This window comes from Symphodus melops (assembly GCF_947650265.1).
Source record: "Symphodus melops genome assembly, chromosome: 12".
Taxonomy (NCBI): domain Eukaryota; kingdom Metazoa; phylum Chordata; class Actinopteri; order Labriformes; family Labridae; genus Symphodus; species Symphodus melops.
Genome location: NC_136702.1, coordinates 8,505,364 through 8,726,663, shown reverse-complemented (window position 1 = coordinate 8,726,663; position 221,300 = coordinate 8,505,364). Strand labels below are relative to the sequence as shown.

The following is a 221,300-nucleotide window of genomic DNA, read 5'->3' as shown; positions in this document are numbered from 1 at the left end:
CGGTACGCTGCGACTGTTTTCCCCTTCTTCTTCTTCTTTTTTTTTCTTGCCACGAGAGAATTGTGTCAGGTTCTGCAAGTGCACAAGCACACATGCGTCAGTGTGGCACGTTGACAGGCAGCTTTTTCAAATAAAGAACTGACAAAGCTCTGAACCGAGCGGCTCGACTGTGGAGGAAAGTATTTACAGAAACACATGCACATGACAACAGAAAACAAAAACAAAGTGATTCCCTGTAGTGCTCGCTTCTCAGAAACTGTCTCTCCGCGTTGCTGAGAGAATACATCTCCGATTGTTGAGAAGGGCCTATGCATACTTTTTCCACCCAGAAGTTAATTTCAAAACGGTTACAGAGAAGTTTAAAAATCGAAGCAAATGGGAAACATAAACAATTGTGACAGTTTTGTCTTTGCAAAGTCGGACCGCTCAACAAGTTGTGTGGAGGTAATTATTTGACAAATAGAATCATATGGTGTTTGTTATTTTAGACAAAAAGCGTGAAACCAGATGATGAGAAAACTTGTTGGAAGAGAAAATGTCTCGTCCCTCTATTGCATTCTTCACCAAAGACTCCACACTCTGCTGGACTTTTGCAAATGTAATATGAGCGATGATGTTGTCAAGCAAACGAACAAAACTAGGGACCAGTGTGGTTTTGGGGTCTTTATCAGGCTTTAGCGTTGACTGTGTATAAAGACTGACGACACGTCTCAACTTCTCTTGTTGTGGAGAAGTGAAGCCAAAATGTCACTGCTGTCTCGGGCTGGTGATGTCATTTCAAACCCCAAAAGTGTAGAGTGCAGCTGGTGGAGCTGCGATATTATTAGTTCCTCCTCAATCACTTACCCATGGTGCAGAATGCTGCTAGAGCCTCATTTGTCAACAGAGCTGTCAATCATGATGTCACACCCTGTCTTTAAAAGACTAAAACGCTTATCAAAACTAAACCGTTCAAAACTAGAAGCACTTTGGACATGAATCAGCGCCATAAGGACAAACTGTATTTCAGAAAAACTTAATGGCTAAGTGTTTTGATTTTAAAGTAGTAGCCCTGTCCCTTCTGTTGATGTGTTGGAGGCGTGGTAAATATAGCGCCGCCAGTCGCCAGGGTTTTTTGCTCAAAAGGTTTTTTGCTTTACTCATTGGGAGTTGATATTGTTATCAAGAAGTTTGAAGCCATTTTTTTTAATGTAACTAAACTTCCAAAAATAAATTTTTTTGGGGGGGCTAATCAGTCAAGTCCTAATCCTGCTAAGTGCTAAGGCTAGCTCTTTCACTCAGTCCAATGCCAAATGGAGCAGCAAGAAATTCAGCCAAGTCACAGGTGACTGGAGGAGATCCTGAAGTATGGACTTTATCAAAAGTAAACTTTGAATCCATGGACGCATGAATCCAGAATCATTTGAAATCAAAAATAGATTAAATCGAATCGGGACACCAAGAATCCAAATCAAGTCGTTGTTAGAATGAATGTTGGGCAGCAGAACCACGTACAGCCACTGCTGATACCAGTATGATAAAATCCATACCATGACAACACAAAACATGCAGATGTGTTGCAGGTGTCAGTTTATCACTGTCACTAAAGCCAGCAATGTAAACTACCACTGGAATGTTTAATTACATGTCATCAAGGTAATCGACCCCCAACACAAGAAATGTTCATCTGGACAGTCAGGCATCGCCTTCCAATAAACAACGGACTTAAGGGATTGTTTAAAAAGAAAGAATGAAAGCTATGCATCAAAGAAGAGCTCATTGAGACGGTTCAGTCTGAACAGAAGTGGTGCACTCAGCAGAAATAACACTGGTGTCTCCTTAAATCAACTTAGGGAACATTATACTGTCAAACTTACTTTTTCAAATGCTTGACCAAAGACGCACTGTTCTCAAACACACAAGTATGTTTGTCCCTGGTTCATGTCTCGCTGTCTGCTCGACATATTTTGGTTAAAATGCAACAATCAAGCCAGGTTCTTCACCCTCACCACAAAGATGAAAGCTGTCTCCGAAGGGAATGCCCAAGAGAAACCATAACAAAAACAGGAACAAGTTTCCAAACTGGATCCTGGCCGTACAGAAGAAAATATTTACTCATTGACTGAACACTGGCTGCTTCAGATGGGAATGTCTGCCATGATTTTGTGAAACAAAGAAGGTGCAGGCACACAAACTCAAACTCGTTTTAGGCCCCGAGAACATGACGGAAATCCACCAAGATTTCAACATGGCTTCCTCTTTGAACGCCTCCATTCAGCCTCGAGCTCCAATAATCAGTGTTTAGATTGCGGTCGCAGAATCCGAACATGGCAACGATGTTTTTTTGTTTTTTTGTTTGATAGAGCCTGAAATGTTCAAACACATCCAAACAGGAGATAGCAACCTCAAATTAACGTCCTTATTAGTGGAGTTATGACAACATGATAGCGGTATAAAGCTCTATAATGATCTTATCAGAGGCCTCAGCCCCGAGGATCACAGAGGAGCCGAGGTGTAATTGCACTAACTTGGCGTTGCACTTCTCTCTACCGAGAGCATTTTTTAAGGTTCAGAGAGGACAGTCAAACAACTCCTCCACCGTACACCTTTTTTATCTGTCCCATTTGCAGCGTTTAATGGTATAAAAGTAGTAAATTAAGAAGCGTTTCCACCGTGATGGTTCCCGCCATGGGTACAATAATCTTTTTGCCTCGGGCGCACTTGAATTTTACATGATGACCAAATGTTAGCAGAAAAATAAGATCGCATCGGCTGACTTGGACCCATATATACACAGTCATAAACATGATCGCCCAACTGGGAGACCTGCTTTTATATAGTCTAATAATAAGAATGACAAACAATGCTGTACTATCGCTTTTCATGGAGGCAGGGTTCAAAGACAAATCAGGCCTTAATGGAGGACTTTTATTGAGATAGGAAATGGATATTAGTTCATTATTATGTCTCCACCACACTTAACAATTTATCCACATAATTACGGTGGGCTCCCAGATTGCATTGACACAGTAAAGCATGGCCCAGAAAGCGCCAGGAACTTTTTTTAGTGAGCTGATATTAATTGATTTGTCCTGACCTCCCCAGACCTGGCCTCCCCAGGGGCTCGGCTTCCTCAGCGCAGCAGTGCCAAGGTCTGTCCTAACTCTGCATAAAAATAAATGAGAAGCTATGGGGCTACTCTCTAAAGCCAGAGGATATTGTTCGATTTCACGTCAGCCCTCCAGGAGGCAATTTAAACAACCCAGCATGCTAATCAAGCGGGTATAAAAGGCAGTTCTGGAGGGTGGCCCATTCCTCCTTTTTTTTTTTTTTTTCTTTTCTTTTTTTCTTCTTCATTCTCTCCAATTGCAACGAGGCCAAAAAGGACATTAACAATCTGAGGAGGGGAGAGTAATAGGGCCTGTATCTGAAAGAACATTATACTCCTGTGTAATGTAACTATATGATGTGGAAAAGGAAACAAGTACACTTAATTTAAAAAGGCATTCCCAGGACAGTTAGGCTGGCATGTCTTTGTTTGGCAAAATCCAGGAAAACCCGAGTAGAGAATAACAATCATACCCCCCCCCCCCCCCCCCCCCCCCCCCCAAAAAAAAAAAAAGATTCTGTGTTCCAATAAATGAACCATTACTTAATTTAAAGGCTCTGAGCCAATACATGAGCTCCCCGCTGCCATCGACACATCAACCAAACATCTCAGTAAAACCACATTGTGACCCTTGTCTGAGCAGGCACGGCCCCGATCCCCGCAAATAATTCAATACTCTAATATCCCCTTGGTATTTGTTGCGACCACAGAAATACGATAGTCTTCATTCCCTGCGTGTGCCCTGAACCCACGGGTCAGGTGGTAGCAGATCACAGACTTCTCTGTGACTCGGAGGTTAAACTAATCATGCATGACTTTCTCACATGGCCCCGGCCCACTAGCTTCAGAAATCTACACCAGACTGTCATCCAGCAGCGGGTGAACCTGCTTTACATGCACGTCTAACACTGAGCACTGTGGAGGCTTCTTACCACATCGACAAAAATCACCTATACCCAGTGTTTGTTTCTGAAGGCAGACTTAACAGAGAAACGTCTTTGAACCAACACCAAGAAACTCTCTGAACGTCTGTGAATGTGACCTTTTCGATTTATGTAACTCCTCTTCAACACTGTGCCGTGAACTCCAGGTAACATCACGTCGTGTCTGGATGGGAAAGATTTCAAACAAATCTTCAGCAGTACTGTAAACGCCACATTTCACATTCTGAACCGTGTATTTGTTCCCTCTGGAGCTGAAGATGTCCTTCAGCCACTTCAGTATTAACGTCCTTTAAAACACAACTCATTTATCTGTGGAAATAAGGGCATCGGACGAGACAAGGGCTGATAAACACTGCCCCCTACTGACGCTTCAATGTCATTACAGTTTCTCACTCAATACCCCTGAAGCAGGAGGTTAGAATTCTTTTATTACTTTACACTTCTCTTATTTTATTTTATTATACTTTTGTTTCTTTCCAAAAATCACTTTATCCTGTGAATAAAGAGTTGTACATTACTCACTGCTTTAAAATTACCTTCTGTAAATTAAATGTACATTAAAGTATTGAAAAGTAATGTGAGTGAATGTGTGATATTTTGTGTAAAAATTAAAAAAAGAGATCAAGAGACAACAGTAAATAGACTCCCAAACTCTTTTAATAATCAGTGCAAAGACTTGGAAAACAATCATGAAAATGTCTACTGCTGTTTCCTATAACTACCGTAAATTTCGGACTATAAGCCGCTACTTTTTTGTCACGTTTTGAACACTGCGGCTTTTACAACGATGCGGCTTATTTATGGATTTTTCTTGGGGGACAATGAGCTTCTGCCGCAAAAACATTTGACCTCATCACATCGGATCTTAATATCAGTCATTTTGCGCTTCATGCACGCACCCTCATCATGGAAAACACACGGAGAAATACATATGATGCAGCTTTCAAGTTAAAGGCGATCGACCCGGCTGTCAAAGAAGCTAACAGAGCTGCTGCACGTTAAGATGACACTGACAGCGACAACAGAGACTGAGGAAGTGAGTGATCTAGTCATTCCGAATCACTGAATGGATGGACTTTTTCTTGTGAAATGTATTACTGTATTACGGTAATCGTTTTCATCAGCCGCGTTACAGACACTGTTCGATCAAGGATTTCCAGAAGGCTTTACGGATGTTACCGGTAGCCTACGTATTTAATTAAAAGTTAAAACAATGTTTTTGTGTCACGTCTTTCCGTGTAAATAGCTCTTGTTATAACGTGGACACCTGCGGCTTATAATCAAGTGCGGCTTATATATGTACAAATACATTTATTTACTTATTTTTAGCCGGTGCGGCTTATATCCAGGTGCGCTCAATAGTCGGGAATTTACGGTACTCATTTAATGCAAGAAAACAAAAAGTAGTGACAGTTATACCCTGAGCTCCGAGAAATCTTCAAATATTATCCTCACAGAGGTGGCAGTACAAGTTTGTAAATTCACAGGAGAACAAATATCTGACTGAAAGATTCTTTATGAATACAGAGAGATGTTCAGCACTGTCAATGAAATTAGAATCTTCAGTAGCTGGATGTTCAACACGGTGTATATTATTCCATTACACCATAAAGTTTGTCTTAGGATTAAAAAACAGTAGTGTTTTTTTTTTTCTGTTGTCGTGACTCCAGTATGTGACCTCACAAAGTTCGAGCATGACATAAAACAATAGTGCTGTTAAACCGATGATTAAATAAACATTTCTCGTATTTAAAAAAAAAAAGCATAATTCATCGAAACATCTTAAAAAATACATGTTATTCACACATAAAGCATTCATATTAATACAAAAACCCACAATGGTACAAATGAAACACTTTTTCAGTTTTTTTCTGCTGCCACATATTTTCTCCTGAGGCCTAATCAACACCTTCATCTCTCCGTTTGTCTTCATCCTCACTCAGGCTCTCAATGTCTGATGTTTTCTCTTTTTTATCTTCAACATTTTCACCCTCACCTTTATCTACCTCTGCTGTTGTGTTGTCTGACTGTCTCCTGCTTCGGCCCTCAGTGTGTTGATCTGAATCTGCCTGTGGAGTGTCTGCAGACTTTTTTGTGTCAGTGTTGCCGGTTTCCTCTCCTCTTTGGTTTGAAGGCTTTTCTCCATTACTCATTGAATCAGATTCCTTTTCAGAAACCTGTTTGACTTCACGTTTGGCTTCTTCTGCAGATTCTTCTTTCTTTGGCGTGTTGGAATCTTGCTCTTGTAACTTATTTGAACCTTCCTCATGAGGAACACTGGATGACTTGTTCACAGAGGATTTGTCTGATTCATTTCTGTTCTGTTGTGTACCTGATGGATCAGTTTATGACACATTTTCCGTTTGAGGGTTTATTGACCTGCTGTGGTTTAGACCCTTTCTGTTGTTCCCCATCAGTGACCTTCAAGTCCACATCTGGAGAGCTCTTAGTCACAGGAGAACTGAAGTTAGCAACAGTAGAGGTTTGATCTGTGGGTGAGTCAGAAGATGCTTCATCACCCTCATGTTGATTCGTCTCTGAAACAAAAAGTATGAAGAATACAAATCAATTGAAAAAGTGCACCTGTGTGTTTAGTGTTAGTAAAGGACTCACATGTTCAGAGACAGTCTTTGTGGTTTGAATCAATGAGTCTTATCAAACACCTTCGACCAGCACACAACAGACATTCAAAAAAAGAGCCACCAAAGACTGCACGCCATCCGGAAACTCAAAGGACTATATGTTGCCCCCCATCTCCTCCTCCTGTTGTATCAAAGCATCGTCCAGCCCATCCTGCTCTACTGTTCCTCCTGCTTCTTCAACCTACTCACTGTCAAAAACCGAACCAAACTCACCCGTGTCACAAACATTGCAGCCAAACTAATCGGTCTCCCCACTCCCACCCTGTCAGAACTCAATTCAAAGGCCATCAAACGCATCGCACACACAATAGCACTGGACATCACCCACCCTCTCAACTGCCACCTCACCATCGTGCCCTCCGGACGCAGGTACAGGTCCCTGATGTGCAGGAGGGCGCGATACGGCAGAAGCCTGGTGCCTACAGTCATTACAGCCCTCAATAAAAATCCACCTCAGTCCCAATCCCTGGTCCCCCCATAACCATATGCACTGTATGTCCTGTCACTGTATGTCCTGTTGTCCCACATGTATCTCCCTGTGTTCACCCTCTGTCGGCACGCTGCCCTTAAAACTGTATACTGGTGAAAAAGAATTTCCCCCTCGGGGACGATAAAATAAAAAGTCTAAAAAGTCTAAACAGTCTCTGTGTGAAGAGTGAGGTGTAACTAATAAAGTCCCTCCTCCACTTTTTATCATGTGCTTTACTAAATGAACCATTAGTCTTTATTGTTGTAAAGAGAGGACCAGTTTCATCTTGATCTGTCTTTTGTATCTGAGAACCTTCCTCATGAGGAACACTGGACGACTTGTTCACAGAGGATTTGTCTGATTCATTTCTGTTCTCTTGTGTACCTGATGGATCAGCTTCCTCTTGAGGGTTTTCATTGACCTCCTGTAGTTCAGACCCGTTCTTGTGATCCTCAGCAGGGTGAAGATGGTCCACACCTGGAGGGCTCTCAGTCACAGGAGGACTGACGTTAGCTGTAGCAGGAGAAGTTTGATCTGTGGGTGGGTCAGACGATGCTTCATCACCCTCAACGTGATTCTTCTCTGGCTCTGAAACAGAAAGAATACGAATCAATTCAATAAGTGCACCTGTCTGTTTAGTGTTAGTAAAGGAGTCACATGTTCAGAGATTTATTTGGTGTTAAATGGATGCAGGAGATGTTGTCTTAAATGTTCTCTGAATAGAGAAGTAGCATTAATCCAGACAGAATGATTCAAAGATAGACACAGCTGGATAAAGGAAGAGTGAACATCACAGTAAGCTGATCCTCACATGACAGCTACATGAGACAGATCCCAGCCAGCATGCAGGGAGAGACTTATGAAAGGATCTGAATGTGTTCAAGTATTTCAAACACATTTAAATATAAACTGTTTATTGTTGGTGTCCTGCAGCTACGACATGGACTGAAAGTCACGTTTTCTTCTCCTGTAGTTCAGTCTGTTTTGTGTTTTTATATGCCCGAATAGAACAAAACATATAAAGTACTAGAAAATATAAAAATGTTGTTAGACCAACATGGAGGAAGTTATCAGTGAGATTTTTGAGGAGAATCTTAAACATGAGGTTTCTTATTTGAACCTTCCTCATGAAGAACACTGGACTCTACCCACTAGGCTATCTCAAACTAAAGGCATAAAAGCCCCAAAATAAACCTCTAAAAAAAGAGTAATTAACACCGAGCAGCTTTTACCTTTTTCACTCTCTGGAAGTTTTTCTGCCGTGACAGGAAGCGGGCTCTTTTCATCTCCCTGAGCCTCGTCTTCATCTGAGCCTGAAACAGATTAAAAACAATAAGTGGTAGCTTTATAAGGAGAAAAGACAAATCATATATTGTCTCTTGAGTACCTGATGGATCAGTGTGATCAGCAGTTTCCTTTTGAGGGTCTTCATTGACCTCCTCTGAGTCAGACCCTTTCTGTTGTTCCCCATCAGTGACCTTAGGGTGCACATCTAGAGAGTTCTCATCGAGGGAGGTTTCATCTTTGGGTGGGGCAGACGATGGGACTGTATAAAAAATACAAAACAATTATATGCGGTGTCTTAAATAAATGCTATTTTCCCCCCTGTAGTTCAGTCACTTTTTTATTTTCCTTCTTGCTGTTGTAATTCTTCATCTACTTAAAAAAAGAAGAGTTGTTTTCAGACCTGGCTGCACAGGAGTAGATTTCTGATGTGTGTCTTTGGTATTTCTGACACCAGCTGGGTCTGTTTTATGTTCTCCAGAGTCCGAGGGCTTAGACTGGTCTGATTTCATATCACTCTGCATCTTCTGATCCTTTCGATGTTTTAATTCACCAGGTGGAGATTTAGGAGGATTCATAGCTGAAAATAAATGTATGAAGAAAAGGATTAGTAAAGGACTCAAATGTTCAGTGACAGTATTTTTGGTTTGACTCAATGAGTCTTATCAAACAGTCTCTTTGTGAAGAGTGAGTTGTAACTAATAAAGTCCCTCCTCCACTTTTTATCTTGTGCTTTACTAAATGAACCATTAGTCTTTATTGTTGTAAAGAGAGGACCAGTTTCATCTTCCTGATCTGTCTTTTGTATCTGAGAACCCCATGAAGAACACTGGACGACTTGTTCACAGAGGATTTGTCTGATTCATTTCTGTTCTCTTGTGTACCTGATGGATCAGCTTCCTCTTGAGGGTTTTCATTGACCTCCTGTGGTTCAGACCCTTTCTTGTGATCCTCAGCAGGGTGAAGAGGGTCCACACCTGGAGGGCTCTCAGTCACAGGAGGACTGACGTTAGCTGTAGTAGAAGTTTGATCTGTGGGTGGGTCAGACGATGCTTCATCACCCTCAACGTGATTCTTCTCTGGCTCTGAAACAGAAAGAATACAAATCAATTCAATAAGTGCACCTGTCTGTTTAGTGTTAGTAAAGGACTCACATGTTCAGAGATTTATTTGGTGTTAAATGGATGCAGGAGATGTTGTCTTAAATGTTCTCTGAATAGAGAAGTAGCATTAATCCAGACAGAATGATTCAAATATAGACACAGCTGGATAAAGGAAGAGTGAACATCACAGTAAGCTGATCCTCACATGACAGCTACATGAGACAGATCACAGCCAGCATGCAGGGAGAGACTTATGAAAGGATCTGAATGTGTTCAAGTATTTCAAACACATTTAAATATAAACTGTTTATTGTTGGTGTCCTGCTGCTACGACATGGACTGAAAGTCACGTTTTGTTCTCCTGTAGTTCAGTCTGTTTTGTGTTTTGTGAACAAAACATGTAAAGTACCAGAGAATATAACAATGCTGTTAGACCAAAATGAAGGAAGTTATCAGTGAGATCTTTGAGGTGAATCTTAAATATGAAGTTTCTTATTTGAACCTTCCTCATGAAGAACACTGGACTCTACCCACTAGGCAATCTCAAACTACTGACATAAAAGCCCCAAAATAAACCTCTAAAAAAAGAGTAAGTAACATTGAGCAGCTTTTACCTTTTTCACTCTCTGGAAGTGTTTGTGTCGTGTCATGAAGCAGGCTCTTTTCATCTCCCTGAGCCTTGTCTTCATCTGAGCCTGAAACAGATTAAAAACAATAAGTGGTAGCTTTATAAGGAGAAAAGACAAATCATATATTGTCTCTTGAGTACCTGATGGATCAGTGTGATCAGCAGTTTCCTTTTGAGGGTTTTCATTGACCTCCTCTGAGTCAGGTCCTTTCTGTTGTTCCCCATCAGTGACCTTAGGGTGCACATCTGGAGAGCTCTCATCTGGAGAGGTTTCATCTTTGGGTGAGGCAGACGATGGGACTGTATAAAAAATACAAAACAGTTATATGTTGTGTCTTTCTGATAAATGCTATTTTCCCCCCTGTAGTTCAGTCACTCTTTTTTTATTTTTTCTGTTTCTTTTCCTTCTTGCTGTTGTAATTCTTCATCTACTTAAAAAAAGAAGACTTGTTTTCAGACCTGGCTGCACAGGAGTAGATTCCTGATGTGTGTCTTTGATATTTCTGACACCAGCTGGGTCTGTTTTATTTTCTCCAGAGTCCGAGGGCTTAGACTGGTCTGATGGTCCGGTGAGAGCAGTTTGTGATATTTATTCAGAGTAAATGATAAAGTGTTTAATCAGCAAATTTGACTGTCGATTAAAGGGATACTTCACCCATTTACATGAAGCTGTGTATCATTAGAAACATGGTAGTAGTGTGATGCAATATGACGCTTTTTGCATCACATGAAGAAAACTTTCAAGCAAAGAAAAACATATTTTTCTTGTCTCAGGGCAAAATGAGGGTTGGATTCACGACCATTCAACACTACTACCATGTTTCTATTGACACAGCTTCATGTAAATGGGTGAAGTGTCCCTTTAATCAGCAAATATGACAAATGTTTGATGAGAGGACTTGTTGCTCTCGTGGTTGTTATCATGAAATAAGCATTAGTTACAGCTCGGAGCTGACAGAATTTACCTTGACCTTCCCAATCAGCGACCAGCTCTTTGACGCCTTTCCCTGAAAAGACATGACAGCACAAACATTCTAAATTTGCAGTACCTTTTTTATAACCGTGTGTTTGTCACAACATTTAACTGGGGGGTCTGTGGTCCACCAGGTGGACGGCCCGGATTCAGGACGGATGTGGCTCCTCATTAAAAAAGTATGTTTCTAAAATGTTTTTTTTAGAAATTATGAATCGATTTTAAATCTTAGACAAGAAGAATCTCGATTTCTACATGAATCGTTTTCTTTTTTTTATCACCTTTAGGTAACGTAGTATCCTCTCCGTGAAGAAGAGGTTTGTTTTCACCTCTCTGAGCTGAACCTGAAACACATTTCATTTCATTTCATTCAAAGAACAATCAAATATTCTTTATTTGTAGGACATCAACTATTTGTAATTGAAAGGATTGTGTTGTTGGAGGTAAGCGCTCACTCTTCTCTGTAACTCTTTCTGTACAGAATAAACAGAAAACACCAGCCTGAAGAAAATGTTTCATCTGGTACTAGCAGCAGAGCGAGCTTACTTTCGAATCTTTTTGTAAAAGATGAAGAATCAAGTAGAGCTCAGTTTTGTAAAGTTCTATGTTGGAGGTCGTTCCTTTTAGATTTTCTATTTCAAATGAAAGCGACCATTGATGAAAGCTGTGAGATCGTCCAATCACTAAACAGAGACTATCACTTGTCCAAACTCTGTATACCAGTGTATCCTCTTTGTTATGAAGTGAACTATATATATATATAAATATATTATAAATGAAATATTTATCAGTTTTAGATGTGTTAGAAAGAGAAGCCTCAGCCCAACATCTGAGACTGAAAACATAAAGTGTCATACCTTCAGCTGATGACTGTTTCTCCACATCGTCTTTAGCAAAACATGCTGGAATCAAAGGTGAGAGGTGATGATGAAAAGGTGATAAGTACATGTTAGTTTGAGTACAATGTGAAGATTGAAGTGATTCATAAAAGCTGCTTGTGTTCAATAACAGGGCTCAATATGTCGAAGCTTGTTTTTGAAGATGTTTAAGATCTTTAATCAGTCCAGTTGGCTTCTAATGGACCATGACCTGGATGACTGAGAACATTATTGACTTTCTTCACATTGTGGGTAATCACAGACGAGCTTTTGATAACTTACTAACAAACAACCTTTCCTCTTTCTAAACTTATTCTGAGCACTTAACTGTTACACACAGCTTTTAAAATAATTGCACATCATTAATATAAATGTTATCAGGTCGCACTGCTGAGGATCTAGATCCTGAGAAATGTAAATGTTTTATCTGATGAAAGTGTCGTTACTTTCTACTGTACCTTTTTGTCTCACTTTGCAGAAGATGATGCTCAACACGAGTACAAATAAACCAATGACAGTCAGGCTGACGGCTAAAGCTACAGATGAATCTCCTTCTGCACAGAAACACAAGAGTCAAAAGTTAGAGGGACACTCAGCACTAAAACAACATCATGTAGTACAGTAACAACAGAGACAACCAAAACATTCATTTGATGAACAACTATGAGTCCTTGTGTCAAAGAGATCTTTTCACACATCTTCATCTTGTCAACCCTGCTGAAAAAAAGTTGAACTTGGCCACAAAGCTTCACATTTTCTAAAAGAACATTCACTTAAAAATGATCAAATCCAAAACATGAACATGCAGTTATCCATAAGATCATACCGGGGAAACAATCATTTGCTGTGAATGTATTCGTCTCTGTGCTCACAGGGTTGCTGACTAAACAAATGTATTCTTCATTAGCTTGTTCATGTCCCACAGATATATTCATCTTGTGTCCTGGTTGTGATGTTCCCCGTGATGATGTCCACTCAAACTTCATCAAGGACTCAGGTGATGTGAGCTCTGCAGAGCACAGCAGCGTCGCCTGGACTTCAGAAACATCCGAGCTACTGTCTTTGTGTATCTCACAAGTTATGGTCGGCATGGCAACCTTGTCTGAAAGAAAATGTGAAAATGGATATATAGATGAATACATACCTAAATCCTCATATTATATGAGTCACGATTAATTTGATCTCTGATATATTCCAAGATCACTCGGTTACTTAAATTCAAGTTTATTTATGGTTTACATACTTTTTATTTATAGTTGTTAATTAAGTTGTTAATTAATTAACTTTTGTTGAACTGTAAAAAAAAACAAATCTTGCCGATGTATATCAGAATCGTCTGCAAAAGTCTCATATCCGTGGGGCCCTGATATGTATACACAGAAACAATACATCTTGAATAATATGAAAACACAATATACAGTGTTTGGTTTAAAATGCATTACACGACATATCAGAACAGATTTGGTAACAAGAGTGTCTTTAATCTATAACATCAGAGTCTTTTTGTCACAGTTTGATTAAGATCAACTCCTTTAAAGAAAAGAATGATGTCATAGTTAAAGGAGTCTGTTGTAGAGGGCTCGACCTTCAATTCAACAACCTGACTTTGTTCTGTAGCATGAGAAAGTGAAAGTAACTTCTGCTCTGCCCCTGAATATAAACCGTCTTCAGTTTTTTTTTATCAAGGGCACTCCTCTCAGCCATGATAAAAAGTAGATGCAGTTCTATAAAATCCATTTTATAGCATCAATATCAAAAGATAATATTTACCCTCCCCTCTACACCGCCCTTCAGTTCCTTTAAGAAACCTGCTACACTTACTAACCATGTTAACTTTTAGTGAGACCATGAACCAACAACAGGCTGCCTGAAGTGTAGAATGTGACTGGAATAATTCTCCATTTACTGATTTGTTTGTTTCTGAATACAACAAGTGCTAAACACTTGTAGAGAAAAAAATGTTATTCAGACACATTAAAAACCTCAAAACATACAAATGTGATGAAATGAGCGACTTGAAACTGAAGTGTTGCCAAAGGTACTGAGCCCATAAACACATCTCTCATCAGACCCACATGTGGCACTGTTTCTGGATCTGCTATATACTGTATACCATTTCTGATTTTGCATGGTGAAGTTCCAGCTAGCTCTCTGTTTCTAAGACAATTAATGCGGCGTCCACCACAGAGTGGTATCTGTTTTTAATGCAGGGCTGTCTCAGGGCCACACACCTTGTCCTCCACATACAGATATTTCTTTAGATTCTCTGAATCCTCTCATGTTTTGTACGTTTGGCAGACAATAACCCCCGAGATGATTTTCAATTATATTTTAAAACTACATTATTCTGAGTGCTGTACTGTTTATCAGCACAGACTTTCAAAGAAGCCGTTCACATCATCACAAAGACTCAGCCTCTCTGGGTTGTTCTTTTTTTAGACCTGCCATGTTACTAATCTGTGGCCACTTCACCTTCTCAACTTTGATGTGTTTCATCAAGTGATAATAAAAACTAAACATTCCCAGTCTTTCACTGCTACTGTACCAACTTTCTGTTTAAATATGTTGTTGGTATCAAATTCAAATTGGACATAATTCAAACAAATGTGTAAATTTCACAGTTTCTACATTTAGCAGGTTGTCTTTGTGTTATTTTCAATTCCATCTGGGGTTTCAATGTTTTAAATCATCCCTGTCTCTTTTTATGTACAGTTTACATTGGGGTTTATTTTTAGCCCACTTCCAGCTGTGTTCATGTTGATGGATTAACTATAATCTGTGTGTTAAATGTTAAACCTACCTATGACCTTCAGTTCAAAACGTGAAGAATATAACGTGCTGTCAAGGTCTACTTCCACTTCATAGACTCCACTGTCTTCAAATTTGAGGTCGGTGATTTCAAGTTCTGCTGTGATCCAGTCGAGAGTGATCCTGTGTTTAAATGCTTCGTACACCTGTTCCTCTTTGCCGTCCAACTCGACCACTTTGTTGTCATTATGAAGCCACAGAATTGATTGTGGATGTCCTGGGATGACCGGCTTCAAATGTTCCCTCGTCCCCTTGAGGACATATTTTGGAGTTGATCCAGCAGCTAGAAATGTATAATAGAGAGCTATGAGAATATGAAGCATTTGTCTTTGTAAGAGTAGACATATTTTAAACATTATATGTATGAAAACAACTCTTATTTAAAATGTACTTGTAGAATTTTGAGATTGTTGATTGTGTTTTTATACTGGAGCATCAAATGAATAAATAAAATAAGTTTCAGCTTCTCCTGTGGTCTGAAATCTCCTGCAGGATGATCTGTGTCTCTTTACATCTTTCTAAAAGTAGATTGAAGGTGTTGGAGGAAGATGCTTCAGGTTGTAGACGCCTCAAATAATTTACTTTTCTTCTCCGACACTGTCTGTGTTTGTGATTATTGTGTGTTTTATGTCTGAAACTTGTTTATTGTGCTGCACTCATGAAAATTAGATTCGACGTGAATATGATATCTGCATATGAATCCAATTGTTCACATTATTCCCTCCATATACAAAGACGATTTTTAAAAATTGCTATTTGAAGTTTACAAGTCCCTATAGTAGCCTAATTCAAACCACCGCCAGTCTATCATGTAGGTATGACTGAACAATGGTCGACAGGTCAATGTTAAACATTTGCATGTATAGTAGTTAAAACAAATAAAAGCAAACATCAAATACACTAATATGATCTATAAAGTCTATAACTTTATAATGAAGTTGTGAATTGGCATTTTTTAAAGAAAAATAATCAACAGGTCAATAATAATTAAATGTAGGTTGTGAACTATTGTACCCATGTCTGAATGAATGATTAACTCAACATGCCTTGATAAAGTCTCTTTAGTTTCATATCAACATTAAAGTCTCAAACTAAAAACAACACAATGTCTGTCAGCAGAAAAACTCACCGAGGCAGGAGGTAAATATGAAGGAGGCCAGGAAGCAGAACCAAGCCATGTCAGAGCAGCAGAATAATCACAGTTAATGCTTCGAAGTGATGTGTGTCTGTCGGGCGTAAACTCCCAAACGAAAGTATTCCGTCCAGGTGTAACACCTGAGCTTCCGGTCTCTGTTTATCCTCGACCTTAACAATGAGTTAGAAGCTTGAAGTCACGACGTCTATTCTGGTCTAAAAGTGGTTTAAATTTACAATCATGTTTTTATTGAAAGATTTTTTTTAAGTTGTTTTCAACACGTTTACAGACTTTGTTTAATCTTTTGACCGCCACATGTCTGCATAAAAAAGAGAAGCTACCTGGCTACTCTCTAAAGCCAGAAGGTTTCATTGTACTGTCACATTTATAACTGTATTTTTTCCCTCTAGCTGAAGATGTTTTTCAGTCACACGGTCTACTCCGTTATCTGTCGAAATAAGGGCTGATAAACACTGCCCTCTACTGACACTTACATGTCACTACAGTTTCTCACTAAATATCCCTGATGCAGTAGATTAGAATTCTCTATTACTTTACGTTTCTCTTATTACATTTATGTGCAAAGTTTCTTTGCAAAAATTTCTTTATCCTGTGAATAACATTGTTTTATACTTTACTCACTGCTTTAAAATGAGATTCTGTAAGTTATTATTTGTTGAAAACTAAGTGAATGAGTGATATTTTGAAAAAAAAAAGAAGAAGAGAGAAACAATAAATAGACTATTCACAATCTATTTAATAATCAGTGCAAAGACTATTGGAAAACAATCATGTTCACTTCTACTGCGGTTTCCTATAACTACTCATTTAATGCAAGAAAACAAAAAGTAGTGACAGTTAAACCCTGAGCTCCGAGAAATCTTCAAATATTATCCTCACAGCAGTTTCATTAGCAGACACCAAGTAGTCTCTTTAAAAAAAATGGCAGTACAAGTTTGTAAATTCACAGGAGAACAAATATCTGACTGAAAGATTCTTTATGAATACAGAGAGATGTTCAGCGCTGTCAATGAAATTAGATTATTTAACACAGTAGCTGGATGTTCAACACGGTGTATATTATTCCATTACACCATAAAGTTTGTTTTAGGATTAAAAAACAGGAGTGTTTTTTTTCGGTTCCTTGTCGTGACTCCAGTATGTGACCTCACAAGGTTCGTGCATGACATAAAACATTAGTGCTGTTAAATCGATGATTAAATAAACATTTCTCTTATTTAAAAAACATTCATGAAGCAATATTCGTCTAAACATATTACAAAATACATGTACATAAAGCATTCATATTAAAAGTTTATGTTTAACAAAAAAAAAAGTTATTTTTTCTACTTTCAGTTGCCACATATTTTCTCCTGAGGCTTCCTCATCATCTTCAGCGCTCAGTTTGTCTTCATCCTCACTCAGGCTCTCATTGTCTGACGTTTTTACCGCACTCTTCCTCTTTTTTATCTTCATCATTTTCACCCTCACCTTTATCTACCTCTGCTGTTGTGTTGTCTGACTGTCTCCTGCTTCGGCCCTCAGTGTGTTGATCTGAATCTGCCTGTGGAGTGTCTGCAGACTTTTCTGTGTCAGTGTTGCCGGTTTCCTCTCCTCTTTGCTTTAAAGGCTTATCTCCATTACTCATTGAATCAGATTCCTTTTCAGCTTGAGAAACTGGTTTGACTTCACGTTTGGCTTCTTCTGCAGATTCTTCTTTCTTTGGCGTGTTGGAATCTTCCTCATGAGAAACACTGGACGACTTGTTCACAGAGGATTTATCTACCGGTAATTCATTTCTGTTCTGTTGTGTACCTGATAGATCAGTGTGTGAGCCAGTTTTCTCTTGAGGGTTTTTATTGACCTCCTCTGTGTCAGACCCTTCCTTTTGGTCCCCATCAGTGACCGTCAGGTCCACATCTGGAGAGCTCTCAGTCACAGGAGAACTGAAGATAGCAACAGTAGAGGTTTGATCTGTGGGTGGATCAGACGATGCTTTCTCACCCTCATGTTGATTCTTCTCTGAAACAGAAAGTATGAAGAATACAAATCAATTTAAAAAGTGCACCTGTCTGTTTAGTGTTAGTAAAGGACTCACATGTTCAGAGACAGTCGTTGTGGTTTGAATCAATGAGTCTTATCAAACAGTCTGTGTGAAGAGTGAGGTGTAACTAATAAAGTCCCTCCTCCACTTTTTTATCATGTGCTTTCATAAATGAACCATTAGTCTTTATTGTTGTTGAGAATCCTCCAGAAGTAAATGAAAGTCTGTTGCAGCTTTGTATTGTCTCTCAGAGGATACAAAGTGAACCTTGTAGAAATACTCAAAGTGTGATAGAGCGAGCGTTCTAGCTTTCTGAATCTGATTGGAACAAACAGCCAAATGTGCCAACATGTGAGAAGTTCTGACTTTTCTAAAGTATGTGAAGTACCAGCATTATAATATGTAACACACATTGTATTAATGGTATACTGCTGAGGAAGGCTTTGACATTTAGGTTTACATACCTGACTTTTCAGGTTCTTTTGTCTCCTCAGAGGGTTTGATCAGACCTACATCTCGATCACCTCCGTTAGTGTGAAGACTTGGAGATGTAGGAGAAGCTGGAGTTTCTATAAAACAGAAAAAAAGGTATTTTAAAACCAAATACTTAAAGATATTAAAGAGTACAGAGACACTCTCAGACACTGGAGTCAGTAAACCTGTCTTTTAATAAATAAACAAGTATTACAGAAACAATAGATTAATACAGGTATTTTCAAATTGACAGAAAATGAATCAGCATGAACTTGATTTGTATTTTAAGTAATTTATGATTAAAAAAACAACAACTTTTCATTTGTTATACCTCGTTCAGTGTTAGGACTCACTGCTTTTTGATTGTGAAAATAAAAATAAGAATTAGCTGCAGCTGACTGCAAAAATCTACTTTCCATTCTAAATTACCTGGGATTCCCTCGGATTGAGTCTGTAAAACATTTTTATCCTTTCCTTCAATCTTTTCTACCTTCTCTTTGACGAAACCTGATAAAAGTGAAGAATCAGATGAAACCAGCTTTATTGGTAGCCTCTCTTATATTGTGTCTCAGCTAACATAAAGAATCTTTGTGGTGGTCTGACCTTCTGGTGGCTTCGTATCCTCAACAGGTGCTGGGGGGGAAATATTATTTTAGTAGAAATAATTCATGACACATGCAGTGAACATAAATCAGAGTTATTCTTTTCTCTACTGTTTACAAATAAAAGCTCAATCAAACTATGAGCTGAATAAAATACACACACAGGTAACAGACGTGGATGGAAGCTCTAGAGGACAAAGTCAGAAAGAACGGTTCAACACTTCTCAGAAGCTGTGGCTGTTTTATTTCTTGAATTGAATTGTCCAGTTGTACAACAGAGACTATCACTTTTCCAAACTCTGCAAACCAGTGTATCCTCTCTGTTATCAAGTGAACTGCACTATTTTACAGTAGTATAAATGATATACTATGATATATTATAAATGAAAATAAATACATTAAACCAGTTTTCTTACCAAGAAGAGGCATCTTGTCATCACAACCTGAAACACATCACAGAACACATGTTGTAGATTTACAGTGAGAAAAGATGAATCAGATATTGAAGAGTAATTTGATCAACATTTTCACATTAGAACCCCTGACTGTCTCCAGGTCACCACAGAATGCATCAATATCAACATAAACAGCAGAAGAATGAAAGATGAAAACAATCCAGAAAATCAAGTTAACTTTAATAAAACAGGAGTAACTTTGACCTTGTTCTCTCTCCGAGTGTGAAGCAGTTTGTTCGCCAAGAAGATGTTCGCTTCCACCTCTCTGATCGGTCTCCTTATCTGAGATGAAAAGATGAATCAGATATTGAAGAGTTATTTGATCAACATTTTCACATTAGAACCCCTGACTGTCTCCAGGTCACCACAGAATGCATCAATATCAAATGTTAAGTTTCATCAAGACAAACTGTATCACAGTGACGATTATATTAACCATGAGCAGAGAAACGTACGTTTCAAAGTACATCAAATATTCTTTATTTGTAGGACATCAACTATTTGTAATTGAAAGGATTGTGTTTTTGGAGGTAAGTGCTCGCTCTTCTCTGTAACTCTTTCTGTACACAATAAACAGAAAACACCAGCCTGATCTGGTACTAGCTGAAAACATAAAGAGTCATACCTTCAGCTGATGACTGTTTCTCCTCATCATCCTGTCGTCCTTTAGCAAAACATGCTGGAATCAAAGGTGAGAGGTGATGATGAAAAGGCGATAAGTACGTGTTAGAGTACAATGTGAAGATTGAAATGATTCATAAAAGCTGCTTGTGTTCAATAACAGGGCTCAATATGTCGAAGCTTGTTCTTGAAGATGTTTAAGATCTTTAATCAGTCCAGTTGGCTTCTAATGGACCATGACCTGGATGACTGAGAACATTATTGACTTTCTTCACATTGTGGGTAATCACAGACGAGCTTTTGATAACTTACTAACAAACTACCTTTCCTCTTTCTAAACTTATTATGAGCACTTCACTGTTACACACAGCTTTTAAAATAATTGGACATCATTAATATAAATGTTATCAGGTCGCACTGCTGAGGATCTAGATCCTGAGAAATGTAAATGTTTTATCTGATGAAAGTGTCGTTACTTTCTACTGTACCTTTTTGTCTCACTTTGCAGAAGATGATGCTCAACACGAGTACAAATAAACCAATGACAGTCAGGCTGACGGCTAAAGCTACAGATGAATCTTCTTCTGCACAGAAACACAAGAGTCAAAAGTTAGAGGGACACTCAGCACTAAAACAACATCATGTAGTACAGTAACAACAGAGACAACCAAAACATTCATGTGATGAACAACTATGAGTCCTTGTGTCAAAGAGATCTTTTCACACATCTTCATCTCGTCAACCCTGCTGAGAAAAAGTTGAACTTGGCCACAAAGCTTCACATTTTCTAAAAGAACATTCACTTAAAAATGATCAAATCCAAAACATGAACATGCAGTTATCCATAAGATCATACCGGGGAAACAATCCTTTGCTGTGAATGTATTCGTCTCTGTGCTCACAGGGTTGCTGACTGAACAAATGTATTCTTCATTAGCTTGTTCATCTCCCACAGATATATTCATCTTGTGTCCTGGTTGTGATGTTCCCTGTGATGATGTCCACTCAAACTTCATCAAGGACTCAGGTGATGTGAGCTCTGCAGAGCACAGCAGCGTCGCCTGGACTTCAGAAACATCCGAGCTGCTGTCTTTGTGTATCTCACAAGATATGGTCGGCATGGCAACCTTGTCTGAAAGAAAATGTGAAAATGGATATATAGATGAATTCATACCTAAATCCTCATATTATATGACACGATTAATTTGATCTCTGATATATTCCAAGATCACTCGGTTACTTCAATTCAAGTTTATTTATGGTTTACATACTTTTTATTTATAGTTGTTTATTAAGTTGTTAATTAATTAACTTTTGTTGAACTGTAAAAAAAATAAATAAAATCTTGCCGATATATATCAGAATCGTCTGCAAAAGTCTCATATCCGTGGGGCCCTGATATGTATACACAGAAACAATACATCTTGAATAATATGAAAACATAATATACAGTGTTGGGTTTAAAATGCATTACACGGCGTATCAGAAAAGATTTGATAACAAGAGTGTCTTTAATCTATAACATCAGAGTCTTTTTATCACAGTTTGATTAAGATCGACTCCTTTCAAGGAAAGAATGATGTCATAGTTAAAGGAGTCTGTTGTAGAGGGCTCGACCTTCAATTCAACAACCTGACTTTGTTCTGTAGCATGAGAAAGTGAAAGTAACTTCTGCTCTGCCCCTGAATATAAACCGTCTTCAGTTTTTTTTTATCAAGGGCACTCCTCTCAGCCATGATAAAAAGTAGATGCAGTTCTATAAAATCCATTTTATAGCATCAATATCAAAAGATAATATTTACCCTCCCCTCTACACCGCCCTTCAGTTCCTTTAAGAAACCTGCTACACTTACTAACCATGTTAACTTTTAGTGAGACCATGAACCAACAACAGGCTGCCTGAAGTGTAGAATGTGACTGGAATAATTCTCCATTTACTGATTTGTTTGTTTCTGAATACAACAAGTGCTAAACACTTGTAGGGGAAAAAAATGCAATTCAGACACATTAAAAACCTCAAAACATATAAATGTGACAAAATGAGCGACTTGAAACTGAAGTGTTGCCAAAGGTACAGAGCCTATAAACGTATCTCTCGTCAGACCCACATGTGGCACTGTTTCTGGATCTGCTATATACTGTATATCATTTCTGATTTTGCATGGTGAAGTTCCAGCTAGCACTCTGTTTCTAAGACAATTAATGCAGCGTCCACCACAGAGTGGTATCTGTTTTTAATGCAGGGCTGTCTCAGGGCCACACGCCTTGTCCTCCACATACAGATATTTCTTTAGAGTCTCTGAATCCTCTCATGTTATGTACTTTTGGCAGACAATAACCCCCGAGATGATTTTCAATTATATTTTCAAAAAAAAACTACATTTTTCTGATTGCTGTACCGTTTATCAGCACAGACTTTCAAAGAAGCCGTTCACATCATCCCAAAGACTCAGCCTCTCTGGGTTGCTCTTTTTTTAAACCTGCCATGTTACTAATCTGTGGCCACTTCACCTTATCCAGTTTGAGGTGTTCCATCAAGTGATAACAAAAACTAAACATTTCCAGTTTTTCACTGCTACTGTACCAACTTTCTTTTTAAATATGTTGTTGGTATCAAATTCAAGTTGGACAAAATTCAAACAAACAATGTGTAATTTCACAGTTTCTACATTTAGCAGGTTGTCTTTGTGTTATTTTCAATTCCATCTGAGGTTTCAATGTTTTAAATCATCCCTGTCTCTTTTTCTTTACAGTTTACACTGGGGTTTATTTTTAGCCCACTTCCAGCTGTGTTCATGTTGATGGATTGATTATAATCTGTGTGTTAAATGTTAAACCTACCTATGACCTTCAGTTCAAAACGTGAAGAATATAACGTGTTGTCAATGTCTACTTCCACTTCATAGACTCCACTGTCTTCAAATTTGAGGTCGGTGATTTCAAGTTCTGCTGTGATCCAGTCGAGAGTGATCCTGTGTTTAAATGCTTCGTACACCTGTTCCTCTTTGCCGTCCAACTCGACCACTTTGTTGTCATTATGAAGCCACAGAATTGATTGTGGATGTCCTGGGATGACTGGCTTCAGATTTTCCCTCGTCCCCTTGAGGACATATTTTGGAGTCGATCCAGCAGCTAGAAATGTATAATAGAGAGGTTTGAGAATATGAAGCATTTGTCTTTGTAAGAGTAGACATATTTTAAACATCAAATGTATGAAAACAACTCTTATTTAACATGTACTTATAGAATTTTGAGATTGTTGATTGTGTTTTTATACTGGAGCATCAAATGAATAAATAAAATAAGTTTCAGCTTCCCCTGTGGTCTGAAATCTCCTGCAGGATGATCTGTGTCTCTTTACATCTTTCTAAAAGTAGATTGAAGGTGTTGGAGGAAGATGCTTCAGGTTGTAGACGTCAAATATTTTACTTTTCATCTCTGACACTGTCTGTTTTTGTGATTATTGTGTTTTATATCTGAAACTTGTCTTGAAAATTAGATTCGATTTGTCTGCATATGAATCCAATTGTTCACATTTTTCCCTCCATATACAAAGACGATTTTTAAAAATTGCTATTTGAAGTTTACAAGTCCCTATAGTAGCCTAATTCAAACCACCGCCAGTCTATCATGTAGGTATGACTGAACAATGGTCGAGAGGTCAATGTTAAACATTTGCATGTATAGTAGTTAAAACAAATAAAAGCAAACATGAAATAGACTAATATGATCTATAAAGTCTAAAACTTTATAATGAAGTTGTGAATTGGCATTTTTTAAAGAAAAATAATCAACAGGTCAATAATAATTAAATGTAGGCTGAGAACAATTGTACCCATGTCTGGATGAATGATTAACTCAACATGACTTGATAAAGTCTCTTTAGTTTCATGTCAACATTAAAGTCTCAAACTAAAAACAACACAATGTCTGTCAGCAGAAAAACTCACCGAGGCAGAAGGTAAATATGAAGGAGGCCAGGAAGCAGAACCAAGCCATGTCAGAGCAGCAGAATAATCACAGTTAATGCTTCGAAGTGATGTGTGTCTGTCGGGCGTAAACTTCCAAACGAAAGTATTCCGTCCAGGTGTAACACCTGAGCTTCCGGTCTCTGTTCATCCTCGACCTTAACAAGGAGTTAGAAGCTTGAAGTCACGACGTCTATTCTGGTCTAAAAGTGGTTTAAATTAGGGTGCTTTATGCAGTCGTTGTCTCTCTCATTTACAATCATGTTTTTATTGAAATTTTTTTAAGTTGTTTTCAACACCTTTACAGACTTTGTTTAATCTTATGATCGCCACGTCTGCATAAAAAAGAGAAGCTACGGGGCTACTCTCTAAAGCCAGAAGGTTTCATTGTACTGTCACATTTATAACTGTATTTATGTCTGTGTATGTATTATCCATCTAGCTGAAGATGTTTTTCAGTCACACGGTCTACTCCGTGATCTGTCGAAATAAGGGCTGATAAACACTGCCCTCTACTGACACTTACATGTCACTACAGTTTCTCACTAAATATCCCTGAAGCAGTAGATTAGAATTCTCTATTACTTTACGTTTCTCTTATTACATTTATGTGCAAAGTTTCTTTGCAAAAATCTCTTTATCCTGTGAATAACATTTGTTTTACTTTACTCACTGTTTTAAAATGAGATTCTGTACATTAACAGCACATTACAATATTTGTTGAAAACTAAGTGAATGAGTGATATTTTGAAAAAAAGAAGAGAGAAACAGTAAGTAGACTACTCACAATCTATTTAATAATCAGTGCAAAGACTATTGGAAAACAATCATGTTCACTTCTACTGCTGTTTCCTATAACTACTCATTTAATGCAAGAAAACAAAAAGTAGTGACAGTTATACCCTGAGCTCCGAGAAATCTTCAAATATTATCCTCACAGCAGTTTCATTAGCAGACACCAAGTAGTCTCTTTAAAAAAATGGCAGTACAAGTTTGTAAATTCACAGGAGAACAAATATCTGACTGAAAGATTCTTTATGAATACAGAGAGATGTTCAGCACCGTCAGTGAAATTAGATTCTTCAGTAGCTGGATGTTCAACTCGGTGTATATTATTCCATTACACCATGTTTTTTTTTTTTTTTCGGTTCCTTGTCGTGACTCCAGTAAGTGACCTCAAAAGGTTCGTGCATGACATAAAACATTACTACTGTTAAACTGACGGTTAAATAAAAATTTCTCTCATTTAAAAAAACATTCATGAAGCATAATTAGTCGAAACATCTTCAAAAATACATGTACAGTTAGTCACACATAAAACATTGATATTTTTGTTTTTTTTAAAAATAGGGTTTTTTTCTACTTTCACTTTCAGTTGCCACATATTTTCTCCTCAGGCCTAATCAACACCTTCATCTCTCAGTTTGTCTTCATCCTCACTCAGGCTCTCATTGCCTGGCTTTTTCTCTTTTGGACCGCACTCTTCCTCTTTTTTATCTTCATCATTTTCACCCTCACCTTTATCTACCTCTGCTGTTGTGTTGTCTGACTGTCTCCTGCTTCGGCCCTCAGTGTGTTGATCTGAATCTGCCTGTGGAGTGTCTGCAGACTTTTTTGTGTCAGTGTTGCCGGTTTCCTCTCCTCTTTGGTTTGAAGGCTTATCTCCATTACTCATTGAATCAGATTCCTTTTCAGCTTGAGAAACCTGTTTGACTTCACGTTTGGCTTCTTCTGCAGTCTTCTTTCTTTGGCGTGTTGGAATTTTCCTCATGAGGAACACTGGACGACTTGTTCACAGAGGATTTGTCTGATTCATTTCTGTTCTCTTGAGTACCTGATGGATCAGTTTGTGAGACAGTTTTCTCTTGAGGGTTTATTGACCTCCTCTGAGTCAGACCCTTTCTGTTGTTCCCCATCAGTGACCTTCACGTCCACATCTAGACAGCTCTCAGTCACAGGAGAACTGAAGTTAGCAACAGTAGAGGTTTGATCTGTGGGTGGGTCAGACGATGCTTTATCACCCTCATGTTGATTCGTCTCTGAAACAGAAAGTATGAAGAATACAAATCAATTTAAAAAGTGCACCTGTCTGTTTAGTGTTCGTAAAGGACTCACATGTTCAGAGACAGTCTTTGTGGTTTGAATCAAAGAGTCTCATCAAACAGTCTCTGTGTGAAGAGTGAGGTGTAACTAATAAAGTCCCTCCTCCACTTTTTAATCATGTGCTTTACTAAATGAACCATTAGTCTTTATTGTTGTTGAGAATCCTCCAGAAGTAAATGAATAGTGGTTGTTTTTTTACTTGTGAATTAATTAAAATGTGAGTCAAGTTCATGTTGATTTTTTTTTTGTCAATTTGAAATTTCCTGTATCAATCTATTGCTGCAACAGACTTTCATTCGTTATACCTCGTTCAATGTTAGGACTCACTGCTTTTAAAATGTGAAAAAAAAAATAAGAATTAGCTGCAGCTGACTGCAAAAATCTACTTCTCATTCTAAATTACCTGATTTGTTTTGGAGTTGAATCTTTTCAGCTTTTTCAGCGTTTTCTTCGAAGTACTTCACCGTCTGTTGGACGTAGCCTGATAAAAGTGAAGAGTCAGATGTAACCAGCTTTATTGGTAGCCTCTCTTATATTGTGTCTCAGCTAACATAAAGAATCTTTGTGGTGGTCTGACCTTCTGGTGGCTTCGTATCCTCAACAGGTGCTGGGGGGGAAATATTATTTTTGAAGAAATAATTCATGACACATGCAGTGAACTTAAATCAGAGTTATTCTTTTCTCTACTGTTTACAAATAAAAGCTCAATCAAACTATGAGCTGAATAAAATACACACACAGGTAACAGACGTGGATGGAAGCTCTAGAGGACAAAGTCAGAAAGAACGGTTCAACACTTCTCAGAAGTTGTGGCTGTTTTATTTCTTGAATCTTGCTTCTTGATCTTGCTTCAATGATCACAAATATTTCTTCTAAGAGCCTGATTTGAACTTTACAACTGTTCAGGTAAACATAAACATCGAGGTTTTATTCACTGTGAACAGTTGTGTTGAACCAGCTCAGAGCGCAGTGTTCAGCAGTGTTACCTTCTTCAGAGTCTTTGTCTCCTCCATCATCAGTAGAAGACTCATTCAGGTTCGTCTTATTATCTTGGGCCAAAACAGGTGAAGATACTTTCTCACCCTCAACTTGATTCTTCTCTGAAACAGAAAGTATGAAGAATACAAAACTATTTAAAAAGTGCACCTGTCTGTTTAGTGTTAGTAAAGGACTCAGATCTTCAGACTTCATTAGTCATTATTGTTGTTAAGTGTACTCCATAAATAAATGTAAAGCAAAGGCAGATGTGGTGACGACTGTTCCTGATCTGTCTTTTTCATCCGACCCGAAAAATTCACCAAAGATAAAACAATTCATCCTGAGACGAGGGGAACATGATTGTAAATGAATTCAACTTCAAATGATTAAATCAAGAAAAAGCACTGTGTTAAAGACATTTGATAACAATCAGATTTATAGAGTGACTGCTTTTAATGTTCACATTGACCTTCAGTAACATTCATCTGAGTTGATCTGTGAATGTTGTTTAAACATCACATTTCTGATCTTAAATTAGCCAAGAACAGATCATCTATTCTCTTTATGCTTCCTCATCACATATGTCTGAAGAGAACAAAACATATAAAGTACCAGAGAATATAAAAATGCTCTTAGACTAACATGGAGGAAGTTATCAGTGAGATCTTTGAGGTGAATCTTAAACATGAAGTTTCTTATTTGAACCTTCCTCATGAAGAACACTGGACGACTTGTTCACAGAGGATTTGTCTGATTCATTTCTGTTCTCTTGAGTACCTGATGGATCAGTGTGTGAGACAGTTTCCTCTTGAGGGTTTTCATTGACATGCTGTGGTTTAGACCCTTTCGGTTGTTCCCCATCAGTGACCTTAGGGTCCTCATCTGGAGAGGATTCATCTTTGGATGGGGGAGACGATGGGACTGTACAAAGAATACAAAACAATTCAAAAAGTTATCTGTCTGTTTAGGATTAATAAAGAATTCAGTGATTCGGAGACTTTTTTGAATCTTAAATCTCAAACAGTAAACTAAGACTACGAACATATTTGACATCAGTATTTGGTGTTAAATGGATGCAGAAGATGTTGTCTTAAATGTTCTCTGAATAGAGAAGCAGCATTAATCCAGACAGAATGATTCAAAGATAGACACAGCTGGATAAAGGAAGAGTGAACATCACAGTAAGCTGATCCTCACATGACAGCTACATGAGACAGATCCCAGCCAGCATGCAGGGAGAGACTTATGAAAGGATCTGAATGTGTTCAAGTATTTTAAACACATTTAAATATAAACTGTTTATTGTTGGTGTCCTGCTGCTACGACATGGACTGAAAGTCACCTTTTGTTCGTCTTTGGATATCTAAATTAACTAACTGCGCAATGATCTATGATCTGTTCTGGATCCAAGTCACTCTGCATCTTCTGATCCTTTAGAGGATTTAATTCACCAGGTGGAGATTTAGGAGGATTGTTTTCTGAAACTAAAGGATGACGAAAAGGATAGTTAAAGGACTCAAATGTTCAGAGACAGTCTTTGTGGTTTGGATCAATGAGTCTTATAAACAGTCTCTGTGTGAAGTGTCTGTACTGTGTTGAAAGTGTGATTTCTGAATCTGTTAGTGTGAAGACTTGTAGATGTAGGAGAAGCTGGAGTTTCTATAAAACAGAAAAAAGTGATTTAAAAACCAAATACTTAAAGATACTACAGAGTACAGAGACACTCTCAGACACTGGAGTCAATAAACCCAGTTAGGAGAAATCTGTTAAAAATAATGATTAATACAGAAACAATACATTGATACAGGATTGTTTTGATTGACGGAAAATGAATCAGCAACTTGATTTATATTTTAAGTAATTAATGATAAAAAAAACCCAACTTATTTTGTTGTACAACGTTCGGTGTTAGGACTCACTGCTTTTTGATTGTGAAATTAAAAGTAAGAATTAGCTGCAGCTGACTGCAAAAATCTACTTTCCATTCTAAATTACCTGGGGTTCCGCAGGATGGAATCCGTAAAAGTTTTTCGATCTTTCCTTCAATCTTGTCTACCATCTGTTTGATGAAACCTGATAAAAGTGAAGAGTCAGATGTAACCAGCTTTATTGGTAGCCTCTCTTATATTGTGTCTCAGGTAACATAAAGAATCTTTGTGGTGGTCTTACCTTCTGCTGGCTTCGTATCCTCAACAGGTGCTGGGGGGGAAATATTATTTTAGTAGAAATAATTCATGACACATGCAGTGAACTTAAATCAGAGTTATTCTTTTCTCTACTGTTTACAAATAAAAGCTCAATCAAACTATGAGCTAAATAAAATACACACACAGGTAACAGACGTGGATGGAAGCTCTCGAGGACAAAGTCAGAAAGAACGGTTCAACACTTCTCAGAAGCTGTGGCTGTTTTATTTCTTGAATAGTTTTTTAACCAATAAGCTGTCATTGTTCAGTCATTTAGAATAATCTGAAGACTTGTTTTCAGACCTGGCTGCACAGGAGTAGATTCCTGATGTGTGTCTTTGGTATTTCTGACACCAGCTGGGTCTGTTTTATTTTCTCCAGACTGTGAGACCTCTTCATCAACAGAGTCTATGATCTGTTCTGGATCCAAATCACTCTTCATCTTGTGATCCTTTAGATGTTTTAATTCACCAGCTGAAGATTTAGGAGTCAAGAAGAATCGATTTTCAATTTAAAACTATTCTGGATTTATTGATCCATGGATTCTAAGTCTATTTTTGAATTCGTACTTCAGGATCTACTTCAGTCATCTGTAAGACTGGCAGAATTTCTTGTTGCTCTATTTGGCATTCTACTGATTTAAAGAGAAGCGACGTGACGGATTAGCGCCCCCTCCTCCATCTTTTTTTTTCATAGTTTTTTAGAAATTATGAATCGATTTTAATTATTAGAAGAATCTCGATTTTTACATAAATCACCTTCAGAGCACGTAGTATTTTCTGGTACAGAGTGGTCGAGTCTCTGATGAGATGGAAGCGTTTCCTCTCTGTGAAGAAGAGGTTCTTTTTCAACTCTCTGAGCTGAACCTGAAACACATCACAGAACACATGTTGTAGATTTACAGTGAGAAAAGATTAATCAGACATTGAAGAGTAATTTGATCAACATTTTCACATTAGAACCCCTGACTGTCTCCAGGTCATCACAGAATGCATCAATATCAAATGTATTCTTTATTTGTAGGACATCAACTATTTGTAATTGAAAGGATTGTGTTTTGGAGGTAAGTGCTCGCTCTTCTCTGTAACTCTTTCTGTACAGAATAAACAGAAAACACCAGCCTGAAGAAAATGTTTCATCTGGTACTAGCAGCAGAGCGAGCTTACTTTCTAATCCTTTTGTAAAAGATAAAGAATCAAGTAGAGCTCAGTTTTGTAAAGTTCTATGTTTGATTGTAACAAACAGCCAAATGTGAGAAGCTCTGACTTTTCTAAAGTATGTGAAGTACCAGCATTATAATATGTAACACACATTGTATTAATGGTATACTGCTGAGGAAGGCTTTGACATTTAGGTTTACATACCTGACTGTTCAGGAGCGTGAGCTGCATCACCAGGTCTGTCCAACAAACCAACACGCTCTGTTTCTTCCGTCTCCTCAGAGGGTTTGATCTGATATACATCTGGATCACCTCTGTTAGTGTGAAGACTTGTAGAGGCTGAGTCATCAAACAGAGAGGTAGGAGAAGCTGGAGTTTCTAAAAACAGAAAAAAGTGATTTTAAAAACAAATACTTAAAGATATTAAAGAGTACAGAGACACTCTCAGTCACTGGAGTCAGTAAACCTGTCTTTTAAGAAATAAACAAGTATTACAGAAACAATCGATTAATACAGGTATTTTCAAATTGACAGAAAATGAATCAGCATGAACTTGATTTTATATATATAATGAAATATTTATGAGATTTAGATTTCATGTCAGAAAGAGAAGCCTCAGCCCAACATCTGAGACTGAAAACATAAAGTGTCATACCTTCAGATGATGACTGTTTCTCCACATCATCCTGTCGTCCTTTAGCAAAACATGCTGGAATCAAAGGTGAGAGGTGATGATGAAAAGGTGATAAGTACGTGTTAGTTTGAGTACAATGTGAAGATTGAAATGATTCATAAAAGCTGCTTGTGTTCAATAACAGGGCTCAATATGTCGAAGCTTGTTCTTGAAGATGTTTAAGATCTTTAATCAGTCCAGTTGGCTTCTAATGGACCATGACCTGGATGACTGAGAACATTATTGACTTTCTTCACATTGTGGGTAATCATAGACGAGCTTTTGATAACTTACTAACAAACTACCTTTCCTCTTTCTAAACTTATTATGAGCACTTAACTGTTACACACAGCTTTTAAAATAATTGCACATCATTAATATAAATGTTATCAGGTCGCACTGCTGAGGATCTAGATCCTGAGAAATGTTTTATCTGATGAAAGTGTCGTTACTTTCTACTGTACCTTTTTGTCTCACTTTGCAGAAGATGATGCTCAACACGAGTACAAATAAACCAATGACAGTCAGGCTGACGGCTAAAGCTACAGATGAATCTTCTTCTGCACAGAAACACAAGAGTCAAAAGTTAGAGGGACACTCAGCACTAAAACAACATCATGTAGTACAGTAACAACAGAGACAACCAAAACATTCATTTGATGAACAACTATGAGTCCTTGTGTCAAAGAGATCTTTTCACACATCTTCATCTTGTCAACCCTGCTGAAAAAAAGTTGAATTTGGCCACAAAGTTTCACATTTTCTAAAAGAACATTCACTTAAAAATGATCAAATCCAAAACATGAACATGCAGTTATCCATAAGATCATACCGGGGAAACAATCCTTTGCTGTGAATGTATTCGTCTCTCTGCTCACAGGGTTGCTGACTAAACAAATGTATTCTTCATTAGCTTGTTCATGTCCCACAGATATATTCATCTTGTGTCCTGGTTGTGATGTTCCCCGTGATGATGTCCACTCAAACTTCATCAAGGACTCAGGTGATGTGAGCTCTGCAGAGCACAGCAGCGTCGCCTGGACTTCAGAAACATCCGAGCTACTGTCTTTGTGTATCTCACAAGTTATGGTCCGCATGGCAACCTTGTCTGAAAGAAAATGTGAAAATGGATATATAGATGAATACATACCTAAATCCTCATATTATATGAGTTACAATTAATTTGATCTCTGATATATTCCAATATCACTCGGTTACTTAAATTCAAGTTTATTTATGGTTTACATACTTTTTATTTATAGTTGTTAATGTCCAAGTGTTTAAGTGCACTCTTAGTTATTCTGGCCAATAAAGGCTTTTGTTTAACTGTAAAAAAAATAAATCTAGCCGATATATTTTAGAATCGTCCACAAAAGTTTTATATCCGTGGGGCACTGATATGTATACACAGAAACAGTGGAACAGATTACATTTGTGCATACAAGTGAATATTTTTGATAGGATAATAAATATTGTTGGGAATGAAGGGCATTACACTTCGTAGCAGAAAAGATTTGGTAGCAAGAGTGTCTTTAATTTATAACATCAGTCTTTTTGTCACAGTATGATTAAGATTCCTTAATCAGTATGATTAAGATTCCTTAATCATACTGTCATACTCGACTCCTTTAAAGGGAAATAATGCTGTCATGGTTAAAGGAATCTAACTGTGGTTTGTTGTAGAGGGCTCGACCTTCAATTCAACAACCTGACTTTGTTCTGTAGCATGAGAAAGTGAAAGTAACTTCTGCTCTGCCCCTGAATATAAACTGTCTTCAGTTGTTTATCAAGGGCACTCCTCTCAGCCATGATAAAAAGTACAGTTCTATAAAATCCATTTTATAGCATCAATATCAAAAGATAATATTTAACCTCCCCTCTACACTGCCCTTCAGTTCCTTTAAGAAACCTGCTACACTTATTAACCATGTTAACTTTTAGTCAGACCATGAACCAACAACAGGCTGCCTGAAGTGTAGAATGTGACTGGAATAATTCTCCATTTACTGATTATGATGACTGATATATGTTTGTTTCTGAATACAACAAGTGCTAAACACTTGTAGGGGGAAAAATGCAATTCAGGCACATTAAAAACCTCAAAACATACAAATGTGACGAAATGAGCGACTTGAAACTGAAGTGTTGCCAAAGGTACAGAGCCTATAAACACATCTCTCGTCAGACCCACATGTGGCAGTGTTTCTGGATCTGCTATATACTGTATATCATTTCTGATTTTGCATGGTGAAGTTCCAGCTAGCTCTCTGTTTCTAAGACAATTAATGTGGCAGTGGTATCTTTTTTTAATGCAGGGCTGTCTCAGGGTCACACACCTTGTCCTCCACATACAGATATTTCTTTAGATTCTCTGAATCCTCTCATGTTATGTACTTTTGGCAAACAATAACCCCCAAGATTATTTTCAAATATATTAAAAAAAACCCAACATGATTCTGATTGTTGCACCGTTTGCCAGCACAGACTTTCAAAGAAGCCGTTCACATCATCACAAAGACTCAGCCTCTCTGGGTTGTTCTTTTTTTTAAAAAGTGTTCCATCAAGTGATAATAAAGACTAAACGTTTCCAATCTTTCACTGCTACTGTACCAACTTTCTTTTTAAATAAGTTTGTAAAAACGGTCTGTCATAATTAGTGTTAGTTTAGCATCTCTCATTTCTGAGCGCACCTGAATGTATCCCCTATTGTCTGAGCCCCCCTGAAAGCAGCATGCCCTACGCGCATCCACTGATTGACGTTGTGAGACAGACATGCCCAGACAAGTTTGGAGTTCGATTGAAGGGATATATGTTTTCTTGCGGACTTTTTATTGATGTGTGCGTCCATGAGAGAAGTGAGTTGATTGTTGCTTTGTCCTTTATTGTTAATAGTAAGATGACCGTTCTGTTCAAAGTGCTTGCAGTTATTGATTCTAAATGAATGCTAATTGCTAGCCGAATAACAACAGTAGTATGTACAGCCTAGCTTGTTTTTGAACGACTGTATTGAATGCTATGTTTGTTATTCTTAATAGTTATAAGTGTGAGTTATAGTTACAAGTATTCTACAATTTCTATAGTTAATATTGCTAATGGTCTTTATTTTTCTTCTTGTTGTAGAACCACACACACACACACACACAGACATACATACACACCCATACAACAACTATACCAACGAAAGAGATAAGTTCAGCAGGCAATGGAAAAGCCTCCTTGTTTTTTCCCCTGTAATGCACCTCTGAACTTTATATAAACAGATTGAACTGGATACTGGATTCTCTGCCCTCTTTTTTCTCACTCACATCCTGCATTGAAAATAGTGTCCTTACCCGACACCCTGAGGTGATTGCTGCCACCCTTTTTTGGATCCTTTTATTACCTCATACAAAGTTGTTGGTATCAAATTCGAATTGGACATAATTCAAACAAATAAGTAATTTCACAGTTTCTACATTTAGCAGGTTGTCTTTGTGTTATTTTCAATTCCTTCAGGGGTTTCAATGTTTTAAATCATCCCTGTCTCTTTTTATATACAGTTTACATTGGGGTTTATTTTTAGCCCACTTCCAGCTGTGTTCATGTTGATGGATTGATTATAATCTGTGTGTTAAATGTTAAACCTACCTATGACCTTCAGTTCAAAACGTGAAGAATATAACGTGCTGTCAAGGTCTACTTCCACTTCATAGACTCCACTGTCTTCAAATTTGAGGTCGGTGATTTCAAGTTCTGCTGTGATCCAGTCCAGAGTGATCCTGTGTTCAAATGCTTCGTACACCTGTTCCTCTTTGCCGTCCAACTCGACCACTTTGTTGTCATTATGAAGCCACAGAATTGATTGTGGTTGTCCTGGGATGACTGCTGACGGCTTCAAATGTTCCCTCGTCCCCTTGAGGACATATTTTGGAGTTGATCCAGCAGCTAGAAACATATAATAGAGAGCTATGAGAATATGAAGCATTTGTCTTTGTAAGAGTAGACATATTTTAAACATTGTATGTATGAAAACAACTCTTATTTAACATGTACTTATAGAATTTTGAGATTGTTGATTGTGTTTTTATACTGGAGCATCAAATGAATAAATAAAATAAGTTTCAGCTTCTCCTGTGGTCTGGAATCTCCTGCAGGATGATCTGTGTCTCTTTACATCTTTCTAAAAGTAGATTGAAGGTGTTGGAGGAAGATGCTTCAGGTTGTAGACGCCTCAAATAATTTACTTTTCTTCTCCGACACTCCACTTGGGACATGTTGGTCTGTGTTTGTGATTATTGTGTGTTTTATGTCTGAAACTTGTTTATTGTGCTGCACTCATGAAAATTAGATTCGACGTGAATATGATATCTGCATATGAATCCAATTGTTCACATTTTTCCCTCCATATACAAAGACGATTTTAAAAAATTGCTATTTGAAGTTTACAAGTCCCTATAGTAGCCTAATTCAAACCACCGCCAGTCTATCATGTAGGTATGACTGAACAATGGTCGACAGGTCAATGTTAAACATTTGCATGTATAGTAGTTAAAACAAATAAAAGCAAACATCAAATACACTAATATGATCTATAAAGTCTATAACTTTATAATGAAGTTGTGAATTGGCATTTTTCAAAGAAAAATAATCAACAGGTCAATAATAATTAAATGTAGGTTGTGAACTATTGTACCCATGTCTGGATGAATGATTAACTCAACATGACTTGATAAAGTCTCTTTAGTTTCATGTCAACATTAAAGTCTCAAACTAAAAACAACACAATGTCTGTCAGCAGAAAAACTCACCGAGGCAGAAGGTAAATATGAAGGAGGCCAGGAAGCAGAACCAAGCCATGTCAGAGCAGCAGAATAATCACAGTTAATGCTTCGAAGTGATGTGTGTCTGTCGGGCGTAAACTCCCAAACGAAAGTATTCCGTCCAGGTGTGAGACCTGAGCTTCCGGTCTCTGTTTATCCTCGACCTTAACAATGAGTTAGAAACTTGAAGTCACGACGTCTATTCTGGTCTAAAAGTGGTTTAAATTTACAATCATGTTTTTATTGAAAGATTTTTTTTAAGTTGTTTTCAACACGTTTACAGACTTTGTTTAATCTTATGATCGCCATGTCTGCATAAAAAAAGAGAAGCTACGGGGCTACTCTCTAAAGCCAGAAGGTTTCATTGTACTGTCACATTTATAACTGTATTTTCTCCATCTAGCTGAAGATGTTTTTCAGTCACACGGTCTACTCCGTGATCTGTCGAAATAAGGGCTGATAAACACTGCCCTCTACTGACACTTACATGTCACTACAGTTTCTCACTAAATATCCCTGAAGCAGTAGATTAGAATTCTCTATTACTTTACGTTTCTCTTATTACATTTATGTGCAAAGTTTCTTTGCAAAAATTTCTTTATCCTGTGAATAACATTTTGTTTTACTTTACTCACTGCTTTAAAATGAGATTCTGTAAATTAACAGCACATTACAATATTTCTTGAAAACTAAGTGAATGAGTGATATTTTGAAAAAAAAAAAAAGAAGAAGAGAGAAACAATAAATAGACTATTCACAATCTATTTAATAATCAGTGCAAAGACTATTGGAAAACAATCATGTTCACTTCTACTGCGGTTTCCTATAACTACTCATTTAATGCAAGAAAACAAAAAGTAGTGACAGTTAAACCCTGAGCTCTGAGAAATCTTCAAATATTATCCTCACAGCAGTTTCATTAGCAGACACCAAGTAGTCTCTTTAAAAAAATGGCAGTACAAGTTTGTAAATTCACAGGAGAACAAATATCTGACTGAAAGATTCTTTATGAATACAGAGAGATGTTCAGCACCGTCAGTGAAATTAGATTCTTCAGTAGCTGGATGTTCAACACGGTGTATATTATTCCATTACACCATAAAGTTTGTTTTACGATTAAAAAACAGGAGTGTTTTTTTTCGGTTCCTTGTCGTGACTCCAGTATGTGACCTCACAAGGTTCGAGCATGACATAAAACATTAGTGCTGTTAAATCGATGATTAAATAAACATTTCTCTTATTTAAAAAACATTCATGAAGCAATATTCATCTAAACATATTACAAAATACATGTACATAAAGCATTCATATTAAAAGTTTATGTTTAACAAAAAAAAAAGTTATTTTTTCTACTTTCAGTTGCCACATATTTTCTCCTCAGGCCTAATCATCATCTTCAGCGCTCAGTTTGTCTTCATCCTCACTCAGGCTCTCATTGTTTCGCTTTTTCTCTTTTGGACCGCACTCTTCCTCTTTTTTATCTTCAACATTTTCACCCTCACCTTTATCTACCTCTGCTGTTGTGTTGTCTGACTGTCTCCTGCTTCGGCCCTCAGTGTGTTGATCTGAATCTGCCTGTGGAGTGTCTGCAGACTTTTTTGTGTCAGTGTTGCCGGTTTCCTCTCCTCTTTGGTTTGAAGGCTTATCTCCATTACTCATTGAATCAGATTCCTTTTCAGCTTGAGAAACTTGTTTGACTTCATGTTTGGCTTCTTCTGCAGATTCTTCTTTCTTTGGCGTGTTGGAATCTTGCTCTTATAACGTATTTGAACCTTCCTCATGAAGAACACTGGACGACTTGTTCACAGAGGATTTGTCTGATTCATTTCTGTTCTCTTGAGTACCTGATAGATCAGTGTGTGAGCCAGTTTTCTCTTGAGGGTTTTTATAGACCTCATGTGAGTCAGACCCTTTCTGTTGTTCCCCATCAGTGACCGTCAGGTCCACATCTGGAGAGCTCTCAGTCACAGGAGAACTGAAGTTAGCAACAGTAGAGGTTTGATCTGTGGGTGAGTCAGACGATGCTTTCTCACCCTCATGTTGATTCTTCTCTGAAACTGAAAGTATGAAGAATACAAATCAATTTAAAAAGTGCACCTGTCTGTTTAGTGTTAGTAAAGGACTCACATGTTCAGAGACAGTCTTTGTGGTTTGAATCATAAATGAACCATTAGTCTTTATTGTTGTTGAGAATCCTCCAGAAGTAAATGAAAGTCTGTTGCAGCAATAGATTGATACAGGAAATTTCAAATTGACAAAAAAAATCAAAGCGCTTTATAAATAAAGATTGATTTGATTTGATTTGAACATGAACTTGACTCACATTTTAATTAATTCACAAGTAAAAAAACAACCACTATTCATTTGTTGTACCTCGTTCAGTGTTAGGACTCGCTGCTTTTTAAATGTGAAAATAAAAATAAGAATTAGCTGCAGTTGACTGCAAAAATCTACTTCCCATTCTAAATTACCTGATTTGTTTTGGAGTTGAATCTTTTCAGCTTTTTCAGCGTTTCCTTCGAAGTACTTTACCCACTGTTTGACATAATCTGATAAAAGTGAAGAGTCAGATGTAACCAGCTTTATTGGTAGCCTCTCTTATATTGTGTATAAAAATCTACTTTCCATTCTAATTACCTGTGATTCCCTTGGATTGAGTCTGTAAACGCTTTTTATCCTTTCCTTCAATCTTCTCTACCTTCTCTTTGACGAAACCTGATAAAAGTGAAGAGTCAGATGTAACCAGCTTTATTGGTAGCCTCTCTTATATTGTGTCTCAGCTAACATAAAGAATCTTTGTGGTGGTCTGACCTTCTGGTGGCTTCGTATCCTCAACAGGTGCTGGGGGGGAAATATTATTTTAGTAGAAATAATTCATGACACATGCAGTGAACTTAAATCACAGTTATTCTTTTCTGTACTGTTTACAAATAAAAGCTCAATCAAACTATGAGCTGAATAAAATACACACACAGGTAACAGACATGGATGGAAGCTCTAGAGGACAAAGTCAGAAAGAACGGTTCAACACTTCTCAGAAGCTGTGGCTGTTTTATTTCTTGAATAGTTTTTTAACCAATAAGCTGTCATTGTTCAGTCATTTAGAATAATCTGGGGTTGTTTCATTCAAATAACAGCAGAAGAATGAAAGATGAAAACAATCCAGACACATAAAGTGCTTCAATGATCACAAATATTTCTTCTAAGAGCCTGATTTCAACTTTACAACTGTTCAGGTAAACATAAACATGGAGGTTTTATTCACTGTGAACAGTTGTGTTGAACCAGCTCAGAGCGCAGTGTTCAGCAGTGTTACCTTCTTCAGAGTCTTTGTTTCCTCCATCATCAGTAGAAGACTCATTCAGGTTCATCTTATTATCTTGGGCCAAAACAGGTGAAGATACTTTCTCACCCTCACCTTGATTCATCTCTGAAACAGAAAGTATGAAGAATACAAAACTATTTAAAAAGTGCACCTGTCTGTTTAGTGTTAGTAAAGGACTCAGATCTTCAGACTTCATTAGTCATTATTGTTGTTAAGTGTACTCCATAAATAAATGTAAAGCAAAGGCAGATGTGGTGACGACTGTTCCTGATCTGTCTTTTTCATCCGACCCGAAAAATTCACCAAAGATAAAACAATTCATCCTGAGACGAGGGGAACATGATTGTAAATGAATTCAACTTCAAATGATTCAATCAAGAAAAAGCACCGTGTTAAAGACACTTGATAACAATCAGATTTATAGAGTGACTGCTTTCAATCTGTTCACAAATGACCTTCAGTAACATTCATCTGAGTTGATCTGTGAATGTTGTTTAAACATCACATTTCTGATCTTAAATTAGCCAAGAACAGATCATATATTCTCTTTATGCTTCCTCATCACATATGTCTGAAGAGAACAAAACATATAAAGTACCAGAGAATATAAAAATGCTCTTAGACCAACATGAAGGAAGTTATCAGTGAGATCTTTGAAGTGAATCTTAAACATGAAGTTTCTTATTTATTTACAGGCATAAAAGCCCCAAAATAAACCTCTAAAAAAAGAGTAATTAACATTGAGCAGCTTTTACCTTTTTCACTCTCTGGAAGTTTTTGTGTCGTGTCATGAAGCGGGCTCTTTTCATCTCCCTGAGCCTCGTCTTCATCTGAGCCTGAAACAGATTAAAAACAACAAGTGGTAGCTTTATAAGGAGAAAAGACAAATCATATATTGTCTCTTGAGTACCTGATGGATCAGTGTGTGAGACAGTTTCTTCTGGAGGGTCTTCATTGACCTCCTCTGAGTCAGGTCCTTTCTGTTGTTCCCCATCAGTGACCTTAGGGTGCACATCTGGAGAGTTCTCATCGAGAGAGGTTTCATCCTTGGGTGAGGCAGACGATGGGACTGTATGAAAAATACAAAACAATTATATGTTGTGTCTTTCTGATAAATGCGACAACATGGACTGAAAGTTAATTCATTTTCCCCCCTGCAGTTCAGTCACTTTTTTATTTTTTCTGTTTCTTTTTCATCTTGCTGTTGTAATTCTTCATCTACTTAAAAGAAAACTTGTTTTCAGACCTGGCTGCACAGGAGTAGATTTCTGATGTGTGTCTTTGGTATTTCTGACACCAGCTGGGTCTGTTTTATTTTCTCCAGACTCTGAGACCTCTTCATCAACAGAGTCTATGATCTGTTGTGGATCCATATCACTCTGCATCTTCTGATCCTTTAGAGGTTTTAATTCACCAGGTGGAGATTTAGGAGGATTCATATCTGAAAATAAATGTATGAAGGAGAAGAACTGCTTTAAGAGACATGAAATAAGCAGTCGGAGTAACAAACAATTAAGGTGAGAGCAGTTTGTGATATTTATTCAGAGTAAATGATAAAGTGATTAATCAGCAAATATGACTAATGTTTGATGAGAGGACTTGTTGCCCTCGTGGTGGTTATCATGAAATAAGCATTAGTTACAGCTCGGAGCTGACAGAATTTACCTTGAGCTTTTTTGATTGAAGCCGGTCTTTCAAAATAATCTCTCTTTTCCTTGACACTCCCTGAAAAGACATGACAGCAGATTTCTGACTCTATCCACGGTCCTTTGTCCTTTTTCAAAATAAAGACATAAAAGCCTCAAAATAATCCTTAAAAACACGAGAAATAAACATTGAGCAGCTTTTACTTTTTTCACTCTCCAACTCTAAATCGTCACGATTGGATTTGCTTTTGGGGTAATGAGTCAAGAAGAATCGATTTTCAATTCAAAACGATTCTGGATTTATTGATCCATGGATTCTAAGTCTATTTTTGAATTCGTACTTCAGGATCTACTTCAGTCATCTGTAAGACTGGCAGAATTTCTTGTTGCTCTATTTGGCATTTCACTGATTGAAGAGAAGCGACGTGACAGATTAGTGCCCCTCCCCCATCTTTTTTTTTCATCGTTTTTTAGAAATTATGAATCGATTTTAATTCTTAGAAGAATCTCGAGTTTTGCATGAATCGATTTTTTTGTATCACCTTTCGGTAACGTAGTATTTTCTGGCACAGCATAGTCGAGTCTCTGATGAGATGGAAGCGTTTCCTCTCTGTGAAGAAGAGGTTTGTTTTCACCTCTCTGAGCTGAACCTGAAACACATCACAGAACACATGTTGTAGATTTACAGTGAGAAAAGATGAATCAGATATTGAAGAGTAATTTGATCAACATTTTCACATTAGAACCCCTGACTGTCTCCAGGTCACCACAGAATGCATCAATATCAAATGTTAAGTTTCATCTAAACAAACTGCATCAAAGTGACGATGATATCAACCATGAGCTCTAAAAAAATCATTTAATTCAAAGAACAATCAAATATTCTTTATTTGTAGGACATCAACTATTTGTATTGAAAGGATTGTGTTTTTGTAGGTAAGTGCTCGCTCTTCTCTGTAACTCTTTCTGTACAGAATAAACAGAAAACACCAGCCTGAAGAAAATGTTTCCATATCACTCTTCATCTTCTGATCCTTTAGAGGTTTTAATTCACCAGGTGGAGATTTAGGAGGATTCATATCTGAAAAGAAATGTATGAAGGAGAAGAACTGCTTTAAGAGACCTGAAATAAGCTGTCGGAGTAACAAACAATTAAGGTGAGAGCAGTTTGTGATATTTATTCAGAGTAGAACTGAAACAATACAGTGATTAAAGGGATACTTCACCCATTTACATGAAGCTGTGTATCATTAGAAACATGGTAGTAGTGTGATGCAATATGACGCTTTTTGCATCACATGAAGAAAACTTTCAAGCAAAGAAAAACATATTTTTCTCGTCTCAGGGCAAAATGAGGGTTGGATTCACGACCATTCAACACTACTACCATGTTTCTATTGACACAGCTTCATGTAAATGGGTGAAGTATCCCTTTAATCAGCAAATATGACAAATGTTTGATGAGAGGACTTGTTGCTCTCGTGGTTGTTATCATGAAATAAGCATTAGTTACAGCTCGGAGCTGACAGAATTTACCTTGACCTTCCCAATCAGCGACCAGCTCTTTGACGCCTTTCCCTGAAAAGACATGACAGCACAAACATTCTAAATTTGCAGTACCTTTTTTATAACCGTGTGTTTGTCACAACATTTAACGGGGGGGGGGGGGGGGGGCTATGGTCCACCAGGTGGACGGCCCGGGTTCAGGACGGACATGTGGCTCCTCATTAAAAAAGGATGTTTCTAAAATGTTTTTTTAGAATTTATGAATCGATTTTAAATCTTAGACAAGAAGAATCTCGATTTCTACATGAATCGTTTTCTTTTTTTTATCACCTTTAGGTAACGTAGTATCCTCTCCGTGAAGAAGAGGTTTGTTTTCACCTCTCTGAGCTGAACCTGAAACACATTTCATTTCATTTCATTCAAAGAACAATCAAATATTCTTTATTTGTAGGACATCAACTATTTGTAATTGAAAGGATTGTGTTGTTGGAGGTAAGCGCTCGCTCTTCTCTGGAACTCTTTCTGTACAGAATAAACAGAAAACACCAGCCTGAAGAAAATGTTTCATCTGGTACTAGCAGCAGAGCAAGCTTACTTTCGAATCTTTTTGTAAAAGATGACGAATCAAGTAGAGCTCAGTTTTGTAAAGTTCTATGTTGGAGGTCGTTCCTTTTAGATTTTCTATTTCAAATGAAAGCGACCATTGATGAAAGCTGTGAGATCGTCCAATCACTAAACAGAGACTATCACTTGTCCAAACTCTGCATACCAGTGTATCCTCTTTGTTATGAATTGAACTCTATATATATATAAATATATTATAAATGAAATATTTATCAGTTTTAGATGTGTTAGAAAGAGAAGCTTCAGCCCAACATCTGAGACTGAAAACATAAAGTGTCATACCTTCAGCTGATGACTGTTTCTCCACATCGTCTTTAGCAAAACATGCTGGAATCAAAGGTGAGAGGTGATGATGAAAAGGTGATAAGTACATGTTAGTTTGAGTACAATGTGAAGATTGAAGTGATTCATAAAAGCTGCTTGTGTTCAATAACAGGGCTCAATATGTCGAAGCTTGTTCTTGAAGATGTTTAAGATCTTTAATCAGTCCAGTTGGCTTCTAATGGACCATGACCTGGATGACTGAGAACATTATTGACTTTCTTCACATTGTGGGTAATCATAGACGAGCTTTTGATAACTTACTAACAAACTACCTTTCCTCTTTCTAAACTTATTATGAGCACTTAACTGTTACACACAGCTTTTAAAATAATTGCACATCATTAATATAAATGTTATCAGGTCGCACTGCTGAGGATCTAGATCCTGAGAAATGTTTTATCTGATGAAAGTGTCGTTACTTTCTACTGTACCTTTTTGTCTCACTTTGCAGAAGACGATGCTCAACACGAGTACAAATAAACCAATGACAGTCAGGCTGACGGCTAAAGCTACAGAGGAATCTTCTTCTGCACAGAAACACAAGAGTCAAAAGTTAGAGGGACACTCACCACTAAAACAACATCATGTAGTACAGTAACAACAGAGACAACCGAAACATTCATTTGATGAACAACTATGAGTCCTTGTGTCAAAGAGATCTTTTCACACATCTTCATCTTGTCAACCCTGCTGAAAAAAAGTAGAACTTGGCCACAAAGCTTCACATTTTCTAAAAGAACATTCACTTAAAAATGATCAAATCCAAAACATGAACATGCAGTTATCCATAAGATCATACCGGGGAAACAATCCTTTGCTGTGAATGTATTCGTCTCTCTGCTCACAGGGTTGCTGACTGAACAAATGTATTCTTCATTAGCTTGTTCATGTCCCACAGATATATTCATCTTGTGTCCTGGTTGTGATGTTCCCCGTGATGATGTCCACTCAAACTTCATCAAGGACTCAGGTGATGTGAGCTCTGCAGAGCACAGCAGCGTCGCCTGGACTTCAGAAACATCCGAGCTGCTGTCTTTGTGTATCTCACAAGATATGGTCGGCATGGCAACCTTGTCTGAAAGAAAATGTGAAAATGGATGTATAGATGAATACATACCTAAATCCTCATATTATATGAGTCACGATTAATTTGATCTCTGATATATTCCAATATCACTCGGTTACTTACATTCAAGTTTATTTATGGTTTACATACTTTTTATTTATAGTTGTTAATGTCCAAGTGTTTAAGTGCACTCTTAGTTATTCTGGCCAATAAAGGCTTTTGTTTAACTGTAAAAAAAAGTAAAAAATCTTGCCGAAATTTATCAGAATCGTCCGCAAAAGTCTCATATCCGTGGGGCCCTGATATGTATACACAGAAACAATACATCTTGAATATTATGAAAACATAATATACAGTGTTGGGTTTAAAATGCATTACACGGCGTATCAGAAAAGATTTGGTAACAAGAGTGTCTTTAATCTATAACATCAAAGTCTTTTTATCACAGTTTGATTAAGATCGACTCCTTTAAAGGAAAGAATGATGTCATAGTTAAAGGAATCTGTTGTAGAGGGCTCGACCTTCAATTCAACAACCTGACTTTGTTCTGTAGCATGAGAAAGTGAAAGTAACTTCTGCTCTGCCACTGAATATAAACTGTCTTCAGTTGTTTATCAAGGGCACTCCTCTCAGCCATGATAAAAAGTAGATGCAGTTCTATAAAATCCATTTTATAGCATCAATATCAAAAGATAATATTTAACCTCCCCTACACTGCCCTTCAGTTCCTTTAAGAAACCTGCTACACTTACTAACCATGTTAACTTTTAGTGAGACCATGAACCAACAACAGGCTGCCTGAAGTGTAGAATGTGACTGGAATAATTCTCCATTTACTGATTATGATGACTGATATGTGTTTGTTTCTGAATACAACAAGTGCTAAAAACTTGTAGAGAAAAAAATGCAATTCAGACACATTAAAAACCTCAAACATACAAATGTGACAAAATGAGCGACTTGAAACTGAAGTGTTGCCAAAGGTACAGAGCCTATAAACACATCTCTTGTCAGACCCACATGTGGCAGTGTTTCTGGATCTGCTATATACTGTATATCATTTCTGATTTTGCATGGTGAAGTTCCAGCTAGCTCTCTGTTTCTAAGACAATTAATGTGGCAGTGGTATCTTTTTTTAATGCTGTCTCAGGGCCACACACCTTGTCCTCCACATACAGATATTTCTTTAGATTCTCTGAATCCTCTCATGTTTTGTACTTTTGGCAGACAATAACCCCCGAGATTATTTTCAATAATATTTAAAAAAAACAACAACATTATTCTGATTGCTGTACTGTTTATCAGCACAGACTTTCAAAGAAGCCGTTTTAACTGCCATAAATATAATTTATGTCATATTGTTTCTTTTTATTTAAATGTTATTTGAAATATTTAATTTATTGTAAATAGGAAATAAGTACGTTACACCTGTTGCGGGGGGGAACAAAAGGTGTGTGACACACTCTGAAAGCATGAGGAGAGTACCGGTAATATGAGATGGGTCTCTGTTGTTTTTTTTGTTTATTAAGCAAACTAAACCTTTTCTTTAAGAAGCAAGATTTTTGTTATAATTTTTCGTTCAATTCTTTCTCTCCAAGGAGTATGCAGCCAACGAGGTGTGTTTATCAGTTATTGTATTGTTTTATCACCAAAAGTTTCTGTTTATAATTTATGTTAATTAAGCGTCTTTTATGTCTGTAAGTTTGACGGTGGATTTAAGTCAACACAAGTGGATTGAAGGTGAAAGCAAACGAAGAATAAATCCATCAGTTGTGAACCAATGGTCCGGTGTATTTCCTGGAGGGAGCGATAGTCAAACTCGACCCTGCGCGGACACCACGTTCCCTGCACGTGCCCGACAGTCATCTCAAGCCACCACGGACACTACGTTCCCTGCTCGTGCCCGACGGCGCATCAAGACGGGAAACGGATAAGCCACTGTATAGTGTTAAGGACACATGTGTTCATCAGTTTTTTCATGAAGACGTCTATAAGTCAGACATCATAGTGCATGTCCTGAAGAGTGACACAAGGATTGAAAAAACTTTAAGGGACTGTGTGAAGCCTAACAATATCAGGGTTAATAAGAAATGTTAAAGCATTGATTTATTTCTATTGATTTAAGTTCTAAGGAAGGTAATTAATTTCTTCATAAAAGGAAGAACTTTATTTACATTTTGGTATTTGGAAATGTTTATCCATTGCATTCATTCTAAGTTTGAGATATTGTCACAAGGACTACTAATGGTAAAATATTTTCAAGAAATATTTTCAAGTTTAATGGTATTTGAAGGTTTGACTTTGAAACACAGTGAACTGATCTAGTTTAGCTCAGTGAACAAGTTTAGTTCATTCATATTTGCAAAAGGGTTCTTTGTTTACTACTGTGCTTAAGGGTGAAAGGTTCATAGGTAATGTAAAATGTCACAATCTAATGAAGAGTGTCAAGGGACAGCACCTACAGAACAGATAGAAGAGCCTTACAATGTACAGGTAGAGCAGCCTGAGTTACGCAGAAGTGAAAGAGCTCGCACATTAACAGAAAAAGGGAAAGACTTTCATGGTGAAAAAATGAAGGGACTACAGCTGCGCTTTGACAGCATTTATGAACGCTGGAAGGCTCTGACTAAGGTAGCTAAAAAATCTGCGATAAGACAGGATCCTAGCGACATCCTACAAGAACACATCAATACTATTGAAAGAGAACTGTCCGAACTGAATATAGTGTACGATGAATACAGAGGGATTGATATCCCACCTCAAGAGATGCGACGCAAGCTAGATAATTCTATATCGATCACAAAGATTGTTGTACAGAACACTCAATGTCAAATTCAAGGGATCACAGAAAATCTGATTTGGCCTAATAACAGCTCAGTATTTGCATCTTCATGCTCTAGTGTTTTACATACAGTCTCTAACCTCCTTAAACCTAGTTCTATCTGCTCTAATGCGACCTCAGTCCAAAGACAAGAAGCAGCTGCAGAATATGCAGCTACACGGGCTGTACTGCAAGTCATGGCTGAGCAAGAGAGCTGCAGAGAAAAACTGAAAAAACTTGAAGCAGAGGAAAGGCTAATAGCTGCAGATCAAGAAGTAGCTGCAATAACTCGTCGTCTTCAAGAAGAAAAGGAAGATGCTCAGCGTAAGATAGAAAGGAAGAATCGAGAAGCTGCTCTTTCAAGGAAACAGCAAGAAGAGAATGCTGTAAGAAGAGAGTCTGTGGAAAACTTGAAAAGAGAAGTTGAGCGCTTAGAAGAGCTTAAAAGGCTGAATGCAGCCAGAGCGAGGCTTAAAATCTATGATGATAATGAGTTCTATCCAGAACAAGGAATTAAACAACAAAATTCTGATTCAGTTGTGCAAGCATACAATCAGGTAAAACCGTTAAATCAGTACCAACAATCAGACACGGTTGTGACTCCAAGAAGTGTGCATCAAGATGATACAAGAGAGCTTGTGAAAGTGTTGGCTGAGGCTATATCAGCAAATAGGTTACCTATCCCAGAACCTACCATATTTAGTGGAGATCCACTGAAGTTCAGTCATTGGAAGTCATCCTTTCAGACACTAATTGAGAAGAAACATATACCAACTGCAGAGAAAATCTTCTTCCTACAGAAATATGTTGGAGGAGCAGTTAAGGAAGCTTTAGAAGGCTACTTTCTGATTGGTTCAAGAGACTCCTACAATGCAGCATGGGACCTTCTCAATGAACGATATGGGGAGCCCTTCATGATAGCCAAGGCTCTCAGAGACAGACTACATGCCTGGCCAAAAATAGCTGCCAGAGAAAGTTCCGATCTAAGGAGATTTGTGGACTTTTTGCGCAGTTGTGAATCTGCTATGTCTCAAATTCTTGATCTTGATGTTCTTAATGATGGGATTGAGAATCAGAGACTCACAGCCAAACTACCTGATTGGCTAAGTACCAGATGGAATCGAAAAGCCACACAGTACCAACTGGAACACCGAAGGTTCCCAAGCTTTAGTTATTTTGTGACATTCCTAACAATGGAAGCTAGCATTGCGTGCAACCCTATAACGTCTTATAATGCTTTAAGACAAGGTGAACCTGATAAGGCAAAGGGCAAGCAACAACACGTAACAGTCTCAAAGAATCAAACTGCAGGGGTCAAGATCTTCACAACAAACTAGTGAAAGAAGTGTAGACACATGTGTGTTCTGTAAGAAAACAGGACATGCCTTGCAGAAGTGTTGGAAATTTATGGAAAGGCCAATTACTGACCGAGTTAAGTTCATTCAAACTGAGAAGCTGTGTTTTGGTTGTTTGAGTCCAGGTCATCATTCCAAGAGCTGTAGAAACCGGATGGTCTGCAACACCTGCTCAAAACGTCATCCAACATGTCTACACGAAGATCGCTCTAAACAAGAACCAAAGAGAGAGAAATCTAAAGAAGTAAGTCACGGTAAAGAAAAGACATCGTCAGCTCAACCACAAGAGGACATCAAAGAAATCATGTCCAACAGAGTTGTGCAAGAAGGCAGCGGTACACAGACTTCAGCAATTGTACCTGTCTATGTGTCAGCACCAAGTGAGCCAAGCAAAGAGTTTCTTGTCTATGCTCTGCTAGATTCGCAAAGTAACTCTTCATTCATTCTTGAAGAAGTAGCAGATACACTAGACACAAACACAGAACAAGTGAAACTAAAACTGTCTACAATGTCATCAAAGGGAACAGTCATATCCTGTAACAGAATCAATGGCCTCCAAATAAGAGGACTGTCTTCCTCTAAGAAGATCACAGTGCCAACAGTTTACACTCGGGAATTCATTCCTGCTAATCGAGATCATATCCCAACCCCAGAGACTGCTCAAGCATGGCCTCACTTGGAGCATCTTGCAGAGCACATTGCTCCACTAAAGGAGTGTGAAATTGGTCTGTTGATCGGGTATAATTGCCCACAGGCTCTAATGCCACGGGAAGTTGTGTGTGGGGAAGAAAGCCAACCCTTTGCTCAGAAAACTGACCTAGGTTGGAGCATAGTAAGTTATGGCCACCCATGTGAACAATATGGTGATACAGTTGGTGTAAGTCATCGCATCATTGTTAAACAAGTGACATCTGAGCTCAAACCAGCAGTGAAGCTCAGAGGTGAAGTTCATTATGTTTGCAAGACTCAGATTAGAGAAAGGATTGCTCCAGATGACATAATCAAAGCGTTAGAATCTGATTTCTGTGAGAAGGTTGTAGATGAGTCACCTGTTTCTCAGGAAGATCTTCACTTCTTGACTAAGTTGAAAGAAGGAATCAGACACAAGGAAGATGGGCATTATGAAATGCCTTTACCTTTTAAACAAGGCCGACCAAATCTACCCAACAATAGATTATGTGCTGTCCAGCGTTTAAAGAGCTTAGAACGAAAGTTTAAGAGAGACAAAAGTTATTGTGAAGACTATGTGAACTTTATGAATGATGTCATTGCTCGTGGTGATGCAGAAAGGGTACCAGCAGAAGAACTGAACAATCAACCAGTCTGGTATATTCCACATCATGGGGTATACCACCCTCAAAAGCCTGGGAAGATAAGGGTTGTGTTCGACTGTTCTGCGAAATTCGAGGACACTTCATTAAATGATCACCTTCTGACTGGACCAGAGCTCACAAACACCTTGGTGGGAGTGCTTTGTAGGTTTCGTAAGGGTCCAATCGCTGTCATGTGCGATGTGGAACGTATGTTTCATCAGTTCCATGTCAGGCCTGAAGACCAGGACTACCTGAGGTTCTTATGGTGGGAGAATGGTGATCTAGAGTCTCCTCTGTCAGTTTTTCGGATGAAAGTCCATCTCTTTGGTGCAGCCTCCTCTCCCGGGTGTTCCAATTTTGGTCTTAAACATCTAGCCACTGAAGGTCAAGATCAGTTTGATGAAAAAACACTTTCATTCATCCAAAGGAATTTCTATGTTGACGATGGACTGGTGAGTGTAACATCTGATGCTGAAGCAATTCAGCTCATCAAACAAGCAAGGGAGCTTTGTAGTTCAGGAAAGCTCAGACTCCACAAGTTCATTTCCAACAGTAAAGAGGTGTTGAAATCAATACCAAAAGAAGAATGCACTGAAAGTGTCAAGGACCTGGATATGGCCTTAGGAGAGCCGCTCGTGGAAAGAGCTCTTGGTGTTAAGTGGTGTGTGTCTTCTGATAACTTTCAGTTTAGAGTTATTATCAAAGAGCATCCACTGACAAGAAGAGGAGTGCTATCCACAGTAGCTTCCATTTACGACCCATTGGGGTTTGTAGCACCTTTCATCCTCTGTGGAAAGCAGATCTTACAACAACTATGTCGAGACAAAGTTCAGTGGGATGAGCCACTGCCGGAAGAACTGAGATCACAATGGGAATTGTGGCTGCAAGATCTCCAAAATTTGTCTAACATCAGTATCAAAAGATGCTACATTCCATCAAACTTTCCATCAAACTCAAGATAATCCTGCAGACCATTCCTCAAGAGGTCTAATGGCAGAACAGCTTGTCACTTCAAACTGGTTCACAGGCCCAGACTTTCTTTGGAAAAAGGACTTACCCATTGGAGATGTTATTGTGGGAGAAGTCGTCGACGATGATCCAGAGCTTCGAAAGGTTCAAGTGCTCAACACAAGAGCAAAGGAAGAAAGGATGTTGCTGGACCGTATAGGAAAGTTTTCTGATTGAAAAAGAGCTGTCAAGGCAATTGCTTGTCTCAAACGCCATGCTAAGCAAATCAAAGGTCTCAAACCTAAAACAGGCGAGGCTACAAGTATCGATGAAAGGCAGGAAGCGGAGCTTTTCATAATCAAGTTGGTTCAAAGGGAAGCATTCGTCAAAGAAATCAAGAGTATAGAGCAACACAAAGAAATAAAACATAAAGACAAGGCAAACACGCTACACAAACTAAGTCCATTTGTAGATGAGCACGGGGTGCTCAGGGTTGGAGGACGTTTGACACGATCTGCCCTTCACCCACATGTCAAGCATCCTGCTGTTGTGCCAAGGTCAAGCCATGTATCATCCTTACTCATAAAGCATTTCCACGAGAAGGTTCATCATCAAGGAAGAGGGCTAACTGCAAATGAGTTGTGTTCCAACGGAATATGGGTCATTGGATGCAGCAGTGCTGTAGCCTCACACATCTATAAGTGCACAACATGCAGAAAGTACAGAAGGAACACGCAAGACCCAAAAATGTCTGATTTGCCTGAAGAGAGGATGGAAACGACACCTCCATTCACATATTGTGGCATAGACTGTTTTGGACCGTTTTATGTGAAGGAAGCCAGAAAGGAGCTGAAGAAGTATGGTCTTCTTTTCACATGTCTCTGTTCTAGGGCAGTACACCTTGAAATGTTAGATGACCTCACCACAGATGCTTTTCTCAATGCATTGCGTGCATTCATTGCAATAATTCATCTCTCTCTCTCCCGGCAAACCTGCGTTTTTATGTTTTTTAGGTTGTTTATCTGTGTGTAATTGTCTGTCTTCGTCGCGTCCACTAACCCCACTAACCCCAAGGCGCACATTCACCCGTGAGGTTCTGCTTGACATCGGTAAAACCACAAATACGGAGGTAAATGCAGTGCTAGCGGAAGAGCTACGGGACTTCGGTCTGCTCCGGAGGCCTGCTCGATCACCGACCCCCACTCCTGCAACCAGCCCACAGTGGAAGCGCCACTGTCGGAATACAAGGAAGCAGAAGAGGGGGAAGCGTGGAGGTATCCGGGCTAGGCTAGAGGCTAGCCCTCACCGGCCGGCTATCCCGACCATCACTCTGGCCAACGTACGCTCGCTGGACAATAAACTAGATTATATTCGCTTGCTCCGGACAACTTCCAGGACTGTGAGTGAGTCTTGTGTTTTTGTTTTTGTGGAAACATGGCTTCATGACAGTGTTCCGGACCATGCTATTCAGCTAGCCGGGCTAACATGCTACCGGGCAGACAGAGTGCTCGTCGAGGGTGGTAAAACTCGCGGCGGGGGTCTGTGTGTTTACATCAGTGATGCCTGGTGCCGTGACGCGGTGGTAGTATGTAAGCACTGCTCACCAGTCGTGGAGTTTATGGTTATTAAATGCCGGCCATTCTACCTGCCGAGGGAATTTAGTGCCATATTGCTGGTAGCAATTTACATCCCTCCTGGCTCCACCAACAACAGGAGTGAGGCTCTGAATTATCTCCACAAACACATCAGTGAGCAGCAGACAGCACACCCTGATGCCTTTCTCATCCTGGCTGGGGATTTCAACCACGCAAACCCCAAGAGTGTGCTTCCACAACTTCATGGCCACATCAAGTTTCCCACTAGAGGTAACAATATTCTGGACAATGTTTACACTGTAAACAAAGGGGCCTACAAAGCCCTCCCCCTCCCCCACCTCGGAGCCTCAGACCACACCACTGTTATGCTAATGCCAGCATACAGGCCACTGGTTAAAGTCACCAAACCAGTTAGGAAGCGGGTACGGGTGTGGCCTGAGGGGTCCACAGAAGCACTCCAGGACTGCTTCTCCACCACTGACTGGAACATGTTTAAACAAGCAGCCACCAACAACAACATCACCGACCTCCAGGAGTACACTGAGACCGTCACGTCCTACATGGAAAAGTGCATGGACGATTTCACGGTAACCAAGACCTTCACCATTCGGGCCAATCAGAAGCCATGGCTGACAGGTGAAGTCCACAGGCTCCTGAAGGCCAGGAACACTGCCTTCAGAGCTGGGGACGCGGTGGGCCTAAGGACTGCCAGGGCCAACCTGTCACGAGGCATCAGATTGGCCAGGAGGCAATACTCCAGGAGGATCGCAGACCGGTTCACCGACAGCAGAGACACCAGGAACCTGTGGCGGGGGGTCCAGACCATCACGGACTACAAGCCCCCTCCGCAGACCTGTGACAGCTCCACCTCTCTGCTAAACAACCTCAACAACTTCTTTGCTCGTTTTGAGGCAGACAACAGCACCCCAGCACAGAAGACGCCACCTTCTCCTGGCGACCAGGTACTGACGCTTTCCCGGGATAGCGTGAAGCGATCCCTCAAGAGAACAAATGCACGGAAAGCGCCAGGTCCTGACAACATCCCAGGTCGTGTCCTGAGAGACTGTGCTGAGGAGCTCACAGATGTCCTCACCGACATCTTCAACACGTCACTGAGCCAAGCTGTTGTCCCCACATGCTTCAAAGCCACCACCATCATCCCGGTCCCCAAGAAGTCGTCTCCATCCTGCTACAATGACTACCGCCCGGTCGCACTAACCCCCATCCTCATGAAGTGCTTCGCGCGGCTGGTCATGCAGCACATCAAGTCCGCCCTCCCCTCCACCCTGGACCCCTACCAGTTTGCATATCGGCCTAACCGATCGACTGACGACGCCATCTCCACTGCCCTCCACTCAGCCCTCACCCACCTGGAGACCAAGGACGCCCACGTCAGAATGCTGTTCATCGACTTCAGCTCAGCATTCAACACTATCATCCCGCAGCAGCTCATCCACAAACTGGACAACCTGGGCCTAAGCACCTCCATGTGCAACTGGCTGCTGGACTTCCTGACAGGGAGACCACAGGCAGTCCGGGTCGGCAGCAACACCTCCAGCACCATCATGATGAACACGGGGGCCCCCCAAGGATGTGTGCTGAGCCCCCTCCTCTTCACTCTGCTGACCCATGACTGCGCCCCATCTTCCAGCTCCAATCTCTTTGTTAAGTTTGCGGACGACACGACTGTGGTGGGTCTCATCAATAACAACGATGAGTCAATCTACAGGAGTGAGGTGAGCAGACTGGCCTCGTGGTGCAAAGACAATAATCTCCATCTGAACGTGGAGAAGACGAAGGAGATTGTTGTGGACTTCAGGAGAACGCACACCCAGCATGCTCCTCTGACCATCGACGGTGCTGCAGTGGAGAGGGTGAGCAGCACCAAGTTCCTGGGTGTGCACATCTCCGAAGACCTGTCCTGGAGCCTCAACTCTGCATCACTGGCCAAAAAAGCTCACCAGCGCCTTTACTTCCTCCGCAAACTGAGGAGAGCGAGAGCCCCATCCTCCATCCTGCACACGTTCTACAGAGGCACCATTGAGAGCATCATGTCCAGCTGCATCACTGTGTGGTACGGCGCCTGCACCGTGTCCTGCCGTAAGACTCTGCAGCGCATCGTGAGAGTAGCTGAGAAGATCATTGGTGTCTCTCTTCCCCCCCTTCTGGACATTTACAACACACGTCTCACCCGCAAAGCCACCAGGATTGCAGGTGACCCCACCCACCCGTCCTACAGCCTCTTCAGCCTGCTGCCGTCTGGGAAGAGACTGCGGAGTCTCCGTGCTCGAACCAGCAGGCTCAAGAACAGTCTATTCCACCAGGCTGTCAGGAGTCTCAACTCCCTCCCTGCCCTCCCCCCCTTTCGTCCACTCATCCCCTTTCCTGCCCCTGCCCCCATCCCCCCTCCGCCTCCTCCACCCTCTGCCCTCAGTTCTCTACCCTCCTTCATCCCTCTGCCCCCTCTGCCCTCCATCCCCATCACTACCCTCCCTCACCCCTCTGCCCCCTCTGCCCCCCATCCCCCCCCCCTTCATCCTGCCACAGTCTGCCCCTACAGGACCTGGCATCACCCCCCTCCTCCACCCCCTGCATGCTCCACTAATTCACGCACCCTAAAAACTCTGCACAGCCGTTATTGAACTGTATTGACTATGCTATTGCACTATTGCACACTACCTCACTTTAACTTTGAATTTTTAATCTGCACTCTGTTTATATTGTTAATACTGTAATCTATCTACCTCATAGTAATTTTGCTACTTGCACTTGCACTATTGCACACTACCTCACTTTAACTTTGTATTTTTAATCTGCACTCTGTTTATATTGTTAATACTGTAATTTATCTACCTCATAGTAATTTGCTATTTGCACTACTGCACACTACCTCACTTTAACTTCGTATTTTAATCTGCACTCTGTTTATATTGTTAATACTGTAATTTATCTACCTCATAGTAATTCATCCACATTCTACCTCAAAGCGAAACACTCACAAGTGCCTTGTCTGTCGATTGTCTGATGTTCGTTATTTGTTGTCCAAATGTCTTTAGTTAAGTTATTTGTTGTCTGTTGTTCGTTATTTGTTGTCCAAATGTCTTTAGTTAAGTTATTTGTTGTCTGTTGTTCGTTATTTGTTGTCCAAATGTCTTTAGTTAAGTTATTTGTTGTATAGTATTGCTAGTTTTTTCTTTAGTGCTCTTTTATGCACTGCAGGTTTGCACTGGGGGGGGGGGGGGGGAATGCAATTTCATCTGTGCTGTATGTTTAACATGTGGCATATTTGACAAATAAAGAACCTTGAACCTTGAACCTTGAATACGAGGAAATGTAAGACAGTTGAGGTGTGATCAAGGCACTAACTTTGTAGGTGCAAAGGGAGAGTTCATGAAAGCAATGAAGGATCTGAATCAAGAACAGATGAAAGAACTCGGTTGTGAGTTCATAATGAATGTCCCATCTTCCAGCCACATGGGAGGCATATGGGAAAGACAAATAAGAACAATCAGAAGCGTGCTAACAGCGATTCTAGATCAGTCTGCTAAGAGACTTGACAGTGCGTCACTTAGGACATTTTTGTATGAAGTTATGGCTATTATAAATAGTAGACCTCTGACTTTAGAGCATTTAAATGATCCCACAAGTCTTGAGCCACTCACACCAAATCATATTCTTATGATGAAGTCCAGTATAGTACTACCTCCTCCTGGTCAGTTTGTGAGTCAGGATTTGTACCTCCATAAACGATGGCGTCAGGTTCAGTTTTTGGCGAACGAGTTTTGGACAAGGTGGAAGAAGGAGTATCTCCTTAATCTCCAACAACGCCAAGTGTGGCAGAAAGATAAGAGAGAAGCAAGGGTTAATGACGTTGTCGTTCTACAAGATGATGGTTCTCCACGAAACCAGTGGAAATTAGCAAGAGTTGTAGAAGTTTATCTCAGTTCTGATGGTAGAGTCAGAAAGTTGAAGCTGTTGATGAGTGACAGGACCTTAAACAGCCAGGGAAAACGTATCAGTAGGTCAGTCTATCTTGATAGGCCAGTACAGAAAACTGTTCTACTGCTTGAAGCAGAATGAATGTTAATGGTTCCATGATTATGTTTCTTATTATGTTCATTGCAAAGTAAAGCTGTGAAGTGAAATCACAAGGGTTGTGATTTGGTGGGAGTTTAACTGCCATAAATATAATTTATGTCATATTGTTTGTTTTTATTTAAATGTTATTTGAAATATTTAATTTATTGTAAATAGGAAATAAGTACGTTACACCTGTTGCGGGGGGGAACATAAGGTGTGTGACACACTCTGAAAGCATGAGGAGAGTACCGGTAATATGAGATGGGTCTCTGTTGTTTTTTTTGTTTATTAAGCAAACTAAACCTTTTCTTTAAGAAGCAAGATTTTTGTTATCATTTTTCGTTCAATTCTTTCTCTCCAAGGAGTATGCAGCCAACGAGGTGTGTTTATCAGTTATTGTATTGTTTTATCACCAAAAGTTTCTGTTTATAATTTATGTTAATTAAGCGTCTTTTATGTCTGTAAGTTTGACGGTGGATTTAAGTCAACACAAGTGGATTGAAGGTGAAAGCAAACGAAGAATAAATCCATCAGTTGTGAACCAATGGTCCGGTGTATTTCCTGGAGGGAGCGATAGCCGTTCACATCATCACAAAGACTCAGCCTCTCTGGGTTGTTCTTTTTTTAAACCTGCCATGTTACTAACCTGTGGCCACGTCACCTTATCCAGTTTGATGTGTTCCATCAAGTGATAATAAAAACTTAACATTTCCAGTCTTTCACTGCTACTGTACCAACTTTCTTTTTAAATAAGTTGTTGGTATCAAATTCAAATTGGACATAATTCAAACAAATAATGTGTAATTTCACAGTTTCTACATTTAGCAGGTTGTCTTTGTGTTATTTTCAATTCCATCTGGGGTTTCAATGTTTTAAATCATCCCTGTCTCTTTTTATGTACAGTTTACACTGGGGTTTATTTTTAGCCCATTTCCAGCTGTGTTCATGTTGATGGATTGATTATAATCTGTGTGTTAAATGTTAAACCTACCTATGACCTTCAGTTCAAAACGTGAAGAATATAACGTCCTGTCAATGTCTACTTCCACTTCATAGACTCCACTGTCTTCAAATTTGAGGTCGGTGATTTCAAGTTCTGCTGTGATCCAGTCGAGAGTGATCCTGTGTTTAAATGCTTCGTACACTTGTTCCTCTTTGCCGTCCAACTCGACCACTTTGTTGTCATTATGAAGCCACAGAATTGAATTTGGTTGTCCTGGGATGACCGGCTTCAGATGTTCCCTCGTCCCCTTGAGGACATATTTTGGAGTCGATCCAGCAGCTAGAAATGTATAATAGAGAGCTATGAGAATATGAAGCATTTGTAAGAGTAGACATATTTTAAACATTGTATGTATGACAACAACTCTTATTTAAAATGTACTTATAGAATCTTGAGATTGTTAATTGTGTTTTTATACTGGAGCATCAAATGAATAAATAAAATAAGTTTCAGCTTCTCCTGTGGTCTGGAATCTCCTGCAGGATGATCTGTGTCTCTTTAAATCTTTCTAAAAGTAGATTGAAGGTGTTGGAGGAAGATGCTTCAGGTTGTAGACGCCTCAAATAATTTACTTTTCTTCTCCGACACTGTCTGTGTTTGTGATTATTGTGTTTTATATCTGAAACTTGTTTATTGTGCTGCACTCATGAAAATTAGATTCGACGTGAATATGATATCTGCATATGAATCCAATTGTTCACATTTTTCCCTCCATATACAAAGACGATTTTTAAAAATTGCTATTTGAAGTTTACAAGTCCCTATAGTAGCCTAATTCAAACCACAGCCAGTCTATCATGTAGACATCATGACTGAACAATGGTCAGAGGTCAATGTTAAACATTTGCATGTATAGTAGTTAAAACAAATAAAAGCAAACATGAAATAGACTAATATGATATATAAATCTATAACTTTATAATGAAGTTGTGAATTGGCATTTTTTAGAGAAAAATAATCAACAGGTCAATAATAATTAGATGTAGGCTGTGAACTATTGTACCCATGTCATAACTCAACATGCCTTGATGAGGTCTGCGCTGTAGTTTCATGTCAACACTAAAGTCTCAAACTAAAAACAACACAATGTTTGTCAGCAGAAAAACTCACCGAGGCAGAAGGTAAATATGAAGGAGGCCAGGAAGCAGAACCAAGCCATGTCAGAGCAGCAGAATAATCACAGTTAATGCTTCGAAGTGATGTGTGTCTGTCGGGCGTAAACTTCCAAACGAAAGTATTCCGTCCAGGTGTCAGACCTGAGCTTCCGGTCTCTGTTTATCCTCGACCTTAACAATGAGTTAGAAGCTTGAAGTCACGACGTCTATTCTGGTCTAAAAGTGGTTTAAATTAGGTTAGTTTATGCAGTCGTTGTCTCTCTCATTTACAATCATGTTTTTATTGAAAGATTTTTAAGTTGTTTTCAACACGTTTACAGACTTTGTTTAATCTTATGATCGCCACACGTCTGCATAAAAAAAGAGAAGCTACGGGGCTACTCTCTAAAGCCAGAAGGATTCATTGTACTGTCACATTTATAACTGTATTTTCTCCATCTAGCTGAAGATGTTTTTCAGTCACACGGTCTACTCCGTTATCTGTCGAAATAAGGGCTGATAAACACCGCCCTCTACTGACACTTACATGTCACTACAGTTTCTCACTAAATATCCCTGAAACAGTAGATTAGAATTCTCTATTACTTTACGTTTCTCTTATTACATTTATGTGCAAAGTTTCTTTGCAAAAATCTCTTTATCCTGTGAATAACATTTTGTTTTACTTTACTCACTGCTTTAAAATGAGATTCTGTAAATTAACAGTACATTACAATATTTGTTGAAAACTAAGTGAATGAGTGATATTTTGAAGAAAAAAATAATAATAAGAAGAGAGAAACAATAAATAGACTATTCACAATCTATTTAATAATCAGTGCAAAGACTATTGGAAAACAATCATGTTCACTTCTACTGCTGTTTCCTATAACTACTCATTTAATGCAAGAAAACAAAAAGTAGCGACAGTTATACCCTTTCTTTTTGTTTCTACTTTCACTTTCAGTTGCCACATATTTTCTCCTCAGGCCTAATCAACACCTTCATCTCTCTGTTTGTCTTCACCCTCACTAGGGCTCTCATTGTCTCGCTTTTTCTCTTTTGGACCGCACTCTTCCTCTTTTTTATCTTCAACATTTTCACCCTCACCTTTATCTACCTCTGCTGTTGTGTTGTCTGACTGTCTCCTGCTTTGGCCCTCAGTGTGTTGATCTGAATCTGCCTGTGGAGTGTCTGCAGTGTCAGTGTTGCCGGTTTCCTCTCTTCTTTGGTTTGAAGGCTTATCTCCATTACTCATTGAATCAGATTCCTTTTCAGCTTGAGAAACCTGTTTGACTTCACGTTTGGCTTCTTCTGCAGATTCTTCTTTCTTTGGCGTGTTGGAATTTTCCTCATGAGGAACACTGGACAACTTGTTCACAGAGGATTTGTCTGATTCATTTCTGTTCTGTTGTGTACCTCATGGATCAGTGTGTGAACCAGTTTTTTCTTGAGGGTTTATTGACCTGCTGTGGTTCAGACCCTTTCTGTTGTTCCCCATCAGTGACCTTCAGGTCCACATCTGGAGAGTTCTCAGTCACAGGAGAACTGAAGTTAGCAACAGTAGAGGTTTGATCTGTGGGTGAGTCAGAAGATGCTTTCTCATCCTCATGTTGATTCGTCTCTGAAATAAAAAGTGTGAAGAATACAAATCAATTTAAAAAGTGCACCTGTCTGTTTAGTGTTAGTAAAGGACTCAGATCTTCAGAGACAGTCTTTGTGGTTTGAATCAATGAGTCTTATCAAACAGTCTCTGTGTGAAGAGTGAGGTGTAACTAATAAAGTCCCTCCTCCACTTTTTAATCATGTGCTTTCATTAATGAACCATTAGTCTTTATTGTTGTTGAGAATCCTCCAGAAGTAAATGAAAGTCTGTTGCAGCTTTGTATTGTCTCTCAGAGGTTACAAAGTGAACCTTGTAGAAATACTCAAAGTGTGATAGAGCGAGCGTTCCAGCTTTCTGAATCTGATTGTAACAAACAGCCAAATGTGCCAACATGTGAGAAGCTCTGACTTTTCTAAAGTATGTGAAGTACCAGCATTATAATATGTAACACACATTGTATTAATGGTATACTGCTGAGGAAGGCTTTGACATTTAGGTTTACATACCTGACTGTTCTGTTTCTTCTGTCTCCTCAGAGGGTTTGATCTGATATACATCTGGATCACCTCTGTGGATGTTCTGATGAATACTTGTAATTCTTTTTGAAACTAAAACAGAAAAAAGTGACTTAAGATACTAAAGAGGACAGAGACACTCTCAGACACTGGAGTACAAAAACAACAACTATTCATTTGTTGTACTTGTTCAGTGTTAGGACTCGCTGCTTTTTGATTGTGAAAATAAAAATAAGAATTACCGTAAATTCCGGACTATAAGCCGCTACTTTTTTTCTCACACTTCGAGCACTGCGGCTTCTACTCCGGTGCGGCTAATGCATGGATTTTTAATGGGGGACAATGAGCTTCTGCCGCAAAAACATTTGACTTCGTCACGTCGGATCTTAATATCAGTCATTTTGCGCTTCATGCACGCACCCTCATCATGGAAAACACACGGAGAAATACATATGATGCAGCTTTCAAGTTAAAGGCGATCGACCTGGCTGTCAAAGAAGCTAATGGAGCTGCTGCACGTAAAGATGACACTGACAGCGACAACAGAGACTGAGGAAGTGAGTAATGAAGTCATTCTGAGGCAGTGAATGGATGGACTTTTTCTTGTGAAATACACTCAACAAAAATATAAACGCAACACTTTTGTTTTTGCTCCCATTTGTCATGAGATGGACTCAAAGATCTAAAATTCATTCCAGATACACAATATTACCATTTCTCTCAAACATTGTTCATAAATCTGTCTAAATGTGTGATAGTGAGCACTTTTGCTTTGCTGAGACAATCCATCCCACCTCACAGGTGTGCCACATCAAGATGCTCATCAGACACCATGATTAGTGCATAGGTGTACCTTAGACTGTCCACAATAAAAGGCCACCCTGAAATGTGCAGTTTTGTCTCACAGCAAAATGCCACAGATGGCGCAAGCATTGAGGGAGCGTGCAATTGGCATGCTGACAGCAGGAATGTCAACCAGATCTGTTGCTCGGGCATTGAATGTTCATTTCTCCACCATAAGCCGTCTCCAAAGGCGTTTCAGAGAATATGGCAGTACATCCAACCGGCCTCACAACCGCAGACCACGTGTAACCACACCAGCCCAGGACCTCCACATCCAGCAGGTTCACCTCCAAGATCGTCTGAGACCAGCTACTCAGACAGCTGCTGAAACAATTGGTTTGCATAACCAAAGAATTTCTGCACAAACTGTCAGAAACCGTCTCAGGGAAGCTCAACTGCATGCTCGTCGTCCTCATCGGGGTCTTAACCTGACTCCAGATCGTCGCCGTAACAGACTTGAGTGGGCAAATGCTCACATTCGATGGCGTCTGGCACGTTGGAGAGGTGTTCTCTTCACGGATGAATCTCGGTTTACATTGTTCAGGGCAGATGGCAGACAGCGTGTGTGGCGTCGTGTGGGTGAGCGCTTTGCTGATGTCAATGTTGTGGATCGAGTGGCCCATGGTGGTGGTGGGGTTATGGTATGGGCAGGCATCTGTTATGGACGAAGAACACAGGTGCATTTTATTGATGGCATTTTGAATGCACAGAGATACCGTGATGAGATCCTGAGGCCCATTGTTGTGCCATACATCCATGAACATCACCTCATGTTTCAGCAAGATAATGCACGGCCCCATGTTGCAAGGATCTGTACACAATTCTTGGAAGCTGAAAATGTCCCAGTTCTTGCATGGCCAGCATACTCACCGGACATGTCACCCATTGAGCATGTTTGGGATGTGCTTGACCGGCGTATACGACAGCGCGTACCAGTTCCCACTAATATCCAGCAACTTCGCACAGCCATTGAAGAGGAGTGGACCAACATTCCACAGGCCACAATTGACAATCTGATAAACTCTATGCGAAGAAGATGTGTTGCACTGCATGAGGCAAATGGTGGTCACACCAGATACTGACTGGTTCTGAGTCCCCAGACCCTCAATAAAGCAAAAACTGCACATTTCAGGGTGGCCTTTTATTGTGGACAGTCTAAGGTACACCTATGCACTAATCATGGTGTCTGATGAGCATCTTGATGTGGCACACCTGTGAGGTGGGATGGATTGTCTCAGCAAAGCAAAAGTGCTCACTATCACACATTTAGACAGATTTATGAACAATGTTTGAGAGAAATGGTAATATTGTGTATCTGGAATGAATTTTAGATCTTTGAGTCCATCTCATGACAAATGGGAGCAAAAACAAAAGTGTTGCGTTTATATTTTTGTTGAGTATATATTACGGTCATCTTTTTCATCAGCCGTGTTACAGACACCGTCGGCTAGGCTTCGTATTTGCGGATGTTACCAGTAGTACGTATTTAATTAAAAGTTAAACAAATGTTTTTATGTCACGTCTTTCCGTGTAAATAGCTCTTGTTATAACGTGGACACCTGCGGCTTATTCTCAAGTGCGGCTTATATATGTACAAATACATTTATTTACTTATTTTTAGCCGGTGCGGCTTATATCCAGGTGCGCTCAATAGTCCGGAATTTACGGTAGCTGCAGCTGACTGCAAAAATCTACTTTCCATTCTAAATTACCTGGGATTCCCTCGGATGGAGTCTGTAAACGTTTTTCAACCCTTTCTTCAATCTTTTCTACCTCCTTTTTGACGAAACCTGATAAAAGTGAAGAGTCAGATGTAACCAGCTTTATTGGTAGCCTCTCTTATATTGTGTCTCAGCTAACATAAAGAATCTTTGTGGTGGTCTGACCTGCTGGTGGCTTCGTATCCTCAACAGGTGCTGGGGGGGGAAATATTATTTTAGTAGAAATAATTCATGACACATGCAGTGAACTTAAATCAGAGTTATTCTTTTCTGTACTGTTTACAAATAAAAGCTCAATCAAACTATGAGCTGAATAAAATACACACACAGGTAACAGACGTGGATGGAAGCTCTAGAGGACAAAGTCAGAAAGAACGGTTCAACACTTCTCAGAAGCTGTGGCTGTTTTATGTCTTGAATTGAATTGTCCAATTGTATAACAGAGACTATCACTTTTCCAAACTCTGCAAACCAGTGTATCCTCTCTGTTATCAAGAGAACTGCACTATTTTACAGTAGTATGTTATAAATGAAAATAAATACATTAAACTAGTTTGTTCGCCAAGAAGAGGGCTGTTTTCTTACCAAGAAGAGGTTCTTTTTCACCTGTCTGATCTGTCTCCACATCTGAGCCTGAAACCCATCACAGAACACAAGGAGTGACGGATTAGTCTCCCCCCCATCATTAAAAAAAAATAGTTTAGAAATTATGAATCAATTTTAAATCTTAGAGAAGAATCTCAATTTCTTTATAAATTGATTTTTTATCACCTTTAAGTAACGTATTTTCTGGCACAGAATAGTAGAGTCTCTGATGAGAAGGAAGTGAACCTTGTAGAAATACTCAAAGTGTGATAGAGCGAGTGTTCTAGCTTTCTGAATCTGATTGGAACAAACAGCCAAATGTGCCAACATGTGAGAAGCTCTGACTTTTCTAAAGTATGTGAAGTACCAGCATTACAATATGTAACACACATTGTATTAATGGTATACTGCTGAGGAAGGCTTTGACATTTAGGTTTACATACCTGACTGTTCTGTTTCTTCTGTCTCCTCAGGGGGTTTGATCTGATATACATCTGGTTCACCTCTGTGGACGTTCTTATAAATACTTGTAATTCTTTTTGAAACTAAAACAGAAAAAAGTGACTTAAGATAGTAAAGAGTACAGAGACACTCTCAGACACTGGAGTACAAAAACAACAACTATTCATTTGTTGTACCTCGTTCAGTGTTAGGACTCACTGCTTTTTGATTGTGAAAATAAAAATAAGAATTAGCTGCAGCTGACTGCAAAAATCTACTTCTCATTCTAAATTACCTGGGATTCCCTTGGATTGAGTCTGTAAAAGTTTTTTATCCCTTTCTTCAATCTTCTCGACCTTCTTTTTAACGAAACCTGATCAAAGTAAAGAGTCAGATGTAACCAGCTTTATTGGTAGCCTCTCTTATATTGTGTCTCAGCTAACATAAAGAATCTTTGTGGTGGTCTGACCTTCTGGTGGCTTCGTATCCTCAACAGGTGCTGGGGGGGAAATATTATTTTAGTAGAAATAATTCATGACACATGCAGTGAACTTAAATCAGAGTTATTCTTTTCTGTACTGTTTACAAATAAAAGCTCAATCAAACTATGAGCTGAATAAAATACACACACAGGTAACAGACGTGGATGGAAGCTCTCGAGGACAAAGTCAGAAAGAACGGTTCAACACTTCTCAGAAGCTGTGGCTGTTTTATTTCTTGAATTGAATTGTCCAATTGTATAACAGAGACTATCACTTTTCCAAACTCTGCAAACCAGTGTATCCTCTCTGTTATCAAGAGAACTGCACTATTTTACAGTAGTATGTTATAAATGAAAATAAATACATTAAACTAGTTTGTTCGCCAAGAAGAGGGCTGTTTTCTTACCAAGAAGAGGTTCTTTTTCACCTGTCTGATCTGTCTCCACATCTGAGCCTGAAACCCATCACAGAACACAAGGAGTGACGGATTAGTCTCCCCCCCATCATTAAAAAAAATAGTTTAGAAATTATGAATCAATTTTAAATCTTAGAGAAGAATCTCAATTTCTTCATAAATTGATTTTTTATCACCTTTAAGTAACGTATTTTCTGGCACAGAATAGTCGAGTCTCTGATGAAATGGAAGCGTTTCCTCTCCGTGAAGAAGAGGTTTGTTTTCACCTCTCTGAGCTGAACCTGAAACACATCACAGAACACATGTTGTAGATTTACAGTGAGAAAAGATGAATCAGATATTGAAGAGTAATTTGATCAACATTTTCACATTAGAACCCCTGACTGTCTCCAGGTCACCACAGAATGCATCAATATCAAATGTTAAGTTTCATCTAAACAAACTGTATCAAAGTGACGATGATATTAACCATGAACAGAGAAACAATTCATTTCATTCAAAGAACAATCAAATATTCTTTATTTGTAGGACATCAACTGTTTGTAATTGAAAGGATTGTGTTTTTGGAGGTAGTGCTTGCTCTTCTCTGTAACTCTTTCTGTACACAATAAACAGAAAACACCAGCCTGAAGAAAATGTTTCATCTGGTACTCGCTGAAAACATAAAGAATCATACCTTCAACTGATGACTGTTTCTCCTCATCATCCTGTCGTCCTTTAGCAAAACATGCTGGAATCAAAGGTGAGAGGTGATGATGAAAAGGTGATAAGTACGTGTTAGTTTGAGTACAATGTGAAGATTGAAGTGATTCATAAAAGCTGCTTGTGTTCAATAACAGGGCTCAATATGTCGAAGCTTGTTCTTGAAGATGTTTAAGATCTTTAATCAGTCCAGTTGGCTTCTAATGGACCATGACCTGGATGACTGAGAACATTATTGACTTTCTTCACATTGTGGGTAATCATAGACAAGCTTTTGATAACTTACTAACTACCTTTCCTCTTTCTAAACTTATTCTGAGCACTTAACTGTTACACACAGCTTTTAAAATAATTGCACATCAGTAATATAAATGTTATCAGGTCGCACTGCTGAGGATCTAGATCCTGAGAAATGTTTTATCTGATGAAAGTGTCGTTACTTTCTACTGTACCTTTTTGTCTCACTTTGCAGAAGATGATGCTCAACACGAGTACAAATAAACCAATGACAGTCAGGCTGACGGCTAAAGCTACAGATGAATCTTCTTCTGCACAGAAACACAAGAGTCAAAAGTTAGAGGGACACTCGCCACTAAAACAACATCATGTAGTACAGTGATAGTACGAATTTCTGTGAATACGTTCAGTTTGGATACACTTTGTAGAGGTGACTTTGCTGTGAGCAGACTACGATCTATTTGGAGAAGCTATGACCATATTTGAAGAGAAGAATGTCTTTCGAGGTATTCTAAAAGTATAATGTTCGGCCTCAGTTGACAGTACAATGTTGAAGTGTTCCTCAAATAGAGGTTTGACATTCGAGTCAAGGAGATGTGTTTCTTCATACCATGTACAGAAGTATCTAAAGTGGGAAGGAATTTGTGACATCTGTTGTGCTGTATATAAGGGCTCTACGCTGAACAATAAAGTGTCTATCTTTCAGCCTGCACAGAGTCTCAGTGTGTCTGTCAGAATAGAACCACGATCGTGATACGTTGCATTAATATTATTCAGTCTGTTGATAGATTCAGCTTTAGGGACAGTTATATTATTCAACCCATCATACAGTAACAACAGAGACAACCAAAACATTCATTTGATGAACAACTATGAGTCCTTGTGTCAAAGAGATCTTTTCACACATCTTCATCTTGTCAAGCCTGGTGAGAAAAAGTTGAACTTGGCCACAAAGCTTCACATTTTCTAAAAGAACATTCACTTAAAAATGATCAAATCCAAAACATGAACATGCAGTTATCCATAAGATCATACCAGGGAAACAATCCTTTGCTGTGAATGTAGTCGTCTCTCTGCTCACAGGGTTGCTGACTGAACAAATGTATTCTTCATTAGCTTGTTCATGTCCCACAGATATATTCATCTTGTGTCCTGGTTGTGATGTTCCCCGTGATGATGTCCACTCAAACTTCATCAAGGACTCAGGTGATGTGAGCTCTGCAGAGCACAGCAGCGTCGCCTGGACTTCAGAAACATCCGAGCTGCTGTCTTTGTGTATCTCACAAGATATGGTCGGCATGGCAACCTTGTCTGAAAGAAAATGTGAAAATGGATATATAGATGAATACATACTGAAATCCTCATATTGTATGACATGATTAATTTGATCTCTGATAAATTCCAATATCACTCGGTTACTTAAATTCAAGTTTATTTATGGTTTACAAACTTTTTATTTATAGTTGTTAATTTCCAAGTGTTTAAGTGCATTCTTAGTTATTCTGGCCAATAAAGGCTTTTGTTTAACTGTAAAGAAAAATAATCTTGTTGATATATCGGAATTGTCCGCAAAAGTCTCATATCCGTCGGGCCCTGATATGTATACACAGAAACAGTGGAACAGATTACGTTTGTGCAAACAAGTGAATATTTTTGATAGGATAATAAACATTGTTGGAAATGAAGGGCATTACACTTCGTATCAGAAAAAGATTTGGTAGCAAGAGTGTCTTTAATTTATAACATCAGTCTTTTTATCACAGTTTGATTAAGATCGACTCATTTTAAACGAAAGAATGATGTCATAGTTAAAGGAATCTGTTGTAGAGGGCTCGACCTTCAATTCAACAACCTGACTTTGTTCTGTAGCATGAGAAAGTGAAAGTAACTTCTGCTCTGCCCCTGAATATAAACTGTCTTCAGTTGTTTATCAAGGGCACTCCTCTCAGCCATGATAAAAAGTAGATGCAGTTCTATAAAATCCATTTTATAGCATCAATATCAAAAGATAATATTTACCCTCCCCTCTACACCGCCCTTCAGTTCCTTTAAGAAACCTGCTACACTTAAGCCTAGTTCACACGGCAGGATAATTACGCCGATTTTAGCCCAGATTCTCCCCTTCCGATAATCTTAAGGACGCCCCGATCATCATAAAATAATCTTATAAGATCATCCTGCCGTGTGTGGTGTGTTCAGACTGCTCTCGTCTGGTCGGAAGAACGTCGGGACCGCTCCGATCTCAAATCGGGGATATTCAACATGTTGGATTGTTTTGGCCCGATCTCTCATCATGTGTGGTGTCCCCCGAGGGGAAAACGAGCATGAGCCTGTTGAATGTGACGCGTAGCCAATCAGAAAGCGAGGTGACGTAGTAGCGAAAATACCGGGAGCAAAACAACTACTCACCTCCATGTCAACATGTAGCAAGTACAGCTCATGCTCCCGTAGTCTCCGCTCCTTTGACCGACGCCTCTTTTTAAAACGTTTTTAACACGTTTTTTGTTTTTCAGTTAAAAACACAGTAAAACGATCCCTATTACATCCTCTTCGTCCGTTTGTTGACTCTGGAAACACGTTTAATCTCGAGAGGTTTTGCGAGATTTCCCATCTGATCGGGGGACGTTCGCGAGTGAAATCGGTTCGTGTGTGGTGTGTTGATGTTGCCGTGTGGCCGCACACCACACACTGTACGACCAGAACTGTAAAACCTCAGATTATTTATCGCCGTGTGTGTGGTCTCTGAAGTTTGGGAAATCGGCCGACAATTTTAAAATCCTGCCGTGTGAACCAGCCTTTACTAACCATGTTAACTTTTAGTGAGACCATGAACCAACATCAGGCTGCCTGAAGTGTAGAATGTGACAGGAATAATTCTCCATTTACTGATTATGATGACTGATATATGTTTGTTTCTGAATACAAGTGCTAAACACTTGTAGAGAAAAAAAAAATGTTATGTTATTCAGACACATTAAAAACCTCAAAACATACAAATGTGACAAAATGAGCGACTTGAAACTGAAGTGTTGCCAAAGGTACAGAGCCTATAAACACATCTCTCGTCAGACCCACATGTGGCACTGTTTCTGGATCTGCTATACACTGTATATCATTTCTGATTTTGCATGGTGAAGTTCCAGCTAGCACTCTGTTTCTAAGACAATTAATGCGGCGTCCACCACAGAGTGGTATCTGTTTTTAATGCAGGGCTGTCTCAGGGCCACACGCCTTGTCCTCCACATACAGATATTTCTTTAGGTTCTCTGAATCCTCTCATGTTATGTACTTTTGGCAGACAATAACCCCCGAGATTATTTTCAACTATATTTTCAAAAAACAACAACATGATTCTGAGTGCTGTACTGTTTATCAGCACAGACTTTCAAAGAAGCCGTTCACATCATCACAAAGACTCAGCCTCTCTGGGTTGTTCTTTTTTTAAACCTGCCATGTTACTAACCTGTGGCCACTTCACCTCATCCAGTTTGATGTGTTCCATCAAGTGATAATAAAAACTAAACGTTTCCAGTCTTTCATTGCTACTGTACCAACTTTCTTTTTAAGACATAATTCAAACAATAATGTGTAATTTCACAGTTTCTACATTTAGCAGGTTGTCTTTGTGTTATTTTCAATTCCATCTGGGGTTTCAATGTTTTAAATCATCCCTGTCTCTTTTTATTTACAGTTTACACTGGGGTTTATTTTTAGCCCACTTCCAGCTGTGTTCATGTTGATGGATTGATTATTATCTGTGTGTTAAATGTTAAACCTACCTATGACCTTCAGTTCAAATAGTGAATAATAAAACTTGTTGTCAATGTTTACTTCCACTCCATAGACTCCACTGTCTTCAAATTTGAGGTCGGTGATTTCAAGTTCTGCTGTGATCCAGTCGAGAGTGATCCTGTGTTTAAATGCTTCGTACACTTGTTCCTCTTTGCCGTCAAAGTCGACCACTTTGTTGCCATTATGTATCCACAGAATTGATTGTGGATGTCCAAGGAAGTCTGGCTTCAAATGGTCCCCTGTCCCATTGAGGACATATTTTGGAGTCAATCCAGCAACTAGAAACGTATAATAGAGAGGTATGAGAAGGTCAAGCTTTTTACTTTGTAAGAGTACAGTAGCCATAAACATTGGCATCTACAGTTAAACGAATAAAAGAAAACATAGACTAATATGATCAGTTGTATTTCTTAGTCTGTTATGAAAACTTATGACTTTATAATAAACTTGTGAATTGTGGATTTTGTAAGCTAAATCATAAACTGGTCAATAATAATTTAATGTAGCCTGTTTGTCTAATAGGGACACTTTAGCTTCATTGAAATACTGTGTACTTTGTACCCATGTCTGGATGAATGATTAACTTAACATGCCTTGATAAAGTCTCTTTAGTTTCATGTCAACACTAAAGTCTCAAACTAAAAACACAATGTTTGTCAGCAGAAAAACTCACCGAGACAGAAGGTAAATATGAAGGAGGCCAGGAAGTAGAAACAAGCCATGTCAGAGGAGCAGATAAATCACAGGTACATTTATCCTACTGGTACTTTAACTTTGTCGTCGTCGCAGGTGCAGGAAGAGATCAACAGTTTTCCTCGCAGGTTTATTCTCTCGAAAAACTCACTGGGTTGTTATTTTTCTTACATGTAGGCCTACGGACAAGATCAACTCAAAACATCTTGGAGCAGCAGTGGTTCAGATATACATGGGTGTGTCTGTAGAGTGCAAATAAATATGCAAGCAGCCAAACGAATGAATTTCGTCCAGGTGTAACACCTGAGCTTCCGGTCTCTGTTTATCCCCGACCTTCACAATAAGTTATCTTGACGTCACGACGCCTGTTCTAGGCTAACTGTGGTTTACATTAGGCTACTTTAGGGGCTTGCAAAATAGCTTTTTGCATATGGAGGGAATTGGTTTCTTATGAAGACACACTATCTCATGTGCCCACCTGAAAAGGTGTGTGTTTCCCAGCTTCAGTGTTGATGTTAACCATAGAAAAAAGGCCGTTTAAAAGGGTTAGGTAAATAGGCTAATAGGTTTTTTTTCCTCATTCTTCTTTTCACACTTCTACTTTACTTCTGTAACCGGAAGCTCAGCTTTGTGTTTGTTATCGTAGAAATATTTAGAGAAGTGTGACAGGAGTGAAAAGATACATTAGCTGTAGGCCTATCCAGTTGTTATGGCTCTCATTTTTATTGAAAGATTTGTAAGTTGTTTTCAACAGGTTTACAGACTGAAGATAGCATTCGTAATGATCTAACTTATGTTTCATATTATGATCACCACTTGTCTGCATAAAAACAGAGGAGCTACGGGGCTTCAAAGTATCCATGTACTCTCGCATTTTAACCGTGTATTTGTTCCCTCTAAAGCTAAAGCCCTTCTGCCACTTGAGGTCCTTAAAAAAACTACTCAGTTATTATCTGCAGAAATAAAGACATCAGGCGAGACAACGGCTGGTAAACACTGCCCCCTACTGACACTTCAATGTCACTACAGTTTCTCACGAAATATTCCTAAAAGTTAGAATTCTCCTCTATGACTTTATACTTTTATTACATTTTGTGCACTTTTGTTTCTTTCCAAAAATCACTTTATCCCGTGAATAAATATTGTTACATGACTCACTGCTTTAAAATTACCTTCTGTAAATTAAAAGTACAATATTTCTTGAAAAGTAATGTCAGTGAATGACTGATAGTTTTTTTGTAAAAAAAAAAAAAAAGGCAGAGCGAGAGAGACAACAGTAAATAGACCCCCAAACTCTTTTAATAATCAGTGCAAAGAATATTGGAAAACAATCATGTTCACTTCTACTGCTGTTTCCTATAACTACTCATTTAATGCAAGAAAACAAAAAGTAGTGACAGTTAAACCCTGAGCTCTGAGAAATCTTCAAATATTATCCTCACAGCAGTTTCATTAGCAGACACAAACTGGTCTCTTTAAAAAATGGCAGTACAAGTTTGTAAATTCACAGGAGAACAAATATCTGACTGGAAGATTCTTTATGAATACAGAGAGATGTTCAGCCCTGTCAATGAAATTAGATTCTTCAGTAGCTGGATGTTCAACACGGCGCATTATTCCATTACACCATAAAGTTTGTCTTATGATTAAAAAACAGTATTGTTTTTTTTTTTTTCTGTTCCTTGTTGTGACTCCAGTATGTAACCTCACAAGGTTCGAGCATGACATAAAACATTAGTGCTGTTAAACCGATGATTAAATAAACATTTCTCTTATTTAAAAAAAATAATTCATAAGCATAATTCATCGAAACATCTTAAAAAATACATGTTAGTCACACATAAAGCATTCATATTAATACAATTTTTGATTAAAAAAAAAAAAACAATGGTACAAATGAAACACTTTTTCAGTTTTTTTCTGCTGCCACATATTTTTTCCTCAGGCCTAATCAACACCTTCATCTCTCTGTTTGTCTTCATTCTCACTCAGGCTCTCATTGTCTGACGTTTTTACCGCACTCTTCCTCTTTTTTATCTTCAACATTTTCACCCTCACTTTTATCTACCTCTGCTGTTGTGTTGTCTGACTGTCTCCTGCTTCGGCCCTCAGTGTGTTGATCTGAATCTGCCTGTGGAGTGTCTGCAGACTTTTGTGTCAGTGTTGCCGGTTTTCCTCTCCTCTTTGGTTTGAAGGCTTATCTCCATTACTCATTGAACCAGATTCCTTTTCAGCTTGAGAAACCTGTTTGACTTCACGTTTGGCTTCTTCTGCAGATTCTTCTTTTGCGTGTTGGAACCTTCCTCATGAGGAACACTGGACGACTTGTTCACAGAGGATTTGTCTGATTGATTTCTGTTCTGTTGAGTGCCTGATAAATCAGTTTATGACACATTTTCCGTTTGAGGGTTTATTGACCTGCTGTGGTTCAGACCCTTTCTGTTGTTCCCCATCAGTGACCTTCAAGTCCACATCTGGAGAGCTCTCAGTCACAGGAGGACTGACGTTAGCAACAGCAGAGGTTTGATCTGTGGGTGGGTCAGGCGATACTTTCTCACCCTCATGTTGAGTCGTCTCTGAAACAAAAAGTATGAAGAATACAAATCAATTTAAAAAGTGCACCTGTCTGTTTAGTGTTAGTAAAGGACTCACATGTTCAGAGACAGTCTTTGTGGTTTGAATCAAAGAGTCTTATCAAACAGTCTCTGTGTGAAGAGTGAGGTGTAATTAATAAAGTCCCTCCTCCACTTTTTATCATGTGCTTTACTAAATGTACCATTAGTCTTTATTGTTGTAAAGAGAGGACCAGTTTCATCTTGATCTGTCTTTTGTATCTGAGAACCTTCCTCATGAGAAACACTGGACGACTTGTTCAGAGGATTTGTCTGATTCATTTCTGTTCTCTTGTGTACCTGATGGATCAGTTTCCTCTTGAGGGTCTTCATTGACCTCCTGTAGTTCAGACCCTTTCTCGTGATCCTCAGCAGGGTGAAGATGGTCCACACCTGGAGGGCTCTCAGTCGCAGGAGGACTGACGTTAGCTGTAGCAGGAGAAGTTGGATCTGTGGGTGGGTCAGACGATGCTTCATCACCCTCAACGGGATTCTTCTCTGGCTCTGAAACAGAAAGAATACAAATCAATTCAATAAGTGCACCTGTCTGTTTAGTGTTAGTAAAGGAGTCACATGTTCAGAGATTTATTTGGTGTTAAATGGATGCAGGAGATGTTGTCTTAAATGTTCTCTGAATAGAGAAGTAGCATTAATCCAGACAGAATGATTCAAAGATAGACACAGCTGGATAAAGGAAGAGTGAACATCACAGTAAGCTGATCCTCACATGACAGCTACATGAGACAGATCACAGCCAGCATGCAGGGAGAGACTTATGAAAGGATCTGAATGTGTTCAAGTATTTCAAACACATTTAAATATAAACTGTTTATTGTTGGTGTCCTGCTGCTACGACATGGACTGAAAGTCACGTTTTGTTCTCCTATAGTTCAGTCTGTTTTGTGTTTTTATATGCCTGAAGAGAACAAAACATATAAAGTACCAGAGAATATAAAAATGCTGTTCGACCAACATGGAGGAAGTTATCAGTGAGATCTTTGAGGTGAATCTTAAACATGAAGTTTCTTATTTGAACCTTCCTCATGAAGAACACTGGACTCTACCCACTAGGCTATCTCAAACTACTGGCATAAAAGCCCCAAAACAAACCTCTAAAAAAAGAGTAATTAACATTGAGCAGCTTTTACCTTTTTCACTCTCTGGAAGTGTTTGTGTCGTGTCATGAAGCGGGCTCTTTTCATCTCCCTGAGCCTCGTCTTCATCTGAGCCTGAAACAGATTAAAAACAATAAGTGGTAGCTTTATAAGGAGAAAAGACAAATCATATATTGTCTCTTGAGTACCTGATGGATCAGGGTGTGAGACAGTTTCTTCTGGAGGGTCTTCATTGACCTCCTCTGAGTCAGACCCTTTCTGTTGTTCCCCATCAGTGACCTTCAGGTCCACATCTGGAGAGTTCACATCAAGAGAGGTTTCATCTTTGGGTGAGGCAGACGATGGGACTGTATGAAAAATACAAAACAATTATATGTTGTGTCTTTCAACATATAACATACAACAGTCCATGTCTTTGCTACGACATGGACTGAAAGTTAATTAATCTCCCCTCCGTAGTTCAGTCACTTTTTTATTGTTTCTTTTCCTTCTTGCTGTTGTAATTCTTCATCTACTTAAAAAAAGAAGACTTGTTTTCAGACCTGGCTGCACAGGAGTAGATTCCTGATGTGTGTCTTTGGTATTTCTGACACCAGCTGGGTCTGTTTCATTTTCTCCAGACTCTGAGACCTCTTCATCAACAGAGTCTATGATCTGTTCTGGATTCATATCACTCTGCAGCTTCTAATCGTTTAGATGTTTTAATTCACCAGGTGAAGATTTAGGAGGATTCATATCTGAAAATAAATGTATGAAGGAGAAGAACTGCTTTAAGAGATGTGAAATAAGCAGTTGGAGTAACAAACAATAAAGGTGAGAGCAGTTTGTGATATTTATTCAGAGTAAATGATAAAGTGATTAATCAGCAAATATGACAAATGTTTGATGAGAGGACTTGTTGCCCTCGTGGTGGTTATCATGAAATAAGCATTAGTTACAGCTCAGAGCTGACAGAATTAACGTTGAGCTTTTTTGATTGAAGCCGGTCTTTCAAAAATAGCTCTCTTTTCCTTGACACTCCCTGAAAAGACATGACAGCAGATTTCTGACTCTATCCACGGTCCTTTGTCCTTTCTCAAAATAAAGACATAAAAGCCTCAAAATACCGTAAATTCCGTACTATTGAGCGCACCTGGATTTAAGCCGCACCGGCTAAAAATAAGTAAATAAATGTATTTGTACATATATAAGCCGCACTTGATTATAAGCCGCAGGTGTCCACGCTATAACAAGAGCTATTTACACAGACGTAGGCTACCGGTAACATCCGCAAATACTGTAGCGTCCGTACGGACGTTAAAGGACGACGAGAGCGTTCAAATAATAATTTTTAATAACCCGATCACTGTCGGCCGTGACCACGCCGTTTACAGCAGAGAGCAACACATAACTTGCCGTAACAATCCAACTCTCTCCCCCATACGGCATACATTTTAGGACATCCTCAGGTCTCAGACGAAGGTGTCAGACCTCAGACGAAAAAGCATCAGTTCTCAGGAAAACCTCCGTCGGGTGTCAGACCTCAGACTAAACGGCCTCAGATGAAACTGTCTCAGACTAAACGGCGTCAGACCTCAGACGAAACGGCCTCAGACGAAAAAGCCTCAGACGAAAAAGCCTCAGACGAAACGGCCTCAGACGAAAAAGCCTCAGACGAAAAAGCCTCAGACGAAAAAGCCTCAGACGAAAAAGCCTCAGACGAAAAAGCCTCAGACGAAACGGCCTCAGACGAAAAAGCCTCAGACGAAAAAGCCTCAGACGAAAAAGCCTCAGACGAAACGGCCTCAGACTGAACGGCCTCAGACGAAAAAGCCTCAGACGAAAAAGCCTCAGACGAAACGGCCTCAGACGAAAAAGCCTCAGACGAAACGGCCTCAGACGAAAAAGCCTCAGACGAAACGGCCTCAGACTGAACGGCCTCAGACGAAAAAGCCTTAGACGAAACTGCCTCAGACATATTTATTTTATTTATTTTTAAATTCGAGGGGGGGGGGGGGTGACTAAACGGCCTCAGATATAATTATTTTATTTATTTATATATTTTTAAATTGGGGGGGAAGCGGAGCGTTGCCGGGGAACATGAAACGTCATCAAGATGCGACCACAACAACCCTGGCGCGTCTATGGGCGCGGAATGAAAATACAGTAAGTAAGTTTTCATTCCGCGCCCATAGCAGTGGGTGTGGACTGTAGCTGTTTCCGTTCTACGTTCGTGAAGCTTTTTTACAGCCCTCATGGGCGCTGTCATCTTGGAATTTTGCAACCAGTCTGCGCAGTAGGGTCCGGCGGGAGGAGCCCTGGCAACACGCCCCGCCCACTTTGCGTACCGCTCTGATAGCTTACGCAGCCCAGCTACGCCAAGAACTTAAGAATCTTTACGGAGAGAAATTCATCTACCGACCATAAACGTGAGTACAAAACCACCATATATTTCAAGTCAAATATCTAAACGTAGTTCATTCAGAAATTAAGAAAATCACACTTTTTATATTAATTATTGAATTTAAACGTTTTTTCGTGTCCTGTATGTCTTGTTTATTGTTACTGGATGCCTTGAATTTCCCTCAGTATCTATCTATCTATCTATCTTCTTTAACTGTGGGGGTTATTAAACCTTTTATTTTTGGCAAAAAACGAACTAAAACTATTTTAAGCTAAGTTAGCAACATAAACTGTGTACAGATCGAACATATGCTGGTGAAAATATGTTATATGATTGAAAGTAGTGATGCACATAGTACTAAAGTTATATCTGCTGTCAGTAGTTACTTCAGTTCTATGTACATTTACAGAGTATGTGTTTCTGTGCATAACTGTGGAGTTGGTAAATGAATCTGTTTCATTAAGGTTTCTGTTTGTATGGACCTTTTCTCTGGTTCTTTTCCTTGTCTAAGATGTTTATCTCATTGTTTTTTATTATCCTCATTTTAGACACAAGGAAGAAGAAAGATGGCTGATACAGATACCCCTGCCAGCTCACCTGATGGTCTCCCTTACTTTGTTCTCCTCTCGGTGAACACCTTTGGACTGTGGAGGGAAGAGAGCATGCAAACTACTCACAGAGAGACTCCTGTCAGACAGGGATTCAAACCAGTAACCTCCTCACTTTTATAACTGAACCATCATTCACACTATGTGTTATAAATCAAATAAAGTATTCATTGATTTGAACCTTTTCTCTCCTGTTTTAAGCTGTAAAAACATGGACTGTCTCATGTTCTTGTAATGACAGAAGTCACAGCTGGGAAACAAATAGCTTTAAAAGTACATCAACACTCGAGTGCTGAACATTTAATGCAGGTTAGTGTTAAAGACAGCATGCACATAAAGACAGTAGAGTGGTATGATACAGACACGACTGAGAAGGCAATTACATTATTATATTTTATTCAATCACATGAAATGTAACACTAGTCTTGTAACTTGAACAAATACAGATTGTGCTTAAAAACATAGTGTGGTATTTTAAGCTACTTTCTTTCACTTGATTGTTCAGTTAGATGGAGGCAGTATTTAAGGTTTTTGTGGGTTATACAGGTTTGAAAGAGGCAAATGAGTGAACAGTATGTTAAAGTTAAAGCAGATTAATCTAAAAATAACAAAAACAAAATGTGGCTTATAAGAAAAACCTCGGTATTAAACAGCCTCTCTTTTCTTCCGTTCATCTTTTGAATGAATAGTCAAACATTGCTCAGGACGTGCGAGCTGCGTCCTCTGTGGCTCAGGCGCGACACTCGGCCCACTGTTTCACATCAGACCGCTGTCCAGTGTAAGATCAGACCAAACGCCCTGGTAAGAGAAGCAGTGGTCAGGTCCTGCAATCCTCCGAGGACGAGCTGGAAGAGAGAGACAACATGAGAAAAAGGAAATCCTCAGTTTAATGTATAATATGTTGGTGAAAACAGGGAAATACCTATTAAAAGACATAAAATCTTCATTAATGATTATATATGCAAAATAAGAAACATTAATATATAATTTTGTGAGAAACGTGATCTTTATGCCTTCTTTTATTGAGCCTGTCTGTCTCCTCCTAACCACCATAACAAGCAGCCTGTTTTGTAGTCTGTGTCAGGTTTTGTCAAGTTATAACACCATTTATTAATAAGCGTCATTAAATGTACAACATGATCAACTTGTGATTATTGGATTGGTAGTGTGTGTGTAAACTCATGCTGAATATTTGGCATTTTTAAGCAGCATGATGCTTGGTTAATATTATATTACACCACTGCTGATTGTTTGTGTTCACGTTTCTGTCAGTCTCTTAAATCAGACAGAAGTTAAATCAGAGCTTACTTTAGTTTTATCCTGATATCTAGAGAAATATTCTACCTCATTATACAGTATTATAAATATCAGCCTGCATGGTGACATGTTAATCTCTGTATAACACACTCTTTACACAGACTGTAAACATGTACACTTACTTTTTTTAAAACCTTACCAGACCTATTTCTTATTTACTGAAACATAACTATACAGTCAATGAACGGCATCTATGAGCTGATTTTAATTACCATGTTTTTTATTTTAAATACAATTCCACTCACAAAAACGATATAACAATATCAAGAAACATATGTCAGTTCTTAGGTTTGCTCATATTAAAAAGTAAAATAAATAGATAAATCATACCTGATAACTAACCTAGCTTAGCCTGCTAATATGTTAGCTCGCTCGATAGCGCTTTAAGCAATGACACATAAATCAAACTTTATTACTTACTGTAAAAACTGCAAAGCTCCCTTAGAGTCCACAGGTCCGTGACATTAGTTTACTGCAGAAAAAACAGCTTTCACCAGCTCAAAAAAGACGAAAAAACTGAACAGAAAAGCTCCGTGGAGTCTCGGCTTCACTTCACGACGTAACTGCTTATTTACCAAGAGCGATACGCAAGATCCGCGGCTGTCAATCATCGCCATGTGTGACGTAAAATCCCGTTTTTTAACCTCAAATAACTTATTTAAAACAAACTTCACAGAAAAATGAGCACTTGAACACCATGTAGGGTGATAATATCTAATGATCACAGCAGAGTTTGGGTCTGGAAAAAAATTATGTGACGAGTATTTTAACTTAACAGTTTGACCCAAGTCCCGTCTGTTATCATTGAGGAGGCGGGGCTTATGACCTATACTGCAGCCAGTCAGTAGGGGGCGATCTAAAAAAAAAAGCTTCACTTCACAGGGGACCTTGTCCCGTCCATTATTTTTACAGTCTATGGCCCATAGACGCGCCAGGGTTGTTGTGGTCGCATCTTGATGACGTTTCATGTTCCCCGGCAACGCTCCGCTTCCCCCCCCAATTTAAAAATATATAAATAAATAAAATAATTATATCTGAGGCCGTTTAGTCACCCCCCCTCCTCGAATTTAAAAATAAATAAAATAAATATGTCTGAGGCAGTTTCGTCTGAGGCTTTTTCGTCTGAGGCCGTTCAGTCTGAGGCTTTTTCGTCTGAGGCTTTTTCGTCTGAGGCCGTTCAGTCTGAGGCCGTTTCGTCTGAGGCTTTTTCTTCTGAGGCCGTTTCGTCTGAGGCTTTTTCGTCTGAGGCCGTTTCGTCTGAGGCTTTTTCGTCTGAGGCTTTTTCGTCTGAGGCCGTTCAGTCTGAGGCCGTTTCGTCTGAGGCTTTTTCGTCTGAGGCCGTTTCGTCTGAGGCTTTTTCGTCTGAGGCTTTTTCGTCTGAGGCCGTTTCGTCTGAGGCTTTTTCGTCTGAGGCTTTTTCGTCTGAGGCCGTTTCGTCTGAGGTCTGACACCCGACGGAGGTTTTCCTGAGAACTGATGCTTTTTCGTCTGAGGTCTGACACCTTCGTCTGAGACCTGAGGATGTCCTAAAATGTATGCCGTACCCCCAGCGTTCTCTCATACAGCCACTCAACACGTTCTCGCTGGTGCATTCACTGACTCTCCACATAATCGGAATTATGAACACATTATCAACTACTGACTTTACAACATGAACCGTTACAATACGAAGCCTTGCCGACGGTGTCTGTAACACGGCTGATGAAAAAGATGACCGTAATATATTTCACAAGAAAAAGTCCATCCATTCACTGCCTCAGAATGACTTCATTACTCACTTCCTCAGTCTCTGTTGTCGCTGTCAGTGTCATCTTAACGTGCAGCAGCTCTGTTAGCTTCTTTGACAGCCAGGTCGATCGCCTTTAACTTGAAAGCTGCATCATATGTATTTCTCCGTGTGTTTTCCATGATGAGGGTGCGTGCATGAAGCGCAAAATGACTGATATTAAGATCCGACGTGACGAAGTCAAATATTTTTGCGGCAGAAGCTCATTGTCCCCCCTAAAAAATCCATGCATTAGCCGCACCGGAGTAGAAGCCGCAGTGCTCGAAGTGTGAGAAAAAAGTAGCGGCTTATAGTCCGGAATTTACGGTAATCCTTAAAAACACGAGTAATTAACATTGAGCAGCTTTTACTTTTTTCACTCTCCAACTCTAAATCGTCACGATTGGATTTGCTTTTGGAGTAATGAGTCAAGAAGAATCTATTATGTCCAGTAAGACACGGACATCGACTGTGTGCTTATGGCGGCTTTATTGTCGTAACACAGGTTGTACACTCAACACACCTTGCCTTCAAAACACCGAACACTTTCCGGCCGTGACGTCACACTGTCGTGACTACCACACCATAGCATGTGGTGATACACCACATTTACCCCCCCTTTTTAAAGCGTCCAAACAACTGCAACAGGGTTAACAATTTATAATAACACACTATGGCCCGAACGGCCAACCTGACTGGATAAGCCGGGTAGACTGCCGACTTACCCGCATAGCCTTGTGGTTTATTCTGCCACATGACAGGCTATGCGCTATACTAAGGTTTAAAAGTCTGTGACATAGTCTGTGAGGTAAGGGGGCCTCTGGCGGACCCGGACAGGATGGGGTCTAGGCTGCAGAGGTTCGACAGGCACATTCGGCTCCGGGAGATTCTCAGCCGGGGTCTCAGCCTGTATACTTGGCAGGTCCCAGTCCCCATCTGTGTGACGCCGATGAGCTGCGGTTACCTGGTCCGAGGCAGGCGGTGGTGCCACTCGTCTGAGGCGACTGGCATGCCAACGTGAACCGTCGGCCAGGCGAAAGGTGGCTGATCCCAGTTGTGCTGTAACTTGCTGTGGTGCAGACCAGAATGAGAGCAGTTTGTGGGACCGGCTGGGTCGCCGGATCCGGACCCAGTCCAATGCGGTGAGTGTGGGGTGCTTCACGCGATGCTTCTTGTCGAACTGCTGCTTCATGCTGTGTTGTCTCTTTGTCACTCTGTCACATGAGACGGGCGTCACTGCTGGAGAGTCCCCTACCGGAGGGCGCAGGCGGTCCAACGGTAGTTGCAGCTCGCGCCCCAGCATCAGAAGGGCTGGAGAGCTACCAGTCGTCGTGTGTGTCGTTGCTCTGTAATGCAGCAAGGTGCTCTGCAGTGATGATGAGAATGTTAGGCCGTCTGCCATGTGTGCTCTGAGCCCGTTCTTGAGGGTTTGATTAAACCTCTCGACGCCACCGTTGGCCTGCGGGTGGTAAAAGGCAGTTCTTATGTGTTTTATCCCCCTCCCCACCACGAAAGAGGCAAATTCGGCCGAGATGAACTGGGGCCCGTTATCAGTGGTGATGGCGTCGGGTACACCCCAGCGGGCAAACAGGGAGGATAGGAAGTCGATTACCACTCTGGTGGTGACGGACCCAGCAGGCAGCACCTCTGGCCATTTAGAGTGAAGATCGTAGGCCACCAGGAGGAAGCGCTGATGCTGTGGGGTGCCATGGAGTTCACCGCAGATGTCCACCTGAACGTGGGTCCATGGCGCCTGGGGCCATGGCAGAGGCTGCAAGGGCGGAGGCGGGGGAGGGCCAGTCTTCCCACTGGTGAGACAGGCCACACAGTCTTTGACCAATGTCTCCACGTCTCTGTCGATACCCGGCCACCAGACCAGGCCCCTGCAGCGTTGTTTGACCTTCACAATGCCCAGGTGGCCGTCATGAACCATGGCCAGGACACGTTCCCTCAGAGCGCTCGGGACCACTGTGCACAGCCCTCTTGCCACGCAAACATCATTCCAGCATGAGAGGTCGCCCTTGACCCGGTGGAAGGGTGCTAGTTCCTCCGGGACTCTGGTGGGCCAGCCTTCACGGATGAAAGTGCGGAGTTGGGTGAGTACAGGGTCCTGTGCGGAAGCTGCCTGAAGCTCCGGCAGAGAAACAGCAGCCTGGAGGGGTGCGTGCAGCATGAGGATCAGTTCTGGTTCTGAGGAGTCGTGGGTGACGTCTGGGACCGAGCTGGGTGTAGCCCTGGAGAGGAGGTCAGCCACGACATTCTCTCTGCCAGGTGTAAACTGCGTGGAGAAGTTGTACGCCTGTAACCTCTCAGACCACCGATAAAGGCGCAGTGGCTTGTGACCCGATCCGGTTGTGGCCAGGAGGGCTGTGAGGGCCTGGTGGTCGGTCCGCAGTGTAAAATGCCGACCATAGAGGTACATGTGCCACCGCTCGCATGCCCAGACGCAGGCCAGTGCCTCCCTCTCCCCCACCGAATACTTCTGCTCAGTCGGGGTGAGGGACCTTGAAGCGAACGCCACTGGGCGCTCGGTCCCTTGCTGGAGCTGGGACAGGACCGCACCAACTGCAGTGTTGGAGGCATCACAGGTCACAAACGTGGGGCTCTGCAGATCGAAGTGAGCGAGCACAGGTGGGGAGGTGAGCTGCGACTTTAGCCGGCGGACTGCAGCAGAGCATGCAGGAGTCCAGGTCCAGGGTGCATCCTGCTTAAGGAGGGCGCGCAGAGGTGCAGTGGTGTCAGAGTAGAGAGGGAGGAAGCGTAGATAATAAGCAGTCATCCCCAGGAATGATGACAGTTGCGCAGGGCAGGAGGGCTCAGGCAGGCGCAGAATGGCTTCCACGTTAGAATGAAGTGGGCTTAAGCCGTCGGCGGTCAGGCGAAACCCCACAAACTCGATGACAGGTGCTGCGAAGATGCACTTCTCCCCATTCAGTGTGAGGTTGTGACGGGCGAGCACATTAAGCACCCTGGCGAGGCGGTCGTCATGCAGTGAGGATGTCGCTCCATGCACCACGATGTCGTCCAAGTACACAACCACGTCGGGGATGCCGGCAAAGATTGTGGACATAATCTTCTGAAAGCAGCTGGGAGCGGAGCTGAGGCCAAAAGGCATGCGGGTGTAACGAAAGACCCCCATGTGGGTCACGAAGGCAGTGAGGTTGCGGCTGTCTGGATGTAGGGGCACCTGCAGATAACCCTGGCGGAGGTCGAGCTTTGAAAAAACTGTCAAGCCGTGGAACTTGGCAGAGAGCTCCTCCACTGTGGGCAGTGGGTATTTGTCGGGGACCACCGCTTTGTTCACTTGTCTGAGGTCAATACATGGCCGCAGGCCACCTGTCTTTTTCTTTGCCACCACCAGATTGGAGATCCAGGGCGAGGCGTCAATTCGCTCAATAATGCCACCGTCCAGCAGTTTCTGCAGCTCGGCTGTGACGTCATCACGCAGGGTGAGGGGTAGCCGGCGCAGAGGTTGGATGACAGGGGACGTGGTTGGATCGATGAGCGGCTGGTGGTTGAAGGCAGTGAGGCAGCCCAGCCCAGTGAACAGCGATGGCCAGCGCTGCTGCCAGGACGTGGTCACAGTCAGGACGGTGGCTCCCATGTTGTCTGTGATGGAGAAGCCCAGGGCACAGAAGAGGTCAAACCCCAGAAGGTTGGCACCATGGAATGTGAAAGCCGGGAGGGCTCTGGAGCCATAGCGCACGGAAAAGGAAGCGGTGCCCAACATGCTGATTTTAGTGTGTCCATAGCCGTACAGTTCCTCTGCTTCTGCCTTGATCGTCTGTCTGGGGAAGAGCCGTCGTACAGTGGATTCATTGAGAAGAGACCTGGAAGCAGCTGTGTCCAGTAGCAGTGGCAAGCACACGCCATCCAGCTCCACTGTGCACCATGTAAATGGCTTGGCGCTTGAGCCCACAGAGTGGATGGTAGTTGTGCCTGATGGATAGGATGAGCGGCGCTGAGGTCTTGTGGGAGCGGGTGCTGAGCGGCACACTTTGGCGAAGTGATGTAATTTACCACAGCGCTGGCACCTCTGCCCCGTGGCTGGACAGATCTGAGCGCGTGTGGAGTGAGACGAAGAGCCACAGTTCCCACAGGGCCTGCATGCTGCGGTCTCCTGACGCCCTGCTACATTAACCTCCAGATCGATGTGAGGGGAAGTGGGGCTGGGAAGCTGAGCGGCTGGGGCTACTGTCTGTGCTAGTGGAGCAGAGTGTGAGGCAGCCGGGTCCGTGGCCGCTAGCCGCGGTGCTAACTGAGCAGCAGATTCGAGCTGAAAAGCTATTTCCACCGCTTTGGCCAGGGTCAGGTCGTCTGGCGACATTAACAGTTTTTCTCTCAGCTTGTGATCGGCCGTGTGCTCAGCTAGCTGGTCTCGAATTAACTCCTCCTCTAGCCGGTCGAATTTACAGAGGCTAGCCAAACACCGGAGGTCGGTGACGTATTGGTGGACAGACTCACCCGGCCGTTGTCGGCGCTGGCGGAAGACGATCCGCCGGACTATTACGCTCTGTGGAGCGGCGAAATGTCTGGTCAGTAAGGCAACACAGTCTGCGTACTTATCTGCGGGTCCGAGAGTGCGGAAAATGCGTTGTCCCTCGCTGCCCAGGCTGTGGATGAGCAAAGCCTTTAGCCGTGCGTCGTCAGCCCCGGCTAATCCCATAGCAGCAATAAACGTCTGAAACGACTCATACCAGCGGGGCCATGGAATCGTCGGCTCGCCCGGCAAAGCGAGGAACGGAGATAGAGGTGATAGAGGAAGCTCCATCTTCGTCGCCAATATTATGTCCAGTAAGACACGGACATCGACTGTGTGCTTATGGCGGCTTTATTGTCGTAACACAGGTTGTACACTCAACACACCTTGCCTTCAAAACACCGAACACTTTCCGGCCGTGACGTCACACTGTCGTGACTACCACACCATAGCATGTGGTGATACACCACAGAATCGATTTTCAATTCAAAACTATTCTGGATTTATTGATCCATGAATTCAAAGTCTATTTTTGAATGCGTACTTCAGGATCTACTTCAGTCATCTGTAAGACTGGCAGAATTTCTTGTTGGTCTGTTTGGCATTCTACTGATTTAAAGAGGAGCGACGTGACGGATTAGCGCCCCCTCCTCCATCTCTTTTTTTTTTCATTATTTTTTCAAAATTATGAATCGATTTTTAATTCTTAGAAGAATCTCGAGTTTTGCATGAATCAATTTTTTTTATCACCTTCAGAGCATGTAGTATTTTCTGGTACAGAGTAGTCGAGTCTCTGATGAGATGGAAGCGTTTCCTCTCTGTGAAGAAGAGGTTTGTTTTCACCTCTCTGAGCTGAACCTGAAACACATCACAGAACACATGTTGTAGATTTACAGTGAGAAAAGATGAATCAGATATTGGAGAGTAATTTGATCAACATTTTCACATTAGAACCCCTGACTGTCTCCAGGTCACCACAGAATGCATCAATATCAAATGTTAAGTTTCATCAAGACAAACTGTATCAAAGTGACGATGATATTAACCATGAGCAGAGAAACAATTTATTTCATTCTAAGTACATCAAATATTCTTTATTTGTAGGACATCAACTATTTGTAATTGAAAGGATTGTGTTTTTGGAGGTAAGTGCTCGCTCTTCTCTGTAACTCTTTCTGTACAGAATAAACAGAAAACACCAGCCTGAAGAAAATGTTTCATCTGGTACTAGCAGCAGAGCGAGCTTACTTTCTAATCTTTTTGTAAAAGATGACGAATCAAGTAGAGCTCAGTTTTGTAAAGTTCTATGTTGGAGGTCGTTCCTTTTAGATTTTCTATTTCAAATGAAAGCGACCATTGATGAAAGCTGTGAGATCGTCCAATCACTAAACAGAGACTATCACTTGTCCAAACTCTGCATACCAGTGTATCCTCTCTGTTCTGAAGTGAACTATATATATATATAAATATATTATAAATGAAATATTTATCAGTTTTAGATCTGTTAGAAAGAGAAGCCTCAGCCCAACATCTGAGACTGAAAACATAAAGTGTCATACCTTCAGCTGATGACTGTTTCTCCACATCATCCTGTCGTCCTTTAGCAAAACATGCTGGAATCAAAGGTGAGAGGTGATGATGAAAAGGTGATAAGTACGTGTTAGTTTGAGTACAATGTGAAGATTGAAGTGATTCATAAAAGCTGCTTGTGTTCAATAACAGGGCTCAATATGTCGAAGCTTGTTCTTGAAGATGTTTAAGATCTTTAATCAGTCCAGTTGGCTTCTAATGGACCATGACCTGGATGACTGAGAACATTATTGACTTTCTTCACATTGTGGGTAATCATAGACGAGCTTTTGATAACTTACTAACAAACTACCTTTCCTCTTTCTAAACTTATTATGAGCACTTAACTGTTACACACAGCTTTTAAAATAATTGCACATCAGTAATATAAATGTTATCAGGTCGCACTGCTGAGGATCTAGATCCTGAGAAATGTTTTATCTGATGAAAGTGTCGTTACTTTCTACTGTACCTTTTTGTCTCACTTTGCAGAAGACGATGCTCAACACGAGTACAAATAAACCAATGACAGTCAGGCTGACGGCTAAAGCTACAGATGAATCTCCTTCTGCACAGAAACACAAGAGTCAAAGGTTAGAGGGACACTCACCACTAAAACAACATCATGTAGTACAGTAACAACAGAGACAACCAAAACATTCATTTGATGAACAACTATGAGTCCTTGTGTCAAAGAGATCTTTTCACACATCTTCATCTCGTCAACCCTGCTGAAAAAAAGTTGAACTTGGCCACAAAGCTTCACATTTTCTAAAAGAACATTCACTTAAAAATGATCAAATCCAAAACATGAACATGCAGTTATCCATAAGATCATACCGGGGAAACAATCATTTGCTGTGAATGTATTCGTCTCTGTGCTCACAGGGTTGCTGACTGAACAAATGTATTCTTCATTAGCTTGTTCATGTCCCACAGATATATTCATCTTGTGTCCTGGTTGTGATGTTCCCCGTGATGATGTCCACTCAAACTTCATCAAGGACTCAGGTGATGTGAGCTCTGCAGAGCACAGCAGCGTCGCCTGGACTTCAGAAACATCCGAGCTGCTGTCTTTGTGTATCTCACAAGTTATGGTCGGCATGGCAACCTTGTCTGAAAGAAAATGTGAAAATGGATATATAGATGAATACATACCTAAATCCTCATATTATATGACACGATTAATTTGATCTCTGATATATTCCAAGATCACTCGGTTACTTCAATTCAAGTTTATTTATGGTTTACATACTTTATATTTATAGTTGTTTATTAAGTTGTTAATTAATTAACTTTTGTTGAACTGTAAAAAAAAATAAAAAAATCTTGCCGATATATATCAGAATCGTCTGCAAAAGTCTCATATCCGTGGGGCCCTGATATGTATACACAGAAACAATACATCTTGAATAATATGAAAACATAATATACAGTGTTGGGTTTAAAATGCATTACACGACATATCAGAAAAGATTTGATAACAAGAGTGTCTTTAATCTATAACATCAGAGTCTTTTTATCACAGTTTGATTAAGATCAACTCCTTTCAAGGAAAGAATGATGTCATAGTTAAAGGAGTCTGTTGTAGAGGGCTCGACCTTCAATTCAACAACCTGACTTTGTTCTGTAGCATGAGAAAGTGAAAGTAACTTCTGCTCTGCCCCTGAATATAAACTGTCTTCAGTTGTTTATCAAGGGCACTCCTCTCAGCCATGATAAAAAGTAGATGCAGTTCTATAAAATCCATTTTATAGCATCAATATCAAAAGATAATATTTAACCTCCCCTACACTGCCCTTCAGTTCCTTTAAGAAACCTGCTACACTTACTAACCATGTTAACTTTTAGTGAGACCATGAACCAACAACAGGCTGCCTGAAGTGTAGAACGTGACTGGAATAATTCTCCATTTACTGATTATGATGACTGATATATGTTTGTTTCTGAATACAACAAGTGCTAAACACTTGTAGGGGAAAAAAATGCAATTCAGACACATTAAAAACCTCAAAACATATAAATGTGACAAAATGAGCGACTTGAAACTGAAGTGTTGCCAAAGGTACAGAGCCTATAAACGTATCTCTCGTCAGACCCACATGTGGCACTGTTTCTAGATCTGCTATATACTGTATATCATTTCTGATTTTGCATGGTGAAGTTCCAGCTAGCACTCTGTTTCTAAGACAATTAATGTGGCAGTGGTATCTTTTTTTTTAATGCAGGGCTGTCTCAGGGCCACACACCTTGTCCTCCACATACAGATATTTCTTTAGATTCTCTGAATCCTCTCATGTTATGTACTTTTGGCAGACAATAACCCCCCAGATGATTTTCAATTATATTTTCAAAAAACAACTACATTATTCTGAGTGCTGTACTGTTTATCAGCACAGACTTTCAAAGAAGCCGTTCACATCATCACAAAGACTCAGCCTCTCTGGGTTGCTCTTTTTTTAAACCTATCATGTTTCTAATCTGTGGCCACTTCACCTCATCCAGTTTGATGTGTTCCATCAAGTGATAACAAAAACTAAACATTCCCAGTCTTTCACTGCTACTGTACCAACTTTCTTTTTAAATATGTTGTTGGTATCAAATTCAAATTGGACATAATTCAAACAAATAATGTGTAATTTCACAGTTTCTACATTTAGCAGGTTGTCTTTATGTTATTTTCAATTCCATCTGGGGTTTAAATATTGTAAATCATCCCTGTCTCTTTCTATGTACAGTTTACACTGGGGTTTATTTTTAGCCCACTTCCAGCTGTGTTCATGTTGATGGATTGATTATAATCTGTGTGTTAAATGTTAAATCTACCTATGACCTTCAGTTCAAAACGTGAAGAATATAACGTCCTGTCAATGTCTACTTCCACTTCATAGACTCCACTGTCTTCAAATTTGAGGTCGGTGATTTCAAGTTCTGCTGTGATCCAGTCCAGAGTGATCCTGTGTTTAAATGCTTCGTACACCTGTTCCTCTGTGCCGTCCAACTCGACCACTTTGTTGTCATTATGAAGCCACAGAATTGATTGTGGTTGTCCTGGGATGACCGGCTTCAAATGTTCCCTCGTCCCCTTGAGGACATATTTTGGAGTCGATCCAGCGGCTAGAAATGTATAATAGAGAGCTATGAGAATATGAAGCATTTGTCTTTGTAAGAGTAGACATATTTTAAACATTGTATGTATGACAACAACTCTTATTTAACATGTACTTGTAGAATTTTGAGATTGTTGATTGTGTTTTTATACTGGAGCATCAAATGAATAAATAAAATAAGTTTCAGCTTCTCCTGTGGTCTGGAATCTCCTGCAGGATGATCTGTGTCTCTTTACATCTTTCTAAAAGTAGATTGAAGGTGTTGGAGGAAGATGCTTCAGGTTGTAGACGCCTCAAATAATTTACTTTTCTTCTCCGACACTGTCTGTGTTTGTGATTATTGTGTTTTATATCTGACACTTGTTTATTGTGCTGCACTCATGAAAATTAGATTCGACGTGAATATGATATCTGCATATGAATCCAATTGTTCACATTTTTCCCTCCATATACAAAGACGATTTTTAAAAATTGCGATTTGAAGTTTACAAGTCCCTATAGTAGCCTAATTCAAACCACCGCCAGTCTATCATGTAGGTATGACTGAACAATGGTCGACAGGTCAATGTTAAACATTTGCATGTATAGTAGTTAAAACAAATACAAGCAAACATGAAATACACTAATATGATCTATAAATCTATAACTTTATAATGAAGTTGTGAATTGGCATTTTTTAGAGAAAAATAATCAACAGGTCAATAATAATTAAATGTAGGCTGTGAACTATTGTACCCATGTCATAACTCAACATGCCTTGATGAGGTCTGCGCTGTAGTTTCATGTCAACACTAAAGTCTCAAACTAAAAACAACACAATGTTTGTCAGCAGAAAAACTCACCGAGGCAGAAGGTAAATATGAAGGAGGCCAGGAAGCAGAACCAAGCCATGTCAGAGCAGCAGAATAATCACAGGTGTTGCTTCGAAGTGATGTGTGTCTGTCGGGCGTAAACTCCCAAACGAAAGTATTCCGTGCAGGTGTGAGACCTGAGCTTCCGGTCTCTGTTTATCCTCGACCTTAACAAGTTAGAAGCTTGAAGTCACGACGTCTATTCTGGTCTAAAAGTGGTTTAAATTAGGTTAGTTTATGCAGTCGTTGTGTCTATCATTTACAATCATGTTTTTATTGAAAGATTTTTAAGTTGTTTTCAACACGTTTAGAGACTTTGTTTAATCTTATGACCGCCACATGTCTGCATAAAAAAGAGAAGCTACGGGGCTGCTCTCTAAAGCCAGAAGGTTTCATTGTACTGTCACATTTACAACTGTATTTTTTCCCGCTAGCTGAAGATGTTTTTCAGTCACAAGGTCTACTCCGTTATCTGTCGAAATAAGGGCTGATAAACACTGCCCTCTACTGACACTTACATGTCACTACAGTTTCTCACTAAATATCCCTGAAACAGTAATTAGAATTATCCTCTATTTACGTTTCTCTTATTACATTTATGTGCAAAGTTTCTTTGCAAAAATCTTTTTATCCTGTGAATAACATTTTGTTTTACTTTACTCACTGCTTTAAAATTACATTCTGTAAATGAACAGTACATTACAATATTTCTTGAAAACTAAGTGAATGAGTGATATTTTGAGAAAAAAAAGAGAGAGAGAAACAATAAATAGACTATTCACAATCTATTTAATAATCAGTGCAAAGACTATTGGAAAACAATCATGTTCACTTCTACTGCTGTTTCCTATAACTACTCATTTAATGCAAGAAAACAAAAAGTAGTGACAGTTATACCCTGAGCTCCGAGAAATCTTCAAATATTATCCTCACAGCAGTTTCATTAGCAGACACCAAGTAGTCTCTTTAAAAAAATGGCAGTACAGGTTTGTAAATTCACAGGAGGACAAATATCTGACTGAAAGATTCTTTATGAATACAGAGATGTTCAGCACCGTCAGAGAAATTAGATTCTTCAGTAGCTGGATGTTCAACACGGTGTATATTATTCCATTACACCATGTTTTTTCTTGGGTTCCTTGTCCAGTGAGTGACCTCAAAAGGTTCGTGCATGACATAAAACATTAGTGCTGTTCAACTGATGGTTAAATAAAAATTTCTCTTATTTAAAAAAACATTCATGAAGCATAATTAATCGAAACATCTTCAAAAATACATGTACAGTCAGTCACACATAAAACATTCATATTAATAACATTTTAACATTTTTTTTTTTCTACTTTCACTTTCAGGTACCACATATTTTCTCCTGAGGCCTAATCAACACCTTCATCTCTCAGACCTTTTCTCTTTTAGACCGCACTCTTCTTTTTTATCTTCAACATTTTCGCCCTCACCTTTATCTACCTCTGCTGTTGTGTTGTCTGACTGTCTCCTGCTTCGGCCCTCAGTGTGTTGATCTGAATCTGCCTGTGGAGTGTCTGCAGACTTTTTTGTGTCAGTGTTGCCGGTTTCCTCTCCTCTTTGGTTTGCAGGCTTATCTCCATTACTCATTGAATCAGATTCCTTTTCAGCTTGAGAAACTGGTTTGACTTCACGTTTGACTTCTTCTGCAGATTCTTCTTTCTTTGGCGTGTTGGAATCTTGCTCATGAGGAACACTGGATTTGTCTGATTCATTTCAGTTCTGTTGTACCTGATGTATCAGTGTGTGAGCCAGTTTTCTCTTGAGGGTTTTTATTGACCTCCTCTGTGTCAGACCCTTCCTTTTGGTCCCCATCAGTGACCTTCAGGTCCACATCTGGAGAGCTCTCAGTCACAGGAGAACTGACGTTAGCAACAGTAGAGGTTTGATCTGTGGGTGGGTCAGACGATGCTTCATCACCCTCAAGTTGATTCTTCTCTGGCTCTGAAATAAAGTGTGAATTATGCATTAGCCGCACCGGAGTAGAAGCCGCAGTGCTCGAAGTGTGAGAAAAAAGTAGCGGCTTATAGTCCGGAATTTACGGTATTTATTTGTTGTACCTTGTTCAGTGTTAGGACTCGCTGCTTTTTGATTGTTAAAATAAAAATAAGAATTAGCTGCAGCTGACTGAAAAAATCTACTTCTCATTCTAAATTACCTGGGATTCCCTCGGATGGAGTCTGTAAAAGTTTTTTATCCTTTTCTTCAATCTTCTCTACCTTCTCTTTGACAATACCTGATAAAAGTGAAGAGTCAGATGTAACCAGCTTTATTGGTAGCCTCTCTTATATTGTGTCTCAGCTAACATAAAGAATCTTTGTGGTGGTCTGACTTGCTGCTGGCTTCGTATCCTCAACAGGTGCTGGAGGGGAAATATTATTTTAGTAGAAATAATTCATGACACATGCAGTGAACTTAAATCAGAGTTATTCTTTTCTGTACTGTTTACAAATAAAAGCTCAATCAAACTATGAGCTAAATAAAATACACACACAGGTAACAGACGTGGATGGAAGCTCTAGAGGACAAAGTCAGAAAGAACGGTTCAACACTTCTCAGAAGCTGTGGCTGTTTTATTTCTTGAATAGTTTTTTAACCAATAAGCTGTCATTGTTCAGTCATTTAGAATAATCTGGGGTTGTTTCATTAAAATAACAGCAGAAGAATAAAAGATGAAAACAATCCAGACACATAAAGTGCTTCAATGATGAAGAGCCTGATTTCAACTTCACAACTGTTCAGGTAAACATAAACATGGAGGTTTTATTCACTGTGAACAGTTGTGTTGAACCAGCTCAGAGCGCAGTGTTCAGCAGTGTTACCTTCTTCAGAGTCTTTGTCTCCTCCATCATCAGTAGAAGACTCATTCAGGTTCATCTTATTATCTTGGGCCAAAACATCAGGTGAAGATATTTTCTTATCCTCACCTTGATTCGTCTCTGAAACAGAAAGTATGAAGAATACAAAACTATTTAAAAAGTGCACCTGTCTGTTTAGTGTTAGTAAAGGACTCAAATGTTCAGAGACAGTCTTTGTGGCTTTGAATCAAAGAGTCTTATCAAACAGTCTCTGTGTGAAGAGTGAGGTGTAACTAATAAAGTCCCTCCTCCACTTTTTTATCGTGTGCTTTCATTAATGAACCATTAGTCTTTAATGTTGTTGAGAATCCTCCAGAAGTAAATGAAAGTCTGTTGCAGCTTTGTATTGTCTCTCAGAGGTTACAAAGTGAACCTTGTAGAAATACTCAAAGTGTGATAGAGCGAGCGTTCTAGCTTTCTGAATCTGATTGTAACAAACAGCCAAATGTGCCAACATGTGAGAAGCTCTGACTTTTCTAAAGTATGTGAAGTACCAGCATTATAATATGTAACACACATTGTATTAATGGTATACTGCTGAGGAAGGCTTTGACATTTAGGTTTACATACCTGACTGTTCTGTTTCTTCTGTCTTCTCAGGGGGTTTGATCTGATCTCCATCTGGATCACCTCTGTTAGTGTGAAGACTTGTAGAGGCTGAGTCATCAAACGGAGAGGTGGGAGAAGCTGGGGTTTCTAAAAACAGAAAAAAAGTGATTTTAAAAACAAATACTTAAAGATACTAAAGAGTACAGAGACACTCTCAGACACTGGAGTCAATAAACCCAGTTAGGAGAAATCTGTTCAAAATAATGATTAATACAAAAACAATACATTGATACAGAAGTTTTCTGATTGATGGAAAATGAATCGGCATGAACTTTTATATTTTCAGTAATTAATAGTAAAAAAAACCCAACTATTTATTTGTTGTTCCTCGTTCAGTGTTAGGACTCACTGAATTAGCTGCAGCTGACTGTAAAAATCTACTTCCCATTCTAAATTACCCGGGATTCCCTCGGATGGAGTCTGTAAAACATTTTTATCCTTTTCTTCAATCTTTTCTACCTTCTCTTTGACAAAACCTGATAAAAGTGAAGAGTCAGATGTAACCAGCTTTATTGGTAGCCTCTCTTATATTGTGTCTCAGCTAACATAAAGAATCTTTGTGGCTTCGTATCCTCAACAGGTGCTGGAGGGGAAATATTATTTTAGTAGAAATAATTCATGACACATGCAGTGAACTTAAATCAGAGTTATTCTTTTCTGTACTGTTTACAAATAAAAGCTCAATCAAACTATGAGCTGAATAAAATACACACACAGGTAACAGACATGGATGGAAGCTCTAGAGGACAAAGTCAGAAAGAACGGTTCAACACTTCTCAGAAGCTGTGGCTGTTTTATTTCTTGAATAGTTTTTTAACCAATAAGCTGTCATTGTTCAGTCATTTAGAATAATCTGGGGTTGTTTCATTAAAATAACAGCAGAAGAATGAAAGATGAAAACAATCCAGACACATAAAGTGCTTCAATGATCACAAATTTTTCTTCTAAGAGCCTGATTTCAACTTTACAACTGTTCAGGTAAACATAAACATGGAGGTTTTATTCACTGTGAACAGTTGTGTTGAACCAGCTCAGAGCGCAGTGTTCAGCAGTGTTACCTTCTTCAGAGTCTTTGTCTCCTCCATCATCAGTAGAAGACTCATTCAGGTTCATCTTATTATCTTGGGCCAAAACAGGTGAAGATATTTTCTCATCCTCACCTTGATTCATCTCTGAAACAGAAAGTATGAAGAATACAAAACTATTGAAAAAGTGCACCTGTCTGTTTAGTGTTAGTAAAGGACTCAGATCTTCAGACTTCATTAGTCATTATTGTTGTTAAGTGTACTCCATAAATAAATGTAAAGCAAAGGCAGATGTGGTAACAACTGTTCCTGATCTGTCTTTTTCATCTGACCCAAAAAATTCACCAAAGATAAAACAATTCATCCTGAGACGAGGGGAACATGACTGTAAATGAATTCAACTTCAAATGATTAAATCAAGAAAAAGCACTGTGTTAAAGACATTTGATAACAATCAGATTGATAGAGTGACTGCTTTCAATCTGTTCACAAATGACCTTCAGTAACATTCATCTGAGTTGATCTGTGAATGTTGTTTAAACATCACATTTCTGATCTTAAATTAGCCAAGAACAGATCATCTATTCTCTTTATGCTTCCTTATCACATATGTCTGAAGAGAACAAAACATATAAAGTACCAGAGAATATAAAAATGCTCTTAGACCAACATGGAGGAAGTTATCAGTGAGATCTTTGAGGTGAATCTTAAACATGAGGTTTCTTATTTGAACCTTCCTCATGAAGAACACTGGACTCTACCCACTAGGCCATCTCAAACTACTGGCATAAAAGCCCCAAAATAAACCTCTAAAAAAAGAGTAAGTAACATTGAGCAGCTTTTACCCTTTTCACTCTCTGGAAGTTTTTCTGCCGTGACAGGAAGCGGGCTCTTTTCATCTCCCTGAGCCTCGTCTTCATCTGAGCCTGAAACAGATTAAAAACAATAAGTGGTAGCTTTATAAGGAGAAAAGACAAATCATATATTGTCTCTTGAGTACCTGATGGATCATTGTGATCAGCAGTTTCCTTTTGAGGGTTTTCATTGACCTCCTCTGAGTCAGACCCTTTCTGTTGTTCCCCATCAGTGACCTTAGGGTCCACACCTTGAGAGCTCTCAGTCACAGGAGAACTGACATTAGCAACAGCAGAGGTTTGATCTGTGGGTGGGTCAGACGATGCTTCATCACCCTCAACATGATTCTTCTCTGGCTCTGAAACAGAAAGAATACAAATCAATTCAATAAGTGCACCTGCCTGTTTAGTGTTAGTAAAGGAGTCACATGTTCAGAGATTTATTTGGTGTTAAATGGATGCAGGAGATGTTGTCTTAAATGTTCTCTGAATAGAGAAGTAGCATTAATCCAGACAGAATGATTCAAAGATAGACACAGCTGGATAAAGGAAGAGTGAACACCACAGTAAGCTGATCCTCACATGACAGCTACATGAGACAGATCACAGCCAGCATGCAGGGAGAGACTTATGAAAGGATCTGAATGTGTTCAAGTATTTCAAACACATTTAAATATAAACTGTTTATTGTTGGTGTCCTGCTGCTACGACATGGACTGAAAGTCACGTTTTGTTCATCTTTGGATATTTTACATCTAAATTAACTAACAAAAAAAAGGAAAAAAGAAGAATCTCGAGTTTTGCATGAATTGATTTTTTTTATCACCTTCAGAGCACGTAGTATTTTCTGGCACAGAACTGTCGAGTCTCTGATGAGATGGAAGCGTTTCCTCTCCGTGAAGAAGAGGTTTGTTTTCACCTCTCTGAGCTGAACCTGAAACACATCACAGAACACATGTTGTAGATTTACAGTGAGAAAAGATGAATCAGATATTGAAGAGTAATTTGATCAACATTTTCACATTAGAGCCCCTGACTGTCTCCAGGTCACCACAGAATGCATCAATATAAAATGTAGTTTTTATTTTTAAGAAATCAACTATTTGTAATTGAAAGGATTGTGTTTTTGGAGGTAAGTGCTCACTCTTCTCTGTAACTCTTTCTGGTCACAATAAACAGAAAACACCAGCATGAAGAAAATGTTTCATCTGGTACTAGCAGCAGAGCGAGCTTACTTTCTAATCCTTTTGTAAAAGATGAAGAATCAAGTAGAGCTCAGTTTTTGTAAAATTCTATGTTTGATTGTAACAAACAGCCAAATGTGAGAAGCTCTGACTTTTCTAACATAAAGAATCTTTGTGGTGGTCTGACCTTCTGGTGGCTTCGTATCCTCAACAGGTGCTGGGGGGGAAATATTATTTTAGTAGAAATAATTCATGACACATGCAGTGAACTTAAATCACAGTTATTCTTTTCTGTACTGTTTACAAATAAAAGCTCAATCAAACTATGAGCTGAATAAAATACACACACAGGTAACAGACATGGATGGAAGCTCTAGAGGACAAAGTCAGAAAGAACGGTTCAACACTTCTCAGAAGCTGTGGCTGTTTTATTTCTTGAATAGTTTTTTAACCAATAAGCTGTCATTGTTCAGTCATTTAGAATAATCTGGGGTTGTTTCATTAAAATAACAGCAGAAGAATGAAAGATGAAAACAATCCAGACACATAAAGTGCTTCAATGATCACAAATATTTCTTCTAAGAGCCTGATTTCAACTTTACAACTGTTCAGGTGAACATAAACATCGAGGTTTTATTCACTGTGAACAGTTGATTGATGAACACCTTGATTCTTATCTGGCTCTGAAACAGAAAGTATGAAGAATACAAATCAATTGAAAAAGTGCACCTGTCTGTTTAGTGTTAGTAAAGGACTCACATGTTCAGAGACAGTCTTTGTGGTTTGAATCAAAGAGTCTTATCAAACAGTCTCTGTTTGAAGAGTGAGGTGTAACTAATAAAGTCCCTCCTCCACTTTTTATCATGTGCTTTACTAAATGAACCATTAGTCTTTATTGTTGTAAAGAGAACCTTCCTCATGAGGAACACTGGACGACTTGTTCACAGAGGATTTGTCTGATTCATTTCTGTTCTCTTGTGTACCTGATGGATCAGCTTCCTCTTGAGGGTTGTTATTGACCTCCTGTAGTTCAGACCCTTTCTTGTGATCCTCAGCAGGGTGAAGAGGGTCCACACCTGGAGGGCTCTCAGTCACAGGAGGACTGACGTTAGCTGTAGCAGGAGAAGTTTGATCTGTGGGTGGGTCAGACGATGCTTCATCACCCTCAACGTGATTCTTCTCTAGCTCTGAAACAGAAAGAATACAAATCAATTCAATAAGTGCACCTGTCTGTTTAGTGTTAGTAAAGGAGTCACATGTTCAGAGATTTATTTGGTGTTAAATGGATGCAGGAGATGTTGTCTTAAATGTTCTCTGAATAGAGAAGTAGCATTAATCCAGACAGAATGATTCAAAGATAGACACAGCTGGATAAAGGAAGAGTGAACATCACAGTAAGCTGATCCTCACATGACAGCTACATGAGACAGATCACAGCCAGCATGCAGGGAGAGACTTATGAAAGGATCTGAATGTGTTCAAGTATTCCAAACACATTTAAATATAAACTGTTTATTGTTGGTGTCCTGCTGCTACGACATGGACTGAAAGTCACGTTTTGTTCTCCTATAGTTCAGTCTGTTTTGTGTTTTGTGAACAAAACATGTAAAGTACCAGAGAATATAAAAATGCTGTTAGACCAACATGAAGGAAGTTATCAGTGAGATCTTTGAGGTGAATCTTAAACATGAAGTTTCTTATTTGAAACTTCCTCATGAAGAACACTGGACTCTACCCACTAGGCTATCTCAAACTACTGGCATAAAAGCCCCAAAATAAACCTCTAAAAAAAGAGTAAGTAACATTGAGCAGCTTTTACCTTTTTCACTCTCTGGAAGTGTTTGTGTCGTGACAGGAAGCGGGCTCTTTTCATCTCCCTGAGCCTCGTCTTCATCTGAGCCTGAAACAGATTAAAAACAATAAGTGGTAGCTTTATAAGGAGAAAAGACAAATCATATATTGTCTCTTGAGTACCTGATGGATCAGTGTGATCAGCAGTTTCCTTTTGAGGGTCTTCATTGACCTCCTCTGAGTCAGACCCTTTCTGTTGTTCCCCATCAGTGACCTTAGGGTGCACATCTGGAGAGTTCTCATCGAGAGAGGTTTCTTCATCTGGAGAGGTTTCATCTTTGGGTGAGGCAGACGATGGGACTGTATAAAAAATACAAAACAATTATATGTTGTGTCTTTCTGATAAATGCTACAACATGGACTGAAAGTTAATTAATCTCCCCTCCGTAGTTCAGTCACTTTGTATTGTTTTTTTTCCTTCTTGCTGTTGTAATTCTTCATCTACTTAAAAGAAGAGTTGTTTTCAGACCTGGCTGCACAGGAGTAGATTTCTGATGTGTGTCTTTGGTATTTCTGACACCAGCTGGGTCTGTTTCATTTTCTCCAGACTGTGAGACCTCTTCATCAACAGATTCTCTGATCTGTTGTGGATCCATATCACTCTCCATCTTCTGATCCTTTAGAGGTTTTAATTCACCAGGTGAAGATTTAGGAGGATTCATAGCTGAAAATAAATGGATGAAGGAGAAGAACTGCTTTAAGAGACTGAACCTGAAATAAGCTGTCGGAGTAACAAAAAATTAAGGTGAGAGCAGTTTGTGATATTTATTCAGAGTAGAACTGAAACAATACACTGATTAATCAGCAAATATGACAAATGTTTGATGAGAGGACTTGTTGCCCTCGTGGTTGTTGTCATGAAAGAAGCATTAGTTACAGCTCAGAGCTGACAGAATTTACCTTGAGCTTTTTTGATTGAAGCCGTTCTTTCAAAAAAAGCTTTCTTTTCCTTGACACTCCCTGAAAAGACATGACAGCAGATTTCTGACTCTATCCACGGTCCTTTGTCCTTTCTCAAAATAAAGACATAAAAGCCTCAAAATAATCCTTAAAAACACGAGTAATAAACATTGAGCAGCTTTTACTATTTTCACTCTCCAAGTCTAAATCGTCACGATTGGATTTGCTTTTGGGGTATTGAGTCAAGAAGAATCGATTTTCAATTCAAAACTATTCTGGATTTATTGATCCATGAATTCAAAGTCTATTTTTGAATTCGTACTTCAGGATCTACTTCAGTCATCTGTAAGACTGGCAGAATTTCTTGTTGGTCTATTTGGCATTCTACTGATTTAAAGAGAAGCGACGTGACGGATTAGTGCCCCCTCCCCCATCTTTTTTTTTCATAGTTTTTTAGAAATTATGAATCGATTTTAATTCTTAGAAGAATCTCGATTTTTGCATGAATCGATTTTTTTGTATCACCTTTAGGAAACATAGTATTTTCTGGCACAGAACAGTTGAGTCTCTGATGAGATGGAAGCGTTTCCTCTCTGTGAAGAAGAGGTTTGTTTTCACCTCTCTGAGCTGAACCTGAAACACATCACAGAACACATGTTGTAGATTTACAGTGAGAAAAGATGAATCAGATATTGAAGAGTAATTTGATCAACATTTTCACATTAGAACCCCTGACTGTCTCCAGGTCACCACAGAATGCATCAATATCAAATGTTAAGTTTCATCTAAACAAACTGTATCAAAGTGACGATGATCTCAACCATGAGCAGAGAAACAATTAATTTCATCAAGTACATCAAATATTCTTTATTTTTCAGACATCAACTATTTGTAACTGAAAGGATTGTGTTTTTGGAGGTAAGTGCTTGCTCTTCTACATATATATATATATATATATATATAGAGAGAGAGAGAGAGAGAGAGTTATTTATTTATATGTGTGTGTGGGTGTGTGTATAATGAAGAAATTATTAAATGCGTTAGAAAGAGAAGCTTCAGCCCAACATCTGAGACTGAAAACATAAAGTGTCATACCTTCAGCTGATGACTGTTTCTCCACATCGTCTTTAGCAAAACATGCTGGAATCAAAGGTGAGAGGTGATGATGAAAAGGTGATAAGTACGTGTTAGTTTGAGTACAATGTGAAGATTGAAGTGATTCATAAAAGCTGCTTGTGTTCAATAACAGGGCTCAATATGTCGAAGCTTGTTCTTGAAGATGTTTAAGATCTTTAATCAGTCCAGTTGGCTTCTAATGGACCATGACCTGGATGACTGAGAACATTATTGACTTTCTTCACATTGTGGGTAATCATAGACGAGCTTTTGATAACTTACTAACAAACTACCTTTCCTCTTTCTAAACTTATTATGAGCACTAAACTGTTACACACAGCTTTTAAAATAATTGCACATCATTAATATAAATGTTATCAGGTCGCACTGCTGAGGATCTAGATCCTGAGAAATGTTTTATCTGATGAAAGTGTCGTTACTTTCTACTGTACCTTTTTGTCTCACTTTGCAGAAGATGATGCTCAACACGAGTACAAATAAACCAATGACAGTCAGGCTGACGGCTAAAGCTACAGATGAATCTCCTTCTGCACAGAAACACAAGAGTCAAAAGTTAGAGGGACACTCAGCACTAAAACAACATCATGTAGTACAGTAACAACAGAGACAACCAAAACATTCATGTGATGAACAACTATGAGTCCTTGTGTCAAAGAGATCTTTTCACACATCTTCATCTTGTCAACCCTGCTGAAAAAAAGTTGAACTTGGCCACAAAGCTTCACATTTTCTAAAAGAACATTCACTTAAAAATGATCAAATCCAAAACATGAACATGCAGTTATCCATAAGATCATACCGGGGAAACAATCCTTTGCTGTGAATGTATTCGTCTCTCTGCTCACAGGGTTGCTGACTGAACAAATGTATTCTTCATTAGCTTGTTCATGTCCCACAGATATATTCATCTTGTGTCCTGGTTGTGATGTTCCCCGTGATGATGTCCACTCAAACTTCATCAAGGACTCAGGTGATGTGAGCTTTGCAGAGCACAGCAGCGTCGCCTGGACTTCAGAAACATCCGAGCTGCTGTCTTTGTGTATCTCACAAGTTATGGTCGGCATGGCAACCTTGTCTGAAAGAAAATGTGAAAATGGATATATAGATGAATACATACCTAAATCCTCATATTATATGAGTTACGATTAATTTGATCTCTGATATATTCCAATATCACTCGGTTACTTAAATTCAAGTTTATTTATGGTTTACATACTTTTTATTTATAGTTGTTAATTTCCAAGTGTTTAAGTGCACTCTTAGTTATTCTGGCCAATAAAGGCTTTTGTTTAACTGTCTCTTGCTGATATATATCAGAATCGTCCGCAAAAGTCTCATATCTGTGGGGCCCTGATATGTATACACAAAAACAATACATCTTGAATAATATAAAAACACAATATACAGTGTTGGGTTTAAAATGCATTACACGGCGTATCAGAAAAGATTTGATAACAAGAGTGTCTTTAATCTATAAAAGAGTCTTTTTATCACAGTTTGATTAAGATCGACTCCTTTTGGGGTCGGCGGTGGCGCAGCGGCAGTGCGCGCGACCCCACGTATTGAGGCTCAGTCCTCGCACGCGGGCGGCCCGGGTTCGTGTCCGGCCTGTGGCCCATCTCCCGCATGTCTCTCCCCACTCTCTCCCCCCTTTCCGACTCTATCCACTGTCCTCCCTCTATCAATAAAGGCAAAATGGCCAAAAATAAAAAAAAACTTAAAAAAAAAAAAAAAGATCGACTCCTTTAAAGGAAAGAATGATGTCATAGTTAAAGGAATCTGTTGTAGAGGGCTCGACCTTCAATTCAACAACCTGACTTTGTTCTGTAGCATGAGAAAGTGAAAGTAACCTCTGCTCTGCCCCTGAATATTAACTTTCATCTTTTTTTTTTATATCAAGGGCACTCCTCTCAGCCATGATAAAAAGCAGATGCAGTTCTATAAAATCGGTTTTATAGCATCAATATCAAAAGATAATATTTACCCTCCCCTCTACACTGCCCTTCAGTTCCTTTAAGAAACCTGCTGCACTTACTAACCATGTTAACTTTTAGTGAGACCATGAACCAACAACAGGCTGCCTGAAGTGTAGAATGTGACTGGAATAATTCTCCATTTACTGATTATGATGACTGATATGTGTTTGTTTCTGAATACAACAAGTGCTCAACACTTGTGGATAAAAAAAAAAAAAAATGCAATTCAGACACATTAAAAACCTCAAAACATACAAATGTGATGAAATGAGCGACTTTCTCTTTCTATTTACATTTTACACTGGGGTTTATTTTTAGCCCACTTCCAGCTGTGTTCATGTTGATGGATTAACTATAATCTGTGTGTTAAATGTTAAACCTACCTATGACCTTCAGTTCAAAACGTGAAGCATGTAATCTGTTGGCAATGTCTACTTCCAATTCATAGACTCCACTGTCTTCAAATTTGAGGTCGGTGATTTCAAGTTCTGCTGTGATCCAGTCGAGAGTGATCCTGTGTTTAAATGCTTCGTACACCTGTTCCTCTTTGCCGTCAAAGTCGACCACTTTGTTGCCATTATGTTTCCACAGAATTGAATTTGGTTGTCCTGGGATGACCGGCTTCAGATGGTTCCCCGTCCCCTTGAGGACATATTTTGGAGTCGATCCAGCAGCTAGAAACATATAATAACAGAGCTATGAGAATAGGAATAATTTTTCTTTGTAAGAGCAGACCTATTTCAAACATTGTATGTATGAAAACAACTCTTATTTAACATGTAAAAGTTTCAGGTATGCTTCTGCTGTGGTCTGGAATCTCCTGCAGGATGATCTGTTCTTTTATCTTTCTAAAAGTAGATTGAAGGTGTTGGAGGAAGATTCTTCAGGTTGTAGATGCGTCACATAATTTTCATCTCATGTTGATCTGTGTTTGTGATTATTGTGTTTTATGTCTGTAACTTGGGTTTTTTTGCTTGCTGGCCCTTTTGGCCAGGACACTCTTGTAAATAAGATTCTTAATGTCAATGCAGGACTAAGTCATTTGAACGACTTTCTTTGTCGACACATGTCACAGTATCTGAAAGTATCTGTCTCCATTGAGACAGTGTAACGACATAACATTTTGTTCATTTGTTTCTGAACACCTCCCTGGCTAATAACAAATTCTCCTTCAACTTATGTTTCCAGAATTATATCCTTGTTGCTGTTTCTTCTGTTATTTGTGTTATAAATTGAATATTTTCTAAACTGTTTGAGAGCATGAAATGCATCAGAAAAGTCAGTGAACAACAAGATCCAATCCATCACAACCTTCAGTATGATACACATCAGTAAAAATATGACAAACATCTGCATTAAACAATAGACCAGACAATACGTCTCTGCTATTGCCCAAATATTAACACTGATGATGATGCATGCACAGTAAGAAGTGGTGCAGTTGTTCATGTTTAACAGTTATAAAGTTGATGTTAAACATTAGCATGTATGTATATTTAAAACAAATAAAAGCAAGCAGACTAATATGATCAGCTGTATTTATTAGTCTGTTATTAACTAAAGCAAAAGGCTGGGTTTCTATAAAGTCTATAACTTTATAATAAACGTGAATTGTGCATTTTGTATGCAAAGTAATCGAGTCAATAATAATTTAATGTAGCCTGCATGTCTGACAGGGACACATCAATGAAATACTGATTTTAAATCAGTATTTAAAATCCTTTAAGACCTGTTTAGAAAAGCCTGGCTAATTTCGCTTTTAGATGTTTTATATGTTTTAACTACTATTTTATTCTTTTAAACTCTGTCGCACTTTGAGATTCTCGAATGGAAAGTGTTCTACACATACAATGCATTATTACTATAACTGTGAACTATTGAACCCGTGTCTGGATGAATGATTAACTGAACATGCCTCGTCAGGCCCGTAATGAGGTCTGCGCTGTAGTTTCATGTCTAAAAACACCACAATGTCAATCCGGAGAAAAACTCACCGAGGCAGAAGGTAATTATGAACGAGGCCAGGAAGTAGAAACAAGCCATGTCAGAGGAGCAGATAAATCACAGGTACATTTATCCTACTGCTACTTTCACTTTGTCGTCGTCACAGGTGCAGGAAGAGATCAACAGTTTTCCTCGCAGGTTTATTCTCTCAAAAAACTCACTGGGTTGTTATTTTTCCTTCTTACATGGTCCGGACAGGATCAACTCAAAACATCATGGAGCAGTTGTGGCTCAGATAACACGAATGGGTGTGTCTGTAGGGCGCAAATAAATGTGCAAGCAGCCAAACGAATGTATTTCGTCCAGGTGTAACACCTGAGCTTCCGGTCTCTGTTTATCCTCGACCTTCACAATAAGTTGGAGGAAACGGTGGTTTAAATTAGCCTACTTTAGGGGTTTAGAAAATACCTTTTTTATGTTAACTTTTGGTTTCATATGCAGACATACTATTGAAATTAATAATCCTAGGCTATAGTGTAATTTTAAGCCAACTGTTCTTCTGCTCTCAGGTGCATCGCCTGAAAAGGTGAAGTTAGAAACAGGTTTTGTCTCATTGTTTTGCACTCATGGTACCTGCCGGTTATATTTATGTGCCTTTAATTTGAAATGTAACCGGAATCTCAACTTTAAAGGTTTTGACACGATGCCAAATCGTTTTGGTTGTGCGGGATGTCAATGAAATGTGCTAGAAGATACAGTATGCAGTCCTTGCGTCTCTCAGTTACAAACAATACATTATAATTTATTTAGTAAGTTGTTTTAAACACGTTTACAAAATGAAGGTAGTATTTAGGCTATCTTATGATTGTCTAAATGTCTTTAATAGTCTGCTATTACCACTTGATGGCAGTGTTGATGTGATGTTTGGGAATGGGAAAAAAAAAAACACTTGGGCTTTGTCTTCACATGAAAGTAGTGATTAGCCTATGTGTTGATGGGCATATTTTAAATGAATTATAAACGTGTTAATTTAGTCTGAGTATTGCTCCATTCGGTCAGGAATATTACACTATAGCATGTTTTTACATTCTGTTCATTGTGAAATCAACAGTGTATTTTTTGTGGGTTTTTTTAAGGTTAACACATCTTGTTGTTATTATTCATTCATTGAAGCTATATTTGATCTTGATCTTGAGAAATCATTGAGAACATGCACTGCTTTGCAATGATGTCGATGTTCCAATTCATACAATTTAAGTTAGGCAAAATCTAACATTGTTTGTTATTTGAAAGTGACACAAAATGAGCACACAACAACACTTTATCATGACGTTTCCTTTTCAGTTTTTCTATCAGCAACAGTCATTTCCTGTCGACAGAAACCTGCATCACTGGCAGTCTGGGGGTATGACTCTGTGTATGTGTGTGTAGGACTTCATGAGGGTCACACTGCCATGATGCGATACTCCCAAAGGTAAGACACACTCCTCGGTGAGGAGCCCTTGACCAACATCCCAGCACATCACTGTGGAGATGACTTGGTTTTTGTTATCTCGTCCACCAGTGATGAAGAGTTTGTTGTTACAGGCGGCGATGGCACAACTTGCTCTCTCCCCCAGACGAGTCACGAGAGACCAAGAGTCTGACAGAGGTGAGTAGCAGTACATGGCGTGCATGGCACCACCTGGGAGAGTGAGAGAATTTATAAAAACAATATTATCATGATGTAATAACAATATGTGCACAACCCTTTAGTACACAACATGTCAAACATAACATTTAACATTCTTCGGAGACTTCTTAAGACAATGCGTTTTGTAATCTGCTTTCGAAATGATTTGTTCATTTATTTCTATTTTTAGGCCACTGTATTTGTGCTTTTTTTTAGATCAGACAGTGAAGAGAGACAGGAAACGTGAGGAAGAGAAAGTGGGATACATTTTTAGGATAGCAGTATGATCTTGTGTAGTCAAATCCTTCTAGTCTTCTATCCACTCAAAGCGCTTTTACAATATATTCGTCCATGTGAAGAGGCTGCTTTGTAACGTGCCCGACTGTCCTAAAAGTACTATTCCAGTCAGATGCATTCATTCACATACCACTGGCCATACAGCGGGAGGAATATGGGGTGCGGTGTTTTGCCCAACAACATTTTCAGATGCGACTGGGCATCAAACCACCAACCTTCCGGCTCAAAAGCCTCCGAGCTCCTACCATTAGGCTAAACTAGTGCCGACATGATTGTGTTTTTGAAAAAGGCAGACACATAAAATAAAAAAAACCAACAAAAAAAAACCGATGTGAAGCCATCAACTAACAGTTTTGAAATGGAGGGCTGCTAGCCTCGCAGTTATTATGTGTGCCCCATGTACAGAGCCTATAGTCCTCATCACAGCGGCCACAGGTTCGAATCCGACCTCGGCCCTTTGCATAATGTCAACCCCGACTATCTCCTCCCAACAATTCCTGTCTCTCTTCAGCTATCCTGTTCAATAAAGGCCTCCTGTAAAACTATCAATTTATAAAGAAGAATTTTGATCCATAACTTCAGTAAAGTGAACAAATCTGCATGATTTAAATTAGTATATGTCCCTAAACAGAGTTAAAACACAGACGCTTCTTAAAAAACAACTATCAAGCGAATGATAAATGCACCACCCCTAACTTACCAACGATGTAGATGCAGTCCTTGAATGTTACTGCATTAGTGCATTTGGTGTCAATGGGAATGGGGGCCCGCAGTTCCCAGCAGTCTGTCCCAGGCTCCCAGCACTGGACCTGATCGGTAGCCAGTTTTCCATTGGGCCCTCCACCAATCACATAGATCCATCTGTCATAGCTAGCTGCAGCAAAGGAACTAACAGCTACTGCTAGCGGTGTCACCTGGAAGTGGAGACAAAAGGAGGAACTAAAGTTTGTGGAGTTGTATTTATCTAGAGAGGGCAGAGGAGTTTAGTAAAAGGGATTTGGGTGCAGTAGAAAAAGCTGCATGGTTTTATTCATCATTCAGACAGTTTATACTAACAAGTCAGCAAAAAGGGGCTTATTCCCACATACTTGGACAAAAATTTAATTGGTATGTACTATGTATATGTATTAATATGTACATTTAGTTTACTTGTTCTCATGGCCTTCTTGGTAAAAGGAAGTTTCATATGTATTCTCTGGGGAGCTCTGTTTTTCACCTTCTTTCATTTGGTTTCAGCATCTTATGGAGATTTTTTTTTTACTCAAACTAGCCGTCTGTTATAGTTGGAAACAATGCTTGGGAGAGCAGTGAGAAGCAAACTGTTTAGTGTCAGCCCTAACACTTAAAAACTGAACTGAAAGCGAAAGGTAAAGCACAGGCAGGGAATTATTCACTCCAACCATCACCATTCATCACATGCCATATCTGTTATCAGTAACAGGGAGAATTTAGTGGAAAGTCCCTCATTAGCACAACTGTCATTTTTTTGAAGATAAATTTACCTGTGTCCAGCGATTGTGAAACGGATCATAGGCCTCCACGCTTGCGAGTCTCTGAGCACCATCAAAACCACCTAGCGCGTAAACCTTCCCCCCGTGAACAGCCATCTTGTGTCTCCAGCGCGCTTTGTTCAGGGACTCGATCTGGATCCACTTGTCAAGGGCGCCGTTATATTTCCAGACATCATGCTGTGTCTCCTTACCGCCTGCAACATCAGGATAAGAACTGTTACAGACTAGCTTTTACCATAAACATCAGTGTGTCACTATAGCTTAAATAAATATATCCTCTAGTCTAGGGGTGTCCAAAGTGCGGCCCGGGGGCCATTTGTGACCCTTGAGTGGATTTTTTGTGGCCCTTGACTTCAAATCGAAGAATCAGAAGATTTTGGCCCCAGGCCTCATCAGATGGCATATTTCGTTCTTTTTTTCTTTTTCATGTTAGCGAGGGAGACCTATAAAAGCCTGACTATTCTTTCCAAAAAATGAGAACACAACAGTTTCCCACTGCAATTAGTTATTGTGTATTTACATTATTTTTTGAAGAGGTGAAAATACAAAAAGTTCCTTCCAATATTTAAAAAACAAACAAAAAAACAAACCCTGTGGCCCGTGAGCCATTCTAACGCGACAATTTTGGCCCGCAAGAAAAAAAGTTTGGACACCACTGCTCTAGTCTATAGAAAGCCAAACACAGCCATCATTCGTACACAAGATGTTGATTCACATCACCCAGTTTGAACTTCACACCTTCAATGTTTTTTTAACAGTTAACGTGAGCATGAGGCGAAAGTATCAGTTACAGTTCCTGAGCTGGGAAACACCTAAAACCACGACACTTTTCAATGCAGATGATGTCACGTCTTCTCAGTCAAGTTGAACTGTAGCCTACTGACAACTTTAAGTGAAAGTACAGAACCATCTACAACTCTGCGAACACTAGAAAAACAAGGGAGCAACTTTGCAAAATGAGCAGACAAACAGTGGACGATGTTACTTTCACGTTTGATGAGACTTTGTGTGAATATTTGTTCCTTTTCTCACCAGATATGTACACTTCGTTGCGAAAGGTGATGCAAGCAAACTCCACCCATTTTTTGTTTTGGGATTCATCCACCATCTCTGTGAAAGGCAACCGGGCCACCTCGAGGCGGCTGCGCCTGAGGGGGTCCAAACAGGTGACAGTGGCGATGAAGCGTTCGTCTTTAGTGCAGCCTCCAATTATTAGAAACACCTCTGATAGAAAGTGCTGAATCCGGGGTTTGGTGCGTTCAGAGACCACCTATAAACACGGAACAAACATCCAACATACATTAAGGTCATTAAAAAACATCTAAGTATTGCTAATTAGGTGGCCACAATTCTCAAAGATTTATCTCCAATCCTTAAAAAAGTGTCTTTTTTTGTTGTATGAATAAACAATAAAAAGCTGTTTTATAAAATAACTACAAATATATGATTTTTTTTTTTTTTTTTTTTACTTCCAGGTGTACTGACCTCCTTGCCACACAGGTGATACATGCGAGCTTCCTGCAACAAAGGGAAAGCCTCACTGCAGCCACGAATCAGTTCATCCGACTCCACTTTGTCTACAAAGTACGCAGGCTCCAGTAATGGCAGTCGCACATGTAGAAGCAACCTGGCCAAAACAGGAGCGCGTTCATCCTGCTGGGCTCTCACCCAGCGCATGAGGGCCTCGAAAACACACTCCTCACGCTCCACATCCAGGCGGTCCCTCTGCAGGATGATCTCCAGAGACTCAGCGGGCAGCTCCAGGAAGTCCTGCTGCTCGATCACCTGGGAGAACCTCGAAGTGATGTAGTCCTGAGCCCTGCTCTTCAGGGATGGCAGGGCGTGGCTTTCAGCAAGATTCAGAATTCCAACGCAACTCTCAAGGTGTAGAGACTGACTCAGGAAGCCAGCACATGCCTCCACCACACGCATGAACTACAAGTCACAGGGTGAGAATGTGAAATAATGATATTACTCTGAAGCTGGAAATGGATTCAGCACTCTTCTGTACACACAGTGTTGGATAATCAGATGAAAGCATGCAAGCTTGAGTCAACATATCATACGACACTGTGTCATATAATCCCATCAGTAATAAGATAAAGGAGATGATGATTACTGGAGTCGACTGTTAGACTCCAGAGCTCTAAGATTAAATAAATGTTTAAAGACTAAAAAACAAGAGGACAGGGCTTTTTAAAAGTGTGTGATACGACTACATTTATGTTCCTTAACATTTTGTGGCCGTTCTTTGTTTAGTTTATTTATTTTAGCACATGTCCATAAAATAAAAATGGTGCAAGGAGGGAACAAAGCCTGATACACCTGTATACAAGAGTTCCACCCCTTTCAATAATTACAAACAATTTATATTTACATGGCTAACAAATAAACGTGAAAAGTACGGAGATAGAGTACTAACATAATCAATGACACATGAATAGAAAAGGAAATAGAAAAAGGCAAAGGAGCTAAGGTACAAAATAGTCGTTAAGTGGAAGACAATGGGAACAAAATAGTGATCAGTTGTTGCACTTTACTGCTAGCAAACGTTAGTGCTTGTGTTACTACTATTCTCAGTGGAGCTCAATAATCAGTTTTCCACACTTTAAAAAAAAAACACTCCAGTGGTCGTGTTATTCTTTTCTCTTCATCAGAACACACCTTTAAAACTCTTAAAGTTGTCATGGGCCATTAAAAAAAGCAAAACATTGAGGCCTCAACTGTTCTAAAAAAAAGTGAGAAAACGAATATTTGATGTTCTTTTATGTTGGCATTCTGAATTTGTTTCATTAATCATTAACACACATTTCCATTAATTGGATGAGTAAGCACTTTGTAACTCTCTTTACATAGTGCTGTATATTGAGCATAAAGACATGCCTTCTCATGCATATCCTCAAACGGAAACACAAGTGTTTAATCTGCCCGTAGATCTAACCTCAATCCTAAACTGTGTAGCAGTTGAAAAAGTGCGACCACTCACGAAGCTTGAAGCTTTTGTATCTTTCAAATCTAAACCATAAACTGTTTGTGAGAAAAAACAGAAGTCAACACCGGCCTCATCCGCTGTTTGGCACAGCTGTGGAGTTAATTTAAGTCTTATGGAAAACTGATCCTGAGTGTAAACAACTGGGCAACTTTCACTTCCCTTTTCGAGCGACTCATCTCATCGTACACGGTGACATGTTTGTTCCACTGAGCGGGGACATGTTGAAATAAAGTTTAACGTGACAACCTGGTCGAAGTGTTTGACAGAAATAATCACTCGTACTTTTGGGTGATTTCTTTGCCTTCGCGACATGTTGTTCTGGAATTTAAATAAATCTGTGTTTTTCACTCTTGATGCTTCTGATGCTGATTCTGCAACAGAGCGTTGCCTTTGAACGTGCCTTCGATGCGCCACTCGTGTCAACGGCCTTCAAATCTTTCTTAATGGCAGGAATTACAATGATTGTCACCCAGATTACAGAAAACTCAAACTTGCGGTTTAAGGGGGAATTCAGGACTCAAGTTGAGTTGTGTACACTCACTGATGAATCACTCGATCATTAGTCACAAGTTATAAAAAAAAATGTTTTAAGAAAATGTCAAAAAAAATCAGCTACTAGGACATCATGGTTTTATGATATTTTAGTCTTTAATTATATATAAAAACACCTAAATCAGATTTTTTAATTAAATAAATCCTTTAAAGAACATTTAGAAAATATTTTAATTGTTGCTTCTAATGTGCTCATGATTTACAATGAACTCTGTTTGTACCAGTAGAGGATATCAGTGAACTCATTTTCTTGCAATTTCATTGAAGTCATTTTACCTGGAATTGACTGGCAGCTTCTAGTATTTTCTGCACATTGGAGTGTGTCAGGAGGGCTTTGCTGGTGTAGGTGTACTCCAGGAGAGTGCGCATCGTCCCACTGTCCACTCCCTTTATGTCCACACTCTCCTCATGACTCTCCCTCAGGCCACTGCAGAACATCGCCCTACGCACAAAAAGTCTTCAATCAACAACCGTAATAAGTCAGAAATTAAACGAGGAAGTACTTCTGAAAAAGTGTTTTACCTGAAGTAGTGACTGGCTGCAGCCAGTATGGCTCGATGGCAGGCGAAGTCATGTCCCTGAACACACAGTACAACATCAGTGAGCTCTCTGTTCACTCTGAGGGTCTCCATCCCTCTCTGCAGCTCCACAGGGAGACCTCCATCCTCCCAGGGAAACTCGCTCGAGGCCGTCTGGCTGTCTTTCTCCTCTGGGCTGGAGTTGTCTCCAAGAAGTGCTAGGGGACAGTCTGTGGTCCTCTCCAGTGAGTCACTCATCTCTTACGCCAGAAGCTCTTCAGATGCTCGCTCTTTTCCGAAGAACAGCGTGCGGCTACTTCTGGTGCACCTGCACCGGAACGAGGCTCCCTGTGGTTTACGCTCGCAACAGTTCTGTCGCTGCGAGATGTGGATCTGTTTTTTCCTGTGCTCTTCATACTTCCTATTCCTGTGCAGAGAGGAACATACGTATGAAGCAACACTCATTTCGAGACACTTCCTCTTCTTTGGCTGCATTCATTTCTCCTGAGTTACAGTTTGTTTTTTTTTCCCTCTGAAGCTGAACCGTTAGTCCCTAACACGAGCGCTCCTAAAGAAGAGAATACCGCAAATAACACACGGCATCTTTTCAAGTGTGACTGAGGTATTAAATCATCATCATGCCTTTAAAAAGCTGACTTTAGTGATGAGTCCATGAATCTGCGACCCAGATGAAACTGTCAGCTCACTTTCTTATTGAGACATTTAAGTCAGAACAACGGATCATAATCTTGAGATAGTGACTTGGAGATCCTCGTACCTGACCTGTGGCCCTTTAAAGTGATCCAGTGTCTTCTCTTGACCCCCTTCTCACAGGCTGCTGATGTGCCTCCCATCTCAGGTTGTGTCACTGAACAGGTTTAGAGGCTGAGAAGATGCCACAGTAGGAAAAACAACAACAACAAAAAAAACAACCTTTTTGCTGCTTTTTTTTGGGCATATTTGAATTTAGTGTTGTAGTTACACTACTGTTCCTCAATGTATTATACATAAGACACTTGCATAAATACTTATTTTTTATTTACTCTTGAATAAATACATATTGCACAGTATATCATTATTATATAAAACACTGTAAATCTGAAGGATTACCTCATTTATTGTATTTAATCATCATGCAGTCATAACAGTAAAGTTTACACTTCTTTGCTGCCAGATTTGCACTGAAGGATTTCCTCTGCAGATTTCTACATGACAGGGTAACGTGTTTTTGTTATTCACTCTAAATGTGGTGGCCGCAACAATCTTCATCTTCTGTCTGACTTTTTCAGTGTAAGAGTTCACTTCTCTCCTTTTGTTTACCTCTAAGTCTGCCTCAGTGCTACAGGAACATGAAGTGTCCTCAGGGACAAATAAAGGCTTATCTTATCCCAGCTTATCTTCGCTCGTTTGCCCCTTTCAAAACAATAACAAAAAAATAAAAAGACAACACGAGAGACAAAAATAGAATCAAAGCAGCAATTTGACCTACCTGTGTCCTGACAAACACCACCGAGAATTTCAAGTTGTTGGTAAGATGATTCATTGTATCCCCCCTGCACTATTTACTCAACCTTTCTTTATAGGCCTATGGAAATCCCATCCATGGCAAACATGCATGTTTTAATTTTCTCCACAAGGAGGCACTGTTGCCTCATAGCTGGACAGAGATACTCTAACACAGTGGTGTCCAAACTTTTTTTCTTGCGGGCCAAAATTGTCGTGTTAGAATCGCTCACGGGCCACAGGGTTTTTTTGTTTGTTTTTTTTAAATATTGGAAGGAACTTTTTGTAATGTAAATACACAATAACTAATTGCAGTGGGAAACTGTTGTGTTCTAATTTTTTGGAAAGAATAGTCAGGCTTTTATAGGTCTCCCTCGCTAACATGAAAAAGAAAAAAAGAACGAAATATGCCATCTGATGAGGCCTGGGGCCAAAATCTTCTGATTCTTCGATTCGAAGTCAAGGGCCACAAATAATCCACTCACCCCTGCTCTAACATGATTTAACGACAAGCAAACTATCTCTATTGACCAAATGGATCAACAATGGACCCCAACCACCCAACCCAAGCGTTTTTTAAAACCCAGGTTTTTTTTTAATTCAGATGAATCAATCAAGATGTTCTGTGTGAGATGATGTTCTTTTTTTATGTGAATCTGCTGGAATTAACATTTAATATATGTAAATGACAGTCTTGAGGTTTGATAATGTGTGTGCAATATGCACAGCATTTTTCAGACTTCCTCTTTGTGAAACAACAACAGGAAACATAAACCACGTCGTCTGTCTGGCAGATAAAAGCTGACTGAGAGCTGTTTGGTCACATCTGCTCTGCTGTGAACACTGTCACATCTGAAGCAGGTTCAGGATGAGGAGATCCCTGCAGTCCCTGTGGAGGGCCAATTTACTCCTCTGTCTTGGACTTTTTCTACACTGTGGTGAGTGGTACATTGAATTACTGCAGATGGATTCCATTGAGCAGTTGAAAGATCACGCTGACAAGAAATCTAGTAAAATACTCTGCACTCCTGTCGCTGAATACAGGTCACATTTTGGTTTAAAAAGCAAGAGACCTTATGACAGTAGATGTGATGCTCAGGGATTTGAAGATGAAACACTTTTTCAAATTCTCCTCTGTCTGTCTATTCAATCACAAAAAATGGTTGAAAAGGGACTTTATTTTTGTTTTTATTACATATATCAAAATACAATTTGTAGTTTTGATAGATAGATAGATAGATAGATAGATACTTTATTGATCCCGAGGGAAATTCAATTTTGTGAGACTTAACAGTTTTTGCAGAGCCTTTGTGTAATTGCATTTTATGATTTAAAATTGATTGTTCACATTATGCAATTATCTCCCCCTTTTATGATTTAATTGTGGAAGACTAACACATGGCAAATCACTTTTCATGAGATTGTAAAAGCGTCATAATTGCTTCTTTTCTTTTGGGAGAAAATCAATAGTTCTTCTTGAACAGACTTTTTCACTTATTCACACACACAATACGAATCCTCACGGAGGCTAAAAAAAATAAATGAATGCACTGTTGAAAGTGTCTTTTTCTTTCATTGTTGCCATTCATTTTGAATCAAACCGAGGTTTGCAAAGTTTAGTCCCTGGAGTGTAGAATCTTTATTAATTAAAACAGACACCTAAAGTTGCTATTTTAATTTGACTGTAATTTTTTTTTCTCTCAGGAGAAGCCGCAGTGAACACCGAAGCACAAATTGGGCCTCTGTATCGTGTGGTGGGCACAAAGCTCTCCATCTCCTGCACTGTGAGTGGCTTCACCAGCGCCACCACTAAAAAGCATTTTGAATTCCGTGTCAAGAAGCCAGGGAAACCAAATGTGGAAAACATCATCAGCTCCAGTGACCCGGACTTCAGCTATTCCTCGTATAAGCGTCTTGTGGTGAAACAGCAAATCGCTCTGAAACATGTGTCTCCAAACTCAGTCGTGTTTGAGATACACAGCCTGCAGAAGAGTGATGAAGGGGATTATGAATGCTCAGTGATTAATACAGAATATGTTTTTTCTGGCACCTACAGTGCTTCAACATCAGTGAAAGGTACCCAGTCTCCATTTTGACCTGAAATACAACCTTTTCAATGTTACTGCAAATATGTATGACTTTCATCTCTGTTTTTCTATTTCTGGTGCGGCTCGGTAGTGATTGACGACTCCCTGAGTGTTTCATCACCTGCCTCCACCTTAGAGAGTTTTAATGAGGGTGATGCTTTCACTTCGACATGCCAAGCCTCCAGCAACACCGTCCAGCACACCCACCTGTCTCTCACCTGGTTTCTGCTTAGAGAGAATGAGGACAACGCTCGGCCCATCATTTCTGTGGACAGGTATTTCACCCTGAGACCCGGCCAGGGCTACGAGGGGCGTTACCAAACTGGACTCATAAGGTTAGATAAGATAGGAGATGTCATGTACAAGCTTAGTATGGATCAGCTCGAGCTGTCAGACCAGGGAAGTGTCTTCTGCCAGGCCCATGAGTGGATACAAGATCCTGACCGCTCCTGGTACCGCATCACACAGAAGGACGCACAGGAAACTGTCTTACATGTCAAAGCCAGAGGTTAGAAGCTACTTAGTAAAATTTAAAATTCATAGGCTGACACTTTGCTGTTTGCTTTGCTTCTGTGGCTTCTTCACAGGATATGTCTTTGTCGCTCTGTGCTTTTTTCAGAGGTGTTGCCAGACGCGTCGCCTGTGGCGGTGAGAATCTCCCTGCAGCCTGCAGCTCTGCAGGTCGGCCAGTCGCTGACGATAAACTGCAACGTAAACACGCAGAGCTCAGAAGAAAAGTTCTTCTCTGTGGCCTGGTCCAGAGGGGGTGTCGAGCTGGCACGCATCGGACCCACAGGCGTTCTCTCTGTGGGGCCCGAGTACAGCGTGCGGGAGGAAGAGCTCAGAGTGGCCCGCGTCAGCAACAAAGATTTCCGTCTTCGATTGCAGCCTGTTAGAATAGAAGACCAGGGAGAGTATACCTGCAGAGCATGGCCTCAGCAAAGAGGCCAAGATGGTGCTTTTATACAAGGAGCTGCTCAGGACTCCAATCCACAGAGGATCGTCATCTCAGCCACAGGTCAGTCAGCGAGGGAACCCTCAAAATAAAGCTTTGTTTCTATTAATCGGCTCATGTGTCCTTGTGTCATTACAGAAAGTGGGCTCTCCCTGGAAATGCAAAATGAAACAAGTGTGAACGAAGGTGATGGGCTGAAGCTCACCTGCAAAGTACATGGCTCCAAAGGACAGCTCTCCATCACCTGGCAACACAAACCGACAGCCACATCAAATGCAGCCTTCGCCACTCTCATCAGCTTGAGTCAGGAGGGTGTGGTAACGGAGAAGTTGGAAAGTCGGACACTAAAGGCAACGCGTCCAGCAACAGACACCTTCACCTTAGAGCTGGATGAAGCCAAACCTTCGGATTCTGGTGTTTATCAGTGCGCCGTGTCGGAATGGGAAAACAATCGCAAGACCAACAGCCGCTCACAGACGGCCACAGTGACGGTGCTTCCTGCCGGTAAGATGTGTCTCCATCTGTCTTTGTTTTTTGTACAAACATTGAAGATAAATGATGTAACAGGCCTACTTGCACAACATTTTTCTCTTACCTCGTATAAGAATCTAAAACACAAGGATGGAATACAGATGTCGGCCAGTCTGCTAATTTTTTGTGACCATCTGTTCATGAATCCGTCAAACACTTAAAGCAACTGTGAGGAGTTTTCATCTGGTTTTGAAACAGACTGTAGCTGCCACTTGGGCTTCTACATTACGATCAAAAGCAAATTAGACAATCAAGAAGAACATTTGTTTTTCTTTTCTTTTCTTCTTTTTTTTTTCCTACGTGTAACCCCTGGAAACGGGTTGGTTTCCTGTGAAGTGATATACTGTGCACTTAACAGAAGTGCCTTAAGCCTTTATTGCAACTTTGCCGAAGCACCTCCAACCAAGTTTCACAGTCAACACACCTCTGTACTTTTACCATAGACTGTACATAGATGGACGTACTCTCAGTGATTTCACCTTTTGCTTTTTTTGGAGCGATCTTTTGAAGCCCGTCGACTGCACACGTTAGAACTCTTGTTTCACACTAACTTTCAGTCAACGTTGTGACAGGCAAAGAGTTGGAGCTGAGGCTTTAGCTTCCCCCTGACAAACAGCTACCATGCCCCTGGTCAACCATATCCAACCATAAACATCAGTGTTGTGAAAAACTCCTTCATAACAACAACACAACAGCGAAAGTCGGGGCTTGACTCATACATTGCATTTGCGATGGCGTAATATTGGTGTCCCCATGTGTTATTTCATAAGCTTTAAAGCGTCACTGATGTAATGGAGACACAAAGTTTAAACAAGCAGCGAGACTAAAAACATACCTCTGCGTCCTCATCGCTGTGCCAGAATTCATTCAAGCCAAAAAAACTCATTTCAACCAACCTAAATTCAGCACGCATTCTACCAGAAAAGATTTCTCACTGTTTGGACAACCGTTTTGATCCCTTGGTGGTGCAAACAACAAACAATCATCTGCATGCAAGAAATATCACCCTGGTTAATGCACGCCGAAAAAATACTGAGTGCATTAATGCTCCAGAGAGGAGGAAGCTTTTACATTTCAGCTCGGGCTCATGTGCCACCTCGGGTAACAGTCTTTAGTCTACACTCAAGACTTTCAAAACCAAACGGCAGATTGCCATGACATTTGCGAAAGCATGCCTCAAAGACGAGAATAGTTTTTGATTAGATTCCGGAAAAACTTTGAGCCCGACGAGTAAAGCTGTAAGAAAACTAGATTCTTTTCAGGATCTTTTTATTTTATTTGGATGTATTGAATACTTTAGTGTTGTAGGGTTTTATACATAGTGCAGGGTTCACTCCCAGGGTGAACGGCTTCGAGAGTGTGTTTCTGTCCTTATATTTGAATGTTATGATAATGTCGTGGCATTCAGTGTCTTATTACTCATCTGACTCGGTCCTGTTCATGTGTAAGTTGTGTTTTCTGACCAAAAAAACCCTGTCCTGCTTATTTCTGACCGTCAAATCTTTCACTCGCTGTGAATCTTTGACGAAGAAGATAAACAAAGTCTGTTTTTCTTCGTTAATGTCGTCATCTGAAACCTTCCCTAAAATACATGATCTTCTTCCTGATGGTCTTGTTTGCTTTTGTGGCTCTTAAAGAAACGTCAGTATTCTTTTCATTCCGTTTTATAAACACTTAAAAACTCCTCACATGGGCTTTGAGGTTTCACTGTTCTATTTATTTTGGAGCTAAAGCTATTGAATGTGAGGGAAACAGAGAAGTGCAAAAAAACTTCAGTAATGCTTTTCCGCTGTGATGTTTCTGTTATCACCAACTTCTCTTTTTTCCGTTTATGTTTCAGATTCATTTGTGAAAGTGAACCTTATAAGTCGCAACACTATTGTGACTATAGGAGAGACTGTGGTGTTGATGTGCCGGGTCCGAGGCGTGCGTGGACCCGCAACAGTGACTTGGAGCTTACAGCGTGCCTCCAGCATAGATAACATCCTGACCGTGTATTCGAATGGTGCCATCAGCTGGTCGGCAGACCAGCACCGTTACCAGCTGAACGTAGAGAAGACAGGGAACGGGTTCACTCACCATCTTCTCATCAGGGGGGCGAGCCACAGGGAGGCAGGAATATACGCGTGTAGCGTGTCGTACAATGCCTACAAGACTCCATCGAACCCGTTGGCGGTGCAGGTACATAACCCAGGTACGATACTGCTGAGATTCATGAGGCTACTTCAGTTTTGGTTTTATTTTGTATATGACTAACTCGTCTTCCCTACTTCTAGTGAGCAGCCTTGTCTTGACCTCATCAGAGGCCTTGAGAACTGACATCGACCGCAACATTGAAATGAAATGCTCAGTCACCTCAGAAGCCTCTGATTCGTCTCGCTACTCTGTCACTTGGCTGCATGCACAAGAAGCAGAGAGAAAAATCATTGTTAGCTCAGACCAGGATGCTACAGTCAAGTTTGGATCCCTGATAGACCCGAGCCAGAGAGAAAGAATCAGCGTGAAGCGTACAAAAGGCCCGAGTTTTGAATTACATATCCGGCAGGCTTGGATCTCAGACAATGGCGTGTACTCGTGTGAGGTGGTGGAGTGGCTTCAAGATCCTGATGGTGAATGGTATCAGCTGCCATCAGTGTCAAGCACTACAAATCTAACAGTAATTGAGCCAGGTAAAGATTTTTGATGTCTTTATTACATATACAGATACAGGGCCAAGGTGTTATAATTATTATAAATATGTTGTCATATATAGCACCTAGAGGTGACATTTTATAGGATGCTGTTTGACGAAGTATTAATGTTGCGAAAATTTCTTACGAATTCAAATTGGAAGTTGACCATAAGTTGAGCATCACATGATGCTGTGTGCGTGTCATTTTGCACGTTGATGCTTCTCAACCACATCTGCAAATTGACCTCAGAATAATGACCACTTCTCCGTTTGCTCTAACACATGTTGCACATACACAGATGGCGTTGAGGTTCAACTTTGGGTCCCATGACTTGTTGCCTTGTTGATGTAACATTCAATATGCGTTTTTTTGTTGTTGTTTTTTTTCTTTTTTTTCTTCACAGAACAAAAACTGTCAGTGGTTACGGAAGACTTGGAGTTAAATACGAGCATGTCTCAGGATTTCACCATCCCCTGTAATATCACCACACAATCCAGTGGTCAGTCTGGCTTCCAGGTCACATGGTTTCGGCAGATTGAGACAGAAAGGAAACCGCGCCCTGTACTCACAGTTTACCGGAACTCCACCCTAAAACACTGGTTTGGGAAAGGAAAACAGCAGAGATACGACCACCCTGTACCCAACCAGTTTAGCCTTACAGTGTTGAAGCCAGCTCCTGAAGATAGCGGCCAGTATTTCTGTGAGGTAGAAGAGTGGCTGCCATCACTGTCTCGTGGGTGGAGGAAGGTCGCAGTGAAAAAATCTGGGATTTTGACTGTTTACGTCTATCCAGAAGGTAAGAACATCCTACTGTACTGTAGTTTCTCTATGCAAATGTGTATTACACACTTATCTTTTTAAATGACATCATTAATGGGTCTTCTTTTGCAGGAGATGTTAAAGCCTCCTCTGAACCTGAATGCAATTTGTGGAGCTGGATCGCGATTCTTGGGGCTATCATTATCTGCACACTGGTGGTCATATTGCTACTGGGGGTGATGATATGCAGGCGCAAAGCCTCAGGCGGAAAGAAGACAGACATGTGGGCAGAGCAACATCCTCTGAAAACCAAACCCAGTGCAGACGACTAGACTTCAGAGACAAGGGGAGAAGAGAGCATGAAAGAAGAGGCACTCATAGGCCTCATTTTTATTCGCCCTGTAATATACAACATGATTATTTTTTAAACATAATGTATTTCCAATGTAAATATTCTACTTCATTTTCATTTAAAGTCCAATCAGACTGGCTTAAATTGCTCTATTGATAATAACTCCATGAAAAATAGATTCCTATGTTTTAGCTCTCAGTGCAGCTCGGGAATAATCAAGCCTTTATGAATTAAAGAAATTCATTAAGCCCTTAAAATTAAACCACCACATTTTATTTCTTTTTTTTTTTTTCTTGTTTTTTCTCTGTTAAAACTCCTTTGCATAATCACCAGCTTCTCACTGCCAGCGGTGGACAGTCGAGCTCGGCGTCAGATCAACTTTGGGGCTTTACAGTGCACCTGCAGTACAAAGCAACACACTCTGACTGACAGATCACTTTTTTTTTTTTTAACGTAGCAACATGCCAGGCAGCTGGTCTTTGATGGTGAAGAGTCAGAGTGCTGCACATGTCGATGAGCAGCTAAGCACGAAATGTGGTAAGATTTGTAACTTCTCGTGAATCAACCAGGAAGTGTTCTTTGGTTTATGCAAGAGCACAAGAGGAATGTGTGGTCTGCAGAGATGCTGGCTTTTATAATACATGAAATTTGAGTCATGGTACTGTTTAGAGGGTCAGAGAAAAGGAGTAGAAAGACTATGTATTCAACTAATATTTGTTTTCTTTGTTTCATGCATGTTATTTTGTAAAATTGGGTAAATAAATGATGTTTAGAAGAGTATGTGCTTACTGAACGGGCGTTTGTGCATTTACATTCAACATAGGACAGTTTTCAGTGCATTGGTTGCACACCAAATACATTTGGTTTAAACCTCGACAGCAATGTGAGCTAAGAGACCACACTGACCGAGGCAAAGACAAACCCCAGACCAGAGTGCTCCGAGACCGAGGCAAAACTAAGACATTTAGGGATCAAGCCCGAGTCAAGATTAAGGCCATCAACATCGGTGAAAAATCGTCATCTCGTGTTCAGGGAGCGTGTCACTCACTTAGGCTGTAACAGTGGGGAAAGCTGTGGCCATAACTGAGGGATACAAAATCTAATTATTAACGAACTGAATTTATTGCGCTTCTTCTAATCACAGTGATGATGTGGTGCTCTTGACCCGTTTTCATTTAAAATCCAGAGTCTGCCCAGTCTGAGACCAAGACAAGACCAAGTCTAAAGGATTTAACTTCCACAAAGTGGTCTCCAGATCCCAATTTGGAGTACGACAACACCACTAAACAATGTAGTGTGTTTGATATTGATAGTACGAATTTCTGTGAATACGTTCAGTTTGGATACACTTTGTAGAGGTGACTTTGCTGTTAGCAGACTATGATCTATTTGGAGAAGCTATGACCATATTTGAAGAAAAGAATGTCTTTCAAGGTATTCTAAAAGTATAATGTTTGGCCTCAGTTGACAGTACAATGTTGAAGTGTTCCTCAAATAGAGGTTTGACATTCGAGTCAAGGAGATGTGTTTCTTCATACCATGTACAGAAGTATCTAAAGTGGGAAGGAATTTGTGACATCTGTTGAACAGTATATAAGGACTCTGCAACGACTAATAAAGTGTCTACCTTTCAGCCTGCACACAGTTTCAGTGTCGTCTGTCAGAGTAGAACCACGGCCGTGACATGCTGCATCTTTATCCAGTCTGTTGATAGATTCAGCTTTAGGGACAGTTATATTATTCAACCCATCAGATATATTACTTTTTGGGATCTTTAAGGTTTTCTACTTGAAATGGTTCAAAACCTTTTTTATACTTAGTTGTTTTCATAACTTTAAGACAACTTTCATTTTTTTTATGCTTACATTGTTTACTGAACACTTCTTTTAGACGGTATGCTTCATGTGGATGTATGGGAGATTCTGAATCTGAATTCCTTTCTTGACTGTGACATGTTTTGAGAAAAGTTTCACATTGTTTTAATGCAAGCCATTTCCATTGTTTTGTGATTTTACAAATCTGTGTGCAAGGGAGTGTGTTTCCGAATAAGTTTTTTTGAACTGTGTGTTTGTATTAGTTATGTTCATATTTCATTGCCGAGTGTTTATTTAAATCTTTAAGACACCCCTCTCAGCTCAACCCCAGCCAAGATACACTTCACTTCCACAATATATGATTGAAACAAATATATGTATGAGATCTCTGTCATACTGCAGGTGATGTTTTTGAACAGATGTTCATACTCAACAAATTTACATGTTGGAGAGCAATCAAATCAACACGAAGAGCGAGAAGAGTGTAGAGTCTCTCACTGTCTCACTGCATCAGCCCTATCAATGTTTAACGCCCCATCTGTGTGAGAGACAAGAATAGAATCCATTTCTTCCTGTCACTTTTAAGGGAAAGCGCCCAGACACCAGATACTCTGTACACTGAAACGCTCTTGTCTCATAAGTGCACACCTGTTCTGTACAACTTAGGGTACAACTTATACTGGTTTTCAAATTAATACACTGAGGAACTACAAAGCAGACTGTACTTTTCTCAGCTCAGGGAGATGATGTAGCACTGTCTTTTGTCTTGAATTATCCCAGCCCTTCACAGTCTGGTGGACCGGCCCCCTCTTAACTTTACTGTAATTCTACTCCCTTGTGTTTCCATGGCGATGCCTGTCAGGGCAAACAAAGAAACATTGAATTTGGGAGGCAAATCAATGCTTGTGTCAAATCAGTTCAGCGAGGACTAAATGTAACAGTGAGATACCAGAGTGCACACCAGCAGCCATGCTACAACTCCTTCGTCATGCTTTGTGTGTTTACAAAGTGTGAACATCAGCATATTAAACAGCATATCATAAGCTCTTGTTTTGACATTGGATACAGTGCGTTAAGCGTGAAGTGGAATTTATGAGACTTCATCTATAATCCTCCACATATCAAGAGCTCATCGCTCTACAAGGCATTTTAGTACACAGTTTGACCTGCTGTAGCTGGATGCTATGAGCCAGTCTCTCTCTACTGCAACAATCTCGATCCAGATCAGACACTGCACCATGCAGCCTGAGGCTCCGTCAGCATGTGCCATCAATCTACTTTATTCATACAAGACGTTTTGCCATTGTTCCATCACATTTTCAGCCCTGTAACTGCTTGAACTGCAGGAGAATATTTCCCGTGTACAAACATACAATCACTGCTTTGAAAGGCAAACAACTTTACCTAAAGTTATACTTTAGTGTCCTACCCAAGTTCTCTGATTGATATAGAGCATAACATGCAGCACTGAGACTAATAACCCTTATTCATCACTTCCCCTCCCAATCACCTTGATACAGCAAACCAACATGACCGTCTTTTATTTTACTGGTTGCATGTAACTTAAAAACAAACAGATACATTCACATAAGATAAACAAGGAAATATATTAAGAGAGCTGGAAGCCAAGATTCAGTCAAGGTGCATTACCACCGGTGAATGATAAAGTAAAAACACAAATCGAATGTTGATTTCTTTCTTTATAATAATATATTCCCTAATATTCATTGTCTATGTTATGCTTGTAGAACTGTTGTGTTAAAGAGATATTGCACTCTAGTCTGTGCCGTCAAACTGAATATCAATATGGCAGTGATTATTTTGGCATTAGGCAGCCTCTTGGGGACATATCACAGCCGTGCTGATAATCAGTCCAACAGAATGACCTTTAATTTGATATTGCTTAGAGCTCAATACAGAATTTTAGAGTTAAAGAGATCACAAGTTTGCGGTGAAACTCAGTCAATCATCTGAAATGAAGGAAAAAAAAACATTTTGTCATAGCTTCACTGCCGTTCTCAATAGCCTCACCCAGGTGTCATTAATCTTTTTAAATGATCCAACCAGTAGGAAGCGGCTCCGCTCCAAACTGGGAGGGACAAGGCAAATACTGTCTATCAGTTTTCAAGAGCTAAAACCAAAATACTTAAAATTAAAAAAGGAGATGTAAACAAATAATTATAATGTTTAACTGTTTGGCTCTTTTGTGATCTTTAACAAAAAAATGTAATCATATTTCTTTCTGTTCCTAACAGTTTGTATCTGTTAAATATCTGTAGGTCATGTTAGAAGCTGACTTTTGAACTGTAAAATGAATTAAATTTTTCATCTGTGTAAATGGTCTTCTGTGGCCGACCATACATCCCGTTAAAGGCCATCTGCAGCACATGTACATTTAGTAGCCGTTTGTGGTTTTGGTGTGTACTAAATTGCGCCATTTCAGAGATATTTTTTTCTATTTCACACACAAAAGCAAAAGACAACACAGAATACACATGACAGTTCCCCCCTGAAAAAAGCAGAGAAAGTGTCCTGGCAGAGGTAAGAGCAATACGAAGGGAGAAAGATACTCAAACTACATTCTGCAAGAACAGTGTAAGAGCTCTCCTTAAATCTGCAAGTCTTTTCTAAAGCACATTTTGCCCTCTCTACCTCAGCTCACTGAATCCCTCTGCATATAACCTCAGCTCCCTTCTGCTCCCACATAACCTCGCCTTGCCTTTGATATTCCCTTTTCTCACAGAGAGGACATTGGCCTGACAGAACTGCCTTGTGTTCCCTGCCTCAACCAAAAACTCTCTCTCTCTCTCTCTCTCTCTCTCTCTCTCTACTCCTCTGGTTCTTAAATCAGTCTCACCTGGCAACACTAGAGGGAGCTGTTGTTAGCCTAAAGAGACAGAAGTCAACAGGTTTACATATAGAAGGGTGAGTCAGAGTTCTCCAGTTGTCAAGGCCCCCATCCTGAGAATCGAAGACTTTGAAACTGCAGGTTTTTTTCTCTGCCTTCACTTGTTGATTTGAGTTCTCTTGTTGCTCGGAGCTTCAGAGAATAGATCGAAACAATGCCTACAAAGTTGGACTGATGCAGGCGTCGAAGCTGGAAGTCTGCACAATGTCTCGGAGGACGCAAAGGCGACACCTCAGACTACACACCCCAACCTGAAATAGCTACATTGGAGAAATGGTAAAAGCTAACAGAGCTTGACTGACAGCCAAGGTCTCTAAATGCAAACGCAGAGAGAGAATTACCTCATTTATCCAGCCCAACCCCTACGCACAGATAAATAGACATACAAACTGAGTAGAACTCTCTAAACTGTTAAGAGCTGTCTGACTTTTCTTCTTCAGGCCTGATTGTTATCCCCAGAGACAGAGCCGGCTGGTAGAAGAGGAGCTGGAGAGTCCAAAATAAAAACAGCTTAAATGGTGCAATATGAAGTAATAGCCTGTTCTGCTCCTGTCAGGGGAGCTCTCAACAAACTCCCAGTTCCCATTCTTTCTTGAGTCTCCCCTGTAGACTTTCACATACTAGAACTGTACAGATTAATCTCCCCGCCCCCAATCAGCTGCTTTATCAACACACCTCCTGTATGATTATGCGTCTTGGTAAAATGTGTGCGCTTGTGTTTCATGTTCGTATACTTGTCTCTCTACATGTGTAAGCACATGAGCTGTCAGTGCTGCCTTTAATCATACTCGCAGTTTGTTGTGTGTCTCCCCTGACAGGAGACACACAACAAAATGGAAAGGGTTGTGACAAGTTCAAATTTCACAATAACAACACCGCGAAGCATGTATTGATTCGTGTTTCAAAATGAAATCAATCATGCTTCTTTGTTGTTGCCTGTTTTTAAAAAAAAAAGGGAAAAAAAGGAAAGAAGAAAAGCACCAGTAGAAACATGAATAAAACAGCGAATCATAACTGACTCTTGATTGGGCGCATTTCTCCTTTGTCACTCTCTTTTTCCATTTCTCCACAGACCTCTCCATTTAGCAAGACAGTGAATACATCCTACTGACAAACAAGAATCGTTTTGGGATTAGACGCAACATACTTTCCTGAGCTGATACAAAGATGAACAAACACAACATTGATGCTTCTTTGATAGACTGCAGGGGCTTTCTACGGAAACTGAGAACGGCCTTGATGGTTTTTTTTATTATAACACCATCTTATATTTACAAATTAGTTGATTATTTTGAGATAAAACAATTAATATATCCCCATTTTTTTCTTAAAAATTGAGGTCTGAAAATGATTTGTCAAGATAATTGCATAGTTTATTTTAAAAACTGTCCCCTTTCTCTAAAGAAAAAAGATCATGTAGAATAGCTTAAAAAGACTGGATTATATTGTTACTAATGATTTAGAACTTGAACATCAGTTATGATTGTCCTAAGGATTCATAATTGAACAGGGATTGTTGTTCAGTCTGATGTCTTTATCAACTGCTTGTTTTCTTAGATCTGCCCTTTTCAGCTGCTTAAGATGTCAAGAAGACAATATCTCTGCATGTTGGCACAGAACTCCTGATCTCTGATGATATCATCATATCATAATAAGAGAATAAAGCCTTGTTTTCCATCCTCATCATGGACGGACTATCTTGTTTTGACCAAGATGACAAAGTAATGAACAAAAGAATTTGCAAACATAGACACTCTGAGCTTCAATAGATCTTGCTGTGTTTTGTAGCGAGATCCTGCAGTGCCAGAATCGATCTTCTCTCGTCATCATATTATGGCACTTATATCAAAGAAACAACACTGACGGAAATATGTGCCCACTGTGAATAACTAATAACATACACGACTTAAGCAGCAGGAGATGCCATGCCATGCCATGTATTTGGCATGCAGAAGACATTGTGGCATCTGAATCAAGCATCAACAAGAAGATAGTAGGGAGTCTGAGATGTCAGCTAGAGCATTGCTTTTTAATTCAGCACAACTTTGACTTCTGGCTGAAGTTGATGATGTGAACCTTTCTAGGGTGAGAAAATGGGAAAACAACAGTTAAGCTGGTCTAACACTGTCTGTGTGCGTTATCTGATTTCGATACTGACTGAGCCGCTGCAGAGAAAAGGCCTCTTAGCCGAGGGATAAGAGCAGTGGAAAATGTCAGCTGGTTCCAAAACATTTGTTCTCTGGTATCTCCAAGCAGGGCGACAAAAAATATAGCTCTGCAGCTATCGGAGGACTCTATCAGCTGAGGCCATGCTAGCTGCTAATCAGCAAATACATCAGCCGCTGGCACTGGCTTTCCTCACACAAGGCGACCGTCAGGGTCTAACTTCCAAAACGTTTTCCTGAAGGGTAGAGAGGGGAGAAATGTCATGGTTAGTTTGACATTTTAAGAACCAAGAAGGAACATTTCTTGTTGCTTTCCTCTAATCATCTTAAATGATTATTTTTTTTATCCTATCTTACTTCGAACTTTTTAGCATTCCCATCAGTCTTTTTTTCTTTGATTGTTCACCATACTCACCTAGCAGCAATTTCACTTTGCATTCAGCATTGGAAGTTTGAATATTCTTACGATGTTGTTGGCTAATGTATTAGGTCATAGTATGTATGCTTATCGACAACAGACATCATTTCAATGCTTTCTTGATTTATGACTTTTTAAAAGATGACGGATAGTAAATATTGGGATGGATATCCAGCCACATAACTGACCCATTATTGCCACTAGACAACAGCTAATGTTAGCATCAAACACTTCCTAGTTAACTCTGATTTAGACAGGAAGGTAATTCATAGCTAACATCACATGGGCTTTATGCTTTTCAGCTGTAACAATGTAACAATGGCAGCAGCAATATTTGCTACTTATTTGTTGTTTGACCGAATATGGTTATTTAGGGCTGTTTTACACTCAAATATGGCCAGATTTAGCCGTGTGTTTCCACTGAATGTTATCTTTTCAGTAACTGATTGACTTAGAAGTCTGTAAACGTATAATGGTTTGTCCCATTTAGGAGTCTTATTATGCTTTATTATATTCATTTGGTCTGCATAGAATGATTTAAGTTTATATGTGAAGAATCATTTTCATGCTAAATTGATTCAAAAGTATGTGAAAGTCACTACTGAGTAGAAAATGATTATGTTGCTTCCCAGTAATGTCACCCATTTCAAGTAACTTGAATCTTGGAAAGGTAAGGTAAGGCATTATTCTGTTTGTTTATTTTTGTGAACTTTTATAGAGGGTTGCTGTGGATTTACTGATGTAGGATACGGAGGAGGGAATCGCTAGAGCGTCTAGCAAAGACTTAATTCAATGGAAACCTACAACAAAAATGTATTTGAAAAATCCTGGAACACAGTGTTATGCCATTATTACAGAATCTTACTTTCCCACCCTGAGCATATAATCAAATAAAAAAACGGCTTTCATGTGAATATGGTGAATGCATTACTATTTTCTTCCATTATGGACACAAACACATTGAAATTGAAGACATGTCTGTACTTCTTTCACCACAGGATCCTTCATATTGTCATGGTAACACTGTAAGTACAACAGGGGCAACCAGAAATTCAAATAACTGTAATAAAAAGTTTTAGTTGCTTCTCCTGATTTGAGCCACCATATTCCAGCCTGTGTGGATTAGTGTATTTGCCTGCTTACCAAAATAAATCAGACAAATACAGTAGGAAAACTGAGATAAAGCAGCACTCCAATACGAGAGATCCATCAAACAAACAGAGACAATCTGACCGTGTTTGCTGTTTTCTTAAGTTGAGTTCTGCACATTTGACTAGCTATGCAAAACCAACAGGAGACCAGCACCCAGACTGTTGGGAGATAATTGTGTGTTCGCAAGCACACATTTTTTTTACCTATCCACCCAGGCATGTGTACAAACATACTTGACGGTACTTCCGTGCTGTCTGAGTGATATACCTTCATGGTGTAATGCCAGTTTTGACAACTGCCTCGCCTGTGACGAAGATAGTCCTGCAAGTAAGCTGATGTCTTCATTAGCAGTAGTTTTGATGCTGTCACCCCCACCAACTCCTCTACACCCGTCACCAGCAACGACGCTCTGCTGCGCCCATCAGCTCCCATCAGCTTTTCTCTGCGTGTGAGGAGCTCTCCCAACTGCTGTCGCACTAACTCATGTTGCTAATTAGCTGACAAACACAGTTCGACCAGGCGCCGACACATTTACAGCAATCGTGTTTGTATACATCTGCAAACACACACAAATATGCATTTCCTATCATTGTAGCATGCATACGCCCATAAGAGGTACGATGATCCACACATGAGGAAAAACCTCAGTCAGTGATTGTGTTTTACTTATAAGCAATGAGCACACACTAAGCCACCTCTTTCACTTACAGGCATGGTAAATGAACAGCAGCTAAGCAGGGCTTTTCTAGTCTTCTAGTTTCACACCAAGACTCATTCAACCTTTCACATGCACATTCACTCACAGATTGCAAAGGCTGCGACATACAGTAAAGTGCCCAACTGCCCATCAGTAATAATCATATTCATAGACAGATGGCAATGCCTTTGAGAGAAATTTGTGGATCAGTGTCATGCCTTTCAGTGTGTTCAACATGAATCAGTGTGAGATGAAGGGATAGAAAATTGCCAGCATAGACTCAAGGTGATATGACCTAACCAATTGAACCGAGAGACGACCAACTTTATGACATATCCACCGCCACAGTTTTTACTTGAAAACTCTACAATTCTATGATCATTTTGCCTTTTCCTTATTTTCATATACAGTAGACTGTAGCATTAGTGTTTAACTGAAGGATGTGATTACCATCCCCCGCCTTTCAAATCACACTGTGGCTACCATGGTAACCAAATCCTTGAGAGTGTTAACAGTAAAAAGTGTATGGGGGTAAAGTTTTCATTTTGTGAATGAATCAGTAATGACTGACATTAACCTCTATGTTATCTAATTTATCAGATCCTATTAGTGCATTAAATGAGACACCTGTTTCTGTCATGTTATGGCCCTTCTGGCCCAATCAGGTAAGAAATATGAAGCTAAAGATTTTCCAGCCTTTATCTGTCAGTATGTCATTGTCTTTCTCTCTCTTCCTTTCACGCAGCTTCTCTCTATCTGAGCAGTTGGTTGATGTGACACTGAGGAGGACAGGCTTGTCACACATCATCAGGGCCTTTAAATCTGACACAATAGGCCTTGAGGGCACAGAAATGGTCTTGTCCATGTCTCGTCCATGTGTATCATTTCTTTCCTGGTCCAGAGCACAGACAGTCCAAATAAAATAATGAGAGGTCTCATGATACTTTAATGCAATGTTTTCTTTTATCTATCATTTCACAGTCTCTACCTCATGACACACAGTGCAGATACAGCCACCGTCAACTTCTCTTTTTGACTGTTTTACTGTTTTGCAGCTTTTGATGTAGGGTTGGTGGAGTAACTGTTCAATGTAATGTTTTGTGAACCTGTGAAGGTTGTTTATCGGTCTTTTCTCTCTTCAAAAGTAAATAAATCATCTTCATTGATTGGAAAAATTGTTGGAAAGTTGCCAGTGCAGTCAAAGGTGAATTTCTTTGCTCCCTAGCAACAGTGATGCAATCAGAGGCGTGAAAGCATTTGTAGTTTCCTGCTGTTTTCAAACCTACACTTTGTTTGAGCTGGTCTGAATCACAGGCCAAAGTGTTACTTTTCTACATCATTAACTCAAGTTTGGTCTGTGTTCATTGATAAGGACATTTATAAATAGACCCAGCGGATGTGATAGGCAAGGGGAATGCTTTCCAATTGGTCTGAATTTCTTATGGGAAAATTTCTGGAAGTAAACAAAGGCAAGTGTACTCCTGCTTAGCTGTGGCTGCTGCAAAGCCACTTTACAATTTCAAAATGTACAGACAGCAACACAGATTGGTGTTACCTCTGGTCATGGTTCTACCTGGAAAAAAAATTATACTTCAATATTCACTCTTCTTATGCATTGTCAGAGTATGGGGAGAACATTTTGGAGCAGTGTAAGATTTAAATGGAACATATCTCAGTAGACAAGTATACCAGATAATGCTCTCTGCACAGAGCTCGGGTAACACCTGTTAAACTAAATAAAAGCAACAATCCTAATGTTGCCACAAAGGGAAATGTATTTACACAATCTTAACATAAAATACTTTACAAATAAATAACCACAAACAACAGATTATTTAGGTCACTTTGCTTTTATCTGTTAAGTATTCTTTTTTTCATATTGTTGACAGTTCATGAAGGGGCTCGTCTTTTTCTAACACACCGGAGGGGCTGATTTTTTCTTCTTTTTTTGTCTGCTTTTATAACACAAATATTTTCCACGTTAAATAATTTGTTTACAAGACAGATGGTAAAATCTGCTGCAAACACAGCTAACATGAAAGGCAACCCTGGGTGAACCTCAGGCACTATAGACAAGAGCATGTTTGTCACGCTTGGCCCTCGCTTCACTGTGTTAAAAGGTGATAGCTTATATGAGTTTAGATGCTTGTTTACGCTCACTTAAACAGCACAAGCGGTCCTTTTTTATGAACCATGCACAGCTTATTTGGCGCTGAGCAAGGAAAGCTACACAGTGATAAAGCTTTATCATGAGTGCCAGCATTATAGGCCCTTGAAAAGACATTTCTTGTTGTGGTCTTATAGTTAAACAAGCTACTACAGGCAGAGATACAGGTTTTACCAAGAGAGAATGCTCAGCTCTTTTATCCTGAGCGACTCTCTGCCACAGCAGGCCCATTAGACTTCATGATGCAGTGTGCTGTAATTGGTATTTCTGTTGGTAAGCAGCTTTTTCATCACAGAACTGAGCCTCACGCTGTGCTGGAGACTGTAAGATATCACAGCTGTGGAGGACACATGGCTGAACCTTTACTGAGTGGCATACTGTATCACCCAGATAAACACCTCCAAGGACGAACAAACTCCAATACTTTGCAGATTAAATTCAATAATATCTTTTGTTGAGAGAGATTTGGTTTGTTTTTTTCGCCTGCTATGATGTATAAAGGCAACCTCACAGTGTAAGATAAGCATTAAGCAACGGTCCCTCCCCCAGAGGATAATAGCTGGAGCATATCGTGAGCACACTCAATAAGATGACCCTATTGCAGCTAAAGGCCTGTTATAAATTAATTTGTAAATTGGCTGTGTCATCAAAATTGGCTGTTCATTTGACACCAATGGCGAGAGGGTGGTTGCCCCTTTGATGTGGTAAGCTGCTTTGATTTGTGTGTGTCAAGCATGTTTAAACGGTGAGAGGCATTCCCAACAGCAACTACTTCAAAATCAATTAAAATGCTTTCGCTAACAGCTCTGCATAGTTAAGAGGAAGCTAAGCTAACCCCTCCCCCCCTTCTTTTACACACACACACCCATACAGTATGGCTGCAGGATGAAGACCAAGAAGAGCAAAGATATGGAGTCCTCAGGGGAAAACAGGAAGTCAGGATTTGGATACCTTGACTGCAGCCTTGACTTTTTCTTCTTGTGTTTACGCATGGACGGCAAACCAACGGGCTGATACATTGTGTTTTTTCTCGTTGCAGATGTTTGCGTTTCACTTATTCATGAGTGTATTTGCAATGTTGACAATGTATTGCATGTACAGTGAGTTTTGTTGTTGCCACAGGCTTCAGAGCCAATCTGCTGTATTTTCCTCTGACAAAAACTAAAATGAAAGAAAGATTTTTATTTTTTTTAATTTTTTTTTTAAAGTGAAGCTCAATTTATTCCTGAGCTTTGAAAACATGCTGCATCTAATGATCTTCAGCTATGCAACTCATGTCAAATCTGACAATGACAATCTGATCACAAGGTTTGCTGTTTGCTTTGGGAAAATTCTCCAGTGGCTGACGAAAGTTGACAAAACCATTTGTGAAATAATTTACCACGATTTTTCCCCTTTGTGCACAACAAAGGGAGCATTGCTCTGTCTCTGGTTATATCTGCAATATTGTTACACAACAAGAGAAATGACTGAGTGCATCTGTCCCGAGTCTGAACAATTAGACATCGATCAAAATAGAAAATGTTCCTTCTCAATTTGAACATTTTATTATCAGAAATCTCACGAAGTCATCACATGCTCTAAAGCAAATGGTAATTTGTCAAAACTTGTAGGGAGCATTCATTTGCATTGCCACAATGTCTACAGAGGTGATGTGCTAAATTGTTAAATTCATCCTCACGAATATAGCCCATATTTGTTACCTGCAGCAGGTATGTTATGTGGCTATACTGGCCATGTGTTTTTGTTCTTTGAAAAAATATTTTTATTTGTCTTGCTCAGTTACCATTTCAGGAATTCTAAACAACAGAATAGTCTTGACCTGATCTATATGAAAGATGTAACTCATGCTATAAATAAAAATCGACATGACTCGTTTGCTAAACTGTAGAACAGATCAACCTTGGACCTCTGACACCTTTATCTGAGAGTCTTCACTGCAACACACAATAACAGTTAGTTGGCCTCAGAAAAATAGCAGCTATAGCAGATTTCCATTGTCAGTGAAACATAAAAGAGTGTTTGAAAATTAGGAGGAAAAAAAACCCCACAATGAAGTTTGGCTGCTATGACTTAGTATTATTTGACACAGAATGTACATTTTTAAACATCAATTTAAGTTGTTTTTGAAGTTTCAGGTTAAACTTCAGTGGTTTGCTTCACATCTGAGCTGTTTTCTGTGGAAATATTTGCAGAGCTGAGAACATTAAAGCTGTTCTAAGAAGTGTTTGATGTTAAGGAAAAACTGTATTATATTCCGGTCACATTCACAGGTCTTTGGACATACACTCCTTAAAATGCTGAAATCACTTGCCTTTTAATTGTAAGCTATTGATTTAAAGTATGTCTTTTCAGCTGCAGAAATTCTCATTAAAGCAACTTGTTTTATTTTCTCTAAACAGTGTTGAACCTAATAATCAAAACAGGCCTACAAGAATTATTCCTGGCTGCATGTTGTAAGTGTGGAATGTTGAGGCTCGCAATATGTGGTCTGTTATGGTTCACAACATCGAGGGTCCTCTATTGCACAAGTGCTCCCACGAAGGGCTTGCATACAGTATGTTTTCAGTGTCAGAATTTGTTTGGGCAAGGTTTTCCACACAGTCAACACATGCTTGTGTGGGCCTGCATGCGTGACTGTCCGCAGGTTTATACATGATGATACATGTTGAGCAGTTGCAGCTTCTTTCGATGTAAAGAACAGTGCTTCTCCAGCTACTCAGTGTGTCACCTTTAGGAGAAAAACAAAGCACTTCAGTTGATGAGACCAAATTGTCAATATAAATCGTGACTGGAAGTTGCTGTAGACGTGAAAAATAAGAAGAAACTTAAAGCCTTGTTTGGTGAAATGTTTTGCATTGGCTGGCGTGCAAATGTGTATGCACGAAAAGCAGTCTTGTTCACATTAGGTGGACAGAGGTCCTAAGGTCTGTGTACACATGTGACTGTCTGTGTGTGTGTGTGTGTGTGTGTGTGTGTGTGTGTGTGTGTTTCCTAGCAGAGGAATATGCAAGTGGGTTTGTTTAAGCAAGTGGAGAGCATGACTCAGCCCGAGGTAGGGAGGCAGCTCATATTTCTTCTGCTTGGCATGCCAGATCAGACTGACCTGATCATTTACAAAAAACTCAGGGCTTTAGCTCGGCACAATATCACAGGGAAATCTTTATCTGGTAACCCTCAACTCCCTTCTGAATACCCTGATTTAGTATTAAAGCACAGATTAACTTGATAGATAGATAGATAGATAGATAGATAGATAGATAGATAGATAGATAGATAGATAGATAGATAGATAGATAGATAGATAGATAGATAGATAGATAGATAGATAGATACCTTAACAAGCATTAATCTGAGTCAGCCTGCTGTACACTAATTTTATCGTGTGACTTATTGTCTGTCATCGCCATCAATACTGCAAAGTGACCTTTAACAGGATTAAATACTTGTTTCCTGGAGACCAATGCACTCTCCATCGCCCTATCTCAGATTTCACCGTCTACGATGATGTCACAGAGTTTTGTCAGTGCTGCTGCAGAGACACAACCACACAAGTTCCTTCATGGCCTTGCAATTTTTCAGATTTTTTCTGAGCTTCATACCCACTTGTTCAAGGACACGGGGATGGAAGATTTAGTTGCACAGTGTAGATCCACATAACTCCTTCCAAACAAGTTCAAACTTATATACTGCTTTGAGGGGTGTTTACTACATTTAGATCGACCTTAAAGGTGTTTTGCATGCCTTTAAATAACATAACACAGAAGGGTTTAAAAATGCAAAATAATGCAATTTTAAACATCATTACAATGTGATATTGCAATTACTGTAACTATCAAAAAAATAATGGTGATTTTAAAAACTATCATAGTTTGACAGCTGTAATTTAAATACATCTTAAGCTTTGTGTGATTCACAAGAATTGCTTTTACTTTATTTTCACAACAGAATATGTAACTCTGATGTGTGATACACATTCAAGGTACCAAGCTACTGACAGCAGAGATACAGTATTAATCTCATCCAAAGCTTAATAAATCTACTTATTACATTTAATTTGTTTGCTCATTTTAGTCTGTGTTTGTGTCCAAAGATCAAGTTAGCTATAGTTTTTTTTTTTTTTACCTTTTAAATGACCCGCTAGCTAAATTACCTTGTTTCCAGTCCTACTAATATTGGACTATGACGTTAGCAAACAGTTACCTCTTAGCACTATTGTCTGTCCCATCTTGTTTATTTGGACTGAGATGTGATCATACTTGAATAGACAAGAGAAAATGTGTCATTATCCAAAGTTTACAAGTCAGTTTATAGATCATCTTGTAATCATAGGAAGCCATGCCCTGAAGCATACCCTGATTCTTGATTTTACTCTCACCGGGACTTGGGTGTAAAAAATTCCATCATGCTGTATCGAAGAATACTTGAGGCTGTAAAATGCTTCCTCAACAAACTCTACTCACAACAGCTGATTAATGTATTCTTGTATTCTCTTCCTTTAAATTAAGTATTACTAGGGACTGTTACAGTCCCAGCCTTGAAGAGGAAAAGAGACACAAACAAGAAGGCAAGTGAAGAAAAAAATGGCAAATTAAAGAAATATCTGTGCCAGCTTGTAACTAATTAATTAAATGTCTCTGCTCCAAAAAACAAAACAATACTATCTTACTGTAGACCACTTTTACACACACACACACACACACACACACACACACACACACACACACACACACACACACACACACACACACACCATGTCTGATAATGTTATTATTAAACTCCTTTGACACATTTACAAATTAGACTGTCGTCATGGGTTAATGACCATATAATGGCCACTGCTGTTCATGGCATACAACTGCTATATCACATATAATATAAGTATATGAGACCCATATTTGTAAAACACAGACATACAATTTCAGTTAATTAACACAAGTTCTTCAACAACAAGAGACAGCATGAATAAATTGGCTTAATAGGATGAGATTTTTATTAAAAAAAATCTTGTGAATTCATTTTAATCATCTTGTGCTGCATGTAATTATAATAATGTTGAAGAGAGGAACGAAAACATAAGAAGTTGATGCCAAAATCTACGCTTCAGGTTCAAGTAATCCAATAACAGCAGCATATAGTAATCCTGCAATTATTGTTAAACACCTTCAAACAGAGTCGAGCAAAGTGTCAGACCTGGTTCAACATAGGCCAGGAGCAGTGTTGTGAGCTCAGGTTGGATCATGCGTAATGTGTGGCTGTGTAGGTTAAATCAGCATGGGGAATAACAGTCTTGTTTCTGAGACAGGACCTGAGATTTTCTTGTAGCAGAAATCCCTTTGACTGCTGTAATTACAGTCACATGTACCCTGTAATTTCTCAGGACTTCAGTGCTGTCTTGGTTCAATGAACTTGTTTAGTAGAACAAATCATGCATATGTAAAAAACCTCAGTTTGTAAAAATAAGATTATAATTATATATAAAATTTATATATATATAATATTTAGTGAGACGTTCAACTTGCTAAGCTATATAAAAGTTAATTAGATATTGTAATTGACAACCACAGACTATAAATATTGAACATTGTCATCTTGGACAAAAGGATATTGTTGGAGAGATGTCAACCATACACTGTATAAAACATGGACATAATCTCAGCGGCATCAGACCAACAATGGTGGTTTGCCATATTGAAAATGCTATCTCAAACTTACTCTCAGTCAATCTACTCAAGCAGAAAGACGCAGCTGAGACTTTAAGCCTCCTGGCAAACGGCTACAACATCCCCACCTGTTGGTCAACTCAGCAACGCCCCTAATTACGAATACTTCTTGCTCTTCATGTATGCTGATAAAGAAAATAGATATTCAGAACATCAGGCAGCAAACATGTTTTATTTCTGCTTTAAAATGGTCATTTAATTATGAGTGTGAAGGAATTTGGAGATGCTGTGGGTCAGGGGGGGTCACATCTCGACATGTTCTTGGGTAAGATGCTTAGCCCTGAATTGCTCCTGCTGCTGCATTGGTGGCTTGTGAATTTGTAAGAATGGAATTATTTATTATTGATGGACATTTTACAGCAGTCTGTGAAATGTGTGAATGTGAAATGTGGTGCAAAAAGTGCTTTCAGAAGTCAGAAACCTATAAGAGTGCTATATAACCTCAAGTGTCCGTGTAATTTGGAGCAAGATTCAAGTAGACGCTTGAAAAAAATTCTGTTACATGTTATAATACAGTTTGTGCCTTTTGCTACTTCATTTAGCTGACACATTAGCTAGTTAGCTGTTGTCTTTCTGACAGAAGGAAATCCCATTATGATAGATAGTATTTCTGCTTTAAAAGAAGTTTAAATATCGGGTCAAATAAGATTTGACTTACTTGTGGAACCAGCCTCAAGTGGGCACTGGAGGAACTGCAGTGTCTTGGAAGGTTTGGCTTCATTTGTTGACCCACAGAGATTGCCAGTTGGTTTCACATGAATAAACTTAAGTGCTAAGCTGCATGATACATGCTATCAAATATTTGAAATCGATCAAATGTCACATTAATGCCATGCAGTGCTTTGTTCCTAGTTTGGATAATGCTGTGAGTCAGTAGTGTGCTTTTGTATTAGCTGTGCCTCAAAAAAAGCCTTTTCTTGCCCACGTACTGAGTCATGTCAGTTTCACAGGGCTGTGTAGTGAGAGTGAAATACCGTGTTCTGCACACACAACGCAAAAGCTCCAGCAAGTGTAACCATGAAAAGCAAATGATGTTTTTCCGCCTGGAGTTGATAGATAGCATCTGCTTTGTTGTTGTTACCCAACAGCAAAAAAAAGGGACAAGCCAGCACCTGAGAGGAGAGATGATGATGAAATGTGTGTGTGTTGTGTAACGTGCTTTGTGTTTTGGGGCAGAAAGTTAAACAATCTTAACAGTGTGTCTCAGCTCACCTTGATGCCCTTGCCATCAAGAGCTTTTCCTAAAGAAAACTGTGCATGTGTGCGTGTGTTTGCGTGTGTGTCACCTTGGTCCAGTACAATACAAATGAATAACGGATGACACTCAGCAGCACTCAAGAAAACACTGAGATAATCAAGATACGTTTTTAAAAAATGCAGCCAGATAGAGAGAAAAGGAGAAATTAACCTTGCTGAAATTATTTTAATAAAGAGCTTTGAAAACGGGAACACGTGCACACAGCTGTCCTTCTTCAAGACACAGGAGGATTTCCCCACACTGCTGCCAGAATCTGTTGTAATTATCTCTGATGTATTCTCTTATATAATGTGGCCTTTCTAGTCTGCTTCTGACATTATGTGAATATTAACACCTGCTGAAACAGGGTATAATAATCCCTGCTGTATAGTAAATGTAAAGCAGACTAAAGGGATCTATTGTTACTCAGATGTTCGAGTACTTGTTCTCTTCATTGTCACATTCAGCTGGAGTAATCATTCGCAATGAAATAAATATAGGATGTGTCATGCAACCACCTGTCAGCTAATGATTATTGAAATTATACGAGGTGTTGGCTAGCTTTGCTGTAATTGGAACCAATAGGGGATTTACAGTAAAGACACTTATTTTAATGTCGCCATAACCACCTGCAAAGGAAAATAGCAGTCTTTCGCTCCATTGAGTGTGAGTGAAATATTCTAACATGCATGTAAACATTCAACCACTACAAAATGACTTGAAATTCATAATGAGAGAAAAATAATTGACACATCAGATAGACACCAAAGAAGAGGCACATACAATTATAAAGCAATCACAGCAATCATGGCTCCAAATATGGAGAAAAAAAAACGACCGACAACAAAGCATGTAAGACAAAACAAAGAATTGTTGAAAAAATCGCAATAAGATTTGAAGCATAATAAAAGAGACACACACAGATAGAAGGTTAAAAAAAACTTGACAGTCCTTTCATATTAATACACTACATTAAGAGCACAAATAATGAATAATTAATCTGCTGGAAAATGTAGTGTTTTGTGCTTCTGGCAGGCTAATGCAATGTAAAATAAGCCTCCATGGTTATGAAGTCAAACAGCACAAGTTTGATGTTAGTTTGGATAACTGAGCTTCATCATTTTTAAGCTTTGAAAAACTGTTACTGACACTTTGGCTATTCAGGCCTCAGCTCCATGTAATCAAAGGTTATCTGACAATGCAGTGTGTAATCTTTGGAGCCAATGTGAAGTGTGGCGTGAGGAATTGGAGTGTATTGCTTCCACTGTGTAGTGACTCAGCTCGCATTAAATCCTGGATAGACGAGAGGCGCTCCAGAATCCGGTTTGTCCCAGCTGGAATGCTGTTGCCTTCTGCCTGCTGTCTGTCAGTTTGCTGTCTGTCAAGTTGCACCTTCCTATGATTACGAGCATATTAAATATGTCAAGCTTGATACATGAAAATACACATGCACACATTCATCATTTTCACATTGATAGTGTTTCTTCTGATTTACGTTCAGGTCTTTGGAAGCTCAAATTTAATAATGCACTGATGTATTTCATGTTGTAAGTAGTAAATGTAATAAATAAAAAAATGTAATTTAACTGTTTGACGTTTAACCAACACTAAAAGACAATGGATGTGAAAAACTTATAGTGGCTGAAAAGTAGGACACATCTTAAGTGTAAGACAAAAACAAAACAGGTAATGCTAGAATCACAAATACTTTAATTATTCTCAGGGGGAAATTAAACCTTTTAACCATTTCCTAAGTAACACTGCTGTTTGACAGTGTTAAAGGACACAAAAAAGCTTAAGTTCATAGATAGCATCACAGTTAGCATAATAAGCTTGATAGCTATCTTACTAGGCTTAGTTTTCTAACACTTACATTTTGGAGAGGCATACATTGCTAGCTAACTTTGCAGTTTCTCTCTTCTCTTTTCTCTTGAAACCCATTACACTAATAAGAAAAATGTTAACTTAGAAGTGGTTGAATACTAATACTAACTAATGTTACAGTACAACATTAAAACAGAATGTTAGCATTTCATCCTGAGTGTATAACCAAGGAAAAAGGCTGTCATGTAAATACGGGAATGGCCCTCTGTTTACCTGCAAAATATACTGTAGGAGATCTAAATGCTGAATGTGAGAGTTTCCATTTTTGTGGATGGATATTTCACAACAGTTGCTCTCCCCATACGCACTGCCCAATCCTTTTCACCTCACAACCCCACTTGTACTCATGTTTAATTCAGGTGGAGCACATATTGAGACATAACTTTTGTTTGACAGTGAAATACACTTTCTCTGTTCTCTCTTTGTCTTCCCTCCATCTGGATTATTTTCCCCATTCTTCTCTGCCTTGCTCTTAGAAAAAGCATCCCAAAATAAACATGGCCAGAGGTAGTTTCAAACTTTTTGTTGTTGTTTTTGACTCCATCAGAACAAAGAGCTTTTGTTAACTTATTTATCATTGTCCCTCATTTGTTTCAGAGATCAATTATGTAACATTGCATCCTCTGTGCAACCCAGTTTACAGCTGGGATTCTCCAAAAAGACTGTCATGTGAATCCATGTTTGTGTGGTATATACAGTATGTTTTCACATGTCATTTTATTGCATCAATGAGACATTTACAGTACATCTGCAATTGCAATTGCATGTGCATGTTTTATTTTAATGTTTATGTCTGAAGTTAAACACGTTTGCATGAAGGCTCTGCCTTTACACTCTCCTCTGTTTAACACTGACATATGCATGTGAGATTGTAGAAAAATGCAAACAGAAATCCAATAAATCATTCATATACTTTTGGGATGTACTACAAAAATATGTGTATGATGAAATACGTGGACAAATCTTTCTTTCTTCTTCTACATCCTGCTGCCCTGAACTACGTAACATTTTCTGGCACCAACTGCTGTCAGAGAATACAAATATTAAGATTTATTTCTAAACTATCAACAATTTGATCTTTTGTGATTAATCACAACAACAAAAAACAAACAAGATTTAGCTCTCAAGACTTTCTGTGGGAGATGAAGCCTGTTATGAAGTATACACAATGCAAACTCCTCTGTTTCCATGGAGACCTACTGTGATCCCCAGCACACATTCCTCTTTATTTTTTCAGAGCAAACATGCTTGTGGATATCTGCCAGAGCTGGCATGAGGGGTCCTAGGTGATCTTATCCTCTGCGCTAACATGATGATTGGCAACATTAGGCTGCATTTCTGCTGCACGCCCGTCCAAACTGTGTCACCGCTCTTCCGGGCAATACAGAGTCTTATGAGAACTGAGCTAAATTTAGGTGCAGAAATATGTAGACCAGGTGTAATGCACATGGCCTACCTAGGCAACTTGGGTAATAACTCAGCAATGTTGGCCCGGTGTAGATCTTTGGAAGCTGAACCTTTAGCCCAGATGCCTCAAACAGTTGTGTTGTCCTGTTCTGGCTTAGTTTTTGTTGGTAGCTAAAGCCTCTTTTTTTTCTGTTTAAACATGCAGACTGTCTGCTAATGACACAGTTTAAGACAGGAAAGAGGGAAAAAAAACGGTTTGGTTGACTGTTATTAAGATGTGAGGTTTATAACATGCTGTATTCTGTAAACATTGCTCTTTTTGCCTTTGGGCCTGGACCCATTTCACTGGTTGTTCAGGAAGTTTTGTATGAGCTGAAACCCATGAGCACAGCAAAGGCAGAAAATCACTTCAACTTCTTCCAAAAAAAAAAAAAAAAGGCATTCATGTTGTATTCAGGCAGTTTTCGAGAATTGCAATTCCCAATTGACAAAGAGAATACCAGATGGGTCCATTGCAATTACTTTTTGTGTGCAAAGTCCTGCTCATTTATTTATGTAGGCCTAATACACAGGAGAGATTTTTATTGGGTTTCACTAAGTTAGAGCTTTTTGGATTCTATACTTATGTCCTTTCCAGAAAGCATTACTCGCCGCTTCACACACCAAAGCTGTATTATCTCATTGTACTATTTTCCATTTCCAAGCAAACTCCTATTCACCCTGTCTATTTTAAGACTATTCTAATATCACAGCATAGTCATGTAAATAAATACATCTGAGCATAAGTGTGCCAAAGAGACACTCTGTTCAGCTTGGATTAACATCAAAGAGCGATGGGATCAGCAGCCTATGATAGAAGGGAAAAAAGGTTTCTTCTGATATTACCTGCAGTTTTGGAACAGTGTGTTTCATGGTTATACTGATAAGGAGTTGTGAGTGTGTCAAGTGGTGGAAAAAAGGAGGGGGTGAGGGATGTTTTGTAGACTGTAATTTATGTATTAGAAGTTGACTTTTTTGATCTGCACTAATACACAAGTTAACGAATGAATAGTCTAGCAGAAAACAGGATTGACTTCTTGAGCCTATAAAGGACTATCATGATACACTTGTGGCATAATGTGGCCTAACTCGTGTCAACCTCCAAAACTGCGTTTATGTTTGACAATACAAATAAAGTTGAGACAAATAGTAGCTTTAGAGGCTTAATTATCGTCCAATTCGCCTAACCTATTCAAGCCATATGACCTCGAAATATATTCAGAAATGCAAATGTTGTAACCTCACAGTGGACGGACAGTGTCCCACGCGGGCGGGGCGTGGCTACAGAGAGGGGGTGGGGCACAGACTGCACGCTGTTAAGTTTTGAAAGTGGCAGGCAAACAAAAAGAAGTGGCTCCCAAAGCAGGAAGCAGGGACACAACCTTGGAAGGAGAAACGCGGAGGACTGTTTTCTCTCCGGGAATATGTCACAAATAGCTGTTAGATTGTAATTACGCAGCATTTGTTTGAACTCATGCGTCAATCCGGCTGGTCGGTCGCAGTTTTGTGTGAAAGTCAGGTGTTCAATTATGAACCCCGGTATTTGGAGTGAAAGTATTCATTGATTAAGCTGATGTATTGTGTCAGAGCACAAAGCCCCCGTCTGCTTCATCTAGAGTGCCCGCCCATTGGGCTTTCTGCGGAGCGATAGTGGGAGATTGATTATAGTCTCCGGGATTTTCCGTGGAATAAACCAGAGCCTGCTTGGACTGTGATTTGCTCTCCCATCAGTGAAGAGGTGGGAATTATAAGCAAACATTGAGGACTTTTTTTTTCACCCTGACTGAACATTTCCAGATCCCCCTTGCAGATTTAGTGCATAGGTTTCCAAATTACGCGCAAGTCACGCTGGACTTTGCTTTTTTTCCTCTTTTTTTTTTACAGAGTGGGCTGTGTTGGTGTGAATCGCCTCCGCAGTCTTGGATGCGTAGTAAACGGGGGAGTGGGTTGGGTCGCCCAGGCGCCTGGCATACATAAGCAAACGTCGGCTGCGATAAAAGCAGATAGGTGAGGGTGGAAGCGACACCGGGAAGGGGAGTCGGACACTATATGAAGCCGCGGGACTGACCTGCTGTGGATTTGAATCGCTTCATTTACCGCCTGGGATTCATACAACGCCTTTTATCTGTATTTTACTTTTGACCCAGGACCAGTCCCTTTTAACAGATTATCCATTCTCCGACCACGACCAACCATCGCCCCCTCATCTGAAGGGAATATTGGAAGTGAATCAGCGGAGCAACACACAATGGCAACCAGTGCGCTCCTTCTCGTCTGTGCGCTGCTCGGTAAGTCATCTAAAAAATCTCGCACAGTCTTCATTTGTGGCTTGACATACTTCACCTTCCTCCCTGCTTAGAAAAGAATCAAGTGTGTGTGTGTGTGTGTGTGTGTGTGTGTGTGTGTGTGTGTGTGTGTGTGTGTGTGTGTGTGTGTGTGTGTGTGTGTGTGTGTGTGTGTGTGTGTGTGTGTGTGTGTGTGTGTGTGTGTGTGTGTGTGTGTGTGTGTGTGTGTGTGTTACTAACGGCACACCTGTATGACACATTTAATATGGGTTAGTTTGGAGAACTAGTCATCACGAAGTAGGCTCCATTGATAATCGCTGCAATAATGACAGATGCATGAGAACAGCTGTGTGTGTGTGTCAGAGAGAAATAACTGAACTAGGTTAATGTGATATTTAGACTTAAGTCACAGATTAACCCTCTGATGTTCTGTGCTCAAGTGCTGATCATAGATATGTCCAGCTATTGTCTTTAATTAAACTAAACTTGTATAAATACATTCTACAGACACACACACACATCATAGACACACCTGGGTCATACATCTACAACACCCCCAGGGTATACAGTCAGCAGTGTGTGTTTGAGACACACAGTAGGCTACCCACTTTGTTGTACAGTAAAGTCACCCCTGCTGTGTCTGTCCGGCCCTTTCACACACATTTGTCACCTACCTGCAGTTTATTAGATTTCACAGGCGAATGCCAGTTCATGCATGCTCACCTGATGACACTCTGTGACACATTCAAACATTCACACAGGCGAGGACTGCTGACACACACACACACACACACACACACACACACACACACACACACACACACACACACACACACACACACACACACACACACACACACACACACACACAGAGCATCCTGACTGTGAACTGTCCCAAACAAACACCAGATGGCTTTTTCTGTTCCTGGACGGGGAGGCCTGAGGGGACAGAGGAGGGAGGGCCCATTGGAGGCCCCCACTTGGCACAAGAGGATTACCAGTCTGCTACCGACTGTGCTTTGCAGCCCTCCTTATCAGAAGTCACTTTCACTGGGATGGCGGTCTGTGAAGGATGAAAATGAATGATTTGTTTCATACAGTAGAGGAAGAGTGAACAATCTTAATATCATCAGTGTGGGAAGGAGTAAGGGAGGGTGTCCATATTATGTAATGACGATGAATCACATGTTTCAGTAGGGAGCAGTTTGAGGTGCTGAGGAACATTTCAGGTGTTGGGAAAGAGAAGCTGTTGTTTTAAGAGATGTGTATGTGGTAATAATTGGCACAAATCTGACGAGGACTCTGTTCCCTGCATTATTGCTGGTGATAGACTGATAACTGTGAGATGTGTTGCAAAGACACACCATCCAATTCTTGGAATGGAATTCTTTTTGGTCAACATTTCTTGCTCTAGCTTGTCAAATTAGATTATTTTTTATATGTATGCTGCTTGTGACAGTAAACTGTTCCTCTTTGTGGTTCAGCTGTTGTGGAGATAAAGAAAAAAAAAAGACATTGGGAGTTGTCACGTTGGAGTTTGAGGACTTTATATAAATAGATCAAACAATAAAGCTTAAAATTCGATGATACTGAAAATAAATCCTCAACTGTGCATGACGGTATCAAAAATGAGAAACACACAGTAGCTGTCAGTTTAAAGAAAATGTCCAATTTAATTGAATCCGCATGTGACGTGCAGGATTCCCCATCCTTTATTTTACACAAACATTAACTCATAACCGTGTGTCATCTGCCAGCCTTCATTTCACATTGACAGAAGGCTCATCTTTTTTTTTTTTTTTGAAAAGCGGAGCAGTCACTTATTTAAATGTCATGAGTCAGAATAAACCAATTCCCCAGCCATGCAATATTTGTGTAAGTGTATTAATATCACATCACAACAGTGTGTATGACTATATTTTTTCCATATCATTAGCTTATTCCTCTCCCAGTGTGCATGTAAGAGCATCTGTGCTCCTGTATGATCAGCTGTCTGACTCAGTGTAGGCGGCCATGTGTGTTTGCACTTCTAAAAAAAAAAAAAAAAAGAGAGAGGATGAAACAAAGGTGGATGACACCTGCATGTGTTGCGTGGAGACTGCATCACTCATTGTTAAACCCAGAGGTGCCATTTACACAATTCTTCAGCAGGCAAATCTTATTTCGGGGTTATTTATGCTGCTGAGTTTGCAACCAGGTGTGTGAGTGAGTGTGTGTGCGTGTGTGTGTGTGCACGTTTTTGTGGCACAGGGGGTATAAGATAAAAAACATATGAAAAGGAGTTGCCTGAAGGAACGAGTGTTTATTAGCTTTAGAGTCGAGATGTCTTCCTCTCCCCCACAGAGAGTGGGAAACATGTCATGCCTTTCGTGCGGTGCCATACAGAGTGCTTTTTTGGGGTTTGTGTGCGTCTGTCTTTGTGAGAGTGTGTTTGAAACAGGGAGCCTGGAACTTAAAGTACCCAAGACGTCCCCGTTTATATAACTAAATTGAAATGTAATATGTGAGCGGCTGCCTGCTTTAACTGTGAAATGCCTGAGTGGTTTCCATTTGCCGGGCTGACAGGAGGAGCAGCCTGCAGACACGTACAGGTTGAGACGAGCTAACACTGGTTCGGTTTTTCAGCTGGTCTCAGAGCAGCGCCACTTTTTATTCTGAGGGGAGATCTAAAGCTTATGTTTGGCAAAACACACCTCATGCCATGAGCAGTTATTCACGCCTTCGTCATGATGTGATATTTTGTATTTATGTCTCCATCAAGCTCTGCCACCCCGGGGGGGGGGGGGGGGGGTACCAGGGCTGTTTTCACCCTGTTCACACTCTCTGTGAATATGTTTTGAAAGAATTAGCACAATCCTTTGTCAGATGATGGGGGGAAAAAAACCCCGTGATGAATATTTTATAAAGTTTGGCTGGCATTGGGGTGTGGCAGTGGGCGTGGCCTATTAAACAGGAACCTAACCAGTGTGTCTACATGAAACAGAAATCTTTTGTCTGTGAGTGTATTGTTTTGTTGTTGCTCTACATTCATCCTTAACCGCTCGGTCACATGATTGATGGTATTTACGAAACAATAGTCTGACATTCTGGTTTATTACGATGCAATTAATGGAAAAGAAAATATTTTTGAGTAGTTGTTGCAGCGTCATAAAAGGTTTAGCCAACAAGTTAATGGACAGTAAAGCTCGCCCTTTTTTTTTAATTGACCTAATCACACAACGTCAAGGTGCTGACGAGCTCATCTGCGTTTTATACCTGAATTTTTTTGTTTCGGAACAAGGCTGGTATATGGCCACTGTAGCACAGATTGATTGTCAGGTAGTGTTGTGACACTTGCAAGTACTCGAAACTACTCCAACACTTGAACAATCTCATTTTATATTTCAGACACAAACGTATTAAAATGTCTGGGTGAAACAAGTTCATCATAATTAGCATGAGAAGGAAAAAGAACCTTATCAAGAATACTGCTGACATTTAACTAAATGCTATCGTGTTTTTTTATTTATTAATGCAAGTTTACAAGAATAAAAGTAGAACATGGACGTTTGAAAGGATATAACAATCAGTGTCAAATCAGTTACAAATAAACGTGTCATAAATGAAAACTTTCTTTGACTTTCAGCTTTTTTTGGTCGCGGGTTTCTCGAGGTCAGCTCACAGGCACGTCAAACTTTCTCACGATTCAAAGTTTTCAGCGCCACACCTCAATGCCCATCCCGGCCTCTCCTCTGTCCCGAATAAGAATGACAGCTGAACCCGACCCCTGGCCCCAGAATCGCAGGGATTTGAACTCGTGTGTGGTCAAGCTGTGCGTCCTCTTTGCTGTGCTTCTTGGGTCAGCTGTTACCTCACTGGGAATGCTTTCCATGTGTCTGTAAGCCTCAGCTGACACAAGAGAGAGTGCTGTCTAGACAGTGACACCAAATGCAGTAACTCACCGTCTCGCTGTTTGTATAGCTGATGCAGAGCTATGTATATATACCATGGAAGAGTTTGGTGTGTGTCCACATGATCATCCTGAGTTGTGTTACTCATTATTATATGCTTCCACTAGTAGCAGAGGACCCACTTCTTCCCCTTGTTATGGGAAATATGGACTTGTGCAGCTGTCTGATTGTACTGCTATTTACTCCCCTTGCTGTTTTCTGGGCTTGCATGCACGCTTGTTTGCATCATAAGCACCAGACCCACATCTCTGTGTGTACACCCATGACAAGGCTCCTTTTGTGCTATTGTTTTTTCCTATCATTACACTGTTGACTCAACTGACAAAAACCAAACATCAGAGGAGAAGAAGAAAGACTGTTAGATTGGCTATTGTCCATCAGCTGAGCATCTGTCTCCAGTAAATGTGCATTAAAGTTGAGTTTGAGGATGAGAATGTAGGCCATCTTCTGGACAGGACTGAAACTGAGAGTGTGATTTCGCAGGCATGGGCCTGTTTTCCCTGCTTGTTGCAGAAGTTGCACCTATAGGCGAGTCATGCTCTGGTTACTAGTGTCTACTTCCCCCAGGGCTAGTAATTGCCCTATAATATAGCATTTATAGTCTGCGACAGAAGCTCACACCCACCTACCCCTGCAGGTTTACAACAGTCCTCCTGCACTGTCCTCTGTTATCAGATTTCTTTCTTTTGCTGTCCCCTCAAAGGTGAAAGCAATAAAACAACATCTCCCACAGAGCTTTGGGATGAGATAAGAAGAAATTAGAGATTGAGCTGACTGACATTTATTGCCAGCAAAGAAGTAAATTAAAAAATAAAGTTGGTGGTTGGTAATAAAAGCTCGTCTTCTTCTTCTTATGAGTTTTTTTTTTTTTTTTTTTGTCATGAAGATCCTCCCCTCTGACCCAGATCTGAGTTGCAGTCTCTCTCTCTGGTTCACACTGGGGGAGATGAGTGACTGTCTGTGTGAAGTGAAGCAAACTTCTTGAGGGAGACTTCCTGCCTGCCACAGTGAATCAGGAAAGTTGCTGGAGTCTGAACTGGAGCACATACATAGTCTGCTTTGTGTCTGTTTTTTTTTTTCCCTGGACTCTGCAGCAGCAGCACCTCTGGTTAACCGTCAGGGCTCTCCTCCCCAACCCAGCACCGCGTGCTGAGCCTGCACATGCTCGTCACGCCTCAGATTTTATCTCATGTTTTGTGATAACACAACAACATCCCTGTAGCTATTAAAAGTGTCTCCATTGGGCTGATTTGCATACTTCTGCCTCTCCTCACTCCTCCAGTGAAAACCCTTTGACTTCCCTCCCCGACTCTTTGCTAAAGCCGACTTGCATATTTCATCAACCCAACTTCTCTTTAAAGATCATGTTTGAGTAACTGCCCTCAAGTGTGACCCAAACCATATCTTCATCTTCTATACAATCTCAGATCACACACTCTGTTTGTGAGCACCCAGTCCCATCCCCCCCCCCTGGGATTTGTTCTGCTCCATCCCCCCTCCTCCCTCCACTGTTGTTCAGTGTTGGTAGTGATGATGACTGGACAGTGAGAGAATACCACTTTCCTCCTCCACACAAACACACAAGAGCACCCACAGCGCTCCGAGCTGCTATCCGTCGGTGCAGCCACACTCTCCCGCTTGATTCTCCACCCGAGCAGATCCCACGCTGGTGGGATACACACCAGGCGTGGTAACTATGGCGACCACCTGCACATCACTGATCCATATTCAGTGGCACACGCTCAGCAAAGGTGTGTGTGTGTGTATCAATGTTTGCAGCACACGAGCGTGTTTTAAAAAGCCTCTTATGCAATGCTAAAGAGCACTTCACTCATTCTGCCATTATGTTCTGTTAATGCACCGTTTTCCCGCTCTACACCTAAAACCAAAGAGATGCATGTGTGTGTTTGTGTGTAATTGCCTATGAATAAATGCATGAATTTGCCTGCGCATGTCTTTTATTGCCTGAGAGGCAGAATGACTGACAATGGCAGAAAAAGTCTGTTTGAAGTAGGCTAATTAATAGTTAATTAGTTTCTCTTCCAATCTGCAGCTTAATTCTGCAAACGTGAGAACTGATAGCAAAGCTGCCAGTCACACAAAAACTAACCACTGAACATAAAGTAGGTGCAGCTGACAGGCTTAATTGTGCACAAGCACAAGATGGATAATGACCGAAGATAGCAGAGAGTTTTTATAGCTTCAAATTCTTTGACAAGAATTAACTCAAACATTCAATCGACTCTGTTCTAACGTTTCTCATGACAGGATGTAATGAGTGTAGGTTTGGTTTGAGTTTTTTTTTTTTTTTTATAATGTGGGAATCTGTGTGAAACCAGTGTTTGGAGTAGACGTGAAACCACTGTGCTTTGTCATGCAGACAGGATGGGGGAGGTGTGTTGTGGAGGGTTGGTTAGTATGGGGGAAGGGGAGATGAGGTTAGTGGGGTAGCAGGTGTCCTTATGGAGTTAATGGGAGTAGATTGAGGCCCTTGATGTACTGGAAGTGTGTGCGCGTGTGTGTGTGTGTGTGCATGGGCTAATATGAATGAACCATTTAAGCCACTTGCATCTGTACTCTATATTGACCCCTTTGTCTCCCACTCCGTTAAAGCAGAAATAAACAGGAGCGAGTGTTTTTATTTTTATTGTCTTTAAATGAGAATTGACACTGTGAACTATCAACTAAAACCCCTCCATGCGTCTCACAAGTCTGCCTGCATCTTTATATTATTTATCATATACGGTAACCATCTGTCACAATGCAAATGTTTACCAAGCTCTCAAAAACTCACAGAATTGTAGTTTTGACCCGGCTACATCTCTGCTACAATTGTGTTGTCTTTTGTTAGTGAGAAGCTTGAACTGTTAAATAAAAACGATGAATCCATTAATCAATGATTGAATTAAACAAAAGGTTTTGAGGGCCATTCATGAGGAAAATAATGGCGAGTATGATTACGTACTGTGTGGTGTGCTTGATTTTCTTTATGTGCAGCTTTGATTGATTACTCGCATAGAGTAACTGCAGGTTTGAGGGAAATGACTGTATCCATAGACGATGGTTTATTATTGTATAATGTAGTAGCCTGTTCTTAAGCTTTGTTCTGATTTATGAGTACAGCTTTTCTTTCTGTGTGTGTGATTTTGGTTCAGCCTGGCGTTGCTCATTCTTATGTCTGTAGGCGTTGTGCAGTTGAATAAGTGATCTGAATTTGTTGCTGTGGCCTTTAGACAGAGGCTAAACCCATCTGCAGTTTCTCACTGTCTTTCTGATGTTGGATTATTCAAACGTAATAGAATTGGAAAGTAACTGTCTTCAAATATAAAAAACAATTTTTAGTCTTTAATTAGATTTAGACATCAAGATACAACTGTAGCTAGCTGTTCCATATGTGACTATCCTTTGCTAACTGAATTATAGCTCTGCACAAACACTCCCTATTGACTGTGCTGCACTGCTGCAAAGCTTAGTGGCAGAGTCATAATCATTCTCTTATTAAGTTTGAAGGTAATTGTGTTTACACCTGAGGCACAGTTTGATAAAGCTATAGCAGTCAATAAAACAGTTGCTCAACCGGATGAGAAGTTTTGTCTGACATCACTGATGTGAAATTTTAAAATGAAATAACGAAATGTTATTTTATGGGGTTCAGCAGGATCTTTGTTTGCTAATTATCTTTTTTTCTAATGAGCACTTAGGATGAAACAGTAAAAAAAATCCAAGGCTGTTTTCCCATTGGGGTCAAACAGGAAGACGAAGCAGCTGAGGGTGTAGGATGGAGGATGAAGAGGCAGCTGTTCAACAAAGGATAGATTATGATCTGCACCACGTTGTTGACACTATCGAGAAATGCTGCCAGAAACTGATAGGAAAAAATATGAATCAGCCCACAGAGAAAAATCCCTTTTCCGCTGTATTGTGCATTGACAATATAGTGGGCACAGACATCAGAAGCATATTGTAATACATTTACACAGATGTATGAATTAGCCTTAAAGCCTATTACTTCCATCCTGGTCTCGCCAGCTGTGAAAAACAACAGTGCAAGTGGGGTCATGACTGATGTAGCCCAGGGGGCCGGCAGTATAAGGCCGAGTTAGCATTGAGGATAGCATGACATAAGTGTGACAGAAAGCATAATTTCCTCTTTAGAGCTGGAGACTTTGATTTCAATCACACAAATGGATACTTGGGATTCGACACAGACTTGGCTTGGTCCTGACAGACTTGAATAAACACAACCTTAAAGTGAAATCGACCAATATCATTGTTGAATCATAACAATGAATATAGCTGCTAAGCTTAGCTTCTAAGAAATCATGAATGTGGATGCTGCCTCAGCCGTGTCTGTTCACAGGAACACTAACTGTTACAGAAGATCGGCAGTGGCTTCTAATCAATGTTCGACTATGACGGCAGGAGGTCTATCCAAAATTAAATATTCATAACCCGCCAAAATTGGAATCGATTGTCAAGCAGTTTGTTTTGTCACACATTTCAGACAGATATTTATCTTCCTACTTTCTGAAATCAAAAAGGCAGCTCTGTATACCAACAAGCTGCCTTCATTAATTCTCTGTATTAAGAATCACAGTAACATTTCTATTATAATGGAATACAATAAATGTTTATTGTCCGCCAGAGGTTGAAATCTGCCTCAGGCTTTCATATACAGTATATATAAAACAGCATTAAAAACATTCAGGCTGTCAATAAAACAGAAAAAAGATAGCAAAGGCATAGCCTGTGTACAGGAGCATAGGGCATATACTTGGAATAAAAATCTGCTGATTTTTTTCTGAACTAACGAGAGACCATTTCCATTTCCCTGTTATGAAAGAGAAGAGCTGAATTCACATGTTAGCTCTTTGTACTTTCAGAGTGGGTGTTTCATTGAGAGCCAAAATGTGTTCAGATGTGTTCACTGTGCATGAACATATCTGGTTCCTCATGTTTGGTTTATCTTTTTGCCCTCTGGCTAAGTTTCCTGCCTTCCAAGACGGTGAAAAGCATGATGGGGAGTCTCCCTCAACACAGTTAGCTTACAAAAACTCCCTCTGTGAATTTCTTCCCTCCATGTTACCGTCTTTATCTTGTAATCCCTGTATCTGTAGCACTGATATCACTCGAATCTCTACAAAGACAGAATGAAGATGTACAGTATATCCACTTCATCTTCCCACTCTCTGAAAGCTCATGAACTATCCTTTGTTCTCGCTCTGATTAGAGCTGCTTGGATGTAATGGGCAGTTGTTGTAAGTGTTCTTCAGCTGTTGTGTAACTGGCTCGCTAATGACAGTCAAAACACTTAGTCTCTTTCTCTCTGTTTGTCGCCAAGTTAGACACTCACACAGACAGATTTGCACCTGTTTTTCCAGTGACAAGCTTCCAGCAGCTAAAGAGTTCTCCCTTGAACTCTGAAAACCATTAAGTTCTTTTTTTTGGCTTACAAGAAATGCACAGTCTTCCTTATTTCCATTTATAAATTAGTCGGTGAATATTGTATTTGTTGAAGGTTTTGAAGCTGGCGGAGGGTCAGAGGTTGTTAATGACAGCCCGGCTGGACTGATTTCTACCTTCTCATGCAGATGATTATTATCACTGCGGGAAGGACAAGGAGGAGAAAAGAGCATGAGGCCTGAATTATAATATTTGATCCTGCCCGAAGCCAATCGAAGCTACAAGAGTTTGAAGAAACTATTACCGACCAAAAAGATTTAAATCTTTATTTCATTTTACATCAGGATGTCATGCTCAACTCAGTACCATGTGCAATTAGTGAACAGCTAAACATTAACTTTTCGCTTGAGGATGATATGAGTTATGATGAGTTATCAAATTTTGATGATTAAGATAAGAAGACATGACGAAGCTGACGCAGGTTTATTTTGTTGCACAATTTCAGGGAACAAGCACGATCCATGCTGCTCTGTGCTCATATCCCCTGTAAATGTTGGCATCTCTCTTGCATGAAAATGTCTCCTCTTTCTACCACTTTCATCTTCCTTCCTCCAGTTTCTCCTCATATTGGAATCTCTCTGTCTCCCTCGCACTCATGCTCTCCTCTGGTAATGATGTTAAAAGGGTCAAATGCTTTCAGGGGCCAAGAGGGAGAGAGACGCAGAGTGTTTTTTTCCTTTTTTTGGGGGGGGGGGGGTTGTTAACCAGCACTGAGAAAAGTGGAGATGAAGATACCAGTATGTTCTTCATCTTCCTCTAGCATTTATTGTTTTCTCTGTCACAAGCATGTACACCACAGAAGTCAAGTATACTTTTATATTCACTTAGTTCTTTACACTTTTGTGGCCTTCAGCACCCTGGAGGTAGCTGTCGATATCTCTTTAGCTTCCTCTCTTTTCTCTCTCTCCTCTCAACAGGCAGTCCTTTGGTTTCCTCTTCGCTACCTCGCCGTTGAGAATCTTCACACAAGTTTAGATCAGTGGGCTAGGACGAGTCTTTATGTCCCTTTGGGAGCAAGGACATGGACTCGGCCTATGTTGCCCATGTCTTGCATGCGTCATCATATTTAATTCATAATTCACAGACGCGTAGTTACTAGATTCACCCTGCTCTTCAACTTTCCCTAAAAAGTTTTCATAGAAAAGTTGAAGACTTGCTTTGCATGTACGCCAGCAGGGGTGAGCAGTACCACAACATTTGGTTTTGAACTGAAACTTAAGTAGAGCCAATATTGTACTTGAAAAACTCTTACGTTTTCCTTTGTTCCAAAATATCTACGTCTGTAAAGCACCCTGTTAACTGTCGAAATAAATGTAAAGAGTTAGCATTGTTTGCTAGTTTAACAACCCAAGACTCAGCTAATTTGCTCCTTCAGGACTGTGTCAGTATGGTTACTTCAGGTTTGATTGACGGCTGTCTGGCACCATATGCAGAAAATTCTACAACCGCTATCACGTCTGATTCAAATGTTAGTCACTTCTGATTCGCCACATTCTGCATGACGTCGTGTTTTTAAATGACAGCGTCACACATCAAACTAGTGAGAAAGACGCGGAGGAAAACTCAATTTCAAAAGTCTCTCATGTGGAGGGACCAAAAACTGTTTCTTGTCAGAAGATGTTAGGTTTTTGTGCCAATAATTGGGCCCTTGTGTCTATGTCGATTCCCTACAGATATTTTGCCAAGAAATCAACATTTTTTCTTTTTTTTCGTCAGAAAACTACTCAAACAGGACAGTTCAGTATTATATTGAGAATTGTTGCATCTCCTAATATATGCCACTTGTCTTTTTTTTTTTTTTTTTTTTTTTTTTTTTTTACATGTATGCATATTTTACAGTTTTCCTCTGTTTTTGAGTGTCTGCATGAATAAAATCATGGTATGTAGGTTTGATGGACAGCTCCAGTGCTTCACATTAGCACATCTTATTACTGCTGTGGCTGTCCTCCGAATAACTTCCCCCCTGCAGTGTTTTTATTATACACCTTCTAGGTGTATAATTATCATGTGTCATAAAACGGTGATGATGCGAGTGGTGGGCATGAATGCTAGTGGCCTTGCTGCTGTTTCCTCTGAGACTAAGACACTGACCACGAATGATTGGATTAGTGTTTAACCCCCTTCCACTTAGCATAATCCTCTTTGCAGCTTTCCGTGTGTGTGTGTGTGTGTGTGTGTGTGTGTGTGTGTGTGTGTGTGTGTGTGTGTGTGTGTGTGTGTGTGTGTGTGTGTGTGTGTGTGTGTGTGTGTGTGTGTGTGTGTGTGTGTGTGTGTGTGTGTGTGTGTGTGTGTGTGTGTGTGTGTGTGTGTGTGTGTGTGTGTGTGTGTGTGTGTGTGTGTGTGTGTGTGTGTGTGTGTGTGTGTGTGTGTGTGTGTGTGTGTGTGTGTGTGTGTGTGTGTGTGTTGGCAGTCCCCTTCTTATATTTCATTGTAGGTAACAGCGTATGAAAAGGAAGGTAGAGAGGGTTTGTTCGTGGTCATTCAGCATCTTCTGACATAAGACGTGTGTTTCCTTCGTCCGGTCAACTGTCTGTGTGGGAAGACTGGCAGCAAAGATGAGAGATGAGACACTAGCCAAAGAAAATGAGAGCGAGGGTGGGAGGAAGAGAGGGAGACATCTGTGGTATGCGGAGATGGAGATGAGTGTTAATAATAGAAAATCTGAGGCCTTGTTGAGCAAATATGGGCACTCGGCGGTCTAGGCGGTGCAGCCCGAGGTGAAGAAGTGGGCGAGGTTATGGGCGCAGGATTATCGTGGAAGAGTGGTGGAGTACAGAGCGATCAGTTTGAGGTCTGCAGGGTTTGGTATGTCATTGTCAGCCTTTTCTAAACAGCCTGCAGAGCGATGGGCACTTTGAAGTTTCACAGAGCTGCTTAAATCCTGCCTGAAAAGACGCAGGGAACCGCAAGGCACAGAGAAGAGACAGGAATATATACTGAGGGGAGGTAGAGCGCCAGGGTAGGACGGCAGAGAGGATTGATGAAGGCTGAACATGGAAGAAGGGAACGTAATCAGAAGTAAGGAGGAGGCAGCTTGTTTTCAGGATGATGACAAGAGACAGGCAGAGGAAAGCTCTTAGTGCACCAACACAGTATGAGTGGTGTTTTTTTTTTTTTTTTTTTTTTTTTTAAGGATGTATGAGTAATATGTTTCCAGCAGTGCCAGATGAGTAGCTGCAACATGAGAAGCAGTGATGCAGCGGTACAGCCCTGACCTGATCTGAGCAGGATGTGGGTAGACTGGGTGCCGCCAGATTCGTACACTAACATCACAGTGAGGAGGAACAGGGAAGTAAAGCCTGAGTCAGAAGAAATGGCAGATTCTTACTGACTGTTTAACATGCTTGACCAGATCCCTGAAACTTCCTTAACCTTAGGCTTTCTTTCTTAGTTTATGAATCCAGAGTGTTTGCTCTGTGTCGAAATCTCTTGTGTTTACTGAGTTTTTAAAATGTCAGGGTCCAGCTGTCAGCAGTGTATGACCTCTAGTTTTACAGCAGTATGTGCAGAAGAAGTCCAAAGGAAAGTTTGCCCAACCTTTTCACAATAGCAAAAACCTTTATCTTATATCTACAGTATTTACTGTTTCTACATAAAATGTCAAATCCGTACTTGGGTGTATGAATTTTTAGTACTGGAAGTGTTCTGGTTCCTGTTTGTAGTTCGTTTTTGTCCGAGTGTCATCTACGTGTCACACATCGGCAAGATTGGGTGTAAGCAGGAAAAACACAAACAAAAAGCAGGCGAGACGCGATCTGCAGTAATGGCATCCCAGTGCAGATTTGTGGTAATCTTTTGACTGTATTAACTTCCCAACTCCTGGCATGCTTCAGAAATGATTTCCATTCAACAAACTGAAAAGTACTTCAGAAGAGAGACCCATCAAAGTAGACATCTGTACTTATTTTAAATCTGCATAATGATGTTATGTCAGTAAACTCCTCTGGGGGATGTAATGAACCAACCAATAATAGCATTTACTTTGCTGATATATCTGGAGGGGCTAATATTTGCCTCCGTTTTGTTCTTCAACACACAGCAGCTTCTCAAATTGCTGATTGGACTGTAACAAATTGTAAACAGATAACTTTTTTTCGCCTTTATTTGAGAGGCAGAACAGTGGCTACAGTTGGAAATCAGAAAGTGAGGGGCATTCACAACTTTTAGGACCTAGTTATTTTAAAAGAAGTTATTGAGGTCTTTCTATTGGGAAGTTAATGTACCTTAAACAAGTTGTTCACTGATTTATAGACATCGCTCACTCATTTAAAAAAAAGTATGTTTTGTGCCCAATGTCCTCATGTGACTCTACAACACCAGGACAGCCCCCATGTAAAGTTGGCTTCAACGGTTGATGCACTTCCTGTCGGCTTGATTCCTTGATATGAAACCAATCTTTGTCAAGATTTTATAAGCCCCCCCCCCCCTCCAAATTCAGAAAGGAAATTAGACTAATATGAATACGATCCAAAAAGACACGCAGAGTCTATGCATGCTTGAGGAGTGTGACACACATACACCCACACACACATTTCAGGGCGTAAAGGGACTCAAACTAATATATCAGTGAATGGAAGGCGGGGGTGTAGTGGAAGTGTAAAGAAGTTACTACAAGAAGAAAGGATGTTGAAGTTAAAAAGCTGTTCTGGTGAATTATTAATGCCAAGTATTGTGCCCTAAGACAGAGAAGCTTACATACTTTTCTCTCTCTCTCTCACACACACACACACACACACACACACACACGCACACACACACACACACACACATACATATGCGTGCACACACTTAAACACAGCTGCAATCCCCAGTTGCTTGTGCAAAGTGGAATCATCGTACTAGTTCAGTCTAGATTGGGGGGGTTGTCTCTGGCTCCGATGAGAGGGATGTTTTGTAGTTTTTGACTATGTGGTTCTCCATGTATGCGAGCATCCAGGGGGATAAAGGAAGGCTCATAAATGTGCCTAGATGACGGTTACGAAAGAACAAACGTAAGCTACAGAATAGTGAATTATTGTTTATTCCATTGGCTGTTTTTTATTGGACTAATGCATGTGAACAAGCAATCATTTTCAGGAAATAAGAAGCAAATCATTTATTTCTTATTTTATGAGAATCTGCTGAAGCAATGTCCTACAGTTTTCCTTTCTTGATTCCTACACCTTTTAGAGAAACGTCAAAGCACAAACGCTCAATAGCCACATTAAGCATTTAACATAAACATTCACACACTGTAACGTCTCCAGGAGCAAAATAGTGTTTAGGAGGCTAAACAAGGAGGCTTCCATTAAACAAATTGTATTATTAGGTGCATAGTGTACACATGTGACACTCCATCATATAACCAGGAGTTTGAACACATCGTTGCTCGTGTAACCTCACGAGAATTGAAGGACAAAAAAGTATTTGTTATTTGGGGGGGGGGGGAAATACCAACCCTCTCTTCAGTTGATGCGTGTAACATGCCTGTCTGACCTGTGTTTTCAACCTCACACTGACCTGATCAGCTGACTCCCAGATGTCTGCCTCTTACCTCAGTCTGTTACAGCTGCAGTGCTCTGTGCGGCGAAGGGTTAACACGTGAGTGCGTGTAATAGCAGGGAGTGTGTTTGTGTGGCTGCTGTTACAAAGAGTTGCTGTGACTGTTTGAAGTGGTTAGTGATGTTCAGAGGCCCCGTGTGTGTGTGTGTGTGTGTGTGTGTGTGTGTGTGTGTGTGTGTGTGTGTGTGTGTGTGTGTGTGTGTGTGTGTGTGTGTGTGTGTGTGTGTGTGTGTGTGTGTGTGTGTGTGTGTGTGTGTGTGTGTGTGTGTGTGTGTGTGTGTGTGTGTGTGTGTGTGTGTGTGTGTGTGTGTGTGTGTGTGTGTGTGTGTGTGTGTGTGTGTGTGTGTGTGTGTGTGTGTGTGTGTGTGTGTGTGTGTGTGTGTGTGTGTGTGTGTGTACCTCAACCTCAGTAAGCCCTCTGAGGAATGCTCAGCTGAACATGTCACAGTGTTTCTGTATTTCCTGGGAGATGTGGGGTGCATAAACTCTGCTAATTCTAAATATTTAAACAGCAGTTTTGTAACCCGTGTCATCTCTTTCCTCTCTCCTTCCCTTCACCCCAACCAACCTGACTCTCTCTCTCTCTCTCTCTCTCTCTCTCTCTCTCTCTCTCTCTCTCTCTCTCTCTCTCTCTCTCTCTCTCTCTCTCTCTACCCCTTCCTACCTGTACAGCCGGTGTTGCCGTGGCTCAGAGGATTGTAACCGTACAAAGTGGACCACTGATCCGGACCGAGGGCTCCCATGTGACCATCTGGTGCAACGTCACAGGCTACAAGGACGGCGTGGAGCAGGACTTTGAATGGTCCATGTACCTTCCGTCAGTAGCGGACAGGGAGATCCGCATTGTGAGTACAGCTCAGCCAAACTATGCCTACGCTGTGTATGCCCAGAGGGTAAACAGTAAAGAGATCTATGTGGAGAGGCTGAGCAGAGACTCTGCGATGCTCCACCTCACCAAAGTCCAGGCCAAGGACCAGGGACTGTTCGAGTGTTACACACCCAACACCGATGGCCAATACCTGGGGTCCTACAGCGCACGCACCAACCTCACTGGTAAGTGGAGAAGAACACAAAAACACTGTCCGTACACAGATGAACCACATTGCTCATGTGCAATGAAATAGATGAAAACACAATCTCTCTCTCTCTCTCTCTCTCTCTCTCTCTCTCTCTCTCTCTCTCTCTCTCTCTCTCTCTCTCTCTCTCTTTCTCTCTCGTGCAGTTTTATGCTTCAATAAAAAAAAGGTCAGAAAAACACTCTTGGCCATAAATAAACATGGGCGGCCTGACCCGCCTGAGTATTTTTGCCCTGTGTTTGCTGTTTCAATTAGCTTGTCATTGTTATTTCACATTTACTCAGTTAAACACATTATTTAGCCAAAGCATTTTCAAAACTACAATTAATGCCCCAGCACTAAACCAGTCCTAATTTTGAAGTCAAAAGGCATCCATTTATTATTTTAGTCAGATAATGAAACCTTTCCCGTGTGAAACAGCCATCAGGTGACAAAACACTTGCTGTAGCCAGTGAGCAGTGTGTGAGGAAGCATCAGATTATAAGTTCACGCTAATGTTAATGAATGTTAATGAAAACCAACTTCTATTTTTCTCTAGCTTTGTCATTCTTACTCGCGTAACCACGTCGACACCCCCCCTCTTGCACACACACACACACACACACACACACACACACACACACACACACACACACACACACACACACACACACACACACCCAAGCAGGTACCTCCTTTCCACATCTACTGTATTCATTCCTTGCTCCGAGCTGTTCCAACCATGTACACGATATGTTTCAAACAGCAGCACTAATTATTCGGTCCTACTGCTACTCCAATCTCTCTCTCCATACACAGACACGTTTTCAGAAATACCCAGCAGGCCCGCACCACTGAAGAAACAGCTGTCATAGATGGGGATTCCATTCCCTTCATAACTTCGTGCTTTGGTTCCTGGCACCTCTGACCCCACTCTCAGGGTCAAGGGGCAAACTCACTTGTCATTGGCTGTATTTTTTTCTGCTCCTTGTCAAGTTTGGTTGCAGAACCAAAAGTTAAAGTCCACTTTTCAGATCAGTAGGATTACAGTTTTACGTATTAAATATGTGTATTTAAAGGGACTCAGCAGTTATAATTCCTAGAATAAGCAGTTTAATGTGAATGTGGGTCAAGGCTCAGGCGCAGGACACTGTAAAACAGCTCTGCTGATAGCTCTCAGTATTTATAGCGATGCGTGTGAGAGCCGAGGTGTTAGGGGACATTGTTATCTGACCCTCTCTGTGTCTTTAACCTCTTAACCCAGTTTCCAGAGGTCAGGGGTACGCAGCAGAGACTGGTCCATCATCCCCCCCCCCCACCACCACCAAAGCCTGGCAGCTGCATGCCTTCTTTGGACGGTTAAGGGCAAACAATACCTCGTCTTTTCTCTCGCCCCTCCTCTTTTTTTTCTCCTCTCCTGTCTTTCACTCTGTCATCTGTCTGTCTCCATTCATCAGCCATGGCCTCTTTCTCTAATATGCACTTGCTCGGTTGTATTAAAAAAGAAACCTTGAGACGTGATGCAGAGGACACAAGCAGGGAGGGAATGTGGGGGAAGGTGGAAGGATATGAAATAGGGCAGACAAAAGTGTGTCTGTTTTACTGAGTGTGTGTGTGTGTAAGGCTGTTTGGGTTAATTGTAAGACTAGAAGGCCATGCAGTAATCTGTGTCCTGAGTGCTGCATTAAGGAGGCTTACTCACAGGGATGTGTTTCATCCACTGTCACCTCTCTGTACAAAGAGCAGGAGAGGCTTTAACGTGGAACTTAATACCTGCTGCCTGAGGAGGAGAACGGTTTCTGCTCTGCACCATGACACACTTTTACTGTGACGCTGTGTTTTTCAGTTATTGTGTTGTCCGTCACACGCAATCAGACACCTTATCCGTGTATGTGGCATATTGTCTTTTTTACACTAACTGTGACACTAAACATAAATCAAAGAAAACTATAGCTGTAGTCATTGCTAATACTGCTGTAGGCAGTGCAGTTAGTTTACACATGTGGACGAAAACAATTGGCCACTACTCAATCAAGCACAGAGTACGAGAAAGTATATTTTTTAAATAAAAGCAGTATGAAAATTACACATCTGTTGTTTTGTCCTCCAGGAAAATGCAGAGTTGGGTATTTTAAGGTTTGTAAATGAAACCCTTTGCACCTAAAGCATCTGCAGTTAATGTTTTCATATTTAGAGTGAATCGTCCTGTAATGTAAAACCCAATTTCAAATAGCCCCCCAAAAAATCCTCAGACAATTCTGCATTCCCCTCAGATATCCAGAGCTTCATAATTCCTCTCAGTTCAGGCTTTTACGGCCCACTACTGAACTGTTTTGCCTTAGTCCCACCAGTCTCATCAGCCTTGTTTCCAGCAGCTGCAGGCAGTTAAAATAACACTAAAATCCCTCTGTACTCTACCTGCTCAGCATGAAAACAGCAGGGAAACGAGTAACCAGCCGATGTCCACTGAATTTTGCAGCTAAATAGAAAAACATTTCCCTGAGGAGTTGGTGGAGACCAAAAATAGAGCTAAAATGAGGGTGAATTTTGGAGGTGGCCAGAGACGCAACAGATAAAAAGATAATGTTTTACTATAAAGCTCCTGTGATGAGTCTCAGTTGATTTTAAACAGACTGAATTAATTTTGAGAACGTTGTATGACATACATGGTTATATTTAATACCAGAAACTGCTGCCGTGTGGTTGATGCAGAAATGGCCGGTTTTTATATTTTCCAGCAGTCGGTGACTGATTATTCTCTCAAAGAATGGTACGATGAGAATTTTTATTCTTTTAAAAGCAATACTAATGCATGTTACAGGACAAAATGAGCAAAGTCCTAAAAAAAAAAGGATGCCACTTCGTCCACAGAGGGCGCCAAACTCGAAAACTTTCTCACAGGAGCTTTAAGCAAAAACTGCTCTAAACACTAAAAACACACCATACATTTCTATTACTCAGGAAATGGTTTGGGTTTCGACTTTGCTGTTACGTTTTGGATCCACTGTTTACACTGCTTCACTTATGCAGATTGACAAGCAGAGAAGGGAAAATCAAATTTGACGTGCTCATCGTAATAAAGGGATATGTCTCTCAAATGTCATATTAGTGCATCAGTGTTTCACTTTATCTGTGTTTTGTGGGTCTTTGATTGACACTTGAGTTCCGGAGCCTCGAGCCGTGAACTACATTTTGTCTGCAGTAAAAAAGGAAACAATAATATAAATTCTGCTTTTTATTGTCTCTTCATAATGGAATGACTGCCTATTGGAAGGCTATTTTTCCTTTGATTTTCTGCTACAGACTTCTTTGGAAATTAATTGTGATAATAAAATTCAATTTAAAAAAAAAAAAAAATCCCCATCTCTAAATACATTATTTCCAATAGTTTTAGATGTGTTCTATTTTACATGAGTAGGCGTTGTTTGTGTTCCTCTGTCAGGCTTTAAGTGTTTGACCTGGGTGTCGTAAAGCTTATGGACAAAGGTCACTTGGAGTTCCTGCGAGTACAGCGCTTTACTTTGAGCTCAGCGACTTTCTGAGCTCAATGTGTAGAGTGTGACTTCGTGTTGGCTTATTTGAACGTGCATCGTGTGTGTATGACTTCCTCCTACAAATCAGATTGCAGAAGAAAAAGGACAACAGCCTGACATGGCCATCATGGCTGTCCTTATCCTACGCACCAGCCTGTGTGTGAGCGAGTCCAATAGCTAGCGGAACAACAAGCATCACACTGCTCTTACTTCTACCCTCGCTGTACTAGAAAGCACCATAGGAGTCACCAAGCTGGCACATATTCAGATTCCAGCCTCCGCATTTGGCAGCAGTCAACCATTCCCCGTCCTGTAGTAATGTAGTAATAGCACAAGAGAACCAAAGCCTCAGTGAATTTCAAACAAAAGCTTTTCGTCTTTTTTTTTTTTTTTTTTTTTCTTTTTCCTGTAACTTAATGCCAACACAAAACAGACAGGAAGAAAACATTGATCTTCAGATGTGTGACAGCAGAAAAATGAAGGTTGGCAGTGAGTGAATTTTAAGAAAAGAAAGTGAGATGGATTGTGCGTAAAGGCAGAAATGAGGAAATTGGAAAAGAGAAGAACGGGGACAGAAGCTGCACTATTGGAAAAATAAGGTGAAGCTGAATGGAGCGTGTGACCAATAAATGATGAGCTCTTCCTCTCCACTCCAATGTGATTGGTTACACCTCCCCGAGGCATTACCCACAATACAAGCGGCGCTATAGGGGTGTGCGTTTTTTTAAATAGTCTCTGCCTGATGTGACTGGGAAGGTTAATGCAGTTACAAACTGCCATACAAGTTCTAAATGCAATTAGCCAGCACAAATGGAGGAGGCGAACAGAGAATAAGGCAAGAGAAGAGGCCTGGGAATTTCAATTAAGGTAGAGGGATACTGTTGGGCGAATCATTTTCAGAACAAGCCACAGTAAAATATCTCATTTCTCCGGTCACACTTTACATTTCTATTGTATTTTAGGCCTTTTTTTATTTTCATGCAATTTTTGGTGGAGAAAATGAATAATTTTACCTGGTCAAGCGGGAAACTGAGAGCCTGCAATTTGTAAAGCTCATGGTCAGAAAGTATTTATTTTGTGTGCCAGGGTTTGTGAAGAAAGCAACTGTTTATTCTGCATATGCATAGCATAGCTGAGTCTGCTCACTGCAAAAACATACATGCGGCGTAAGAGTGGCTGAATCATGCTTCTGCTGAGCTCAGCATTGTGTGCTTTTGTGTGTGTGTGCTTTTGTGTGTGTCTGATTTGTGTCCCTCCCCTGCCTTTCTTTTCATGAGGGAGCCGGCGCTGCCAAGTTGCACTCTTCTACTTCACTTAATGAGATAGACCGAATGTGGAGATGTCATCTCACATTCATTTCATCTTCTCGTGGGGTGACATCGAAACCCTCCACCCCTCCCTGTACCCACAACCCCTCCCACTTAAACTGTCTTTCTATCTCTTTTGCCTTTCTCTCTACTCATCTGAATCCTGCTCTACCGAGAACTCCACAGAAGATTCATCCTGGTCCCTGCCTTGTCTTGGTGTTGCTCATGCTGGTATATGGTTTTGTCAATACAGCTGTTCATTGAGCTTCATCACTGGAGGTGATTCACAGAGGCGATTGAATTCCTTCAGAGTGAAGCAGTGATTGAATAAAGACAGATGAGGGAGGAAATAAGGCAAAATATAAAGATAGACATCTTTTTTTTTTTTTTTTCCAGATAAGACAAATGTTCCGGGGGAAGTTTTATGTCTAACAAGGAAGTTATAGTTAGATGTACTAGAGGGAAAAGGGGAGAGAATAGCAAATGTAGATGAATAGACAGGGGAAGTTGTATTTCTGTCTTTTTGCACTGATTGGGAGCAGAGGCCCGTGTCTGACTCGAGCATTTTATCTTTCTTGTCTCTCCTTGCTGTGACACTTTAGCTCTCTCTCTCTCTCTCTCTCTCTCTCTCTCTCTCTCTCTCTCTCTCTCTCTCTCTCTCTCTCTCTCTCTCTCTCTCTCTCTCTCTCTCTCTCTCTCTCTGGCCTTACCATCACCTCTTAGTTTACTATTACATTCCCCCCTCTTTCATTCTTTCTGTGTGTTTGTCTGTGCGTGTGCGTGCATGTATGTAAGCACATACTGGCTCTAAGCTTCCGACCAGGCTGGACTCCAAATGGAAAGAGATTTTATCACCATGTCTGTCCTGCTATTTCCAAGCCCATCTCATCTACTTTAGCGGACAGGGTTCCTGCTCAATAACATAGCTGCCACTCGGACTCGCCATCCACAGACGCATGCATATCTACACACACACACACCGAGTAACACAAACACAGCCACACTCTGTAGCATGCTGTCAGTCAGGACAGATGTCGCACCCATAATTGAGTGTGAGAGAGACGGAGCTGTAGTGCTCCCATCGGAAGACTTTCTTCCTCCTGAACATCAGTGAAGAGGGCTTGAACAGCACAGCAGAACGCTGCAGGAGACGATACAACTGTTGGGAAAAAAAAGCATGGAGCGCTGTGAATTGTGAACAGTGTTGTTGAACAGGGCAAACAGACACTTTAAAAGTATGACGTCCCAAAAAGACGAGCTGTTCTTTACCATGTCAACATGAGTGGAGTAGAGACAAGTGTGAGGTTGGGCTTAAATGTGGAAGAGAAAAATGTGAACACACAAGCAGTTTGAAATGTTTTCAATAAGGAATTCCAATTGTATAGGCTCTATTTTAATATAAACCAATTTAAGTACCCTTCCCACAGTCAAAGTGATAAAGATCCTTCTCAGGTCTAATGAGCCAATCCTCCCACAGAAAAGGACAGAGCATGACATCCAGACAACACTTTCTCAGAGGAAGGGATGTTAAAAAAGGCAGACATTGACATGCGTTACAACCCATCCAAAATGCTGTTTTGATTAAATTACACAGACAAACACACTGGGAACACCAGTGTTGCTATCTCTTATTTTTTCTGCTAATTTACAATATTAGTCGCACTGACGAGTTCATACCCAAAAAACATAATTTATCCTGGAAGGAAAGCAAGCATCGGCTGACTTTTCATTTGTTATTAGACACATGCACTCTGAAATACCGAATTTCACTGAATATAGTTTGGACATGGCCAGATTCTGGTCCAAGATCAGGCAATGAACCCAGTGGGATTGTGAATACCTCTGGGTGAAGCGGCATGGTGCCTTGACCTGGCTTCTTGCTTCAAATTGGCGATTATGGAGGGCCAATTAAGAAGATTTATCCATTAAATATGAATCTAAATTCTCTCTTAGCCTACAGACACACTTTCAAGCATTCACTCTCTCGTAGTTTTTCGTTGTTAGTCATGAAAATGTAAGTTATATCAGAGAGGGTCTACATTTAGCTCACCGCCCACGCTCCTGAGCTAAGCTAATGAGAGAGGATTTAAATGTTAACAAATACTGTGTACACTACAAATATGTGTGTATGTTTGTGCATGTGGAGTGTGTTTGGGTGTATATGTTTATTAATGTTTATATAATGGGCTAAAGATGCACCACTGTTCGTGTTGTTGATTTGATTAGCTTAGCTAACCCTCGGGGGCCTGCTGCCTCTTCTCCGTGAGATTAACACAACACAGCCACAGTTTGAATATGAATTCAGCATGAATATGGATGTGCATACAAGTGTTTGTGTTCACGTCATTAAAATTTGTTTTAGTAAACATTGGAACTTGCCGTATAAAAGCCTCCAGGACTGACGCGCGCTCGTGAGGTCCAGGACACTCAGGCTGCTGCTGCATTGTTTGATGTTTGCAGCTTTGAAGCCTTGTCAGAGCATGAGTGGAGCAGCAGGTTGTCCTGGTTCAAGCTACACATTTCATTAGCCCTTTTTGTTTTGACATGGACATCATCCATTTACACTTGTTTGTATGTACAAGAACATGCACAGATTTTGGCAGTCAAGCCCTCACACAAAGCAGGTTATTCAAGCACTTACAGACACTTTAGCAATGCTGAGACAAACGCTGCTTTTATGGTGTCTGCATTACGTGCAGGGAAAGACAATTGACATTGTTAAAGAGTATCTGTGATCCAACTAGTGGTTGGCAGAGACATTTCTGTTTGTGCACAGCTGGCTGTGGTCACAGGCACATGAGCTGAATTAACTGGGCCAGATAGGATTCTGTTGTTACAGAGCAGTAATGGCGGGGAATTCCTATAGAGGTCAGGCAACATTTAAGGAACAGGATGTTCAATGTCTATCAGGAGGTGATGAGCTAATCAGATGTCAGCAAAAAAAAGCTTTTAGAATAGGATTAGTTATATAAGAATAGTTTCATTTTCTATCAATATTTATCTCTATATCATTTGATTATCCATAAATTATTTTAACATAGCTTTATAGCAAATGTACTTCAGTTTTATTTTTTTAAGGCCATTTTACTTTTTTCTTGTAAAGTTAAAGGGATACTTCACCCATTTGCATGAAGCTTTGTATCATTAGAAACATGGTAGTAGTGTTGAATGGTCGTGAATCCAACCCTCATTTTGCCCTGAGACGAGAAAAATATGTTTTTCTTTGCCTGGAAGTTTTCTTCATGTGATGCAATATGACGCTTTTTGGGTGAAGTATCCCTTTTTAACAAAAAAAAAACGGGACAACGATGCCCATCATCATGGCTACTTCCTTGGACAACAAAAAAACAACATTTTGTTGTAATCCTTGTTTATTTTTATTTTTTTATAAAGTCTCAAAGTGAAATTTACATTTAATAGTTAAAAGACACCAAGAGGATCTCTTTCTTTACGCAGCAACACAATAGCATGACAGGACGGGTATAAAAAACAAGGTGAGATTTACCTTTTTGTGCACTGGGGTCGGAAAAATCAACCAAAATATGATGTCCCTCGTGGCTTCCTTTAAAGATTAATAACACACGGGTCCACCTTAGTTAGTATGCTAATCACAGCTTTATTGTTTGCAATGAGAAACATTGAGATTTAGTAAAAACGCCTGATGTAGTGAGTTTAGGCGTGGGCTGTAGAACTGTAGCTTCAGGCTGTTTTTTTTTAGTGCTGCTCTAGTGAAAGTAAAAAGTAGAAGTGGTGGGAGCCTGGGAGGCTGAACTCATTTTAGTGTAGCAACACCAAGGTGAGCAAACTGATGACCCTTACGCTCCATCTCAGGGATACACCACTATCTCAAATCTGTAATGAAGAACTCAATATACCAGAGCACAAATATCTAATGGGTTTAGCAAGGTCTGTTGACTTTGTGTAGAGACCATCCATACATGCACAAACAGATAGAGGCGTGACAAATTCTGCCCCCCTCAGTTGACTTGGGAGTAGACAGCAGACATATGTGGCCACCTGTGCCCTCATGCCATGTTGCCCACCATGGGATGTGGACAGAGACGTGGGTGTGATCTGTGTTTGTGTCCGTTTGTGTGTGGGAGTGGTGGGCTTTTGTTGGCATATGCCTAATTCCCCTCTGTCTTGGCAGCACAGACAGACAGTTGCTCCCTCATCTGCTGCCCTGCTGGATGGGTGCCTGGTGATTGAGCGCTGCCCACCTCCCTGCTACACGATACTCTTTCTTTGCCCCTTTTTAAAGACAATGTTTCTCATTCACTAACCCAGCGCACACACCTGCTACTTTGCTGCACCTCTTGCCAGCTCAAACCCTTAGCTACTCTCACCACCTTCCCTTGCATTGGAAGGTGGTGAGGAAGCAATACTCTCAATCCGGTCATTCTGTGTGTATGCCCTACACAAAAGGATTCGGATATGGCTGTAGTCCTGGATTCATGTGCCAATGTAGCTTCTTTAGGGAGGGAAAGGTGTGTGAAACCAGCCCAAGACGAGGCTTTGTACGCTGATTAAAACGCAGGGATGTGTTTTGTAAGGTTTACATACACACATGCACACACATACACACACGAACACACAGGAATGGTCAGATGGCTGGGGCTATAACCGGTGCTATCCTCAGGGAAGTCTTTAATTGGTCACAGTGCTTTACCATCTGGGGCTCGAGCGACTGATGGAGGGTGGGATGAAGGGAGATGGCAGGAGTTGCTATAAGGGGTATAGAGAGAGCAAAAAATAGGGGGAGAGAAAGAGACGGTAAGTGCAGCACAGGGACTGAGCTTATTAGTTTTAATACTCGCACCTCCAGTGATATTTGAATCATAATATTCTTGATAAATGCTGTTTATAGTGTACAAGTGGGAAGGTGCGTTAGTGCACAAATGCGGATTATTGCACATGGTGTGCACTCGCGTTTGCCTGTAGCTGGATGGGTTATTGCACGGTGGTATTTGTGTGTGGTGTTTGTGCATGCGTGTGTACGAGCGGAAGTGACTCTAGGGTGTGTGTTTTGTGCTGATGTTGGCAGACTGAGCAACACCCTGCACATGTGCTAACAACCTCAACCAGAATGCAGACAAACACTCACACTCACCGTTGTGTAGTCTGTATGAATTTCTTTCTTTTCTTGGGGGAACAAAGTGTTGGTGGTAATTTATGTTGTTTGAATTCACTAGCAAACGGAAGAAGAAAAATGCTTTAGAGAAAACATGACGGATGAATGATTGAGAAAGTGGGTCTAAAGCTGGTGAAGATGAGAGGAGAAACGTGGAGAAGGAAGCTGATGCTGAATTGTGGGGTGGGGGGGGGGTGGAAAGAGTATTTCTTGTGTTTGGGCATGATGAGTAAATCTTTGATGCGCTAAAGGATTTCAGTCAACGATAGCTTTGCACACATCTCTTCTCAAATGCTCTTAGTAAGATTTGTCTTTCATACTCCCACCTCTCTTCAGACTACCCCTCCTCATGCCTTGCCTTTTAATCTCCCGCTTACTCCCCATCTTCCCAACACTCACTCAGGCTCATTTCCTGGCTGGGCCTCATTGAGAGGTTGTGTCATATTGTGTACTTGTACGTGTGCAAGTCTGTGTGTCCATGTGTGTTTGTGTGCATCTTAGTTTGTGTTAAATCCTCCTCTTCTGCCTTTGTGTAAACAGCGTCTCATATTTGAAAGCTTCTTCCAGCCGCGGATTCCTTTCTTATCGCAAAACTGAGCCTTTTAACACCACGTCGCCATTCTGCTTCTATAATAACAAAGCCCACTCTTTCATTCGCTGCCCGTCTTTCTCTTCTTTCATCTCCTTTTTCTTTTCTTTTGTTAAACCTCTCCCTCCCTGCTTTTAATGTCCAGTTAAAACACTGGACACATGATTTGAACTCCAGAATAACATTGAGTGATTCAAGGCAAGGGAAGGGGACTAAAAAGTTGCCAAATTGAAATGTATTGATTGAATTGATGTTTTCTATTTTTCCATTAAATGGGAGGATAGCTTTTATCAGCTATGTCTCTTTTTTGTTATATATACACACACACACACACACACACACACACACACACACAATGTAAAACAAATGAATCATTATATTATATACTTTATAATCCCTGAGGGGGAAATTGTGGTTCCACCGGAAGCGCTCCCTCAGCGAGTTGAGCGCCTTATTCAAGGCCACATTGGCAGGTACTTTGGTTCGCATCAGGACTTGAACTGGCGACCCGGAACTGGCTCCTGTAGATATTAAAGGAAACAGAATTGGAGTCCAAATGTTTATTGTATCTACATTAATTGTTATTGTTTGGCTGTGTCCTGGCAGCCAACTGACGTGTGTACACAATGACAACAACATAAGCTACTGTGTAACCACATCATATACAGTATGTTGGCTTGCATGTTGGCCTATAGTGGCTTGTTAACACATCCAGCCATTCATCGGGCATTTCATAGATATGTAGTTATGTGTGGCCAATTATTGGCTTCTGAAGGAGTTTTTTGCCTCTTTGGCTGCTAATGCAACAAATACATTCACCAAAGTTACTGTGTGTGTGTGTGTGTGTGTGTGTGTGTGTGTGTCTGCTGTTTGATGCTGAGGAGCTTAAGGCTAAACAGCAAGTTGATCAGAGCTTTTAAGTAAAAACATTATCCAAAAGAGCTTTTTTCCAGCAGTGAAACCAAAAATTAGAGTTGAAAGACTCTTAGATTCTGTGGAGAGTTGAAAAAAAATGTCTAGTTGGTGGTTATTTTTCATTCTGTTTGATGAAGCTAAGTCTGACCATTCAAATGCTAGATGTTTTATGCTCAATAATAGCATGTTAACCTGCTAACCGCCTTCAGTCTCAGAAATGTCATTCGCTAATTTGCTGGTGGCATTTCCACCCATTTGCATTTTTTTGTGTTTTAAAAACCAACTGGTCTTCAGATGTGTTTTATTATGTTGCTTCTTGAGGTGTCAGGCAAAACATAAGCAGGAAGATTTAGTCATTCTCTCTTGAGTTATCCTTAAAAATCCTCAACTGCCCCAAAGGACGTTGAGTTTATATTATTCACAAAATCCTGAGGAAGTGATTAGTGAAATGAGATTGCCAATAAATTAAAAAAAGCTGTATTATATATATATATATATATATATATATTAATTTATGTATTTTAATTTAATCAGCAGGAAATACTTTCAAACCATTTTGTAGTTATATAATTGAAAAACTAAGATAGAAAATGTATGATAGATGTGGTAGCCTTTTAAACTGCGTTTTGTCACTTGGCAAAGAAGTAGAACTTATCCTCTGCCCCTCAGTTCTTTTATTAACCAACTGTTTGTGTTTCTTTAAACTAATTTTAATAAGCACACCCCTTAGGACTGTGTATGATTCAGTGACCCAGAATGGCTGAGGCACAGCTCTGGAGGAAATATTTGAGAGGAAAAGCTGAGGGGAGTATCTCAGTCACTTAAACTGCTACTGCGTTTGTCAGAGAGCAGCTGTCCCCCCAGGCTTGAATATTTGTCTGTTTATGTAAAAGATACACAGACCAAAACTGTCCAATTCTAATATTCCTCTACTTCCAGCTTTAGGTATAATATGTTAAATTAGCCACGAGAGACTGACTCCATTTGTGTCTCCCTCTCACACATAGAGCAGATGTTACTCCCTTTAATATTTTTATGACTCCTGAGGATTCAAATAAAGTTGTGAAATTCCCAATATTTACATGGTAGCCATTTTGCCCTATAGGCTAACGCTCAGGCTTGGCGGCTGATATTTTGTTATGTCTGCTGTGTCACAGATGTGAGTTATATTCAAGTAATCTGACCAATAGTTAACATATGTTTTCACTTTTTCTGAATAAAGTGATGTTGGTACTTGCAATTTATTAAAGCTGAAAACAATCATAGCTTATTGCCAACACTAGAATGCTGAAGCTCAATAATTTACTCCTAGATTACGTTGGGTTAACTAACTTAGATAGATGGATAGATAGATACCTTATTGATCCCATGGGAAATTCAAGTACTTACAAACTAACAATGCCAGCTAGGAGTCCATGCCTTTACAACATATTGCATATAAGGGAAAATAGCTTTCTGTCAACTTCTAGCTAACCTAGCTAATTGAATAATGTGTTCAGTGGCTGAATGCCAATGTTAGCTGTTGTTTGACTATAGTTTACACCTATAAGTTATCTAGTATACATGACATCGGAGGAAAATGCCTGTTGGGAAATATAGTGTGGTAGCCTTGTGATATGCAGAGTTCAAGCTAGTTAGAGAGGGATCGCAGGATAACAATATGCCTGCTTTTGTTCTCAGACAGTCATGAGGAGGACAAGCTGGGGGAGGAAGGAGAGAAAACAGTATACGTGATAATTGGGTGTTGACAAGAAACTAACAAAAATGGAAAATTCACCAGATAATGTGGAGGAGCGAGGGGCAGCGGATGGAGGGTGGGATGTGTAGATTGAAGCTCAAGTGAGGCAAAAATTGTTAGGAGAAAAATGGGACCGAGCCTGAAGACGGATGACAGTGAGAGGAGACAGGAGAGAACGCTTCACAGACCCCTTTATTAAATGAAGAGGCCCTCTCCTTTCAGTCACTGTGACCTCTGTGTTATAGCTCTGGACACACTTGCACTCACACACTTGCTTGGAGTGTGTGCTCCATTAGCAGAGAACCTCACTGCTCCCAACTGAAAATCTTATAGCGTCTGTAAGTCTCTCACATATCCCCTCATCTCTTTCCTCCATCCCCCTCATTTTTTTCCAATCTCTCCTCCCATTTTTGTAAGATTGGATGTGGTATGTTATGATAGGACTGGGGGAGGCCCCTATGACAGACAGGATAGTGTGAGTCCTTTTGCTTATTTTGCTGTGAAAGTGCTCTTGAAAGTGAAACCAAGTGTATACCCTAAAACAGGTTAAATTTCAAAATAATATATTTGGGTCACACAATATTTTGATCAATCGACAGAGATCCTGATGATTATTGCATAAAGAGCCCAGTCATTTTGCACATTAAACTGAGAAAGAGAAGAAAGGCATCTTGCTTTTTTTGACATAAACATTTTCCTACAGTGCAGAACATTAGGAAGATTATGTTTCTTTTAAAATTGCGAATGAAGGTTAAACTTTACTCTCTTCCTTTGGATTGAGGTTGTAGTCTTTAGAGAGAGAAACATGTCTGCATGACTCATTTGCTTTGACCTTTTATCTATGTGTGGTCATCATATGACAGATGGTGAACACAGACAGGGAATATTAGTTGAAAGAGAGGCAAGGGTTCAGATGCAATAAAATCAACACTGTTCCTCTTTTTCATACATGCAAAATATTAACTTCTACATGTTATTTGCCCTAAAGCAAGAACATAATATTTGAGTAAAAGAGCAGTTTTGTATTTGAAAAATTATAGATTTTTCAGATACATTCTCTGACCAGTTCTCAGAAGAATAAGGTATTCGATTGTGTTGCTTTTTTACAAATTTGAATGAAATATGGCATAAGGCCCTGTCAAAGAAACAGCAAAACACTACAGCAGGAGTGAGACTAGGAATTATTTTTAAATCGCTTGTGTTAATTCTTGTGCCCAATAACACAAATGAAGCCATCAAGTTCATACTGAAGAGAACCCTTTTGTAAGATATGGTAGCTTGATGCTAGCAAGGTGCTAGCTTGACAAGTAGCTCAGCATGTTGACAGTCTGATAGAATCGAGAAGTATGTTTTTCTTTCTCTACTTCTAACATTGACGGTGAATTGTTTTATGAATTATTCAAGTTCTGACCTGAGGTTCACGAAAGCATTTGAGTAAACAGACGCATAAAATCCCTGTATGCTGTTTCGCTCCTAAAAGTTTAACTCACCATGCCAAGATTTATTCAGCAATGAGATCGTTTATGCCCTTTGACCAAGACCTTAGCTGTGGGGAGCTGTGGTGAGAGTGGAATACTGTTTTTACAAAGTTTGAAATGACTTTTTGTGTGACTTTTCCAAACTAAAACCGCAAAATTTGAAGTAGGAAAAAATGAAACATCGCAATTATCTTTTATGTCTAATAAGGAACCATCAAGGTAATATTTAAGACCTCTCTTGCAAGTTGCAAGATTTTATCTTAATGCAGCGTATAAAATCTAAAGACAACAGTTTTAGTTGTCAAGTTGAGTTCAAGTTAGTCCAGCTTACTGCCTTTTAGATGTTTAAAGGTTTTTTTAATTGTCTCATCTCACAAACCAAAAAAAATTTAAGGAGTAATGCCTTCATTCACAAGTGTTCTTTCTATTACAAGATGTATTACTTTGCAACAGTTTGGGCAGCAGTTTGGCTAGAACTAGAAGAATGCTACAGTCTTCCCTTTTCTTAAAATTATTTCGTTTTTTAAGTGATTATTTTAACAGTCCTCATTGAAGAGAGAACGGTAGAGTCAGAATCTGGGAACATAGAGTGAGAAATGACAGATGCCTGCTCAGTTGAACCTGTACCGCCTACACAGAGAACTCTGTGCATGGGGCAGACACAGTGCATTGGGGGCGGCTATAGCTCAGTCTGTCAAATTTCAACTGGAAGGTTGGGGATACGATCCCAAGCTCCTGCAGAGACATGTCCAACTGTCATTGGGCAAGACACTGAACCCCAAATTACTGCACGGCAAGTGGCATATGAATGTGAATGGAACAAATTACCATACTTAGTGTGTGACGTGTGCAAAGTCAGAAGAGTAGAATAGTGCTATACAACTTTTTATTTACCATTTAAAACATAACCACAGAGTGTCTGTCGCCCTTAAATTATTCATTTTTATAAGAATTATTACAGATTTTGTCTGGGGAATTTTCTGAGCTGCAGTAAGTACAGGACTTACATAATAGGAAAGGTTTTTTTCTGCAGGAACTACAACTTTGTTGAAGTAGATCCAAAACTCTTGTGAACTATATTATACACTGTAGATACAAAAAAACCCTCAGAACAGTCCCTACAGAGAACAGCACTATTAACTAATGCCGTATAAATTCACAGAAGAACGTCAGAGTGATGAACACAACATTGACATCAAACCTAAAAAGTAATCTGCTCTCTGTGTCCACAGAACACCTTTGATGCCTCTGTTACATAAAACATAAAAAATGCAATAACACAGAAACATGAAGGAGTGGTGTTCTGTTAGACTCAATAAGGTGCCCGTCTCATCTAATCATGTGTGTTTGTTGTATTATGGATGGACCCCCTGCTGTGAGCCCAGCTCACTTGCAGCAGTCTTCTCCTCCAGTCATCTTCTTTTTCCACTCATGCCTTTCTTCTTTGTTAAAGAGCGCTCCCACATGAGTCTTTCTGGCTCTGAGGCATGATCCTTACTCTGCCATTTTTTTCCCTTTTTGTTGTACTCCATATCCTGTCCTTATTATCACTAACAGGCTCTTGGGAATTATGTGATTTTTTCAGTCTCCTGAGAAATTTCTTGCTTTTTTTTTTTTGACTGTGTGTGTGTGTCAATTTAGGGTATTGAAGTAAGAGTGTCAGGTACCATGTTTGTATAATTGGCTACAAACAGAATAATAATAACCTATCTGCTGTTTTTTTGGCAGAAGTTTTTGCACTCCCTGCACAAGAATCACGAAGAGCGTGTGTTGTGTGTGAGAGAGAACTGGTTTGTTGAAACATCAAGCAAAACAGTACTTCTATTTTGATCCTTATATCGTTGTGCTTTCTCTTTCCTCCTTGTCTTCATCCTCACCTTTGTTTTTTACTTCCTCCTCTTAGCACACCCTCCTCTTCCAATTTCCTAGTTGAACCTCTCCATTCTGACTCAAGAGCTCTCAAAGAGAAGAACCAAGTGTCGGAGGATATGTCTAGGCAGGATAATGGATAATAAGCATGAGAGCAGACGGGGTGAGGTGCAGTTTCTGTATTTATCTCCATTTCTATTACCTCTGACCCAACATGCCTGCATTATGCCACATCCATCCTGGGTCAACAATTGACGTCTGCTAAGAGGCAGGGCTGGACTGACATGAAGTGGTACTGAAGATCGCCCACACGCTCTGTTTTCCTCTCAGCAGTACTCTCACTTTCACAGGGTAATTAACAATAATTACCCTACTGGCTCTGCCAAATGGCCATTTGCTTTGCAGCAACACACACGCAAACACAGACACGCAAGGCCACTACACAATGAGAAGCGTTAACCAGTTCAGATGTGGCTGAACATCTGCATTGCTAGGCAGTATTACCGTCAATGTCATATGTTATTGGGTAGACATATTCATATATGCTTGCATCAAGCAACAGTACTTCTATTTTGATCCTTGTCAGTTGAATTTTGCCCCAAGATAAACAGATGATCAGCAACCTTGTTTTGGAATTTTGAGAATTCACTTTCAATATATAAAATGCCATCATTCAAACAAGGCAGTGCAGGAATTCCGACTGAAACAGACACTGCTCGGCTGGCTCAGCTGTAGTATATACAGGCAGGATTTTAAACCTATTCCATTCCATTATTTGTTTTCTCTCGCTTGGCTTGCAAAAGTTTTTGCTCTCCAGCTAAAGGCAAGCCAGGGAACAACTCCAATGCTGTCAAAAAGAGATCAACAGTTGATAGTTTCACATCAGAAAACATTTTCCTAACAAGTTTCTGCTCTTATAGTGAGTTTCATGTGTTTTTTCATTACAACTTCTTGTCCTTGTTGGATATAATAACACCATTCATAGGGGCGCTGACAGTTAATCAAAGTATGTTTTCAAGATGTGGCTACCTGTGATCGACAAGATGCTACCACAGTAACTTCATTTAGTTAACCCAAAATTGGTCACATCTTCAGGGGGAAAAACAGATGGAAACATCCAAAATGCTATATTTGTGGCAGCGGTTGTTCAGAAATCAATCGGAGACCTTCTGATGGTCATTTCCACTTCTTGCATGTAGTTTATCATCTGACTACATGTGGAAGGAATTAATCAGGATGCACAGAGTCCAAGCCTAAACCCTGCGAAGACTCTGGCAAGAACTGTAAGCCATTCCTTATCACCCTAACCCTATTACCCTACAATGCCTTTGTGGCTGAAGTGAAGCAAATCCCTGCTCCCAATTCTTCTCTTTCCAAACCTTTGACATCTACTCTCTTATTCTGATTGGACAGCAGCCAGTAGCAAATATTTTTACACGACCAAAGTGAGGCTAAGCTACCATCACACTTTCAGTAAGAAAAAGAAGAGACAACCACCCTCAAACTTGTACTCCGTACATTTAAAAGACAAACACATGCTCAAGCAAATGCATGAATTAGAATGAGATGTTATCTGTGTGGGTGTGACGTGATGTAACACCACATGCACTGTATGTATGGGTAGGGAGTGTGTGCTTTTAACATGTGCAGCAGTGGAAACATCCAGAGAACAATGAGTAAATCTCTGCAGTATGTCCTGTCATCATCCCCTACCATGACACGACCACAACAGAGAGCACAAAGTGTCAGCTGGTTGCATCTTTACTATCTGATGTTTTTGTTCCACATGTCAGAAGAGTGCACACACAAACAAACAAGCCTCTTTGGTTTCCTGCTGCGTCTTCTTTTTTTTCTTCCACTATAGAAAAGAGAATCTTTTCTCGCAGCTTCAATAGCCGTGGCTCACGCTGCGGAGAGAAGTCTAAAGTTTGGCTGCATGCAAAATGTACAGATCAGACTCAATAAGTTATCATCTTTTTCTCCTCATGTCGACTTTGCCAAATCTCCTTTCCTGCGTTTTTGTGTCCTCGTGTCCCCTACACTCCTATCCCTGTGTGCCTGGACTTAAAAGGCCAGCTTGAGGGATGACAACCGTCGCTCACTTCATAGGGCTGAGAGTCGGGGAAGATCAGGAATGGAGCGAGATGAAAGCAGAAATTGCAGATGAGGTAGAGCAGGAAGAGAGTAGTTTTAAAGATTTATAAAGGATTGACAGCATCGGTGTCAGTCAAGAAAAGCAGAATAACACCTGAATGTTATTTTTTTTTTCTTCACACCTGCACATGAGCACCTCCATCTGAAATAAGAAAAATATCTGATCCATTGGCGGAGAGGCTTGAATCGTTACTCAAGAGTTCATTTGAGAGGCGAATGGGATTTTAATGAGGAAGATTACATTTAATCCTTCATAAGGTCCTTGAATCCTTCAAAAGTTTGATGGCAATAAATACAGGTTCATTGGGTTGCTGTTAATACATGCGCGTGTTCTTTTTTTTTTTTTTTTTTTTTTTTTTTTAGAAATGTGAATTAACAAATATTTTGAGTTTGTTAAAAATGTGCTCAAAGGAGGCATTCTGATTAACCTCAGCTCGCTCTCTCTCTCTCTCTCGCAGTGATGCCAGAATTACTGAAGGAAATTAAACAAGTTTATTAAAACCTGCACAGATATTAATAACATCTGGCATTTGCTCTTAGGAACTGTTTTTAATATCTGTTTACTCCGAGGTAACACTCGGGTAACACTTAGATGAGCTTTGAATGCTGCACAGCTTTCAGCTACGCAAAGCGGCTACATCTTCTACTAACAGAATGAGCCAAAGACCAGTTAGTGTGTTTGTTTATTAACCGCTTTGAAGGGACTACATTATGGGCTAACAGTATCCTGAGTGGCCCCAGAAAGCTGCTCATAACATATTATCAAAATTCATTCTACCTAATTCAAATTGCATAAAGTTACCTACTGAAGCCCTGAGTGGACTTGCATCCATACAGCCTATATTACTTCCTGTGATAACAAGTAATTATCGGTGGTTATTCATGTTGTTATTTTGAAATAACAACCCTGTTTTTTTTTTTGTTGTAAAAAACAGCCAGGCGTGTTGGCTTTTTTTGATCGAGGACTGGTTTTGGTTTTAGTTTTTGTATAACAACTGAGGTCGTATTAGGCTACACCATGTCAAGTTTGAGCTATACATCAATCTCTGATGATATAATGACGAAATCCATGTATGAGTCTGGGAATCATGGTCAACATTACAGGAATTATGATGTAACAAACTGCATCACTCACAATCTAATTAGAAACTTCCGAATCAAAGTGTGTTCAAGACCAAAAACAAAGTAAGATCATTTACAATGCCTATTATGGATCATCTCTGATGCATTCCAGCAAGTTGTCAGATTGCCTTCAACGGGAGACGGGCTGTCATGTCTTTACAGACTGTTTTCACAGAATACACCAAAGCCTGCTAATATGTGGTTGGCCTGTACTTATCAGCCAATAAACAGGAACCAGAACACTTGCAACTCTGAAATTCCTTCCCCTTAGTACAGATTATTAATTCTCATGAAGCGATTCACAGAACCCCCCTACTAGTGGCACAAATAAATTGCTTTGAAGGATTTGTTGACGACTAGAAAAATCTGGGATTTGTTCTTAAGACCAGTCTGATGGTTTTTATTTGGTACACAGCTGTCATGGTTAAGGTAGAATAAGTTACCACAGTGTCCACACGAGTGGTGAAAGTGAGAGTGTGTGTTTGTTTGTGTGTGTGTGTGTGTGTGTGTGTGTGTGTGTGTGTGTGTGTGCCAGAGACCGCCTTCTCATGCTGCTCCTAATCCTTCTCAGATTGAGGTCAGTTGGGCTGCTGGAGGATCTTTGTGTGTTTACAACCTCAGCCTGACCTCTCGCTGAGATTGGCTAAAGATTCCAGTGTAGGGATCTGATTCGTCTGGAGTACTTTACTGTCGAAACCAGATTGTTCAACATCTTTATAAGAAGTGGGCTGACTGACGGGATGTACAGTCCCCTGTTTTTGCAAACTTTTTCCCCTCCAGGAGTTCCACTAAGGGGAATGGGAGTTAATTTCACAATTGGGTTTGTGATAATGGGGTTTGTGGTTGTTATAGTAACTCCCTGCTGTTCTCAAAGGCCTGAGCATCGTGTGGGAGGGTTACTATGGCAATGTCAGGTTGTAGCGTAGGTGTGTTGTTGTGGTAACCGTATGTGTGTGCGATGCTGTCGTTCACTCACTGTTGACTAGAGAGTCAGAGCGAGAGGACTCGGCAACAGCAGGTCCTCGAGGGAGCAGAATCAGACTTTTATGATGCTCTTGTTTTTTTCCTTCTTACACACAGCGATATAATCCCTTCAACATAGGCCCTGGTGATATGGTTAATATATTAATTGCATTTGCTTTGATGCAGATGCGACAATAGAATATAAGAGTGTATTATTGTAAAAGAATGTTGAGCCTAAGCCTGTTATAAATAAAGAATCTGAATAAAAGCACCAATACAGGCCTACTCAGATTCCCATGTTAGTCATTTCATAACACAACAAACAAACAAATATATCAGAATGTTTTTTTTTTATTGCTGCCCATGACTACCAATTGCCTCTCTTGCTGCCAGGCTGTTTATCAAGCACTCAAAGTAATGGGGGAAGCAGATCAGAGGGCATATTCACTCAGACCTCGTCAGTATTTCCAAGATTGTTTCCATCTCTGGCAGGAAACTCACGCATCTCTAGATTGCGGTGTGTCATTAGTGTGAAAACAACTGTGACTGTTTTTTTGGGTTTTTTTGACCCACCTGATTACTCACTTTCTATCGCTGCCACTCTCTGAGTGTCTTGTTAAACTCCGCTAACCATATGTCAAGCCTCCTCTCCTGCCTCCTCTATCGTTTTTCTCTGATCTCCTTTCCTTTGTTCCCCCCCGTTTGTTTCATTAGTCGTGTCTGTTTCTTTGTTCTCGCAATCCCCCATCTCTCAATTTTACTCATGTTGTTATACACACATACACGCATGCACACACGCGCGTGCACACACACACGCGCACACACACACAGCCTTGTGTTCTGTGCACTTGGGACTGTATGTACTCGGGATGCATCAAATGATTGAATTTTTCTCCTGCATCTACGTTCAGTCTTTGCAGGTGACTTGAGGAGACAAACAGACCTCAAACATGCTGATTTGTACTCTTCACAATGACAATCCCTTAAGAGGCTGAGTAGCCCAACGTCTTGACAAAGCACTCCACTAGCATAAACCCAAACAAAGCACTGCCATTTTCAGGCTTCTAAGATGGGCTCTCAGGCACCACATGGAAATGCAATAAAGCTTCTCCCTGCATTATTCGCTCAATTCATTTGATCCCAGCCTAGCTTAAATGCTTGACTGCTGTCCATTTTGAAAACTGACAGCTTTGAATATTCTCCATTTCTTCAGCATTGTATAAATATGTATGGGTGCATATGCACTTGTACACAATGCCTGTGTTTGTGTGTGTGTCCATATGCTTGCGGCCGAAACCAGTGAGGTAATGGATTGCATTAATGACAGGGAGAAAAACCGGATATAGCTTCCACATGCAGTAACACAGCCTCTATACTGGGACTGTTTTTTGAATTTGTAATGACCTCATGACCTTTATTCTTGAAGGTTGTTGATTAATAAATCCCTCAAGGAAGTCCTAATCACAGCTTGTTAAAGGACATTCTTTTAGTCCCTGCAATTTCTCGCAATTTAGCCAACCTTCTCAACATATAATCTTCCAAACCCCCTTCGGTCAGGAATATGGTCCAAAATATCTCCAGTATCTTTACTATCTTTGCAAGGCTGCATGATAGAGAAGGTCTCTAACCTTGTAGCCTTGCGGCAAAGTGTTTGTTTTATTTGTCATTTTTCTCACAGTGAATCCATGATGACGAGTTCAGCACAGGATGTCTTCTTGCAATAATTCATTATTTTTTTCTGTTTTAAGCTGTTTTGGGCTTGTCAAGATACCAGCATTTTAAAGTCCAACTCAGTAGAGCAAACCATGGCAACAGAAATGCAAGTATTAGGAACTCAATATTAGGTCATTTGTTGTTTCCCATCATCTAAAATTGTCTGCAAACACATGAACACTTTCTAATTTGGCAACGTGTCGAGCGTTCATTCCTCTCCTACCCACGTCTTATCTTGTTGAAAATACTCATACCTTCATTACTAATACTACTGTGGCATGATATCTTGAGCTGACTCTGTTGACCAATTAGAGCCCGTGTTCCTGACATCCGAACAACGGGTGGCTTTGTTACTCATGTGAAGCGCTGAAATCAAAGAGGCATTGTGCATTGAAACCGTAATCCACCCTGGTCTGGACTTAATGGTTTTACTTCCATGCAGCACTCAAACATTTAGAGTCAAACACAGATCAGATTTAGATTTTTAAGCAAAAATCAGGACTTTTTTGGTTGCAACAGTCCCCCTCCAAAAAGAAGCAGCTTAATCCTGAAAGGTCTTACGAACCTGTGTTTGTTACCTTAGTGGGTAGATATCACATTTATGCTTCATGTCAGTCTTTATTGTCCTCTTTTCTTAACTTACTCCTGTAACTCCACAGCCTTGTACGTATCCAAAAATACTTCTTAGCTCCTTTGTAAAGCTGTACATATTTATTTCCGTCTATGTGTGCTGTGTTTCCAGCCTCCTGTTTGAAATGATCACATCCTGCTGTCTCGGTTGCTTCCTTGCACTTGGATGTCCCCCTCTCTCATCTCTGCCGTTTTAAACCATCTGGCTTGAAGTCCGTCTTCTTCTGCTCTCATTTGTATCGTAAGACAGAGTCAGTGATGAATTTATCACGGCTCTTTTAACTGGCTGCCTGCATTTTTCGATTGCGCGACTTAAAGAAAATGTTTGAAAAGTTGGTCGGGATGGAGAGTGGCTTTGAGATCACAGTGTGCAGCTGCTGTGTTTGCTGAAGCAGACAATATGGCACATAATCAGTGTGAAAAGAAGGGCCCCCGAGGAGTCTCTGGAGGCTGTATGAGATTGAGAGAAAGCTATCAACACACGATGACATGTGAAAGTCATATATGGAGCCGGAAATAGAGGGCAGTCACCTCTGAACACAAAGCTTGGGAGTATTTACACCTTTTGCTCACACCAGGGACTAAATCCGATTATGAAGTGCTTGTGGCAGAATACCCGTTTATTTTCACTACATAATAGTTGGTGCAAACAAAGAGATTCAAATGTATTGCAGACATTTTTTTTAAGGTTTTACAATAAAAGCTTAACAAGCTTTTTATCTTCTGAAAAGCAGGGAGATAATGTAGAATTTAATGGACAAGATAACATTGTTTTTTTATGAAGAGTAATTCCTCTACATATCCTGTCTCGGAGTGTTAATTTCCTCTCTTCCTTTTCTTTCTTTTTTTGTTATTTTTTCTGCAGTCATTGCTGATTCGCTGACAGTAACAGCTCCAGCCCAGACTCTGTCCAAAGTGGAGGGCGACACGCTCCAGCTGACCTGTGAGGTGTCCCGGACCACATTGCAGCATACTCACTTATCTGTGGGCTGGTATCTGCGGTCCCCAGAGGACGCCGCCGCCCCACCGCAAGAGCTGGTCACCTTGTCGAGGGACTTTGTTCTGCGCTCAGGCGGACTGTACCGACAGAGGATGGCGGCAGGGGACCTAAGGCTGGATAAAACCAGTGCTACGAGCTACAGGCTAACCATTCACAAGCTGCAGCCTGTGGACCAGGGCCTGCTGTACTGCCAGGCCGCCGAGTGGATCCAGGACCCGGATGGAAGCTGGTTCGCAATGACACGCAAGCAGAGCGACAAGACTCAGCTACGAATTCAGCCCACAGGTGAGTGAAGAGAAAACCAGGGGAAATGTGTTGTCAACTATTAAAAGTGGGTAAGGTGTCTACGCTTAAGTCCTCCTCGTCTTGTTTGACAGACTACACACCCGCGTTTGGAGGCCGGATCCCTCTGATTGCTGATCAGTATCAGCCTCTAAGCTCATTAGCTCACTAAAAAGGGCTTAACTGAACCTCCACAGGCTCCCCGCTTTTTGTATGCGTGTCGGTGTGACAGGCAACATTACAAGCACATCCGAGGATAATATAAGCAGCTCCAAGCGGCGTGGGCGTTTGACACGGGAGCCTTATATGGTTCTCGCATGTACAATTTCCCAGGCAACAAGTAGCCCAGAGATCAGAAGACAGAAATGTGTTTTTCAATTACTTCCTTGCCAACAATTACGGCGTTCTTGTTTTTGCTCGAGCGCATTAGCGGGAAGAATCGTGCTGGTTCAGTGTGGTAGCCAACTCTGAAGGGGTGGATTGTCTAATGGGAGGGAGGAAGTGAGTTGGCAATTGAGGGTGGGAGGAAAGGGAGGGAGGATGACACAGAGTTGAAGAAGTAACAAGGGGTGCATGATGGAAGTATGTGGGAGAAACAAAAAAAAAAAAAAAGCATGACGGGCGTGTAGGCCTCGTAGCATAATGATCTAATAAGCTGTCAACCTCTTTGAGTTGATGAACCGGAAACAAAGACGGCTTTACGACTCCTCACCAGTGCTTATAACCTCCCACCCTGCTCGACCTCATCACCCGTCTCCACTAACATAAAGAATCTCTTTGTACTGGGTCGAAGAAATACCAAAGGAGATGGGTGATAAACTGCTTTGACATTAGCTCAATTACCGCGGCGGCGCGCAGTGGCGAACATCTCATGCCAGTAAATCATTTCAAATTGGAATCATTTGAATTCCTCCATTAAGCTTCAGATCCGCTCTGGACCGATGCAGCTTGATGGTGCCCCAGATAGCGCTTGGAGGATGAGAGGGAGATGAAGTCAGATGTAAAGCAAGCTTGTCAGATGAGTTGCTACAACTTTAGGGAGGCGACAAAAGGAGCAACGAGCTCCCCTCTAAGCGCCCTTTGTCACTCTCTCGTCCTCTCTGTAATCTATAATGGATGGAGGTGTTGTTGCGTGACAAAGAGAATACAGCAGAGTCTGGCTCTGGGTCTGCCAACTTTAGCACGAGTGTGAAGTCGAGGTGATTTATCCTCGCATGCTTGTTGCATAATGAGCGCACGCCGTGCTTCGCTCGAGGATGACTGTGCATTTCAGGTCGCACCTGTCCAGCTGTACTTTATGAAATCAAGAGAGGGGAAAAGTGGAGAGAGGAGGAACGAGCAGCTCCTCCGCTACACTCTGATTACAAAAGATGGAGTGGATCTCAAGACAGCAAGTCGCAAGCTAATCACCAGCCTCACAGAGAGGAGCAGCCAACAGAATGCTAATGCATCTCTCCGTCTTTGTTTTGTCTTTCTCACCTCCTCTGTTGTTCTCACATCACCGCTTCTTCTGCACTCTATTCTCAACGCTGCATCTTTCACTTCCGCCTTTCTCCTTCTGCTACTTGCTCTTTAAAAACGGTTTATTTTATGATGTCTCACATTCCGGATATGCGAGTCTGTTTCCAACACTCTGCTCCTCAACACTGTAATACTTGTTCTGGACGGAGCTCCACGCGGGGTGTCGCTCGAATCCAAGCGGGTCACATGCATGAATCGCTTCAAAATGCCATAACATGATGTCCTGCTGCTTTGATGTAGGTGGAGCCTCATCATTTGTGTGTCCTTTTATTGATTATGATGATTCTTTTTGTCGTTAATCGTCCTTGTGGGATTCATCTAATGTATACGATTAATTTAACGTCTGTTAATTAGGCCGCTAACTTGATGTAGTTTTTGATTTATCTGCTCATAAGTTTAAAGAATATTAATTCATCTTTCCGTCGATGAAATGTCCGTTCACTGATTTATGATTTGTAACGTTTCAGAATAGGTTTCACATGCTGAATAACTCTTCTTCATTATGTCTATCTAGTTTTGTTTGTGCATTCGTGAGTCTTCTTTACGGCTCGACAATGTCCTTCTACCTCCCACCATATTGTTCCCTGTGCATAACAAGCTCTATACCAACCTCTGCCTTTGAACTTTTCCACATGAGTGTGTCTCTCAGGAAGTCTGTTTAAAGTCTCTGTAATTACAGCTCGGGGCGACCATCCTACTCGGAGGCAAAGCATCCGTCTCTGATACACACTGTACTCATCATCTTGAAATGATTGCAGCAAATAAGAACTGAACACACAGAGTTAAACACGCATACAAACAATGGCACATGCGCAGCTGATGTGTCCTGGAAGGAGAGCTAACACTGGCAGTGTTTACTCTGTCTGTTCTCCGAGACTTTGCAGGAGGAGGAGAGAGCCTCCCTGTGTATCAGACTGCTGAAGAGAATGTTAATTAGATGTGCTTTTTATTGCAGAGGTGAAACCAAGGGTGGAAAGAGAGCAGAGCGCTCTGAAAGATCAGCATTTTACAGGAGCAAAGCCCTACGTGACCTCCAGCTTCTCTGCTTTCTGTTCTCTTGCTTCTTTTTCTCCACTCTAACTGATACTTTTTAATTGCCCTCATCCATTCTTGACCTCCTCAAAAGCCCACCTCGTCCCTTTACCTGCAGTATCTGAGCCATCTCCCTCTCTCTTTCTTTAAGCATTCAGGTTCAGCACCCCAGACTGTGGATATGAAGGAAACTCGGCATTTCAATTGCAGCCCTTATTTAGACTTCAGTCTTGTTTTAGACATCAGGAACAAGTTGTTTTTGGAATGTAACAAATTCCACCTTCTTGAAGAAATTGCTTCCAAACCTCCTCTCCTAAAATCTGCTGCTGTATCTCACTGTTGTGAGATGAAATACTTATCTTACAAAGCCCCAATGATTTGGAACATTCAAAAGAGGGTTTTCTTTTCTTGTTTCACATCACAGTGTTTTGTTCTCCTAAATATTCCTTTAACCTTGGCTCGTCTTTTGTCTCCCAGATCGAGATTTCAGCATCCAGGTGAGCACGGAGCGACGGTCCTTCACGGCCGGTGAGCCGCTGGAGCTTCGCTGCACCATTGAGGCCCAGAACGTCCCAGAGCGCTTCTTCTCGGTGTCGTGGGTCTTCAGCAGCTCACCGGTGGCCGTGGTGGGCCCCAGTGCCGTGCCAGTCCTGGGCCCAGAGTACATCGCCCGAGAGGCGGCCGGTCACATGACAGTGCGCAAAGAGAGCGCCAACGTACACCTGCTCAAGCTGCAGCATCTCCGCCCCGAGGACGCTGGCAAGTACATCTGCCGCGTGACGGAGCGGGAGAAGACGCCCACGGGAGACTTCATCGACCGCAGCAAGAGGTCCAGAAACGTCCAGATCACAGTCTCGCCGCTCAGTGAGTAATCATCTCTCGTCGAGGCCACTGGCTTATTTGTTCCGTCCTTAGTTGTCAATTACACTAAGAATGATGAGCTTTTCATAATAACAGCTTTATCTTCATGTAGGCAGGATGGGATGTCTGCTCTTCTGCAAACTCTCTCTCTGCCTTTCTGTTTCTTCAAGGTGGCCTTTAAGAGATAGCAGCAAATACTCTATTGTTAACTGTGAGTAAGGGGGGGATGGATAATGCCACTCTTAAACCTAATATATTTTGTGTTTGAGTGGACTGCGAAGGATTGGTAATGCAGCATTATGGTACTTCCCATTTCCTTGGCTTTAGCCAAGAGAGTCAGGTAGTGGAGGGGGGGGGGCAACACTAAAGCAGGATAATGGAGAGCTGAAGACTGGAGGAGGCTAACAGGCATGAAATTAAAGCGTGAATAGAGAAATGACGCAGAAGAAAGCGCCCAGCTCTCAGGGGTCCTCTAGTGGTTCCCCAGGCTGAATTTACCTGTTCTACAGTAGGTTGAACCACCCTGGTTCAGTTCAGCGGGCGTCAGGGTCATACAGTAGGTGAGGGGGGGGGCTGCTCACAAAAAGGACCAAGTGATGAATTGTTCTCAATATGGGATGGACAGATGTTTATTACACACAATAGAAAAAGAGTCAATGGTCAGTTTTTTTTAAATTGCACCTAAAGTACACGCTAAAATACAACTCAAAAACGCGTTGTTTAAATTAAACGTGTCATATGATGAGTGAAACCCAGGTGCATGACGTTTATTGACTATGACTGAAGCTAGGCCATAGATGACGCACAGAGGACATACTTCATCCACCAAATAACAAAACAACAAACACTGCAATGTAACCAGAATCTTCTTTTTTAATTTTTACTGTTCATGATTTTACAAAACAAAGACATATTGTGGTATTGTATATCTTCATATGTTCCCATATCACCCAATACTGAAAAAACTTAGAATGGTTTATTTTGAAACCCCCCTCCAGCCCTTTTCCCAAACCTCATGAGTTAATGAGATTTTTCTTCATCATCCTGACAGCTGGACAGCACCCCTCCACTGGTTCATCCGCTCTTCTCCTCTGTCTCTACCTCCATGTCTCTCAGGACACGAACAGTGTGTGGAGCCAGCCACAACCAGCATAATAAAACATAATAAACACAGAGTAGTATCTCCTCGAGAGCAGCCAGCGCTACCTTATCCTGACCGCGCTGCACCCCTGCTAAATCAGCCCAAAACAATGGCCCCAAGCCTGCAGTCGTCTCCAGGGAGCCTCTCTGTGTGAGAGGTTTTGTTTTTGCAACAAAAGACCTTAATGCCCCATAAAGGATGTTTATAGGGTTTACACAGGATAATGGCCATGGTTATTAGAGGAGAACTTCCGTGAAATACTGTAGTTGCGGTCAGACCGACTGGTTTTTCATGCACAAACTGTCCTCTCATGGCAGCTCTCTCACACACACTCACCATTTCAAGAAGTGCTTCATCGGATAATTGGGGGAGAGTGGGGCACAGGGTGAGACGGGGGTTAAAAGTGATGAGTCAGAGGCTGGCAGGGGTGAGAGCGGATGAAAAAAACATGTAAACACTTGAGGGCAAATCAGCAATGATGGATGAGTTTACCTTTGCAAGGAGAAGGGTAGAGAGAATCTCTGTCATACAGATGGTAGCGGGCAAGTGTTGGAGTAAGGGGGAAAAGAGAGGGGAGTTTACGGAAGAGAGAGAGAAAATGCATTGTGAAGTCCGGAAAACAAAGAAGAAAGAGCTGGAATGGAAAATTGTGAAAAATTTGAAACTCAAAGTTTGAAAGGAAGAAAACCGGGGAAAAGTTTGAGAAAAGCCGCAGCTGTCCAGAAAGTAGACAATTTTCTCCTTGGTATGAAAAAGTAATGGAATACAATATGTTCTCTGCTGTGGAAAAAAATATGTAGCTGTAACAATGAAAGACAAAAACGGGGAGAAAAAGGATGAAGGCTCCTTCCTTTGTTCATTTGAGTGTGATAGAAATAAGAAGCGAGTTTATTCCATATTCACAGAGAGAGCCCAGGCTTATTAGGAGGGCCGGCGAGCTGAGAGGGAAGCAGCAGAGCTTGGCCGGAGGGGAGAGAGAGGGGGAAAAAAAGCACAAAACCTTTAAGCCACGCCCCCAGGGGAGTGCTGCAGTAGTGGCAAAAAAAAAAAAAGGCGTTTGGGTCAGCTAGAGCCTCATGGTGTTTGACATTTGATAAAGTGATGAAGAGTAGCCCTTAAAGACTTTTGTCATCTTCTTCTTCTGAAGTGCCGTTGAGCCATGTGATCGGAGGCTTCTTTCTTTCCGGGGCCTGTGGACTCGGTCAACACTGCCTTGCAGGGTTCACAAAGAGGATCCAAACGTGCACACACAAACTCACAAGGGTGTCTCTTCACCAGGATTTTTCGCTCTGATGTGCCGGAGGCCAGTTACAAAAGTGCTTAGATACAGGCACACAAAAGCACACGCGTAGCTCTTGGTTACACACCCGGGAACAGGAACCACATTTTCTTACATCGCCTATGGCCTCCTGTACTCTGTGAATACTTTAATACAGAAAGCAGGAATCCGGCTGGAGCTGAGATTTTGAGGAATAATTTCTACCTCCATGTATGTGTCATTTCTCTTCATGTCTCACCTCCTTGTCTCTCTCTCTTTTTTTTTTTTTTTTTTCCCTTTCAGAGAGCAACATCACCGTGTCTTTGTCTAGTAACTCTTCTGAAGTCCTAGAGGGCGATGTCATCCTGCTGACATGCTTGATCCAAACCACTTCAGGCCCCCTCTCGGTTTCCTGGCAGTGGACAGACAAGCAGGGGACCGAACCTGCTCAGGAGGTGGCCTCTGTGGATAGAGATGGTACGGTGTGGCACAGTCCCGTCTACAGAGAGCGCTCCAGCTACGGGGAGATCCGCGTGGAGAAGGTGGCGGCCGAAACATTCTCGCTGTCCGTGTATAACGCCTTACCTGGGGACGAGGGACAGTACAGCTGCACGGCGACTGAGTGGATTCAGGCTGGCACTGAACCAGAGCTCAACTGGCAGAAGATTGGAGAGAAGTCAGCAAGCAAGGCCGTCACCGTGAAGACTGTCGGTAAGTCACTGCAGCTGAAATGAAGACTTCAACTCCCCATTATAATCTGATCATGTCCATGGAAGCATTAGAATAACATAAAAAGCTCATTTCTTTATTTTCAAAATTCATATAGTATTCATATAGTTCTCATCTTCTGACCCCTCAGGGCCCTGTGCACTACATGTCAACATATACACCCATTCATACACATTCGTACATTAAGCATGTTCTATGAAAGTCTAATAACAAGCTCATTATTCAAACGTTCGTAGAGTAGCTGGGGCCTTTGGGGTGTTGCTGAAGACATGTAGACAGGAGAAGCCAGGGATCAAATGGTCAGTTGGAGGGTTACCCTCTTTACCTCTGAGACGTAGCCAATCAGACTGTGTCTAAGACTGCTCGGCAGCTTTTAGCCTCCTGTGTCTGAACCTTTTTTTGTTGCAGGCAGACATGATCAACGTTTAGCCCTTTATCAGCCTATAAGAGTCACGGTTTTACTGACTTAATGATTAAAACAGTTAAAACGTATGTGGTAATCAGCCCGTAAAATCCCTTGTTGGAAAATCTACAATTTACTACGTTAGTTTTTAGAAATTTCGAAAAGGCTTAATTGGCTTGATCTTTGAAAACATAGTGCTGCTTAAAGAGGTTGCTCTGGAAAGATTACAATTAAGATAGATAAAAAAGGAAAAGAAGTGAAGGATAAATATAAAGGTCAAAAACAACAACCATGTCAGTGATCGAACTGTTATGTGGACTTTTTCAGATAGTCTTCACCAACAACACAAAGACAACCACAAGAATCTGTTTGCTGTGGATGCGTCTGCAGCAGCTTAGCTTGTTGCAGATTTAGATATGGATTATTCAGTTTATCCTGCTGTAATATTATTTACACACAGGGTTTAGATTTGAGTTGAGAAAGTTTCCTGCATCTGTTAGCGGTTTATTCAAAACAATAATACTTGCATTTTAATCCTGTGAAGTCAATGTTTTACACATTAAAGTCCTCCTCTTCACATAGCAGATATGGTGTATTATTTGCTAAAGACTGAATGCACCAGGGTTTATTCATGCATCACTCAAGGAATAGAGTTATTATAACAGACACACACATACTCCCACCACCTGGCACATGTCAACAGCAGTGCTTATGTGACACCCATCATACAGTAGATGCACACACACCCATATGGATTAGGCAGAATTATTAGAATGGAAATGCAGCGGCAATGTGTTTCACAGTCTGCGGCTCTCCTCTGTCAGCGCTGAGTTTAGCTTAACATTCGACGTACGAGAGGAGGAAGCCACTGGAGCGGAGCGGTGAGGAGCTGGCAGGCCAGGAGAGCGGCGCCCAACACACACACACACACACACACACACACACATCCAACGGATTAGCACCCTGCAGCATCACACTGTGGAGCTGCTGCAGAGAAGAGATGTCAGTTTTTAAGTGGCCATTTGTTAAGTTGGTGCAACAACAGAAACATTAGTTGGAGAAACAAGGGACGCATTATGCAAATCAGGCAGAAGGGAAAAAAAAGTAGAAGTCCGAAGCTGCTCTTCTGTCCTCGGTTCCTCTCTTCGACGTCTTCCCTTTCTCTCCTCCGTGCTTGTTGATCAAAGGATTTTCTAAGTGGTCGCTGTTGTGTGACGGTCAATGCGTGTGTTTTACTTTTTCTTAGATTTGTTTTTGCTCCTCATTTTTCTCACTTTAGCTTCCAACATGAGTTTTATTGGATCCACTTTTTTTTTCTTCTTGCGTTTCATCCTTTTTCTCTATTACAACTCTTGCTGAACTTCTTCAGTCCTTGCACCTAATTAATTAAAAAAGTTTATATACACTCGCAGTTTCATTATGTTCTTGCTGAACATCCTTGAAGGGACTTTTCTTCCATGAGGTTTGTGTTCATGGTGAAGAGGAAGGTGCTTGGTAGTGAGTCTTGTTTTCCGCTGATTGGTTTAAGGGTCCCTCTGGGTGTGTGGGGTTACAACAAACACACTTTGACAATGTCTCCCACTCCACCACACACAGTTTGTACTTTGTAAAAAGCAAATAATTGTAGTCCTACAAATGAAAAGACAAAGTTGTTCTCGAAAATGGTTGGTAATTAAATCCTCTTTTCTGTCGCAGATGTACGCTAACTGTCATGGAAACCAGTGGATGGAAGAGGAGCAAAATGAGATGAGGGATAGAGTGACAGGGGAGAGTTATTGTCTGTTAGAGAATTATGGTCCCAGGCAGCTGTCCCAGCAGTAGCCAAGCTAGGACAGAAAGCCATTGATTACACACCCTGAAGGACACTGGAGGGGGGCGCGGGGGGGGGGGGGGGGGGGGGGGTGGGTGATGACTGTCGGAGGAAGAGCGAATCTGAGGGACAGAGAGAAAAGCGACAGTGCTGATGACAGGAAACTTAATGGAGAAATCTACAAAGTCTCAGGGATTTGAATGATCTGATCTGGTGAAAATCATTAACCCCCCCCTTTTTTTCTTTTTTTACCCAACTGCCTTACTCAAACTCACAGCTCAATCATTCATATTCATTGAAATGCCTTAAAATAGATGCAGCAGCACCGAGTCATTTCATATCTCTCTCTCTCTCTCTCTCTCTCTCTCTCTCTCTCTCTCTCTCTCTCTCTCTCTCTCTCTCTCTCTCTCTCTCCTTCACCTGCCATGCTTTCCGGTGAAGATGTATCTTGGCAGTAACATATGGAGTTGGGAGAATGTTTTTAGCTTAATGAGGATAGTTTAGACTTGGCAGAGAGTTGGGCGTAGATCGAACACCGGCGCTTAGAGGAAATCTCTCCCCTGGGGTTTCATTGTTGCATCACCCATTAATTTTGAGGCACACTGTCAGTGGAATGCAAACAAACTTATACTTAGGAACACGCACAAGGGTATGTATATGCGTTCACATGCACATGCATACACAAAATGGCAAACTGCTGGCGTACAGGCCAGGGAAAAGCTTGCAAAAGGAGACAGTGTACTTTCATTAAATATAGTGTGTATTTGTTCCAGCAGGGGGCTTTGTGTCTCTTGGTTACTGTGCTTAAAAAGAAAGTTACTTATTGGAAAAGAATATGAACCACCACGCCAGTTGCTGAGCTTTTAGAGAACAGACTCGATCACATGCCCAGGCTTTGTTGTGCTTTTACAAGCAATCAGCAGCACTCTGTTTGAAGATTCATCATTAGTCAAATAAAAAGCCCATTTGACAGTCTGTCCTCTCTCTCCTCTTCTCCCTCCATTTAGAGTCCTCCTTCATGGTTTCAGCCGTCTCCAGGACGCCATCCGTCACCTTCGGAGACTCCTTTGACCTCCTGTGTCTGGTCAAGCCTCGCCACAACCCCCGCGTGCCCACCTCTGTCACCTGGCGCTTCATGCCGGCCAGTGCAGAATCTGACGAAGAGGATCAGGGAGAGTTCAAAGATCTGGTGACTTTCACTCGTGAGGGCACGCTGCAGTGGGGGGAGCAGCTGCTGGGGCTGGGCACTCGCACCACAGTTGACCGCTCACACTCCAACACCAACTTCCGTTTGTCGGTGACCAGGGCAGGGCGACGCGAGGCTGGCAAGTACCAGTGCACCGCCGTGCTTTGGAGAAGGAATTATGACAACAGCTGGAGCAGAGTGGCCAACCGCACCTCCAACCTGCTCGGCATCAGTGTCCTACAGCCAGGTAAAGCTGCGTGGCTGCTTGCCAGACAGACGCACGCGCACACACACAGACACAGACACACCTAATTGGAGCGGACACAGACGAGCACACAAACAAGGATAAATGCAGATTCACACTCACACACGCTCACATCTAGAGAATTCAGCCGAGCATAGAGGATTTCTGGCAGCTCTAATTGCTCTTAGTCTCTGGTTTTAGCCACTAATTGGAGTGTGTGTGTGTGTGTGTGTGTGTGTGTGTGTGTGTGTGTGTGTAGGGTGGAGTCTCCTAATGGAAGGCCTTGAATTGATTGCTAAATATCCCACAGGAAGAGAAAGGAAAAAAAAAAAACGAGTGAAAGGTGTACAAAAGAGGACAGCAAAGCATGGAGACAGAGACTGAGCGAGTGAGGAAAGGGAGGAAGCGATCTGTCCTTGAACCTTTTTCCTCAGCGGAGGCATTAAGCTGTCTGCGTCGCACTCATTGGCCCGATGTGTGTGTGTGCGCGCGCACATAAACACACACACACACACACACACAAAGACCCAGTCGGACACTACCCAATTAGAGCCTGAACACAAACAAACACAGACGTAGACAACAACACACCGGCCCAATTTAGTCCAGTCCGGTTGCGCCTCCAAATTATGATACTTCATTTATTCAGGTGAACGTGCCTCAGGCAAATACTAATCCTGCGGATAATAAAAAAAAAAACCTCACCATTGTAGCTTTGATGGCAGGCCAGCAAATCATTCTGGTACCTGGAATACAGATAGGGTCCAGATTTGTCGGATTTGGCAGGCGGAACACAAGAAAAAAAAAAAAGTGTGTGGGTTGAAGGAGAAGTAGGGTTTCAAATACTGAAAATGACAAATGTTTATTTGTGATGAAGAGCGATACTGAAATAGATATGTGCAAGCTTTTTTTCTTTTGTTTATTCTCTCCCAGCGTCCTCCTTCTTCAGGTGAGGATAAGTAAAAGTCTTTATTGAGTCCAGAGTCAGACTGCGGTGATCAATACCTTTCTCAAAGTGAGCCAGCGGAATGTAGCCACATGTACAGTATAGATAGTCTCTAATTCCCCGCTGCTATTGATTCAGATAAACTCACAAATGCAAACTGATGTGAACACACACTCACATTCAGAAGCTGCACAGTTCAGTCAGTGCACTGCTTGCTTGACTGACTGTACTCTGACCTTAAGCATTCACGCAGAACGCACAGCGTCCCTGGACCCTTCAGGAGGTATTTGAAAATCCACTTATCATCCTGAATGCTCATTTACCTCCTCGCCATGTGCTGTTTACATTGTTTATCCCAAACCAGAGAAGTGTTACAGATACACACACACACACACACACAAAGACACACATGGACATTTCGCAGGAGAATAAATTCTTCTGGGTCCTCCTCCCTCTCTATTTTCCAGCAGCATCTTCATGACAGAGTGATCAGTTACCTTGGTAATGCCATCAGTAACCGTGAAGATGTGATCAGTTGCCGAGCGAAAGCCAATCAGTTACCATAACAGCGTGATCATTCTGTGTGTAAGGGCACTATCTCACTTGGGAGAGAGAGTGAGCAATTCCTTCATCTTATTGGCTTCGGAGGCCCCGGCTCAGCCATGTTCATTCTGTGTTCTCCTCCTCCTCCTCCTCCTCCTCCTCCACCTCCATGAGATTCTGTTCTTTTTTTTTTTTCTTCTTCTTTTTTTTTCGGGGGTTGTTCAGAGCAGACCTTCATTTAGAAAGATGATTCATGTGTCAGAATGTAGGACGTCTCTCTTTGCCTCACACCTCTCCTCCCCATCTGCTTTCCTCCCTCTCTGCCTTCCCTAAATGTTAACCACTCCTGGCTAAACGAGCGGCTGGCATTTGCAGCTCTTCGCTCTGTCTTTCAAAAAAGAAGAAGGGGAGTGTGTGTGTGTAATGAGGTGTGAGCAAACACAGCATCTGACCAGATTCATTATTGAGTGACTTTAAATTGTGCTTCCAAAGGGTACCTGCATATGCATGAGCTGCCTCGCCAGCATTACGTGTGCACATGCGGTACATGCATCTGTGCATGGCTACGTTCTTGCACGACTGCTCCTGCACCCCGTGTTTCTTCTGATGTTCCTCTGAGAGCTTTCACATGCTTCATATGCAACCGAACAGCGGGTCACCTCACCCGTGATACAAAGGCAGAAGTGTTCCCTCAGCTTGCTGATGGTCCATTTCACCACCATGTTGTATTAAGAGAAACGCCATGTATGCGTGCTGCACATAAGGAAGTCTGAAAATGTGCGAGGAGTGACGCTCCTCATTAAATTATCGCAGAACTTCAAAAGCATAGACTGAAAACTAGCATCAGAGGAAGCACCCTTGATCCAACACGCGTGCATCTTAGATCAGCACAAGTGAAAAAGTTGGATGTAGATAAAACAGAACCACACAGAAGCCGGTCAGCGTGACGGTTTTCATCAAACTGCTGAGGTGCTTGTAACCCAGGCCAGTCCTTCCTCCTGCTCCAGATAGTGTTAGCAGCACACTTGTGTTCGAGTCCCAGGGGTTGTATGAGAGGAGTTCACCACACACACACACCCACATCCATTTATTGTGAGTGCAACCCTGTGCAGCAGTTTGGTTTGAATGATCCACAGCAGACGTCCTGCTGAGAACAACAAACTGCACACGCAGGAGCACAAACATGTACACACGAGCATGCGGTGCATGGATAGGCACTGTGAGGGGGTGGAGGGGGTTACATCCCCAGAGCAAGAGTGTAATTATCTCATACCGCAACACAATTCAATATTAAACTTCGCAAGCAGAGTGAATCCGCACACCGGAAACATCAACACACAAACATACAGTCCCACATACAGTGGCGGTAATATTAGATCATTCCACCTGATTGAGTTTTCTCTTTTCGTCTGTTTCTGAAATGCAATAACGGCAAACACATGTTCAGCGTGGCAGATCACCAGGGAAGCCTCAGTCTCTACGACACAATCTAATATAATCTGCTCATAACTCAAACTACACACACTCACACGCACACAAAAACCCACTCTTAATCATCTCTTCCAGTACACGCACGCGCACACACACACACACACACACACACACAGAGGAAAAAAAAAACTAATTATGCTGAATCTTCCCTAATGGAACCGGAGTTTAGATTAATGATGGTTTTGGGAGTTTAATACGTTTTTTCTCATCATTGGAGTGTGTGCATGTGCACTTTTTGTGCGCGTGTGTGTCTGGCATGAGGAGTGGGATATTAAGAGCGCCTGGTTATTGGCTAAGCTGGAAAGATGATGGTGATGATGGAGGGAAAAGGCGTGTGTCCCAGAGAGTTTCAGCCCATCTCTCCTCACCTACATGATCACACATCACGGTGTAGGACTGGGTGCCTTTTCTCCCCACGTATTCTTATCCTCGTTCTTTGTGGTTACGCTTTGAGTCGGCGGATATGTGCCTCCTCCTTTTTTTCCTGCCTAATCCTGTCCCTCCACTTAGGTTTTGTCTGTCCCTGAATGTTCTTCAGGGTATCTTCCCATTTAATTTGGGCTGGCACTAGCAGATGCTGCATGTGCTCTCCTTTCATGCCAGCGAAGCAGTTGCCACCCAGCCGTTATTGATAGCAGAGGCACCCGCTGTGGTGATGGGAGATTCCTGCTTATCAGGGCATGGATAGGAGCTGTCTATCTTCATTAAGGCCCAGCCGATCACCCTCATGTCCTCCTTTCTCTATCTCTCTCTTTCACTCTGCTCTTTCCGCATTTTGTTCTCACTCTCCCCATAAGTCTCTTTTAATGTCTTCTTTCCCCTTCACTCTCACTTAGCGGCATGTTCGCCCTCCCCGCACGCCCATAGCTTCTTCTTCACTCCTGTGATTTTTCAATATTTTATAATTCCCTGCTTCCCTCCTCCTCCTTTCTTTTTGTTGTCATCCTCATAATTCCTATCCATTATGTTTACATTTCCCTTTAAACAGATTCTTCACCATTGTCAGTATTTCATAAATATTAAGCATATTGCAGTGCTGCTAGTCCACAGACAATAGCTGCTTTACTGCAGTTGTTATTGTATGTGTCAGGGTCGTAAATGTCTTTTATGCTCTGTGTGCAGCTGCTCAGGATACAGTTTGGCTTTGCCCACAATCTCACCTGAGGCAGAATCCTGTGCATGGGCTTCCTGTATGTCAGCAACACACCAGCCTGTTCCTGCTACATACAATTTATACAGTACGTACACAAATACTCAGAGTGCACACACTGTCTGGACGTCAGAGCACACGGGGGTCACACTGGGTGATGAATGAGGAGCCTTTGAGGGGTGCACTGAGACAGAAAATAATTTCATAAAAGATTCTAGATTAATCACGCCTGTGTCCCACACTCAAGGTCAGACTCCTTCCCTGTGTCTTCTTCCTCACAAGAGCCAACCCATACACTCCGACTCACCAAAATCACACACACGTGTTTCTGTCCAATCCAATCCCAACACATTTCCTTATTCTTCCTGATCTGCAGACACAATGAGAATCCCGGTGTTGTCTCGTCCCGTCACTCTTGAGAACCTGTGTTTGTGTGTGTGTGTGCGCGTGGGTTTGTGTGTCCTGCTGCTGCTGTAATTGAAGTCGTAAGTCAGAGCTAGCTACAGTGGTGCTGCTCCCCATGTAAATTAGGGGCTAATAGTAGGAGCAGAGCAGGAGGGGCTCAGCAGTGTTACCATCTGAATTCATGAACACACGCACACTCTCTCACTCACTCATACAGGCCTCTGGCCTGCACTCACTGACCGACCACTGTTCTCTTCGTTTTAATGAGCATAATGTGTTTTATGTTTATTGGCAGACCCTCTTTTCCAACAAACACACAGACATGCACACACACGGTTCCATCTGATATGTCTTTATGCTCTCCCCTCTGTGCCAGCATCTTTTAGTACCATTAATCTCCCAGAGTTCCCCTGCCCTGACCCCCCTGTCTCACCCCCTCCCTTTTGTGCATCCGTTTTCCTGTCGGGGCAGCCTGCGTCCAGCAATCACTCTCCCAGACAGACAGGAAGAGGGAAATTGCCATGAGTGCATCAGTATGTTCATACTGATGTCAGAGAATAGGACCTATATTGGTGGAGGATGTGTGTGTGTGTGTGTGTGTGTGTGTGTGCGTGGGTGTGGCTCTGTCTGCACAGATCCCCATAATTAGCCCATACTTTAATGTTATTAAAAAGGGAGTTGCAAAGGGGAGGAATGAGCATTGTTAATATCCCTCTGACACAATGGGATCACAGATACATCACAGTCATTAGCATAGAAATTAGGCTCCCAGTTAGACAGAGAAGCCACTTTTCAGTCAGGGGAAACCCAACTTTCATCACCTCTGCCTAGCAGCCCACTGATTCATGCCACTAGTGACAGAGGTCTGTGTGCGGCGTTTTGTGTGTAGGATTGTGCACATTGGATGCAGATGTTGCCTAGAATCAGCGAGCTAAAGTGAGTTGTTCTGCAAGGATCTAAAGCCTCCTGCCCTGACATGCTCGGGGGGGTCCCAGCCCTTGGATTAGCCCAGGGCCGTGCTAATGCTAACGCTAAAGGCGGAGCAGGCAGCCTTTAAGACTATAAGTCCTCTGGAGTGGAGCTTGAGAGACTGCCTGCTGCTTTCTCCAAAATCCCCCCAGGAGCATGTCCTCACTTTCTGTCTTTTACATCCCTCTCATCGTCTTCAGTCTCTCTCTCTCTCTCTCTCTCTCTCTCTCTCTCTCTCTCTCTCTCTCTCTCTCCCCCTCCCTCCATTCCTCTGCACGCTCACTCTCTCCCTCACTCCCCCGCTTTCTGTTGGGAGGTGAATATCTGTACACTTGTGGTGATATATATCGCTTAACTCTGCCGCTATTTTTTCATCCTGCCTCCTTTTAAATCCCATCCCTCTCTCTCTGTCTACTTTCTACTTTTATTCAGCCCTCTGATCTCTTTACGTCTCTTTTTTCCTCGGCTGTCTTCCTGTGGCTTCATTCAAAAAGAAGTTGACGCATTACATCGGTGGTCCAGTGCAAAGGTTGTCAGCTCTGTGGTCATTAAGCACATATTAGACTTTATTTAAAAAGAGCCAATACGTGTCCCAGCAAATCTGCCGTGCGCACTTCATTTAGGCCTCATTCATATTCATAAACCCGCAGGTGAGGCTGCTGAATATTCACGTTAGCATCAGGTGATTAGCGCGATCAGGAGAGGATAGATCATGCTAACACAGGAGGGAAGAAAGAGTTGAAAATTGGTCAAAACAAAGCCTGCGATATATCAGACACTTCAACATTTATTACAGTCTTGTATTAAAGCATTTCACCCGGAGCAAGAGTGTTGAACAGAGATGGAAAATGAATAGAATTTCCTCTGTAGCCAAAGAATAAAGCATGACACTCTTTGATTCACAAGCGCAGGCTATATTCTCCTCCTCTCAACGCTCGACCGAGCCGTTTCTTTGCTCCTTTGATGTTATCCTCAACATCTTCTTTTCTTTTCTTTTTTTTTTTTTTTGCCAGCATGTACGTGTGTGTGTGCTAGCTGTGGTTTGTGTGTGCTGACTTGTCACAGAAACCTCCTCCACTGTACTCTTCTCCCTCTCCCCTAAGACTCCAAACTTTTATCTGCTCTTCTTTATAATCAACAGTTGTGCGGTACTTCAGCTTTTCAGGGAGCTCCGGGTGCACTTAGTGATCTTCTACCTCATCAAAACTTCTGTTGTGTTTGTAGTCTTTGTGTATTTAATCCGCTGATAAATAAAAAGGAAACACTCTCAGCTCTGCGGTTTTCGTAGCCATTAAAGAGACAAACTGTGCACACACGAGAAGCGGGTCACACTGTGGGTTCAACGGGCCAATTATGAAGTGTTTTGTGTGATATCTAAACATGGAAGTGTCATAACAGCAAACCAAAACTGTCAAAACGCAGGCATCTCAAGTGCTTAGGTATAATGTGGCTATGGTACAGATGTATAGTGCCTTTACAGCTACATCCTAACACAATTTCTTTTCAGGAGTTTGCGAAGCATAAGTCCGACTTTTAATGAAATACTTCTTGCAAACAAAAGCCTTTTTTAATGGCTCTTTCATACTAGAACATAAGATCAGTGAGGTCCTCCATATTGCACCTGGAGATGAGGTTGCCCTGGAAACAAACAGAGGCATGTGACGTGTATGAGAGGCTGTCAACAAAAAAAATGTTTGTGCCTCAAAATACTTCCAAATTAGATGTGAGTTTATATTCTACCTGATTATACACAAACACAGTTTTATCCCCCTTCTCCCTGAGAGAAAAACAAAATGACCAACAACAAAAGAAAGCATAAAATAATGTTGTTGTTTTTTTTGTATTCTCTCTGAGGCCAGAATTGACTGGCATATAAAATAATGCGAAGCAGCAAGAAAAAGTGTTTGCAATCATATGTTTGTCTCCCTTTGTGGATGCCCCCTTGAGTCTCATTAAAGAAGCACAGAAGCATAGAACATGTGATCTCACTTAGTACATGTATCGACACACAACAACACATCTCTTATTGCACATACATGATGAGCAGCATAGTTAAATATGTATGATTGAACAGGCTCTGTAAGCCATACACAGTAAATAGAAAGCAACCTTACTAATACCACATTTATAGAACAGCATGCTGTATGTACAAGGTAAGGGATTTTCAGCCTTGTTGTACTACTTGCGTCAGCAGAGGCATTGATGTTACTATGTTAGGCTTGTGTACTGTAGCTGCAGGGAGAAGCCTCACTAGTTGTGGTAGTGGACACACGTCAGAGGATGTGACGGGCCGGTCTCCAAGGTTACTGGTCTCAGGGTTCTGCATGAACTTAAAGGTTGTTTTGGGACACCAGAAGACTCTCTTCTCTTTATTTCTCTGCCTATTGCTTTTCCATTTTATTAGTGTCTCTGTCTCTACTTAAGTGTTATTAGTTACAATAACTTGTCGTAGCTCATGATGCTGCCTAATAAAGCCTGAATAATTAGCCTATTTTAGCTCTTAAAAGACACTTCTGTAAACACTGATGTAAGGCAACAGGCCTTACATCCCACCCCCCCAAACCTTTTATTTATTTTTTTTACTCCTGGCTGCAGATTTTAAATTTCGAATTGTAAGCAGCAGAGAATTGCTTCGTCCTGTGCCAATCCAATCCTGCTTGGTTCCACTTCAGGAGGTTCAGAGGTAATTCTTCTGGAAAAAAAAAAAAAGATTGCCAGGATTCCTCAGGGCTCAGCAGTAATTCCTGATGGAGACATTTTTGTCAGGCTTCCTACCTCGTCTCTAGTGGGGAGTGAGGCAAGTATGATGATTAATTTGAGATTCTAGCTTGGAATGTCGTTGTTCAACAGACTGGTCTAATGATGCCTTGCTGCTGGGCATCTTTCACATGCAACCGTATATGACTAAATGTAAAGTGAAAATGTGCAGAATCCCAAACAGGGATCTTATAAGCATGCTTGGTAATCTGCGGATGAGGTTGAGGTTTTCTGAGCAGCTGGTGAATCCCCTGGCCAGGAAGTCAGTCAGTCAGTCAGTCAGTCAGTCGGTCATAGCAAAGCTAAGCAGGAGCTTCATGTATTTGAATTTGAAAGGGGTAGCCAGAGAGCGAAATGAAATGTGGAAATCTATAGTGGCTCAGATTTGTCTGGAAATAAGTTAGAAAACACATTTAGCTTGTTTATATAATTTCAATATCAAGTGCCAGTTAATTCTTGACTATTAGTTCTAAAATGCCGACATTTGCAAAAAAATAAACAATACGCTGACACAAGCAGTACAAAAACTAACTGCCTAAAAGATGCAGAAACTCTCCACATTTTCCCCCCAAATTAAAATGATTAAACAGGAAGTAGGTAAGGGAACAATCACAATTTTATGCACAATAAACTATTCTACAAACTAGACTTCGACTCAGCTGCATTTTTAGTGCTAAAGTTTGTAAATTAACATTCAATAAATTTCTCTTAAAACATTTTCATTAAATGGCCTCTTTGGGAAAATTTAGAAATAGAAGTGTCCCGTGGATTCATCCGCCGTCGTTTGCATTCACAAATCACCTGATGTGTCATTTTGACAGATCTGACACACATCAGCTCTCTGATTCAAAAAAAAAATAACATGATCCACTCAAATGGTGAAATGGCACTCTGCAGTTGTGGTTCTGCTGCTGAGATCAATTAAGGGAATTTGTTTCCCCAATATGGGCTCAGCCAGCAAACAGCTCTTGGCTCTCTGTCAGCATGTCAACACTAGAAAGTGCCTCCAATCAAATGCTTATTGTTCAGGGTGAGGATTGCTGTTGCTGATAGCGATAGTGTGTGCTGGATCTGTCAGTTCCAGTCAGATTTCACATTTTATCCCAGCTGTGGGCTATTTGTTTGAGTGCAAGTGAATACTCTGGTGATTGTGGTTTTTTAAGACACATCTTCAATATCTCTTAATGATCTCAGTTGTGATGTTGCCTGAGTTATTTCTTTGAATGTTGAATGTAAGATACAGCTTAATGGAATGGAAAAACTGAACTAATCCTCCCCCTCAAGCTTTTTCCAGTGGGGCCCTGGTCGCAGTCACACCTGATGTACCTGCAGCTAATCCTATCCCAAAAAACCGATGTCCCTGTAACTGAATCCTGTCACAGCACTCAGCTCCTTCCTGACATCTCAGTCACACTTCTCCATCATCTCCTCCTTTTTCTATCTCCTCTCCTCGTGCCCTTGTTTGACTTAAAAGTGTGCTCTTCTTCTTCTTTTCTTCGGGTTCTCGTAGACTGACAGACAGACTCTTGGCCCATTTTTTGTCTTGTATCTTACCTAATTATATCCAAAGCCCTGAGTTACAATCCATCGCCCTCCCCTTCACCCTTGCCTCTTCTCCTGTTCTGCACCGTGTCTTACATTTCTGCATTGATACTAACCGACATCCCATCCTCTCTGCTTTGATTTTCCTGACATTTTCTCCTCCTTTCTCTTCCCAGCATGCGTCTTCTTTCTCTTTGTCACCTGCTTTACCCGCCCACATACCACTATCTTTTCCTGCCCTGCTGCCACCAGAAATAAACCCAGCTACAGGTCGTCTGTCACCAAACAGAAATTGCATTGTGTACCTGTCACCGTTGCTCGCGTTTCCCTGCACCCAAAGGAATGACTGTGTTCTCTTTCTCCTTCCTTCCACCCTTTCCAATTCTTTACAGAGAGCAAGCTAAGAGTGCAAAAGACCAACCAATCCCTGGTGTACCTGGAGGACAATCGAGTGAGGATCAATTGCTCCATCGCCTCCCAGACCAGCCAAGACTCTCAGCATGCGGTGCTTTGGTATGTCAGGCGAGCGACGGGGTCAGAAGCTGACGAGCTCCTGCTGAGGATTGAAAGATCGGGCGCATTTGAGTATGGCGCCTACGCAGACGAGGAGAGACTTAGACGCAGAGTGCAGGCAGAGAGGTTGTCACCCCGCCTCTATGCGCTGACACTCAATCGGGCGGAGAACAGCGACTCAGGGACGTACTACTGCCTGGTGGAGGAGTGGCTGAGCGATCCAGATGGAGCCTGGTATCGAGTCTCCAGGGAGTCCTCGGGGTTCACGCAGGTTCTGGTCAGACAGCCAGGTGAGGAAAGGTCAAAGCGGCTGTTTATTCACACTGCAGGGAAACAGCAGTAGCCACTTTAGTCCCACACGCTGCCCTGTTACACACCAGTTAAACATGGTTGACCCCACCCATCCTCCCACTCTCACATAGTCTGCTAAAGGCAGTCTCCCTCTCATGACCATACACCTGCCTTGAGCAGAACCTAGGTGGCAAAGAAATTGTGTTGCCAGCTGTCATATGCAACGCCAGAAGGTTGAGTCAGGCCCAGACGGAGGATCTAATCCTCTTGTCCATTACTCAAAAACTTCCAAAGTGCTCAAGAGCATGTTGTTCCTCCTGTCACCCAAACCCTGACATCACCACCTCAGGACAGTGTCCTTAAATACCCTTCATCTCCCAGCTTTTTCTCTCCTTCACTGAACTCCCTCAAGCCCTGCGTTATAATAAAACTCCCTACCCCCAATGCCAAATAAATAATGACAACCCATCCCTCCTTGACATTCATTTTTTGCATGAGTCGATTGTACACACAAGCAAGCTAAAGGTGACTTCTTCCAGTTGTTGCTGAGAGAAGTTTTCTTCGGCTCTTTATAATGCAAGGTGAGTTCCTTGATATGGCACCTGTCCAACTTAAACATGAGGATCAATTTTCTGCTCATTAGCCAGAAGGACAAAGAAAACTCATGTTCACAGTGATACAAACACTCCTCAAATGATTAGTTGAGCCATGAAATTGCTTACAAATGCAAAGATCAGTGAATAATCCGTCTTGTGTTTGGCTTGTTTCCCTTGAATGTTAGTTTCAGTTTTGATTCCAAAAGTTAGCACATGTTGGTGGATCCCTCCTGGGTTATACTTTTTTTTTTTATTTATTTATTTTTTAATGATACATAAACATGCACATATGATGAATAGAATATGCAGTACAAACACCATGGATATTCATAAAGTGCTAAAAAAATGCGTCCATCGGGAAGTCATCCAGAAATGTTCCCGTCGGGAGAAAAGATGAGTAGAGACGTGTGCCAGCACTCGACTTTTTCTCGTTCCCCTGCTGTCTTTTCTGCTTCTCATTTTCCTTTAACAGGAAGAACGATCCAAACTGTGTGTGATAGGCACACAAGCAGGCCAGGTTCTAACTGAATTTATGTTTTATTTTGTCTTTAGCCGCAGCAGAACTGGGTCATTGTACCAACCCTGAAGGACTGTAGCATGTCCAGACAGACACACTAGCCTCGGGGTGGGATGTAGCCATACTGGGAAGCTGAATGACTGGTGATAGCTGTGGGCTGTGCCGTGGGAGCTATTTGTTTTTGCCCTTTGTTGGCATATTTGAAAAGTTTGTTGTCACTGTTTAAAAAGAAAATCATTTGTATTTTGAAGGTCTAATAAGAGCTGGAACTAGCGTTTATTTTGATTATTTAATAATATTGATTATTTACTCATTTTGTGCACAGAATGTCAGAAGAGATTGAAAATTGCCTGCCCACTTTCCCAAAGGCCAGACTGACATCTTTGATTTTCTTGTTTATGTCTGATCAACAGAACAGAACAGAACACAAAGATTATTATAGTACCAGACAAAGAAAACCAGAAAATCTAAAATCCCATTTGACAGGCTTCAACCAGAAAATGTTTTAGAATTTGTATTTGAAAAATAACTCAAAGAATCAATCAAAATTCATGCTGAATTATTTTTGATCAATTAAGCAATTGAATATTTCTGCTTGAGTTCAAATAGATTCTCCAAAAGCATTCCTGTATGTTAAAATAAAGGGGAAAAAAACGTCTGATTTGTGCACTATTCCAAAGAAATACCTACTGTACATGTTCATACGTTATCAATGTCTCTCTTACTCATCTTATGTTCCTGGATCTCTGCAGAGGTTCGACTGCAGGTGGAAGAACTGGAGGCAAATGTGACCGTAGACGAGTCCAGCTCCATCCGATTGGGCTGTAGCATTCCTTCTCAGTCATCCCGGGACTCCCGCTTCTCTGTGTCCTGGTACGTGGAGCGTTCCGAAGACGAAGATGAGGATGATGTGGACCAGCCGAGTGATGAAGAAAGAGGGCGAGAGTGTGTGTTCTCCATTGGACATGATGCAGTTTTTGGAAATGGGAACTGCAGCCCCAGGGAGGAGGCAGGGCCAAATTCTCGGCTGCAATTTGAGAGGATGACCTCGGACCAGTACAGCCTGACCATTCAGGGGGCACGGCCGACAGATGCCGGTCGGTACTATTGTCATGTAGAGGAGTGGCTGCTTAACCCCCGCAATGCATGGTACCGCCTGGCCACCAACAACTCCGGGTTCACCATAGTGAATGTACTGCAACAAGGTGAGTCCTAAATTAGGTACTTTTATCGCCTCTAATATGAAACTGACAATCTGACACCAAAGGGACACATAACCGTTCGCCCAAGCTGAATTAAACTGCTGCTATTGACCATCCAAGGTTCCTCTGTGGTACAATGCCGATCAGGTAATAATGTTTCTGGCCAATTAAAGATCTCTCATGGACTCTCTTTATGTCATCCCTGCCCTGGATGATGGGGCCTTCCCCACTAGCTGCTCTCATTTTGAAGAGAAGAATAAGCTGTATTAAAAAAAACCCGATTGAGGGTTGGCTACTGGCTAATTAGCTTTGAAGCTAATGATTAAGGATTTACACAGTAGAACCTGACTGTCCTTTCACAGATGTATCAGCATATATGTTGTATTATATGATTTGATAAAGAACTTTTTCTATATTTTATCTAATCAAGAATATAAATAAATGTAATAAAACTGGTATTAGAATGCATAAACAAGCGTCACTGTCTGCAGCACGTTGCAGAGAATCTGTTCATCAGCACTAGGATTGGTTAAAAAGTGTATATATTACTGCTATCATATCATTCTTAAAATTTATGATTAATTCCTGAAATTCTATAGTTTATGGCAATCTATCACACTTTTAATCGCATATTTGAAATTCGAATATTTCGCATTTTAAAATAGTTTTCGTTATGCTTCCTTTATTTTGTATTGTGTACTCTTTTAAGCTTTAAGGGTAATTTAGCCTTTGTGTATTGTACTACAGCATATCGTGTCTCAACACCAGAGTGGAAAAATGTCATTTCCCTCTGAGGAAATAACAAAGGGATATCATGTTCTTATTTGCTTCCTGTTTTGATACAAACCTGCTTTGATTTTGAAATAAAATCAGGAACTTCTGGTTGATCAAAAATCAGAAAATTAAAAAAAGGGGAAATATCTGGGGAGCCTGATAGCCTAGAGAGGTTAGGTCGTGTGCACAATGTAGCTAAAAAAGGGAAACATTTGATGTCACAACGTCTATATTACTTTAGATTTGTCAACTGAGCTGTCAAGGAGATATGTTTTAAGTGAAATGAGATATTCAGAGTAATAGTGGTGACGTTCTTTTTGATCGCTGAAGGACAGTGCTGCTGTGGCTTAACTACAGTGTGTTGGAAGGGATAATATAGCATAGGATTAATGCAATTCTACAATTTTTACATTGACCCTGATTGCATCATGATTAATTCAGGTTGACAGCCCTAATTAAAGTCTTAAAAATTCTGTAATAGACAGCTGCTGATATGAGAGATTATTCTAGATACCTTAGTGTAGTCATATGGCTGCAAAATCAGTGCACTATCCATGAAGAACATGTCTAGTTTCATTCCAGCTCAAAGATTCAATATGTCAGCTGGAAAATCTGTTAATGTTTGTTTCTCCCCAGTCAAGCTGGTATCTGTATCGACCCCCAAAATCCCATCTCAGTCAGACTCTTGAAACAGCTGAACCTGGATTTTAAGTTCTCAAATAGATTTGTTCACCAGTGTCAACAACTGAATGCATACCAATTATAGGAGTCCATAGTTTTTTTTCTCTGACTCGATCATTCAATCTTGTTTATAAAAAGTTTTCTGGCATTCCTGAAAAACTGATTTTTTTTCCTTTACTCTGTCCATAGTGTCCACTCTCAAGTCAGTAGTGTGCTCCAACGACGCCCTCTTCTACTTTGTCTTCTTCTACCCCTTCCCCATCTTCGGCGTCCTCCTCATTGCCTTGCTGCTTGTGCGCTTTAAGAGTCGCAACAACAGCAAGAGTCAAGAAGGCAAGAATGGCGCCCCCCTCCTGTGGATTAAAGAACCTCACCTCAGTTACTCTCCCACCTGTCTGGACCCTCCTGCACTCAGCCTGCACCCCGGATCTGTCGACTAAGCTGGGACCGCCTATGCCTTGCGTACGTCGCAGATGCAACACAATGCCAGGGAGCAGATGTGGACTCCCCCTTCAGACTTAACTGTCATTCACTGCTGTGTTGAATTAGTTGATCAGTTTCAAAATTCCTACCCTGGTGGCTGCCTGTTTTATGTTAATAACTGTGTGTTTGAGTATATGTGTGTGTCAGGGTATGGATGAGTGTGTGTTTGAACTAGATCTTGTGCGCCATGTTAACAAGGTTAATTGTGCGAGTACAATTTGAGGTGGGGTGGGATAATATCACAAGCCTCCCTCCCTTTGTTTTTTGTGGAACTCCTAGCTGCATTTGTTTTTTTTATTACTCTGAATATCTGTCTATTTTTCAAAGAGAACAAAAAACTGTGCACATGAGATCATCGGCCGATGCGGGAAGAACATTTAAGAGAAGGAACTCTATAATCGACTCCGACACTGAGTGGATGCCAAAAAAACTCTCCGCACTGATCCAAGAGCAGCCACAGCCTGGCCCACTATGTTGGTTGCCATAGTGATTCTCTGCGCCCACTGACTTGGTAGCTGGTTACTTGGTTGCTAGCCTGCATAGAGACAAAAGCAAGGACACACAAGTCTGTGTCCTAGAGTGAGGATGTGTGTGTGTATGTGTGTGTGTGTTGGCCCACCTGCCTCCACAATGAATTTGCCTTGGCAGACAGAAACCGGTCCTCGTGTGCCACTTAAACACTGCCAGACACTCTGGCCTTAGTGAGAGACCGTTCCACCCTCCTCTTCGACCCTCCTCGTTTCTGAAAGGAGACAGCGAGGAGAGGAAGAGAGGGAAGAACGTCCCTGATGATGGAGGATAAATGAACAGTGCTCTCCTGCAGAAGTTACACGTACTTTCACATGAGGGAATTTTTTCTTTTTTTTCGGTGCCAAGATTTTTCCACACTGTTCTCTGCAGCTACTATTTGAAGTTTTAAAGAGGCGAGGGAAGCTGATTGGTTTGGAGGCAGATTGTAAATATGTCTGCTTACCTCCTGCTGTGGCGTCATAGGCCTTTAGGGCCAAGAGGGCAATTTCACATGCAGTCATGTAGAATCAGTCGGATTGTCCTGCTTAAATAACACAGTGGGGGTTGTTGACTGAGATAAAATTCTTGCACATATCTTTAAGTTGCCCAGAATGACTACTCCGTCCTGTCTTTAAAAGATACCAGAAGCTCAAAAGATGCACATTAGTTTAAAGAAAGACATTGTATTTGTTAAAGGGCCCACTGAGTATTATAACTTTGTAGATGTGCTTCAAAAATGTAACCTGCACATTTTAAGAAAACAGATTTAATTAGGATGGGCACATGTTTGACTTTTGTGTTTATTTTAAAGATTTTTCTATTTATTGTTTTATACTACTTTGCCTAGCTTTGTAAGATTGTTTCTTTTGCTTTGAAATTCTCTAAGAAGTGTGCTGCTTGTGTTGCCAGGCAACTGCACCTAGCAGATTATGTCAATATCCTGTGTGTTGGCAATGTGGTAGATGTAGAAATGCTAGATTTGTCCTGCGCATTGCAGTCTGTAGCATTTCATACCAGATTGTCAAGTTTGGTCGGTGTCAAAACACTGTTTCTCTTCACCTATAAAGGACATGACTGTGGCTTTACTTGTACAATAGTTGAACAGAAGAGTCACACAAAAATCAATTCACTTAATGCTTTTTGCTTAAGTCGCTTTTATTTATGGAAATTGGATGTAACACCTGAGTAGGATGTTTGATCAAAGCGGGCCGAGGCTGAACTGTTAGAAACATCTTGTTATTATGGATTCTAGCTGAAGGCCTCATCCTTGGCTCCCCTGACGCATGGCAGAAGGGTTGAACATGTGAGTCACCAGAGGTGTGATATCATCTACCTGACCTGGGCCTAACCCTTTCACTGCCAGACTGAACATGAGATCTCTCGAAGAGCTCAACATTGTTGTCTCAATCGTGTCAACATGTATATTGCATGACAATACCGCAGGAGGACTTTTGATGTTTTGTAAAACTTTCTGAACTCTTTGAGCATTGTGTTTGTGTGACAGAGCAGTGCCCAAAACATGTGACTTCCTGAGCCAAGAGTCAAAACAAAACCCCACCCCCACCACCCACACCCCCTTAAAAGACCTCGCCATCAACAATATTTAACTAACACCAGACCCTCTGTGAGCCTGTGAAGTAATCTATTTCAAGAATGGGTGTTGTGGAGATTGTGTTTGATATTAATGCTCATATATGTCTTTTTAAATGTTTTGCTTTTATGCAACACTTCATTAAACAGATTTATGTCAAAAAGACAAACATATGTATCTGATACTAACCACAAGCCACAAAGTTCTGAGATTTTGTCCTTTTTTTTTAGGTAATCCGTTCATTTCATGTTCACCACACTATTCTAGTTGGGAGTAGGTGCTGTGAAGTTAAAGATATGATGCTTGTGCAACAACAACAACGCAAAGCAAGGTCCCACCTGCTGACTCATTATGAAGAAGAAGATGAGTTATATTGAAAGAGTTTTTTTACTGTTTATTACAAATACTGAATATCGCAAGCTAACGAGCAGTGAATTATTTAACATGGCGATAATTCCGGTACAATTGTAACATTGTTTTATCCATAAAACTACCTTTTCACCACAAGCTTACTGGAAAATGTACATGCTAAACTAGCAAATAGCATGTGTGAGGTATAATAATAATAATAATAATAATAATAATAGATTTCATAATTGTGATGTGCTAGAGTCAAATAGATTTGTACATTATTTGTGTTCTCACTCAGCCTTCGCAGTCATGCACAGACCTTGTGGGTAGAAATGTTGCCTCATTATATTGCAATATTCAGTGTTTGCACTGCCTCCATTTCCCAGTATAAACAGTCTTTAGCCTCCTGTTGCTATTTGATGTGATGCTAGTGCAAGACAGAGGTGTTTATGCATCCAAACTGCAGAAATGAAAAACCTTTCTGTGTTTTTAGAAAAACACAGAATAATTGATGGGACTGTGTTACATGATCCACAAGTAATGGTTCTAATTTTTTTTTTCACTAGCAATTTATCAGACAAATGTTGTCATACCTAGCTCATTATAATTCTGTTTTTCAGAAGCAAGAAACCCTCCAGGAGCTTGTTTGGTGCTTATATTGCCTTTTTCTCAGCCTTGAACATTCGCAGAGATGCAGGTTGTGAAGATGTTGCCACCGAACAGCTGCTTCTGCTTCAGCCTCAGCATGTAAAGGACTTTATTTCAGTTTGAATTCCTGCAAAACTCATTTCATCTCTCAGACTTAGACCAGGAAGTGCAGGGCATTGCCGTGGTGTGTTTGACGTCCCAGCTCTGCCGTCATAATCAGAGCCGTGTGGTCAAACGTTGATGAGGTTTGGGGTTTTTGTTGAAATAATGATATTTTATACCAACCCTGGCTGCCTCCCAAGATTCCTCCAGATGTTCTGACAGTATTGTAGCTGGTTTTTGAGGGCTGCATGTTTTGGCTGTGTGCTGGCACCAGATTAAGGTGTAAAATAGTTTGTGGTGATATTTTCAGTTCAGCCAGTGATGTTTTATTTTCAGTGATGTATTTTTATATGACCATGGTTTTGTTTTGTTTACTTTATTTCACTTTCCTTTGTTACTTTATGAAATAGTTGCCATCGTGACCGTTAAAAAGGCACTCTGCTATTGTCAGTTTACTGCAATAAACTACTTTCAGTGCATTTTCCTTTTCTACTTTCAAACACATGCATTTTGTAGTAAATTATTAAAACAAATTGATCCAGGCTCCTCAAAAAACAAACATGATTCACAAAATCACTGCATGCAACCTTCTCAGCCATCTAGTTATGCTTTAACCCAAGGTTAATGCCCTGTAGTCAGCTTTCATGTCTGCATGGGATTTTGACCTCTTAAGACCCTCAGCGAGCAAACCAAACGGTTTATTTACTCTGCATTTTCTGTTTTTCTGCATGAGAGAGTGAGAGAAAGAGATGGATTGGGTTAGCATGTCAGAAGATAAATGATGCTTTGAGGACTGCTGCAGGTTAAGCAGGCTTTTTTTTTTTTTTTAACCTTAGCAAATCACATCTCACCATTCATAACTCATCCATTGCTCGCTCTTCCACCACCTTTTACACACATGCACACACACACACTTAGCAGTAAACTGACTTCTGTCCATATATTTCATAAATTTCTTCCTGACTATTTCTCCCATGAATTCATAGTAACTCATATTGACGCACACATACCAAGTGAGCCCAAGAACAAACACTGCCACCCGTTCCATAAATCATGGTGACACAGAGCGAAAACCACACTCACTGCAAGAAACACGCTGGCTCCCTTGCATGAAGGCCTTTTGGTCGACTCTTGACAAAGCAATCCGCCTTGACTGAAAGAGCCCCCACACTCAAAGAGCTATTGATGCTGTTGGCGCCGATAGCAGGCACACTGATATTGCTGATGTTATTGTCAGCCGGCTCCGTCACAACTTCACAGGGTGCAAAAAACATTGAATCCTCCGCCTTTGAGCGCTATATTCCTGTCCCACTTTCTCCAGGTTTTTTTTTAATGCTCTGTTTCCATTTTCTTCAGCGTACACCCCGTTGAGAAAAGATCTACTTTGCTTAAAAGTAAGCAAAGCTCACAAATCCATAGTCTTTACTATCGCAGAGGATTCAGACACCAGAGGGCACATATGGGCAGACAGTACTTAACGATCCAGAGCAGCAGGGCAGCATTCAGGCAAATAGATTATGATTGATGTCTAGCGAGAAAAGGAGTGATGAAGAGAATGTAAAGACAGGGAGGTTTGGATGCAAGATAACAAGGACCAAGATAAATCCATGAAGATTAGTGTGGATCAAGATCATACAGGTGTGAATATCAGAAGGGAATATTGCTTATATATAAAACATGTGCTTACTAATGTACAACACTCCCCTATAAGCAGGACAGACATGTTGTTGGAGACATAAGGCGGTAAGAAACAAACAGCTTGTAGAGTGTGACTGGTCTTTTTAAGGCCTGAGCACAGCTTGTTTCACTCACCTCTATATGACTACCCTTCAATATGTGTTATGACTCACTGGGATTCAAGCACGAGTCGATAAAAACAGCAAGAAATCTTGTTAATACACAGACAGTGCGCTGGTTTGCCTCTAAATAAATCTGAGTAATAAAAGTAGTGGGAGAACAGATGTACCACCTGTACTGCTGAATATGGCTTCGAAATTAGCTATTGAATCTCTTAGACAGTGCCATCTGTGCGAATTCTGTTGATAAAAAAGGATCAATAGTTGTATTAAGGGCGTGTTAGTTAGAAAAATGTGAAAGTTTGCTGGGGATTACCATGGAAACTTCTGCCGAGAAAACATATGATTTGCTGCACAAAACATAGTGACATTCAGAAAATAACAACTGGTGGTCCCACACCATTTATTATGCAGTTGAAACATGCTCACATTTTACAAACATAAACTGACATGCACACAGGAATATTCTCGTCCCATCTATATTTGATAAAGTCTTAAGTCCTGTGTGTGCGTGACTGGCTCTACCTTCAAAGAAGTAAACTGTTGCTGACGTTGCTACTAAGGCGACACTCCCCTGAGATCTCTTCATTTAGTCTCTATTCTCAAAGGCCCTGTGAAAGCCAGGAGATTTAGTCAGATGTGGATCTAATTAGGCCTAACTGTTCAGTTTGTCATTCTTTTATATATTTGTTTGAGTGTTTAAATGTTAATCTAAATACCTTATAGGTGTGTTGGTTTAGCTACACATGTATAATTTAAAAAGGAAAATGCTTTCCAAAGGCCATTTTAGTCTTTACCTTTTCCTCTCAAAGTTTTGAATCTTGTTGGTACAAGTTGCAGTTTCTCCCGTCCAAGGATGGGATTACCAGAGGGAGTTTAACATCCAGCTTCAGTGAACAGAAGAAGATGAAAGAAAGATACTGGTCCTGGGGCAGTTTTTAACAAGACTAATGAGAGTCAACAGCTTTCTGCTCATAGAGGCTTTACTTAGGCACACCATTAAGCTAAATGCGAAGATGCTGGCTAACATGCAAACACTTAGCAGAATATTTACCTAGTTAACAATTGTGTGTGCTGTAAGACCAGCTAAACTAAGACAAAGTTCTGTCAGAGACTAGAATTCCCAAAGACCACAATTATGACTTTGAGAGGTTAAGACCGAGACATGTTGCTAGCTAACAATGATTAAGCATAACTTTATTTTCTTTTGCTTTTAGATTATTATAATAAGCTCAAATGTTACTCAGGAACAAAACCACATGCCTTCAATTTTCCTTCAAGTTAACACTGCATTAGCTACAAAATTACAGCTTGCTGTCATGCATATAATTAGTCAGAGGCAATTCAGTTAAATGTTTGCAGTTGTGGTCTTGGCTGCTCTTAAAATGAATCCTGAATGTTTTGGGGGTGTTTTGTTCGTAGACCAAGACTAGATATAATGTGGTTGATTATTACAACCCTAATGCTAACATATGCTAATACGCCGGAGAAATAGGACAACTGAGGTTGATGGGAAATTAAGCATGAAGTTATTTCTCATAAACCATTTTGACCTTACCATTGCCCTAGATTAGTAAATATCATTTAGCTTGGTGAATAAAATCTAAAGACTTTGATTTTATATATTACAAGATGAAATAGGTTGTTTGTATGTTTTTCCTTCTAATCCAATCCAAGACCTGCTAACCACAGATGTAGCTAGAGAATAAAATCCATACACACAATTTATAATCCCCATCAGAAAAAATAAAAAATAAACTCATAATATAACCACGCCAGTGTAGCCTATGCCCTCAAGCATTTTACAGAGCTGTAGTAAATGAGTGCTGAGAAGCAAATGCTTTGACACTGCAGCCCCTCTATGAATCAGAGTAACTTATCCATTAGAAGTACAGTATGCAGGCTTCAGTACAGTATCCAACCTTGCTTAGGGGCAAAGCAGAGATTTTTGTAATGTTGTACCAAGCAAGTTGTTATTTCAATTGTTAATCAGATGCTGCACATTCAATCAGATGAGGACTTTATGCATAAGTAAAGGAACAACAGAGAGCTAATCAGAGATGTGCATCTTGTTTTCCTGTGGGATGCCAAGTAATTATGAATGAGTAGGAGCAGGCAAAGCAAGTTCACTAATGTGCTTTTAGTGCTGAAGATGAGAAGCAGAAAAATATAATTCTACTAGCTATATAATGATCCCAGAAAAGGGGGAAGGGTGAGCCATGAAGGCAAAGCGAATACAGCAGGGGATAGATAGTACTAATAAATGGCAGCTGAAAGTGCAAGAGATGGTGAAATAAATAGGTGGAAAATGTAAAAAAAAACAAAAAACTCCTCCTAGGCCAAACCACTTCAAACAGTATTTGGATGAATATTTGACAGCATATAATATACAAGGGTTCGTCTTTCAGTGAGTCATCTCTTACGATCATGAAAACAGTCAAAGAAACTGGTTTTATAATGCATCCATGCTGTTAAAGATAGTTGCTCCCTGTAGTGGTTTCTGATCCAGTGGAAGAGAGGCAGACGCTGTGGTCCATGAAGACAGCCTGAGGGAGGTCCTGATGTTTGATAATCTGACCTTGTCAATGTTTAGTTATACCTCCTGTGATATTCTGTCAAAGCCTGTACCCACCTCCAGCTAGGACAGAGACCCTCACAGCACTGCTCTGAAGGTAAACGGCTTCACATGATGGCTGACTCAAATCTGTTTAAAATCCTTTCTGGACTTTCAGTTCACCACATTCACCAAACTGCATTTTTCACTGATTGCATTCTCAGAGTGGGAAGCTCAAGTGCTGTTAATATAATCGTACTGCTGTATTTTGAGTAACAAACTGTATGAACTGGAATGTAAGAAATTAGCATTTTATCGGCACACAATCGAAGAGCAACTGAAAAGATAATCATTATTGAATTGCAAGATGATAACACGTTACCTTCTCTCCATTGATCAACAACAATCATTATTAAAATCTGGAAGTATATCAGGCTGCATTAAAATTTAAAAGTACTTTTTGTAAATCATAGCTAGATTACCTTATTTCAGCATTAAACCAACCACTGTTTTACCCAGCTTACCTGCTGTCATTTCATCTCTTTTTAACTATCAGCAACTGAAGAGACAAACAGTATTGAAAGTCTAGATGAACATCAAGCTACATTTGACAACTTATAAGGTACAGACAGTGTAGCAAGCTTGCATGACCAAATACTGGCTATACTGTTGCATGCGTCAGGCCTAATTTGAATTTAAAAATTAGTCCTTCGACGGCACTGATGGCCTTGTATTCAGGCCTCCAAGCGGCAGACTCGGTTCAAGTCAGATCTGTGGCTCCTTTCCCGCATGCCATTGCCCACTCTTTCCCAATTTCCTACTTTATCCACTGTCCTATCAAAATAAAGAAAGCAGCCTTTACTAACTCAAACTGACAGTTTTTTTCTTAGCATTAAAACAATAACTAGCTTATATGGCCATAAGCTATCTTACAGGCCATTGCGGATAAATTAAGCCCTACCGATCACATTATCGAACCTTAATGTTATCTGGTACCGTGGTTAAATGCTAATTTAAGTAACTGACTAAAGGTATCTTATATGGGTTATCATCCATGGATTTCCTATTTGAAATAAAACTCAATTATTTGTCTTTTTAGTTGCTAATCAAAGATGTAATGAGATCAAAAATTGTAATATTTTTTGCGCATGATTGTTAGTCTTACTACAACACCTAGAGTCTAAGTCTAACAATAGGAGCTACATCTATTAGGCTACGGCTTCCAGAAATGATGTGACCTGTGGATGTGGTTGTCATGGCACCAGTGTAAAGTCCCTCCTGGGTGGCTTTGATGTATAAGTTAGCACTCAGTATGTGGGCTATTATCCGTCTCTCTTCTGTATGAGCAACTTCTATACAGCAAGTCTTTGATTGTGCACGTCACCGCTGCTCACATGGCTCACTCTGAATTTAGAATTTCTTAATAAATGAACACATGATATGTAAACAGAGCAACATAATCTGGAAAAAGAAGCTGTCAATTAGATGAGAATGAGACTGCGATGTGGTTTAAGGAATGTGGAGCATGTGTAGGTGCTGACTACTCCCTCACACTCAATGATGTCCCTGTCTTTGCGCAGCAGCAGTGACACTGACATACAAAACGCCTGTCATCCTCTATTAAAGTGGAAATTTGTCACAGGAGATTCCGCCGTTATAAATAAACACGTTTTACCCACAAACTCTCTTATCACACACACATGCTCTATAGGAACGTCTATTAGTAGTTAAGTAAACTTATACATTTATCTAGTGAGCAAACATGATGACATTATCTGCCATATATGGGATGTTCAAATAAAATTCCGATTTTTTTGGCATCAATATTTCAGCAGGACTGTGACTTGCCTCCAAGACATATGCTGCATTATTGAGAGTGAGCTGCTTGCAGTTTGAAGCATGTCATGGTTGATTCTAGTTGACAGGAGAAATTCTTTGAGTAGACAAAGACATGGAGATAATGTAGACATGTCTTTAGTCTTTCTGGGTGTCCCCAGGAAAAAGGTTCTACATTTGACTCTGGTTCAATAAATATTGTATTGATTCCTGAAAAAGCATCCCACTCACCAACGTTCTGCTTTCCAAATGGTCAGAGGCAGCAATCCTTCGTGAACCTCTTCGTGAATGTTTAGATTTAAACTGACAGGGGTTAAGAGTTGTTGAATACAGGGCACAGATTACAAGTACAGCTTGCTCTGATCCTTACCAATAGACAATATGAACTCAACAGCAGTAGTGTCCCATCCTCTACTGCACAGTGAGCTGCGCTGTTCAAACCGGATATTTAATGAATCTTAGATTCAAGTTTTGTTGATGATCCAGAACTCTCTAAAATGTATTTATGCTCACAAATTTATGAAATAGCCTCACTATTTTATTCTTATACTGACTTGAAATCTCCTTAAATACGGGGATGTTTGCATAAAGTCGCCACCTAGTGTTTGAAAAAGGAAAAAGTATTAAAAGCAGTAAGAGCATTAAAAAACTCTCAGGTTAAAGTATTGGACCATTTAGAAAATCTGCACATATGTAAATGTACTTATGTGACAACATGCTACATAACAGATATATCATTGATTAAATTACTGATGATGTTTATATAGCTTTCTATATAGCTTATGTAGCATTTCCATCTCCCCGAGAGCTCAATTTTTCTTGGATAAAGTATTAAGTAAAAAAAAAAGTGGCACACACACACACAGGTAGTTGGGTCAAAAGTTGAGGGAAATCAATTTAAGCAATTTATTCTGGCCATGTCAAATCGCATGTTTAGATTTTGGCCCTCATAAGAGTGTGGAAGTCCTCCTGTGTGACATGGAGGCCATGGAGTTGACATAGCCAGAATAAATTGGAGAAATTGAGGTTCGACAGCTTTTGTCCTGAAAATATGTGTGTGCTTCCTACTTTACCTTTGGTTATTCAACGTCAGAATGTGCAGGAAGCCATCCCCTGATGCATGTGGTTTAAGTAGAACTATTTTTTATATTAATACTGTTAGATTTATCTCCAGCAATTCTTGTTAAAACATTTCTTGTTCTAATGTTAAAACATGTT

The 221,300-nt window shown here is 40.6% G+C and overlaps 7 protein-coding genes and 7 long non-coding RNA genes across 18 annotated transcripts; 7 read left to right on the top strand and 7 right to left on the bottom strand.

The window, feature by feature from the left end:
* Positions 1–5,913: 5,913 nt before the first annotated feature.
* On the bottom strand, positions 5,914–100,326 carry LOC306833263 (uncharacterized protein). Its single transcript, XM_079358412.1, has 30 exons — positions 99,863–100,326; positions 99,432–99,626; positions 99,086–99,262; positions 98,931–99,011; positions 98,095–98,298; positions 97,299–97,328; positions 96,754–96,861; positions 96,074–96,286; positions 95,919–95,999; positions 93,404–93,520; positions 92,914–92,943; positions 92,740–92,817; positions 74,663–74,821; positions 74,508–74,588; positions 73,697–73,863; positions 40,251–40,299; positions 40,096–40,176; positions 39,332–39,445; positions 30,748–30,921; positions 27,975–28,118; positions 27,206–27,319; positions 26,797–26,826; positions 18,900–18,977; positions 10,300–10,458; positions 10,145–10,225; positions 9,405–9,512; positions 8,531–8,635; positions 8,376–8,456; positions 7,456–7,731; positions 5,914–6,268 (listed from the first exon to the last, which is right to left on the bottom strand). The coding sequence occupies exons 2-30, from the start codon at positions 99,622–99,624 to the stop codon at positions 5,931–5,933; spliced, it is 3,651 nt and encodes a 1,216-aa protein (XP_079214538.1). The 5' UTR covers positions 99,625–99,626; positions 99,863–100,326; the 3' UTR covers positions 5,914–5,930.
* Positions 11,534–13,007, top strand: LOC306833284. The gene is made up of 3 exons (XR_013780333.1): positions 11,534–11,574; positions 12,025–12,045; positions 12,935–13,007. It is a non-coding gene; the product is annotated as an uncharacterized lncRNA (long non-coding RNA).
* On the top strand, positions 20,133–20,997 carry LOC306833286. The gene is made up of 3 exons (XR_013780334.1): positions 20,133–20,218; positions 20,312–20,426; positions 20,657–20,997. It is a non-coding gene; the product is annotated as an uncharacterized lncRNA (long non-coding RNA).
* On the bottom strand, positions 31,206–32,154 carry LOC306833201. Its single transcript, XR_013780317.1, has 3 exons — positions 32,049–32,154; positions 31,681–31,776; positions 31,206–31,252 (listed from the first exon to the last, which is right to left on the bottom strand). It is a non-coding gene; the product is annotated as an uncharacterized lncRNA (long non-coding RNA).
* On the top strand, positions 31,231–32,235 carry LOC306833202. Its single transcript, XR_013780318.1, has 3 exons — positions 31,231–31,264; positions 31,362–31,801; positions 32,148–32,235. It is a non-coding gene; the product is annotated as an uncharacterized lncRNA (long non-coding RNA).
* Positions 41,618–59,059, bottom strand: LOC306832904 (lymphocyte function-associated antigen 3-like; the record flags this gene model as incomplete). Its single annotated transcript, XM_079357924.1, has 9 exons — positions 58,732–59,059; positions 57,610–57,900; positions 44,240–44,515; positions 43,872–43,967; positions 43,399–43,443; positions 42,823–42,885; positions 42,523–42,564; positions 41,977–42,067; positions 41,618–41,636 (listed from the first exon to the last, which is right to left on the bottom strand). Exons 1-9 carry the CDS (start codon positions 58,778–58,780, stop codon positions 41,618–41,620), a joined length of 972 nt encoding a protein of 323 aa, XP_079214050.1. The 5' UTR covers positions 58,781–59,059.
* Positions 65,274–71,002, bottom strand: LOC306832903 (CD48 antigen-like; the record flags this gene model as incomplete). The annotated part of the gene is made up of 7 exons (XM_079357923.1): positions 70,728–71,002; positions 70,042–70,332; positions 67,298–67,573; positions 66,478–66,573; positions 66,000–66,053; positions 65,500–65,604; positions 65,274–65,362 (listed from the first exon to the last, which is right to left on the bottom strand). The coding sequence occupies exons 1-7, from the start codon at positions 70,774–70,776 to the stop codon at positions 65,274–65,276; spliced, it is 960 nt and encodes a 319-aa protein (XP_079214049.1). The 5' UTR covers positions 70,777–71,002.
* On the bottom strand, positions 87,574–90,629 carry LOC306833282. Its single transcript, XR_013780331.1, has 3 exons — positions 90,549–90,629; positions 89,423–89,713; positions 87,574–87,712 (listed from the first exon to the last, which is right to left on the bottom strand). It is a non-coding gene; the product is annotated as an uncharacterized lncRNA (long non-coding RNA).
* LOC306833283 lies at positions 94,041–103,650 on the top strand. Its single transcript, XR_013780332.1, has 5 exons — positions 94,041–94,116; positions 97,020–97,059; positions 100,994–101,014; positions 101,898–101,969; positions 103,567–103,650. It is a non-coding gene; the product is annotated as an uncharacterized lncRNA (long non-coding RNA).
* LOC306833275 (lymphocyte function-associated antigen 3-like) lies at positions 101,264–105,307 on the bottom strand. Its single transcript, XM_079358432.1, has 4 exons — positions 104,970–105,307; positions 103,359–103,649; positions 101,799–102,074; positions 101,264–101,526 (listed from the first exon to the last, which is right to left on the bottom strand). The coding sequence occupies exons 1-4, from the start codon at positions 105,016–105,018 to the stop codon at positions 101,396–101,398; spliced, it is 747 nt and encodes a 248-aa protein (XP_079214558.1). The 5' UTR covers positions 105,019–105,307; the 3' UTR covers positions 101,264–101,395.
* Positions 105,308–105,504: 197 nt separating this feature from the next.
* Positions 105,505–109,520, top strand: LOC306833281. The gene is made up of 4 exons (XR_013780330.1): positions 105,505–105,728; positions 106,264–106,393; positions 106,507–106,570; positions 109,435–109,520. It is a non-coding gene; the product is annotated as an uncharacterized lncRNA (long non-coding RNA).
* klhl6 (kelch-like family member 6) lies at positions 105,736–112,892 on the bottom strand. The gene is made up of 7 exons (XM_079358423.1): positions 112,466–112,892; positions 112,220–112,385; positions 109,885–110,334; positions 109,432–109,669; positions 108,391–108,593; positions 107,589–107,802; positions 105,736–106,603 (listed from the first exon to the last, which is right to left on the bottom strand). The coding sequence occupies exons 1-7, from the start codon at positions 112,717–112,719 to the stop codon at positions 106,308–106,310; spliced, it is 1,821 nt and encodes a 606-aa protein (XP_079214549.1). The 5' UTR covers positions 112,720–112,892; the 3' UTR covers positions 105,736–106,307.
* On the top strand, positions 110,270–122,097 carry LOC306833269 (immunoglobulin superfamily member 3-like). Of its 3 annotated transcripts, XM_079358420.1 has the most exons (11): positions 110,304–110,348; positions 113,636–113,678; positions 114,729–114,902; positions 115,669–116,040; positions 116,143–116,559; positions 116,671–117,069; positions 117,145–117,510; positions 119,378–119,731; positions 119,814–120,206; positions 120,613–121,005; positions 121,101–122,097. In XM_079358420.1, exons 3-11 carry the CDS (start codon positions 114,833–114,835, stop codon positions 121,298–121,300), a joined length of 2,964 nt encoding a protein of 987 aa, XP_079214546.1. In that variant the 5' UTR covers positions 110,304–110,348; positions 113,636–113,678; positions 114,729–114,832; the 3' UTR covers positions 121,301–122,097. The 3 variants fall into 3 exon arrangements, with proteins under 3 accessions (XP_079214548.1, XP_079214546.1, XP_079214547.1); XM_079358422.1 differs by lacking the exon at positions 113,636–113,678 and having other exon boundaries at positions 110,270–110,348; XM_079358421.1 differs by lacking the exons at positions 110,304–110,348; positions 113,636–113,678 and having other exon boundaries at positions 114,517–114,902.
* A 22,160-nt stretch (positions 122,098–144,257) lies between these two features.
* Positions 144,258–214,375, top strand: igsf3 (immunoglobulin superfamily, member 3). 3 transcript variants are annotated; one of them, XM_079358416.1, is made up of 10 exons: positions 144,258–144,669; positions 145,079–145,219; positions 160,843–161,223; positions 185,233–185,652; positions 188,680–189,066; positions 191,766–192,173; positions 195,412–195,837; positions 206,030–206,440; positions 208,307–208,759; positions 210,401–214,375. In XM_079358416.1, exons 2-10 carry the CDS (start codon positions 145,180–145,182, stop codon positions 210,649–210,651), a joined length of 3,177 nt encoding a protein of 1,058 aa, XP_079214542.1. In that variant the 5' UTR covers positions 144,258–144,669; positions 145,079–145,179; the 3' UTR covers positions 210,652–214,375. The 3 variants fall into 3 exon arrangements, with proteins under 3 accessions (XP_079214542.1, XP_079214540.1, XP_079214541.1); XM_079358414.1 differs by having other exon boundaries at positions 144,816–145,219; XM_079358415.1 differs by having other exon boundaries at positions 144,258–144,938.
* The last annotated feature ends 6,925 nt before the right edge of the window (positions 214,376–221,300 follow it).

Bases quoted from the DNA above. Each gene is read 5' to 3' on its own strand.
- LOC306833275 (XM_079358432.1), bottom strand. From the start codon at position 105,018: ATGGCTTGTTTCTACTTCCTGGCCTCGTTCATAATTACCTTCTGCCTC. The intron at 103,650-104,969 runs GTGAGTTTTTCT...ATATGTTTCTAG, and splicing joins CATAATTACCTTCTGCCTCG to CTGCTGGATCGACTCCAAAA. The intron at 101,527-101,798 runs GTATGATCTTAT...GTTTCTGTGCAG, and splicing joins AGCAAAGGATTGTTTCCCCG to AAGGAGATTCATCTGTAGCT.
- LOC306833263 (XM_079358412.1), bottom strand. From the start codon at position 99,624: ATGAATCCTCCTAAATCTTCACCTGGTGAATTAAAACCTCTAAAGGAT. The intron at 99,263-99,431 runs GTCTGAAAACAA...TTTTTTATACAG, and splicing joins ATCTACTCCTGTGCAGCCAG to TCCCATCGTCTGCCTCACCC. The intron at 40,300-73,696 runs GTCAATGAAGAC...GACTCAGAGGAG, and splicing joins AAGGGTCTGAACTACAGGAG to GTCAATGAAGACCCTCCAGA.
- igsf3 (XM_079358416.1), top strand. From the start codon at position 145,180: ATGGCAACCAGTGCGCTCCTTCTCGTCTGTGCGCTGCTCG. The intron at 189,067-191,765 runs GTGAGTAATCAT...TTTCCCTTTCAG, and splicing joins GATCACAGTCTCGCCGCTCA to AGAGCAACATCACCGTGTCT. The intron at 208,760-210,400 runs GTGAGTCCTAAA...CTCTGTCCATAG, and splicing joins AGTGAATGTACTGCAACAAG to TGTCCACTCTCAAGTCAGTA.
- LOC306833269 (XM_079358422.1), top strand. From the start codon at position 114,833: ATGAGGAGATCCCTGCAGTCCCTGTGGAGGGCCAATTTACTCCTCTGT. The intron at 114,903-115,668 runs GTGAGTGGTACA...TTTTTCTCTCAG, and splicing joins TGGACTTTTTCTACACTGTG to GAGAAGCCGCAGTGAACACC. The intron at 119,732-119,813 runs GTACGATACTGC...CCCTACTTCTAG, and splicing joins GGTGCAGGTACATAACCCAG to TGAGCAGCCTTGTCTTGACC.
- klhl6 (XM_079358423.1), bottom strand. From the start codon at position 112,719: ATGAGTGACTCACTGGAGAGGACCACAGACTGTCCCCTAGCACTTCTT. The intron at 108,594-109,431 runs GTGAGAAAAGGA...CTGATGTTGCAG, and splicing joins CAACGAAGTGTACATATCTG to GCGGTAAGGAGACACAGCAT. The intron at 106,604-107,588 runs GTAAGTTAGGGG...TCACTCTCCCAG, and splicing joins GGACTGCATCTACATCGTTG to GTGGTGCCATGCACGCCATG.